Source organism: Opisthocomus hoazin, chromosome W, assembly GCF_030867145.1.
Source record: "Opisthocomus hoazin isolate bOpiHoa1 chromosome W, bOpiHoa1.hap1, whole genome shotgun sequence".
NCBI lineage: Eukaryota > Metazoa > Chordata > Aves > Opisthocomiformes > Opisthocomidae > Opisthocomus > Opisthocomus hoazin.
Window position 1 is genome coordinate 32998436 of NC_134453.1, and position 243793 is coordinate 33242228.

Sequence of the window (243793 nt, forward strand, 5' to 3'; positions counted from 1 at the left end):
GATAATGTCCTGGGTTTGGCCAGGACAGGGTTAATTTTCACCAGACTCCAGGAAGGGGCACAGCCGGGGGGTGGGGGCTGACCCCACCTGGCCAAACAGAGCCCGGTATTCCATACCATGTGACGTCACGCTGGGTTCCGGTGGGGGGGGCGGCGCGGGGGGAACTCACTCGTGGCTTGGGGGGGCGCGGCACCGGTCCTGTTTCGGGAGAGCAGCTGTCTGAGTTGTACGGTTCGTTGTTGTGTTTTCTCCTTATTTGTACCGTTGTTGTTCCTGTTTTCCCTCTGTTTGCTGTTCTGTTAAACTGCCCTTATCCCGACCCACCAGTTTCTGCCTGTTTCTTTCCATTCTCCTCCGCACGCTGGCGGGGGGAGGGGCGGCCGCGTGGCGCTTTTGTTGCCGGCGGCAGCCGAAACCAAGACAGGGGCAAACGCTGGGGCCCTACTGGAAGCTGCTGACCGTATGTTAGAACAAGAAAAGGCTACAGTGATGGCAGCTGCAGTTGGGGCTGCGGTGTGGCCGCTGGTCACAAAACAGAAAGGGGAAAAACTGGACAGGAGTTGTTTTAAGTGTGGAAGAAAGGGTCACTATCGGAAGGAATGTGGAGTTGAAGCCTCGGATAGCCGAGGGGGAAGAAAGTGGAAGAACAGAGAAGGGGAAACCACAGGAGTATGTATGTATATCCTATCCGACAGGAGATTCCATACAGCTGAAAATGCTGGTGGACACAGGAGCCGATCTAACTGTTGTGCCAAGGAGTTTGTGGCCTAGAAGGTGGCCAACTATCCTGGCTAGTACAGCTAGTACAGCTGTGGTAGGAGTAGGGGGATCTCAGCAAACACTTATTAGTAAAACGCCCGTGATGATTGGATTTAGGGATGGCAAGAGTGTGACCACTCGACCTTATGTAATGGCCATACCAATTGCCCTGTTGGGAAGAGATGTATTGTCACAGATGGGAGTAAAACTTGTCACTCAGGATTTTTAGGAGTGGCCATTGCGCAGCAGCCAACCATTAAGCTCACCTGGACCACTACAACACCGGTATGGGTGGACCGATGGCCGCTGAAGCTAGGCTGCAAATTATTAATGACTTGATTGATCAACAACTGAAAGCAGGCCATATTGTTCCATCCACAAGTCCATGGAACACTCCTATTTTTACGATTCAGAAAAAATCAGGAAAATGGAGACTGCTTCAAGATTTGCGAGCAGTCAATGAGGTAATGCAAGACATGGGAGCCCTACAACCGGGGCTGCCATCTCCAGTTATGATTCCGGAAAATTGGAATTTGCTAATTATCGATCTAAAAGATTGCTTTTTTACCATACCCTTGCATCGAGATGATGCTGAAAAATTTGCGTTTACCATACCCAAGGTAAATAAGGGGGGACCAGCAAGAAGATACCATTGGGTGGTCCTGCCACAGGGCATGAAAAATTCGCCTACCGTATGCCAAATGTTTGTTGCTTGGGCCTTGCAGCCATTTAGAACAAAACATAAGAACCTATTAGTTTATCACTACATGGACGACATATTGATTGCAGGAGAGAAAATAGAGTCAGAGCTCATATTACGGGAACTCCAACGGGAGCTTAAGCTCAGGGGGTTAAAGATAGCACCCGAAAAGGTTCAGAAGAAGGGGCCATGGTTGTATCTGGGCTGGATCATCAAAGGAGGGGCTGTGCGGCCACAGAAGGTAGAGCTAAACACAAAAATAGAGACCTTAACAGATGTGCAGAAACTCTTAGGGGACATTCAATGGGTTAGAGCAGTTTGTGGGATCACAAATGATGACCTAGCACCATTGATGCCGTTATTGGGAACATCATGTCAAGCAGGGGGGCGTAGACAATTGTCAGAAAATCAGAAACATTGCAGCACATCGTCCAGAAAATACAAAAAGGTATAGCCGCCAGGAGACTCTTAGACTGTCCCTTGCAGTTAATGATTATAAATTCATCACTGCGTCGCAGATACCCGTTAGGCCTCATTGTTCAACAGGAAGAGCAGGGAGTTCGAATCTTGGAGTGGTTATTTACATCATTTAACCCAAAAACGGCAGTCTGCACTCGAGTGGAATTGTTGGCGAACCTGGTGATTAAAGTCCGACAAAGAATCATTGATCTGTCGGGTCTGGAGTCAATGGTAATATACTTGCCTATAGTCCAAAGTTATTGGCAATGGCTGGTGACCACCACCGACCTAGTACAGATAGCGATTGCAGGTTTCCCAGGAAAAATTTCTAATCATTACCCCTCTGAAAAATGGTTACCTCTGCTTCAGGCGCAGGAATCTGAAGAAAAACCCAGTAGATCAGAGACACCAGTGCAAGGCATAACAGTATTTACAGATGCCGGAAGAAAATCAAAAAGGGGGGCGGTCACGTGGAATTTGGCAGGTTAGTGGTACTATCATGTTTTGCAGGGTCAGGAGAGTGATTCGCTACAAACCCTTGAATTAAAAGCAGTAGTATGGGCATTTCGTCATTGGCAAGATGAACCTCTTAATGTTGTCTCTGATTCTTTGTATGTTATAGGTGTCACAGGTCGCCTGGAAAGAGCGATAGTGAGGCAGATCAAGAACAATACTCTGTATGTCTTGTTATTACAATTGTCTCATCTTTTAGGCCAACGGCAACATCCTTACTTTATTACCCACATTCGCAGCCATCAATTCAATCAGGGTTTGGCAATAGGCAACAATGCTGCAGACCGGTTGGTAAGTGTAGCGCAACTGGGAGCGGTAAACCTGTTTGAGCAAGCCCGTTTGTCTCACGATTTTTTCCACCAATCGGCAAAAATGCTTGCAAAACAGTTTAGTATCTCGGTGGGAGACGCAAGGGGGATTGTACAATCCTGCCCAGCCTGTCAGAAGGTGGGTTTTGGATTGGGATTGGGTGTCAACCCACGAGGTTTGAAGGCACTGCAAGTATGGCAGATGGACATCACTCACGTCCCCGAATTTGGTCGATTCAAATATGTTCATGTATCCATTGACACCTTTTCACACGCAATGTGGGCAACAGCTCAGACAGGGGAAACTGCTAAACATGCAATTAAACATATGCACGTTGCCATTTCTGTGTTGGGAATTCCACAAGAGTTAAAGACGGACAATGGACCAGCTTATACATCTAGAACATTTGCGTGGTTTTGTCAGATGTGGGGCGTTCGCCACATTACTGGTATTCCGCACTCGTCCACAGGTCAAGCTATAGTCGAGCGGGCTCATGGAATCCTAAAATCGCTTTTGAAAAAGCGAAAAGGGAGAACTTGGGAGAGCCCGACAGAGCGTGTTGCGAAAGCGCTGTATGTGCTGAACTACTTACGTCTCACAGAAGATAGGGGGTCTCCTCCTATAGTGGTACATCAGCTGTCCTTGCAAGCAGGAGTGCAGGAGTCAACGCCTGCAAAAGTCCTGTATCGTGACTTAACTTCAGGAGAATGGAAAGGACCAGTGGAGGTGAAATTGACTGGCAGAGGTTATGTTTGTGTCTTGACAGAAGCAGGACCTCGATGGATGCCAGCAAGGTGGGTTAAGCCATGGTTGAATGACTTGGGAGGAAGCGTCGCCGAATCTGCAAAAGCGGCTGACCAGCAAACTGAAACCATGGCTGACTGCACTTCACCCATTGAAACGTCTTAATTTTATCTTCGTAGAGGAAGCGGACCTGAGGGATTCGTGGTAGTTATTTGGGGATTCGCAAATCCGGATCCCTGTGTGAGCTATCTGGCGAAGATAGCAGTTGCACAGCTCAACACGTGGGGTGAGGTGTCAGCTGTAGGTAAACTGCTCTGTAGCTCATGTAAAAGGGAGATGATTCTAATCATTGGTCATGACCACGGAGCCAATTGCAGGTGGATCTGTTCACTCATTCCCAGTGGGCAGAACAATTCCTGCAATGCTTATTAGGCACCCAAGGCAGTGTTTTTCAGCCTCAGCGCAAGGATTTGTGTTGGGGCACGAGTGACTATTTGTAAAATTTGTAGTGTTAAGTGAAAGTTAAGAAACAAAGGTTATTATTGTTATGCTTTATAAGGTAGTTAAGCTTTGTAACCGCTGTTACTTTATTCTTAATAATCAAATTGTAGGTTAGCAGTGCAAAGGGATCATTTTTCTCCGCTCCGAGATCATGGTGTGTGCGACCCGAAGAATGGGAGAAGAAAAAGAAGCGAAGGCGACGAAGTTGCAGAAGGATGCCTCGAGAGTGATAATAGGATTGATAAGTGCCTTATTGGGGTTAGCAAGGCCTCACGAGATAGAGCCGATGTACAAGATTAACCCTAGGTCTAATATGTGGTTAACCTTTGCGAATCGGACCAATCAAACATCATTTTGTATTTCTATGCAATCGGTAACTGATCCTTTTAGAACATGCTTAATTGGAACGCCATATTGGGACCCAAACGATTGGAAGGGTTGGGTTTCAAATGAGACCATTCTACGAGAGACAGTGGTGAATGCCAGCTGCTCTCGACTAGAAATATATCACGGACCTCAGCAACAAAAGCTGCCTTGCGGAGGCTATGCTGCCGCTCTTGTGATTAACGCCTTAAATGTTTCCCTACCGTGGGATCCGCAGGAGATAGATCTCCTTGGATCCATGTTTGGGAATGAATCTTGCTTCCACTTTGCTGGAGGTGTTTTTACGAGAACTAGCCATTATCGTAGGTTCGATTGGATAGGGTGGACCAATGTCACCAGTCGACAAGTGCAATTAGGTAAGAAAAATGAGCCAAAACCAGCTTACGATTACAAAAACAAGGATGACTATTGCAACGGGTCAGCAGGAGCAGGGATAAAGAATCCAAAAATAAGCGTATGGGTAAACAATTCAGCTAAAGCCATTCCCCCAGGGTATTTTTTGATCTGCGGAGATAGAGCACGGCAAGGCATTCCAAAGCGAGCCATAGGAGGACCGTGTTATTTTGGAAAATTAATTATGTTTGCCCCATCTATGAGTATCCTGAAAAATCATACAAGGGCAAAACGAGCGCTTAGAAAATTGACACTACAGTGCAATGGGAGATTATCACTCTATGACAGAGCAGGAAGAGTAGCATTGTCACTGTTGTTACCTTGGGGAGCTGCTTCAAAAGCTTTAACGGATATAGGGAGGCTAGCATGTTTAGTAGCTAAGGAAATAAATACAATGTCAAAAATTATATCAGAGTTAACTCAAGATATGGATAGTGTTCGACATGCAGTATTACAAACTAGAGCAGAAATTGATTTTCTGCTTTTAGCACATGGTCATGGGTGTGAGGATTTAGATGGGATGTGTTGCATGAATCTGTCGGACCACTCAAAATCAATCCACAAGCAATTATATCAGTTACAACAAAATCTGAACGCTATTACGGTAGAGTCGGGTTTGTCAGACTGGCTCAGTCACCTGAGCATCTGTGGGTGGTTGGCGGATCTGGTCAAACAGGGAATAGCAACGCTGGTTGCGATTCTGATCATGCTATGCATTTTTGGATGTTTGATAAGTTGTGCCATAAAGGTGGTTAAGAAGACGTTTAACGGTATCTGGGTCGCTCAAAAACAAAAAGGGGGATTTGTAGGGTTTCTGGAAAAACAGGGACATATTGTGAGCAACTCAGACACTCTGAATATGGACTCGATTGGTTTGTAGTAGCACAGGCTTCAAGCAGCACAGGCCTCAAGGCCTTTCTCAGGCCGGCTGTGGGAAAACAAACCTTTCTCAGGCCGGTTGCGGGAAAACAGACCTCTCCCAGGCTGGCTGTGGGAAAGACAATCATTCTCAGGCCAGCTGCAGGTAAACAGTCGTTCTATGAATACTGACCAATCATAGTTTGAGTATTGCTTATGTAACCGGGATGTTTTATTGATAGATGTTTTTATGTATAGTGACCAACCATAGCTGAGTGTTGTACCGAGTGTTTATGTATAGTGACTAATCATAATTGAGTGCTGTCTATATAATCCAGATTCTTTGCTAATAAAGTTGACTGTTGTGGATCGTATTGGTCGTGTCCTAGAACCGCCGCAACATTACTGTACTAGTAGTGTAATAATAGTGCATGTGGTAACCAGGCCCCTGGCACTTCAAACACATCTCATCAGAAAATCATTCACTAATTACCTCTCAGAATAAATATTTAAGGTAGGTGAAAACAAATGTTCCTTTCACCCCATGAAACTTCACATTTTTGGTATTTCCCTTTTTCAGTTCTGATGCAACTAAGAGCTTTCAAATTGTCTCACACTCATATACACAGAGATACAAAATAGTTCTCTCAAACCCATGACCAGTGATCTTACACAGAATGGCATTAAACCTACATGTAAGTTTATGCTTTCCGTGTCTCTTTTTTTGGAGCATTTACTGTTTGTATAAGTAATTGAATATTAAAGCACAAAGGAGTACCCTAACTGCAATACTTATTTCTCTGATCAAAAATTCTGGTTTGGAGGAGAAATTTTTTTTTTCTAATAAGTGTTTTGGCAAAAGTGGCTTCTTTTTCTGGTAAAAGTTTTGGCAAACAAAAAATTATTAGCACTTGTGACTTTTTTTAGTATGCACGACCAGTATTTCCAGAGAAATTATACTTTTAGTAATAAGTTACTGACTGGTTTTTTTAGTAATAAGTTACTGACTGGTTTTAACAACTAAATCTCTTTAAAAGTTAGAGATAATGAAGGGCAGAAAAAAATAAATCAACTTCCTTGTCCCTCAGTCAATGGAAAAGCGAGAAATAGAACCAGGGAACCTTCAACAGGACCCAGCCTATAACTGGCATCTCAAATACCAGACTGAAAAGCAGTTGGAATGATTGGCATTAAAAGCCAACATTCATGGGCAGTTTCCACACAATGGCATCGCTGACTGTCGCATTAAAGGGGGGTAAGGGGAGTCTGATAAGCAGAGCAGAGGTATTGTCTTTATTGCATATTTGTACAGATATGGGTGCTAGGTGATGTTGCATTAAAAGGGGTAAGGGAGTCTGATAAGCGGCAAAAGGAGAGCCCTCCCATTGAGTCATGAGGTTCAGAGAAGATCCCCTTGCGTTCTAAACTCTCTCTCAGAGGAGAGTCTAGGTGCGGCTGGATCAACTCCTAAGCCCAGTCTTGGTCAACGGTTTATGTCTAAAGGGTTAAGTGTGTAGCCACTTATCAGATTAAACGTTTGCCTGTCAGAGCCCCTCCAAGGACTTTCACTGAAACAGTTTTGCAGAGTTGAAACAATAGGTAATTTATTCAAGCGACAATTATCACAGATTCAGGATTGCCATTGATAAATGCACTGTCTACAAAAGTTGAGCTCAAAGTGTCACCGAAAATCCGGGAATAAAACCTCGTAACACCAATGTAGTGTTAAAAGGCAGGCATTCTTTATTGCAGCGCTGGATGCACGGGGGATAATTCCACCAAATGTGCATACTCCATACCCTTTCCGTGCAGTTTATATAGATTAAAATATACATATTCATCTGATTACATAAGCCCTTTCTTTCATAGTCAAATCAGTCCATTTTCATACACTCCTCCCACCCGCACTTGCGCAGTGCCTCCTAGTGGTGGTCGTCGGGGGTCCCAAGATGAAGGCTTATCCTCTTCATCACAGTGTCCGCTGGTTGACCCCAGCTTCTGCACATGCGCAGTCCTTTTCTGGCTCTTGTCCCGTAGCTAGGTCGCTGTAACTATGTCACTGTAGCTAGGTCGCCTTGACTGGCTCTAGGCGACCGCTAACATTTCAGGTGGGAAACATGGGACTTTTTGTTTCAGTTAATTTAGACAATAGATAAAAACCACAAACACACCTGCAACCATAGTAATGCTATTCCTATTAAAAATCCCCCTTTACCATTATTGTTTAACATTGATAATTACCTGGAAACCAAACTCTCTGTTGCTGGACCTAACGTCCAGACGGGCAGGGGCTATACAAGGGACATAACTAGCAGCATGGTTTATGTTTATGGTTAACAGATTTCATCCCCTTGGTTACAAAAGTAATGGTTTAGCACTTTAGTTAACAATGTGTTCCCGGGGATACGTCTGACAAAGTCAGAGGCGCAACTCTTACCAAAAAGGCGTCCCTTCTTGAGGGGGGGAAGAGAGGTTCAGGCCCGTCAACCTGTCCGTCAGGTAAGGTTCTCGCTTGGCTCCTCCTCCCAAAGAGAGTTTTCAAGTGCCAATTTTTATATGTTTGGAAAATCTTTTGGCGAGGTGGGACTAAGTCAATTATTGTGCATCGATTTGCTCTTGGCATGGAATGTTGTGTCATCAGAAGTGGGACTCAGCAGTGTGACAGGCCTTCGGAGCGGGCGTCTTGGTATGCGCTTCTGGGGGCCATCTGTTCTTTATCCGAAGCAATCTCTGGCTGTGCAGCCTCCCAGGAGCCCCACAGATCACTTGGTTTACAGTGATGGGCTATCCCCCCTTACTTTTGTCTGATAAGATAAGCATCAGTTAATTGCTCCCTTTGTTAACTCTTTGGCTCTTGATGCCTCAGTCCAGCATGTCTTTTGTCTTGCATTTGACAAGTCCAGCAAGGCCATCGATTAAACTGACCTAACAGGAAATATCTGCGTGATCTAAGATCCTGCCGTATGGTAACAACCGGCAAGTGTTGACTTGTTACCAGCAACCACCATACACTGGAGTTACACCACCAACATGATATTTAGAAATGACAATGTGTTTGTTACTAACTGAAGTCTAATGGTAATAAACATTGTTATTAAAATGTTCATTTGCAGCAGCAAAATCCAAGATTGCTTTTGCTCTATAAATTAGTTTAGCCTGCAGATTCTGACAATTTTGCATATACCATTCTCAAATAATAGTGAGCAAGGATCAGATATCATTAATCACAGAAGTTCTTTAAACCATGAGGAAATACACAATAAAGATGGCAAATGTTTCAGGGCGGCTAAATTATCAGATGTTTTGTCATTATCAAGTCACAGACTGTGACTCATGCTATAAAGACTTTTTTTTAGTCTATATAAATATGCAAATTTTTTTTTTTAAATGCCAAGGGCCAGATTTTGATCTGGTGTAAAACTGATGTAATGACATCAGATTTAGCCATCCCAGATGGTGTAGCAGAGGTTAGTCCCACATACATCTATTCACTGCATGCAGAATAGGAACATTTGAGTTGTCTCAGAGCTATAAAGTTCTACACAGATATGAAAGCATGAGCCGAAAAGGTGTTTCAAGCTGTATTCCCAGGTCTTCTAAGTGCTTAATATCTTAGAAAGAGGAAAACTTGTCAGACTTAAATGCCTGTTTTACATGTATTTATTTGTCATCCTTTCTCATCTGTACATACATCCATGCATTCTCTGGAATATAAAAATCTGATTACCCGAAAGCAGTTATTTAAAAATAGTAACACTGCAGCTCTGCCAACACATTTCTTACATGTATTTCATCTGTCTGCTTTCTGAATAGAAGAAACATTTTCTCCAGAAAAGCCACAAACTTTCCAGGAGAGTGGACTATCATCTTCTGTTTCAGGTGTCATATTTCACTAAGGAAAGTTAATTGTCTATGCAAGTATTGACTGCAAAGTACTGACCTTTACCAGAAAAAACATCCATTTCAATTTCAGTTCTTGATTTTCAGCATGAGCAGATAGGGAAAAAAATCCCTTCTACTCACAAAGTAATCAAATTTACTCTGAAATTAATAATCTGAATTGCAGTCTTTTAGATTCATATGCTATTATATACCTGCATTTAAAAACAGTTATTACATACTTTGAAACTCACAACTCATCTCTGAAGGGGCTGCTGGCATCCTGGTAACCAGATGACTGAAGGGACTCTGAAGACGTGTTTATAACTCAATTCACAGGTTCTCCTTTGTGGTTCCATACAGGTGAGTGCAAGGACAGAAAATCAAAGAGTTTATATAAATGGTGTTCAAATCACCCCTTTGCTTCCCTACATATTTCTGTAAGTCTCTGAGAGATGAGGAAGAAGGTGACAGAATGGGCATTTCTGCTTTCCCTGTCCAGCTATGCGTTGTGTTTGGCAGAAGGATATCTGCAGAGAACAGGGTGGGAAATGAGACCAGTCTGAAAACTAAAGGGAGGTCTTTTATCTGGGAGCCAGTTCACCAAAGCTGCTCCAGACTTCAACGTCATTAATCCTGGTATCAGGAGGGGCGCTCAATACACATGGAATTGACCGCCCCAGGGGTGGAAACACAGTCCCACCATTTGCCATGGACTGATCCCGACTGCACTGGATAAGGGTCAAGCTCCAGAACACATGCAATACACTGACGACATCATCGTGTGGGGCAATATAGCAGAAGAAGTTTTAGAAAAGGGAAGAAAATAATCCAAATCCTTCTGAAAGCTGGTTTTGCCATTAAATCAAGTAAAGTCAAGGGACATGCACAGGACATCCGTTTATTAGGAATAAAATTGCAGGATGGGTATCATCAGATCCCAATGGATGCCATCAACAAAACAGCAGCCATGTCTCCACCAACTAGCAAAAAGGAACCACAAGCCTTCTTAGGTGTTGTGGGTTTTTGGAGGATGCACATCCCAAATTACAGCTAGATTGTAAGTCCTCAGTATCACGTGACCCGGAAGAAGAGTGATTTGGAATGGGGCCCTGAGCAACAACAAGCACCTGAACAAATTAAACAGGAAATCGTTCATGCAGCAGCCCTTAGTCTAGTCCGTTCAGAACAAGATGTTAAAAATGTGCTCTACACTGCAGCCAGGGAGAATGGCCCAACCTGGAGTCTCTGGCAGAAAGCACTAGGGGAGACTCAAGGGCGACCCCTGGGGTTTTGGAGCCAGGGATACAGAGGATCCGAGGCCCGCTATACTCAAACTGAGAAAGAGATATTGGCAGCATATGAAAGAGTGATCAGCAGGTGGATCTGGCTGCCAAGATTGAAATGGCTCAGGTGGATTTTGACTGACAACATAAGGATGAATTGTTTATAGCTCGGTGGGCCCATGACACCTCAGGCCACCAATGAAGAGATGCGACATATAGATGGGCTTGTGACCAAGGGGTGGACTTGACCATGGACACTAACGCACAGGTTTTCCGTGAATGTGAAATGTGATGCAATCAAGCAATCCAAGTGGGCAAAGCCTCAGTGGTATGGAGGACAATGGTTGAAATACACATATGGGGAGGCCTGGCAGATTGATTATATCAAACTCTCACGAACCCGTCAAGGGTGGAAGCAACTACTGCATGGCTGGAAACATTTCCTGTGCCCAATGTCATTGCCTGGAACACTGTCCTGGGCCTTAAAAAGCAACATGACACCCCAGAAAGACCTGAGTCAGACAGACGGGACTCATTTCCAAAGCAAACTCCTAAACACCTGGGCCAAAGAGCATGACACTACAGAATCACAGAATCACAGAATGGTAGGGGTTGGAAGGGACCTCTGTGGATCATCTAGTCCAACCCCCCTGCCAAAGCAGGGTCACCTACAGCAGGCTGCACAGGACCTCGTCCAGGTGGGTCTTGAATATCTCCAGAGAAGGAGACTCCACAACCTCCCTGGGCAGCCTGTTCCAGGGCTCTGTCACCCTCAGAGGGAAGAAGTTCTTCCTCATGTTCAGATGGAACTTCCTGTGCTTCAATTTGTGCCTGTTGCCTCTTGTCCTGTCACTGTGCACCACTGAAAAGAGTCTGGCCCCATCCTCCTGACAACCATCCTTCAGATATTTATAAGCATTTATAAGGTCCCCTCTCAGCCTTCTCTCCTTCAGGCTAAACAAGCCCAGCTCCCTCAGCCTTTCCTCGTAGGAGAGATGCTCCAGTCCCCTCATCATCCTCGTAGCCCTCCGCTGGACTCTCTCCAGCAGCTCCTCATCTTTCTTGAACTGGGGAGCCCAGAACTGGACACAGTACTCCAGATGGGGCCTCACTAGGGCGGAGTAGAGGGGAAGGAGAACCTCCCTCGACCTGCTGGCCACACTCTTCCTAATGCATCCCAGCATACCATTCGCCTTCTTGGTAGCAAGGGCACACTGCTGTGTCAGTACCCATTGAATGGGTGTATCACATCCCCTATCATGCACCAGCCTCCGGGAAAACTGACCCATACAATGGACTGCTAAAGACTACACTGAAAGCGCTGGATGGTGGAACCTTCAAACATTGGGATACATCTTTAGCAAAATCCACCTGGTTGGTTAACACCAGGGGAGCTACCAATCGAGCTGGCCCTGCCCAATCAAAACTTTTATGTACCATAGAAGGGGTTAAAGTCCCCATATTGCGCATGAAGAATATGTTAGAGAAGACATTCTGGGTTAGTCCTGCCTCAGGCAAATGCAAACCCATCCATGGGATTGCTTTTGCTCAGGGACCTGGGTGTACTTGGTGGGTGATGTGGAAGGATTGGGAAGTCCGTTCTGTACCTCATGTGGATTTGATTTTGGGTGAGAAGAGCAAATAAATTAAATGGTATGATGTTAATTGCTAAATAACCCTGCCACTGTATGTCATCACTACTATAGTTGCTATATGCCGTATCAATGGTATTACAGTAAGAATCACTCAAATTAATAAAGGATGAACTTTGATGAAACCTAGCAAAGTGCATCTGTGATGGAACCGGACCTGGATTCAGCAACTGGCGCCCAGCAACTTCATCAAGATCGACATCTTCAACCCACAGACCGTGAGCATGGACCGTGCCAGATACACCAGCCATGAGCTCCCAATATAGTGTGAAGCCATCCAACACCTAACATCATCTCTCTGGCCCTGAAGGGTGTTATGACAGCCCAAAGTCATGGATTAACAACAAACATTTGGAATGGCCCATATACTAGGGGAATTACATATATGTATATATATATTTCAAAGACAGGAAAAGTGGTGATGTTTAACTGTAAAGTATAACATCTGGGCATGACATAGATGGTATAGAATAAAGGTTGGATAATATCTTGGGTTCGGCTGGGATAGGGTTAATTTTCACCAGAAGCCGGGAGGGGACACAGTTTGGTCTGCTGTCCCAAACTAGCCAAACAAACAGGATATTCTATAACATGTGATGTCATTTAAGTGGAGGAGATGTCCAGGGAAGGATAATCGCTGCTTTGGAGCAGGCTGGGCATCAGGCAGTAAGAAAATTGCACTGTGTATTCCTTGCTTTGTATATTCTTTTTATAAGTGTTATTGTTGTTATTTTCCTCTTTCTTTTCTGTTCTGTTAAACTGTCTTTATTCCAACCCACAAGTTTTGCCTTTTTCTTCTGATTCTCCTCCCCATCCCACCGGGGAGGAGGAGCAAGCCAGCAGCCATGTTTTTCTTTGTTGCTGGCTGGGGCTAAACCATTAAAACCTTTAGGTCAAATCAGAGGCTCTTACCTTAGGTATGGTGGGAGTTTGTCTCCAACAGAATTTTACAACTTCTTTGTGGTTTTTTTTTGTGTTTCTGTCCTAACAGTGACATGAAGTGGCAGCACAACACAACAGAGGCTGAAGTAAACAACACTGCGCAAAACAAGGACAGTATAGGTTATTCATTATCAAAATAATTATAATAATAATAAGATAAGACTATTTACTTTTTAAATCTTGGGGGAAAAAAAATAACCATACTCTTGTAAAGGACCTTGTAACTCTCCTGTCTTTGCCCTGCTCACACTCAGTCATGTTGTTACATGCCCACCACCGCAAGCTTGTGGATGATCAATGAAAACACAAAAATGAAACGTGATCCCCTAGATCCTTTTTAAAACTGATTATTAAATGTGTTACAGACTACTTGTGCCTTTGCTCAAGCAGAAGCCCACAGAGGGGATATCTGTGACTATCTCTAAGCTCACAGAGATGGGCACATAAAAGTACTGTACAAAGGAGTAGCCATTTTTTCATTTTCCAAAATATCACAACCGAATATTCTCATGTTGCTAAGACTTTCTTAGTGATGAATAACTAATATGGATAAAAATAATTGTCATGATAATCAATAATGTCCTTGTTGTGTATTACATTTTTCACTTAAAACCTTGTGGTGGGTTGACTCTGGCTGCATGCCAGGTGCCCATTAAGTTACTCTATCACTCCCTCTCCTCAGCTGGACAGGGAAGAGACAATATAATGAAAGGCTAGTGGGCCAAGTAAATTCAGCAGTGAAGTTGAGCCTGGGAAGAAGGGAGGGGTGGGGGGAAGGTGTCAACCCACCACACTGATGATTCAGCTAGGTCATACTATTACTCAGATCTCCTACCTCTACAGACCTGTCATATATATCTTCTCTCACTATTAATACCCAGTGCAACTAAGAGTGTTACAGAGGAACAAGAGAACTGGATGAGGTTGGGAGCTCAATTTTCCTAAAGCATGGACTGGAAAATGTGTATACATGTCCACTGTTAAAACAGACACTACATTTTTGACTGTGGGCTAATCTATTGCATTTTTGTATATGCACAAGCTGAAATGCCTGATAAAAACAAGATGTTGCAGCCTTAATAAAGCTCTAGGTCTTAATATTCACTTGCTGTATTTGGGTTGCAAAAGGCTGGATTCATATGCTTTAAACTTCCCTGAATTAAGACAGCACAATTTGGTACAGAATCTGTTATCCCTTCATAGAAGTTAAATTAAATGCTCAGTGACAGTGTTTATGGTTCATTGTACATCATGGGAAGTCAGTAGGAAAACTCTCATCACTGGAACACTTATTTTATGGATGCACACAAAGTTATTGAAAGGGAAGAGAAGATTAATCACTAGCACTTGTGACAAGGTTTTTAAAATAATTCTAAGAAAGCATCACCTGTAAAGAAAAAAATCAGATTATGTAACAAAATAAGGAAAAAACAAATTCATGCAGACATCTTCTGCAGACTTAAAATTCAAGAAAGAGTTAATAAAATATTGCTGAATATGCCAGGAAATAAGTATTTGATTACGCTCTCTTCCAAAGAGATAACAGTTCTTACTTTGATAGACAAAAACATGGAAAAGATACAAAAGATGCCTTTGTGATCCAGAAATGGTCTGTAAGAAATATTCCAGAGCCTTTTCCTGTTAAATTTTACCACTGCATCTGTCCTATACTGTGGGGATTGTTGCTATTCCCATCTGCAACCTGCTTATTAGTGAATGGAAAGGACTGAGCCTAAAGCTATCAGTGACTTTCAAATGAGACAGCAGCAGGAGTGTCAAGCACTTGAGCACGGATGCAATGCAAAAGGCCTACAGTGATTAGGGTCTCTGGCAGAAAGCAAGCAGGATTTTTAAGACCAAGTTGGGAAGATGCCTCTCGGGAGATATAACGGACCCTGTGAGGCGCAGAGGATGGACTCTCAGTCTCCTTGCACTCTTATTTTCCAATGGTCTGTGAAATATGGAGTAAAAAGGGGGTAAGGTATTTCAGCAGGGTGGATTAAATCTAATTTACTTTTAGAACAGCAACCCACAAAGAAGCCATAGCATGATGTTAGAAAGCTAATTAAATTGGCCTTTTTTCATATCATCTTGGTAAAAAGATGCCAGTGCAACTTAGAGCTTCATAGCCTAAGGTTCTCCATATGAGTTTCTTGTGTTTGAATTAACCATATTCATTTGACATATTTCTTAAGTTCTTGGCACCATTAAAACATAGGAAAAGAGGTTTTACAAAATCAGGGTCTTCCTCATGGCTTGACTTCATCACCTAGCACTGATGTACTCACTAGAATGTAAGGTAGAAGTGAATTATATGTTTGTATAATAACATATATGTTTATAATTATAATGTTTATGAATATTTGAATTGTGCAAGCACAAACATAAACATGTATGAAGAAATGGAATTTACGGAAGAGCTGAGCCTTACTAATCAATCCCCTAATGCGAGGGTTTCATGCACCCATGCAAGAAGTTATGAGACTGAAAACAGACCAACTATGAGAAATAGCCTTCCTGATAACATTATACTGACTGATGATTCCTGAAGAGGTAATAATTTCACTATTTAAAACTGTTAATGCTACACTGCATCACTACATCCAGGGAAGTGAATTACCTCATACCAAACTAGTTTCTCAGCTGAGTTTGCATTTTGTGAGAAAATGAAGGTACTGCTCTTACTTTTTTCATCTTAGTCTCTGTTCAAGGAGTCAACAAGTGCCCACAAGCAAAAAAATTGAAATGAAGAAAAAAGAACAAAAAAGCAGATACAGATTTAAAATATAAAGACCCACATGGCAAGCGTATCAGGGACTCCACTGAGATTGATTTGCTAAAAGATAGTGCAAAATGTTTCCTTTTGAAAAGCTGAAAGATCTTGACGATATTTGTTGACTTTGCTGGTCCTTAAAGTTCACCCTAACTGAGAAAACATACAGCAGCAAGGTTAGCAGCAGAGCTCAATGTACTCATGAAAGGTCCACAGAATTTCCTGGCTGCTCCACCAGGGAAGGTGAGCTGGGAGCTGAGGGCAAGGCAATAAGGCAGGTCTGCTACTGGTCAAGGGGATGCCAATAACAGTTTGGGAGCAGCAGGGACCAGGGCTGGGAGCAGGCACGCCTACAACATAGCTCAGGCCAGGGCTGGGGATCCTGGGCCATGAGTTCCCTCAGTGGGGCACTGAGTTGCCTGGCCAGAGCCCTGAGACTCTGCTACAGTGATACCACCAAAAGGTAAAGAATAGCAAATAATACAAGTAAAGCAAACCCTCCTTAGCTATCATTTCTCCACTTTGATGTCGTCTTCTTGAAAATACGTGGTCTTCCAGAAATATCACAGACAGTTGTGCAGCATATTTATTAGGGTCAGATAAACAGATTCAAATGATCACTTGAAAGCCAATAACCTTTCCTGAGGTTTGAAAAAGTCAGATTCAACATTTTAAAGTTGATTTTCTTTTCCGAGTGCTTCAGCACTTCCTGTTCCCGGAGCAGCTGAGAAGAGAGCATGTATAAAATCTCAGGACGAAAAGAAAGTAGATTCTTTTGCATTTCCCATTCAGCTCCAGGGTCATTCAGAGAAGATCTAAGCAAACCTTTGGAATTTAGCACTTGTCTGAACTGAACTCTTCAAACTTTGAAGCTTGCTCATTACTTTATCAAACTAAAGTCTAATTTATGTTTCATACTCATATACTACATGAATACCTCAGAGGACTTGTAGAAAGTGAAAATAAGGGCTGAATGTGGTTATGAAAGTTTTTTTCCTTCAAATATGCCTCTAATGGAGTTTTCTGGGTTCATCAAGAGGCTCCAATGAACTGTCAGTGTGAATACAACAGCAAGTTCTTTCTGTATATGAAGTGCTGAAGGCAGAAATACACACTCAGTTTCCTTCTAAATAATCATTCCTACACCACCAACATAGACCCAATGTGCAGAGCCATATAGAGCATATTCAGATAACAGCAGCTCATCCAGTTTCTTCACCACACATGCAATTGCACATAGCACGTTGAAAATGAGACGTTTTTAGAATTTAAGACTTTCCAAGATGGCTTTTTAAAAGTGCTGGACTCTTAGTGCACAGTAATAAATCACAGCAAGCATGTATGGCAGGATCACAACACTAAAGAAATTGTACTATGAAGCAATAAGGAGCCTGTTAAAAACTACGTTATTTTGAGGACCTTTTCCAGATGATAAGAAAGAAAGATATAGACTGATTTTCATTTTAATTTGATAACCTTATATTATGTTACAATCTTTAGCACAAGAAATACAACTTATGGGACACATCAAATGTGCAGTCTCCTTGCTGTAAGACCTGTTGTGGGTATCCTACAAGATAGACACATCTAATCATCCGATGGGCCAAGAGCTGGAGAAGGAGATGTGAGAGGGCTTCAGCAATTGCTCAGGTAGCAGCCCACTCTCAGCTCCCTCTTTCAGGGCAAGGCTGGACTGCCCAGCATGTCACCTGTAGACCTGCACACATCCACGTAAGCCAGGCACCACTGGGAAGCGCCAAAACAGATGAACAGATGTAGGTGCTGGGTGCTGCTGGTATGGGCAGGACCTCCCACCGACTCACCATCCATCATCGCTGTCACACAAGAACAAAGAGGAGGCAAACCTCTTTAAGATCTGTGGTGAAGCTTTGCTGTCCTCTCCTGCTCTATTACTCTTAAACCAAGGAACAAAAAGACATGAACTTCACTGCAGCATTGCCAGGAATTTCATGTACCATTTCTCCTAATATCCTGTTTTTCAGTTGTTCTTTAAAGAAGCTTATGACATCCTCTTGGATTTTCCCTCAGGTCTCTTCTTTCTGCTGCCTGCGATAAACCTTTTGCTCTTGTTCTGTTTTGTCTTCACGCCAGCTTAAACCCACTTTATTCTACTTATGCTTTTCCACATCAAAATATGAATAGGTATTTCTAATACCCTTTGTGACTGTAAAGTAATTTCTAAATATAGCCTAACTGGAATCAGATTCTCAAAGCTGCTGTTGATTAAATATTGATCCAAGTATTTTTATATAAAACACCCATCCACACTTACTGAAATCAATGGGATATGTCGTATTCCCAGCATTGTGCCAGAATTTGGGTGCTGCAGGGTGTCCAGGGCTAGCAAAGAATATCTTTGGGCATCATCAAATGTAGTTTGATGAAATCCAGAATTTAATTTTTTTATATGCATTTCCACAAGATGCCGGGCATATGTGATTTCCAATGTGGATTTGTGTTCAACAGAGTCCTTCTGAGGATGGATAAGAGCAGTGCTTTCCACATTTAGCAAGAAACATGGAGGGATGAGGCTGTATAGCTTTAAACACTCTTTAAAAAAAGAAGACATGAGAAGAAAACCTTAAGGTATGCCCATTCAGGCAGTGGAGCAAAAGGCATGCTGAAAAAGGCCGGAATAATAATGTGGTCCATAAAACTTTTTTGTACAAATAATTAAGCTGATAGAAAAAGAAAATAATTGGAGCAATATGAAACTTTCAATTGTATTCTCTTCCAAGATTCAAATTTCTCTTTGAGGGAAGAAGACTTGTCTCTTACTCCAAATATACCGCTAGTGAAACCAAGTCCATTTTTTGTGAAGAGAACAGGAAAAAATACAGAATCTAATTTTTACTGTAAAGGATGTGACATGGTGGAAAGTATATTCCCCAGGTAGACAGAAATTACCAAAATTCTTTGTTAGAACAAAAGGCAAAGAAATAAATGGAAATTTTCAAATGCTAAAATGTTTCAGTTCAGACTAATTAGTCCCCTTCAAAGCCATTCATGTATTAGCCAAATAACAGCCTTACGAGAATCAAGAGCATGTGAGGTTCATTTGATCTCGTTGGTAACTCCCACTTGGATTAAAGATGCATTGTTTTTGGTCCCATGTCTCCTGGCAAGGCAGTACACTTTTCTGCCTTACAGCTGTTCTATATTTATTCCACATTTTCCTCATGGATGGCTCCAGACTTCCAATATGCTCACACCACTGCACAATGTTCAGTGTAAAATTGCATATGCTTTTCTCTTGCAATTCTCTCTCCAAATATTCAGCCAAAGGTCTGGGACCTCCACTTTCCTCCTTTTCAGTTTGCCCTGGGAGTGACTGAAACCAGTGGACAGAGCAAGAAGTGGAAGTGATGGGCTGTGATGAGCTCATGAGCTGGAAGGGTCTAGGCAAATTCTTCTCCTCCCACATGCTACTGTCTGCACAGGCAGAGACAGGAAAAAGGAGACAAGAAGGGAGAATACAAGCTGCAGATCTCTGTCACTGGTACTGCCTGATATCCTGTCTTTCAAACTGCAACTAAAATCCAAAGACCCTTTAAAAAATAAATCTAGTTTTCATGTGCACACTAATACTTGCTCCCACACTGTTCTGAATTTAAAAAAACAAAACTCCCACTTATTGTTAGTGCTTGGCAGCTCTGACCACAAGCTTGCTAAGTTTTACATTGTAGAGATTTGTAATTTTATGATGTTCTGTGCTGGATAAAAACCTTATGACTGCCTACCCAACTGAAATGAAGTGGAACTGCCACCACGTAGAAGGATTTTATTGAAATATTTACAAAAGAAATCATCAAGACCGTCTGCCAACTCAAGCTAGGACGTAGAGAAAGCTATATATAAATCAATACTTAATTCAGAAGAAACATCAAAACTTCACCTAGCACAATCTATAAAAATCATGAGGAGCAAAATACATCAGACAGCATTAGCAACAGGCAATTCCAAGATCTGTAACAAGTTGAGGCAAAACATTTTAAGGTTTCTCTCAGTCCACAGCTCACCACAGGAACTGGCAGGCAAACATCATGGGAATTGTCACAGGTGGTATAAATGGGACTACATATAGATCAGTAATTTCCTTGCCCTCCCTTAAACTTCAGCCAGATTGCTTCGGGGGTGATCTCTGTTTGCAAGAGTCAGGTAAGGACTTCAGTGTCCAGGTTCTACCACACAAGACCACAGCTGCATCTCTCCCATCCTTTGATCTGCAGGACACACCCTGCCATCAACCACACTGCAATTGCTGTGAGTGAAACTGCCTGCCTGCCTGGCTTTGGCTTCAGAAGCAACAGGAAGAGAGGACAGAGTCCATAAAGAGCAAAAGGCATGTAAATTCTTTGGCAATCAAATATTATCAGGTGAGAATAATGTTCTGTCTTATCCAGGCAGATTAGTGCCTCATTCACTCCTGTGGAGTGCTGGTCCACATCATTCTGCCTTTGGGACTGACCACCTCCTGCATGAAACATTTTGGCAGGTGTGACAGATGCACCCACTCTGACTGAGTGAACAGTACTTTGGTTCAGGCATCACCAACAAGTAGGCCTGACTGAAATCAGCCCTGCTGTGCAAATCTTGAGAACTGTGCTAGGCCGTATCTTCTCAGGAACTAAGGAGTCTAGGCCATGTCTTATCAGGAGCTAACAGTACCAGCCTGAGCTGGGACTAGACAAAACTACAACTGCTACAGCTGCACTCCTGCACATACATCAAAGGGGATGTTGACTATGAGTCAATCACTTTGCACTATAAATATCTGTAGCCTGTAGCGTGCCCCCCCCCCCAGCCCATTGAGCTCTCCTGTATGGCAGCAGGCTGCACGGCGGTGATCTCCCCCTTGAGCAGGGATGCCTCTCAAGGTTACTCCTCAAGGTTGAGAGACCCCTTAACATGGCATCTGATATCTAAGGTATGTGATATTTTACATTAGGCTTAAAAGTATATTATATGCTAGTGACATTTATATATATCCAGCTATAGCTTAATTATTAGAAGTGTAGTAAGTTGTAGTGTTTGACTGCCATCACATCAGCATCTAAATTATCATTTAAATCATAATTTAAGTCATTGTCTAATCATTGTCAAGTCACTGTTTAATTACCATTCAATTATTGCTTAATCGCCATTTGATTACCATTTACTTTTCATTCAACCATCAATTAATTATCATTTGATCATCATTTAATCATTAATAAAACCCTTTTAGTTAACCCCACAATGATGACTTCTCTGAATAATTCACCTGCAACAGCAGGCTATTTCAGGAGGACTGCAGGCATATGGACACTGTCAATGGCTTCAGTAACCCAGATGCTCTGGGAACAGCAGAGTCTGAAGCCAGCTCTTATTTCCAGTACAGCTTGATACTCAAGTTACTAACTATGACAGTTTTTATTACATAACTCCTCCATCATTACCTTGACAGCTGATCTTCCAGGATCAAAACATGTTATTGACCTATATTGAGCAGTTTGGTGACAAAACTAGCAACTAATTTCTGTGAGTCTGGTAAGTTCCTTTATTTATATTCTGGGGCTCTCAGACACCAGTCAGGCATCCCACCTGCCCTGGGATGGTCTGGTTGCTTGTGCAAAAGCTATAGAAAGCTATTACTGGTCACCCCACACCTACAAAATGATGCAATCTGTAGACTGCTATTTCTCCCACACTGCTGTGTGCTTGGCTATAGGAACATACATTAAACCATCCAGATATAACAAAATTTCTTCCTTTCCATCTTTTGCACATATTGTACAAGCAAAAAGATATTCCACAGCCTCTGTGGATACGGCCACTTGGGTCACACAGTCATGAGCAGCCATTATTTTCATGCTGCTATGAATGCACAGAGGCAAGCAGTGTGTTGAGACATGTGGCTGTGATTAGGTCTGCTCTTGGGGCAGAAGATTCCCCTTTGCACAGTGGTAGGAAGGACAGGAGTCGTCCCTGGTCACAAAGCCAGCATGGATGCAGACTGCCAAGTTACGGAATTGCGTGGCAAGGTTTTGGTAGCGGGGGGGGCTATATGGGTGGCTTCTGTGAGAAGTTGCGAGAAGCTTCCTGAGGAGATTGACGACACAGACTCCAATCTTGTGCTTGATCAGAATCATTTTATTGCTCAAGTGAATACCTTATATACTAATACAATAGTTACTAGAGACAATCAGCTTTGGATTCGTGGCTTTGTGAATGCCAGTTCACGGTTGCTGTTTTCCAGGATCTTTTGCAGCTGGATGTGTGAAAACAGCTTATCTCATGAGAACAGAGAAGGGAGGCACAGGATGCGCTGATCTTTCAGGGTCATGAGACAGTGCTGTTCTGTCTCAAGTTATATGGTTTCCCACAGCTTCCCCTACGTTTGATAAAGCCGATGCTAGCTGGCTCTAAGACAGACCTGCCGCTGCCCAAGGCTGAGCCAATCAGCGACGGTGATAGCGCCTCTGTGATAACATGTTTAAGAAAGGGAAGAAAAAACTTGGCAGTGAAAACGGCTGTGTAGAGAGAGGAGTGAGACGATGTGAGAGAAACAACTCTGCAGACACCAAGGTCAGTGAAGAAGGAGGGGGGGGAGGAGGTGCCCGAAATGTCGGAGCAGAGAGCCTTCCCTTGCAACTCGCGATGAAGACCACGGTGAGGCAGGTTGTTCCCCTGCAGTCCATGGAGGTCCACGGTGGAGCAGATATCCACCTGTAGCCCGTGGAAGGGACCCCACACCAGAGCAGGTGGATGCCTGAAGGAAGCTGTGACCCCGTGGGGAGGCTGTGTTGGAGCAGGCTCCTGCCAGGACCTGTGGACCCATGGAGAGAGGAGCCCACGCCGGAGCAGATTTGCTGGCAGGGCTTGTGACCCCATGGAAGGGACCCGTGCTGGAGCAGCCTGTTCCTGAAGGACTGTACCCCGTGGAAGGGACCCACAATGGGGCAGTTTGTGAAGAGCTGCAGCCCATGGGAAGAACTCCTGTTGGAGAAGTTTGTGGAGAACTGTCTCCCATGAGAGGAACCTCACGCTGGAGCAGGGGAATAGTGTGAGGAGTCTTCCCCCTGAGGAGGAAGAAGCGGCAGAGACAATGTGTGATGAACTGACAGTAACCCCCATTCCCCATCCCCCTGTGCCGCTCAGGGGCTGGAGAGAGAGAAACAGGAGTGAAGCTGAGCCCGGGAAGAAGGGAGGGGTGGGGGCAAGGTGTTTTAAGATCTGGATTTATTTCTCACTGTCCTACTCTGATTGGACTGGTGATGAATTAAACTCCGTTTTCTCCCCAAGTTCAGTCTGTTTTGTCCATGACAGTAATTGGTGAGTGATCTCTCCCTGTCCTTATCTCGACCCACGAGCCTTTCATCATATTTCCTCTCCCCTGTCCATTTGAGGAGGGGGAGTGATAGAGCGATTTTGGTGGGCACCTGGCATTTATCTAGGCCAAACCAAAACACTCAGTCTCTCCCAAAGCCTGTGATGGTTCCCAAGACAGAGGAATGTTGCACTGTTTGCAATCAACAGCCTCACAGAGGTGATAAAGCTCTCACTGGCACACAGATTACCTTCAACTCCCACAGAAATCAGTGTAAGGCAAACTGATGTGTGATCTGGCCCTTGCAGACACTCTTGAAAGACACCTTGAACCTTAGGGGCCTCAGAGAGTCAGGAAATTTAGCACTCAAGGATTTGATAAGTGATAACTGGGTATTGCTAGACCATGTGTCTCAATCCTAACCATTGGAAGTACCTGCTTATTACCTGAAATGCACACAGATTTCCTGAATTCTCTGTATTTAAATCCCTTGGTTAAAAGAGCCTCGTGAGAAGTTTTAATTACTGTCAAGAGCAGCCATAAAGTACTTGACAAGGAGCCCACCAAATCATTTCCTGCTCCTCAGGCCACTATATGTCTTTCAAGCAAGATAGCTTTTGAAATCTCTTTTGATCCAGATGAAAGCTAATAAATGATATTGAAACAAGTATACACATACCCTCATAAAAGACATTGTAGATGTCAAGAACCCACCCTCTCTTTAAAGTAAAAGATATTGAAAAATTTGAATTTCAACTAAAACATCCTTCTTTCTCACATTTACTGAGCATTCACAATCTGAGATCATGAACACTTCTGAGAATAAAGCATACAGTATTATAGCATTCTGTTGTCGTGGTTTAGCCCCAGCCAGAAACAAAGAACCATGCAGCTGCTCTATCACCCCTCCCCCCAGTGGGGTTGGGAGGAGAATGGGAAGAAAAAGGCAAAACTCGTGGGTCGGGATAAGGGCAGTTTAACAGAACAGCAAAGGAAGTGAACAGTAACAACAATAATACTAATAAGAACAAGGGAATACAGAGAAACTCTCTCACTGCCCGATGCCCTGCATGCTCCCCAGCAACGATTAACCGACCCCCAGTCAGCTCTCCCACTCATAACCAAGCATGACGTCACATGGTATTGAGCACCCCCCTTCTTTGGCTAGTTTGGGTCAGTCATCTGGGCTGTGTCCCCTCCTGGCTTGTGAAAATTAACCCTATCCCAGCCAAACCCAGGACATCTGTGGAACCACAAATGTATTTTTAGAGGTTTTTTTACCAGTTGCCTTTTCACTTAGATACAACCCTAGCATGCCTGGCTAAAGTACATAATCATCATCCAGATGTTTAGAGTTGGTTGAAAGAGCCCTATACTCAGTGCTGTGCTTTCAGATACATCATAATAATTTTGCTTGTTGCAATAGGCAACAAACATTTTTCCAATTCACCACCTTCTAAGAGTGATCTTTATCTGGTAGGATCAGTAACACATTAAGAAAATCATTATTGATTGATAAGCCATGAAAGATTTTTAAAGGATATAGAATACACAAACAGCTGTCTAAATAGCAGACATTTATGAGGTTAAACAAGTCTCTTTCTGAAGTTCCCACTGTATCATGCCTTTTCTGCACTGAAACACATGTTTAAGTGTAAGCATGAAATCAGCCCCAGCAAGCACAGTTGAACAACAGCCACGCATAAATGTAAACACAAAGACCGTCTTCATCCTGACGTCCTACACAGTATAAAGCATATGGTTAACACTGTACCACAACAGTGTAAAGAAAATAAATGCAGCTTTTTTTCCAGAATAGTACTGCATATTATTTGAAAAAGCTGTATGAAACTCAAATCCAAGTACAAAATAGCCCAAATTTTCATTTTGCAATAAAGTCTACCTGCAGCAAGTGGAATGTATAATTTCCAGAAATATATTGAACGAAATCAGTTGGTTTAGCTATATTTTCCTGATTTAACTATATTTTAGCCTCCTAGGAGAATAGATAAATAATGGTTTCAAGCAAAGAGCAACTACAGTTGCAAGAACAGGAGTATGAGACTCAAACTATTTTAGCAACGATGCATTGACAATTTCATAGGTTTTTTTAGTGTATTTCAGGTACTTTCAACTTGCTAGCTATTTTCACTCAAGAATTAGGGATTGTGAAAGATAACTGCTGGTTTGTTTCATTATCACACTGCAGAATGTGTTTTAAAGGTAATGCTAGTGTTGTTGAGAATGTCGCAAACATAATTTCAATCAATCACAGGAAGTACTGGTGTTGATAATATAGTGGAAGAGATTCACACCAAAATAAAGGCACAAAGCTATTCCAACTGTTCAGAGTGTGTACCCAAGAAACCAAGAATTTAAGTTCAAGGGATAAATGACTTGCAAAAACCAAAACCAGAATTCTTACTGAGACCTGGCAGCTCTTGCAGGTTTATCTGTTTTGTTTCATCAGAGGAAGCAGTGCTTTGGCCCTCAAGGTAAACAAGATATCCAGCAAAACAATTCAAGAAGTCCAGGTTTCTCCTGCTCTGAACTTCGCTGCTGGAAGCTACCCTCTCCCTGTTATTGTTGTGGTTCTTGCAAACCAGGAATCTTATTTCCAGATTCTTCAGTTTACAGGAACTGAACATGTTTGCAAGTCTGCTCATCAGTGCAAGATGGCTAGATATATATAGGCTGGTCTTTTCAGAAGGAGGAAACCTTCTTTCAAGTTCTGCGTGGGCGCATTATGAAAACTGTAGACATACTTTAGATTATATCATTCTTGCCATCTCTGTGCCATTTCTTCAAAGCATAAATATTCCTTTCTCTTCAGGTTCTCACAACACACCTGCTTGGATAAACCTCAATTTCTCTGAGAAAAAAAAATGTATACAGAAACGTTTCCCTTTAACCTGGGACTCCATCTTTCCCTGAGGCCAACTGACGAGGCAATATCCTCCTCAGCTGTTCAAGTAATGCCCAGTAATCATAACTATCAAACAACTAGTTATTTGGGCTGATGGAGGTCTCTAGTGGAAAATCAGCAGAACACAAGTTCATCCCTGATCTTCAAGATACAATCTGTCTGAGAGGAAAAAAAGCACTTCCCCCTCACCCGGCAAATGAGGACAGACAGCAGAAACTTTTTGCTGAACAATTTGCTCTGCAAATAAAAACGAACTGTTGGAGAACCATATTCCTGCACAGGGTAAAGCCTTCGTGGAAGTCAGAGCTGAGGTGCAGTTGGGAAGAATGAACACCCATTGTCATCTTACTTTTGGCAAGAAATGGTCAATATTTCTTTGAAACAAAGCCAAGAATTTCTGGGCTTGTTCAAAATGCAGTCACTTGTGATCAGTGGCTCTACATTGCTTATCTCAGTTCATATAAAGTAATTTCCTCAGTTGGAAAAGGTAAAATTATAAAAAAACCCCAGTGAATTACATTATGTACATGAAAAATATTATGCAACTGTATAAATTATCACGAGCTTGCCAGTAATTTTCTTAATGGCTAAATTGCTTAGAAGCAACACATGAAGAAAAGCATAACCAGTGTAGACAAAATCACCAAAAAACTGTGCCTAAGACTAACAGTCCCATTTGAGAGTCGCTTTGGCAGCATCTGGAGGCGGATGTCCTACCTGCAGGTCCAGGTAGACAGCACAGCAACACAGAGAGCCAGTCCTGTGTCGCTGCATGCTGAACAGGCCAATTTGGGCACATCAGGAGTAAAGGAAGCAAACCCCAAACTACACATGGCTCTGAACTTGATTTTCTTTTTGTCAAGTCAGGCTATTTACCAAAACTTGATGATTAATAAGAAATACACTGCGATTCACAGCTATCAGTTACACACATTCACCTGGGAAATAACTGTTCACTGAAGATAAGTAAATTAGCATATCATGCTTCATCTCAACATGGACAAAAATTTAAACTGTACAAAGAAGAGTGGGGTTCAGAGCATCTGGTAGGTCTAAAGAACTCCTCAACCAAAATCAGCAGAACCCACCACCTTTGGGGACGCACAGAAGAATTTGCCACTTACTATTGGGACCTCAGCATGTTCCACCCCCTGTCTGATCCTGGGCCAGATTTCATATATGTTCAAATTGAAAAACAAAACAGATTTTAGTTCACTGAATATTCACTCTGAGCCAGTATTATTGTTTTAGAACACAAGAGGTTAATGTTGATTTAATTGTGGATGAAAAAAAAGACCCAGCATTACTGAAATACACGTAAATACACTTTTATGATAAAAGAGTGCACGTGCACATAGTTATACCAATATAACTAAAGTTTTTCATTAAAATAGTCTGAGGAAGGTAAAAAAATAATTTCCTATCAATCACACCTATAGCCAATTATGCAGTAAAGAACAGAGTTTGGGGAGTGGAATATTCCTTTTCTTGACCTCTAGTGTATGGTACGGTTCTTATGCAAGTCAAAGTGATCCAGTACTGGGTGTTTAACTCATGCTATCTCACTGCTGTTAATGGGATTGCACAGTGCAACAAGGGTGGACAAGAGACACTTCATCACTCTGCTATCACCATCTTTTTCCCAAGTGCCTCCATCATGCAGAATTTCTTTCAGTCACACAGGCTTTTGTCAGTAACAGAAATTGGTCTTGGATGAAAGTATTAGTTTCCATGCTCCCTGTGATCCCAAATTGCACATGAGTATGTTGCAGAATAAGTTTAATCAACTGAATTCTTTAAACGTATTCTATTCTTTTAGTTGTATTTTTATGATTGAATAACTTTGCTTATCATGAATTAGCAGGAGAGTGTGAGCTCACTGGAATGCCAGGTCTCTTGTCATGAGCTTATCCTGGCCTGGTTACTGGTATACAGGAAGGAAACCCTGTGTTGCAGTTTGGCCATGGCTGGCAACAAAGGGCCACGCGGTTGCTCTATCGTCCATCACCAAATGGGGGGTGGGGAAAAAATGGAAAGAAAAAGGCAAAAAACTCATGGATCCGGATAAGGGCAGTTTAACAGAACAGCAAACAAAGGGAACAGTAACAACAACACCACAGATAAGGAGAATATGATATTTGAAACACGATATTTGAAAAGTCATGGCAGTCAGGGGAAGTCCCTGGTGACTGGAGGAAGGGAAATATTGTGCCCATTTTCAAAAAGGGTAGAAAGGAGGACCCTGGGAACTACCGACCTGTCAGCCTCACCTCTGTGCCTGGGAAGATCATGGAACAGATCCTCCTAGAAGATATGCTAAGGCACATGGAGGCCAGGGAGGTGATTCGAGACAGCCAGCATGGCTTCACCAAGGGCAAGTCCTGCCTCACCAACCTAGTGGCCTTCTATGATGGCGTGACTACATCAGTGGACAAGGGAAGAGCTATGGATGTGATCTATCTGGACTTCTGTAAAGCCTTTGACACAGTCCCTCACAACATCCTTCTCTCTAAATTGGAGAGCCATGGATTTGATGGGTGGACCGTTCGGTGGCTAAGGAATTGGTTGGATGGTCGCAGCCAAAGGGTAGTGGTCAACGGCTCAATGTCCAGATGGAGACCAGTGACGAGTGGAGTCCCTCAGGGGTCCGTACTGGGACTGGTGCTGTTCAATATATTTATCAATGACATGGACAGCGACATCGAGTGTACCCTCAGCAAGTTTGCAGATGACACCAAGCTGAGTGGTACGGTTGAGACACCAGAAGGACGGGATGCCATCCAGAGGGACCTGGACAAGCTGGAGAGGTGGGTCTGTGTGAACCTCATGAGGTTCAACAAGGCCAAGTGCAAGGTCCTACACCTGGGTCGGGGTAATCCCTGGTATCAATACAGGCTGGGGGATGAAAGGATCGAGAGCAGCCCTGCTGAGAGAGACTTGGGGGTACTGATAGACGAAAGGCTGGACATGAGCTGGCAATGTGCGCTGGAAGCCCAGAGGGCCAACCGTGTCCTGGGCTGCATCAAGAGAAGCATAGCCAGCAGGTCGAGAGAGGTGATTCTGCCCCTCTACTCTGCTCTGGTGAGACCTCACCTGGAGTACTGCGTTCAGCTCTGGAGCCCTCAGCACAAGAAGGACATGGACCTGTTGGAGCGGGTCCAAAGGAGGGCTACAAAAATGATCCGAGGGCTGGAGCACCTCTCCTATGAGGACAGGCTGAGAGAGTTGGGCTTGTTCAGCCTGGAGAAGAGAAGGCTGCGGGGAGACCTGATTGCAGCCTTTCAGTACTTAAAGGGAGCCTATAGGAAAGCTGAGGACAATCTTTTTAGTAGAGACAACAGCGAGAGGACGAGGGGTAATGGTTTTAAACTAAAACAGGGTAGGTTTAGGCTAGATATAAGGAAGAAATTATTTACAATGAGGGTTGTGAAACACTGGAACGGGTTGCCCAGAGTGGTAGTTGAGGCCCCACCCCTGGAAACATTCAAGACCAGGTTGGACAGGGCTCTGAGCAACCTGATCTAGTTAGCGGTGTCCCTGCTCGCTGCGGGGGGGTTGGACTAGATGACCTCTAGGGGTCCCTTCCAACCCAAAACTTTCCATGATTCTATGAATATGCAAAACTGTCCTGGGTTCGGCCAGGACAGGGTTAATTTTCACCAGGAGCCAGGAGGGGACCCAGCCAGGCGGGCTGACCCAACCTGGCCAAACAGAGCAGGATGTTCCATACCATGTGCCGTCACGCTGGGTTCTGGTTGGTGGAAGCTGGGCGGCGGGAAGTCACTAGCGGCTCCAGAGCGCGCAGCGGCAATGGGCAGTGAGAGTTGCTCTCTGTGTTCTGCTGGGTTTTTTGTGTATTCTCCTTATCGGTATTGTTGTTGTTCCTGTTCCCTTTGTTTGCTGTTCTGTTAAACTGCCCTTATCCAGACCCACCAGTTTCTGCCTGTTTCTTTCTATCCTCCTGCGCACCCCAGCGGGGGGAGGGGCGGCAGAGCAGCCACGTGGCCCTTTAGTTGCTGGCCACAGCCAAACTATAACATTAAATTTGGCGCCCAAGAGTGGGGCGGGGATAACGGCAGGGCTGAGCAGAGTGTGTTAAAACAGCTTTCTTAGATTTTGTTATACACATTTAATTTGGTAAACAGTCGCTGGTAAAAAATATTTCTGACTTTAATCAGATGGCTCTGGTGTGTAAACCCGTACCTGCAGTATGTGTTCACTGCCATGCTGCTCAGCATCACTGGGAAAAGGATCAGGATTATGATTTTGCTGTACTGTACGATATCGACTTACAACATAATAACATCACTGTGCATGAAATCAGGCTTGTATTGCATGCAGTACTGCGGTCATTTCCATACCTCAGGTGCTATCTCTGAATTTATTAACAATCGAACCCACTCTGAGGGGAAAACTGGAGAGGATACCTTCCCCCACTCTTTCAGCCCTCCTCTCTGCTTCAGGCTGGTCCTAAGAGCTTTTGGGAATTTCGAGTACCCATGGGATGCTCAGGCCAGCACACTCCTATTGTTATGCCACCTGAATGGGTTTCAGCTTTTGTTTAGGGTTAAACAAGTAGTTAACAACATCCTGCAGAGTCCTGCCCCGAGGCTGGATGGCAATGAGTGGATTGGGTATGTGGGACAACAAGTATCTAGGGCAGTGGGCACCCCTGGTGTTTTTGAAACTCACCCCTTGAGCAAGTGCAGGATCCGGACCAACTAGTAAAATATCTGCAAAAAGTGTGCTGCCACCCTGGGAACTCCAGAGAGACACAAATCACCGCCACGTGCTGGGGTCTGGCCCACGCCTACGGAGCTGCCCTGTTCAACACTGTTCAGTGCCCTAAAGGGGAAGGGGGGGGAAACGAAGTGGCAGGAACTGCGGCTGGTGTTGCCCCCCCAGGAAAACCTGCAAACGCTCCAGCCCAGCAGGCAGTCACAGCCCCCCTGACCAGCACCACCACTGCTGCTGCAGGAACTGGCGCTGCCCCGGTTTCTCTGGCAGGCACGGCAGCTGCTCCAGCCCCAGCTCCGGCAGCAGGCATCGCGGCTGAGCCCAAAAACCAACCTGTGCCAGTAGCAGTCGCCCCTGTAAAACTAAAGAAAGACTCAAAGAGAGCAGATCGCTCCGGGAGGGATAACAATGAGCCAGGGTCATCGCGGGAGATAGAGACAGAGATCATCACCCGGTCCCTGTCCCTGGGTGAGCTGCGAGACATGCGGAAAGGTTTCAGCTACCACCCAGGCGAGCACATTGTCAACTGGCTGCTGCGGTGCTGGGATAACGGGGCCAGCAGCTTGGAATTAGAGGGTAAGGAAGCCAAGCAGCTGGGATCCATGGCCAGGGATGGGGGCATTGACAAGGCCATTGGGGAAAAAGGACCAAGTCCTCAGCCTCTGGAGGAGACTTCTCTCAGGGGTGAGGGAGAGGTACCCCTTCAGTGAGGATTTTGTATGTTATCCTGGCAAGTGGACCAATATGGAAAGGGGTATTCAGTACTTGAGGGAATTAGCTGTGCGGGAGCTGGTTTACTGTGACACAGACGATGAGTAGGTACCCACAGACCCAGATGAAGTCCAGTGCACACGACCCATGTGAAGGAAGTTTGTACAGAGCGCACCACCCTCATATGCCAACTCACTGGCAGTAGTAGACTGGAAAGGTAAGGAGGCACCAACAGTGGATAAGGTGGCTGTCAGACTCCGGCAATATGAAGAAAGTCTCTCTTCCTCCCTTGTCTCAGCCGTGGAGAAACTGGTCCAGCAAATCAAAGAGAATATGTCCTACTCCCCACCTGTACGGGCCCGCATCTCAGCTATTAGGGGCAAGCATTCCTCTGCTCAGGAGAGAGGATACAGAGGCTACACACCACGGGGCACCCTGTGGTTCTACCTGCATGACCACGGAGAGGACATGAGGAAGTGGGGTGGAAAACCCACCTCAAGTCTAGAGGCACGAGTGCGTGAGCTGCAAGGTAAAACAATCACAAAAGGGGATTCTGTTAGGAAAAATGCTGCTCCAGTTTCCAGCAGCCAGCTCTCCAGACCAGGTAGACAGTTTGATCTTGATTCCGATCCTCTGGAGGGGACCTCCAAGTCATTTTTACAGCAGGTGAGCAGCAAATTCTCTGACCAGGATTAGAGGGGCCCTGCCTCCAGCCAGGTGGAGGAAAGCCACAACCGTGTTTATTGGACGGTGTGGATTCGGTGGCCTGGCACGTCAGATCCACAAGAGTATAAAGCTCTAGTGGACACTGGTGCACAGTGTACTTTAATGCCATCAGAGTTCAAAGGGTCAGAGTCCATTTGCATTTCTGGAGTGACAGGGGGGTCCCAAGAGCTGAGTGTATTGGAGGCTGAAGTGAGCCTCACTGGGCAGGAGTGGCAGAAGCATCCTATTGTAACTGGCCCCGAGGCTCCATGCATCCTTGGTACAGACAAAAAAAAAAAAATCTCAGGAGAGGCTATTTCAAGGACCCAAAGGGGTATCGGTGGGCTTTTGGCATAGCTGCTTTGGAGACGGAAGAAATTAAACAGCTGTCTATTTTGCCTGGTTTCTCAGAGGATCCTTCCGTTGTGGGGTTGCTGAGGGTTGAAGAACAACAGGTGCCAATCGCGACCACAACGGTGCACCAGCGACAGTATCGCACTAACCGAGACTCTCTCTTTCCCATTCATCAGCTGATCCGCCAGCTGGAGAGTGTCCTGGTTTCAGCCAGGACAGGGTTAATTTTCACCAGAATCCAGGAAGGGGCACAGCCGGGCAGGCTGACCCCACCTGGCCAAACAGAGCAGGGTATTCCATACCATGTGCCATCATGCTGGGATCCAGAGAGGGAGAGCGGGGAGGGGGGGGGAGGGGGGGGGGGGGCAGCAGTCTGGTCCGGGAGAGCAGTTCTGTTCTGCGGGCTCTGTTCTGCTGGCTTGTTTTGTGTATTCTCCTAATCTGCATTGTTGTTGTTCCTGTTCCCTTTGTTTGCTGTTCTGTTAAACTGCCCTTATCCCGACCCACCAGTTTCTGCCTGTTTCTTTCCATTGTCCTCCGCACCCCGGCGGCGGGAGGGGCGGCCGCGTGGCCCTTTTGTTGCCGGCCGCAGCCAAAGTATAACAAAAAAAACCAGCAAAAAGGACACAACAACACTCACCGCCTGGTGCCCCAAGCGCTAAAGTGTCCATTGAGTTCATTTAATCCATGACTTTGGGCTCCATCTGTCGTAACAGTCTTCCATGGCAGAAGAGGTTATGTGTGGTGATGGGCGGTCGCTTGCTGCATCTTGAGCTCATGACTGATGTATCTGGTGCTGCCCGTGCCCACGGTCTGCGGGTTGGATATGTCAATCTTGATGAAGTTGCTGGGTGCCAGTTGCTGAAGCCAGGTCCAGTCCCATCATCGCTGTGCTCTGCTAGGTTTTATCAAAGTCCATCCTTCATCAGTCTCGGTGATTCTTACTGTGATAATACTGATATAACATGTAACAACTATGGTAGTGATAACAGATAGTGACAGGGTTATTTAACAATTAACTTTATACAATTTATTTATGGACTATTCTCACCCAAAATGAAATCCCCGTGAGGTACACATCGGACTTCCCCATCCTTCCGCATTACCCACCAGGTACACCCAGGTCCTTGAGCAAAAGCAATCCCGTGGACGGGCTTGCCTTTGCCCGAGGCAGGACTAACCCAAACTGTCTTCCCTAACATGTTCCGCATGTGCACTACAGGGACTTTATCTCCTTCTACGGGGCGCTGAGGTTTTGACTGGGCAGGACCAGCCCGGTTGGTGGACCCTCTGGTGTTCACCAACCAGGTGGCCTTTGCTAAATGAGTATCCCAGTTTTTGAAAGTTCCACCCTCCCATTGCCCTCAAAGTGGTTTTTAGCAGCCCATTGTACCGCTCGATCTTTCCAGAGGCTGGTGCATGGTAGTGTCACCGAAAATCCAGGAATAAAACCTCGTAACACCAATGTAGTGTTAAAAGGCAGGCATTCTTTATTGCAGCGCTGGATGCACGGGGGATAATTCCACCAAACGTGCATACCCCATACCCTTTCCGTGCAGTTTATATAGATTAAAATATACATATTCATCTGATTACATAAGCCCTTTCTTTCATAGTCAAATCAGTCCATTTTCATACACTCCTCCCACCCGCACTTGCGCAGTGCCTCCTAGTGGTGGTCGTCGGGGGTCCCAAGATGAAGGCTTATCCTCTTCATCACAGTGTCCGCTGGTTGACCCCAGCTTCTGCACATGCGCAGTCCTTTTCTGGCTCTTGTCCCGTAGCTAGGTCGCTGTAACTATGTCACTGTAGCTAGGTCGCCTTGACTGGCTCTAGGCGACCGCTAACATTTCAGGTGGGAAACTTTTGTTTCAGTTAATTTAGACAATAGATAAAAACCACAAACACACCTGCAACCATAGTAACGCTATTCCTATTAAAAATTTCCTTCACTACTATTGTTTAACATTGATAATTACCTGGAAACCAAACTCTCTGTTGCTGGACCTAACGTCCAGATGGGCAGGGGCTATACAAGGGACATAACTAGCAACATGGTTTATGTTTATGGTTAACAGATTTCATCCCCTTGGTTACATTTCCCCCCTTTGGAAGTTTTGAAATAATTATCTTTTCAATATTTCCATTCTATTCTATATCAAACTTTATTTCAATCACAATGGTTAGATAGTTATTGATTGTTATATTCGTTTTATAATTCATTTATTTCGCTACAGGGTGGTGGAGGCGTAGCAGCCGATTCACCAGGGTTTTGTCTTCTAGTAACAGTTTGAATAATTTTCCGATTAAAAGCAGTTCTGTTGGTGAGTTCTCTTTTTAGGCAATAGTATATGAGCATTACTACTACAATTACTACCAATAAAAGCAGTCCAGTACCGATTAAAGATTTGACCCAAGAGCTAATATTTCACCTTAATCCGTTAAAAATTTTATCAAGCCAATTTTCTTGCATGTCCTGTTGAATTTTCTGAGTGTCTTTTCTATTTGTTTTAGTAAGTTTAAGTCATGTTCAACATCCTGAGTGACGTTGGGGATATGTAGACAGCAATGATCTATTCTATCTCTTAGGTACTCACATACTCCATGTTCTTTTAACAGAAGCATGTCTAAGGCCATTCTATTTTGGAGAGTCATTCTTGAGGTTGTTTGCAACTGTAGGTTTAACTGTCTGAATTCTTTTTCTTGTTACATTTGCTAATTTTTCTACTTGACCAGTTAGTTTATATAACCAGGCCTTATTCCTATAAGTCGATAAGGGAGTCAATAAAGATTCTAAGGCTCATCCAATTTTTACTCCTGTTGAAGGCTCATTCCAGTTTTCATCTTTTTCAACTTTTGATCTTTTTATTCGTATTAATTTTAAATTTTCGGAGTTCCCCTTAAAGGGAGTCTTTTTCCAAATTGGACATAATGTTGGTATTCCTAAAGTAATTTGTTTTACCTTACCATCAACCAGTAGGTGAGTGGACCAGGTTCCATCACTCATTGCCCAAACTAAGTGTCTTGGACTTTGAATTGTTGATTTTCTACAACTAAAGAATGTTCCTCTTTTGGGCTTATAGGTATTAGTCAACTGTAAATCATTTTTAAGTCCCCTACACTGGCATCCATATTTCAAGGCAGCTGCCAAAGGTGGAACACTTTGGATTGCTTTACTAACTGTACTGCAATTATATATTTTTGTACAATTCCACTAGGGTACTACAATTTCCTTTTCTCGGGAAGTACTTTCTTTGTCATCGACCGATGGGAAAGATGCAAAAATCATTCCATCTTAGGTGAAACACCAGGGAGCACTGGCCATATACTGGAACTGAGATGTGATGGCCATTGATCATACTGAATCCCACAAAGTCATTTTTTGTTTAGTTTTGTTGGACTTTTTGCATTCCCATTTCATGATTGTTCGAGTAACATTTTTCTTAACGGGTTCATCATAAGCACACCAACCTATATTGGGAAAAACTATTTGGACAAAACCATAATTTAGTAACTTTTCACAATTTGTTCTACTTCCAGGGGTTTTCCATTGTTTTCTAACATAATCTATTCGTTCTTGCCACTTAACAATGGGAACTTGTTCACAATGAGTACCGTCATTTTTGGGTTCTTTGTTACTTAGATTTGTTGTTAAGATTCCCCATGGAACTGATTCTCTTACAGCCCTTGGGATTGGAAGACATGCAGTTATTTGGGTCACGTTTTGTAAGTTTGCAAATTCTTTTATAAGCCCGATCATCAAATTTTCTTCCGGAGTCCTCCTTGGGAGGTATATTAATTGTTCCGCTTTTATTGGCAGTGAATCGACGTTTTCTGTTCTTACTTCTAATACACTGAACAGTGCTCCTATTATCATCAGTTTCCAGATCGAGATACAGTTTTCTCGCATTTTACAGCAATAGCTACTCTTTTAGATATATTTCAAAGTCAGTTTTGCAGTTTTTGGATCTCTATTGATGACTTTCCACGAAGGGGCCCTCTTCACTCGAGTGTAGTGTATCCATGGTTCTACCCCTTCTACTTTGATGGCAGTGTAAGTTGTTAACAGTATCTGAAAAGGTCCTTTCTACTTCTCCTGCAGTGGTTCAGAGTTCCAAGTCTTTATGTACACGAAATCACCTGGTTGATATTGATGCACAGGTGTATCCAAAGCAAGTGATCTGGTCAGCACAACGTACTTCCGGAGTGCTTCAAGTGTTCTTCCTAAAGAAATCAAATACATTTTTAAATCTGTTTCCCCTGTTATTTTCATATCCCCTGGGATCAAAGGAGTCTGATAAGGTTTGCCATACAGAATTTCGTATGGACTTACACCATCTTTAGATCTTGGTTGAACCCTGATTCTCAGAAGTGCTAATGGTAAAGCTTGTGGCCACTTCAAAGACACCTCTTGACAAATTTTACTTATTTGTCGCTTTAATGTCTCATTCATTTTTTTCAATTTTTCCACTTGATTGTGGCCTCCAGGGGGTATGTAAATCCCAATTTATTCTTAAAATTTTACTTACTTGCTGAACTATTTCTGCTACAAAATGTGGTCCCCTATCGGAAGACATGCCAATTGGTACCTTAAACCTTGGTATTATTTCCTTTAACAATATTTTAACTATTTCTCTCGCTTTGTTGGTGCGACAAGGAAAGGCTTCCGGCCATCCAGAAAAAGTATTAATTAATACTAATAGATATCTGAATCCATTCTGCCTGGGGAGTTCAGAAAAATTAACTTGCCAGTAATCTCCTGGAATGTTACCCTGTTTTGTTACCCCTAGGGGTGCCCTTTCCGATTTAAAGGATTATTTTTGAGACAAATTGGACACTTAGCTATTATGGATTTAACTACTTTTGTCATTCCTACACACACCACAGATGATTTTAGGCTTGAGACCATAGCATCTACGCCTCAATGTGTCTGTGTATGTTTTTCTTTTGCAAGTTCTAACATAACTGGAGGGGTTACAATTACCTGCTTTTCTGGCGTTATCCACCACCCTTCTGTATTTTGTGATGTTTTCAATTGTTCTGCTAATTGTTCATCCAATTTACTGTATTTTGGCTTTAGATTTGGGATTTTTATTTGTTTTACTGGTACTAGTGCAAAGATACCTTGTTCAGCAGCCTTCTTTGCTGTTTTGTCTGCTAATCGATTACCTATGTTTACAGCTGTCCGACCAAATTGATGAGCCTTGCAGTGCATCACTGCCACTTCCTTTGGTTTCTGCGCTTCTTCGAGGAGCTGAAGGATTTCTTCTTTATGTTTTATCGATGATCCTTGGGCTGAGAGCAGTCCTCTTTTTTTCCAGATGGCTCTATGAGCATGAATCACACCAAATGCATATTTAGAATCAGTCCATATATTTACCCTTTTTCCTTCTGCCATTCGCAAGGCTTGCCTCAATGCCACCAGTTCTGCTTTCTGTGCCGAGGTATTTGCAGGTAGCGTTCCTGACTCCAATACCTCGGTCGTGGTGACAACAGCATATCCGGCCATTCGTCTTCCTTCTTTCACAAGGCTGCTTCCATTCGTGAACAACTCCAGATCAGGGTTCTCCAGAGGCTCATCCCTCAGGTCCGGTCTGCTAGAATAGACTTGTTCAACAGTTAGCAGGCAGTCATGTTCTAGATTTTTTTGTCGGATTCTCCGTTGATAGAAACATTCCTGGATTTACAATGGTTGTGGTTTTTAATTCCACATCATCTTGCTCCAGCAAGACAACTTGATATTTAGCATTCTGCTGGGGGACAGCCAATGACCCCCCTTTTGTTCTAGAACAGTTACCACCATGTGTGGTACATATACCACTATCTTTTGGCCCATAGTCAATTTTCGAGCTTCTTGAATCAGCAATACTGTCGCTGCCACAGTGCGCAAACATCCCGGCCATCCTTTACTCACGTTGTCAAGTTGTTTAGAGAAGTATCCTACTGGCCGCTTCCAGGATTCCAGATGTTGTGCCAGCACTCCAAGGGCCAGATGTTGCCTCTCATGGACAAACAGTTCAAAAGGTTTGGTTAAATCAGGTAAACCCAAATCAGGGGCCATCATCAATGCTTTTTTAAGTTCTTTAAATGATTTTTGGCATTCAGGTGTCCATGTCAGATACAAGTCTTTGGATTCTCTTAAAGCGTTGTAAAGTGGCTTCACATATAGTCCGTAGTTTGGAATCCAAAGCCGACACCATCCAATCATTCCCAAAAAGGTTCTCAGCTCCTTTGGACTGTTAGGTTCTGGGATTTGGCAAATGGCTTCCTTTCTTTCGTTGCTTAATTGCCTTTGCCCTTGAGATATTTCAAATCCCAGATAAATCACTGCTTCTCTTCCTATCTGGGCCTTATTTCTGGAGACTCTATATCCTCCTTGGCCCAGGAAATTTAACAAACTGATAGTAATTTCGAAACATTCTTCTTTGCTTTTTGCTGCTATTAGAATATCATCCACATATTGTAACAATGTCCCCTTTTCCTGGTCCTGTCTCTTCCATATTTTTAATTCCTTTGCCAACTGGTTTCCAAATATTGTGGGGCTATTTTTAAATCCTTGTGGAAGTACAGTCCATGTCAGTTGCATCTTTCGTCCTGTTGCAGGGCTCTCTCATTCAAAAGCAAATATGCTTTGACTTTGTGCATCCAGAGGTATGCAAAAGAAGGCATCCTTTAAATCTAGTACAGTAAACCATTTATACTCCTCTTTCAGGGATGTTAATAAAGTATAGGGATTGGCCACTACTGAGTGTACATCTTGAACTATTTGATTTATAGCTCTTAGATCCTGGACTAGTCGATACTCCCGTCCCCCAGGTTTCTTTACCGGTAATATAGGTGTGTTATATTCTGACTCGCATTCTACCAAAAGTCCACATTCCAAAAATTTCGTGATTAACCCGTCCAATTCTTTTTATGCCTCCCACTTAATAGGATATTATTTTTGTCTTACCGGTTTGGATCCAGGTTTTAAGGTCACTTTTACCAGTTCTGCCAATTTGGACTGTCCCGGAACTTCATTTGCCTAAACCAAGGGGGTTACAGCATTTTCCACCTCTTCTGGAATTCGTTCTTCTTTAAAAGAATCCTGTAACATAAATACTTTTGCCTCTATGGCTTTTGATTCAGGTATCAATAATTCAATTTCCCCATTTTTAAAAGTTATTTGTGCCTCTAATTTACTTAACAAATCTCGCCCTAACAAAGGCAAAGGGCATTCAGGCATATATAGAAACTGGTGAGTTACCCACTGTTTTCTTAATCTAAATTTCAACAGCTCTAAGAAAGGTTAATTTTCTTTTTACCCTGTCGCACCAACAACATCTACAGATTTATGACTATATTTCCCTTTACATGTGTTTAATACCAAATAAGTGGTCCTTGTATTTATTAAAAATTTTACTTCCTCATTCCCTATTTTCTCAGAGAGGGGCTTGGAGGGGAGAAGCCGATTCTGCTACTCCCCCCGCCCCGTCCTTCCCTGTGTCCTTCCCGAAACCAGGCTAAATCTTTTCGCACCCTCCCCCAGAGGGGAGGTGGAAGGGTTACTGATCTCGGATCCCTCTTCATAATTATCCCCCCATTTCCGACGCGGTGCCACCATTAGCTCGACATCATCTTCCTCAGACTCAAACTTCAAACATTTTTTTTTTCGACACCACAAGCGACGCAGCATTTCTTTGAACCTTTCTTACATTTTCTCTTTCCCAAAGCCATTACTATAGAACTATGCGAATGTATCCCACACTGCCTTTGCCATTCCGAATGATTTCTCAACGAGAAAAACAAATCTACATATGTCATTTCTTCCTATTTACCTTCCCTTTTACAAAACAACATCAATTGCAAAATGGTATTATAACACAGTGTCCCGTCCTCCGGCCACTTCTCCCCGTCATCCAGAGTATATAACGGCTACCGATGATTACAATACTCAATTAACTGTTTCCGAGTTAAAGGGTCCCCCCCCCAGCTCTTTTTAGTGTTTTAAAATACATCCCAAAGGCATGCCCCTTGGGATGGGTCTTTTACTCGGAAAGGTGCCCATCCTTCAAATGACCAGTGGTAGTGATTGTGCACTATATCACAAACACTAATCAGAGGGACCCCAACCCTTGTTGGAGCTCCCTTTTGGGATCCCAGCCCCCTGCTGAGATCCTGGAGACTTCAACCCCCTGTTGAAGACCTCCCCCTTGGGCCCCGCTCCACCGGCTTTCACCGAGCAGAGACTTTTCACAAAGGTACCTTTTAGCCCAACTCTACGAGGTTTTCACCACGATTTATGAGCAGGCATATATTATACCTAAAGAATGCCTTAATTAAATTCCAGGGGACTTACTTGGAATCCTTCGGTCCGGGGACCAGAGGTTCTCCTCGAGAATCCCTCGATGCCGGCTGGAGGTCCCATGATCCCACGGATCCGTCGGTATTGACAAGTGGGGTCCCATCTGGGTCGCCAGAAACTGTCACCGAAAATCCGGGAATAAAACCTCGTAACACCAATGTAGTGTTAAAAGGCAGGCATTCTTTATTGCAGCGCTGGATGCAGGGGGGATAATTCCACCAAACGTGCATACCCCATACCCTTTCCGTGCAGTTTATATAGATTAAAATATACATATTCATCTGATTACATAAGCCCTTTCTTTCATAGTCAAATCAGTCCATTTTCATACACTCCTCCCACCCGCACTTGCGCAGTGCCTCCTAGTGGTGGTCGTCGGGGGTCCTAAGATGAAGGCTTATCCTCTTCATCACAGTGTCCGCTGGTTGACCCCAGCTTCTGCACATGCGCAGTCCTTTTCTGGCTCTTGTCCCGTAGCTAGGTCGCTGTAACTATGTCGCTGTAGCTAGGTCGCCTTGACTGGCTCTAGGCGACCGCTAACATTTCAGGTGGGAAACTTTTGTTTCAGTTAATTTAGACAATAGATAAAAACCACAAACACACCTGCAACCATAGTAACGCTATTCCTATTAAAAATTTCCTTCACTACTATTGTTTAACATTGATAATTACCTGGAAACCAAACTCTCTGTTGCTGGACCTAACGTCCAGATGGGCAGGGGCTATACAAGGGACATAACTAGCAACATGGTTTATGTTTATGGTTAACAGATTTCATCCCCTTGGTTACAGTAGGGGATGTGATACACCCACTCAATACTGTGTTCTTTGGCCCAGGTGTCTATGAGGCTGTTGCGAAAGTGAGTCCCGTTGTCCGACTCAATTCTTTCGGGAGTGCCATGTCGCCACAGGACTTGTTTTTCCAGGCCCAGGATCGTATTCCGGGCGGTGGCATGGGGCACAGGATAGGTTTCCAGCCATCCGGTGGTGGCCTCCACCATTGTGAGCACATAGCGCTCGCCCTGGCAGGTTTGTGGCAGTGTGATGTAGTCAATCTGCCAAGCCTCCCCATATTTATATTTTAGCCATCGTCCTCCATACCACTGAGGCTTTACCCGCTTGGCTTGCTTGATTGCAGCGCATGGTTCACATTCATGGATAACCTGTGCGATGGTGTCCATGGTCAAGTCCACCCCTCGGTCACGAGCCCATCGGTATGTCGCATCTCTTCCTTGGTGGCCCGAGGTGTCATGGGCCCACCGAGCTATATACAGTTCACCCTTATGTTGCCAGTCCAGATCCACCTGAGACACTCCAGTCTTGGCAGCCTGATTCACCTGGTGGTTGTTTTGATGTTCCTCAGAGGCCCGACTCTTCGGGACTTGGGCGTCCACGTGACACACTTTTACAACCAGCTTCTCTAGCTAGGCAGCGATATTTTGCCACAGTGGGGCAGCCCAGATGGTTTTGCCTCGGCACTGCCAGTTGTTCTTCTTCCATTGCTGCAGCCACCCCCACAAGGCATTGGCCACCATCCCTGATTGAATACAGAGATAAAGTACTGGCCACTTCTCTCGACTGGCAATGTCTAAAGCCAGCTGGATGGCTTTCACCTCTGCAAACTGGCTCGACTCACCTTCTCCTTCAGCAGTTTCCGCGACTTGTCGTGTAGGGCTCCATACAGCAGCCTTCCACCTCCGCTGCTTCCCCACAATGCGACAGGACCCATCCGTGAACAGGGCATACTGTTTCTTATCTTCTGGCAGCTGGTTATACAGTGGGGCCTCTTCAGCACGAGTCACCTCCTCCTCTGGCGATACTCCAAACTCTTTGCCTTCTGGCCAGTCCATGATGACCTCCAGAATTCCTGGGCGACTGGGGTTTCCCATTCGGGCACGCTGGGTGATCAGCACGACCCACTTACTCCACGTAGCATCAATGCAATGATGCGTAGAGGGGACCCTCTCTTTAAACATCCAGCCCAGGATTGGCAGTCAGTGTGCTAGGAGGAGCTGTGCTTCAGTGCCAACCACTTCTGAAGCAGCTCAAAGCCTTCAAATGCTGCCAAAAGCTCTTTCAGTGGTAGTATACTAAGCTATACATGCTGCTGCTGGTAGAAATTAGGGTTGACACCTTTCGATGTTCTTTGCATCACAGGCATAGAAACAGTGGAACAGAGAATGCCATTCATTTGGGTTTTGCTCTGTCATTTTTATAATAAGGTAAGCACCACTGCAGAATTAATTAGGTTGATTACTTTCAAGGGAAAATGTGAGGCAGACCTACATTGCAGTTCAGGGCCAGTGCAAATCACAACATATTGGCTGCAATTTTATTTGTGAAAACTCTGCTCTAAATATTTATATAATTTTTCAAACCAATTTGTTCTCACCAATTACTGCCTCTTTATGGAAGGAGTGCTGCAACCTGCTCAGCAGAGTTGACTCCAAAACCCACTGCATGTGTCCTGCTCCCCCAGTGCAAGCACAGGGACTGCTCCTCTCTGTCTGTTCTCCCTCACGCTGGCCTTCCTCCCAAAATACCAACAGTGAGGGCGAGCCAGTTTAACAATGCCCTCTGCCATGCTGACATGAGCAGATTCTCCTTTTAAATGCACATGGCAGCACTCCTTTTAAATGCTGAAAAGCAGAAAGAAAGAGGAAGAAAGAGGTAGAAGAAAGAGGAAAGAAAGAGGTAGAAGAAAGAAGAAAGAGGTAGAAGAAAGAGGAAGAAAGAGGTAGAAGGCGTGCAGGAGGACACAGAGGCTGCAGCACGGTGGAAAGCTGATAGCCGGGAAGGGCAAGCCCGGCTCCTACAGCAAAGTTACAAGGGGTGGGCTGTTTGTGGGGAAAGAAAGGAAGAGGGCATGCTCCCTTGGGGCAGCAGTGAGGGCAGGGTCCTTTGACAGTGGAGGATGCAGGCTCTTGGGCCAGGAGGGAGGAGAGGTGGGTGCCACGAAGGGAGGAGAGAGGAGCCCTGTGCCAGGCAGGTGCCATTCACGGCACAGCAGTGCTCACCCCAAAGTGGGTGGTGAACTCTAATTATGGCTTGTAAATTAATCCAGTGTCAATGGATGAAGTACAAAAGTCCAAAATTCACGAGTGTCTGTGATTTCTTACGTCTTGCACCAGAGTTCGAAAAGTCCCCTGACAAATCTGTGCCTCGAGTTGCAATCAGATATCCACATTTTTGTTCTTTCATGTTCAAACGGAGTTTTGCTTTATTGATCAGATTTTTAACATAATCGTGTTCCTGCATGGGATCCACACCCAATGGCATGAAAAGAAAACCCTAGTCTTCCAGTTAGAAGAAAACATCGCATAGGAACTGGAGATGAACAAATCCCAACACACATGCTTCGACAGGAGGCTGAAGGGTATGTTCACAGTAAATACATTTTTAATATACTCTTCCCTGCTTTTCTTTGTAAACTGTTTGGTTTTAAGTACAAGCATGTTCAGTAGTTGAATCACAAACCTAACTGTTGGCAGATGCAGTTCGCACAATGCAGCTTTTCTCACATTTGTGGCACAAAGCAAGCTCTTCAACATCGCAAAAAGTCAGCTGAGAGTTGAACAGGAAGTCTAAGCACTGCCTAATCTACGGTTCCACGGCACCCACAATCATTGGGGGGGGGGGTTAAATTTTGTGAAAGAACACAGTAGTGACGTTTGCCGTTTATGTAAAACAGGCAGAAAATATATAAGAACATTTTCAAAGCAATTAAACAGCCCTTTTTTTTTCTTTTCCTTTTTACTCTAGATCATATAACAGAACTCCATGTTCAATTAGTAGCATTCATTTCCATTCAGTTTAGATAAATAGGATCATTTTGACCGGAATTAAGAGGACTATGTGTTCAGATTGCCCAAGGATGTGAATCCAAACGCAGACAGGTATAAATAAAAGTGTTTAGTACTACTATGTACTCATATGCTTCTGTGTTTGCTGTGGTCATTTCACTCCTTTCTTTCATCCATCATATACCAAAAGTTCTAACCACAAAAATAGTGTTCACCTAGTCAATAAAATTGTGATTTTTTTTTTTGTTTTAATGTGGAAAAAGTTGGGTTTTGCAAAGCCTTAAGCAATTTGATTTAGTTACCAGTTCCTCAAGGGACTGGAGATTTATTTCTTAGCCCAAACACTGAAATAAAATCAACCATTTTCTTGAGATTATAGTTTCCCAACCTGACAATTTCATCCACACAAACAAAAAGGAAGTCCCCCTGTAAAATTTCTTATGCAGTCCTAACAAGTCAATAAATGCTCCATAAAGTCCTATAATCACTGGGAACACTGCAGAATCTCCTGGCCTTAAATTTGTGCAGGACGGGTAAAATGGTCAAATGACTGGAAGACACCTTCCAGGTATTTGGAAATGAAAGGTGACACATCTGGGAAATTTCTTACAATCAGAAGCAAACGTCCATGTGGTGGGTTGACCTTGCGAGGTGCCCAACAAGCCACTCTATCGCTCCCCTCCTCAGCAGGACAGGGAGGGGAGAAAATAAGATGGAAAAGAACTTGTGGGTCAAGGTAAAGGCAGTTTAATAAAGCAAAAGCAAAGGCTGCACGTGGAAGCAAAGGAAAACAAAAGATTTATTCTCTACTTCCCATCAGCAGGCAATGGATAGCCACTTCCCGGAAAGTAGGGCTTCAGTAGGCATAGCAGTTGCTCCACAAGACAAATGTCATAATAACGAATGCCCCCTCTCCTCCTCCTTTCTCTCAGCTTTTGTTGCTGAGCAGACATCATATGATATGGAATATCCCTTTGGTCAGTTTGGGTCAGCTGTCTTGACTATGTCCTCTCCCAAGATCTTGCCCACCCCCCATCAGTAGGCCTTTTGGGTTGAGGGAGGGGGATGTTGGAGAGACAGCCTTGATGCTGTGGGAGCACTGCTCAGCAGTAGCCAAAACACTGTTGTGTTATCAACACCTTTCTAGCTACAAATACAAAGCATAGCACCATGAGGGCTGCTATGGGGAAAATTCACTCCATCTCAGCCATACCCAATACAACCCACTGTATTAGGTTTACGTGGCAAGGTTTTGGTAGCGGGGGGTGCTACGGGGTGGCTTCTGTGAGAAAATGCCAGAAGCTTCCCCCATGTCCAATTCAGCCAGTGCCAGCCAGCTGCAATACATACCCACTGCTGGCCAAAGCTAAGCCAGTCAGCAACAGTGGTAGCACCTCTGTGATATATTTAAGAAGGGGAGAAAACTTCTGCACAACAGCAGCTGGGAGAGAGGAGTGAGAATATGTGAGAGAAACAACCCTGTAGTCAGTAAGGTCAGTGAAGAAGGAGAGGGAGGAGGTGCTCCAGGTGCTAGAGCAGAAATTCCCCTGCAGCCCCTGGTGAAGACTGTAGTGAAGAAGGTTGTCCCTCTGCAGTCCATCGAGGTTAATGGTGGAGCAGATATCCACCTGCAGCCCATGGAAGACCCCACGTCAGAGCAGGTGGATGTGCCTGAAGAAGGCTGTGACCTCATGGAGAGCCAGTGCTGGAGGTTCCTAGCAGGACTCATGACCGCGTGGGATACCCACAGTGCAGCAGCTTGTTCCTAAAGGACTGCACCCCATGGAAAGGATCCATTCTGGAGCGGTGAAGAACTGCAGCCCGTGGGAAAGACTCCACGCTGGAGCATGGGAAGAGTGTTAAGAGGAAGGAGCAGCAGACACAACGCATGATGAACTGACTGCAACCCCCATTCCCGGTCCCCCTGTGCCACTTGGGGCAAGGAGGTAGAGAATGTGGGAGTGAAGTCAAGCCCAGGAAGAAGGGAGGGGTGAGGGGAAGGTGTTTTTAAGATTTGGTTTTATTTGTCATTATCCTACCCTGATTTGATTAATGATAAACTAATTTCCCCAAGTTCAATCTATTTTGTCTGTGACGGTAATTGGCGAATGATCTCTCCCTGTCCTTATCTCAACCCACGAGCCTTTTATCATATTTTCTCTCCCCTGTCCAGTTGAGGAGGGGGAGTGATAGAGCAGCTTTTGTGGGTACGTGGCGTCCAGCCAGGCTAAACCAAAACACACAGCCTCCGCACTGATTCATGGAAAACTCCTTTTAAAAGTGATAAGCAGTACTTCTGCAATGTACATACAAGATGTCATTACTTGCATCTGACTTCAGTACTGATGTTGTCCTAATGAAATAGCTAGAACTAAATTTTCTGAGATCTACTGAAATACCGACCAGTAGAAAGAAGTCATAAAAGACACTTGGTGAGGAATGATGAGGAGAACTTTAGGGAAAGAAATATTAAAAAGTGGTAGGGAAAGAAATAAAAAAAAAGTGGCGTTCTTTTTCATATTGTGTGAGCACACGAGGAAGAAGAGGAGCTGGGAAATTTTTCTCCCTTGTGTCTCTTTGCCAACTTTCTTTAATTCTTTTGCATTAGGAGCCACTGGCCAAAAAAATTTGGCCAATGGGCAATGATCCACCAAATCATCCTCTTCTCTGACCTACTGACTGAGCACCTGAGGTACTTGTGAACAACAGAAGTGCTTGCAGGTACAATAGATTGCATGCCTTCTGACAAAATATTTTTGTTGTCAGAAAGCAAGGATTCATCAAAGCAGAAACTGCTTGTGGGAAGGGACTGGCATTTAAGAATCTCAATTTTTGAAAAAAAACCTTCATTAAAAGATTTACATTTATTAAACTAACTGATTCTGACACTTCCAAGATGAAATCTTCACCTTCCTTTCCAAACCATTTTCCCATTTGAAATTTGAGTTGTTTGAAGTGGTTTAAAAACATGCATGGTCAAAACACCTATCACTTCAACAAGAACTATTGCAAAAACATATCCAATAAGGTAATCAAGGTACTTTCCTCTGCATTCAGCATAAGAAACATTTCCAACATCTCAAAGTTCACATAAAGAAAATTCTGAGTTAGACCCTCTTCTGTGGTCAGGTTCAACCAAATTCATAGACACAAGCAAGCCCTGTCCTTGTGAGCAAGCCCTGAAGGCTTGGGTTATAAGCATCGTGGGAAATGCTTGTATCACACTATTGAAATGGAGCAAAATACTCACAGCAAGGTGCCTGAGAGTAACACACTTGCAGAAAATGGCATTTTATGTCTCTCTCAATGACATATATGTCAATATGCCCACATATTTACTCTCAGTTTCTAAAAACCACCATCTTTTCAGGTTTCCTTTCTTTAAGGACAGCTAAACAAACTGTACCCAGAAATGCCCTGTGAACTTACTGGGGCTAGAGTTTTTCTTTGCTTGACTCTCTTCCAATTTCCCATTCTTTCTCCTTCCTATGAAGAGCAACCCTTCCTCTTCTGGACCAAAGCTGGAGAGATCCCTCTAGCTTTGCTTTCAGCACAGGTCAGGAGGAACCACCTTCCCTCCCCACCCCCGCCCCCGTTGTAAACTGTGCATTTTCAGCCTTCCCCACAAGGCTGACACAGTCAGTGGAAACTGCAGCTGTAGCTTTGCAGCACTATAAACACCAGGTTTCGGTACTTAGTTTTCCTTGCCACACACGTATGCTACTTGCAGCATGAGATCAGTTAGCTGTTCCTGACGGAGCATGTTACAGTAAGTAGGCACTTCCAGTGCAGTTTGAAGGCTCCACATCTCAAGGGGAAACTCTGGGCAAACTCACAGCTCTCTTTATCCTTCTGTAAATGGTGGTGCAGAGTACACAGCAATGACAAATACAGTGAAGTTACCCCCCTTACTGAGACACCTTTCACTTACTGCAAAGCATGGCTAACTCAGGACACTTGGTGCTTTTCTTGGTCCCTTATGCTATAGAGCTAAATCATTAGATGCTTTGATCTAAAGATGCCATGCAAATAACTAGACACTACTGAGTGAGTGTTGTGAGTTTGTGTGGCAAGGCTTTGATAGAGGGGGCGCTACAGGGGTGGCTTCTGTGAGAAGCTGCGAGAAGCTTCCCCCATGTCTGATAGAGCCAATGTCAGCCAGCTCCAAGACAGACCTACCGCTGGCCAAGGCTGAGCTATTCAGCGACAGTGGTAGCACCTCTGTGATAGCATATTTAAGAAGGGGGAAAAAACCTGCTGTGGAACAGCAGTCGAGAGAGAGGAGTGAGACTATGTGAGAGAAACAACTCTGCAGACACCAAGGTCAGTGAAGAAGGAGAGGGAGGTGATGCTCCAGGCACCAGAGCAGAGATTCCCCTGCAGCCTGTGATGAAGACCATGGTGAAGAAGGCTGTCCCCCTGCAGTTTGTGGAGGATCCCAAGCCGGAGCAGGTGGATGCCCGAAGGAGGCTGTGACCCCATGGGAAGCCCATGCTGGAGTAGGCTCCTGGCAGGACCTGTGGACCCATGGAGTGAGAGGAGCCCACACTGGAGCAGCCTGTTACTGAAGGACTGCACCCCATGGAAAGGACTCACATTGGAGCAGCTTGTGGAGAACTCTCTCCTGTGAGAGGGACCTCACGCTGGAGCAGGCGAAGAGTCCTCCCCCTTAGGAGGAAGGAGTGGCAGATGCTCTCTATTAACCCCCTCCCTCCCCACCAGGGGAAGGGAAAAAGGAGGAAAAGGGAGAATATTAAATCAGCTTTACTAATAACACTAATAATATTAATAATAAGAAGAATAAGGTAAATTATACAAAACCGATACTGAGTTTCCCAGAGTTGGGTGCCATAGATGCTGGGAACTGGACTCAGGAATGCATTGATCAAAACATGGATCAGGATCACAGGCAGGACAAGGAGCAGGGTCCTCTTCAGAAGCCGGCCATGGACGAAGAGAGCGAGACCCTCGTGATCCCCCAACTTTAACCTGAGTATGACGTGCATGGCATGGAATACCTAGTTGGTCAATATTGGATCACCTGTTCTGTCCGCCCCTCCCTGCAAGTACAACCCTTTACAAATCCTCACTTGCGAGACCTAAGAGGTCTATCGGTGACCTTGGCTGCTATAGTGATAATTATAAACATGGGCCTTTTTCTGCCTTCCATTCCTACCGTTAGCTCAGTAAAACTGTAAACATTAGGTGTTATCAGCTTGGGAGTGGACACTGTCCGAAAAATGTGCTGCCAACTTCAGAAAAATGCAGTTCCTTAGAAGAACTTAGCTGTAAGGAAGATTCACTGAAAGAGAATCGGTTCTGTTTTAACTGAAAGCAGGACAATCACCCTGTTGTTCAGTGCTCTACGATCTTTCTACAACCCTGTGCCATCAGTTTTTGATTGGACTGTCCCAATAGCTTTGTGTAATCTGCAACCTTTGCCAATTCACAGTTTATCCGCATACCAGATCATTTAAGAACAAGCTGGTCAGCACCTGTCAGTACTAGAGAAGCTTGAGATGGACCTTCATTCTTGCTGGAAATCTTACTTTGAAAGATGACTCTTTATTGTTACTATTTATTTCTTATCTGTTATTCGATTGCTTATCCACAGAAAGCAGTTTATGTGATATGTTTATGTGATAAGCAGCTGCTTATCACAGTTTCCTGTGTGAACTTGAGTTCATTGTTCTTCAACAAAGAACCTTGTCAAAGCCTTTTTTGTATTCAGATTCATACTTTGGATCTACATATTTACAAAATTTCAGCTCCCTCAAAGAATTCTAGTGAGGCATGACCTGCAAAAATCTCCTTTCCTACTCCAAAAGGAAGTCATATGTATCTATGATAAATGTTTGGTTCTACTATTTTATTATGGTTAATGTTCAGTTCTACTATTTTGTTATGGTTATTATAAATTTTCAGGGTACATAAGCCAGGCTTTTTGGTCTGTATCTTCAAGGATATTTCTCCATGCTTTTTTTAAAGACTAGCACCATACTATTCAACTTCTGTGTCTCCCGAACTATGTTTAAGTGATATAAATATTTATATCAGAGTCCTTTTATAATTCTTGCATGAATATTATTTGATCCTGGCAATTTTTTTACTATTCATTTTATCAATGTCTTCTAAAACTTTTATTTTTTAAATTTACTTCTAAATTGACAGTTCTCCTGATTCTCTCTTCCTATAGTGAAGGACTCTGGGAAAGAGCCCTTCTCCATGGTCAGTGCTAATAGAAAAAATTAATCTGGCTTTTCTGTAGTGACACTGTTTCTCCTGAGTGTTCCTTTTGACCCTGGTTATCTACGGCTAAACAAACTCTGACTTTGTTCTCCCTCTAATTTAAAAAAAGTGTGTAACCTTAATGCTGCCTTACCTGCATCTTGAAATGGGTTGTGCGTACTGCTCGGCACTAACTCAGTAATTTCTACTTCTCTTCTGCAGGAATACTTGAGATTTTCCAGTGTCATTGTGTTTTTTGCAGTCCTGTGACCTTGTTTGCCTCCCTTCATTTTATGGTTGTTGTTATCATTTTAACTGTTGAATGATACTGTAAAACAGGTTCTAAAATCATGTTATTTAGATATGGAATTTCACTCCATAGGAATTACACAATGCATTTCTTACAGCTGGCCTTGTACCATGTATTGTACCTTCATGGTATGTTGTCTTATTCTTTATATTCCTTCCAGCAAGTTTGTGAAATGCTTATTCTAATTCATATTTCTTGGTTGTAGATATCAGTATTTGTTCCAAATCTCTAGAGAACTTCAGCATATCTGTGGACAGGTATAAATCACATCACACATCAAAGAAGCAATGATTAAATGTTATAGGGTAATTATTTCTCAGACAAATTATCACAAGATATCTCACAATGTCATCACTGAGCTATGAGCAAAAGTGTCCATAAGTAAAGCATCAAATTCTCATTATCACTGACTTTGCTATCGAAGCTTGTCATACAAAAATATTAAGATATCTTAGATGGAGATGAAATTATATTCAAATTATAGTAATCCAAAGAAATGTAATCATCTTAATATTGCTAGCTTTATATATCTTCACAAGACTAAAAAGGACACTTTTAATGTACTTTTTATCTTTACATTTGTTTAATTCATTGCCAAATCATTGTCTTTCATAATTCATGCACAGTACATCATCATTATAGTCAGGTTGCATAAGAGTGCAAGGCTAATTTTCTTCTTCAAAAACCTACTGAGCATTCATAAAATGCATGGATACTGTTGTGATTTTATTGAGTAACATTATGAAAAACAAATCTTTGTTCCGAAATTTGGTATACAGGTTCCTAAAATATGCATTTGGAAACAAACAGAGAAACCAATTACCATGAAGTCTTACCAAATTACCAAGTCTTACAAGGAGCGACTGAAGGAACTGTGGCTGTTTAGTCTGGAGAAGAGGAGGCTGAGGGGGGACCTTATTGCTCTCTACAACTACCTGAAAGGAGGTTGTAGTGAGGCAGGCGTTGGTCACTTCTCCCAAGTAACTAGTGATAGGACGAGAGGAAATGGCCTCAAGTTGCGTCAGGGAAGGTTTCGATTGGATATTTGGAAAAATTTCTTTACTGAAAGAGTGGTCAGGCATTGGAACAGGCTTCCCAGGGAAGTGGTGGAGTCCCCATCTCTGGAGGTGTTCAAAAAACGTATAGATATGGCACTTCAGGACATGGTTTAGTAGGCATGGTGGTGTTGGGTGGATGGTTGGACTTGATGATCTTAGAGGTCTTTTCCAACCTGTGATTCTATGAAATTAAAGACTGTGCCAAAGCATACAGAGAAGATAGCAGATGTGAATAGGCATTCACTGCTAAAAAGTGTGCACGGTTGTGGGGCAGTTAGCTGCACATTCTTTGCACAGCATGGCTGGCTCATCATCTGGAGCAATTGGCCTGAATCTGGATAGACCTCCTCCCCTCAGGAGGTAGTTAATGGAGAAATAAAAACTTCTTGCTGTCTTTATTTTCACCACTGCTTACATCTCCCCTGCTGTTGCATGGAAGGACTAAACTTTGACTCTGAGATGCTTGAGCAGGCAGCTTTTCTGGCCTGTGCATTTATTCTGCCATGCATGCATTTGGGGTCTGTCTGTGATAGCAAGAATAATTCCATTAAAGACAGGCTACGTCACATGAACAGTTATTTCAACAGGCTCCTTGGCTCAGTAGTGAATGACCCCACACTGGAGCAGAAGAGTGTGAGGAGGAAGGAGCGGCAGAGACTGCATGTGAGGAGGAAGGAGCGGCATGAACTGACTGCAACACCCATTCCCCTGTGCCACTCGGGGGGAGGAGGTAGAGAACGCGGGAGTGAAGTTGAGCCCAGGAAGAAGGGAGAGGTGAGGGGAAGGTGTTTTAAGATTTAGTTTTTATTTGTCATTACCTTACTCTGATTTGATTTGCAATAAATTAAACTAATTTCCCCAAGTCATGTCTGTTTGGCCCGTGACAGTAATTGCTGAGTGATCTCCCTGTCCTTTTCTCAACCCACAAGCCTTTCATTATATTTTCTCTCCCCTGTCCAGTTGAGGAGGGGGAGCGACAGAGCAGCTTGGTGAGCATCTGGTGTCCAGCCAGGATCAACCCACCATACTCACTCTTCCACCAACTCAAAGAAAACTCAACAAGTTATTCCACTTTTTTGATTACCTATCTTTCCCTAGATGCTTTAAATCATAAACATAGCCATTATCACAAACAGTTCTGATCTACTTCTTATTTAAATTAGACCCTGCCAAGTATATCAGCAGCAAACGGAAGACTAGGGACAATGTGGGGCCGCTGCTGAATGAGGCGGGTGTCCTGGTGACGGAGGATGCAGAGAAGACAGAGTTACTGAATGCCTTCTTTGCTTCAGTCTTCACTGCTAAGGCTGGCCCTCAGGAATCCCAGGCCCTGGAGGTAAGAGAGGAAGCCTGTAGAAAGGATGACCTTCCCTTGGTTAAGAAGGACTGTGTGAGAGATCACTTAGGCAATCTGGATGCCCACAAATCCATGGGCCCCAATGGAATGCACTCACGAGTGCTGAGGGATCTGGCGGATGTCATTGCTGAGCCACTCTCCATCATCTTTGAAAGGTCCTGGAGGACAGGAGAGGTGCCCGAGGACTGGAGAAAGGCCAATGTCACTCCAATCTTCAAAAAGGGCAAGAAGGAGGGCCCAGGGAACTACAGGCCGGTCAGCCTCACCTCCATCCCAGGAAAGATGATGGAGCAGCTCATTCTGGAGGTCATCATTAAGCAAGTGGAGGAAAAGGTTATCAGGAGTAGTCAGCATGAATTCACCAAGGGGAAATCATGCCTGACCAATCTGATAGATTTCTACGATGACGTGACTGGCTGGGTAGATGAGGGGAGAGCAGTGGATGTTGTCTACCTCGACTTCAGCAAGGCTTTTAACACTGTCTCACGTAACATCCTCCTAGGGAAGCTCAGGAAGTGTGGGCTGAATGAGTGGTCGGTGAGGTGGATAGAGAACTGGCTGAATGGCAGAACTCAGAGGGCTGTCATCAGCGGCAATGAGTCTGGTTGGAGGCTGGTAACTAGTGGTGTCCCTCAGGGGTCAGTACTGGGCCCAGTCTTGTTCAACTTCTTTATCAATGACCTGGATGAAGAGTTAGAATGTACCCTCAGCAAGTTTGCTGATGACACCAAACTGAGAGGTGTGGTAGACACACCGTAAGGCTGTGCTGCCATTCAGCGTGACCTGGACAGGCTGGAGAGTTGGGCGCAGAGGAACCTGATGAGCTTCAACAAGGGCAAGTGCAGGGTCGTGCACCTGGGGAGGAACAACCCCATGCATCTGTACAGGCTCGGGGTGGACCTGCTGGAGAGCAGCCCTAGGGAGAGAGACCTGGGTGTCCTGGTGGACAACAGGCTGACCATGAGCCAGCAGTGTGCCCTGGTTGTCAAGAAGGCCAATGGTATCCTGGGGTGCACTGAGTGTGACCAGTAGGTCGAGGGAGGTTCTCCTTCCCCTCTACACTGCCCTGGTGAGGCCTCATCTGGAGTACTCTGTCCAGTTCTGGGCTCCCCAGTTCAAGAAAGATGAGGAGCTGCTGGAGAGAGTCCAGCGGAGGGCTACGAGGATGATGAGGGGACCTGAGCATCTCTCTTAGGAGGAAAGGCTGAGGGAGCTGGACTTGTTTAGCCTGAAGAAGAGAAGGCTGCGAGGGGACCTTATAAATGCCTATAAATATCTTGAGGGTGGTTGTCAGGAGGATGGGGCCAGACTCTTTTCAGTGGTGCCCAGCGACAGGACAAGGGGCAACGGGCACAAACTGAAGCAGAGGAAGTTCCATCTGAACACGAGGAAGAACTTCTTCCCCCTGAGGGTGATGGAGCCCTGGAACAGGCTGCCCAGGGAGGTTGTGGAGTCTCTTTCTCTGGAGATATTCAAGACCCGCCTGGACGAGTTCCTGTGCAGCCTGCTGTAGGTGACCCTGCTTCGGCAGGAGGGTTGGACTAGATGACCCACAGAGGTCCCCTCCAACCCCTAACATTCTGTGATCCTGTGATTCTGTGACTGATTACAATACCATTTTATTTTATCCGTAGTCAGGGGATCCCCTCCAAATTTACTCCAGTGTTTCAAGATGCATCCCAAGGGAGAGCAAAGGGGAGTCTCCTGAGAAGTAGCACTGCCCATATTGGTACCAAATCCAATGTTACTTACGCAAACCAATGTTTCTTACACACAAATGCAAACCAACATCGCTTACATACGAATACAAAACGAGGAACGTCTCCTGTCATTGAACAACGTGTAAGAAACAAATACAAGACAAGAACATGTCCCGTCGTTAAACAACATGTAAGAAAAAAATAATAACAATAATAAACGATCCCACTGTTAGGACAACAATGACACCCCAGAAAGAATTGACTCAGAGAACGGGACTCATTTCCAAAACAACCTCACAGACACCTGGGCCAAGGAGCATGGCACTGAATGGGTGTATCACATCCTTTATCATGCACCAGCCTCCGGGAAAATTGAATGGTACAATGGACTGTTAAAAACTACTCTGAGAGCAAAGGGGGTGGGACCTTAAAACATTGGGATATACATTTAGCAAAAGCCACTTGGTCAGTTAACACCAGGGGAATCTACCAATTGTGATGGCCCCACCCAATCAAAACTTCCACATACAGCAGATGGGGATAAAGTCCCCGTAGTGCACATGAAGATTACGTTAGGGTTTACAGTTACAGTTTGGGTTAGTCCTGCCTCAGGCAAAGGCAACCCATCCACAGGACTGCTTTTGCTCAAGGACCCGGGTGCAGTTGGTGGGTGATGCGGAAGGATTGGGAAGTCTGACGTGTACCTCACGGGGATTTGCTTTTGGGTGAGAATGGCCAACGAATTAAATTGTATGATGTCAATTGCTAAATAACCCTGCCACTGTATGTCATCACTACTATAGTTGTTATATGTTATATCAATGGTATTACAGCAAGAATCACCCAAATTAATGAAGGATGAACTTTGATGAAACCTAGCAAAGTGCAGTGGTGGTGGGACTGGACCTGGCTTCAACAACTGGCACCCAGCCACTTTCCTCGATTGACATCTTTAACACACAGACCGTGGGCATGGGCCATGCCAGATACACCACTTGTGAGCTCCGGATGCAGCATGCAACCATCCAACATCACACACCATCCCTGCTGCCCTGGAAGACTGTTATGACAGATGGAGCCCAAAATCATGGATTGAATGAACTCAATGGACATTTTAGAGGGATGGCCCATAGACTAAGGGAGTTATATCTCTGTGTGTATGTGTATATATTAAAGACAGGGAAAGTGGTGGTGATTAGTTGGAAAATAAGGGACCTGGGCATGATGCAGATGGTGTACAATAAGGAGTGGATCATATCCTGGGTTTGACTAGAATAGGGTTAATTTTCACAAGAAGCAAGGAGGGGACTGATGCCTCGGTTTTCTAAGTCTTTTACCATCCCGTGAATACCTGATTGCGCAGCTGCTGGTGAGGTGTACTGTTTTGTGTTTGTAATTTTTGATGGTGGTAAAGATATGGACATTTCTAATAAATTAATTTTTTTAGGCTCATTCTGTTTAATTTCTCGCCCAGCAAAGCTCCCAACTGAACCATCAGGGAGTTTCCACACTCTGCCATACAACAAATCAAATCCCAAAATATTAGTGTTAGCAGCACCGACCAATACTTCAGTGCGGCTTAATCTTTGTTCGCCCGGGAGCCACAGGGTAATTTTTGCTGTTGGGCATTTCCTTATGACTCCATCAATGCCTGTAAATTTTACTTTACGGCGACCAGGTTTTACATTTAAGCATGTTGCAGTCTCCTTGGTGATTACCGAAATTTGAGCCCCTGTATCAATGCGGAAATTTACAAAAACTTTCTTTGGTCCCACCGGGATGGCAATGACAGGTTCGGGGGGTATATCACAGAGCCACTGTATAGCCAGTACCCGCCGAGGAAGGAGGCTCACAGCCCTCCCCGCGAATATGCGTTTTTTGCCTGAGGGTCTGTTAGCTCCTGCTGTGAGGCAGAGGGTGCAGTGTTAACAGGAATTGTTTTGTTTTCTGCCGACTGACCTTTCTTTGTTGAATTAAGATTATGGCTTAACGACTGTACAAGAAATTTTAGGTCAGTCGTGGATATACCAATCAGTAGATGCCGTGGCACCCCAATAGCTCGAGCTTTACGCCAGAGCTCGTTACGCTCCTTATCAAATTTTAATTTGCATTCGGGCTTAGCCTTAGGGCTGTGAATCTGGCGAAGTCGCCGAGGTGGCGGATCAGATAACTGTGAGGATCTGATCCATCCCATCCTGCGCCCGTAGTTTACTACATCTTGTACAAATTCACTCCAAGTGATTACTTGATTTTGATCTTGGTCCTGATCCTGATCCTGCCCTCGACGTGGGCGGCGGCCCTGTCTGGGGTGAGCAACTTGAAGTTGATCTTGTATATTGGCCACATATGTTTTTAAACTGCCTGGGAGGCCTCGGATCAGTGGAGTTAATCTTGCCGGATCTATAGGGGCTAACATTGGGGATCTTCTTAACACATCCCGCTCACGCATTGCTTGTATGCAGGCAGCCTTTTGCACAGATGTCACCAAATCAGAGAACCCTGAGGTTTTTATAACAGAAGGTTCTCCTCTGTCATGCGGGTCTATGCCACCAGCCCAATAAGCAGCTCGCATAGTTAAAGAATAATTATGATTACCCGGAGTGGTAGTTAGAAATACTCCAGGACCCCAGTAGCCTCCTGCTTCTTCCTCATTTAAGAGGATTCGATCTCCCCCGGTAAGGGAGACTCAACATACATATTCTGTCTCGGATTCCTCCGGACGCCTGGAATATTTTTCCTGCAATTTTGCCAGTTCAGCAGGAGACCATGGGATGGTTCGTATAGTAGTACGAGCCTGTTCTCCACCCTCATCGGTGGTTTCTGTTTTAATCAATGGTCGAATAGGTATAGGTTCTGGGGCCAAATCGTAATCAGAATTCTCCTCCAGTTCATCATTATCGTCACTGTCCCAGACATCTCCATCCCACGTCTCGGGATCCGCATACTGTATTATTTTGTGGATTTGTTTAGCTGAGACTGAGGACGGTATCGGGTTTAATGAGAGATTTAATTTTTCTTCTAAATGTTTTTCTCGCCTATTAGCCCAAAACAATTGCGATTTAAGGTAACCGATTTCACCTTTTAGGGTGTCCATTTGTGTCTCAAATTTCTTTCGACTTTCCTTTTCAAAAGTCAGTGAAGTATTTAATACTTCAGTTTCTGATTTTAGTGCAGAATATTCTACATCTGCAATTTTTTCAGGCGGTAGGGACTCTTGAATTTCTTTCTGCGCGCAAGATAGGCAAGCCCCTAATACAGCACAAATAAATTTTTTGCCTTTAGTGCCTTTGATCTGTTGCTCACTTACACATTGTTTTATACGTTCTACCACTTTATCCTCATCTTTCCAGAATTTCTGGGCCCATTCAATTCCCGCTTGTGAAGGTGCACACTTATATTTTTGTAGCAGTTTATCCATGGCAATCCTGCCGACTACGCCAATTTTTTTACTGTCGCGTTAAAGGGGGGGCTAAGGGGAGTCTGATAAGCGGCAAAAGGAGAGCCCTCCCATTGAGTCATGAGTTTCAGAGAAGACCCCCTTGCGTTCTAAACTCTCTCTCAGTGGAGAGTCTAGGTGCGGATGGATCAACTCCTAGTCCCAGACTTGGTCAACGCTTTATGTCTAAAGGGTTAAGTGTGTAGCCATTTATCAGATTCAACTTGCCTGCCAGAGCCCTTCCAAGGACTTTCCCTGAAACAGTTTCGCAAAGTTGAAACAACAGGTAATTTATTCAAGCGACAGTTATCACAGATTCGGAATTGCCGTTGATAAATGCACTGTCTACAAAAGTTGAGCTCAAAGTAATAGTTTAGCACTTTAGTTAACAGTGTGTTCCCGGGGATATGTCTGACAAAGTCAGAGGCACGACTCTTACCAAAAAGGCGTCCCTTCTTGGGGGGGGGAAGAGAGGTTCAGGCCCATCGACCCATCCGTCAGGTGAAGTTCTCGCTTGGCTCCTCCTCCCAAAGAGAGTTTTCAAGTGCCAATTTTTATATGTTTGGAAATCTTTTTGCGAGGTGGGACTAAGTCAATTATTGTCTATCGATTGGCTCTTGGCATGGAATGTCGTGTCATCAGAAGTGGGACTCAGCAGTGTGACACGCCTTCGGAGCGGGCATCTTGGTATGTGTATTCGGGGGCCATCTGTGCTTTATCCAAAGCAATCTCTGAAGCAATCTCTGGCTGTGCAGCCTCCGCGGCGCCCCACGGATCACTTGGTTTACAGTGATGGGCTATCCCCCCTTACTTTTGTCTGATAAGATAAGCATCAGTTAATTACTCACTTTTTTATCTCTTTGGCTCTTGACACCTCAGTCCAAGTTTGTCTTTCCTCTTGCATTTGACAAGTCCAGCAAGGCCATCGATTACAGGGACATAGCTAGGATGGCTGACCCAAACTACCCAGCATTTGATACCATGTGACATCATGCTTGGTTCTGAGTGGGGGAGCTGGCCAGGTCAGGGTAATCACTGCTCGGGAGCAGGCTGGGCCTCAGGCTGTGAGAAAATGCACTGTGTATTCCTTGCTTTGTATATTCTTTTTATCAGTATTATTGTTGTTATTTTCCTCTTCCTTTGCTGTTCTGTTAAACTGTCTTTATCCCAAGCCACGAGTTTTGCCTTTTCCTTTTGATTCTCCTCCCTGTCCCACGGGGGTGAGGGGTGGGGGGGGAAGCAAGTGGGCAGCTGCATGGTTCTTTGTTGCCAGCTGGGGCTAAACCATGACACAAGGCCTCTCTGAAAAGATGCCAAGTTTTGATTGAAAGAGTTTTAGGCAGCATCACTGCAGCACATGAATGCAACCAGCAATCTTCAAACGGGAGATTTACTCCAGGGGAGAATCACAGCAGAACAAAAAACGCAACATCTCTAGCCAAACTCCAACCTGCAATAGGCAGATTATCAGTGGTTTCACAAGTGTAGTCATAAATTTTACCAAAGCAGAGCAGTTCTATGAACAGTACAATTGTCTTTGCATTTAGGGGCTGGCACAGAAAAGTATCAAAAACCTAGAATACTTACACTAGTTTAAAAAAACCCAAAACCAATGTATTGGGTTTGCGTGGCAAGGTTTTGGTAGCAAAGGGAGCTGCCGGAGTGGCTTCTGCGAGAAGCTGCTAGAAGCTTTGCCTATGTCTGACAGAGCCAATACCAGCCAACTCCAAGATGGACCTGCTGCTGGCCAAGGCCGAGCCAATCAGCAATGGCAGTAGCACGTCTGTGATAACATATTTAAGAAGGGGAAAAACTGCTGTGAAAACAGCAGCAGAGAGAGGAGTGAGACTGTGTGAGAGAAACAACTCTGCAGGCACCAAGGTCAGTGAAGAAAAAGGGGGAGGAGGTGCTCCAGGTGCCAGAGCAGAGATTCCCCTGCAGCCCCTGATGAAGACCATGGTGTGGCAGGCTGTCCCCCTGCAGCCCATGGAGATACACAGTGGAGCAGATATCCACCTGCTGCCTGTGTAGGACTCCACGCTGGAGCAGGTGGATGTGCCCAAAGGAGGCTGTGACGCTGTGGGAATCCTCCGCTGGAGCAGGCTCCTGGCAGCACCTGTGGACCCATGGAGAGAGAGGAGCCCACTCTGGAGCAGGTTTTCTGGCAGGACTTGTGACCCCATGGGGGATCCACACTGGAGCAGTCCATTCCTGAAGGACTGCACACCATGGAAGGGACCCATGCTGGCACAGTTTGTGAAGAACTGCAGCCTGTGGGAAGTATCCATGTTGGAGAAGTTTGTGGAGAACTGTCTCCTGTGGGAGGGACCCCATGCCAGAGCAGGGGAAGAGCATGAGGAGGAAGGACAGAGACAACGTGCAATGAACCGACTGCAACCCCCACTCCCTGTCCTCCTGTGCCACTCAGGGGGAGGAGGTAGAAAAAATTGGGAGTAAAGTTAAGCCGGGGAGAAGGAAGGGGTGGAGGGAAGGTGTTTTTAAGATTTGGGTTGTATTTTATCATTATCCTACTCTGATTTGATTGGCAACAAATTAAATTATTTTTTCCCCACATCAAGTTTTGCCCGTGACGGTAATTGGTGAGTGATCTCACCCTGTCCTTATCTTGACCCTCGAACCTTTCATTATATTTTCTCTCCCATGTCCAGCTGAGGAGGGGGAGTGTTAGAGTGGCTTTGGTGGGCACCTGGCATCTAGCCAGGGTCAACCCACCACAACCACAAAAATATTAACCAAAATAATAACAGTTAGACAAAATCTGTAAGTAGAACAGGAGCAGAGATCAGAGCCAACTGAAGATCTCCAGCACCCTCTTCTGGTTCCTGGAGCCCACAGGCATGACGACCGCAGCTAGAAACCTCCCTTCTGCTCAAGGGACATTGATACGACCTAGTTAATACATACCTCGATTCGAGCTAACAGGATGCCAGTGCCCTCAGCAGCACTTCAGTAGACAGTACAGGACAGCCTATTGTTTTGAAAAATTCAGGAAGAAATTTCAACTGTTGCAATATTGTTCTTATCAGTCTCAGCATCCCTTATTTGTGTTACTGTATGGTTAGAAGCTATAGGTCCAGGGCCAGAACCTTAATATATTAGACAACGTACAGACGCTGGAAAAAACTGCTTATGAGCGAGAGATCGATGGGAGAGCAGAGGGCATTCACGTGCAATATGGTCTGAGAGGCAGGCAGAGACCAGAGCAGCCTGACTTGTCAAGGCTCCTCATTTTGCTTCATTTCATTTTGGAAGGTTTGAGGGTGGAGTGTCTGTTTGTCAGACACCATCTCTAGGAAGGAAGATAACGAAATTTCACTGACATCCAGAGACAGCATGGAAGAAAGTAAAAGGATGCCCTTTTCAAAACTGACTGCATGGATGACACAATCCAGCATCACTGGCCAAAGGCAGATGCCATCCTCTTGAAGCCAAGTGAAAAGTGACACATTGGGTGGTAGTGTCTATGTTACAGGGGGTTCAAAAGCACGTTAAACATAATCAGTAGCAGGAGATACATGAAAGGAGCCAGAGAGGATCAAAGATGGGAGAAGAACCTGTGCAGCATCATGCTGAGACATGTGGGGCAGCACCGTGCTGAGGCCAGAGATGAGGTCCTTGCTGCCAACTGCTCTGAGGTCTGGGCTACACAACACTGAGCAGCTTCTTCCTCTTGGGGATCAGATACAAGCATCAGCAGCTCACCTCTTCTCTCTGACCCCACGAGGGTCTTTTCTCCCTGGAGTCAGCAGAGCTCCCTCAAAGCCCAGACTTCCATCACTTTGCATAGAGCTAAGGTACAGAAAGCACCCTTGAGGGACCACCAAGCAGAGGCCCTGGCCAAGCAGCTGGAAGGGTCACCAGCACAGCCCTGACCTGGTCAAGGACTGATGTTACCCTAGGACTTTACCAAAGTAAGCCAAAGATAAAATGACCTGCGTGGCCAAGCTTTCTTGCAGAATGGGGGGGAATAATCCCATCCAGGTGCCAGTCACGGAAGAGCTTTGCAGAAGGACCAGGCTCATGCTACAAAAGTTCCTGGGAACAATAACTTCCTCAAGAGCAGAGAGGACAGTTGGACACCCACATAGCAAGGCCCAGAGATCCCTCCCTGTGCTCCAAGCCAAGCCACTATTCCCTATGCCATTAATGACCAGGAAAATCAGCCATAAGCATTACCATTAACTCCACATACATCAATACGTGATGATGACAGCAGTCAGCATATCGGTGCTGCTGGGTACCCCTAATGTGAGCAGACATTATGAAATACCCTTTCTCAGTCCATTCACGCTCCCCAGGCAGCACTCCCTGCACAGCAAGTGCTCACCCCACTCACTGTCCACCCCTCCACACCAGTTCCTCTCCCTCACCCCCAATAAAGTCAGCAATACTATTTGTGCCTTGTCACCCCACAGCTCTGCCAAGAGTACCGCTGTTTCAAAGGTAATCAAAAAGTTTTCTTCTTTGCTGAGGCTTTCTGCTTATTGGGTAATGAAGTCAGTATGTCCTGGTTTGATGAATCCTAACACAGTTGCCTCACATAGCAGAGATGGGGGGGGGGGGGGGGTTATTATTTTTTCTTAAACAATTTACACTTAAACAGTTGCAGAACTGGGCTCCTCTGCTCAGCTCTGGGCATGCTGCCTTCCCACACGTCCACACACCTCCTTGAGACGCTACCCAGCAACCCACTGCTCTGCTAGAACTATTTCACCCCCATTTCCTCCACTTGCTTCTGTGTTTGCTCTTTGACAGGGCTTTAAACACCATTAAAACACTTGGACAGCAACTCTGATACCGTACTTACCAGCTTGCAGGCAGCACAGCACCAGGGTCAGGTTTTCAGGTCTTCGATGCCCGCACCAGGTACCAGCTGTGCCACAAAGCCCTCCAGCTCAGTCCACTGCTTTCCATCTGTCCTCCTCCTTGCAGCTTTTCCTCCCCTAGGTGTGTTTCTTCCCCATCCAAACCTTGCTGAGCCCCCTGCCCACACAGCTCCTCTGTTTTGGTTTCGGCTGCCGCCGGCAACAAAAGGGCCACGTGGCCGCCCCTCCCCCCGCCGCGGTGCGGAGGAGAATGGAAAGAAACAGGCAGAAACTGGTGGGTCGGGATAAGGGCAGTTTAACAGAACAGCAAACAGAGGGAAACAGGAACAACAACGATACAAATAAGGAGAAAACACGACAAAACAGACCGCAGAACAGACCCGCTCTCTCGGACAGGACCGGCGCCGCGCGCTCCCGAGCCGCGAGTGAGTCCCCGCCACCGCCACCGAACCCCGCGTGACGTCACATGGTATGGAATACCGGGCTCTGTTTGGCCAGGTGGGGTCAGCCCCCACCCCCCGGCTGTGCCCCTTCCTGGAGTCCGGTGAAAATTAACCCTGTCCTGGCCAAACCCAGGACATTATCCACCCCTTATTCCATACCATCTACGTCATGCCCAGGTCCCCCATTGTCCAGTTGATCAGCACCACTTCTCCTGTCTCCAGATATCATTCCCTTAGTCTATGGATCATCACTCTAAAGTGTCCATTGAGTTCATTTAATCCATGACTTTGGGCTCCATCTGTCGTAATGGTCTTCCGTGGCAGGAGAGGTGATGTGTGGTGATGGGCGGTCGCTTGCTGCATCCGGAGCTCACGGCTGATGTATCTGGTGCGGCCCGTGCCCACAGTCTGCAGGAGATGTTGATCTTGATGAAGTTGCTGGGTGCCAGTTGTTGAAAACCAGGTCCAGTCCCATCATCGCTGTGCTCTGCTAGGTTTTCATCGAAAAAGTCCATCCTTCTTTAATCTGGACGATTCTTACTATGCTACTACTGGTACAAAATATAACAATTATAACAGTGATAACAGACAGTGACAGGGTTATTTAACAATTAACTTTATACAATTTATTTATGGACTATTCTCGCCCAAAATCAAATCCCCGTGAGGTACGCATCGGACTTCCCCATTCTTCCGCATTACCCACCGGGTACACCCAGGTCCTTGAGCAAAAGCAATCCCGTGGACGGGCTTGCCTTTGCCCGAGGCAGGATTAACCCAAACTGTCTTCCCTAACATGTTCCGCATGTGCACTACAGGGACTTTATCTCCTTCTACGGGGCGCTGAGGTTTTGACTGGGCAGGACCAGCCCGGTTGGTGGACCCTCTGGTGTTCACCAACCAGGTGGCCTTTGCTAAATGAGTATCCCAGTTTTTGAAAGTCCCACCCCCCATTGCCCTCAAAGTGGTTTTTAGTAGCCCATTGTACCGCTCGATCTTTCCAGAGGCTGGTGCATGGTAGGGGATGTGATACACCCACTCGATACCATGTTCTTTGGCCCAGGTGTCTATGAGGCTGTTGCGAAAGTGAGTCCCGTTGTCTGACTCAATTCTTTCGGGAGTGCCATGTTGCCACAGGACTTGTTTTTCCAGGCCCAGGATGGTATTCCGGGCGGTGGCATGGGGCACAGGGTAGGTTTCCAGCCATCCGGTGGTGGCCTCCACCATTGTGAGCACATAGCGCTCGCCTTGGCGGGTTTGTGGCAGTGTGATGTAGTCAATCTGCCAAGCCTCCCCATATTTATATTTTAGCCATCGTCCTCCATACCACTGAGGCTTTACCCGCTTGGCTTGCTTGATTGCAGCGCATGGTTCACATTCATGGATAACCTGTGCAATGGTGTCCATGGTCAAGTCCACCCCTCGGTCACGAGCCCATCTGTATGTCGCATCTCTTCCTTGGTGGCCCGAGGTGTCATGGGCCCACCGAGCTATATACACTTCACCCTTATGTTGCCAGTCCAGATCCACCTGAGACACTCCAGTCTTGGCAGCCTGATCCACCTGGTGGTTGTTTTGATGTTCCTCAGTGGCCCGACTCCTAGGGACGTGGGCGTCCACGTGACGGACTTTTACAGCCAACTGCTCCAGACGGGCAGCAATATCTTGCCACAATGGGGCAGCCCGGATAGGTTTGCCTCTGCGCTGCCAGTTGTTCTTCCATTGCTGCAGCCACCCCCACAAGGCATTGGCCACCATCCAGGAGTCGGTGTAAAGATAGAGCACTGGCCACTTCTCTCGACTGGCAATGTCTAAAGCCAGCTGGATGGCTTTCACCTCTGCAAACTGGCTGGACTCACCTTCTCCCTCGGCAGTTTCGGCGACTTGTCGTGTAGGGCTCCATACAGCAGCCTTCCACCTCCGCTGCTTCCCCACAATGCGACAGGACCCATCCGTGAACAGGGCATACTGTTTCTTCTCTTCTGGCAGCTGGTTATACAGTGGGGCCTCTTCAGCACGTGTCACCTCCTCCTCTGGCGATGCTCCAAAATCTTTGCCTTCTGGCCAGTCCATGATGACCTCCAGAATTCCTGGGCGACTGGGGTTTCCCATTCGGGCGCGCTGGGTGATCAGCGCGACCCACTTACTCCACGTAGCATCGGTGGCATGATGCGTAGAGGGGACCCTCTCTTTGAACATCCAGCCCAGGACCGGCAATCGTGGTGCTAGGAGGAGCTGTGCTGCAGTGCCGACCACTTCTGAAGCAGCTCCAACGCCTTCATTTGCTGCCAGAATCTCTTTCTCAGTGGGAGTATAGCGGGCCTCGGATCCTTTGTATCCCCGGCTCCAAAACCCCAGGGGTCAACCTCGAGTCTCCCCTGGTGCTTTCTGCCAGAGACTCCAGGTTGGGCCATTCTCCCCGGCTGCGGTGTAGAGCACATTTTTAACATCTTGCCCTGACCGGACTGGACCAAGGGCTACGGCATGAACTATCTCCCGTTTAATTTGTTCAAATGCCTGTCGTTGCTCAGGGCCCCATTCAAAATCATTCTTCTTCCGGGTCACGTGGTACAGAGGACTTGCAATCTGGCTGTAATTTGGGATGTGCATCCTCCAAAAACCCACAACACCGAAAAAGGCCTGTGCCTCCTTTTTGCTGGTTGGTGGGGACATGGCTGCTATTTTGTTGATGACATCCATTGGGATTTGACGGCGCCCATCCTGCCATTTTATCCCCAAAAACTGGATCTCTTGCGCAGGTCCCTTGACTTTACTTTGCTTAATGGCGAAACCGGCTTTCAGAAGGATCTGAACTATTTTCTCCCCTTTCTCAAAAACTTCCTCCGCGGTGTCACCCCATACAATGATGTCGTCGATGTACTGCAGATGTTCTGGAGCTTCACCCTTTTCCAGTGCAGTCTGGATTAGTCCATGGCAAATGGTGGGACTGTGTTTCCACCCCTGGGGCAGTCGATTCCAGGTGTACTGGATGCCCCTCCAGGTGAAAGCAAACTGTGGCCTGCACTCTGCTGCCAAAGGGATGGAGAAGAATGCATTAGCGATGTCAATTGTAGCATACCCCTTGGCTGCCTTTGACTCCAGCTGATATTGAAGTTCTAGCATGTCTGGCACGGCAGCACTCAGCGGTGGTGTGACTTCATTCAGGCCACGGTAGTCTATTGTCAGTCTCCACTCTCCAGTAGATTTTCTCACTGGCCATATGGGACTATTAAAGGGTGAGCGAGTTTTGCTGATCACTCCTTGACTCTCCAGCTGGCGGATCAGCTGATGAATGGGGAGAAGGGAGTCTCGGTTGGTACGATACTGTCACCGGTGCACCGTTGTGGTTGCGATGGGTACCTGTTGTTCTTCCACCCTCAGCAACCCCACAACGGAAGGATCCTCCGAGAGACCAGGCAAGATGGACAGCTGTTTAATTTCTTCCGTCTCCACAGCAGCTATACCAAAAGCCCACCGATACCCCTTTGGGTCCTTGAAGTAGGCTCTCCTAAGATAGCCTATGCCAAGGATGCACGGAGCCTCGGGGCCAGTTACAATGGGGTGCTTCTGCCACTCCTGCCCAGTGAGGCTCACTTCAGCCTCCAATACACTCAGCTCTTGGGACCCCCCTGTCACTCCAGAAATGCAAATGGACTCTGACCCTTTGAAATCTGATGGCATTAAATTACACTGTGCACCAGTGTCCACTAGAGCTTTATACTCTTGTGGATCTGACGTGCCAGGCCACCGAATCCACACCGTCCAATAAACACGGTTGTCCCTTTCCTCCACCTGGCTGGAGGCAGGGCCCCTCTAATCCTGCTCAGAGAAATTGCTGCTCACCTGCTGTAAAAATGACTTGGAGGTCCCCTCCAGAGGATCGGAATCAAGATCAAACTGTCTACCTGGTCTGGAGAGCTGGCTGCTGGAAACTGGAGCAGCATTTTTCCTAACAGAATCCCCTTTTGTGATTGTTTTACCTCGCAACTCACACACTCGTGCCTCTAGACTTGAGGTGGGTTTTCCATCCCACTTCCTCACGTCCTCTCCGTGGTCATGCAGGTAGAACCACAGGGTGCCCCGTGGTGTGTAGCCTCTGTATTCCCTCTCCTGAGCAGAGAAACGCTTGCCCCTAATAGCTGAGACACCGGCCCGTACAGGTGGGGAGTAGGATATATTCTCTTTGATTTGCCGCACCTCCCGGGCCAGTTTCTCCACGGCTGAGACAAGGGAGGAAGAGAGACTTTCCTCATATTGCCGGAGTCTGACAGCCACCTCATCCACTGTTGGTGCCTCCTTACCTTTCCAGTCTACTACTGCCAGTGAGTTGGCATATGAGGGTGGTGCGCTCCGCACAAACTTCCTCCACATGGGTCATGTGCACTGGACTTCATCTGGGTCTGTGGGTACCTGCTCATCGTCTGTGTCACAGTAAACCAACTCCCGCACAGCTAATTCCCTCAAGTACAGAATACCCCTTTCCATATTGGTCCACTTGCCAGGATAGCATACAAAATCCTCACTGAAGGGGTACCTCTTCCTCACGCCTGACAGAAGTCTCCTCCAGAGGCTGAGGACTTGGTCCTTTTTCCCAATGGCCTTGTCAATGACCCCATCCCTGGCCAGGGATCCCAGCTGCTTGGCTTCCTTGCCCTCTAATTCCAAGCTGCTGGCCCCATTATCCCAGCACCGCAGCAGCCAGGTGGCAATGTGCTCGCCTGGGTGGCAGCTGAAGTCTTTCCGCATGTCTCACAGCTCGCCCAGGGACAGGGACCGGGTGATGATCTCTGTCTCTATCTCCCGCGATGACCCTGGCTCATTGTTATCCCTCCTGGAGCGATCTGCTCTCTTTGAGTCTTTCTTTAGTTTTACAGGGGCGACTGCCACTGGCACAGGTTCGTCATTGGGCTCAGCTGCGATACCTGCAGCTGGAGCTGGGGCTGGTGCAGCTGCTATGCCCGCTGGGGAAACCGAGGCAGACCCTGCAGCTGTGGCAGCGGCGGTGCCGGTCGGGGGGGCTGTGACTGCCTGCTGGGCTGGAGGGGCTGCAGGGCCGGCTGGGGGGGCAGCGCCAGTGCCTGCTGCTTCGTTTCCCCCCCTTTTGCCTTTAGGGCACTGAATCAGGTTGAACAGGGCTTGGTAGGCGTGGGCCAGACCCCAGCACATTGCGGTGATTTGTGTCTCTCTGGGGTTCCCAGGGTGGCAGCACACTTTTTGCAGATATTTTACTAGTTGTTCCGGATTCTGTACTTGTTCGGGGGTGAGTTTCAAAGACACCGGGGGTGCCCACTGGTCTAGACACCTGCCCATGCTGTCCCACACACCCAGCCACTCACAGCTATCCAGCCCCAGGGCAGGTCTCTGCATGATGTTCTTAACTACTTGCTTAACCCTAAACAAGACCCAAAACCCATTCAGGAGGCAGAACAAAAGGAGGGTGCTGGCCTGAGCATCCCACGGGTACTCAAAATTCTCAAAAGCAGTTAGGACTAGCCTGAGGGAAAGAGGAGGGGCAAAAGAGTGAGGGAAGGTATCCCCTAATTTCATGCACAGTGATGTTATCATATCATAAGTCGATATCACACAGTACAGCAAAATCATCATCCTGGTCCTTTTCCCCGAGGTAATGAACAGCATGGCAGCGAACAGATACAGCAAATAAGGATTCAAATACCACAGCCATCTGATCAAAGACAGAAACATTTTTTACCGGAGACTATTTAACACAATAAATGCATATAACAAAATGTAAGAAAGCAGTTTTAACACACACTGCTCAGCCCTGCCGTTATCCCCGCCCCACGCCTGGGCGCCAAATTCATGTTTTGGTTTCGGCTGCCGCCGGCAACAAAAGGGCCACGCGGCCACCCCTCCCCCCGCCGCGGTGCGGAGGAGAATGGAAAGAAACAGGCAGAAACTGGTGGGTCGGGATAAGGGCAGTTTAACAGAACAGCAAACAGAGGGAAACAGGAACAACAACGATACAAATAAGGAGTAAACACGACAAAACAGACCGCAGAACAGACCCGCTCTCTCGGACAGGACCGGCGCCGCGCGCTCCCGAGCCGCGAGTGAGTCCCCGCCACCGCCACCGGAACCCCGCGTGACGTCACATGGTATGGAATACCGGGCTCTGTTTGGCCAGGTGGGGTCAGCCCCCACCCCCCGGCTGTGCCCCTTCCTGGAGTCCGGTGAAAATTAACCCTGTCCTGGCCAAACCCAGGACATCCTCCTTGCAGTTTTTCCTCCCCTAGGTGTGTTTCTTCCCCATCCAAACCTTGCTGAGCCCCCTGCCCACACAGCACACGTTGCTGTACAGCCAATGCAGTGCCAAGACCTGCTACCCTACTGAAATTATTGATACATAACTCATTGTTTTGTACATGCAAGTGCATGTTTGGGTATATGCTGACTCCTGCCCAGTAAACTACTTTATTACGCGTTAACTTGGTCCAGTAATAGTTTCATAGAGTTCCATATTTGGTCATGCCTCAGGCTAATTTGTTGAAGTTCAGCCTTGAGTAATACACTTACTCAGCCCTTGGAGTATGTAAATATTTCCCTTGAGTGTAATGCTATGAGTAGCTCTGGTGGATGGTGTAATTGCACAGGCAATGCATGGTTTTGCACTTCCCTCCTTCACAGGATGTAAGCTAAAATTTCTTCTTGTTTTTTCATCTGGGTATGATCAAACTTGCAGGAAAGCCTGTGTGCTCTTAATTGAAAGACTCAACTGGTGTTGCAGTAGCAGAAAACAACTCATCGCTGAAGGTGCCTGCAATTTCTGCTGTTGTGTAACAAATGGAGAGAACATAAGGTTGCTATGGGAATGCTCTTTCCACTGCTTGGATAAAACATAACCAGGTCTGAGGACTCAGCATGCTGCCTACCACATTTGCAAAGGTTCTCAGGGATTGCGCACCCTTTCCATCCCCCCTTCTGTGTGTATAAATAAATTTCTAGTTCTGAAATTCTAGGAAGTGTTGTTGCAGCATATTGGTCCAGATGGGATCATTTTGAGCACTGTATAAAATACTATATTTCCTTCTGATCTAGCACATATGTTGCATTTATTATTATTACAATAATACGTCATTAAGACAGTCCAAGAATTTGGGTTAATTGCTCTCCATCACTAACTTGAAAAAAAAGGACTTATATTTTCCCCGTTGGATTATACAAATCTACCCCATGACGTCAAACAAGATATTGATTTGACATCTTTTACCTCAGACTAATTTAAGGTACAAAGCAAAAATATTTGACATAAGCAATACCCTAGCTGGTACAATGTTTAGACTGAGGCATAAAAAGAGCAAGTAGAGAACAGAACACAGTGAAAAACATCTGACAGCTGGTGTTTTGAACAGCCTTATTTAGCATATGCACTACAACATAATCTCTAATTACAAGATGTATCCTGCTTCTGGCCCAGGCCCTCTCCCTTCTCCAGTACTGAGAGCCAAGTTGCTCTGAAGCCTCATTGAAGCCGAAGAGCAGATGAAGTTCCTTTTTCTAGGAACAGCCTTATTTATGTTGCTTTACGAGGTGCCTAGCAAGCAAGCCAGGGAAGAGCCCTGGCGAAGCAGGGCAGAGTACCTGTCCCAGTCAGGTCTCCTGCCTCTCATCTGATGGGGCTCTTGCCTCTCCTACCAGTTGGTCTGCACAGTGTAATTTAATGCCACCACTGCACAGCGGTATTTAATCTTTTATCTTGCCTCTCCTACCAGTTGGTCTGCACAGTGTAATTTAATGCACACCACTGGTGCACAGTGTAATTTAATGCCATCAGATTTCAAAGGGTCAGAGTCCATTTGCATTTCTGGAGTGACAGGGGGGTCCCAAGAGCTGAGTGTATTGGAGGCTGAAGTGAGCCTCACTGGGCAGGAGTGGCAGAAGCACCCCATTGTAACTGGCCCCGAGGCTCCGTGCATCCTTGGCATAGACTATCTTAGGAGAGGCTATTTCAAGGACCCAAAGGGGTATCGGTGGGCTTTTGGTATAGCTGCTGTGGAGACGGAAGAAATTAAACAGCTGTCCATTTTGCCTGGTCTCTCGGAGGATCCTTCCGTTGTGGGGTTGCTGAGGGTGGAAGAACAACAGGTACCCATCGCAACCACAACGGTGCACCGGTGACAGTATCGTGCCAACCGAGACTCCCTTCTCCCCATTCATCAGCTGATCCGCCAGCTGGAGAGTCAAGGAGTGATCAGCAAAACTCGCTCACCCTTTGATAGTCCCATATGGCCAGTGAGAAAATCTACTGGAGAGTGGAGACTGACAATAGACTACCGTGGCCTGAATGAAGTCACACCACCACTGAGTGCTGCCGTGCCAGACATGCTAGAACTTCAGTATCAGCTGGAGTCAAAGGCAGCCAAGGGGTATGCTACAATTGACATCGCTAATGCATTCTTCTCCATCCCTTTGGCAGCAGAGTGCAGGCCACAGTTTGCTTTCACCTGGAGGGGCATCCAGTACACCTGGAATCGACTGCCCCAGGGGTGGAAACACAGTCCCACCATTTGCCATGGACTAATCCAGACTGCACTGGAAAAGGGTGAAGCTCCAGAACATCTGCAGTACATCGACGACATCATTGTATGGGGTGACACCGCGGAGGAAGTTTTTGAGAAAGGGGAGAAAATAGTTCAGATCCTTCTGAAAGCCGGTTTCGCCATTAAGCAAAGTAAAGTCAAGGGACCTGCGCAAGAGATCCAGTTTTTGGGGATAAAATGGCAGGATGGGCGCCGTCAAATCCCAATGGATGTCATCAACAAAATAGCAGCCATGTCCCCACCAACCAGCAAAAAGGAGGCACAGGCCTTTTTCGGTGTTGTGGGTTTTTGGAGGATGCACATCCCAAATTACAGCCAGATTGCAAGTCCTCTGTACCACGTGACCCGGAAGAAGAATGATTTTGAATGGGGCCCTGAGCAACGACAGGCATTTGAACAAATTAAACGGGAGATAGTTCATGCCGTAGCTCTTGGTCCAGTCTGGTCAGGGCAAGATGTTAAAAATGTGCTCTACACCGCAGCCGGGGAGAATGGCCCAACCTGGAGTCTCTGGCAGAAAGCACCAGGGGAGACTCGAGGTTGACCCCTGGGGTTTTGGAGCCGGGGATACAAAGGATCCGAGGCCCGCTATACTCCCACTGAGAAAGAGATTCTGGCAGCATATGAAGGCGTTGGAGCTGCTTCAGAAGTGGTCGGCACTGCAGCACAGCTCCTCCTAGCACCACGATTGCCGGTCCTGGGCTGGATGTTCAAAGAGAGGGTCCCCTCTACGCATCATGCCACCGATGCTACGTGGAGTAAGTGGGTCGCGCTGATCACCCAGCGCGCCCGAATGGGAAACCCCAGTCGCCCAGGAATTCTGGAGGTCATCATGGACTGGCCAGAAGGCAAAGATTTTGGAGCATCGCCAGAGGAGGAGGTGACACGTGATGAAGAGGCCCCACTGTATAACCAGCTGCCAGAAGAGAAGAAACAGTATGCCCTGTTCACGGATGGGTCCTGTCGCATTGTGGGGAAGCAGCGGAGGTGGAAGGCTGCTGTATGGAGCCCTACACGACAAGTCGCCGAAACTGCCGAGGGAGAAGGTGAGTCCAGCCAGTTTGCAGAGGTGAAAGCCATCCAGCTGGCTTTAGACATTGCCAGTCGAGAGAAGTGGCCAGTGCTCTATCTTTACACCGACTCCTGGATGGTGGCCAATGCCTTGTGGGGGTGGCTGCAGCAATGGAAGAAGAACAACTGGCAGCGCAGAGGCAAACCTATCCGGGCTGCCCCATTGTGGCAAGATATTGCTGCCCGTCTGGAGCAGTTGGCTGTAAAAGTCCGTCACGTGGACGCCCACGTCCCTAGGAGTCGGGCCACTGAGGAACATCAAAACAACCACCAGGTGGATCAGGCTGCCAAGACTGGAGTGTCTCAGGTGGATCTGGACTGGCAACATAAGGGTGAAGTGTATATAGCTCGGTGGGCCCATGACACCTCGGGCCACCAAGGAAGAGATGCGACATACAGATGGGCTCGTGACCGAGGGGTGGACTTGACCATGGACACCATTGCACAGGTTATCCATGAATGTGAACCATGCGCTGCAATCAAGCAAGCCAAGCGGGTAAAGCCTCAGTGGTATGGAGGACGATGGCTAAAATATAAATATGGGGAGGCTTGGCAGATTGACTACATCACACTGCCACAAACCCGCCAAGGCGAGCGCTATGTGCTCACAATGGTGGAGGCCACCACCGGATGGCTGGAAACCTACCCTGTGCCCCATGCCACCGCCCGGAATACCATCCTGGGCCTGGAAAAACAAGTCCTGTGGCAACATGGCACTCCCGAAAGAATTGAGTCAGACAACGGGACTCACTTTCGCAACAGCCTCATAGACACCTGGGCCAAAGAACATGGTATCGAGTGGGTGTATCACATCCCCTACCATGCACCAGCCTCTGGAAAGATCGAGCGGTACAATGGGCTACTAAAAACCACTTTGAGGGCAATGGGGGGTGGGACTTTCAAAAACTGGGATACTCATTTAGCAAAGGCCACCTGGTTGGTGAACACCAGAGGGTCCACCAACCGGGCTGGTCCTGCCCAGTCAAAACCTCAGCGCCCCGTAGAAGGAGATAAAGTCCCTGTAGTGCACATGCGGAACATGTTAGGGAAGACAGTTTGGGTTAATCCTGCCTCGGGCAAAGGCAAGCCCGTCCACGGGATTGCTTTTGCTCAAGGACCTGGGTGTACCCGGTGGGTAATGCGGAAGAATGGGGAAGTCCGATGCGTACCTCACGGGGATTTGATTTTGGGCGAGAATAGTCCATAAATAAATTGTATAAAGTTAATTGTTAAATAACCCTGTCACTGTCTGTTATCACTGTTATAATTGTTATATTTTGTACCAGTAGTAGCATAGTAAGAATCGTCCAGATTAAAGAAGGATGGACTTTTTCGATGAAAACCTAGCAGAGCACAGCGATGATGGGACTGGACCTGGTTTTCAACAACTGGCACCCAGCAACTTCATCAAGATCAACATCTCCTGCAGACTGTGGGCACGGGCCGCACCAGATACATCAGCCGTGAGCTCCGGATGCAGCAAGCGACCGCCCATCACCACACATCACCTCTCCTGCCACGGAAGACCATTACGACAGATGGAGCCCAAAGTCATGGATTAAATGAACTCAATGGACACTTTAGAGTGATGATCCATAGACTAAGGGAATGATATCTGGAGACAGGAGAAGTGGTGCTGATCAACTGGACAATGGGGGACCTGGGCATGACGTAGATGGTATGGAATAAGGGGTGGATAATGTCCTGGGTTTGGCCAGGACAGGGTTAATTTTCACCGGACTCCAGGAAGGGGCACAGCCGGGGGGTGGGGGCTGACCCCACCTGGCCAAACAGAGCCCGGTATTCCATACCATGTGACGTCACGCGGGGTTCGGTGGCGGTGGCGGGGACTCACTCGCGGCTCGGGAGCGCGCGGCGCCGGTCCTGTCCGAGAGAGCGGGTCTGTTCTGCGGTCTGTTTTGTCGTGTTTTCTCCTTATTTGTATCGTTGTTGTTCCTGTTTCCCTCTGTTTGCTGTTCTGTTAAACTGCCCTTATCCCGACCCACCAGTTTCTGCCTGTTTCTTTCCATTCTCCTCCGCACCGCGGCGGGGGGAGGGGCGGCCACGTGGCCCTTTTGTTGCCGGCGGCAGCCGAAACCAAAACAGAGGAGCTGTGTGGGCAGGGGGCTCAGCAAGGTTTGGATGGGGAAGAAACACACCTAGGGGAGGAAAAGCTGCAAGGAGGAGGACAGATGGAAAGCAGTGGACTGAGCTGGAGGGCTTTGTGGCACAGCTGGTACCTGGTGCGGGCATCGAAGACCTGAAAACCTGACCCTGGTGCTGTGCTGCCTGCAAGCTGGTAAGTACGGTATCAGAGTTGCTGTCCAAGTGTTTTAATGGTGTTTAAAGCCCTGTCAAAGAGCAAACACAGAAGCAAGTGGAGGAAATGGGGGTGAAATAGTTCTAGCAGAGCAGTGGGTTGCTGGGTAGCGTCTCAAGGAGGTGTGTGGACGTGTGGGAAGGCAGCATGCCCAGAGCTGAGCAGAGGAGCCCAGTTCTGCAACTGTTTAAGTGTAAATTGTTTAAGAAAAAATAATAACCCCCCCCCCCCCCCCCATCTCTGCTATGTGAGGCAACTGTGTTAGGATTCATCAAACCAGGACATACTGACTTCATTACCCAATAAGCAGAAAGCCTCAGCAAAGAAGAAAACTTTTTGATTACCTTTGAAACAGCGGTACTCTTGGCAGAGCTGTGGGGTGACAAGGCACAAATAGTATTGCTGACTTTATTGGGGGTGAGGGAGAGGAACTGGTGTGGAGGGGTGGACAGTGAGTGGGGTGAGCACTTGCTGTGCAGGGAGTGCTGCCTGGGGAGCGTGAATGGACTGAGAAAGGGTATTTCATAATGTCTGCTCACATTAGGGGTACCCAGCAGCACCGATATGCTGACTGCTGTCATCATCACGTATTGATGTATGTGGAGTTAATGGTAATGCTTATGGCTGATTTTCCTGGTCATTAATGGCATAGGGAATAGTGGCTTGGCTTGGAGCACAGGGAGGGATCTCTGGGCCTTGCTATGTGGGTGTCCAACTGTCCTCTCTGCTCTTGAGGAAGTTATTGTTCCCAGGAACTTTTGTAGCATGAGCCTGGTCCTTCTGCAAAGCTCTTCCGTGACTGGCACCTGGATGGGATTATTCCCCCCCATTCTGCAAGAAAGCTTGGCCACGCAGGTCATTTTATCTTTGGCTTACTTTGGTAAAGTCCTAGGGTAACATCAGTCCTTGACCAGGTCAGGGCTGTGCTGGTGACCCTTCCAGCTGCTTGGCCAGGGCCTCTGCTTGGTGGTCCCTCAAGGGTGCTTTCTGTACCTTAGCTCTATGCAAAGTGATGGAAGTCTGGGCTTTGAGGGAGCTCTGCTGACTCCAGGGAGAAAAGACCCTCGTGGGGTCAGAGAGAAGAGGTGAGCTGCTGATGCTTGTATCTGATCCCCAAGAGGAAGAAGCTGCTCAGTGTTGTGTAGCCCAGACCTCAGAGCAGTTGGCAGCAAGGACCTCATCTCTGGCCTCAGCACGGTGCTGCCCCACATGTCTCAGCATGATGCTGCACAGGTTCTTCTCCCATCTTTGATCCTCTCTGGCTCCTTTCATGTATCTCCTGCTACTGATTATGTTTAACGTGCTTTTGAACCCCCTGTAACATAGACACTACCACCCAATGTGTCACTTTTCACTTGGCTTCAAGAGGATGGCATCTGCCTTTGGCCAGTGATGCTGGATTGTGTCATCCATGCAGTCAGTTTTGAAAAGGGCATCCTTTTACTTTCTTCCATGCTGTCTCTGGATGTCAGTGAAATTTCGTTATCTTCCTTCCTAGAGATGGTGTCTGACAAACAGACACTCCACCCTCAAACCTTCCAAAATGAAATGAAGCAAAATGAGGAGCCTTGACAAGTCAGGCTGCTCTGGTCTCTGCCTGCCTCTCAGACCATATTGCACGTGAATGCCCTCTGCTCTCCCATCGATCTCTCGCTCATAAGCAGTTTTTTCCAGCGTCTGTACGTTGTCTAATATATTAAGGTTCTGGCCCTGGACCTATAGCTTCTAACCATACAGTAACACAAATAAGGGATGCTGAGACTGATAAGAACAATATTGCAACAGTTGAAATTTCTTCCTGAATTTTTCAAAACAATAGGCTGTCCTGTACTGTCTACTGAAGTGCTGCTGAGGGCACTGGCATCCTGTTAGCTCGAATCGAGGTATGTATTAACTAGGTCGTATCAATGTCCCTTGAGCAGAAGGGAGGTTTCTAGCTGCGGTCGTCATGCCTGTGGGCTCCAGGAACCAGAAGAGGGTGCTGGAGATCTTCAGTTGGCTCTGATCTCTGCTCCTGTTCTACTTACAGATTTTGTCTAACTGTTATTATTTTGGTTAATATTTTTGTGGTTGTGGTGGGTTGACCCTGGCTAGATGCCAGGTGCCCACCAAAGCCACTCTAACACTCCCCCTCCTCAGCTGGACATGGGAGAGAAAATATAATGAAAGGTTCGAGGGTCAAGATAAGGACAGGGTGAGATCACTCACCAATTACCGTCACGGGCAAAACTTGATGTGGGGAAAAAATAATTTAATTTGTTGCCAATCAAATCAGAGTAGGATAATGATAAAATACAACCCAAATCTTAAAAACACCTTCCCTCCACCCCTTCCTTCTCCCCGGCTTAACTTTACTCCCAATTTTTTCTACCTCCTCCCCCTGAGTGGCACAGGAGGACAGGGAGTGGGGGTTGCAGTCGGTTCATTGCACGTTGTCTCTGTCCTTCCTCCTCATGCTCTTCCCCTGCTCTGGCATGGGGTCCCTCCCACAGGAGACAGTTCTCCACAAACTTCTCCAACATGGATACTTCCCACAGGCTGCAGTTCTTCACAAACTGTGCCAGCATGGGTCCCTTCCATGGTGTGCAGTCCTTCAGGAATGGACTGCTCCAGTGTGGATCCCCCATGGGGTCACAAGTCCTGCCAGAAAACCTGCTCCAGAGTGGGCTCCTCTCTCTCCATGGGTCCACAGGTGCTGCCAGGAGCCTGCTCCAGCGGAGGATTCCCACAGCGTCACAGCCTCCTTTGGGCACATCCACCTGCTCCAGCGTGGAGTCCTACACAGGCAGCAGGTGGATATCTGCTCCACTGTGTATCTCCATGGGCTGCAGGGGGACAGCCTGCCACACCATGGTCTTCATCAGGGGCTGCAGGGGAATCTCTGCTCTGGCACCTGGAGCACCTCCTCCCCCTTTTTCTTCACTGACCTTGGTGCCTGCAGAGTTGTTTCTCTCACACAGTCTCACTCCTCTCTCTGCTGCTGTTTTCACAGCAGTTTTTCCCCTTCTTAAATATGTTATCACAGATGTGCTACTGCCATTGCTGATTGGCTTGGCTGATAACTTTAAATGTAACAAATGTAACATGTAGGGAATGTTATCACTTCAGGTGGTCAGAAACAAGTCTTGGTTCTTTGTGAATATTTCGGATGGTTGCAAGATAAGGGACTCCTGAATAATCCCTTTAGGCGCCTAGGCCTTGGGAGAACAGGTATGCAAACTACAGAGATAAGGAGGCTGCAGGATAATCTGAAGACCCCCGCCGAGAGACGCCAAACAAACATGTGCCATGGACATTACCATATATTAATGAATTCTCGGAAAAGCCATTACTATGATAAACATTTCTTGGAAATGTAATGAATATGTATGTTAACATAGCATAAATACCTAGTAACTGTGTCTCTTCGGTGCACACGTTTGGGTGGAGGAGAGATCCCCCGTGTGCCCGGCGCCGCAATAAAGAATACCTGCTTAATAGTCTGCCGACTATTGAGTCTTCAATTCTGGCTTTTCACGGCATCATTTCTGGCACCCCAGATGGGACCCGCTCTGCTCGGCTGCAGGACCCGCTGAGAACAGGACTCCCTAGGGTACTCCCGGGATTTCCCGGAGGGACTCCTCGCCTCACTCGGATCACTGCGGGAGCAGACAAGGACCATCTAAACGAGTAAAGGTATTCTTTTTTTACTTTCTTTCTCTGTTTTGGTATGTGAGACCGGTCATTTGGAGAGTTCTCGTAAGTCGTAGGAGACGTCCTACGCTGAGCGCTGTACACCAGGCTACTAGTGCCTGAGGGTGTACGTCTTGGTACGCTGGTGCAGGCACGGGTTAAGCTTTGCACTTCTGTAATAACATGCTTTTGGTAATTGTGTGTTGGTACAAGCATGGGTTAAGCTTTGTACTTCTGTAATAACGTACTTTTGGGTATTGGTGCGTTGGTGCAGGCACGGGTTGTGCTCTGCACTTCTGTAATAACGTGCTTTTGGTAGTTGTGCGTTGGTACAAGCATGGGTTAAGCTTTGTACTTCTGTAATAATGTACATTCGGTATGGTACACTTAGGAAACCCGCTTAAGTTGTACTTCTGGCGATACGGATTTGTTGGTATTGAACTCGGATATCGGATATCTCGGATACTGGCTTGTTAACATACCCATCAGGCATCGTAAAACCAAAAAAAAAAAAAAAAAAAACAACCAAAAAAAACCACCTTGCACGGTGAACCTCTTTTCTTGTGACACGACAGATTAAAATTGTTAAGATAAAGACTAACAGAGGTACAGAATCAACAAAGTAAAATGGGGGACAGCAAAGCAGTGGTATTTTAAAGAAAAGCCCCTTAGGCACATTGGAAAGCTTGTGTGACTGTGTATGAAGCCTCTGTGTGAAAGACAAATAAGTCGAAAAAAAACACCACGTACTTTTGGTGTGTTCTGCTGATTTCCGGTTTTTGACTTGGGACTGTTGTATTTGAACTCTGAGTCTTCGGGGACGTGGTTTATGATTTCTTAAGTATCAGTGCAGGGTCTTCCCGCGGGGGGGATTTTGAGAGTCTCTCCCAGGATCTAGATGGCAACATTGGGAAAAGTAGGGGGAGACCCCTCACTTGACAACATCTTAATAATGTATGGGGCTTGGTTTGCTTAAAGAAAATAGGCATGATTTAGGAATTGAGTTGGGAATTTGGGGATTGGTTTTAAAATACAAGTTGGTATATATTGTGGGGTTACAAGTTCTCTAGTTATTTGGCATTAATCGATCATTTAGGGACTCTGGTTTTGGGGTATGTATTAAATATACTGTATATATTGTTTTGAAAGAGCTCTATGTATATAAACATGTTAACTGAAGTGGTTTGCCTGTATATATTGTTGTACTTAGGTGATACAGTTTGTAAACAGAAGGATTTTAAAAGATCGCTTCTAGGTTGTGTGTGTGTGTGTTGTGTTAACCGATTGGTGGAGAAGTTGAGAAGTTATTTTATTGTAACATGAGCTTCGGAGGGAGGTGATCCCCTCACAAGGAAACAATTAATTGAATTATGATATGTTGTTAGAATTGATGCGGTTTTGTGGACGATTAAAAAGTATTGGAGACGAAAAGTTTAACACGGTATTGAAAAGAAAAAAAAAAAAAAGGAAACCCCCTCTGGATTTTACAAAGGCTTGTGTAAAGTGATTAGAACAGAAAGGTATCAAGTTACAAGCTGCTTTGCTAGCTGCTGCTCTAAATGAAGAAAAAAAAAGCAAAGTTCTTAGAAGTTAAGCAACAGAAAAACAAAATGAAAAAGAGGGGAAACAAGGTAACTTTTTACAGTATGGACTACTAGTGGAGTCTGAATCAGAATACAATACTCCTGTGTTACCAGTAAAAAAAAAAAAAAAAACCAAAAACAAAAACAGGTGGAACCTACTCGGTAGGACAGGATTTAAGAGAAGTGAATAATATTGTTAGGGGCATACACCCTGTGGTAGCAAGTATGGTTTACGGTATTGGATTTAAAGGATGCATTCTTCTGTCTGCCTTTAGCCAAAGAAAGTCTGAATTTATTTGCATTTGAGTGGGAAAATCCTACCACGGGTAAAAAAACCCCAGCTTGCCTGGACAGTGTTACCCCAAGGTTTTAAGCATAGCCCAACGATCTTTGGAAATCAACTAACACGAGAACTTGAAGCATGGAACCCGCCCTCCAGAGATGGAACCCTTTTACAGTATGTAGATGACATTAATAGCAACTGAAACAAAACCTGACTGTATACAGTAGACTATCAGTTTGTTAAAGTTTTTGAGATTAAATGGGTATCAAGTCTCTCAACAGAAAACTCAGATGGTGCGGCAACGGGTAACCTACCTTGGATGCAAGCTGGACAAAGAGAACTAGGAACAGAACAGAATGAAGCCATCTGCAGGACTCCCCTCCCTCAGACGGTAAAAGAGCTCAGGACCTTTCTGGGACTGACAGGTTGGTGCTGGTTATGGATTTATAATTACGGAATAATAGTGAGACCCTTATGTGAACTTTTGAAAAACAACCCCACCCGATTGATCTGGTCCAAAGAAGCTCAAAACGCATTTCAGACACTTAAGCAAGATCTAATGAAGGCCTCGGCTCTGGGCCTGCCTGATGTTACTAAACCCTTTTGGCTGTTTTCTTATGAGAGACAAGGCATAGCTCGGGATTCTAGCTCAACAGCTGGGACCCTAGAAAAGAGCTGTGGCCTATTTTGCTAAACAGCTGGACGGAGTAAGCAAAGGATGGCCAGGATGTCTGCAAGCTGTGGCGGCGGTGGTCTTGACTATTCAGGAAGCCCGAAAATTCACCTTGGGCAAAAGATCACAGTACCGATCTCACACAGAATATCAGCTGTACTGCAACAAAAAGAGAACTACTGGCTTTCCCCATCCCAATTTCCATGATACCAGGCAGAGGATATTAATATTGTAGTAACTAATATTACAAACCTAGCTTCTTTTCTCAGCGGGTCAATCTCTGAACCATCGGTACATGATTGCTTAGAAACCATAGAGACTGTGTACTCCAGCAGACCAGATCTGAAAGAGGAACCCCTGGAAGATGCACAGGACTCCTGCTTCACAGATGGAAGCAGCTTTGTCAGACAAGGTATTCGAAAAGCCAGGTACGCAGTGACAACAACAGATGAAGTAGTTTAGTCTCAGTCACTACCTGCTGGAACATCAGCTCAAAAGGCTGAAACTGTTGCCCTAACTAGGGCTCTGGAGCTAACAAAAGGAAAAAGATAAACATATGGACAGATTCCAAATATGCCTTTGGAGTTGTCCACACTCATGGGACAATTTGGAAGGAGCGAGGACTACTAACTGCGCAAGGGAAGCACATTATATATGCTGAGGAAATCCTTCGACTATTAGAAGCTGTTCAACTACCAGCAAAAGTTGCCATCATGCACTGCCGAGGACACCTGAAGGGTAACACTGACCAGGAAAGAGGTAACAGGTTGGCTGACTCTGAAGCTAAACAGGCAGCAGAGAGAATGTAAGAGATTTTAGCCTTAATTCCAGATTATAGAAATAGAAACCTGAGTGACCAAGAAAATGTTGAGTATTCTAAAGCTGATGCAGAATTAATAGAGCGATTAGGGGGCCAAGTTCCATCCCAGGGGTGGGCCTACTCAAGTGATGGCAGAATTATAATCCCTGCTAAACAGATATGGGGGGTGGTTAAAGAAGAACACAATAGGACACACTGGGGAGCGGACTCCCTGTATAAATTTTTAAATCAGAAATTAATAGGGAACAATTTGTATACTACAGTCTGACAAGTAACCCAACAATGGGAAACATGTTTAAAAATAACCCCAATACAGGTAACCAGGTACAGTTAGGAAGTATTGGGAAGGGAAGTATACCGGGACAACATTGGCAAATTGATTTCTCTGAACTTCCAAGAAAAGGAGGGTACAGGTACTTATTAGTACTCATGGATACTTTTTCAGGTTGGCCAGAAGCATTCCCTTGTAGAACAAATAAAGCAAGGGAAGTAACTAAGGTATTATTAAATGAAATAATACCTCGATTTGGGGTACCGACAATTATCTCCTCAGATAGGGGGACGCATTTTTGTGCAGAAGTAGTGCAACAGGTCAGCAGACTATTAGGAATCGATTGGCAGTTACATACACCCTACAGACCACAAGCCAGTGGGCAAGTAGGAAAGATGCAAAAATATGCCAAAAAGCGAATCTATATTGGTACCAAGCATTGCCTATTGCACTACTTCGGATACGTGTAAAGCCTAGGGAAAAGAAAATTTGAGCCCTTTTGAGATACTATATGGGAGACCATATCAGGCTAAATATCAGGGGGAAGATTTGAACCAGTTGGGAAATCAGTAGCTACAGAATTATGTTATATCCTTAGGAAAACAATTAGAAAGGATTAGTAAAAATGTTTTGGGTACCAGGGCTAAAGGGGTAGATCACTCGATCCATCCATTTAGCCCTGGAGATTGGGTTTATGTTAAGAATTTTTCAGGTGATCCACTGAGAGAGAAGTGGAATGGACCTTACCAGGTATTGCTGACCACCTTCACTGCAATCAAGATTAGAGAACAACCGGCCTGGATCCATTATGCCCGAGTGAAGAAGGCTCCTAAACCAGGATGGATGGTCAAAAAGGCTGGCAGTTTGAAACTATGATTGCGGTGGTAACTTTGTTAAACCTAGGCTTTTTAAGATACTGCGATCATGACAACTCGAACTACATGACTGGACCAAGATGTGACCTACAGATATTAGATAACAACACCCAGATATTGGTCAGCAATAATAGCTGCCTATGGAAAGCAAGATCCAACACTTGTTCGTGCTGACCCCCTTCCATACACACAAAAATTGTACTTGCAGAGATGGGTGGAATGATTATTGGATCAACAAAACTACAGTAGAAGTAGGAACTTGGGATTTGAAAGGGACATGCGCGATATATATAGATTTTTGTAACAGAACCCAATTAGAAACCTACAGCCCCTCGAACTGGGATTATTTCAGGAATGTACCAATTGGCTGGGTAAACCGCGGAGCATTTTGCAGAACTAATCTCACAGCCACTGACGGGGCCCTGTAAAATACACAACACGTATTGGTGGCTATGTGGTGATGGCATTAGCAGAAAGCGACTCCCTGCGGGTTGGAAGGGAATGTGTACCATAGGTCATCTAGTCAGCCAGGACCGAATATATAATCAGTCCCAAATACCTAAAGGCATATTAAGAACATCATGGAGACGAGCCAAACGGGAAGACAACCCACTTGTAAGTAGGGGAACAAAATTTAACCTCTTGGCTCCCCAATTTAGAGTGGTTGAAACAATTATTCATGGGAATGATCACACTGGTGGTTTTGGGAATACTTGTTTGCATGTCTCTCAAATGTTTCCTTTGGTGTTGTCAGGGCTCAGTTGAGACATACAGTGACTGGAAAAGGAACAAGATTAGGCAGCAAGTAGAAACTGGAAAATACTTTTCCCAGAGCCTTGGCATGAAAGACTAAAGGAATTTGAAAATAATACCTACAAAAAAAAATAGTGAGGATTCATAGCTTTCTAGCTACAAATCCTCAAAAGAAAAGGAGGGATTGATAACTGTAAATGTAACAAATGTAACATGTAGGGAATGTTATCACTTCAGGTGGTCAGAAACAAGTCTTGGTTCTTTGTGAATAATTCGGATGGTTGCAAGACAAGGGACTCCTGAATAATCCCTTTAGGCGCCTAGGCCTTGGGAGAACAGGTATGCAAACTACAGAGATAAGGAGGCTGCAGGATAATCTGAAGACCCCCGCCGAGAGACGCCAAACAAACATGTGCCATGGACATTACCATATATTAATGAATTCTCGGAAAAGCCATTACTATGATAAACATTTCTTGGAAATGTAATGAATATGTATGTTAACATAGCATAAATACCTAGTAACTGTGTCTCTTCGGTGCACACGTTTGGAGGAGAGATCCCCCGTGTGCCCGGCGCCGCAATAAAGAATACCTGCTTAATAGTCTGCCGACTATTGAGTCTTCAATTCTGGCTTTTCACGGCATCACGGCCTTGGCCAGCAGCAGGTCCATCTTGGAGTTGGCTGGTATTGGCTCTGTCAGACATAGGCAAAGCTTCTAGCAGCTTCTCGCAGAAGCCACTCCGGCAGCTCCCTTTGCTACCAAAACCTTGCCACGCAAACCCAATACATTGGTTTTGGGTTTTTTTAAACTAGTGTAAGTATTCTAGGTTTTTGATACTTTTCTGTGCCAGCCCCTAAATGCAAAGACAATTGTACTGTTCATAGAACTGCTCTGCTTTGGTAAAATTTATGACTACACTTGTGAAACCACTGATAATCTGCCTATTGCAGGTTGGAGTTTGGCTAGAGATGTTGCGTTTTTTGTTCTGCTGTGATTCTCCCCTGGAGTAAATCTCCCGTTTGAAGATTGCTGGTTGCATTCATGTGCTGCAGTGATGCTGCCTAAAACTCTTTCAATCAAAACTTGGCATCTTTTCAGAGAGGCCTTGTGTCATGGTTTAGCCCCAGCTGGCAACAAAGAACCATGCAGCTGCCCACTTGCTTCCCCCCCCACCCCTCACCCCCGTGGGACAGGGAGGAGAATCAAAAGGAAAAGGCAAAACTCGTGGCTTGGGATAAAGACAGTTTAACAGAACAGCAAAGGAAGAGGAAAATAACAACAATAATACTGATAAAAAGAATATACAAAGCAAGGAATACACAGTGCATTTTCTCACAGCCTGAGGCCCAGCCTGCTCCCGAGCAGTGATTACCCTGACCTGGCCAGCTCCCCCACTCAGAACCAAGCATGATGTCACATGGTATCAAATGCTGGGTAGTTTGGGTCAGCCATCCTAGCTATGTCCCTGTAATCGATGGCCTTGCTGGACTTGTCAAATGCAAGAGGAAAGACAAACTTGGACTGAGGTGTCAAGAGCCAAAGAGATAAAAAAGTGAGTAATTAACTGATGCTTATCTTATCAGACAAAAGTAAGGGGGGATAGCCCATCACTGTAAACCAAGTGATCCGTGGGGCGCCGCGGAGGCTGCACAGCCAGAGATTGCTTCAGAGATTGCTTTGGATAAAGCACAGATGGCCCCCGAATACACATACCAAGATGCCCGCTCCGAAGGCGTGTCACACTGCTGAGTCCCACTTCTGATGACACGACATTCCATGCCAAGAGCCAATCGATAGACAATAATTGACTTAGTCCCACCTCGCAAAAAGATTTCCAAACATATAAAAATTGGCACTTGAAAACTCTCTTTGGGAGGAGGAGCCAAGCGAGAACTTCACCTGACGGATGGGTCGATGGGCCTGAACCTCTCTTCCCCCCCCCAAGAAGGGACGCCTTTTTGGTAAGAGTCGTGCCTCTGACTTTGTCAGACATATCCCCGGGAACACACTGTTAACTAAAGTGCTAAACTATTACTTTGAGCTCAACTTTTGTAGACAGTGCATTTATCAACGGCAATTCCGAATCTGTGATAACTGTCGCTTGAATAAATTACCTGTTGTTTCAACTTTGCGAAACTGTTTCAGGGAAAGTCCTTGGAAGGGCTCTGGCAGGCAAGTTGAATCTGATAAATGGCTACACACTTAACCCTTTAGACATAAAGCGTTGACCAAGTCTGGGACTAGGAGTTGATCCATCCGCACCTAGACTCTCCACTGAGAGAGAGTTTAGAACGCAAGGGGGTCTTCTCTGAAACTCATGACTCAATGGGAGGGCTCTCCTTTTGCCGCTTATCAGACTCCCCTTAGCCCCCCCTTTAACGCGACAGTAAAAAAATTGGCGTAGTCGGCAGGATTGCCATGGATAAACTGCTACAAAAATATAAGTGTGCACCTTCACAAGCGGGAATTGAATGGGCCCAGAAATTCTGGAAAGATGAGGATAAAGTGGTAGAACGTATAAAACAATGTGTAAGTGAGCAACAGATCAAAGGCACTAAAGGCAAAAAATTTATTTGTGCTGTATTAGGGGCTTGCCTATCTTGCGCGCAGAAAGAAATTCAAGAGTCCCTACCGCCTGAAAAAATTGCAGATGTAGAATATTCTGCACTAAAATCAGAAACTGAAGTATTAAATACTTCACTGACTTTTGAAAAGGAAAGTCGAAAGAAATTTGAGACACAAATGGACACCCTAAAAGGTGAAATCGGTTACCTTAAATCGCAATTGTTTTGGGCTAATAGGCGAGAAAAACATTTAGAAGAAAAATTAAATCTCTCATTAAACCCGATACCGTCCTCAGTCTCAGCTAAACAAATCCACAAAATAATACAGTATGCGGATCCCGAGACGTGGGATGGAGATGTCTGGGACAGTGACGATAATGATGAACTGGAGGAGAATTCTGATTACGATTTGGCCCCAGAACCTATACCTATTCGACCATTGATTAAAACAGAAACCACCGATGAGGGTGGAGAACAGGCTCGTACTACTATACGAACCATCCCATGGTCTCCTGCTGAACTGGCAAAATTGCAGGAAAAATATTCCAGGCGTCCGGAGGAATCCGAGACAGAATATGTATGTTGAGTCTCCCTTACCGGGGGAGATCGAATCCTCTTAAATGAGGAAGAAGCAGGAGGCTACTGGGGTCCTGGAGTATTTCTAACTACCACTCCGGGTAATCATAATTATTCTTTAACTATGCGAGCTGCTTATTGGGCTGGTGGCATAGACCCGCATGACAGAGGAGAACCTTCTGTTATAAAAACCTCAGGGTTCTCTGATTTGGTGACATCTGTGCAAAAGGCTGCCTGCATACAAGCAATGCGTGAGCGGGATGTGTTAAGAAGATCCCCAATGTTAGCCCCTATAGATCCGGCAAGATTAACTCCACTGATCCGAGGCCTCCCAGGCAGTTTAAAAACATATGTGGCCAATATACAAGATCAACTTCAAGTTGCTCACCCCAGACAGGGCCGCCGCCCACGTCGAGGGCAGGATCAGGATCAGGACCAAGATCAAAATCAAGTAATCACTTGGAGTGAATTTGTACAAGATGTAGTAAACTACGGGCGCAGGATGGGATGGATCAGATCCTCACAGTTATCTGATCCGCCACCTCGGCGACTTCGCCAGATTCACAGCCCTAAGGCTAAGCCCGAATGCAAATTAAAATTTGATAAGGAGCGTAACGAGCTCTGGCGTAAAGCTCGAGCTATTGGGGTGCCACGGCATCTACTGATTGGTATATCCACGACTGACCTAAAATTTCTTGTACAGTCGTTAAGCCATAATCTTAATTCAACAAAGAAAGGTCAGTCGGCAGAAAACAAAACAATTCCTGTTAACACTGCACCCTCTGCCTCACAGCAGGAGCTAACAGACCCTCAGGCAAAAAACGCATATTCGCGGGGAGGGCTGTGAGCCTCCTTCCTCGGCGGGTACTGGCTATACAGTGGCTCTGTGATATACCCCCCGAACCTGTCATTGCCATCCCGGTGGGACCAAAGAAAGTTTTTGTAAATTTCCGCATTGATACAGGGGCTCAAATTTCGGTAATCACCAAGGAGACTGCAACATGCTTAAATGTAAAACCTGGTCGCCGTAAAGTAAAATTTACAGGCATTGATGGAGTCATAAGGAAATGCCCAACAGCAAAAATTACCCTGTGGCTCCCGGGCGAACAAAGATTAAGCCGCACTGAAGTATTGGTCGGTGCTGCTAACACTAATATTTTGGGATTTGATTTGTTGTATGGCAGAGTGTGGAAACTCCCTGATGGTTCAGTTGGGAGCTTTGCTGGGCGAGAAATTAAACAGAATGAGCCTAAAAAAATTAATTTATTAGAAATGTCCATATCTTTACCACCATCAAAAATTACAAACACAAAACAGTACACCTCACCAGCAGCTGCGCAATCAGGTATTCACGGGATGGTAAAAGACTTAGAAAACCGAGGCATCAGTCCCCTCCTTGCTTCTTGTGAAAATTAACCCTATTCTAGTCAAACCCAGGATATGATCCACTCCTTATTGTACACCATCTGCATCATGCCCAGGTCCCTTATTTTCCAACTAATCACCACCACTTTCCCTGTCTTTAATATATACACATACACACAGAGATATAACTCCCTTAGTCTATGGGCCATCCCTCTAAAATGTCCATTGAGTTCATTCAATCCATGATTTTGGGCTCCATCTGTCATAACAGTCTTCCAGGGCAGCAGGGATGGTGTGTGATGTTGGATGGTTGCATGCTGCATCCGGAGCTCACAAGTGGTGTATCTGGCATGGCCCATGCCCACGGTCTGTGTGTTAAAGATGTCAATCGAGGAAAGTGGCTGGGTGCCAGTTGTTGAAGCCAGGTCCAGTCCCACCACCACTGCACTTTGCTAGGTTTCATCAAAGTTCATCCTTCATTAATTTGGGTGATTCTTGCTGTAATACCATTGATATAACATATAACAACTATAGTAGTGATGACATACAGTGGCAGGGTTATTTAGCAATTGACATCATACAATTTAATTCGTTGGCCATTCTCACCCAAAAGCAAATCCCCGTGAGGTACACGTCAGACTTCCCAATCCTTCCGCATCACCCACCAACTGCACCCGGGTCCTTGAGCAAAAGCAGTCCTGTGGATGGGTTGCCTTTGCCTGAGGCAGGACTAACCCAAACTGTAACTGTAAACCCTAACGTAATCTTCATGTGCACTACGGGGACTTTATCCCCATCTGCTGTATGTGGAAGTTTTGATTGGGTGGGGCCATCACAATTGGTAGATTCCCCTGGTGTTAACTGACCAAGTGGCTTTTGCTAAATGTATATCCCAATGTTTTAAGGTCCCACCCCCTTTGCTCTCAGAGTAGTTTTTAACAGTCCATTGTACCATTCAATTTTCCCGGAGGCTGGTGCATGATAAAGGATGTGATACACCCATTCAGTGCCATGCTCCTTGGCCCAGGTGTCTGTGAGGTTGTTTTGGAAATGAGTCCCGTTCTCTGAGTCAATTCTTTCTGGGGTGTCATTGTTGTCCTAACAGTGGGATCGTTTATTATTGTTATTATTTTTTTCTTACATGTTGTTTAACGACGGGACATGTTCTTGTCTTGTATTTGTTTCTTACACGTTGTTCAATGACAGGAGACGTTCCTCGTTTTGTATTCGTATGTAAGCGATGTTGGTTTGCATTTGTGTGTAAGAAACATTGGTTTGCGTAAGTAACATTGGATTTGGTACCAATATGGGCAGTGCTACTTCTCAGGAGACTCCCCTTTGCTCTCCCTTGGGATGCATCTTGAAACACTGGAGTAAATTTGGAGGGGATCCCCTGACTACGGATAAAATAAAATGGTATTGTAATCAGTCACAGAATCACAGGATCACAGAATGTTAGGGGTTGGAGGGGACCTCTGTGGGTCATCTAGTCCAACCCTCCTGCCGAAGCAGGGTCACCTACAGCAGGCTGCACAGGAACTCGTCCAGGCGGGTCTTGAATATCTCCAGAGAAAGAGACTCCACAACCTCCCTGGGCAGCCTGTTCCAGGGCTCCATCACCCTCAGGGGGAAGAAGTTCTTCCTCGTGTTCAGATGGAACTTCCTCTGCTTCAGTTTGTGCCCGTTGCCCCTTGTCCTGTCGCTGGGCACCACTGAAAAGAGTCTGGCCCCATCCTCCTGACAACCACCCTCAAGATATTTATAGGCATTTATAAGGTCCCCTCGCAGCCTTCTCTTCTTCAGGCTAAACAAGTCCAGCTCCCTCAGCCTTTCCTCCTAAGAGAGATGCTCAGGTCCCCTCATCATCCTCGTAGCCCTCCGCTGGACTCTCTCCAGCAGCTCCTCATCTTTCTTGAACTGGGGAGCCCAGAACTGGACAGAGTACTCCAGATGAGGCCTCACCAGGGCAGTGTAGAGGGGAAGGAGAACCTCCCTCGACCTACTGGTCACACTCAGTGCACCCCAGGATACCATTGGCCTTCTTGACAACCAGGGCACACTGCTGGCTCATGGTCAGCCTGTTGTCCACCAGGACACCCAGGTCTCTCTCCCTAGGGCTGCTCTCCAGCAGGTCCACCCCGAGCCTGTACAGATGCATGGGGTTGTTCCTCCCCAGGTGCACGACCCTGCACTTGCCCTTGTTGAAGCTCATCATGTTCCTCTGCGCCCAACTCTCCAGCCTGTCCAGGTCACGCTGAATGGCAGCACAGCCTTCTGGTGTGTCTACCACTCCTCCCAGTTTGGTGTCATCAGCAAACGTGCTGAGGGTACACTCTAACTCTTCATCCAGGTCATCGATGAAGAAGTTGAACAAGACTGGGCCCAGTACTGACCCCTGAGGGACACCACTAGTTACAGGCCTCCAACCAGACTCATTGCTGCTGATGACAGCCCTCTGAGTTCTGCCATTCAGCCAGTTCTCAATCCACCTCACCGACCACTCATTCAGCCCACACTTCCTGAGCTTCCCTAGTAGGATGTTACGTGAGACAGTGTTAAAAGCCTTGCTGAAGTCGAGGTAGACAACACCCACTGCTCTCCCCTCATCTACCCACCCGCCTCATTCAGCAGCGGCCCCACATTTTCCCTAGTCTTCCGTTTGCTGCTGATGTACTTGAAGAAGCTTTTCTTGTTGTCCTTGTCATCCCTTGCCAGATGCTGGTGCTTTCTGCCAGAGACTCCAGGTTGGGCCATTCTCCCCGGCTGCGGTGTAGAGCACATTTTTAACATTCTGTCCTTCCCAGACTGGCCCAAGGGCTAATGCATGAACTGTCTCCTGTTTAACTTGTTCAAAGGCTTGTTGTTGTGCAGGGTCCCATTCAAAATCTTTCTTCTTCCGGGTCACGTGGTACAGAGGACTTGCAATATGACAGTAATTTGGGATGTGCATCTTCCAAAAACACCCAACACCTAAGAAGGCTTGTGGTTCCTTTTTTCTAGTTGGTTGAGACATAGCTGCTATTTTGTTTATCACATCCATTGGGATCTGATTACGCCCATCCTGCCATTTTATTCCTAAAAACTGGACCTCTTGCGCAGGTCCCTTGACTTTGTTTTATGGTGAACCTGGCTTTCAGAAGGATCTGAACTATTTTTCCCCTTTCTCAAAAACTTCTTCTTCTCTATTGCCCCACACAATGATGTTCTCAATGTATTGCAGATGTTCAAGAGCTTGACCCTTTTCCAGTGCAGTCTGGATTAGTCCATGGCAAATGGTGGGACTGTGTTTCCACCCCTGGGGCAGTCGATTCCAGGTGTACTGGGCACCCCTCCAGGTGAAAGGAAACTGTGGCCTGCACACTGCTGCCAAAGGAATGGAGAAGAACGCATTAGCGATGTCAGTGGTGGCATATCACTTGTCTCCCTTTGACTCCAGCTGATATTGATATTCTAGCACGTCTGGCAGGGCAGCACTCAGTGGTGGTGTGACTTCATTCAGGCCACGGTAGCCTATTGTCAGTCTCCACTCTCCATTAGACTTTTCACTGGCAATATGGGACTGTTAAAGGGTGAGCGAGTTTTGCTGATCGCTCCTTGACTGTTGATGAATCAGCTTATGGATGAGGATCAGGGAGTCACGGTTTGTGCGATATTGCCACCAGTGCACTGTTGTGGTCGCAATTGGCACCTGTTGTTCTTCAACCCTCAGCAACCCCATAGTGGAAGGATCTTCAGAGAGACCAGGCAAAGTAGACAGCTGTTTAATTTCTTCCATCTCCAAAGCAGCTATGCCAAAAGCCTACCAGTACCCTTGTTTGGTCCTTGAAATACGCTCTCCTGAGACAGTCTATACCAAGGATGCATGGAGCCTCAGGGCCGGTCACAATGGGGTGCCTTTGCCACTCCTTCCCAGTTAGGGTCACTTTGGCCTCCAGTACAGTCAGCTCTTGGGACCCCCTTGTCACTCCAGAAATACACATGGGTTCTGCCCCTTTAAAATCTGATGGCATTAAAGTACACTCTGCACCAGTGTCCACTAGACCCTTATACTCTTGTAGATCTGATGTACCAGGCCATCGAATCCACACTGTCCAATATACCTGGTTGTCCCTTTCCTCCACCTGGCTGGAGGCAGGGCCCCTCTAATCCTGGTCAGAGAATTTGTTACTCACTTCCTGTAAAAATGACTTAGAGGTCCCTTCAAGAGGATCGGAAGCAAGATCAAGCTTTCTACCCTGTCTGGGGGACTGCCTGCTGGAAGCTGGAGTTTCTCAAAGACTAGGATTACAAGCAGCAAAAATCTTCTTCAGAATCTTGATTGGGTCCAATATGCATCAATGGACATCTTTACTGTAATTAATACTCTTTTCAGGAAAGATATCTAGCTTCTCTTAACAGTTGATAGAGAAAAAGGCCCTCTACAAATCAGTGAGGAAGGCCTCTAGTCATTCTAGATCAAGTAAAGGAGCCCCAGATTCTAATCATAAACAAAGGTACCCTCCACATACCGTCAGTATACACAGAGGGCACAGCCCTCATCACCAGTAGATCAGAAAATCAGTGAGTGATTAATCAGTCATCTTCCCTTTTAAAAAAGGATGGGAAGGGGAACTAAGAAGATGCAGTTCTCTGCCAATAGAGACAGGATTAAGAAGAGAAATGGCAGCAATTACTGCAAATCATACTGTAGTGCCATGTCTGCATGTAGCAATCAGTGACTACTGTCGCTGAAGTCAAGCTCTCTGGGGCCCAGCACTGACAAACTATCTCCAGCAGACATTCTTTAATATCCAAAACTTGCTAGAACCTACTAAAGGAATGGGCAAAACTTAGTCCAACAACTTCTTAAGCCTTTAAGATAGACTTCCTTACTGGTGTTTAATATGCTCAAGCAGAAAAACAAGAGAGGATTTATCCTGGGAATGGATCATGGTTCAGGTACGACAGAAGAGAAAGGCTGATAAACCACTAAAATTGTCCTAGGAAAGGAACAAAGCTAAAGATACAAAAAGCTGCACTGCTACATACTAGAAAATCAGATTTCATTCTGCTTTACATCCTCAAGCACTGAACAAAAGGGAGGGAGACAGCACAAAAGAATGCTTTCATACATTTTATGGAAGTAAAATATGAAAAAAAAACTTTGTTTCAAGTGACACTTCCCAGGAAAACAAAAATAAAAAACTCAACCAAAAACAGTTCTTCAGTGAGCGACTAAAGGAAGTGTTTCTTATTAAGGTGGCAGAAAAGAGAACCAATGCATTACTCAACTTTGCCATTAAGTAAATACAACATAAGGCAATCAATTCCTCAGTGAAAACATCACAGCTTCCCCACTTCCATCTCTTACTGTGGTGAGGGGGAAACTGAAGTAACAGAGCAGACAGATAACCATTTAAACTAATGGGTATGCAGACCTTTGACACCAGTTTCTAAACTAGCATGAAGGGACCACTGTACAGGACTAGAACTGAATCCACAAGTATCAGTTGGTTAAGGTTATGCATCTGCACATCATCATGTCATCGTATCAAACACAATAGACTTCAGAAATGCAAACATGGTGTAATATGAATAGAGAATAATTATGCTGGGTGTATAGACCCAGAATGGACAACACAGCAGATACAAGGGAAGTAGCCACAAGAAGTCACACTCATAGAAAACAAGTTACAAAGGCTGTAAAGGTGTTTTGTTCTACGAAGCAAAACCACTACTCAAGTCCTGTTATTTCCTCTGCTCACAACTCATTGTGCCCTGTGCTTCTGTTATCAGTTTCAGGATGTAAACTAGAAAAACAGAAGTACCAAGTATAACTATTATTTCTACTTTCTCTAAAGAAAATTTTCTCAGTTACAACCTGTAAATTTCCCAAGTCTCTACATTTAGTATAACACAATTCTTCTATAATTATAGTATCTTCCCAAAGGCTTAGTTACAGAGGCGACACTTGTCACTTAATTGAAGACAGAGGGAAAAAAAAATTGTCTATGTCCCGCTTTGAGAAACACCAAGGCAGAAAAAAGTTTTCACTTAGTAGTAAAAATAGTGTATCCACATACCACTAAGTAACTACAATAGGCAGAAGATCCTGTTGATAGGATGTGACAACCAAAAAGAAAATAAACTACGCCAAGGTGTCAAAGTAAAAAAGCTGCAGGAGAGGGAAAGAGAAAGGTAAGGTGCACAAGTAGGAAATACTTCATTACCAATGCAGCAGTTTTCTCTTTAAAAAAGAAACATTTTTATCCTCTTAAATTTAGACAAGAAAATAGCATATTTCAATACATTGTGCCAAAATTAACTACACCAATATTTGCATGCCTGTTCCAAGGAAAAAAACAAAAAAAAAACCAAACAAACCTGACCTCTTGAATAGAAAATGGTTTTTAAAAAAACAAACCACCAAACACCAACCCACCCCACCCCCCATCCCCCCCATCCCTCAAAAAACCCCCAAAAAACCCCACACCACCTTTGGCCGAAAATTGTTAGATGCCACCTTAGAAAAAATGTCTTTTCCTAAAGAAGTTAAACATGGACAAAATCTCAGCTTCATAAATATTTTTGGTTTAGAGTTTTAAATTGCAAATTACTCACTATAAGAAGCAGTGCAATTGAAAAATATTTTGAAGAAGGAACATCTATACATAAGCTATGTTATAAATGTATGTGACATCACCAAGAGCAGTTGTGCTTATGAATTAATGCTACATAGTTTGTACAACCCTGTAGAAAATATTTAAATAATTAAAATGAACCAAATAAAACTATAAATAGTATAACGTTAGGTTTTAAATGTGTGATTATAAAGAAGTTTGACACAAAGTAAGCAAAACAGGTGCTTATTGCAAAGATATACTTCTACTGCTATAAAAGCAAGATCTGGTGATAAAAATATTTTTAACTCATTCTGAAATGCAGTCACTGCTGACAGAGTACATTTAATATAAATGCAAACAAAACTTACTACATTTTAAAACAATACCCTTGATGCTATACACTGAGGCAATACTGTGTAAATCAATTTATTTTCCATGTAGTGGACAATTCCAGTCAGTGTAATTATTTTTTCTGCACATGAACAGTAAAATCAAAGTGCTTTTTTTCCCCACAAGAAACGTGTACACTGGGAGAATATTTGGTCTTGCAATACCCCATTATAAAGCTTTCAATTTAAAAGTTAGTTCTAGAAATTTGGAACTGAAACATCAGGGGTTTTTGCCGTTAATAACGATGATGACACTACAAATAGCTAAAGAACAGTTATGTGTGGAAAATGCAGAACAGTACAACAGCTCAGTTAAGGAAAAGAGTTTTAGTGCACTTTGCTCATTTTAGCCAACATGCTACATGGCCCTTTTTGCGTACAATGTGGACTCAAGGATTTCCATTGTAAGAAACAAAGAAGTTGGCAAGCAAAACATTGTGTCAAGCTGCCCTTTTTTTCCTAATAGACTTGGACACATTAAGACAGAAGCTTTGCAAGACATTACACAATTCTTTTTTGTTTTACTATTAAATGAGAAAGTCTGATTTGTTACATTGTCACACTGCTAGTCAGAAATGCCACAGTGATAAAGAAAGTCAACCCAAGTCGTCATTCTACAACATTTGTTTGCAAAGAAATTAATGTTCAACACAAGATTCCTTGTTTTCTTCAGAGAGAAGTCCCATCATTCTTCCTCTAATGGGGTATGTTACTACACAAATTAGAAAAAACTTTTTAGGACAGTACATCCCTAAATTTTCAGAAGATCAAAACAAGCTTTTACAGATGTTAGAGAAATCTTCACACATCATCATCATCTGATGTATCACTGCTGCTCGTCTCAGAATCCTCATTCTCCAGAGCAGGTTTGAAAGTGCTGTTTTTCCAGGGGCTAAATTTAAAATCACAGATGAGGCCATTTTTCAAAATGCCATTTTTCTGAAGGCCATTTTTTTGTAACTGAAATGAGGAAATAAGATGTATTCACAGAAAGAAAAAGTTAAACACAACAATCTGTTGCATTTCAGCATTCTCTACATCATCTATGGACTACATTAGATCCACCGCATGACCTATTTTACATATACACACAAAGGAAAATTCACCTGAGAGCCTTCACTTCCAGGCCAGCCACCTGCATCCAAGAACCTCCAAGTGCACTAAACTAAGCTCCTGCAATGAACAAGAGCTTATTCTCTTCTCACCCATTTCCTCAGACGTCTTGCCCCAGTGATCCCTTCCACATGGTCTCTCCTGTGACGCAGTCCCTTTTTCCACAGTCTGCTGCAAACGCCTGTGCTAAGAAGGGCAGGGCCTGCAGTGAAGAAGAGGCCCAGGAAAAGAAGCAGCAAGGAGGAATGGGTATCCCAGTCCATCTAACTGATGCAGTTGGAAAGTCAAAGACAGTGGAAAGAAGGAAACAACTTAGTCTACGAGAAAGGACTTACTGCGTTTCCAGACAGAGTAATAGCATTTCCAGAGTCTGAGAAAAAGAGAGACTGGTGGAACCATGCTCTGCCCTCCCCAAGACAGAAACACAAGATAAAGGGGATCCTATATCCTCCTCCTGCCAGGCTGATGGCAATAGCTTAAAGGAATGGGATGAATGGAGGCAAGTCCACGCTTGGGGTGGCAGGTGAACCCCCTCCTTACTCACCTCACCTTCCCAGGTGCCTCTGTACAACAGGTATGATGCTCCAGATCACAGCATCACAGAATGCTTTGGATTGGAAGGGACCTTTAGAGGTCACCTAGCCCACCCCCTCTGGAGTGAGCAGGGACATCTTCAACTAGACCAGGTTGCTCAGAGCCCCGTCCAACCTGGCCTTGAATGTTTCTAGGGATGGGGCATCCACTACCTCTCTGGGCAACCTGTTCCAGTGTTTCACCACCCTCATGGTAAAAAATTGCTTCCTTATATCTAGTCTAAATACACCCTCCCTTAATTTAAAACCATTACTCCTTGTCCTGTCACAACAGGCCTTGCTGAAAACATTTTCCCCATCTTTCCTATAGGCCCCCTTCAGGTACTGAAAGTCTGCAGTAAGGTCTCCCTGGAGCCTTCTCTTCTCCAGGATGGACAGCCCCAACTCTCTCAGCCTTTCCTCATAGGAGAGGTGCTCCAGCTCTCAGATCATCTTCGTGGCCCTCCTCTGGACCTACTCCAACAGGTCCATGTCCCTCTTGTGCTGGGGGCTCCAGAGCTGGACACAGGACTCCAGATGGGGTCTCATCAGAGCAGAGCAGAGGGGCAGAATCCCTTCCCTCGACCTGCTGGTCACGCTTCTCTCGATGCAGGCCAGGATATGGTTGGCCCTCTGGGCTGCAAGCGCACATTGGTGGCTCATGTCCATCTTTTCATCCACCAGCACTCCCAAGTCCTTCTCGGCAGGGCTGCTCTTTATCCCTTCATCCTGTATTGGTAAGGGGGGTTGCCCCGACCTAGGTGCAGGACCTTGCACTTGGCCTTGTTGAACCTCATGAGGTTCACACAGGCCCACCTCTCCAGCTTGTCCAGGTCCCTCTGGATGTCATCCCGTCCTTCTGGTGTGTCAACTGCACCGCTCAGCTTGGTGTCATCTGCAAACTTGCTGAAGGTGTACTCGATCTTGCTAAGTCATTGATGAAAATGTTAAACAGCACCGGTCCCAGTACAGAGCCCTGAGGGACACCACTTGTCACCGGTGTCCATCTGGACATCGAGCCATTGACCACTCCCCTCTGGCTGTGACCTTCCAACCAATTCCTTATCCACCGAACGGTCCACCCATCAAATCCATCTCTCTCCAATTTAGAGAGAAGGATGTTGTTGGGGACACTGTTGATTCATATTCAGCTTATCATCATCCCAAACCCTCAGATCTCTTTCCAGGGGGCTGCTCTCCAGCCTCTCATCCCCCAATTTGTAGGTATAATCGGGATTATTCCATCCCTGGTGAAGAATCCTGCAGTTGCTCTTGTGAAATTTCATACGGTTGGTGACTGCCCGGCTCACTAGTCTATCCAGATCTCTCTGTAAGGCCTCTCTACCCTCAAGGGAGTCCAGAGCTCCTCCTAGTTTAGTATCATCACCAAATTTACTTAATGTACATTGGATTCCTACATGCAGATCACTTGTAAAAACAGTAAAGATCACCGGCCCTGAAACTGAGCCCTGGGGAACCCCGCTGGTACCTGGCCACCAGCCTGATGCAAAGATATTTATACACATTTATAAGGTCCCCTCTCAGCCTTCTCTTCTTCAGGCTAAACAAGCCCAGCTCCCTCAGCCTTTCTTCCTAAGAGAGATGCTCCAGTCCCCTAATAATTCTCTTAACCCTCCGCTGGACTCTCTCCATTAGCTCCTCATCTTTCTTGAAGTGGGGAGCCCAGAACTGGACACAGTACTCCAGATGGGGCCTCACTAGGGCAGAGTAGAGGGGGAGGAGAACCTCCCTCGACCTGCTGGCCACACTCTTCTTAATGCACCCCAGGATACCATTGCCCTTCTTGGCAACCAGGGCACACTGCTGGCTCATGTTCAACTTGTCATCCACCAGGACACCCAGGTCCCCCTCCACAGAGCTGCTCTCCAGCAGGTCCGCCCCTGGCCTGTACTGGTGCATGGGGTTGTTCCTCCCCAGGTGCAGGACCCTGCCCCTGCCCCTGCCGAACTTCATCAGGTTCCTCTCTGCTAAACTCTCCAGCCTGTCCAGGTCTCGCTGAATGGCAGCACAGCCTTCCGGTGTATCAGCCACTCCTCCCAGTTTTGTGTCATCAGCAAACTTGCTGAGGGTACACTCTATCTCTTCATCCAGGTCATTGATGAAGAAGTTGTCGCGTTAATTTGGCAGAAAATAAACCTCCTTGCGTTCTAACTCTCTTCACCGGAGTGAGAGGCTAGGTGCGGCTAGGTTTAAATTCTGAGTGATATCCAATTTACCACTACCAGTCCAGTTACGTTTAATATGGATATTAAACTACCACAATTCTGGATACACTAATAGCAGTCTGCACCTTCAGTCCAGTCGTGCTCATGAACTAGCACGGCCGCGCTCTAGGGTTCGGTCGCGTTCAGTGAGAAACTGTGACAACTGGCTACTTAAACAGTGCAGTTTTATTTGTGCAACAGGTATATAGGTTTTTTGAATTGCCGGTGATAGTGACTGTCTGCAAGAAAGCACGTGCAAATATGACGTTATTAAGTATAAAACACGTGAAAAGGTCATAAATAATACAGCCTGGCTATAAACATTAGGGAGTAACTCTCTAGAGAGATTTCTAAGATTCCCGAGAAAAGTGCTTAGTCTAAGTCTCACCCAAGGCGTCCCAAGGGGGGGAGAAGCAAGGCTCAGCCCGTTGACTGATCCCGGTTGTCGGAGGCAGTCTGAGGTGGAGTTTCCCTTGACTTGCTCACGGTGTTATTTTCTTCTCCGTAAATCCACGGTGTTATCTTCTTCTCCGAAAATCCCCTATTTCCCTGGCTATTTTTATATCCTTTCTACATTTAAGGTGGAGTTTGAGTGACTGTAGTCATACATACCTTTTATCATGATTGGTGTAAAATTCTCTCGCTTCACGTTTAAAGCTATGGTTTAGAAAAAATCGAGGGCGCAGACTCAAAGTGGAGTGGTCGCACCTCGGAGGCAGGTAGCCTTTGGGATGGAGGTGTGTTTTGGTATTAAAATGACATTAAAACGAGCAAAGTTCACGAGAGGATAGCACTTTGGCAAGGTTTCGCAAACCTGTTGGCTCAGGGGGCCAGATGAGCTGCTTATCAGTTCTAGAGGACCATTTATTCCTGCTTTATCATCACAGAGCATGGCCACGGAGTCTCCACTCCGTTCCATCCTCTGTGGTATGTTGCAGGGAGTTGCTGTGTTAGTGGATTCCTTGCATGCCTGCTGCAGCTGTGTCCCATCCTCAGAGCTCCTTTTGATTTTATGCTTTTCCTCAGTGGGTGAACAATGCTACGTTTTTCATATAAACTTTAATTTTCAGATGTAAAACCTTAATTTTACTAATAATTCCACAGAAGTTGAACAAGACTGGGCCAAGTACTGACCCCTGAGGGACACCATTGCCTGCTCCTGCGCTCTTAAGAGATGGTGTTGCGTTAAAAGGGGTAAAGGACTCCCCTCACTACAAGAAGGACATTGAGTTGCTGGAGCATGTCCAGAGAAGAGCAATGAGGCTGGTGAGGGGTCTAGAGGACAAGTCTTATTAGGAGCGGCTGAGGGAACTGGGATTGTTCAGTGTGGAGAAGAGGAGGCTGAGGGGGGACCTTATTGCTCTCTACAACTACCTGAAAGGAGGTTGTAGTGAGGCGGGTGTTGGTCTCTTCTCCCGAGTAACTAGCGATAGGACGAGAGGAAATGGCCTCATGTTGCATCAGGGGAGGTTTAGATTGGATATTTGGAAAAATGTCTTTACTGAAAGAGTGGTCAGGCATTGGAACAGGCTGCCCAGGGAAGTGGTGGAGTCCCCATCCCTGAAGGCGTTCCAAAAACGTGTAGACATTGCACTTTGGGGCATGGTGGTGCTGGCTTGTCAGTTGGACTTGATGATCTTAGAGGTCTTTTCCAACCTTAATGATTCTATGATTCTATGATTAAATCAGACAAGAGGCAGAAGCTACCCGGTCCTTGACCTCAGCAGAACTTTGAGACATCCGGAAAGATTACAGCTGCCAGCTATGTGAGCGGATTGCTGCCTGGCTGCTCCGGGTTATTCCTCCACTCTGAGAGCAATGGTGGGTGGGACTTTCAAAAACTGGGATACTCATTTAGCAAAGGCCACCTGGTTGGTTAACACCAGAGGATCCATCAACCGGGCAAAAACTTCCACATACAGTAGAAGGGGATAAAATCCCCATAGTGCACACGAGGAATATGTTAGGGAAGACAGTGTGGGTTAATCCTGCCTCGAGCAAAGGTAAGTCCATCTGCGGGATTGCTTTTGCTCAACGACCTGGGTGTACCTGGTGGGTAATGCGAAAGGATGGGGAAGTCCGATGTGTACCTCATGGGGATTTGATTTTGGGCGAGAACAGTCAATAAATAAATTGTATAAAGTTAATTGCTAAATAACCCTGTCACTGTCTGTTATCACTACCATAGTTGTTATATGTTATATCAATAGTATCACAGTAAGAATCACCGAGACTGATGAAGGATGGACTTTGATGAAACCAAGCAATGTACAGCAGGGATGGGACTGGACCTGGCTTCAGCAACTGGCACCCAGCATCTTCAACAAGATTGACATCTTTAACCCGCACACAATAGGCATGGGCAAATCATAAAAGTCTTTCAGGGCAGGTGAGAGAACAGATGGATCCTAAAGTCATGGATTAAATGAACTCAATGGACATTTTAGAGGGATGGTCCATAGACTAAGGGAATCATAGAATCATAGAATCATGGAAAGTTTTGGGTTGGAAGGGACCCCTAGAGGTCATCTAGTCCAACCCCCCCACAGCGAGCAGGGACACCACTACTAGATCAGGTTGCTCAGAGTCCTGTCCAACCTGGTCTTGAATGTTTCCAGGGATGGGGCCTCCACTACCTCTCTGGGCTACCCGTTCCAGTGTTTCACCACCCTCATTGTAAAGAATTTCTTCCTTATATCCAGCCTAAACCTACCCTGTTTTAGTTTAAAACCATTACCCCTCGTCCTGTCACTGCTGTCTCTACTAAAAAGATTGTCCCCATCTTTCCTATAGGCTCCCTTTAAGTACTGAAAGGCTGCAATCAGGTCTCCCCGCAGCCTTCTCTTCTCCAGGCTGAACAAGCCCAACTCTCTCAGCCTGTCCTCATAGGAGAGGTGCTCCAGCCCTCGGATCATTTTTGTAGCCCTCCTTTGGACCCGCTCCAACAGGTCCATGTCCTTCTTGTGCTGAGGGCTCCAGAGCTGAATGCAGTACTCCAGGTGAGGTCTCACCAGAGCAGAGCAGAGGGGCAGAATCACCTCTCTCGACCTGCTGGCTATGCTTCTCCTGATGCAGCCCAGGACACGGTTGGCCCTCTGGGCTGCCAGCGCACATTGCCGGCTCACGTTCAGCCTTTCGTCTATCAGTACCCCCAAGTCCCTCTCAGCAGAGCTGCTCTCGATCCCTTCATCCCCCAGCCTGTATTGATAGCGGGGATTACCCCGACCCAGGTGTAGGACCTTGCACTTGGCCTTGTTGAACCTCATGAGGTTCACACAGGCCCACCTCTCCAGCTTATCCAGGTCCCTCTGGATGGCATCACGTCCTTCTGGTGTCTCGACCGTACCACTCAGCTTGGTGTCATCTGCAGACTTGCTGAGGGTACACTCGATGTCGCTGTCCATGTCATTGATAAATATATTGAACAGCACCAGTCCCAGTACGGACCCCTGAGGGACTCCACTCGTCACTGGTCTCCATCTGGACATTGAGCCGTTGACCACTACCCTTTGGCTGCGACCATCCAACCAATTCCTTAGCCACCGAACGGTCCACCCATCAAATCCATGGCTCTCCAATTTAGAGAGAAGGATGTTGTGGGGGACCGTGTCAAAGGCTTTACAAAAATCCAGATAGATGACATCCATAGGTTTTCCCTTGTCCACCCTTGTTGTTACACCATCATAGAAAGCCACTAGGTTGGTGAGGCAGGACTTGCCCTTGGTGAAGCCATGCTGGCTGTCTCGAATCACCTCCCTGGCCTCCATGTGCCTTAGCATATCTTCTAGGAGGATCTGTTCCATGATCTTCCCAGGCACAGAGGTGAGGCTGACAGGTCGGTAGTTCCCAGGGTCCTCCTTTCTACCCTTTTTGAAAATGGGCACAATGTTTCCCTTTTTCCAGTCACTGGGGACTTCCCCTGACTGCCATGACTTTTCAAATATCATGGAGAGTGGCTTGGCAACTACGTCAGCCAGTTCCCTCAAGACTCTGGGATGTAGAGTAGTAGAGTAGAGCTGGAAAGCCTGTGCAATTCTACTATCTGCAGTGCTGAAACTACTTGGAACCACTCCCCTACCCTTCCCTTGATATTTTGAGAATAGGCCTTACCTACAATAAGCACTGGTCCCCTATCTTTTTAAAGCAACTATTCTTCCGAAAGCACAAGGAGACAAGAGAGAGGAAAGAAAAAGGGTACTGAAATGGCATCATCCTTAACCATGAAAATTACTGGAAATCCCCCTCAAAAGGTAGGCATTTAGGGTAGCGACCTACATGTTCATAATAGAACATTAACTTAGTGTTACCTGTTCACTAATGACTTGGAATTCCCTCATCTCATCCTCTGTTAGTGGAGCACATGTTTCATCGTTTTCACTGTCTTCCTGCCATCCCATCTCCTTTAACAACCTTTAAAATAAAAAGGACAACATTAAGGAATTTGCTACACGTTTTCAGACATTTCAAGCTCTGCCTACGTAGATGTGTAAAGATCTGTAATAAATGGATTAATCACTCCATAATTTTTTTAAACAAACTCTTATATGAGAGCAGGTTAAAAGCCTTACAAAAGATATATAAAGCACAGAAGTTGAGTAGTTCTCAGGTCCTTCACAGATGACTGTGTTTTACCCCTACATGTTTAATTTCAAAGGTTGCAAAAAGCTGCTGTCATGGTTTAACCCCAGCTGGCAACTGAACACCACACAGCTGCTCACTCCCTTACCCCCCACTCCCCGGTGGGATAAGGAAGAGAATCAGAAGAGTAAAAGTGAGACAACTCATGGGTTGAGATACAAACAGTTTAATAACTGAAATAAAATAATAATAATAATAAATTGTAATGAAAAGGAAAACAACAACAAAAAAAGAGAAATAAATCCCAAGAAAGACAAGTGATGCAAATTAAACACAGTTGCTCACCACTAACCGACCGATGACCAGCCAGTCCCCAAACAGCAGTCTACCCCTGGTCAGCTTTCCCCCTAGTTTATATGCCGAGCATGACATCACATAGTATGGAATATCCCTTTGGCCAGTTTGGTTCAGCTGTCCCGGCTGTGTCCCCTCCCAGCTTCTTGTACACCCCCAGCCTCCTCACTGGCAGGGCAGTAGGAGAAGCTGATTAGTCCTTGACTTAATATAAGCACTTCTTAACACACTGATGTTTAGATGTTGCTATCAACATTATTCTCATCCTAAATCCAAAATACAACACTATACCAGCTACTAAGAAGAAAATTAACTCTATCCTAGCTGAAAACAGGATAGCCGTGACCTCCATCGTCAATATATTTGTGTAACAAGTTATCAAAAGCAAATGACTTTAGTACAATCAAGTGACCCTAGCTACACTATGATATTCATCACATTCCTAAAGTTCAAGCAGGAAGAAATCAGAATCTAAGTAACTGTACCTTCGTATTAAGACAAGAAATCTTTGTCAGGTGGAAAAATAAGAATGGAAGAAAGGAAGACTAGGGAAAATGTGGGCCCTCTCTGGAAGGAAATGGAAGACCTGGTTACCCGGGATATGGAGAAAGCTGAGGTACTCAACGACTTTTTTTGCCTCAGTCTTCACCGGCAGGTGCTCCAGCCACACCGCCCAAGTCACAGAACACAAAGACAGGGACTGGGAGAATGAAGAACCGCCCACTGTAGGAGAAGATCAGGTTTGACACCATCTAAGGATCATGAAGGTGCACAAGTCCATGGGACCTGATGAGGTGCATCTGCAGGTTCTGAGGGAACTGGTGGATGAAGTTGCTAAGCTGCTATCCATCATATTTGAGAAGTTGTGGTAGTCTGGTGAAGTTCCTACTGACTAGAAAAGGGGAAGCATCACCCCCATTTTTAAAAAGGGAAAAAAGGAAGACCTGGAGAACTACAGGCCAGTCAGTCTCACCTCTGTGTCTGGCAAGATCATGGAGCAGATCCTCCTGGAAACTATGCTAAGGCACATGGAAAATAAGGAGGTGACTGGGGACAGCCCACATGGCTTCACTAAGGACAAATCGTGCCTGACCAATTTGATATCCTTCTACGATGGGGTTACTGCGTTGGTGGATAAGGGAAGATCAACTGATGTCATCTACCTGGACTTGAACAAAGCATTTGACACTGTCCCGCATGACATCCTTGTCTCTAAATTGGAGAGACATGGATTTGATGGATGGACCATTCGGTGGATAAGGAATTGGCTGGATGGACGCACTCGAAGAGTTGCAGTCAAAGGCTCCATGTCCAAGTGGAGACCAGTGACAAGTGGTTTTCCTCAGGGGTCAGTATTGGGACCAGTGTCGTTTAACATCTTTGTTGGTGACATGGACAGTGGGATTGAGTGTACCCTCAGCAACTTTTAAGATGACACCAAGCTGTGTGGTGAGGTCAACATGCTGGAGGGAAGGGATGCCATCCAGAAGGACCTTGACAGGCTTGAGGAGTGGGCCTGTGTGAACCTCATGAAGCTTAACAAGGCCAAGTGCAAGGTCCTGCACCTGGGTCAGTGCAATCCCAAGCACAAATACAGGCTGGGCAGAGAATGGATTGAGAGCAGCCCTGCCGAGAAGGACTTGGGGATACTGGTGGACGAGAAGCTCAACATGACCCAGCAATGTGCACTCGCAGCCCAGAAGGCCAACCGTATCCTGGGCTGCGTCAAGAGAAGCATTGCCAGCAGATCAGGGGAGGTGATTCTGCCCCTCTACTCTGCTCTGGGGAGACCCCACCTGGAGTACTGCATCCAGCTCTGGAGCCCTCAGCACAGGAAAGACATGGAGCTGTTGGAGTGGGTCCAGAGGAGGGCCACAAAAATCATCAGAGGGATGGAACACCTCTCCTATGAGGAAAGGCTGAGAGAGTTGAGCTTGTTCAGCCTGGAGAAGAGAAGGCTCCAGGGAAACCCTATAGTAGCTTTCCAGTACCTGAAGAGGCCTACAAGAAAGCTGGAGAGGGACTTTTCACAAGGACATGTAGTGATAAGGGGTAATGGCTTTAAACTAAAAGAGGGCAGATTTAGATTAGATATTAGGAAGAAATTCTTCACTGTGAGGGTGGTAAGGCACTGGGACAGGTTACCCAGAGAAGTTGTGGATGCCCCCTCCCTGGAAGCGTTCAGGGCCGGGTTGGATGGGGCTTTGAGCAACCTGGTCTAGTGGAAGGTGTCCCTGTCCATGGCAAGGGGGTAGGAACTAGATGATCTATAAGGTCCCTTCCAATCCAAGCCATTCTACGAATGTAGTGAATTTGTACAAGATATAGTAAACTACGGGCGCAGGATGGGATGGATCAGATCCTCACAGTTATCTGATCCGCCACCTCGGCGACTTCGCCAGATTCACAGCCCTAAGGCTAAGCCCAAATGCAAATTAAAATTTGATAAGGAGCGTAACGAGCTCTGGCGTAAAGCTCGAGCTATTGGGGTGCCACGGCATCTATTGATTGGTATATCCACGACTGACCTAAAAATTCTTGTACAGTCGTTAAGCCATAATCTTAATTCAACAAAGAAAGGTCAGTCGGCAGAAAACAAAACAATTCCTGTTAACACTGCACCCTCTGCCTCACAGCAGGAGCTAATTGATCTAACAGACCCTCAGGCAAAAAACGCATATTCGCGGGGAGGGCTGTGAGCCTCCTTCCTCGGCGGGTACTGGCTATACAGTGGCTCTGTGATATACCCCCCGAACCTGTCATTGCCATCCCGGTGGGACCAAAGAAAGTTTTTGTAAATTTCCTCATTGATACGGGTGCTCAAATTTCGGTAATCACCAAGGAGACTGCAACATGCTTAAATGTAAAACCTGGTCGCCGTAAAGTAAAATTTACAGGCATTGATGGAGTCATAAGGAAATGCCCAACAGCAAAAATTACCCTGTGGCTCCCGGGCGAACAAAGATTAAGCCGCACTGAAGTATTGGTCGGTGCTGCTAACACTAATATTTTGGGATTTGATTTGTTGTATGGCAGAGTGTGGAAACTCCCTGATGGTTCAGTTTGGAGTTTTGCTGGGCGAGAAATTAAACAGAATGAGTCTAAAAAAAATTAATTTACTAGAAATGTCCATATCTTTACCACCATCAAAAATTACAAACACAAAACAGTACACCTTGCCAGCAGCTGCGCAATCGGGTATTGACGGGGTGGTAAAAGACTTAGAAAACTGAGGCATCATCACTCGTACACACTCACCTTATAATTCCCCTGTCTGGCCAGGAAAAAAACCAAACGGGCAGTGGAGACTCACGATTGATTACAGGTGATTAAACGCCAACACTGCACCTTTAACTGCAGCTGTATCGAGCATTGCAGAATTGGTAACTCAGATACAGGGAGCATCTCACACACGGATGGCAACTTTAGATGTAAAAGATATGTTTTTTATGGTTCCACTCCAGGAACTTGATAAGGCCCAATTTGCTTTTACCTGGAAAGGGATACAATACACCTTTAACAGGCTGCCTCAGGGATATAAACATTCCCTCACCATTGCTCATAATGCTTTAGCTAAAACACTGACTGGAATTCCTATTCCATCAGTAGTTACTATATATCAATATATAGATGATCTTTTGATTGGAGGGGAACAATTTGACACTGTTAAACAGGCTATGGAGGATGTGACACGGCAATTAACAACCTTGGGTCTGGAAATTCCCCCATCCAAGTGTCAGGGACCAGCATAGGAAGTCAAATTCCTAGGGGTCTGGTGGATCAAAGGAGCCTTATCTATCCCTCCTGACACACTGGAGAAAATCGAACAGGGACAGGATCCCTCTAATGTTAAGGAATTGCAACAAGTTTTAGGAACTTTAGTATACTGGCGTAAACATGTCCCTGGATTTTCTATGATTGCTTGACCCCTTTACAATTTACTGTGAAAAAAGAAATCATGGGAGTGGACAAATCAACATTCTAATGCCCTGGAGACACTGGTAAAAGAATTGAGACTATTTCGGCAGCTAGGTCCTGTACATCCCTCTGATGCAATTTGTGTGGAATGAGGATTTAGTGAACACGGTTCTCACTGTAATGTTTGGCAAAGAGGACCTGAAGGGCCTGAGCGTCCATTTGAGTTCAGTTCAAAGTCCTTTAATGATACTGAATCGCGATACTCGGACCTGGAAAAGGGACTTTTGTCTTTGGTACGAGCTGTAAAGCGAGTGGAACAAATAAGAAAAAAACAGAGTGTAATCATTCGGGGGACCTTTCCGCCTCCTAGACACAATTTGTAAAGGGACGGTGCCGCCTGCTGGCATTGCCCAAAAGCCCACGGTCCGTAAGTGGTATGCCTGTCTGGAATATTATGCCTATTACAGAGAGCAGCACTAACGTGTCTAAACTGCAAAAAGATATAGACAGTACTTTGCTGTTCCAAACTCCTCCAAGCAAACCATCTCCAATTCGGGAGGCACTTCCTCTAACAGAAACCAGCAACCTCGAAGGGGTATGGTTCACTGATGCATCATCCTACAGGCAAAATAATGAGTGGAATTATAATGCAGTGGCACTGGAAGTAGCCATGGGAGAAGGGGTCAGCGAAACAGGTAAAGGAAGTGCACAAGTGGGGGAGCTTAGGGCAGTCTTACTAGCTGCACAACACGGTGCTGACTATATTTACACTGACTCATATGCTGTTTTTAAAGGAGCTACTGAGTGGGTGAGCCACTGGGCAGCTAACGACTGGCAGGTAAATAGAGTCCCAGTCTGGCAAACTGACAGCTGGAAACAATTGCTAAAAATAGGAGAACAAAGGATACTGCACATTGGTTGGGTGAAAGGGCATGATTGATCAGCCTCTATTGCTGCCCAGTTCAATCAACAAGTTGATAGCCTCACACGGCTACACAAAATTGATATTGTAAGTGATGAATTAGAATGGGAACGTTTACTTGAATGGTTACATGTAAAACGAGGGCACACGGACCGAGCTGATTTGTATCGGGAAGGCATAGCCCGAGGATGGCCTGTGTCAACAAAACTGTGAACAAGTGGTAACTGCCTGTTCACAGTGTCGCCTGCGACTTAACAAAGATTATCCAAGTAAGGCACCTCCCATGCACATCCGAAATAAAAAAACACTGTGGCACACCTGGCAAATTGATTACATAGGTCCATTGAGACCCTCAGGGGGTAAAAAACATATATTAGTAGAGGTGGAAGTTGTTTCAGGAATTACCATGGCCACAGCTGTCCCGGCTGCAACTGGAGATAACAGTTTACAGCCTGAAGGAATGGTTCAGCACACTCCCCCTTCCTGAGGAGATTCAAAGTGACAACGGATGACACTTTACAGCCACAGTGGTACAAGACTGGGCAAAAGAAGAAGGAATTCGGTGGGTATTCCATACTCCGTACTACCCCCAAGCAAATGGGATTGTTGAGAGAACAAACGGGTTAGTTAAACGATTTGCTAAAACCCATGAATCTGGGTGGCATCTGCGACTATCTAATGCCATCTATCAATTAAATAATAGATGGGCTGGAGACGGCTGTCCCAAAATGAAAGCATTCTCTGCTCCTGCCACAACTCTGGTGCCAAAGGCAGATGTAAAACCAGAACACCCTACTGGCTTTTACGCAGGCCAGCCAGTGCTGGTTAAAATGCCTCACATTGGAACAGTGGCACTAGTACTAACAAAACCAAAAAATCTTTACGCTTGGGAAGCGAAAGACAGCTCTGGAAAACTGCATCGAATCAGTACTAGATGGATAGTACCTACCTTTTAACCTATTATATGCTGGTTTCAGTGACAACCGAGCACTTTCCTTTCTTTTCTGTTTACAGGTATTTTCGAAACGCTGGGAAACTACGCCTAAAATCACGGACTGTCACGTGTCAAAACAGACTGCCATCAAGGACTGCTGATTTTTATCTGTGGGATACTTCAAGTCCTAGTCCGTGGAATCATCTGTGAACCAAAGTTTCCAGAAGGTCGAAACAATCTGACAAAAAGGACAATAGTGATTTAATTTTGATAGGAATACTGATTTCTAGTTTTACTTGTATATTATGTGACCTTTTTTACCTTTTTGCTTTATTGTTTAGGTTACTGTTTTTATAATGCACAATAGTTTTATTTTGTTGTGGTTTTGATAGTTATAATTTACTATAGAATTGTCAATATGAATCTTCTATCATGCATTGGCAGTGGTAGACAAATATGTGTAGGTTTAACATGTGTTTACATATTAGGTGTAATAATTGTGCATGTGTTCCATAGAGATTATAATCAAAAAACAAAGAAGTCTTTGGGTATGATAGAGGAAAACACAGTCTTTAAGTTGTTACAAGGATTTCTTAGAATGATGAATTGGACTCAGGGAAACACTTGTCTTATGCTGTCAACAATCCCTGCAGAGGGACTCCCTTTTCTTGTATGATAAAAGTGGATCCCAAACAGGTTAACACATGGGCATATCATATAGTTTCTAGGAACAATGCTGAGCCACAGGCCAAAAGATGCCGAGTTCCTTTCCAGCATTATCTAAATGGACATAATAGCCTCAAACTCGAAAATAGTACGTGTAGCACTTTAATGATGCCTGCACCACCTGAAACTGTATGGCTGTGTTCTAATGGACAAATATCAGACTACATTCAACCCTACTGGGATGGATTAGAATGTACTCTAGGTATTCCAAGCTTGTGTCCTACTATAGCTTTGAATTTCATTCAATCCTTAACTAAATCACGAGGACATAGAGCTAAAAGACAGTCACAAATGTGGAACTCTATGCAAGAAAATGGTAAACTTTTTGCCTGGCTGAGCTATTATACACCAGCAATGAGAATAAACTTTGGAATGAAAGCTTTTTGGGGTTATTGGACAGTAATAACCAATAATCGATTATATATAGAAAATTTGACATGGCAAGTAGAATCCCTAGCAAACTGGACAAAAACAGTAATTAATGCAGTTCACTTGCAGCTGCAAGCTACATCCAAAATGACGCTACAAAATAGGTTAGCCTTAGATATGATTTTGTTAAAAGAAAGTGGTGTTTGTGAATGGCTAAATGCCTCCTATCCTGATGAAACCTGTTGTGTTTCTATCCCAAATGTATCCGTCACTTTACATCAAGCCATGGATGAAATGCGTAAGATTGCGGAACAGTCTCGAGAACTCCATGAAAATATGAAACAGAAGCCCTGGGAATGGACGGGGTGGATCTTGAAAGTTTTTAATGGACTTGGACTAAACATTAGTGGATGGATACAAAGTCTGATTCAATATATACTGATGTTTATTGTACTCCTTATTGTTATTTGTGTGGGTTTATCATGTGTACAATCTTCACTAGTTAAAACTTTTAGTACGCATATCAGAATGCTTAAAGTTCATAACCCTGATTATGTACCTTTAATTCCTTCTCCTATTAGGGAGGAAGATGAGCCCCTCAACCCGTCTGAACCTAAATTCATCTAATATTACTTTTTGATGAGATGTGACTAAAGTCACGGGGTGGATAATGTAATTGATGGCCTTGCTGGACTTGTCGAATGCAAGACCAAAGACAAACGGACTGAGGCGTCAAGAGCCGAAGAGCTAACAAAGGAAGTAAATAACTGGTGCTTATCTTATCAGACAAAAGTAAGGGGGGATAGCCCATCACTGTAAATCAAGTGATCTGTGGGGCGCCGTGGAGGCTGCGCAGCCAGAGATTGCTTTGGATAAAGCACAGATGGCCCCCAAATACACATACCAAGATGCCCGCTCCGAAGGCGTGTCACACTGCTGAGTCCCGCTTCTGACGACACGACATTCCATGCCAAGAGCCAATCGATACACAATAATTGACTTAGTCCCACCTCGCAAAAAGATTTCCAAACATATAAAAATTGGCACTTGAAAACTCTCTTTGGGAGGAGGAGCCAAGCGAGAACTTCGCCTGACGGATGGGTCGATGGGCCTGAACCTCTCTCCCCCCCCCCAAGAAGGGACGCCTTTTTGGTAAGAGTCGCGCCTCTGACTTTGTCAGACGTACCCCCGGGAACACATTGTTAACTAAAGCGCTAAACTATTTGTGGGATTTTTGAAAGAACAGGGACATATTGTGAGCAACCCAGACACTCTGAATATAGACTTGATCAGTCTGTAGCAGCACAGGCCTCAAGGCCATCGAGAGGCCGGTTGTGGATAAACAGATGCTCCAAGGCCGGCTGCGGGTAAACAGGTGTTCTATTAATAGATGCTTTATGAATAGGGACCAATCATAACCGAGTGCTGTACCGAGTGCTGTCTATATAATCCAGATTCTCTGCTAATAAAGTTGACTGTTATGGATCATATTGGTCGAGTCCTTGATCCCGCCGCAACAATGTCCCTCCATGGGAACCAACATTAGAGATCGTTCCTCATGTCAGACCCACAGTATCTTCTGCATCATATTTGGAGATGAAGACAGCACACATGGGAGAAGCTGCATTGATCCTCAGTGACAGAAGCACGGTTCAGGATGCAATGGCCTCATAGTTTCTTTTTTCTAGCACATGCTAATATCAGAGCCAGGATAGGCTGCTTTCACAATCGAGTCTCACCTGATGGCAGATGCTGATATTCCAGCATAGACAGACTACAACTATGAGTGAGTTTTGGGATGAGGGGAGGAAAAGAAATGGAGACAGACTCCTCTCGTGACTAAGCTTGACATGTCTAAAGATGCAATAATAAAAGTGTTTTAGCTAGTGCCAGAAGTGGGACAGCAATATATGAGCAGGAAAAAAGTGGATTTAGGCATGAAGATGCTGTGAAAACACAAGTTATCTGAGGGTGAAGCCCCTGTGACATTTAACAATAAAGATAGTAAGCTCTCTTGCTGCAAAGTTTTTGCCAACAGGATTAGCACCTTCTTCAGGCAAACCACACATATGCTGACCTTAAATATTAAAGGAGGTTAAAGTTATTTCACAAAAAATAAAGAGGTTTCTAAAGTATATGCAGAAACTGACACAAGAAACTGACAAACAGTTAATATACTAAAACAGTAAAGTTTGATGAACTCACAGTTGATGTCATGTGCCACATATTCCATTTATCCAGAAGTCAGCAAGAAATTCCCTTCAACATAATCCTCCCTACAAAAAAGTTTAGGTACTAATACAATGGACATGCAATGGATGTGTCACTGCAGGTGACCAATGTATTACTGTTAAAACCATAATAAAAGCCTGGAATGGGGGGGCAGGAACAGCACTACTGAGATTGTTTAAAAAAGTTAACAGAACAATAACAGAAATGGAAATTACATCCTATGTAGTGTTTGAACAAAATTGGGCAATGTGACAGCCAGGAACAGTTAAATCCTCAGGAAGCATCAGAAATAATATGCAAGTCATCCAAAACTTCTCTCTTTTAAGAGAATATGTGCATTTGTATACACATACAGAAAAAGACTCGCCATTATGCAATGCCAAAAGCAGTTCAATGATAGTTATATTTTTAGAAACAGTAATTTGAGTCAGAAAATTTTACTGCAAGCAAGCTAAGATGTTAACAGTATTATGTACAGTAAAGTGAACAGTTACATAGCTCCTGTTAATGTAAATAAAATATAGGGCAATAGCTAATTAATTTTTAAGCAATATCATCTAAAGTTAGCAGGACTGCTGTCCCTTTAAAGTGACATTAGGCTTCTAGAATGGTTAAAAGTGTGAACTACTCAAAAAAAATTAAGCTTCAGATTAGCAAACTTGACACCAACAGGATGAGTACATAATCACTGCCTGTTGGAAACTCCCACAGCAGAAAGGAAGCCCAAGATATATTTTGTACAAGATGTGCAGTTATTAAGTACACACAAGTATCCTGTGAGTTAAGCTAGTCACTTCAAGTCCAATTTACCACAAAAAGGCTTACCGTAACATCTGTCTACATACATGCAGAGGTATCAGCCAAACGGCTCGTACAGTACGGAGACACAGCTTCTCTGGGATGCCACAAGGAAAGATGCTTGCCCAGAAACCCTATGAAGGCCACTCAAAGTCATTTGAACTGACAAATGAGACACAGATTTGACTCCTATCTTCTAGTCAAAAATATTCATCAGCAGCCTCTAGTGGCCAAAGATTTCTGTCTCCATAGCCAATAGTGGAAAAAAAGGAAGAGAGCAGGGTGCATTTCAGTTTTCATACTCGTCAGGGATAAGAGATGTATAGTTGCCAGAAACAGTAAAAATTTAACAGAGCTCATGACAAGCTCACCTCCAGACTGAGTTGTGATTTCCCAGCAGTACCATTCTCAATCTCTACCAGTTGCTACTGCAGATACTATTACGAGATATGAGAATCGTTTCAATCTTTTTTCAAAGTTACTTTCTCCCTTTCCAGTGCATTGTCTTGTGATATCAATGGCATCGTCAACTAGTCAGCTACAGAAATAATTAATTTCTTTTACAACGAGGAAAAACCTCACTGGAGTTTTACATAAGATGCAGCATTTGAAGTACTATTAATACAAATAGCAATTACACATGTTGTTTTTCCTAGACATGCAGACCAAAAATCAGAGGGATGAAGTCACTGTCTAGTTTGCTTTATTTCTTTATAATGAAATACATCAAATTTTAGTAAAGCAAGTTTAAAATGTTAGTGCACAAGTCTAGCAGAAAAAAAGTATATTCCATGTTAAACTAGTACATCTAAAAGTTAGACTTTGACAGTACTCATTAAACATTTTATGTGTTCTCAGTTTTCAGATTCTGACTTCTGAACTAGTAAGAATTTAAGATATGCTCACTTACCATGAAGGAATACTCTATATTATAATAAAGTACATACCTATGCTCTGCCTCAAGTGAGCTTGAAAGAACATCTGCCCGAGGGAAAGTTGAAGATCGAATGATCTGTTGAGATGCAACTGGAGCATTGTCATTCTCTTGCGGAATTTCATTTTTAAAGTTTCGGTTTATATCTCGCTCATGATGAGGTCTGTTGCTGTTGTACAAGTTAAAGGACTCATCATCCTGTTAAAATAATATATTACAAAGTTTAATAATAAATGTCTGCAAATGCTGCAATTCAGTGATTCTATTTAATTTAAATTAAGTTTAAATGGAGACGCTCTATACTACTTTGGGGGTAATTCTGTTCATACTTCTAGAATTTGCAATACCTGGATACTACAGAAATCTTAAGTTATGCCACTGATCAAGTAATGTAGAAGGCAACTCCCATGCTCAACCTCAAACTTTTTTCTACAAAGTTTCAAACATATCTTAAAATTCAAACTTATTATTTCTATAAGTATGAAAGGCAGCTTAAGTTCTCTGTTGAACTTATAAACAAGGTTCCTAATTGAATATCAGAGCCATGCATGTCAGAAGTTTGAAAGCAAAAGAGTTCTCAAGTTTGCCCAGTTTAAGGGGCAGGTCACAGCACGCTTGCCTCGACCAGCAAATTAATCTGCCACAAGTTCAGAAAGATTGGATACTGCTCTTTAAATTCAGACAACAGCTTCCCATGCACACATCACAGAACTTCTCAGGCTGTTGTTACAGCAACTGTAACTTACTAGCCATGAAATAAGAACAGGGAAGAAAGTTTATTTAGAAAGCAAACTGTTCAGGTTCACTCAAATATTAAAAGCTCTTTAATCCTATAAACCAGAGATGTTTCTTAAAATTCTACTCATTCAGCAACTTGTAATTCTTATTTAGTAATGAGCCAAATAGCCTCAGAAGACTTACCAACTGTAAAAACAAAGAGGAGAATATGAACATTATCTAGCTAACACCCTTTTGACAATGAAATCCATAAACTTGGCATATAACAGCATTATCCATAGCAGGAGGCAATCGCTCAGTCAGCCAGTTCTGCACTTGTACAAAAACCATACTTCAGAGTCCACGATCGCGATCAAGACCATCTGTCATCATTCCCCTCCCACTCACAACATTGTCTGCCTCCAGACATTTTAGAAGGCTCAGCAAGAATTTCTTAAGAAGTTACCCCAGTAAACATATATTCACCTGTTAAATCATATGCCTGAAGAAGTTTACACTTTAAACCACTCATTTACAGCAAACATAGGCTTTTCATCACCTCATCCTGGATAATACATTACTTATCTTCACTTGGACTACGTATAACAGCTATGCTTATGGCCTGTTGGTGGCTGGTAGCACTGACAAAAACATTCTCAGGTGCCAGCTAAGCACTGCATAAACCAATCCAGATTGAAAGAAAACTGACACATATTATACACAGTATAGGCCTCCAAGTTCTCAATTAGGAAGTAAAAATAGGTTCTTTATATATGCATAAATCCAACTACTGCCCCTATGACTAGACCAAGAATAGAGAACTTCTGGCTATCTAAATACTCAGAAAGGAAATGGTATGAGAAGCCGAACCAAGTTTTTCCATTAATTGTTTTGCAGGATAACTAAAGGCCAAGGTATGAAACATTGCCCTCCACAAATATTAGGTTAGTGTACTAAGCTTATTTATTCTTTATATTGTTGCTTATAACTCAGGCACATCTGTCTAACATGTATGAACAGATACTGCAGAAAGAAAAATGAAACTACTAAGAAGCCCTGGAGAAAGAGTAGCACTTGGAGCAACTTTTTAAAAATTCATCAAAAGGTAATTCCTTTCCTTCATTTAGAGATCAAGACCATGACTTAACAGCAGTTTACAGCCAAATAAAAAGTAGTTTATGTTCAGTCTGAGAACTGTTACTGCTGGATCTACAATAGGTATGAACAAAACTACCTTCTCTTGCCCAGCATGATTCTCGTCTTCACGTTCCTCTTCCACTCTGTCTTGTTTTAATGCTTTCAAAAATTCACTCTTCTTATCAGTCCGCATTCTTGTCAATTTTGTTAAACGAGGCTGACCAACTTTGTCCATAGGGGATGACGAATTTGACCGATTATACTAATGGGAGTGGGGGGGTGGTATCAAAAAAAAGAAAGAGTATTGGAAGTTTATTTATTTAGAAAACTTTGAATGAAACACAAAGACTCACAGGCACCTGTCATTTCAGGTTTCATGTATATCCACAGTAAAAAGCAGAGGGAAGATTTGTATTTCAGTATATATAGTTCCTACATGTAACCCCAGAGATGGTTTATGGAGCCCTGCTAACAAACAGTGGACCTTCTGAAGTGTATCACACTATTAGCAGTTTTGAAGTTTAAACCTACCAGGTTATACCTTCCTAATGCACCATTTTTACTCCAAATCAAACTTACAAAGCAAATATTGCAGTACTTAAAGGCCAGTGATGTACCTTACCTATTTCTCTCTCCCACACTAACTTCCACAAAAATAAACTTTAGTAAATACAGTTCTTCATAAAAACTTACTGATCCAGTTATCCAACCAAATTTTAAATTTGATAGATTTGATAAAAAACTACAGACATTGCTTTACCTCTTTCACTGAATTCTGTGATACAGTAAATGCCTTGACAGTTGATTTGAAAGGACTGAAATTGCCAATACCATATGAAGATTCATGAGAAAATGGATTCACAAGTTTATTTTCTTTTGGTTGGCTTTTCCACTGTGTAGGCTAAACAAAAATTTAAACAAAATTTTAGAGAGGCATTAACTACGATAGGATTATTTTCAGGAATGTTTAGCAAAATGATTAAGCAAAACCAAATCATAACTACAATCATAATTCAGAGCAAATACCTGTTTTATTGTGGAAAAGAGACTGTTTATGAGCACAATTCATCCTCTCACAAATGCTGTTTACACTTTTTATATAGTCAAATTTAAAAATAATTAAGACCCTTGTATTTGGAGTATTAAGAATCAAAACATAAGTCTTCAACAGCTGAAAGTAATGTTTTTAATGTAGTATGTTAAGAGAGTTAAGAACAGCTCCGTCAGATGCTCTCAGGAGCACATAAAAATTCCTGAAACAAAATTAAAAGATGAACATGGAAAGTTGCATATGGAGAGGGACCAGAATGGCACTAAGCACATCTATATCAATACTTGGGATAAATTCTGGAGGTACTTCTATGCCAACTATAGCTCTCCACTAGGTATCTATTTTTCTATTAAAAACATATACAAAAGGCATTGCTGTTCTGTAAGTTAAAAACATCCTTTTCACTCTCCCTTGGACAGCTCTTGCACTTCTCAAAAAAGGTAAATGGGAAAGAGAGATACAATTACAGTACAGTTTAAAAAGAAAAAATGAGAAAAAGTGTTTCCGTTCACTTTCGCGGTGTTCTGCACTTAGCAAGATTTGAAAGCATAATACTCTAGGGAACAGTACTGTCAGGGGTGAAATAAGCACATTCAGAATTAGAGCATGATTTTTTTCAGCACGTTGTTCATGCCACCAGTATCCAAGACTCACCTTTGCGGGTGGAGCAGCAGGTTTAGGGACTAATCCTTTATAAACACTTGTACCAGTTCCATTCTTTACTGGCTGTGAATGAAGACTTCCTACAGGGAATCCAGATATCTGCAGTTCTTTTGTACTGCCCTTTTTAATGACCAGCATTCTTGGAGATCTAGATTTAGGATTCAAAGGGTACTCTGGGGGAAGGGGGAAGGGGGGGGGGGGAAGGGGGGAAAGTGTGTGTGTCTGTATATATATATATATATATATATATATGCGCATGTGTATACATTTTTAAGTTCCTAGTTCATAGGGTACTAGATAGCCATATGGTCCAGAGCAAATAGGCATAAATCAGGAACTTGGTTCAGTATTAGTTCCACAAATAACACACTGTACAAACCTGGGTAAACACAAGTTCTGTTCTATTTTCCTCAACCACCTTTTATAAAATATTTCACTTGGCAATGCAGGAATTTTACTTTCGGAAAATAAAGATATTCTTCAGTCAAAGAAGCTAGCTCTACACAGTTCTTGTTTGCAAATCTAAAATCCAAATACTATTAGTTGTGAATAGTTACCTAATATTTTCATATTTCCCTTTAAGGTTACTAAAGAATAATTACTCATATATTTATTAACAACTCATTTTAGAGCCAAATGTTCCACATCGAGGCTCTATAAACATGAGAGAAGAGATACATACTATTGTAGACCATGGTAATGACTGGCTTCTCTATCTCTATGCCTCAAGATGGGCATAATAGAACATCTGAAGCTTACACCATTTCCATGTTCAAGGGAGCACTAATTTGAGACATACAGTCAGCTGTTATACTCACTAAACTGACATTTAGCAGTTTGAAAGAACACCTATTAAAAACAGTTCTAAAGTTTTCAAAAAGTTAAAAAAACCCACTTATAATTTTTATTTTTTGCACATGCATTACAATGATACACTAACAACCTTTTCCAAGATTATCCCCTCTCTCTGCAAGCATTTCTATATCACAGGCAGAGTCACCATATCCCACATTAAAAAAAAAAACCAACTATCTTAAAAGCATAAGTTATTTTAGCTTTGTTTAGCAGGTAGATGTTACAAAACATTTGTGATAATTGTATACTTAGCTCTCACTAGACTTTATGAAAAGACTTTTCATAATACTCGCATGCTCCTATCCCATATACACAAGGTAAGGAATCTAACAGAATATATCTTTTTAAAAGTCATTAAAAGGCAATGGTAACATTCCTCATCCTGAATATTAAGTATCCTTTAATAGGGAATAAGAACAGCCTTAATTTCAGTTTTTCAATTACAAAACAAGGCTTGCAATAGCAGAGCTGTAATAAAGATACCAAGCTGTAAGCTGTAACAAGCCACTGCACTGTAGCTAACAGAACTGTTTCTTCCTTTGCTTGTGAAGAGCGATACCTAGAAAGCCTGGAGAACTTGCCCTCCTTTAGATCAAATCAAGCCACATCATGCAGCAGCCACAGCCAAAGTGCTGCAAAGGTTGTAAAACTCTCAAGTTGATATATAGTTTTCCATAACTTGGTTAGGAAAACAATTTAGCTATTTTACTCTTTTATTGAAAGATAACTGTATTTCCTGACTTTGACATGAAAGCTGCTAAATACACAAAAACGGAAAGCAGTCCAATTGTTTAGGCTTCCGCAGAAGTTCTTCTCAACTAGATATTTATATTGAGGGGTTAGTTTACACCTAGTATTATCTAAGAATGCAAAACATACTGGGGAAGTATGAGAAAGAATCAGCAAATTAAAGTAGCATTTAAAATTAGCAACAAGTTTCAGACCTCAGTATTAACAACAGTTTAAGTTGTAGCTTTTATGTTTAATTAAAATTATTTCCTCAAAGAGAAAGGTTCTTATTTTGAGTAAGTTTATTACTCTAAAACCTGTGCAGTCTAAAGCTGCCATCTTCTTAGAGTACACAATTCACTACTTAAAGCCCACAGAACTGTAAAGCGGTAGTCAAATTTATCAGGTGGAAATGAGAAAAACCCAGACTACAGTTCAGTTAAAGGCCCACTCACAGGATTGGCTTTCTTACAAGTAATTCATAAACATGACCAACAGCTTAAGACATTTGCTTCCAGGAAGAGACCTTAAATCTTGAATTGCACGTTGAATACTGTGTTCTGTTTTGGGCCCCTCACTACAAGGAAGACATTGAGGTGCTGGAGCACATCCAAGGAAGAGCAACGAAGCTGATGAAGGGTCTAAAGAAGAAATCTTATGAGGAGCAGCTAAGGGAACTGGGTTTGTTTAGTCTGGAGAAAAGGAGGCTGAGAGGGGACCTTATCATGCTCTACCACTATCTGAAAGGAGGTTGTACTGAGGTGGGTGTCAGTCTCTTTTCCCAAGTAGGACAAGAGGAAACAGCCTCAAGTTGCGCCAGGGGAGGTTTAGATTGGATATTAGGAAAAATTTCTTCACTCAAAGGGTTGTCAAGTATTGGAACAGGCTGCCCAGGGAAGTGGTTGAGTCACCATCCCTGGAGGTATTTAAAAGATATGTAGATGTGGTGCTCAGGGACATGGTTTAGTGGTGGACTTGGCAGTGTTGGGTTAATGGTTGGACTTGATGATCTCAAAGGTCTTTTCCAACCTAAATGATTCTATGATTCTCTGCAAACTAACCTGCTCTTCCCGGCCCTCCTAAGTTTCTCTCCAAAATTTTGCAACAGCTCTGATCAGTCTTTTACAAAGTCTTCAACTAGCAATCACATCACTAGTTTAGGTGATTCATCTTCATCGCATTTCCTCTTGGGAGATAAATTCTCAATGTCTTTACAATGACATATACTTGTTCTTGGAAAGAATCCTAGTTGTGTCTGCATCTGCAGACCAATAGATTGATATCTAAATAGTGTCATTTCTCTAACAAAAAGATACTTACATTGTAATAATACTGAAGTTTCCTCAATTTCAATCTATACCTTTGTGATATTCTAAAAACACCTCCTATGTTTCAAATCAAACAACTTCAGATCTCCGCTACGTCTTTATATTTAGAAACATCAAAAATACTCACCCCACACACCTGCAGCTAAAGACTTATTCTGGTTTGGTGTTCTCTCATATTCAGGATTCAAAGATGGCTGAAAGGAAAATTTATCATTATTAAAAACAAAATTTAATAATAAGTTTTGGATTGCAGGACCAATGAAATAAAATAATCACAATATCAGAAGTATGACCTCTGCTGTCAAAGATTTTTAAATGGAGACAGACTAGACAATTCCCCCTGCAACCCAAATAGATCAAGGCTCACTTGTTTCCTCTTCTCCAACAAAACATGTCAAGCAGCAGTCAATACCATTATATTAACTGTCCAGAGAAAGCAAAACACAGTGATGTATGGTTTTTCAAAGAGGAAGCTCACCTTTCCCCTTACATCCTACATTTTTAAGGTTGAAGCATGGGGCTTCAAACGGCCGGTGGCAGAAAGATTGTTTTGTTAGTACTTCATATTTCCAGTATTGTACTTGCGTAGAATTTAATACATACACATACCACAGTAAACTGTTGTAAGATATTATGAAATAAACTTAGAACCCAATTGTGGTTTCAATTAAACACTTAAATGACAATAATAAAAACATAATGATAAAAACTGGATATAAAAAGAGAAACAAGTTAGTGGACAAATGACTAACACCTTCTTACCTATGGGAAGAGCGATCACTTATATGATCTGTAACTGGTAAAATCTCATGAAGTAGCTTGTAATGGACAAAATGGCACTTGTAGAAACAATGAAACCTTGTTTATTATAATTACAATTAACTTACAAAATCCTCAGCCTCAAACTGTTTGGGTACTTCCTTGTCTTCCTTTTTCCCAGTTTCATTATCAGATACATTGTTTTCATGCAGTCCTTGGCGTTTTCCACAGTAGAAAGTGCTGGTACGAGTGCAGGAACCTCCGCTATAGTATACCCCACAATGGCTTATATTTTCTGTACCATTTCTGCCTTGTGAACGCCAACCATTCTTCTCTTTTCTCCCAAAATGCCCTTAGATTTTTAAATATTAAAGAAATGTAATTACTAACAGTTCAGAAAGAACATTCTACTTTTGCAAAATTGGCAGGGGAATAAAGCAAGCAGCTCTGTACTCTGGGATGCGATAGCATAGTAAACTTAGTTTTCATTCACATAAGCAGCAGAATCTCACAAAACAGCTCCAAAGAAAGAGGACAGTAGCCCAACATTATGAAGTCAAACCCCTTTTCTGGATGCTCATTTATATGTTGTTGGCTAGAGAATTAACTTGACCACCTTCTTAATAGAGAAATACACCTGGAATCACACTACTTGCACCAACCCTTAGTCATCACATCACCTCCCAGATCTGTCTTTCTATTACCTCTATTCTACTACAGAACAGAGCATATGGCATAGAACAGCTATAATCAAAAGACTTTTTTCTAGCCAAAGTGCTACAAGGCAACAATGTCAACATATTTTAAATGTTCCATGAAAGCTAAATTATACCTCCATTAGGCCATCCAATGTTAGGATCAAAACCATCTGAAGAGTTCTGTCTTCTGCGATTTGCTTCATAATGATTCTCTGTCCACGAAAAATTTTCAGAATGTTTCTCAAAGTTCAGTGATGACTGTAAAGGAGCACAAGTGGTAGACCTGAGATAGCTGATTAATAACAAAAGTAAATTATCAGAACTGTAATATGTACATTACTCAATGGATATGCAATTGTCATGGTTTAGCCCCAGCCAGCAACAAAGGGCCACGTGGTCGCTCTATCACCCTTCCCCCCACTGGGGTGGGGAGAAGAAGCAGAAGAAAAAGGCAAAACTCATGGGTCAGGATAAGGGCAGTTTAACAGAACAGCAAAGAAAGCAAACAGTAACAACAATAATACTGATAAAAAGAATATACAAAAAAACAAAAGAATACACAGAGCAACTCCCTCATACCAACAGATGCCCAGCTCGCCCCTGAGCCACAATTACTCCCTCCTGGTCAGCTACCCCACTCAGAACCAAGCAATGATGTCACGTGGTATCGAATACCCTGATTGGTTTGGCCAGTCTGGGTCAGCCTGCCCAGCTATGTCCCCTACCAGCTTCTGGTGAAAATTAACCCTGTCCTGGCCAAACCTAGGACATTACCCACCCCTTATTCTACAATCATAGAATCATAGAAAGTTTTGGGTTGGAAGGGACCCCTAGAGGTCATCTAATCCGACCCCCCCGCAGTGAGCAGGGACACTGCTAACTAGATCAGGTTGCTCAGAGCCCTGTCCAACCGGGTCTTGAATGTTTCCAGGGATGGGGCCTCCACTACCTCTCTGGGCTACCCGTTCCAGTGTTTCACCACCCTCATTGTAAAGAATTTCTTCCTTATATCCAGCCTAAACCTACCCTGTTTTAGTTTAAAACCATTACCCCTCGTCCTGTCACTGCTGTCTCTACTAAAAAGATTGTCCCCATCTTTCCTATAGGCTCCCTTTAAGTACTGAAAGGCTGCAATCAGGTCTCCCCGCAGCCTTCTCTTCTCCAGGCTGAACAAGCCCAACTCTCTCAGCCTGTCCTCATAGGAGAGGTGCTCCAGCCCTCGGATCATTTTTGTAGCCCTCCTTTGGACCCGCTCCAACAGGTCCATGTCCTTCTTGTGCTGAGGGCTCCAGAGCTGAATGCAGTACTTCAGGTGAGGTCTCACCAGAGCAGAGTAGAGGGGCAGAATCACCTCTCTCGACCTGCTGGCCACGCTTCTCCTGATGCAGCCCAGGACACGGTTGGCCCTCTGGGCTGCCAGCGCACATTGCCGGCTCACGTTCAGCCTTTCGTCTATCAGTACCCCCAAGTCCCTCTCAGCACAGCTGCTCTCGATCCCTTCATCCCCCAGCCTGTATTGATACCAGGGATTACCCCGACCCAGGTGCAGGACCTTGCACTTGGCCTTGTTGAACCTCATGAGGTTCACACAGGCCCACCTCTCCAGCTTATCCAGGTCCCTCTGGATGGCATCACGTCCTTCTGGTGTCTCGACCGTACCACTCAGCTTGGTGTCATCTGCAGACTTGCTGAGGGTACACTCGATGTCGCTGTCCATGTCATTGATAAATATATTGAACAGCACCGGTCCCAGTACGGACCCCTGAGGGACTCCACTCGTCACTGGTCTCCATCTGGACATTGAGCCGTTGACCACTACCCTTTGGCTGCGACCATCCAACCAATTCCTTAGCCACCGAACGGTCCACCCATCAAATCCATGGCTCTCCAATTTAGAGAGAAGGATGTTGTGGGGGACCGTGTCAAAGGCTTTACAAAAATCCAGATAGATGACATCCATAGGTTTTCCCTTGTCCACCCTTGTTGTTACACCATCATAGAAAGCCACTAGGTTGGTGAGGCAGGACTTGCCCTTGGTGAAGCCATGCTGGCTGTCTCGAATCACCTCCCTGGCCTCCATGTGCCTTAGCATATCTTCTAGGAGGATCTGTTCCATGATCTTCCCAGGCACAGAGGTGAGGCTGACAGGTCGGTAGTTCCCAGGGTCTTCCTTTCTACCCTTTTTGAAAATGGGCACAATGTTTCCCTTTTTCCAGTCACTGGGGACTTCCCCTGACTGCCATGACTTTTCAAATATCATGGAGAGTGGCTTGGCAACTACGTCAGCCAGTTCCCTCAGGACTCTGGGATGCATCTCATCAGGTCCCATGGACTTCTGCACGTTTAGGTTCCTCAGGAGGTCCCGAACCTGGTCTTCACTTACAGCTGGAGGGATTTTACCCTCCTGGTCTCCTTCATGCCATCCATCAACTTGGGAGGGGTGAGGAGAGAGGTTGCCAGTGAAGACTGAGGCAAAAAAGTTGTTGAGTACCTCAGCTTTCTACTCATCTGCTGTTACCAGTTTGCCGGTCTCGCTCATGAGCAGGGGTACGCTTTCTTTTGTCGCGTCGGGATTGAGGACTCGTCATACGATCAATATGATCAGACAAAGCCAGTTTATTGCGCTACAAACCCGTGTTTACATAGACAAATTACTTCCTTGCCACGCAATAGCTCTAATGTGATTGGATGCATACAGTATCCACGCGCTGTTCACTCGTACTTCTCAGTCTCTGATTTGTGTGACGTTATCAGCCACGCGCATCAAACTCCTCCTCAAGATTTTTGTCTATCTTGCTTCTTGCGGTTAATGCAGGCCTTTTAGTTCCTCATTTCTTCGTGTTGTAACAGGCTTCAGACCGCAGTCGTCCTTGCCTGTGACCTTGAGGCCTGCTCCTTTACAGGCTGTCAAGAGTCAGGCTCAGAGTATCTGGAGGGCTCATCACATGGCCGTGGTTCTCCAAATATCCCACAAATCCCCGTTTTTGTTTTTGAGCCATCCAGATACCCTGCATCATTTTTGCCATTAACTTCTTTATACATTGTAAAGCATAACTAAACATTAACAGCATAACAACCACCATAATTAACATTGTTATCCCTTGGTGTACCAGGTCTGCAAGCCATCCTGAGATCCCAAGATGCCTCAGCCAATCCGTAAGGCCAGACTCTACCTGTATAGCATTCAGATTTTTTCGCAATTCTGCCAATTGCTTATGGATGGACTGCGAGTGATCACTCAGGTTCACGCAACACATTCCCTCAAAATCTTCACAACCGTGACCATGCGCTAGTAGCAAAAAATCTATTGCTGCTCTATTTTGTAAAACTGCATACCTTAAGCTGTCTAAATCTTCTGTTAACTCAGATATTATTTTTGACGTTATATTCATTTCTTTTGCAACTAAACATGCGAGCTTTCCTATGTCGGTTAATGCTTTTGAAGCTGCTCCCCAAGGTAATAAGAGTGACAACACAACCCTTTCGGCCCTCTCATACAAAGTTAGATTTGCATCACACTGGGGTGTTAATTTTCTTAACGCACTCTTTGTTCTTGTGTGATTTTTCAAGACGTTCATTGGAGGTGCAAACATGATTAGCTTCCCAAAATAACATGGACCTCCATATGCCCTCACAGGTATCTCGTGCCAAGTTTTATCCCCGCAAATCAAAAATTTCCTGGAGGAATAGCGTTTGCCGAATTATTAGTCCATGCCACTAGAGTACTAACTTGATACTCGGAACCAGCCGAGCTATTACAAAAATCCCCTCCACTTTTCATAAAATCATATTCCACTTCACCTTTTGCATAATCATAATATTTATTGTTACTTGTTACGTTTGTCCAACCTGTTAAATTGTGCTGCCTAAACCTGTTTATCCTTTGTTTATAATTCCTGAGGTGGAAACATGAATCGTTTCCATTCATGGAGCCCAACAGGTCAATTTCTTGGGGGTCCCAAGGTAATGACACATTTAGATAATTGATTACCAGGATTGCGGCCAATCCTCCCAACGGCACTCCTGCCCGACTCCTGCCTACTGCGTTTTCCCAGCTGTGCATTTTTGCCACTATCGTGTCGTTTAGCCCTATTTCATTCGATACCCATCCCTTCCAATCATTAGGATCCCAATAAGGTGTTCCAATTAGACACGTTCTAAAAGGATCAGTTACCGATTGCATTGATATACAAAATGACGTTTGGTTTGTTTGATTAGCAAATGTCAACCACATATTTGGCCGAGGATTGATGCTGGTCAAAGACGATACTTGGCTGTTTCCCATCAGCATCAATCCAAAAGCTACCCATATCAGCGTCCCCTTCTTTTCGCTCTCCATCGCTGTTTTTGGGTTTCCCACTCGTCGGGTAGTAGTTGCCAAGACCTGGGGATCAAAATTCCAGCTCCACACTCTTTATAATATGATTATTAAAAATTATATTATATCGATTACATAGCTTTATAAGGTTAAAAAGCAATACAGCAATTATTTTCTGCTCTAAATTCTTTACTAACATTAGCCATTCAGCAAAAGCCTGTTCTCTTAGCTCCGCAGGTTCCCGCGGGGCTAAGGGTTGTCGCATAAATTGTTCTACCCATTGAATATACTAAAAGGTATTTACATTATGTTGACATGTTGTGCATAACCAGTTTTCAAACCTGTCTCTTATTCTGGACACTCTCCAATGTTCTTCGTAACAGATGAGACACTTTAACTTTATCCATGGTCTACATGCATGCTCGTGTATCACACAACTCAACTGTTGCTCTTGTTCTGGTTTCCATTTAGGGTCTTGTATCTGGGACCTGACTATCCTCAGTATTTGCCATGGGTTTCTAAGTTCCGCCTCACCAGTTGCACCTAAGTCAATTTTGTTATCCTTATGTAGCATCGTCAACCATGGGTGGAGTTGTTTCTGGACTCTCGCCTTGAACCTTCGTAGGCTCATCTCGTTTCTGGGTCCTTTCCTCTATCCAAAGCTCAAGGCTTTACCCACCTTGCTGGCACCCAAATTGGACCGTTCTCTGCAAGGACACAAACATAACCTCTGCCAGTTAATTTTACCTCTACAGGCCCCTTCCGTTCTCCTGTGATTAGATCCCAATACCTAACCTTCACTGGACTAGACTGCTGTGGGTTAGTGTCTGATGATAATTGGTGTACTATGATCGGTGGAGAGATCCGACCCTCCGTGAGGCGCAAGTAATTCAATACATAAAGCGCTTTTGCAATACGTTCTGCCGGACTGTCTATTTCTCCCCCTTTTTGTTTTTGCAACAACGCTTTCAATGTGCTGTGTGCACGTTCCACTATTGCTTGTTCTGTAGGGGAATGAGGAATCCCCGTTGTTTGCAGAATCCCCCATTGTTGACAGAACCTTACAAAAGTCTTCGAGATATAAGCAGGCCCATTGTCTGTTTTTATCTTTTGGGGGATTCCTAACGCTGCAATGGCACCATGCATGTGTTTGATAACATGGCGTGCAGTTTTGCCAGTTTGAGCAGTTGCCCAAACGGTGTGCGAAAAGGTATCGATACAGACATGAATGTATTTCTGGCGGCCAAATTCCGGAACGTGTGTCACGTCCATCTGCCAGAGTTGCAAGGCTTTTAGACCTCTGGGGTTAACTCCCATTCCAAGGCCAAAACCTACCTTTTGGCAAGCTGGGCATGACTGGACAATTCCTCTGGCATCTCCTACTGAGATGTTAAACTGTTTTGCTAACATTTTCGCAGACTGATGGAAAAACTCATGAGATAATCGTGCCTGCTCAAATAGATTTACTGCTCCCATTTGAGCAACTGCCACTAATTGGTCAGCTATATTGTTACCTGTCGCTAGCCCTTGTTGAAACTGATGGCTTCGAATATGGGTGATGAAATAAGGATGTTGTCTCTGAGACAGCAAATGCATTAATTGCAACAGCAATTTATGCAGAATAGTGTTTTGACTGGTTTGACCGTGGCCCTTTCCAAGCGGCAGGCAACTCCTACCACATATAGCGAATCTGATTGATTGGTTCGTCCTGCCATCGTTGGAATGTCCAGACCACTGCCTTCAGCTCAAGGGTCTGGAGAGAATCATCTGCACTGCCTTTTAATATCTGATGATACCACTGACCCTGCAAACACCATGTGATCGCTCCCTTTCGTGATTTTCTTCCTGCGTCTGTAAATATTGTGATGCCCTGAACTGGAACTTCTGACCGTGTGGGAGTTTCTTCAAACTCCTACGATTGCAGCAAAGGCAACCATCGTTCTGATGGGTAATGGTTGGAGATTGTCCCTACAAAACCCGCCAGTGCTGTTTGCATTCGTTCATCCATGGCCATCAGCCACTGCAGATATTGCTGTGCTATGGGTACGTAAATGGTTTCTGGGTCTTTTCCTGACAAGTCAATAATTCTGTGTCTACCCTTTATTACTAATCCTGTCAGTAGTTCTAGACGTGTACTTACTGTTGTTTTTGGGTGGAATGGTGAAAAGATCCACTCTAACACTCTAACTTTTGACTCTTCTATCTGAACCACCAGTCCCAACGGATGTCGACGACTGAGAAGAATTTATTATCATCAGCCGTAAAGAAACCCCTGGCATTTTCCTAAGCGCTATTCCGTCTTTTACCTTCTGCATAATGTGCTGCAAAGCTCTTTTCTGCTCCTCATTCAATCGCCTGGAGTCGTTTGCCTGGCATGTCGTTCCCAGCAATGGCATCAATGGCTCCAGGTCATCATTTGTGACTCCACAGGCTGTTCTGACCCCTAGAAGTTTTTAGACATCTGCTAAAGTTTTTATTTCTGTTTTTAATTCTGTTTTTTTGTGGCCATACTGCAGCTCCCATGATTACCCAACCAAGGTACGTCCACGGTTCCTTTTGCTGTACCTTTTCTGGAGCTCTCCTAAAACCCCTGGGTTCTAATTCTTGTTTCAAGTCCTGCAGTAAATTTTCCTTGTCAATAGATGGCCCTGCTATTAGCATGTCATCCACATAATGATATATCAATAGCTCTTTATGCTTCTTCCTAAATGGCTATAACGCCCAAGCAACGAATGTCTGACACATGGTTGGTGAATTTTTCATCCCTTGCGGTAAGACTATCCACTGATATCTTTTTGCTGGTTCCCCTTTGTTTATAGCCAGCACTGTAAACGCAAATTTTTTGGCATCATCTGGATGTAAAGGAATGGTAAAGAAACAGTCTTCGAGATCAACAATTAACAAATCCCAATGTTCTGGGATCATGACTGGAGATGGAAGCCCTGGTTGTAAGGCCCCCATGTCCTGAATTACTGCATTAATTGCTCGCAGGTCATGTAGGAACCTCCATTTCCCTGATTTTTTCTGGATTGTGAATATTGGCGAATTCCACGGACTAGTGGATGGAACATTATGTCCAGCTCTCAATTGCTCTGCTACTAGTTCTTTTACAATTTGCAGCCTATCCCTTTTTAGTGGCCATTGATCCACCCATACTGGCGTGGAAGTGGTCCAGGTCAGTTTTAGGACTGGCTGCTGCTCAATGACCGCCCCTAAAAATCCTGATTGGTGATTCTCACCCCCATTTGTGACAATACATCCCTACCAAGCAACGCAATAGGCAATGCCATCACATAAGGTCATGTGGTAATGCTTGACCCATCTCTAAATTCGAAGTTCACTGGTGCCTTGCTAATAAATGTTTGTTGTGATCCTCCAACGCCTACCACGGCCGTGTTAGCTGGGATTATTGGCCATGCTTTAGGCCACCAGTTCTTCAGAAAAATGCTGACATCCGCTCCTGTATCTACCAGCATCTTTAATTGAATAGTGCCCCCTGCCGGATGAGATATTCATATGCACTCCTCTGGTTTCCCCTTTTTTATGTCCAATGCCAATAGCACACTTGCCTCACCGGTTGATCCAAAATGCCCTGTTCCTCTTTCTATTGCCTGTGCTCTGGGAACAGCTGCTCTGAAGGGTATCAATTGGGTGATTGCTGATTCCTTTGGGATGTGAACAGGTGGAGACAACGTATAGACCATGATTCTTATAATCCCTTGATAATCCGCATCTATCACTCCTGGGACTACAAAAATCCCTCGTCTAGACGTTGACAACCTGCGTAGGAGCAAAGCACTTAAACCGTGTCCTAAAGGCCCATTCATTTCCGAGTCTACTACCGTAACTTCCGGGGTTGTTAGCGTGACTCCTACTGTTGTTGCCACATCCACTCCTGCACTGCCAGTGGTGGCGGTGGCGCAGCAGTCCAGGCACCCTGGACTTGTGTCGTCGCGCGAGGGCGCTCCACGCTCAACAATCTGTTTCCCGACGTTCTGCATTCAGCTGTGTAATGGTTATCCCACTTACAGTTACTACACCACTTGCTTCTCCTTTTTCCCTGAACTTTTTTCCCTACGCTTCCGCATTCTCTCTGAAAATGACCCTTCTTCCTGCAATTAAAACAACCTTTCTCCTGTTTTCCCTTTTGCTGTTTTGCGACCAACGGTCGCACCGCTGCACCTACAGCGGCAGCCATGACTGTAGCCTTGTCTTGCTCTAACATATGTTCCATGACTTCTAACATTGTCCCCGCGTTCGCACCCCGAGGCAAAGCACTGAGAGCCTTTTTTGTTTTTTCATTTGCATTTTCAAAAGCCAACAAGTCTAAGAATTTTGCCTTCATGTCCTCTCCTAAATCTGGATGCGCCATAATCGCACTATGCAACCGGTCTATAAATTTCGCAAACGACTCAGCAGGTCCCTGCTTGAGGTTTGTGAACACTGGCCATGCTTTCTCATCGGGAACTCCTGTCAGCACCTTAAACACTAAATCCTGGCTCAGTTGCAGCACTTCTGGAGCAAACTGTACCTGCCATTCAGGACGCACGAATGGACCCGCCCCCAGCAGCATTTGAGACTGAACCCCATAGAGCGGATCACCCTGCTGTCTAGGTGTTGCAGCAACAGCATCACAGCTCTGCTGCCAGTGCTGGAAAAACTGCAACTGCTGTGATGGCGACAAAAGCATTCGCACTAACATTCACGTGTCATAAGGCGTAAGCAACGTTGCTGAAAAGATATGTTGGATAACCGATTGGGTATACGGAGATTTCAAACCATACTGCGTTACAGCCCCCTTCGCTTCCTTTAACATTTTCCAATCAAGCGCTTCCCAGACATGACCCCCTTGGTTATCTATTATAGCCGGATACGCGGTTGGGAGTAGAACCCCTTCCACGAGCGCGTCACGAACTATCCCCCTCCACCTGGCCCCAGGTCCCCCTTCCCCTCCCCCCATTTCTCCCAGCCCCCTCCCCCACGGCGCAGCGCAATTCGGAGGAGACAGGAGTGGGTTGGCAGAGTCAGGAAGCGGAGGTTCAGGCGGAGGCAGCAGCCCTGTCGCCTGCAACTTCTCCAATTTTGTAATCAGTACTGCGATCTGACTGTCCTGCGACTCTCGAGCTCGTTCTCTTTCCTCTGCTGTCTGCGTCGCTGGTGTTCCTGGAGATGGTGGTGCTTCCATCTCGGGTTGGCCGATCGGTGACGATGATGGTGGTAGCAGTGCTTCGGGCGGCGGCGGTGGGAATTCCGGTGGCAGCCCTTTTCCTTTGCTCTGCGACCCTGCCGCGACGCTCTCACTCGCGGTTTCTGTTGTGCCCCAACTTCCCTTTTTCTTGCTTACTGGGGCAAGCGGAATACTGGGACCTGCAAAAAGCATGGTCGTAGCTGAAGCGGACCCTCCTTCCGGTGTTAGCGCAGTGAAAGCCGATGCAGCAGCCCTCCTTTCGCTCTCATTTCTTCCAGTGTTTCATGAACCAGTCTCCACACAGTAGAGAATTTACTCACTTCCTTGGATCCTTTACTAACTTCTTCCCACAGTCTTTCCACTGTGGGGATCATGTCACTTCTCCGTGCCCAAAGGAACAGAGGCTTCAAGGTAAGCGAGTCATATTGTAACCCTCTCGTAGAAAGGATGTGTTGGAGGAGCTTTACCACTGCCGACTCTTCTCGGGTCAGTGTGGACCCCATCTCCTCCCTGGCCGCCTGCTTGATCAGGGCAGGTTTTCCCCCAAAGTATGCTAGCAAAATTTTTCCCAAGTGCCAGGGCAGCACTCACCTTCGGCCGGCTTCCGCATCCTCCGTCGTCAGCTTCCCGCTGGAAGGTTCCTTTTTTCCGGTCCAGCGCCTATCTGAGGGGCCCTGTTCAGGCGCCAGTTAGAATCATAGAATCATAGAAAGTTTTGGGTTGGAAGGGACCCCTAGAGGTCATCTAGTCCAACCCCCCCACAGCGAGCAGGGACACCACTACTAGATCAGGTTGCTCAGAGCCCTGTCCAACCTGGTCTTGAATGTTTCCAGGGATGGGGCCTCCACTACCTCTCTGGGCAATCTGTTCCAGTGTTTCACCACCCTCATTGTAAAGAATTTCTTCCTTATATCCAGCCTAAACCTACCCTGTTTTAGTTTAAAACCATTACCCCTCGTCCTGTCACTGCTGTCTCTACTAAAAAGATTGTCCCCATCTTTCCTATAGGCTCCCTTTAAGTACTGAAAGGCTGCAATCAGGTCTCCCCGCAGCCTTCTCTTCTCCAGGCTGAACAAGCCCAACTCTCTCAGCCTGTCCTCATAGGAGAGGTGCTCCAGCCCTCGGATCATTTTTGTAGCCCTCCTTTGGACCCGCTCCAACAGGTCCATGTCCTTCTTGTGCTGAGGGCTCCAGAGCTGAACGCAGTACTCCAGGTGAGGTCTCACCAGAGCAGAGTAGAGGGGCAGAATCACCTCTCTCGACCTGCTGGCCACGCTTCTCCTGATGCAGCCCAGGACACGGTTGGCCCTCTGGGCTGCCAGCGCACATTGCCGGCTCATGTCCAGCCTTTCGTCTATCAGTACCCCCAAGTCCCTCTCAGCACAGCTGCTCTCGATCCTTTCATCCCCCAGCCTGTATTGATAGCGGGGATTACCCCGACCCAGGTGCAGGACCTTGCACTTGGCCTTGTTGAACCTCATGAGGTTCACACAGGCCCACCTCTCCAGCTTATCCAGGTCCCTCTGGATGGCATCACGTCCTTCTGGTGTCTCGACCGTACCACTCAGCTTGGTGTCATCTGCAGACTTGCTGAGGGTACACTCGATGTCGCTGTCCATGTCATTGATAAATATATTGAACAGCACCGGTCCCAGTACGGACCCCTGAGGGACTCCACTCGTCACTGGTCTCCATCTGGACATTGAGCCGTTGACCACTACCCTTTGGCTGCGACCATCCAACCAATTCCTTAGCCACCGAACGGTCCACCCATCAAATCCATGGCTCTCCAATTTAGAGAGAAGGATGTTGTGGGGGACCGTGTCAAAGGCTTTACAAAAATCCAGATAGATGACATCCATAGGTTTTCCCTTGTCCACCCTTGTTGTTACACCATCATAGAAAGCCACTAGGTTGGTGAGGCAGGACTTGCCCTTGGTGAAGCCATGCTGGCTGTCTCGAATCACCTCCCTGGCCTCCATGTGCCTTAGCATATCTTCTAGGAGGATCTGTTCCATGATCTTCCCAGGCACAGAGGTGAGGCTGACAGGTCGGTAGTTCCCAGGGCCTTCCTTCCTAACCTTTTTGAAAAGGGGCACAATGTTTCCCTTTTTCCAGTCACTGGGGACTTCCCCTGACTGCCATGACTTTTCAAATATCATGGAGAGTGGCTTGGCAACTACATCAGCCAGTTCCCTCAGGACTCTGGGATGCATCTCATCAGGTCCCATGGACTTCTGTACATTTAGGTTCTGCAGGAGGTCCCGAACCTGGTCTTCACTTACAGCTGGAGGGATTTTACCCTCCTGGTCTCCTTCACGCCATTCATCGACTCAGGAGGGGTGAGGAGAGAGGTTGCCAGTGAAGACTGAGGCAAAAAAATTGTTGTCGCGGGCGGGGTTATGGACTCGTCATACGATCAATATGATCAGACAAAGCCAGTTTATTGAGCTACAAACCAGCGTTTACATAGACAAATTACTTCCTTGCCACGCAATAGCTCTAATGTGATTGGATGCATACAGTATCCACGCGCTGTTCACTCGTACTTCTCAGTCTCTGATTTGTGTGACGTTATCAGCCACGCGCATCAAACTCCTCCTCAAGATTTTTGTCTATCTTGCTTCTTGCGGTTAATGCAGGCCTTTTAGTTCCTCATTTCTTCGTGTTGTAACAGGCTTCAGACCGCAGTCGTCCTTGCCTGTGACCTTGAGGCCTGCTCCTTTACAGGCTGTCAAGAGTCAGGCTCAGAGTATCTGGAGGGCTCATCACATGGCCGTGGTTCTCCAAATATCCCACATTCCTTGACCATCTTTTTCCGGCTGACATACCTGTAGAAGCCCTTCTTGTTATTTTTCGCATCCCTTGCCAAGTTCAGCTCCAGCTGTGCCTTGGCCTTCCTGACCCCATCCCTACAAAACTGGGCAGCTTCCCTATACTCTTCCCAGGAAGCCAGTCCTGTTGGGGTCGATGTAGCTTGAGAATGAGCACAACTGGGCCGCTTAAGCAAAATAGCATAACTGAACAGGCTGCTGGAAAAGACAGCTAAGAATAGCCATTGAGAAAGTTCTGATAGTACACATGGTGTGGGTTAGCAAAAACAAGATGTGTTCAAGGACGTGGAGGCGGTTTGTTGCTATTGGCGTTAGTGCATAGTTACCAATCATAAGGGAATGTGGGGCATGTGAACAGCGTGTGATTTATGTCTGTAGCCTATCCGAATAAGCGTAATCGCGTGTATAGATATGAAAAATGTATATAACCGCACAAGCGGGAGAATAAAGAATCTGACTGTGCATCGTATCAATGCGTGTGAGAGTCGTTCCCGTCCTTTCACGGATGCTGAAACTCGGCATTGTGGTGACCCTAAGGATTTATCGCAACCAAAGAAGGCAGGGGACTGCCGGCTGGCGAGCTAAGCCGGGCTGCCCGAGAAAGGCAGGAGCGGATCCGCGGCACGCCGGGGGGGGCGTGAACATCGGCAGCATGGGTTCCACTGTATCAGCGTTGGAAAACACGGCGCTGAAAAGCCTGTTGCAATTGGCGGATCGAAACAACGCTAAGTTAACTGAAGGAGACATATCGGGTCTATTATTATGGTGCCGCCGCCGAAAGCTGATAACAACAATGGATCAGCTGTTCGATCCGGATGCGTGGCACAGAGTTGGGATGGACTTGTGGGACTCTGTGCAGGTCGGAAACAAAGAGGCGTGACAATTAGCCCCTGTTTTCCGAACTGTTAAAAATATGATTGCCGATATGAAGGACGATGCTACCGTGGCTGCAGCCGCCGCGAGAGCTGTTTATGCAATCAGTCAACCCGCGGGAGACTATCAAGATCCCTGTACGGCGCCTCAGGCTTATCCCGTTCGTCCTAGTGAAATAGAGTTCTGGGGAGGACCGAGTATTGAATTGGGAGACTGGGCACCAGCGCCACCTACAGCCCCACCACTGCTGGAGAATGTGCCGCTCCCGGACTCTGATTTTCAAGAAATGGATACTGACTCGCCCGAAGGAGCAACATCGCTATTATACCCAAAGATTCATAAAGGTGAACTTACGGACACATTGAGAAAGCAACAGGATCAAATGACAAAGCTGTTGGACGAGATGCAATGACTAGATAAAGGATCCCATAACGCCACGATTCAACAGGCATATCCAAAGGCTCACCAGGCCATAACGGATGGTTTGTGAGCGGTCGAGCAGCAGATATGTGGGGAGTCGGACGGGATGGGGGAGGTGATTTCAGGGGGGGTCAAAAAATGGAAGCATTAACAAAAGCTCACCACCAGAGCATTTGTAGTGGCGCTGGGTTAGGCTCATGCTGGAAGATGGGGAAATGAGCTTAGCTGACGCTGATCACTATTTATGCAGTAAATACGGTAAGGGGGTGGGGGATGACGAACGTGAGGCGTGGAAGAGGGGTGTGAAGTGGAGAGAGCAAGGAGGGGGGGCATCCAGTGTTCAAAAGCCTGATTGCACACACGGTGGGTGTGGTCTGCAGGGACCCGGCGGTACAGAGGGGGGTGGTGTGGCCGCTGGAGGTCGGAGTGGAGACGGGACACCACCGATATGCGACCCTAATTTTAATATGGGACAACAATGGAGGGGGGTAATAGAAAATGATGTAATTGAAGGACAAATGCTACCAAACAGTTTAACAGCATTCCCGGTGTTTACTCAAGGGAATCAACGGATATGGGCTCCTTTTGACTGGAAAACAGTGAGTCAGTTACAAAAAACCGTAATGAACTATGGTTTGGATAACAAGCAAGTTATGACACTGGTTACCACCTTTTTCAAAAATCAGATATTAGTGCCAGCTGATGCCCGAGCCTTGTTAGAATTGGTGTTGCCCCCCACTGCCTTTATGTTGTGGAAGGATAAGTGGCGGGATAAATGTGAGGTTGCAATGATGCAAAACCTTCATCAAGGTGCCGATGATCCTTTACGTGTAGTTACACTAGACCAGCTCATGGGTACTGGCGCTTTCCACGACGGGGTGCCTCAAGCAGCGCTACACCCTCGAATATTCACAGAATCACAGAATCACAGAATGGTAGGGGTTTGAAGGGACCTCTGTGGGTCATCTAGTCCAACTCTCCTGCCGAAGCAGGGTCACCTACAGCAAGCTGCACAGGACCTTGTCCAGGCGAGTCTTGAATATCTCCAGAGAAGGAGACTCCACAACCTCCCTGGGCAGCCTGTTCCAGTGCTCCGTCACCCTCAGAGGGAAGAAGTTCTTCCTCATGTTCAGACGGAACTTCCTGTGCAACAGTCACAGAGCTTAGCCCTGGCCGCTTTAACTGAGTTACCACAGATGGGGAAGCCTGTATTACCTTATACGCAGATTCGACAGGGTCCTGATGAGCCGTACATGCACTTTATACACCGATTAAAGGAAGCATTAGATGTGGCACCGAATTTGCCAAGTGAAGCAAAAGGTGCAGTAGGAAAGGATTTAGCTTTTCAATATGCCAACACTCAATGTCAACAGATAATTGCATCCCTACCTAGTGGGTCTACCCTTAGTCGGTACGTGGAGCCTTGTTCCCGATTACCTCGCTTAGCGGAGGAAAGAGAGAAGGCCAGAATACATGCGGCTGCTATGGCCATTGTTTTACGACCTGCCATGCAAACGGGGAAACGGCATCGAGGTGTTAAAGCAAAAACTGGTTGTCTTATTTGTGGGGAAGAAGACCATTACAAAAGAAACTGTCCACAGATCAAGAAGCAAAAGGTGGTGGCTGACGAATTTGTAGGGACATGCCATAGATGTGACAAGTTCCGGCATAAAGCAGCTCAATGCAGGTCGCAGTTTAAAAAGGATGGTACCCCCCTGTCGGAAAACGGGCAGAGCAGCGCCAGGATGGGGGGGGCGCGAGGACAAGAAAGTTCCCCACAGCTATGGCTGTCTCGACGAGCTCCGAGCCACCACAAGCGGCTCTGCAGGAGTCGATCTGGCCGTGGGACAAGACATCACTATAGAAGATGATAAGGTGCATGTTGTCCCCTTGGTAGCCACAGGACCTTTAGGTCATGGGCTGAGTGCATTGTTGGTGGGGCGATCCTCTGCATCTAGTCAGGGAATTTTTGTCCTACCAGGGGTAATTGATGCAGACTTCACAGGCCCAATAGGGATTATGTTAAAGGTATTCACGCCACCATTAACCATCAAACGAGGCAGCAAGGTTGCCCAACTGATTCCTTTTATTGCTCAGGTCCCACTAACTGACCCTAACTATAGGGGAAGTTAACTGACCCTAACTATAGGGGAAGTGATGCCTTTGGCTCAAGTGGACCCCCCTTGGTGGCATTCGTACAACCTCTTTCCACAGAACAGCCCATAAGAAAGATCACTATTAAAGGACTGAACGGCATTGTACTAGAAGACCAGAAAATGTTGTTAGACTCCGGAGCAGATGTTACTATAATCCCGAGGGCCCAATGGCCAGAGTCATGGCCATTGACGGTAGTGTCGGGCATGGTGACAGGAATTGGTGGGGCAACAGTGACACAAATGAGTACTGAGTTCATTACCTTTGTAGACCAAGATGGTAAGTTGCTGGCACAAGCACGCCCTTATGTCTTGAATACTACTATTTGGCTATTAGGCAGAGACGTATTATCACAATGGGGTTGTGTCATTCAGATGCCTTTTTGACAGCGGCCATTGAAGCGAGCACATCCAGGCCTACACTGAAGCTCACGTGGTTGACAAAAATGCCGATCTGGGTGGACCAATGGCCGCTGTCTACTGAAAAGCTCGCCCATCTCCAAGAATTGGTGGATGAACAATTGAAGTTGGGGCACTTGGTCCCGTCCACTGGTCCTTGGAATACTCCTGTGTTTACCATTCAGAAAAAGTCCGGAAAATGGAGACTCTTACAAGACCTAAGAGCACTTAATGCAGTAATGCAGGATATGGGGCCGCTACAACCCGGACTACCGTCGCCAGCTATGATACCTGAACAATGGGATATCCTGATCCTAGATTTGAAGGATTGTTTTTTCACCATCCCGTTACATCTGGACAATTGTGAAAAGTTTGCATTTACAGTACCCGCCGTTAACAGAGCATCACCCACAAAGCGATACCAATGGGTAGTGCTGCCACAAGGTATGAAAAACTCACCAACAATGTGCCAATGGTATGTGGATTTGGCGCTGCGACCTTTCCGACGATCTCATCAGGAACTAATTTTGTATCATTACATGGATGACTTATTATTGGCCTCACGATGTCCAATCCAAGATGACATTGTTCTTGAATTAAAGGGGATGTTGGAAGATTGGGGTTTAGTGGTGGCTCCTGAAAAGATTCAACGACAACCCCCATGGAAATATTTGGGCATGACTTTAACTGAAACCGTGATTAGGCCGCAAAAGTTGACTATACGTGCTGACAACGTCAAAACCCTTAATGATGTCCAAAAGTTGGTGGGAGACCTTCAATGGATTCGGAACGTTTGTGGAATAACCAATACGGATTTACAGCCCCTGTATGAACTATTGCAGGACGGAAAGGATCCTCACGAACCACGCCAATTAACACAACCAGCAGAGGCAGCACTTCAAATTATCGCGCAGAAGATTTCACATGGTTCTGTCTCCCGGATACTTGAAGGCTCCCCGATCCAGTTATATATCTATGACTCTCGGGAAGAGATCATTGGGATATTGGCTCAATGGCGGGAGCAACAATCAGACCCATTATGCATCCTGGAATGGATTTTCGGTCCTAGCCATTTCAAAAGGACTGTGACCACAAGGATTGAGGTTATTGCGGCTATAATCCATAAAGGATGCCAACGAGCAAAAATTATTGCTGGAGCTGTACCACACCAAGTAATAATGCCACTTACATCCCAATTGGTCACACAGTTTTGTCAAACCAATGATGAATTTGCGGCAGCTCTATTGAACCAACCGTTTGTAACAGATAATCACTACCCACGTCACCCATTGTTTAAGACATGTTTACGGTTGTTGCCACGAAATATTGTGACTGATTGCCCGCTAGACGCATTGACAGTGTTTACGGATGCGAGCAGCAAATCGAAGCGTGCTGGGTTTGTGTGGCAACTACATGGCTACTGGTACTCGCACACCCTTGTGGCGGAAGGATCTGCTCAAATTTTAGAACTTTTAGCAGCAGTGGAAGTATTGAAACGGTGGCCTCAACAACCTCTTAATATTGTGATTGCCTCACTATATGTCGTTGGTATCGTACAAAGGTTACATTTTGCATTTATCGATAAGATACAAAACCCATTGCTGTTCAGTGCCATAACTCAGTTATGGCACATGCTTCAACAGCGGCAAGAACCACTATTTGTAGCTCATATTAGAAGTCATACTTCCATTCCTGGGGGCCTAACAGAAGGTAACTGTGGAGTCCTGGCTGGACGAGAGGGGACATAGTTTGGTGCGTTGAGCAACCCAGGTTCTGATCCGGAAGTGAGCCTTGGGAGCGGCTGACACGGAACCCTGCTGGGAAGGCAGAGCGATGAGCTCGGGACACTGGAGCAGGGGGAACGTCACTGTTTCCTGCCACACTGTCACTTCCTTCCTGCCACGTTGCTGTTTCCTGTCACAGTACTGTTTTCACTTCGAGATGCAGCTCTGCACCAATCACAACGAGTTGCAGTAGTTTTGCCTATATATGGGTTGGGGTTTTAACCATTCAGATGCTGTAATAGTTTTGCTATATAAACCTTGTTTTGCTGACTAATAAAGCTGTACAATCATACTCATATTGGGGTCACATCGTTACAACGGTCCGTTACCCACACCTACATTTGGTAGCAGCGGATGGACGGTTTCCCTGCAGGAGGCCCTCGGTCTGCGGTGAGCAGCTAGAGAGGGGGGCGTGGGAGTAACGGCTGGGAGGGTCCTGCCTGGGTGCGGATGCGCAGGGCAGGTACGGACGGCCGACTCCCAGGGATTTTCGAGCCACACTGGGGCTGCCTGGCGCAGCTAAATTTTAACGTGGAGGCCGGGGTCACTGGCATGGAGGTGGATGCCGCGGCAACGTTGTTAGTCGGTATTCTCTCTAAGAGAGGAATAGACACCACGGCAAACCAACTCATGAAGTTGATTAAACTGGGGCAACGATGGGGTCACTTTGCGGATACCCCGCTACTGTTTTCCGTCTCGGAATGGCAAGAGTTAGGAGAGACTATGTGGGAAAGGACAATAACGGGGGAGGACAAGGAGGAAAAGGAGATAAAAGCCGTCCGCGAGCTCTGGCGAACACTATTACACACCTTAAAAGCCATGAAAGCTGAACGAGAGGTGGCGTGTGCTGCAGCTCAGATGCTAGCTCCGGAGCCCGGGAAAAATCACGCGCCTAAGCCTGGGACATTAGCACGGGTTTTCGGGCTACCTGCCGTTAGAGGGATGACTGGGATCACTTGTAACACAATTACCGAGATTCGAGCGAGTGCAGTGTGCGGTTCCGGTCTCGGCGCAGAGGGGGGTGGCCCACCGGAAGTTGCTGCCAGAGACATCAACTCGAAATGCGAGCCGGACGCGGTAGTACGACCGCCCCCAGGGAACGGGAAGGAGTCGGGCGCGGAACTGCGACTGCCTTTCGGAAGAGGGGAGGAGTGGCTAGTACCACCCCCAGAGGGGGAGGGAGAAGGGGTGCGGCTTACGACATCGGCCCCTCCTGGGGCGCGGCCTGCAACATCGGCCCCTCCTCTCTATCCACCCCTGCCACATTCCAGCGAGGCGTCTCCACTCCCGACGCCCTCTGATGCTGGCCAGAACAAATTACTCAAAAAAAAAAAAAAAAACAAACACCAAAAAAACAAAAAACAACCCAAAAACCGTGCGATCTGTTGCAGTCAGTTTTGCAGCATCTTCAAGACAAGAGCTCGCAGTTCCAGCATATGTCAATCGTTACCAACCCCCCCACCGGGAAAATGAGGCTTCCTCTCCGAGATGTTTAGCTGGGCCTCTGGCACGGATCACACCTACCCGCTGGAGCGGTGTTACAAGAGATGCCATCCTAGATGGGCAGTGGAACGTTGCCACCATTATCTGAGGTACACAAGCCTCAGCCTGTCCTGTGGAACAGGTTAATGGATGACAATCGTAAGTACAGGTGTTTGGCCGGAGGAGTGGCCACTAAGTTACCACCTGAAGAAAGCCGTGAGCAGGGGCTGGGTCTAACAGACCCTGAGCAGGAATCAGGTCTGTTTCCACATACACACCCCCCCCCCCACCTCCCGGCTCGCTGGAGAATGGGACAGTCACTGAGAAAAGGAGCGAAGGCTCCATTAAAGAATTTTTTTACAGTGAAGTTTGAAAGAACAAAGTCTTGCAGTTTAAAATCCCTGAGGAAATCATTACTTGGAAATCAGTGCATACAGCTTTAAATGCTCTGAAACTTACAGAGACTATCTCAGAAGCAGCTGCTATACCTCTGTCCTTATCTCAAAAGCAAGGACAGAGCAGCAGTCTGTTGAAATTTAACCCTACATACGACGAAATTCCTACCGAACATGAGAAGTGCGGGAAGTAAATCTGCCAAAACCTGACGATCCTTTGAATCCAGAGAAACGGGAAGTGGGGTGTAAAAATCCGGCATCCCGAAAGTGTACAACAGGGTCTCTTGACAGCAATTGGCGTACCCGACCTGAGATCAAAACGAGGTGAATTCCAACATAAAACTGCACAGTCCCTCAGACGCTGTACAGCCGCTGCGCCAGCAGTCACCGCATCGAACGGGTCAGCAAACCTTACACCTGGTGGGGCACATGGCTCCCCCCGGGCAACCGGCGGCACGGTTCCCCCCCCCCCCCCTTCCCCCCCCCCCCCCTTCTCTCGATCCCAGCGCGCCGGCCCGTTCCGGCCAGCCCAGAAGCGGCGCGGTGAGAACCATCTTTTCTGACATTCAAGGACTTGGTTACAAAAAATGTATACAATTCAATTACTGCAGTAGAATTCCTTGTGAACAAACAGCTGGACTTTATTATCTTTCCAAGGTTCAGATAGTCTACCTAGATGATGTTATTCACTCTGCTGAAAAGTGAAAATATTGACTTTACAGCTGAAGATTTGTCCCCTCTATTTACTTTGTCAAAAAGGACTCAGATTTATTATTTTCCCGAAGATCAATGCCAAAAGCAAAAACTGTTTTACAAAAGATTTCAGATAGAATTGCAATTGCCTTTACCTTCAGAATTAATGTCGAATTGCCAACAAATTTGTATATCATTTATGAAGGTTTTGTTTTACAGCCTTACCCTCTTTTCGATCAGTGGTGTGTTAACACGCACGAGTTGAAGACTCTGGAATGAATCTTTTTGTCTCATACGCCCATGAAAACATTGACTTCAAAGGTACACATCATAGTGTCCTTAATAGCACAAGGTTGGAATCACTGTCAGCAAGTTGATACTGTTTGCCTGCTGCTGGCCAAAGATGACTTTGTGCCTTTAAACAGTGAATCCTTATCACTGCAAGCCGCTCTAGCTGATTATTTAAATAACATACGTTATACCCTTCCACAACATAAGCTGTTACATTCCCTCTCTCAAATTTCATTGCAGCCAAAAAACCGATGTGTTTCTGTTCCTATTAAAAGAGCATGAACAGTGTTTCGGAAACAAACAAATTCATCAGATTGGCAATCATCTATTTTAGTCGTTGAAGGATCCACACAGGTTTTTGGGCTATCAGCGGCCTTGCACGTTTTTTGAATTGTTTTCGACTGAACCACTCAATGTTGTCACAGATTCTGCATGTTGTGAATATTGTTCAACGCATTGCAGATGCAATTGCTATTGAAATTAGAAAATCGTGTACGTGTATATTTTATAATGCATATATAGTTACATACCACTCTACTAAAACCAATAACTGAAGAAAAAGTTGTGGCAGATAAATTGACAATGGCAGCAGTACTGCCACACAGTTTCAAGCAAGCCCGATTATCTCATGACTTCTTTCATCAAAATGCCTCTTCCTTGCATAAACAATTTGCTTTGCCCCAGGGGCAAGCCACAAAAAATATTCATGTGTGCCCTGATTGTCAATGTATTACACCCGTACCATCGTGTGCAGGAGTGAACCCTCGTGGTTTACGAGCTGATGAGTTGTGGCAAAGTGATGTTACACATATATCAACATTTGGTCCACTGCATTGTGTACATGTTAATGTGGATACTTTCTCAGGATTTCTGGTAGCCACGGCACATACGGGAGAAAAGGAACGTTTCACGGACAATTTCTGTTTTCCTACAGGACTGGAGTATACAACATGTTACAGGTATACCACATTCTTCTACTGCACAAGCCCTTGTCGAAAGTGTCCACCGGACCCTCAAAGCTGTGCTAAATAAACAAAAAAGGGGGAATCCTATGGGCAGTGTTACCCCACAGGAACAGTTAATGTACTTAATTTTTAAAATTGTTCTGATGATCAATTATTTACAACAGCAGCTGACCGTCAATTCAGGATGGTCCCTCCATTTGTGGTTCGACCAAAAGTATGGTATAAAGAATTTGGGGAATCGCAATGGACAAGTCCTATAGAACTAATAATGTGGGGAAGAGGGTATGCGTGTGTTCTTCTTTCAACAGGCCCTTGATGGTTACCAGCAAAATATGTGAAGCTATATCATGAGCTGAAAGAACGTAATGCAGAATCCGATGCCAGAGGTGACCACGCTCACTCTCAGGGAGCAACCTCTGACCTGGAAGCAGAAGAGATCCACTCTGGATGATCCTGTTACACAGGGAACACTGAAAAAACTGCAGCAAACGCAAGTACTCTGATGACTGCAGTGGGTGCACCACCCACACCAATTAATACATTCCTTGCATATTTGGCAATTATCTCCCACAACAGCTTTTGTATAACGAAGCTATCTTGGAGGACACGGTATATGCGATTTTAGAACTGCGTCTGCACAAGAGCAAAGGTCAACTAGCAGACACCGTGAGGAAAAGTATAAACCTTCACCTGAGGGCTCCTGACAACTGCCTAGAGGTGCCAATATGCATGTACAAAAGACATTAATATAAAAAAAAAAAAAAAAAAAAAAGGGGGGGGGAGAAATGGAGAATGATAAGTACTTTGCAGAAATGTAATGATTATGTATGTTAACATGGCATAAATATCTAGTAAGAGTGTCTTTTCGGTACACACATTTGAGTAGAACTATTCCCTGTGCGTTCAGTACTGCAGTAAAGAATGCCTGCTTTCTAGAACTCCAACATTAAGTTTTAGGAAGTTAATTATTTTGCTGCTTTCTAGTAATAGATTTTGGGTACCCAGGTAGGACGCTGCTCTTGAACTTCAATGGTCCGAGGGATTGCAGGACCTCCAGCCGACACCGAGGGATTCTTGGGGAGAACCTCTGATCACTGGACCAAAAAGTTCTGAGCACGAACCATTAATAAGGCAAAGGCATTCTTCCAGTATTGGTTTTTGTTGCCTATTTGTTAGTCATAGTAAAAGCTTCACAGCATTGAGCCATATCCCTGACGAGAAGGGAAAGTGTCCTTTCTAATCCTGAATTGAAAAGAGAGTACTCTTCCTGAAACTGAAGCTTGGGAATTTGTCTGGTAAATGTTGAATATTATTGTAAGTCCTGTCTTTGCAATATTTGGATTTATGCCGAAAACTTGGTGTGCCTGCGTGTGTGTGTGTGGTCGTGACCATGAACGCGTGATTTTATGTTACAGTGTTTGTATTTCTGTGATCTGATGGATTTATTTGGTTTCTGTGATCTAACGGATTTGTCTGGACTAAGTAACTGTTTTGTGTCTTTTGGTTTGGTAAGTTCTGCAGGTATTGACTATTTCTGGTTTTTGACTTTAGATTGTTGTATTTGGACTCTGATTTATCAAAACTTCGGAAGCATTTGATGCAGCAGGGAATAGATGTGGTGATGCTTGCAGCTTTATGCTTTTATGTACATTAATTTTAGCCTATATAGTTAATGAGTCATAGTTCTAGGTACATTGATCTTAACCTAGGTAATTAATATTGATAGCCAATACTAAATGTTATGGATGTTTGTATATGTGATAAGTATACCTATAACCCAAGTGCAAATTTACTGAGCTCATATTATTGATACACTGCTATTTCGATGCCTGACGCGATGAGATGCATCCCCTCCCATTGACAATAATGATATGTTGTGGTCAAGCGGTACTTTAGTCCCACCATCCACACAGGAAGAAAATTGGATACAAGTAAATCCAGCAAGAAAATTGAATACAAGTAAATCAATCTACACCCATATGCTAGGTAACAGATTTACCATCAGTATGTATCATTCTCAAGTTAATTTAATCTTTCTTTATATCCAGCAGGTTGTGGTATGCACTTCACATCTCTATGTCTTCAACTAGCGTTTGTGTTCTTATATCTGTTAGTATTGTAGTTTGTGTGGGCCTCTGAAAGAGTGGTAGCAAGCTGAAGACCAAAATTAATGTCAGCTCTCATCATCATCAACAACCTCATCAACTATACCTGGCTTGCTCAAAAAACAAAAAGGGGGAATTGTGGGGTCCTGGCTGGACGAGAGGGGACATAGTTTGGTGCTGTTGAGCAACCCAGGCTTGGTAATGGAGATAGACCTTGAAAGTAGCGAACACGGAACACTGCTACAGAAGTAGATTGGTGAACACGGAACGCTGGGCAGAGAATAAAGCCAGTGTTACCACAAAAGTCTTGCAATCCCTGCTAGAAGATCAGAGTAGTCTACGACATGCAGTATTGCAAAATAGAGCCGCAATTGATTTTTTACTGCTGGCCCAGGGACATGGTTGTGAGGATTTCGAAGGCATGTGCTGTATGAACTTGTCCAATCATAGTAAGTCCATCCACAAGCAATTATAATGGCTTGAACAGCACACCAATCAAATACAACAAAACCAGGGATTTTTTGATGGATTTCTCACCTCGCTCTTTGGTAATCTGCCTGTCGCCTTCGTTGGCGTGGCGACCTGGTTCAGGGACGGCTCGGCGACCCACCCCTCGGCCGCTCGGGTCATCAGCACGCAGACACCAATGTGGTGGACGGCAAATGGCGTTTATTGATAAATAACACAGCGTTATATAGCCTAGGTTTACAGCATGACTTCCGTCTGCTTACTTCACGGGTTAAACGCTATTGGCTATTAGGAGAGGGGGGGGGACACTACCTTTCCGTACAGCGCGACATCTTCAGACCTCCAAGCCTTAACTACTCACATTTCCCCCCTCCTTATGCTTAACTAAATAGGCTAATATGAAATATAAAGTTGTAATACTTAACTTAACTTAGTATTTAACTTAAGACTTAAACTTAATATTATGTTAGACTTAACCTTAATTAATCTTAACTATAACTTAAAAATATAAATATTAAGATCTTACGATAACAAATATAAGGCGCCTTGAACAAATGCATTTGTAAATTAGCTAAAATATAATCTTAAAATATATATAATATAATCTTAAAATATAATCTTAAAGTCTTAAAAATTCTATCGATATTCTTATTTTATATTTATTCTATATCTTACATTATATTTATAGTTTTAAAAAGTATATGCTATAAACCTGAAAAAGTATAAGGCACAGTAAACAGGTAAAAGTTGAGGTAACTTTTAGGATAACACTGGGTAGGTACATTTTTAAAGCAGCTGACGGTGTTCTACGAACATAATGTTAACTTTCTCCAATCGACTCTTGACGAATGACACGATTCCATTCAGTATACAGGGTCCAAAAATTAGTGCTATTACAATCATCGCGATTGGTCCTATCAAGGTGGATAGCAAGGTGGTTAACCATGGGATTAAACACTGCCAGAGATATGAATGGAGTAAGGCCTGTTTTGGAACAGATCCATTGAGCTCCTTTAGAGGGAATAGCCCATTTTTCTTTGGTTTTTCCCACTGTGGACGAGACAGAACTACAGAGCTTTCGTTTTTGTCCCCACACATTGCCTATACAGGTCCCAGATCCAGAAACATATTGCATGGTTATCCTCCTTTTCTTCTCTCCCCAAGAACACTGAAGTGGTACGGATCGGGTGTCTAGGCTATATGTTGTGTTTACCCCTATAGCCTCATAAAAAGGGGGTTTCACATCATAGCACAACCAACAGTGTGCAGTTAGGTTTGGGTTGGTTTGGGTCAAGGTGTCGTAGGTAGCTCGCATTAGTTTCCATAAGGGGGGTTCCCTCATCCCATCGAGAAAGGATATTACATCACTTTGGGTGGTCTCCAGGGGGCTAGCAGTTATCTGTGGTCCACTAACAATTGGATTGGGGCCAACTCCATGAGGAGGGTTTTTTATTATTTCCTCCTTCCTTATATGTATCAATCCACCTCGATCTTGTCCTGGTTCCCAATACCTAATTTCCCAAGTTCTTCCCGTTACCCATTTTGAGTCTTCTGGATGAATTACTTGGAGGATTATAGCGCCACAATTACTGTACCCTACAGATCCTCCAGACCAATCAAGTCGTGGATGTTTGCAACCTAGTGGTCCCCATGTTGTCATTAAATATTTGTCTTGGATTGGGGGTGTCCAAGCGGAAGCGATAGTGACACAGTCCCAATATGCGCAATAATATTGATTAGGAGAATTACAATATCCCTTTCCTGGGTTAGATTGTGGACATAAGTAATAGGGCCGCTGGTTTAGGCAGGGCTGTATGGGTGCTAATTCACACAGGTGGGCAGCAAATCTAGGAGGTCCTGCTGTTATGACTTCCCTTACTACTCGACCATTTACAAGGTTCCGTAGGACCCACCTATATGGCTGATGGTGATGGTAACTTGATTCTGCCTGTCCTATAGTGACAAGCTCCAAGATTAGGATCACACAAAGGCATCGTAGTCCCCCTTTGCGGACGCTATTCTGCCGTTGTCTGGATTCTGTCCGTGAGGAGGTTTCAGGCTCGGACAGGACGTTTGCCGACTTGTCGTCTTCTCTTGTCACCGGGGTGTACGGGTTACGGGGGTGTCCGATGATCCGGTCCTGTGGACAAAAACTCATAGTTTTCATTAGTTTTATTCTGGCTAGTATGGTGCGAACAGCCACCTGGATCGGGGTTAGATGTTCTTCCTTCGCGACATGCTTAATCATGTCTGCGATACTCGACCCCGCTGATAGTGATCGCAGGATTTCTTTGGTTGTCGAATTACACTGCTGACGTAAACATTCTGCTATGACCGGGCCTTTTGCCTCTGCAGGCACGGCCGAAGAATCGACCGCTGCTTGGAGACGATCCACGAATTTTGTGAAGCTCTCACTTTCACTTTGCTTTATTGTGGACCATGACGATGGTTTGATAATGACTCTAGAGGTTGTGCGAATAGCTTCTCTGGCCGCACGATTGGTTGCCATAACTTCATGGGCCCGCAGGGCTTGGGCTTGTGCCTGGGGAGTAATCATTGTGGGATCTGTGCCCATTAACCGCTGCAGGCTGGAGCCATGCAGTGGATGGTCTGCCCCAGTTACTTGGGCCAGTTGCTTCGCGCAGTTGTCCTCGCATTCTTGTTTAAAAACGATCATCCCTGCCCCGTCAAAGATCAATCTACAAGTTTGTTTTATATCGAATGGGAGCATATCGTCTCCCCCGAATACACCATCTATAAGGGTGGAGACCATGGCAGAATTAAGGCCTTTATCTGCGATTGCCTTAACAATCGCTTGTATGTCCTTAGGGTTTATCGGTGTGTGGACCCTCTGTCCCCCGTCCGTCACCCGGACCGGGAACGCTAGCGCGGCCGATGGGGCCCAGTCAGCGCACGCAATCTTTATTCTCCTCCAGTCCGTGAGAGGGATTTCTCCCCCTCGCGGTTTCTCTTTAATTTGGATGGGGATATTTTGGCTCTTGACTTTATTTATCTCTGTTTCCTCCTCTACTACGTTTAAATCAGTTGCGAGCCACTCGTCCCCGCTGGTGTTCGAATCGGAGTCGGAACTCCACTGACTGGTTACTTCCGGTCTCCAGTACCTTTTTGCTGAGCTCCGGCCCCCTCCCCTATGGGCGGGCCGCTCCTCCCCCCCGGGCCCGCCCCGCCCTCCGCCCGGCGGGGTGCCCACCCCACAGGCGCACCTTTTGAAATGCACGCTCTGATTGGCTCTCTGCCCCCCGCTCGCCCCCCTGTTCTCTTCCACCTCCCGCTTGATAACTTGTGCGCTTGATAACTTTAGCGCTTCCTCCCTGTTATCACCAAAGGAATTTTCATCCCGCCTTTCCCCTTTGGGCTCGGCGCCATCTTGGGGTGCATAGGGCGGTGGTGTAGCCCAGACTGCCTCAGACCCTGTTTTTTCCGCGGCGCTCCTAGCCTCCTCGGCTAACCCGCCCCAGAAGGATTTAGCCTGTTTCTCTCCCTCCGTAAGCGGGTCGGGGTCCGGGAGTTGAGGGGATGTATCGCCCTCTTGCTGATCTTTAGGCTCAGCAGAGCCGTTATCGTCTGGGGGGTGCAAAGTCTATGTGGCTGCCCCGATTCCCAATTTTGGGGTAGCAAACAAACAGCTCCCTGCCGCCTTCCAGGTCTCCTGCTCTTGTCTAGCTTTCTGCAGGGCCTGTACGACTTTCCCCCACGACTTAAGGTTTTTCCCACAACCCGAGGACATCATCTCCTCGACTAACGCTTTAGTGCACTTATCCCACACTTCAGGGTGGAAAATATCCACCGGCTGGTCAATGACCCCAATTTGCAAAAGCCTGGCAACTGCGAGCGTAAAATCTTTGGGCTTACAATCGATACCCCAATGCTTATGTAATTGCGATACGACCTTCACAAGGGATTCCATCCTCCTTGCTAGTCCGGGAGTGTCCTCCCCGCCGGGCTGGTCCTGCCGCTCCGGCCGCCGTTCACCCGATTCCAGGCGAGTCTTTCCCGGGTTTCGGCACCACTTGTCGCCTTCGTTGGCGTGGCGACCTGGTTCAGGGACGGCTCGGCGACCCACCCCTCGGCCGCTCGGGTCATCAGCACGCAGACACCAATGTGGTGGACGGCAAATGGCGTTTATTGATAAATAACACAGCGTTATATAGCCTAGGTTTACAGCATCACTTCCGTCTGCTTACTTCACGGGTTAAACGCTATTGGCTATTAGGAGAGGGGGGGGGACACTACCTTTCCGTACAGCGCGACATCTTCAGACCGCCAAGCCTTAACTACCCACACTGCCCACTTGGCTTAACAGTTTAATTATAGAAATTTTGCGCATATGTATCGTGTTACTTGCTGTTGGAGTTATAATATGTATTTGCTTTAGCTGTCTTAAAAAGGCTCTCTCCAAGATGACGAAGCAAACCTGGCTTGCTCAAAAAACAAAAAGGGGGAATTGTGGAGTCCTGGCTGGATGAGAGGGGACATAGTTTGGTGCGTTGAGCAACCCAGGTTCTGATCCGGAGGTGAGCCTTGGGAGCGGCTGACACGGAACCCTGCTGGGAAGGCAGAGCGACGAGCTCGGGACACTGGAGCAGGGGGAATGTCACCGTTTCCTGCCACACTGTCACTTCCTTCCTGCCACGTTGCTATTTCCTGCCACAGTACTGTTTTCACTTCGAGATGCAGCTCTGCACCAATCACAACGAGTTGCAGTAGTTTTGCCTATATATGGGTTGGGGTTTTAACCATTCAGATGCTGTAATAGTTTTGCTATATAAACCTTGTTTTGCTGACTAATAAAGCTGTACGATCATACTCATATTGGGGTCACATCGTTACAACGGTCCGTTACCCACGCCTACAGGTAACCACCGTGCGGACCAACTAGTGACAGCCACTCCCGTACAACTGTCCACAAGCTTTGATGCTGCACGAGCAGCGCATGATTTTTTCCATCAGTCTGCGGCAGCACTCCAAAGACAGTTTTCATTATCTAAAGCAGATACGCGTGCTATTGTTGCAGCCTGTCCTGACTGTGCGAGACTCACTCCTATACAGGATGGTGGTGTAAATCCTCGAGGTCTACAGCCCAGACAACTTTGGCAAACCGATGTGACCGAATTCCCCCAGTTTGGGCGTTTGAAGCACATCCATGTCTCCGTTGATAAGTGTTCGGCTGCCATCTGGGCAACAGCAGCTACTTCTACCAATGCCAAAGCAACCCAATGACATTGGGTGCAAGCCTTTGCTGTGTTGGGAGTACCTGAACAAATTAAAACTGATAATGGCCCAGCCTACAGGTCTCAGGTGGTGGCCCGTTTCCTTCAGCGGTGGGGTGTTAAGCATGTACGGGGCATCCCATACAACTCCACCGGTCAAGCTATTGTTGAGCGTTCCTATCGCTTACTAAAAGATCATTTAAATATTTTAAAAAAGGGGGGAGAGCAATCCCCGATAGACTGTCTACACAAAACCCTTTTTGTCCTGAATTGGTTGAACGTTAGAGGAGGTCATAGTGACCCCCCAGCTGTTCGGCACAGGGGAACAAACAAAAATGTCTATGACAATGATGTGGTGTTAGTAACGGTATTCCACACGGATAAAGGGGTTTGGGAAGGTCCAGTACGACTACTCACTTGGGGGAGGGGATATGCTTGTGTTTCTACAGATAATGGACAGACGGAGTGGGTGCCGGCAAAATGGATCAAACCCATCTTGAATGAACATGGAAGAAGAAGGGGAGGTGATAAAAAGACAGTGGGCCTGGTTAACAAAGATGCTACATCCTAACGATGTATAGCTGTTATCCGTACTATCTGACGAGTGTCAATATGAGTGCCTGCTTTCTAGGGCTCCGGGGTTAAGTTTTGGAGAGTGAATTATTTTGCTCCTTTCTGGTAGTAGAGTTTGGGTACCCAGGTAGGACCCTACTCTTGAACATCAATGGTCCCAGGGATCGCAGGACCTCCAGCCGGCACCGAGGGATTCTCGGGGAGAACCTCTCATCACTGGACCAAAAAGTTCTGAGCAGGGACTATTAATAAGACAAAGGCATTCTTCCAGTATTACTTTTGTCGCCTGCCTGCTGTCTGTTCATAAGTCTTTGTAATATTTGGATTTATGTTGAAAACTTAGTGTGCCTGTGTGTGTGTGTGTGTGCGTGTGTGTGTGGTCGCGACCATAAATGTGTGATTTTATGTTATGGTGTTTGTATTTATGTGACCTGATGGACTGATTTGGTTTTTGTGATCTAATGGATTTGTCTGGACTAAGTAACTGCCTTTGCATCTTCTGGTTTGGTAAGTTTTCCGGTTTTTGACTTTAGACTATTGTATCTGCATTCTGATTTATTGGGGCTGTGGAAGTATTTGATGCAGCAGGAAACAGATGGGGAATTTCTGGCTGGTTAATGTCACTAATCAAAATGTTATTGCTTGTTGTTGTAATGATTATGGCAGTGATTATGTTGGTCCCGTGTATAATACGCATAACACAAGAGGCACTAGAGGTAACTGTGAAGAAAATTTTTGTAATGCAACTAACACAAATTGAGAAAATGTTTTTAAGGTAATGATAAGATAGCTTAGCCTTTTTGAAAAGAAAAAGGGGGAGATGTTGGGGTTGATGTAGCTTGAGAATGAGCACGACTAGGCTGCTTAAGCAAAACAGCATAACTGAACAGGCCGCTGAAAAAGACAGCTAAGAATAGCCATTGAGAAAGTTCTGATAGTGCACATGATGTGGGTTAGCAAAAACAAGATGTGTTCAAGGACGTGGAGGCGGTCTGTTGCTACTGGCGTTAGTGCATATTTACCAATCATAAGGGAATGTGGGGCGTGTGAACAGCATGTGATTTATGTCTGTAGCATATCCGATATAAGCGTAATCGGGTGTACAGATATGAAAAATGTATATAACCGCACAAGCGGGAGAATAAAGAATCCGACTGTGCATCGTATCAATGCGTGTGAGAGTCGTTCCCGTCCTTTCACGGATGCTGAAACTCGGCACAGTCCCTGCTTCCACTGCCTGTGCAGTTCCCTCTTCTTCCTTAGTTTGACCAGCATCTCTTGTCTCAGCCATGCCGGTCTCTTCCCTTCTCTGCCCGACTTCTTACACTTGGGGTTCAAGAGATTTTGCGCTTTGTGGAATACATCCTTAAAGACCTGCCAGCTCTGTTCTGTTCCCCTGTCCCTGAGGACCGTTTCCCAGGGAGTCCTTCTGACTATCTCCTTGAAGAGCTGGAAATTTTCCCTCCTAAAATTTAGGGTCCTGACTATGCTCTTCGTTATTCCGATTTCCCTCAGTAGCGTTAGTTCCACCAGCGCGTGGTTACTGCAGCCCAGGCTACCTCCGATCTTGACATCCCCAACGAGCTCACTCCATTCTAGACCATCTATGTCATGATCAGGTCCTCCCATTTTCCAGTTGATCACCACCACTTTTCCTGTCTTTAATACATATACACAGATATCATTCCCTTAGTCTATGGATCATCCACCTAAAACGTCCACTGAGTTCATTTAATCCATGGCTTTGCGCTCCATCTGTCATAACAGTCTTTCAGAGAAGGAAAGATGATATATGGTGCTGGACAGCTGTACGCTACATCCGGAGCTTGTAGCTGGTGTATCTGGAAAGGCCCATGCCCATAGTCTGCAAGTTGAAGATGTCAATCTTGATGAACATGTTAGGTGCCAGCTGTTGAAGCTAAGTCCCGTCTATCACCGTTTCACTTTGATTGGTTTCAAAGTCCATCCTTCATTAGTCTGGGTGATTCTTATTCTAATACCACTGATATAACAACTACAGTAGCAATGACAGTGATGGGGTTATTTAGCAATTAACATTATACAATTTAATTTATTTGCTATTCTCACACAACATCAAACTCCCTTGAAGTACGCATCGGACTTCCCCATCCTTCCGCACCACCCACCAGGTGATAGTATCCATGGTCAAGTCCACCCCTCGGTCACTGTTAATAGTTTGGCTGCGGCAGCAATATCTTGCCACAATGGGGCAGCCCAGATAGGTTTGCCTCTGCGCTGCCAGTTGTTCTTCTTCCATTGCTGCAGCCACCCCCACAAGGCATTGGCCACCATCCAGGAGTCGGTGTGAAGACAGAGCACTGGCCACTTCTCTCGACTGGCAATGGCTAAAGCCAGCTGGATGGCTTTCACCTCTGCAAACTGGCTGGACTCACCTTCTCCCTTGGCAGTTTCCGCGACTTGTCGTGTAGGAATCCATACAGCAGCCTTCCACCTCCGCTGCTTCCCCACAATGCGACAGGACCCATCCGTGAACAGGGCATACTGTTTCTTCTCTTCTGGCAGCTGGTTATACAGTGGGGCCTCTTCAGCACGTGTCACCTCCTCCTCTGGCAATGCTCCAAAATCTTTGCCTTCTGGCCAGTCCATGATTACCTCCAGGATTCCTGGGCGACTGGGGTTCGCCATTCGAACCTGCTGTCCACGTAGCATCGGTGGCATGATGCATAGAGGGGATCCTCTCTTTGAACATCCAGCCCAGGACCGGCAATCGTGGTGCTAAGAGGAGCTGTGCTTCAGTGCCCACCACTTCTGAAGCAGCTCAAACGCCTTCATATGCTGCCAGAATCTCTTTTTCAGTGGGAGTATAGCGGGCCTCGGATCCTTTGTATCCCCGGCTCCAAAACCCCAGGGGTCGACCTCGAGTCTCCCCTGGTGCTTTCTGCCAGAGACTCCAGGTTGGGCCATCCTCCCCGGCTGCGGTGTACAGCACGTTTTTAACATCTTGCCCTGACCGGACTGGACCAAGGGCTACAGCATGAACTATCTCCCGTTTAATTTGTTCAAATGCCTGTCGTTGCTCAGGGCCCCATTCAAAATCATTCTTCTTCCGGGTCCCGTGGTACAGAGGACTTGCAATATGACAGTGATTTGGGATGTGCATCCTCCAAAAACCCACAACACCTAAAAAGGCCTGTGCCTCCTTTTTGCTGGTTGGTGGAGACATAGCTGCTATTTTGTTGATGACATCCATTGGGATTTGACGGCACCCATCCTGCCATTTTATTCCCAAAAACTGGATCTCTTGCGCAGGTCCCTTGACTTGACTTCGCTTAATGGCGAAACCAGCTTTCAGAGGGATCTGATCTATTTTCTCCCCTTTCTCAAAAACTTCCTCCGCCGTGTCACCCCATACAATGATGTCATCGATGTACTGCAGATGTTCTGGAGCTTCACCCTTTTCCAGTGCAGTCTGGATTAGTCCATGGCAAACGGTGGGACTGTGTTTCCACCCCTGGGGCAGTCGATTCCAGGTGTACTGGACGCCCCTCCAGGCGAAAGCAAACTGTGGCCTGCACTCTGCTGCCAAAGGGATGGAGAAGAATGCATTAGCGATGTCAATTGTAGCGTACCACTTGGCTGCCTTTGACTCCAGCTGATATTGAAGTTCTAGCATGTCTGGCACGGCAGCACTCAGCGGTGGTGTGACTTCATTCAGGCCACGGTAGTCTATTGTCAGTCTCCACTCTCCAGTAGATTTTCTCACTGGCCATATGGGACTATTAAAGGGTGAGCGAGTTTTGCTGATCACTCCTTGACTCTCCAGCTGGCGGATCAGCTGATGAATGGGGAGAAGGGAGTCTCGGTTGGTACGATACTGTCGCCGGTGCACCGTTGTGGTCGCAATTGGCACCTGTTGTTCTTCAACCCTCAGCAACCCCACAACGGAAGGATCCTCCGAGAGACCAGGCAAAATGGACAGCTGTTTAATTTCTTCCATCTCCAAAGCAGCTATGCCAAAAGCCTACCAGTACCCTTGTTGGGTCCTTGAAATACCCTCTTCTGAGGTATTCTATGCCAAGGATGCATGGAGTCTCGGGGCCAGTTACAATGGGGTGCTTCTGCCACCCCTTCCCAGTTAGGCTCACTTCGGCCTCCAATACAGTCAGCTCTTGGGACCCCTTTGTCACTCCAGAAATACACATGGGTTCTGCCCCTTTAAAATCTGATGGCATTGAAGTACACTGTGCACCAGTGTCCACTACAGCTTTATACTCTTGTGGGCCAAACTCTTTTCAGTAGTGCCCAGTGACAGGACAAGGGGGAATGAGCACAAACTGAAGCACAGGAAGTTCCGTCTGAATATGAGGAAGAATTTCTTCCCTCTGAGGGTGACGGAGCACTGAAACAGGCTGCCCAGGGAGGTTGTGGAGTCTCCTTCTCTGGAGATATTCAAGACCCGCCTGGACAAGGTCCTCTACAGCCTACTGTAGGTGACCCTGCTTCGGCAGGAGGGTTGGACTAGATGACCCACAGAGGTCCCTTCCAACCCCTACCATTCTGTGATTCTGTGATTCTGTAATCTGATGTGCCAGGCCATCGAATCCACGCTGTCCAATAAACCCAGTTGTCCCTTTCCTCTACCTGGCTGCAGGCAGGGCCCCTCTAATCCTGGTCAGAGAATTCATTACTCACTTCCTGCAAAAATGACTTAGAGGTCCCTTCAAGAGGATCGGAAGCAAGATCAAGCTTTCTACCCTGTCTGGAGAACTGCCTGCTGGAAATTGGAGTGACATTGTTCCTAGAAGAATCGCCTTTTGTTACTGTTTTTTCCTTGCAACTCGCGCACTCGTGCCTCTAGGGTTGAGGTAGGTTTTCCATCCCACTTCCTCACGTCCTCTCCGTGGTCACGCAGGTAAAACCACAGGGTGCCCCGTGGTGTCTACCCTCTGTATGCTCTCTCTTGAGCAGAGAAATGCTTACTCCTACTAGCTGAGACAGCGGTCTGTACAGGTGGGGAGTAGGACATACTCTCTTCGTGACGCTGGACCTTCTGGGGTGCTTTCACCACGGCTGAGACGAGGGAGGAAGACAGACTTTCTTCATATTGCCGGAGTCGGACAGCAAGTTCATCTACCACTTGGTGCCTCTTCACCTCTCCAGTTTACTACTGCCAGTGAGTTGGCATATGACGATGGCGTGCTCCGTATAAACTTCCTCGACATGGGTCGTGTGCACTGGACTTCATCTGGGTCTGTGGGTAACTGCGTGTTATCCGAGTCACAGTAAACCAGCTCCCACACGGCTAATTCCTTCAGGTATTGAATACCCCTTTCCATATTGGTCCACTTGCCAGGATAACATACAAAATCCTCACTGAAGGGGTACCTCTCCCTCACGCCTGACAGAAGTCTCCTCCAAAGGCTGAGGACTTGTTCCTTTTTCCCAATGGCCTTGTCAATGCCCCCATCCCTGGCCAGGGATCCCAGCTGCTTGGCTTCCTTGCCCTCTAATTCCAAGCTGCTGGCCCCGTTATCCCAGCACCGCAGCAGCCAGGTGACAATGTGCTTGCCTGGGTGGCAGCTGAAATCTTTCCACATGTCTCGCAGCTCGCTCAGGGACAGGGACCGGGTGATGATCTCTGTCTCTATCTCCCGCGATGACCCTGGCTCATCGTCATCCTTCCCAGAGTGATCTGCTTTCTTTGCATCTTTCTTTAATTTTACAGGGGCGACTGCTACTGGCACAGGTTCGTCATTGGGCTCAGTCGCAATGTCTGCTGCTGGAGCTGGGGCTGGAGCAGCTGCCGTGCCCGCTGGGGAAACTGAGGCAGACCCTGCGATCGTGGCAGTGGCAGCCCTGGTGCCGGTCGGGGGGGCTGTGACTGCCTGCTGGGCTGGAGAGGCTGCAGGGCCTCCTGGGGGGGCAGCGCCAGTCACAGTGCCTGCCGCTTCGCTTCCCCCCCTTTCCCCTTTAGGGCACTGAATCAGGTTGAACAGGGAAGCTCGGTAGGCGTGGGCCAGACCCCAGCACATTGCGGTGATTTGTGTCTCTCTGGAGTTCCCAGGGTGGCAGCACACTTTTTGCAGATATTTTACTAGTTTGTCCGGATTCTGCACTTGCTCAGGGGTGAGTTTCAAAGACACCGCAGGTGCCCACTGCCCTAGGTACTTTCCCATGCTGTCCCACACACCCAGCCACTCACAGCTATCCAGCCCCAGGGCAGGTCTCTGCACAATGTTGTTAACTACTTGTTTAACCCTAAACAAAACCTGAAACCCATTCAGGTGGCAGAACAATAGGAGTGTGCTGGCCTGAGCATCCCACGGGTACTCAAAATTCTCAAAAGCTGTTAGGACTAGCCTGAAGGAGAGAGGGGGGGTGAAAGCGGGGGAAGGTATCCCCTCCGGTTTTCCCCACAGATTGAGTTTGATTATTAACAAATTCTAAGAGATAGGATCCGAGGTATGGAAATGACCGCAGTGCTGCATGCAAATACAAGCCTAATTTCATGCACAGTGATGTTATCATGTCATAAGTTGATATCATACAGTACAGCAAAATCGTCATCCTGATCCTTTTCCCCGAGGTAATGAACAGCATGGCAATGAACACATACTGCAGGTATGGGATTACATACCACAGCCATCTGATCAAAGTCAGAAACATTTTTTACCAGCGACTGTTTAACTAACAAAATAAATGCGTATAACAAAATCTAAGAAAGCTGTTTTAACACCCGCTGCTCAGCCCTGCCGTTATCCCCGCCCCACGTTGGGCGCCAAATTTAATGCTGGAGTTTGGCCGTGGCCGGCAACAACAGGGCCACGCGGCCACCCCTCCCCCCGCTGGGGTGCGGAGGAGAATGGAAAGAAACAGGCAAAAAATGGTGGGTCGTAATAAGGGCAGTTTAACAGAACAGCAAAGGGAACAGTAACAACGATACAGATAAGGAGAATACACAACACAAAAACAGCAGAACACAGAGAGCAACTCTCACCGCCAGCCGCCGCCGCGTGCTCCCGCGCCGCGACTGCCTTCCCGCCGCCCAGCTCCCCCCAGCCAGAACCCAGCATGACGGCACATGGTATGAAATACCCTGCTCTGTTTGGCCAGGTTGGATCAGCCCACCTGGCTGTGTTCCCTCCTGGCTCCTGGTGAAAATTAACCCTGTCCTGGCCAAACCCAGGACAGTCACGAGACCATCTACATGGAGCATGTCTTCCTTGGTTGCCAGAGGTGTCATGGGCCCACCAAGCTATAAATAGTTCACCCTTATGTTGCCAGTCCAGATCCACCTGAGCCACTTCAATCTTGGCAGCCTGATCCACCTGCTGGTTGTTTTAATGTTCCTCAGTGGCCTGACTCTTGGGTACATGGGCATCCACGTGACGCACTTTTACAACCAGCTTCTCTAGCCAGGCAGTAATATCTTGCCACAAAGGGGCAGCTCAGATGGGTTTCCCTCTGCGCTGCCAGTTGCTCTGCTTCCATTGCTGCAGCCACCCCCACAGGGCATTGGCCACCATCCACGAGTCAGTGCAGAGACAAAGCACTGGCCACTTCTCCTGTTCGGCAATGTCTAAAGCTAGCTGGATGGCTTTCACCTCTGCAAACTGGCTCGATTTACGTTCTCCTTCAGCAGTTTCTGCCACTCGTAATGTACGACTCCGGACAGCAGCCAGGTAACAACATGCTCGCCTGGGTGGCAGCTGAAATCTTTCCGCATATCTTGCAGCTCACTCAGGAACAGGGATCTCTGGCTCTGCCTCCTCCTCCTGCTCTCGCGATGGCCCGGGTTCATCACCATCCCTTACTGGGAGAACTGATTTCTTTGTGTATTTCTTTTTCTGTATAGGGGCAACTGATACTGGCACGGGTTGGTTTTCTAGTTTAACTGCAGTGCCTGTTGCCGGGGTTCAAGCAGCCGCCATGCCTGCTGTGGGGGCCGGGGCAGCGGCAGCCATGGCGCTGGTTGAAGGGGCTTGGACAGCCGTGGAGGATGGAGTGGCTGCCGATCCTGTGGCTTTGTTTCCCCCTGCTTCCCCTTTAGAGTTGAAGTGTTAAACAGGGGGGCTCAGTAGGCACGGGCCAAACCCCAGCACATTGAAATTATTTGTATCTCCCTGGAATTCCCCGGGTGGCAGCACACTTCTTCCAATTATTCTACTAGTTTGTCAGGATTCTTCACTTGCTCAGGGGTGAAGTTCCAAAACACCGGGGGTGCCTACCATCCTACACATTTGCCCATGCTATCCCACACACCCTGCCACTCATAGCTATCCAGCCTCGGGGCAGATCCCTGGGTGATGTTTTAATTAGTTGTTTAACCCCAAACAAGACCTGAAACCCATTCAGGAGAAATAGCAATAAGAGCACGCTGGCTTCAACATCCCACAGATACTCAAAATTCTCAAAAGCTGTGATGACTAGCCTGAAGGAGGAGGGGTGAAAGAGTGGGGGAAAGTATCCCCTCCAGTCTTCCTCATAGAGTGGGTTCGATTATTGATAAATTCTGAGAGATAGTGTCCCAGGTATAGAAATTACCCCAATGCTACATACAAAAATAAGGCTAACCATGTCCAGTGATGTTATAAGTCGATATTAGACAGTATAGCAAAATCATAATCCTGATCTTTTTCCCAGAGGTGATAAACATCACCACAAGGAACACATACAGCATATAAGGGTTTACATACCACAACCATGTGACCAAAGACAGCAATGTTTTGACCAGCAACTATTTAACTAATACACTCAAATGCATATAACAAACTATAACAAAGTTGTTTAAACACACTCTGTTCAGCCCTGCCATTATCCCTGCCCCATGTTGGGCACCAAAAAGAACTGTTACGGTTTGGCCTCGGCCGGCAACCAAGGACCAGGAGGTTGCTCTATCGCCCCTCTCCCCGCTGGGGGTCAGGATAAGGACAGTTTAACAGAACAGCAGAGAAAGCAAACAGTAACAACAACAATACTGATAAGAAGAATATACAAAAAAACAACAGAATACACAGAGTAACTCTCTCTCACCACCCATTGCCCAGCGCACTCTTGAGCCACAATTAACTTCCCCCCAGCCAGCTCCCCCACTCAGAACCGAGCATGACATCACATGGTATCGAATACCCGGTTTTGCTTGCCCAGTCTGGGTCAGCCAGCCTGGCTGTGTCCCCTGCTGGCTTCTTGTGAAAATTAACCCTATCCCGGCTGAACCCAGGACAACAATCCACTTTTAAAAGGACTATGAATGATGGACGATACAGCAGTTCTCAAGTATGCGTATATTCAGAGTTACGTCATCATCTCCCATGCTAGCAGAAGTGGAAGCTATATCTTCCACTCCAGGACACTGAAACAGCGCTGAGGACCATGCTTGTGACACAAAGTAAAAAACCCAAGCATTTATTTTGGTTTGGCAGCAGAACAGAGCACAAGTGAAATGTGCGGCAGCAGAGGAAAATTAAAAAAGGTAACAAAGGATATGAGATCACAGTTTGGAAGGCAGGAAAGAAGTCTGGGATCTTAATTTGGGTGGTTAGTGACTACACATGTACATTGCATAGAAAGCAAGGAGTTGTTTCCACCAGAGGCAGCTGTACCCAAAAAAGGCCCAGTTTATTAGCCTTGTCATTATAACTTAATGAGGCAAATGCAACTAGTTATGAAATACAAGTAAAACCTAGAGTCAAAAGAGTACCGATTCACAAATATACTTCAAATTATCAGCTTATGAAGTAGACATTGTAGAATTTTTCAAGTACATCTTTAATACACCAGTAGGAAGCCAACTAAACCAAAGCCAACTAAACCAAAGCCTTATGTTGAGAATGGCACTCAAAAACCAAAACACATCCTGACTAGAACTCATACCTAAGGGGATTAAACCAAAAAAGATCATGTCTTACAGCAGCTGTCTTCCCTATTACTTCTATCTGGCTTTACTATTTTAGCACTATAACATTTCTTTCACTGTTACACCTTAAATTCAAGAATAAATTTTCATTCTGCAAAAGCAGTGCTTAGCCTTACTGTTGTACATGCCACACATCCCAGTGAGTGTCAGCAGAGAGTTGTGTTACCCATCACCTCCCTGCCACACAGTAAACCTTTGATGCAGATGAAGCAAAGCCCGCTTCCCTCCAGCACATACTGTCCACTGTATTGCACATGTACAGGAGATCTAACACTTCCTAGGGCCATAATAGCTACAAAATGTATAAATGTACATAAATGTGGGAATGTACTATGTCAGCAAAGTAAGCTTAGTGATTCCAGGGAGTATCAACTTTGCGTGAAGCTCACTCCCTCTCCAGACTGAGAAACATTCAGGAAAAAAAATATAGCAGTAATGGTGCATGTTTGAAAATGAAAGCCTCAAGTTTATTTCAACAGTTATTATCCATCAACGTCTAAACAATCCACTGGTCAAATGGAGTAGAAAAAAAGAAAAAAAGGAAATCACAGTAATAGGTTTAATCACTTTGGAAAATATGTTGAAGATAATTATTTCCTTCTCCCCCCCCCCCACGGGACAATCACACAAAAATGACACCTAAGTTCTACTGACAATGCCCCAGCAGAGCTCAAGGTGCTGTTTTAAATCCACTTCTTAAAATTTAAACTCAAGTAAGCAATAGATATGTATTTCCAAACTGTATAGAAGTCAAATGAAAAGGTATTTCCCTCTCAATTTGAGACCTGGGAAGTGAATTATTTCTTTGACAAACTTGGAGAGAGAAAAAAAAGGAAAACCACAAGAAATTATCGAAAGATCTAAGTATTTAACAAATTATCATAATGAATCTCAATATATAAGTAAAAAATGATTCCTTATAAACAAACTTTGAATAAGCTGTCAAAAATTTCCAAAAGCTCCAGATCTGTTGATGATAGATGTAATTTTAGAAGATAGCTTCATGTGTTCATTTACATATGACAACTTTCTAATATTGCCTTTGGAGTTTAACTGTTTTTTTGTATGAACTTTGAAGAACAATCACATTTTCAAAAACTATAACTGACAGTACTTTATATACAGTGTTTGAGTTGTACTTGATATAATGCATCTAGTCTCTAAATGGCATGCAAAGAGCATGCAGTTTGCATTTTCCCCACATGATGGAGGTATCAGTCTATCAAGCCTCTTGTGTCAAAGACAATAAACTTTGTAATCAACAGGAAATCTACTGTCATTTTCTGGAAGTTGAGAAATTATCTGACTTGATTCAAACAGCCAAGAAAGAAAACAACACAGATTTTTGAAGTATAAGAAGTCTTATTGCTTAACATGAAGTAACAGTAAGCTTGCAAAAACTACTGAGTTTACCAGTCTATCTGCAATCTCCCCCCCCACATTTTGCAGCAATCCTTTCTGAAAAGTTTCGTCCATATCTCAAGATGGCTTCACTATACACAACGCTTTCCCATTTCCGCCTGTTCAACTGCAATACTGCACTGATGCAAATATATTAGTTTCAGACCTGAACTAAAGCTACTGAGCAATGGATACCCAGCCATCTCAGTAGATTTTGCTATATGTGACAGGGAGATGATATAAAAACTTACCCTTAAGAGGAAATCATCAGCGATAGGCGAGATGGATTTTGGTCAAGCTGTAATCTGTATCAGTCACATTCAGAAAACTCATTCACAATCTCAGCTTCCTGGCATCAGGCTTTTCTAATGCTAGCCTTTACCTGTGTAAGGGAAAGTCTTGGCTACCCAGGATCGAGGTAGAAATCAAACTTGTAAAGATGCAGTTCCTAAAAGTGCCTCTTTCAGGGAAATAAAAACTGACCCAGCAGAGTTCAGTTTCTCCTTCTCAAATCTAAATGTGGTTGATACTGTAGCCTCATCCCAGCTCCATTCTGCATGAAACACGAGACACCTTGCCTTCCTCACCCCATTCTTCCTCTTCATCTCCATCCCCTCTTACCTGCTCTTCTCTTCAGCTGCTTTGTTGAGATATGGGTAGCAGAAATAAACATCTGTTCTAGGAAATTCAGGGGACAGGGAGCAGGGGGGAACAACATTTGAGACCTGTCTTGGAGAGGAATGACAGGATAAACCTTATTCCATAAACTAGGAATTATTACACATTGGGTAGGACCAAAAAGACTTTTCAAGTGTTTAATACCCAAATGTGCTCTATATCACAGAATGTTGATCATTGAGGGAGGAGGTAACACGAGGAAATAAGTTGCATTTCAAACAATGAAGCACAAAGACTATAATGGAGAAAGCATACAACTACAGAGTTTTTGGAAGAGATGAAAGAATGTCTATCTTAACTCCTTGATGCAAAGATTCATGGAAAAGAACAGGATCCAAAACATATGCTTGCAGTGAAGTTTCCCACAATTCAGGAATGAGGTGACAAATACAACCCACATCCCAGATATATTTAAGTAGTACTGGGGTAGTGCTGGAACTTATTTTTATCCTGCTATATTGACACTTTAAGTATTCAGGTAAAGCTCTTCACTTATTTCAAGAATCTGCTCGGAGAAAGATTATTTTGCAATTGTGACACCATACTGAAATATGCTCTGATTACTTTTCTGATTGAAAATGTATTTAAATTGGAAAAAGCAGATCAAAAGACTTGAATATCTCAGAAATTAAGTAGAATGAAAACAAACAGATCGCAGGAACCATCCTAGAACAGATAGGCCTGATGTTCCCAGAACAGCAACTGACAGTTGCTGATAGACTATACTAGACAAAGCAGCTAGCTAGATCAGCATAGAAAAAAGATGAACATCAGCAATATAATAAATAAGGACATTCAATGACCTGACTTAAAAAAAATGCATGCGTGTAAATGTGTAGACATATATAAGTAAAGCAATGGGAACACAACTAACACTGACATCTGACTGTGCATTTAACAATAGCACAAGCCTATTTCCGTAAGTGTGTAAAGGCTAAACACTTTCCATGGACATGAAAGACAGCAAGAAACTTACATAAACACATTAAAGCAAGGCAGTACCACTCTCATAGCTGCAAATATGGGTAACGGATTCAAAAGATTATAATGAAGACAACAGATCTACAAATAGGGAAATAAAACAGATCACAGTAATTTGAAATATCCAGTGCTGTCTCTGCTTCTGCATTCACACAAATTAAGAAAAAGTAGAAGGATAGGCCAGAAAAAAAGAAACATTTATGAGATAGACATATTTAAGACTTCCTACAATACTTACAAATCCTAATCATAGAATCATAGGTTGGAAAAGACCTCTAAGATCATCAAGTCCAGTCATCCACCCAACACAACCATGCCTACTAAACCATACCCCGAAGTGCCACAGCTACACGATTTTTGAACACCTCCAGGGATGGCGACTCCACCACTTCCCTGGGAAGCCTATTCCAATGCCTGACCACTCTTTCAGTAAAGAAATGTTTCCTAATATCCAATCGAAACCTCCCCTGACACAACTTGAGGCCATTTCCTCTCGTCCTATCGCTAGTTACTTGGGAGAAGAGTAACAAAACCCACCTCACTAGAACCTCCTTTCAGGCAGTTGTAGAGAGTAATAAGATCCCCCCTCAGCCTCCTCTTCTCCAGACTAAACAGCCCCAGCTCCCTCAGCCGCCCCTCGTAAGACTTGTTCTCTAGACCCCTCACCAGCCTTGTTGCCCTTCTCTGGACATGCTCCAGCACCTCAATGTCTTCCTCGTAGTGAGGGGTCCAAAAGTGAACACAGTATTCGAGGTACAGCCCCAACAGTGCCGAGTACAGGGGCGCGATCACCTCCCTATTCCTGCTGGCCACACTATTCCTGATACAAGCCAGGATGCCATTGGCCTTCTTGGCCACCTGGGCACACTGCTGGCTCATGTTCAGCCAGCTGTCGACCAACATCCCAAAGTCATTTTCCGCCAGGCAGCTTTCCTGCCACTCCTCCCCAAGCCTGTAGCATTGCATGGGCTTGTTGTGACCCAAGTGCAGGACCCGGCACTTGGCCTTCTTGAACCTCATACGATTGACCTTGGCCCATCGATCCATTCTGTCCAAATCCCTCTGCAGAGCCTTCCTATCCTCAAGCAGATTGACACTCCCGCCCAGCTTGGTGTCATCTGCAAACTTACTGAGGGAGCACTCAATCCCCTCATCCAGATAATTGATAAAGATATTAAACAAGACCAGACCCAAAAATGAGCCCTGGGGGACACCACTCATGACTGGTCGCCAGCTGGATTTAACTCCATTCACCACCACTCTGTGCGCTCGGCAATTCAGCCAGTTCTTTATCCACCAAAGAGTACACCCATCCAAACCATGGGCAGCTAGTTTCTCCAGGAGGATACTGTGGGGAAGAGTGTCAAAGGCCTTACTAAAGTCCAGGAAGATGATGTCCACAGCCTTTCCCTCATCCACAAGGCTGGTCACCTGGTCATGGAAGGAGATCAGGTTGGTCAAGCAGGACCTGCCTTTCATGAACCCATGCTGGCTGGGCCTGATCCCCTGCTTGTCCTTCACATGCCCGGTGAGCGCACTCAGGATGAATCACTCCATAATCTTCTCCGGCACCAAGGTCAGGCTGACAGGCCTGTAGTTCCCGGGATCCTCCTTCCAGCCCTTCTTGTAGATGGGTGTTACATTGGCAATCCTCCAGTCATTTGGGACCTCCCCTGTTAGCCAGGACTGCTGACAGATAATGGAGAGAGGCTTGGCCAGCTCCTCCGCCACTTCCCTCAGCACTCTTGGGTGGATCCCATTCGGCCCCATAGACTTGTAAGTGTCCAGGTGGCATAGCAGGTAGTTAACTGCTTCCTGCTGGATTATGGGCGGTTTTTTCCACACTCCTTCCCTATCTTCCAGCACTGGGGGCTGAACACCCTCAGAATAACCAGTGTTACTATTAAAGACTGAGGCAAAGAAGACATTAAGTATCTCAGTCTTTTCCTCATCCTTGTTGACAATATTCTCCCCTGCATCCAATAAGGGATGGAGTCTCTCCTTGACACTCTTTTTGTTGCTAATGTATTTGTAAAAACATTTTTTGTTGTCCCTTACAACAGTGGCCAGCCTGAGTTCTAGCTGGGCTTCTGCCTTTCTAATTTCCTCTCTGCATGACCTAACGAGACCCCTGTACTGCTCTTGAGTTGCCTGCCCTTTCTTCCATAGGTGGTAGACCCTCCTTTTTTACCTAAGTCCCAGCAAGAGCTCCCTGTTCAGCCAGGCTGGTCGTCTTCCCCAACAGTTCGTCTTGCAGCACATGGGACAGTCTGCTCCTGTGCCTTTAAGACTTCTTTCTTGAAGAATGTCCAGCCTGCCTGGACCCCTTTGCCTTTCAGGACTCTCTCCCAAGGGAGTCTCTCAACCAGCATCCTGAACAGGCCAAAGTCTGCCCTCCGAAAGTCCATGGTGGTGGTTTTGCTGGCCCCCCTCTTCACCAAAAACTGAGAACTCTATCATTTCATGGTTGCTAAGCCCAAGATGGCCTCCGACCACCACATCTCCCACCAGTCCTTCTCTGCTAGTAAACAGCAGGTCTAGCCAGGCACCTCCCCTGGTAGGCTCACTTACCAGCTGCATCAGGAAGTTACCTTCCACACACTCCAGGAACCTCCTGGTCTGTTTCCTCTCTGCTGTGTTGTATTTCCAGCAGACATCTGGTAAGTTGAAGTCCCCCACAAGAACAAGGGCTAGCAATTGTGAGACTTCTGCCAGTCTCTTGCAGAAAAATTCATCTGCCTCTTCATCCTGGTTGGATGACCTATAACAGACACCCAGCAGGATGTCTGCCTTGTTGGCTTTCCCCCTCATCTTTACCCATAAGCATTCAACCTTGTCATCACAATCATCGAGCTCTATACAATCTAGACAGTCCCTAACATACAACACCACTCCACTGCCTCTCTTTCCTCGCCTATCCCTTCTGAAGAGCTTATAGCCATCCATTGCAGCACTCCAGTCACGAGAGTCATCCCACCACGTTTCGGTGATGGCGACTAAGTCATAGCTGTCCTGCTGTACAATGGCTTCCATCTCCTCCTGTTTATTGCCCATGCTGCGTGCATTGGTGTAGACACACTTGAATTGGGCTGTCAATCTCACCCCTGACATTGGCATGCCATGCCTGGGCTCATCTCTAGTGAGCTGGGTTATGTCCCCTTCCCCCTTCGAACCTAGTTTAAAGCCCTCTCAATGAGCCCTGCCAGCTCGTGGGCAAGAATCCTTTTTCCCCTTTCAGACAGCTGGACTCCATCTGTCACCAGCAGGCCCGGTGCTGTGTAAACCTCCCCATGACCAAAGAAACCATAATTCCACCAACGGCACCAGTCTCTGATTCAGAGATTGCTATTTCTTGTTTCCAAGCTGTCCCACTGTATCAAGTGAGTAACAGTGGTCTAGATAAAACAACCACAGCAAGAATGCACAACTATTTGAAAGTGCCACACACTACCTGTAATAGCAAGCATTCCACCAGCAACTGAATGGCCATTTCAGAAGGCCTATTTCAAAAGCATTTTTTTAGTCACTTGGATGATAGAATAACACTTCTGTAAAACGCATATGGGACAGAGCAAAATAAGAAGCAAGAACATTAAGCACATGCCTCTGTCTCGGTTCTTCTTGTACAAAATACTATAATTTATTTTAAACTCCTGATGAAGGCAATCTTAATCCAACAACAGCTCTGACAATATATCTAGGCACATATTTCTTTTCCATGATCACAGAATCACAGAATCACAGAATGGTAGGAGTTGGAAGGGACCTCTGTGGGTCATCTAGTCCAACCCTGCTCAAGCAAAAAACCCTACCAGAGGTGCAAGCTTGACAACCAAGGTCCAACTACTTAAATAACGACAGCAAGACTTGATAGATATCATCTGTTATCACCCTTCACATATTCATAAAGATATTTGTATTTTTACTATGACTGAGGTTATGACATTTAGACTTCTCTAATAATGAGATTGCCTGTTCAAAAGAACAGCAAAGACCATACCCTTCTTGATGATGGCAGAGTAGGAAAACTAAGCCAGGCTGGAGCAAAGTCATGCTGCGCCATTTACGTCCAGTCTCTCCAAATCAATGAAACAACACTTCAACACCTCATGGCAAGTCCCTGTAATTAGAAAAAACAAGAAATGAGTACTTTTCAGATGCTTACCTTACAAGAGGATTACACTTGTGGTGTTTTGATCATTATTTCCCTTCTGTTTTCTGTTATTTTCTCACACAGATCTGTTTTTAGAATCTACCTAGCATCATCTCATTTATAGCATCACATCTGCACTTTTATTACTGAAGTATCACACTAATCTAATCTATCACAGGTATCATGAAAATACAACTGTAACATTCACTCCTCTATTTCATCTTATGAGATAAAGCATATTGCCTAAGGTCTGATCAGAAAGCTGTGGCAAAATTAGCTTGTTGAAATATTTTCCAGTACTATCTAGAATGGATTGCAGGAGCTATTTCATTACCTTCCTAGAAGAAGCTAATTTTTCAAACTAGTCCCTAAAAGTTTGTCCTGGGTTCGGCCAGGACAGGGTTAATTTTCACCAGAATCCAGGAAGGGGCACAGCCGGGTGGGCTGGCCCAACCCCAACCTGGTCAAACAGAGCTGGGTATTCCATACCATGTGCCTTCATGCTGGGTTCCAGTGGGGGGGGCGGCGCGGAAGGAACTCACTCGCGGCTCGGGAGCACGCGGCGCCGGTCCTGTCCGGGAGAGAGGGTCTGTTGTGCGAGTTTGTGTCATATTTTCTCCTTATCTGTGTCGTTGTTGTTGCTGTTCCCTCTGTTTGCTGTTCTGTTAAACTGCCCTTATCCCGACCCACCAGTTTCTGCCTCATTCTTTCCATTCTCCTCTGCACACCGGCGGGGGGAGGGGCGGCCGCGTGGCGCTTTTGTTGCCGGCGGCAGCTGAAACCAAAACATTAATTTGGTGCCCAACGTGGGGTGGGGATAACAGCAGGGCTGAGCAGCGGGTTTTAAAACAGCTTTCATAGATTTTGTTAAATTTGTTATAGGCATTTTTCTGTGTTAGATAACTAGTCGCCAGTAAAAATGTTTCTGTCTTTGATCAGATGGCTGTGGTTTTTGAAACCGTACTTGCACTATGTTTTCCCTGTGGTGCTGTTCATTACCTCGGGGAAAAGGATCAGGATGATGATTTTGCTATACTGTATGATGTCGACTTATGACATGATAACTTCAATGTGCATGAAATTAGGCTTGTATTTGCATGCGGCACTGCGGTCATTTTCATACCTCGGATCCTATGTCTTAGAATTTGTGAATAATCGAACCCAGCCTGTGGGGAAAACAGGAGGGGATACCTCCCCCCACTCTTTCGCCCCTCCTCTCTCCCTCAGGCTGGTCCTAATGGCTTTTGAGAATTTCGAGTACCCGTGGGATGCTCAGGCCAGTGTGTTTCTATTGTTATGCCTCCTGAATGGGTTGCAGGTTTTGTTTAGGGTTAAGCAAGTAGTTAAGAACATCATGCAGAGACCTGCCCCAGGGCCGGATAGCTGTGAGTGGCTGGGTGTGTGGGACAGCATGGGCAGATGTCTAAAGCAGTGGGCACCTGCGGTGTGTTTTAAACTCACCCCTGAACAAATACAGAATCCTGACAATCTGGTAAAATATCTGCAAAAAGTGTGTTGCCACCCTGGGAACCCCAGAGAGACACAAATCACCGCAATGTGCTGGGGTCTGGCCCACGCATACCGAGCCCTGTTCAACCTGATTCAGTGCCCTTAAGGGGAAAAGGGGGGAAGCGAAGTGGCAGGCACTGCGGCTGGCGCTGCCCCCCCAGCCGGCCCTGCAGCCTCTCCAGCCCAGCAGGCAGTCACAGCCCCCCCCCCGACCGGCACCACCGCTGCTACAGTCACTGGCTTGGTCCCGGCTCCCCCATCGGGCGGGAACGGCAGCTACTCCAGCTCCAGCCACAGGCACAGTGACTGAGCCCAATGACCAACCTGTGCCGGCAGCAGTCGCCCCCGTAAAACTAAAGAAATACGCAAAGAGAGCAGATCGCTCCGGGAGGGATGACGATGAGCCAGGGTCATCACGGGAGATAGAGACAGAGATCATCACCCGGTCCCTGTCCCTGGGCGAGCTGCGAGACATGCAGAAAGACTTCAGCCGCCACCCAGGTGAACACATTGTCACCTGGCTGCTGCGGTGCTGGGATAACAGGGCCAGCAGCTTGGAATTAGAGGGCAAGGAAGCCAAGCAGCTGGGATCCCTGGCCAGGGATGGGGGCATTGACAAGGCCATTGGGAAAAAGGAACAAGTCCTCAGCCTCTGGAGGAGACTTCTGTCAGGCGTGAGGGAGAGGTACCCCTTCAGTGAGGATTTTGTATGCTATCCTGGCAAGTGGACCAATATGGAAAGGGGTATTCAGTACTTGAGGGAATTAGCTGTGCGGGAGCTGGTTTATAATGAACCAGACGATGACCAGTTACCCACAGACCCAGATGAAGTCCAGTGCACAGCATCTATGTGGAGGAAGTTTGTGCGGAGCGCACCGTCCTCATATGCCAACTCACTGGCAGTAGTAGACTGGAAAGGTAAAGAGGCACCAACAGTGGATGAGGTGGCTGTCAGACTCCGGCAATATGAGGAAAGTCTCTCTTCCTCCCTTGTCTCAGCTGTGAATAAATTGTCCCGGCAGTTCCAGCAATTCAAAGAGGATATGTCCTACTCCCCACCTGTACGGGCCCGCATCTCAGCTATTAGGGGCAAGCGTTTCTCTGCTCAGGAGAGAGAGTACAGAGGCTACACACCATGGGGCACCCTGTGGTTTTACCTGCGTGACCACGGAGAGGACGTGAGGAAGTGGGATGGAAAACCCACCTCAAGTCTAGAGGCACGAGTGTGTGAGTTGCGAGGTAAAGCAATCACAAAAGGGGATTCTGTTAGGAAAAATGCCGCTCCAGTTTCCAGCAGCCAGCTCTCCAGACCAGGTAGACAGTTTGATCTTGATTCCGACACTCTGGAGGGGACCTCCAAGTCATTTTTACAGCAGGTGAGCAGCAAATTCTCTGACCAGGATTAGAGGGCCCTGCCTCCAGCCAGGTGGAGGAAAGGGACAACCACGTTTATTGGACGGTGTTGATTTGGTGGCCTGGCACGTCAGATCCACAAGAGTATAAAGCTCTAGTGGACACTGGTGCACAGTGTACCTTAATGCCATCAGAGTTCAAAGGGTCAGAGTCCATTTGCATTTCTGGAGTGACAGGGGGGTCCCAAGAGCTGAGTGTATTGGAGGCTGAAGTGAGCCTCACTGGGCAGGAGTGGCAGAAGCACCCCATTGTAACTGGCCCCGAGGCTCCGTGCATCCTTGGCATAGGCTATCTTAGGAGAGGGTATTTCAAGGACCCAAAGGGGTATCGGTGGGCTTTTGGCATAGCTGCTGTGGAGATGGAAGAAATTAAACAGCTGTCCATCTTGCCTGGTCTCTCGGAGGATCCTTCCGTTGTGGGGTTGTTGAGGGTTGAAGAACAACAGGTGCCAATCGCGACCACAACGGTGCACCGGTGACAGTATCGTGCCAACCAAGACTCCCTTCTCCCCATTCATCAGCTCATCCGTCAACTGGAGAGTCAAGGAGTGATCAGCAAAACTCGCTCACCCTTTAATAGTCCCATATGGCCAGTGAGAAAATCTACTGGAGAGTGGAGACTGACAATAGACTACCGTGGCCTGAATGAAGTCACACCACCGCTGAGTGCTGCCGTGCCAGACATGTTAGAACTTCAATATCAGCTGGAGTCAAAGGCAGCCAAGTGGTACGCTACAATTGACATCGCTAATGCATTCTTCTCCATCCCTTTGGCAGCAGAGTGCAGGCCACAGTTTGCTTTCGCCTGGAGGGGTACCCAGTACACCTGGAATCAACTGCCCCAGGGGTGGAAACACAGTCCCACCATTTGCCATGGACTAATCCAGACTGCACTGGAAAAGGGTGAAGCTCCAGAACATCTGCAGTACATCGATGACATCATTGTATGGGGTGACACCGCGGAGGAAGTTTTTGAGAAAGGGGAGAAAATAGTTCAGATCCCTCTGAAAGCTGGTTTCGCCATTAAGCGAAGTCAAGTCAAGGGACCTGCGCAAGAGAACCAGTTTTTGGGAATAAAACGGCAGGATGGGCGCCGTCAAATCCCAATGGATGTCATCAACAAAATAGCAGCTATGTCTCCACCAACCAGCAAAAAGGAAGCACAGGCCTTCCTGGGTGTTGTGGGTTTTTGGAGGATGCACATCCCAAATTACAGCCAGATTGTAAGTCTTCTGTACCACGTGACCCGGAAGAAGAATGATTTTGAATGGGGCCCTGAGCAACGACAGGCATTTGAACAAATTAAATGGGAGATAGTTCATGCCGTAACCCTTGGTCCAGTCCGGTCAGGGCAAGATGTTAAAAATGTGCTCTACACCGCAGCTGGGGAGAATGGCCCTACCTGGAGTCTCTGGCAGAAAGCACCAGGGGAGACTCGAGGTCGACCCCTGGGGTTTTGGAGCCGGGGATACAGAGGATCCGAGGCCAGCTATACTCCCACTGAAAAAGAGATTCTGGCAGCATATGAAGGCGTTCGAGCTGCTTCAGAAGTGGTCGGCACTGCAGCACAGCTCCTACTAGCTCAACGATTGCCGGTCCTGGGCTGGATGTTCAAAGAGAGGGTCCCCTCTATGCATCATGCCACCGATGCTACATGGAGTAAGTGGGTGGCGCTGATCACCCAGCGCGCCCGAATGGGAAACCCCAGTCGCCCAGGAATTCTGGAGGTCATCATGGACTGGCCAGAAGGCAAAGATTTTGGAGCATCGCCAGAGGAGGAGGTGACACATGCTGAAGAGGCCCCACTGTATAACCAGCTGCCAGAAGATAAGAAACAGTATGCCCTGTTCACAGATGGGTCCTGTCGCATTGTGGGGAAGCAGCGGAGGTGGAAGGCTGCTGTATGGAGCCCTACACAACAAGTCGCGGAAACTGCCGAGGGAGAAGGTGAGTCCAGCCAGTTTGCAGAGGTGAAAGCCATCCAGATGGCTTTAGACATTGCCAGTCGAGAGAAGTGGCCAGTGCTCTATCCTTTCACCAACTCCTGGATGGTGGCCAATGCCTTGTGGGGGTGGCTGCAGCAATGGAAGAAGAACAACTGGCAGCGCAGAGGCAAACCTATCTGGCCTGCACCACTGTGGAAAGATATTGCTGCCCGTCTGGAGCAGTTGGCTGTAAAAGTCCGTCACGTGGACGCCCACGTCCCTAGGAGTCGGGCCACTGAAGAACATCAAAACAACCACCAGGTGGATCAGGCTGCTAAGATTGAAGTTGCTCAGGTGGATCTGGACTGGCAACATAAGGGTGAACTCTTTATAGCTCAGTGGGCCCATGACACCTCGGGCCACCAAGGAAGAGACACGACATACCGATGGGCTCGTGACTAAGGGCTGGACTTGACCATGGACACCATCGCACAGGTTATCCATGAATGTGAAACATGCACTGCAATCAAGCAAGCCAAGCGGGTAAAGCCTCAGTGGTATGGAGGACGATGGCTAAAATATAAATATGGGGAGGCTTGGCAGATTGACTACATCACACTGCCACAAACCCGCCAAGGCAAGCGCTATGTGCTCACAATGGTGGAGGCCACCACCGGATGGCTGGAAACCTACCCTGTGCCCCATGCCACTGCCCGGAATACCATCCTGGGCCTGGAAAAAGAAGTCCTGTGGCGACATGGCACTCCCAAAAGAATTGAGTCGGACAACGGGACTCATGTTCGTAACAGCCTCATAGACACCTGGGCCAAAGAACATGGTATCGAGTGGGTCTATCACATCCCCTACCATGCACCAGCCTCTGGAAAGATCGAGCGGTACAATGGGCTGCTAAAAACCACTTTGAAGGCAATGGGGGGTGGGACTTTCAAAAACTGGGATACTCATTTAGCAAAGGCCACCTGGTTGGTGAACACCAGAGGGTCCACCAACCGGGCTGGTCCTGCCCAGTCAAAACCTCAGCGCCCAGTAGAAGGAGATAAAGTCCCTGTAGTGCACACATGGAACATGTTAGGGAAGACAGTTTGGGTTAGTCCTGCCTCGGGCAAAGGCAAGCCCATCCGCGGGATTGCTTTTGCTCAATGACCTGGGTGTACCTGGTGGGTAATGCGGAAGGATGGGGAAGTCTGATGTGTACCTCATGGGGATTTGATTTTGGGGGAGAATAGTCCATAAATAAATTGTATAAAGTTAATTGTTGAATAACCCTATCCCTGTCTGTTATCACTGTTATAATTGTTATATGTTAGACCAGTAGTAGCATAGTAAGAATTGTCCAGATTAAAGAAGGATGGACTTTTTCGATGAAAACCTAGCAGAGCACAGCGATGATGGGACTGGACCTGGTTTTCAACAACTGGCACCCAGCAACTTCATCAAGACCAACATCTCCTGCAGACTGTGGGCACGGGCCACACCAGATACATCAGCCGTGAGCTCCGGATGAAGCAAGTGACCGCCCATCACCACACATCACCTCTCCTGCCACGGAAGACCATTACGACAGATGGAGCCCGAAGTCATGGATTAAATGAACTCAATGGACACTTTAGAGTGATGATCCATAGACTAAGGGAATGATATCTGGAGACAGGAGAAGTGGTGGTGATCAACTGGACAATGGGGGACCTGGGCATGACATAGATGGTATGGAATAAGGGGTGGATAATGTCCTGGGTTTGGCCAGGACAGGGTTAATTTTCACCAGAATCCAGGAAGGGGCACAGCCGGGTGGGCTGGCCCAACCCCAACCTGGCCAAATAGAGCTGGGTATTCCATACCATGTGCCGTCACGCTGGGTTCCGGTGGGGTGTGGCTCGGCGGGGACTCACTCGTGGCTCGGGAGCGCGCGGCGCCGGTCCTGTCCGGGAGAGAGGGTCTGTTGTGCGAGTTTGTGTCATATTTTCTCCTGATCTGTGTCATTGTTGTTGCTGTTCCCTCTGTTTGCTGTTCTGTTAAACTGCCCTTATCCCGACCCACCAGTTTCTGCCTGTTTCTTTCCATTCTCCTCCGCACCGTGGCGGGGGGAGGGTCGGCCGCGTGGTGCTTTTGTTGCCGGCGGCAGCCGAAACCAAAACAAAGTTAATCTTAGAGACCATATTTAAGTTCCTCAAAAGACTAGATGCTCAGGACTACCACAAGCCCCATATTTTCTCTAGATTTAAATGGAAACAGTGTTTACATGTCCAGAAATACTGTCAAAATCCAGTAAAATTCTCTAGTATGAAAATGGGCAAGAGAAGGTAATGGCTTAATACAAAACCCAAGAGTACTTTTTCTACCCCATGCTCTCTCCACAGGTGGGAAAATATCTCTCAGTAAGCAAGAGAATGCAAGATAATGCAAACTGTACTACCTGAAGCTGAACAATAGCACAGAAAGGAAAGAAATGGATGAAACTGCCTGAATTATAAGGGTATGTGAACCATGCTCTGCAGCTAGATACTGCAAAATTGTCAATGACTCAAAAGTATCTTAAATATGATATACACAGTATTAGAAATTCAGCTAGTGAAAACATAATTAACATCCATGTGCATTTTACAGGGAGACCAAAACAAATGCATATTCCACATCTCTGCACAACAGAGCGCAGATCTGTTGGCGAGCACAGACGTAGCTCACTCTAATCTAAAGCTGCTGTAATTTGAATAAATTTTAGTAAGAGCTGTGTAATCTGAACTTGATAACTGATAATTACTGTTGTATTCCGGCCTGAACTGGTCTACTGCAGACTTGCAGTGACAGAGGAGAATGTTCCAACTTCTAAAAGGAAGTACACCAGATTTGTAAGCATTAAACTGCACTACTTAGTTGAGCTGCTAGTTCTTTTTTATGCAGTGAGCTCATACTAAAGTTTCTAGGTACCTCTGATAACAGAGTTAAACTATAAGGTAAGATGCACAAAATCCACTATCATTAAATATAGACAAGTTTAAAAGTATGTGTCACCCAAATAACTTGTTATAAATTACTCTACTGAAGTCATCTAATACTCTTTTCTAAATAAACTTCAAAACAAATTCCAGAGAAATTTCTACAGTCACAGAACCATCACAAAAATAGCTTCTCATTCTAACAGGAACCAAGTTCACTTTTACTGATTAATCATGTTCAACCATGGTATAGAAACAGAAAAGAGTATATGTTTACAGATGAACCAATACAAGAGATGCTAAATTAAGAAATAGCAACTTAAAAATGAACGGAACATAGCAAGAATTTTTTTTTCTCCTTCCCTCAGATACAGTTCTCATCTCCAAGCAAGAGAATCATGAAATTTTTAGAAAGGACCAAGACAGGTATCAATAGTGGAAGATAAGCAAAACAACAAAATCTTTAGACCAAGGCACTTAAAGCCTAAAAAACAAATGGAGACATTAGATTTATACCAAATAAGAACATAACAAAGGATCCAAAAAGTATTACCAAGTTATTGGTGAATCAGCTATTAGGTATGAGACAACAAAAGCACTAACAATGTGATTTCTTAATAAATAATACCGTTTTCAGAAAACTAGTCAAGCTTCCTAACACTACTGTTTATCCAACTGCCATGAAAAGAGTTTATTCTTAACTTACTAACATCCCTACCCTTTCACAGAATGGTCGGGGTTAAAAGGGACCTCTGGGGATCATCCAGTCCAATCCCACTGCCAAAGCAGGATCACCTACAGCAGGCTGCACAGGAACTCGTCCAGGCGGGTCTTGAATATCTCCAGAGAAGGAGACTCCACCACCTCCCTGGACAGCCTGTTCCAGTGCTCCGTCACTCTCAGGGGGAAGAAGTTCTTCCTCGTGTTCAGACGGAACTTGCTATGCTTCAGTTTGTGCCCATTGCCCCTTGTCCTGTCACTGGGCACTACTGAAAAGAGTCTGGCCCCATCCTCCTGACACCCACCCTTGAGATACTTATAAGCATTTATAAGGTCCCCTCACAGCCTTCTATTCTTCAGGCTAAACAAGCCCAGCTCCCTCAGCCTTTCCTCCTAAGAGAGATGCTACAGTCCCCTAATCATTTTCATAACCCTCTGCTGGACTCTCTCCAGTAGCTCCTCATCTTTCTTGAAGTGAGAAGCCCAGAACTGGACACAGTACTCCAGATGGGGCCTCACTAGGGCAGAGTAGAGGGGGAGAAGAACCTCCCTCGACCTACTGGCCACAGTCCTCCTAATGCATCCCCAGGATCCCATTGGCCTTCTTGGTAACCAGAACACACTGCTGGCTCATGGCTAACCTGTCATCCACCAGCACTCCCAGGTCCCTCTCCGCAGAGCTGCTCTCCAGCAAGTCCACCCCAAGCCTGTACTGGTGCATGGGATTGTTCCTCCCGAGGTGAATAACCCTGCACTTGCCCTTGTTGAACCTCATCAGGTTCCTCTCTGCCCAACTTTCCAGCCTGTCCAGGTCTCGCTGAATGGCAGCACAGCCTTCCGGTGTATCTACCACTCCTCCCAGTTTGGTGTCATCAGCAAACTTGCTGAGGGTACACTCTAACTCTTCATCCAGGTCATTGATTAAACAGTTAAACAAGACTGGGCCCAGTACTGACCCCTGGGGGACACCACTAGTTACCAGCTTCCAACTAGACTCTGTGCCGCTGATGACAACCCTCTGAGTTCTGCCATTCAGCCAGTTCTCAATCCACCTCACTGACCACTCATCCAGCCCACACTTCCTGAGCTTCCCTAGGAAGATGTTATGGGAGACAGTGTCGAAAGCCTTGCTGAAGTTGAGGTAGACAACACCCACTGCTCTCCCCTCATCTACCCAGCCAGTCATGACATCGTAGAAAGCTCTCAGATTGGTCAGGCATGATTTCCCCTTGGTGAATCCATGCTGACTACTCCTGATAACCTTCTTTTCCTCCACTTGTTTGATGATGACCTCTAGAATGAGCTGCTCCATCACCTTTTCCGGGATGGAGGTCAGGCTGACCGGCCTGTGGTTCCCTGGGTCCTCCTTCTTGCCCTTTTTCAAGTTTGGATTGACATTGGCTTTCCTCCAGTCCTCGGGCACCTCTCCTGTCCTCCAGGACCTCTCAAAGATGATGGAGAGTGGCTCAGCAATGACATCCACCAGCTCCCTCGGCACTCGTGGGTGCATTCCATCGGGGCCCATGGATTTGTGGGTGTCCACATTGCTTAAGTGATCTCTCATATAGTCCTCCTTGACCAAGGGAAGGTCATCCTTTCTGCAGGCTTCCTCTATTACCTCCAGGGACTGGGATTCCTGAGGGCCGGCCTTGGCACTGAAGACTGAAGCAAAGAAGGCATTCGGTAACTCTGCCTTCTCTGCATCCTCCGTCACCAGGACACCCGCCTCATTCAGCAGCGGCCCCACATTGTCCCTAGTCTTCCGTTTGTTACTGATGTACTTGAAGAAGCTTTTCTTGTTGTCCTTGACATCCCTTGCCAGATTCCATTCCAGGTGGACCTTAGCCTTACTCATTGTATCCCTGCATGCTTTGACAACATTCCTGTACTCTTCCCAAGTGGTCTGTCCCTCTTTCCACATTCCATGGACCTTTCTCTTCCACCTGAGCTCCACTAGAAGCTCCTTGTACACCTTAGCACATAAATGAAGGGCTGAAGTGAGACTTGGTGATCATCAAGTTTTTTAAGGACTGGAAAGGTGTTTTTAACCAAACTTTGTCCACAGTTCACCGGTACTGGGTGTATATTTCTTCCCACAAAAATTATTCTAGAAGCAGATTCAAGTCTTTGATACCTGTAAATGTAAAAATTCCACTTACCAGAGTGATTGTAATTAAACTAAAGTAGATCCTTGCTGTTTTGAGAAGACAGGAAAGCTTTAAGATAAAGAGGCTCCTGAATAACACTACTTAGACAAACTTGACTTGCTGTTTTGGAGGGGGGACAGGAAAGCTCTAAGATCGAGAGACTCCTAAATAATGTTATTTGGATGGCTCAGCCTTGGGAGGGCAGATGCACCAAGTTACAGAGATAAAGAGGCACCAAGAGGGCAACAAGACCGGAGCAAAACAACCTGGAAGGACATGGTATACGTGATCTTAGAACTGAGTTTGCGCAGACACTGTGATGAGGAGTATAAGCCTTCATCTTGAGACCCCCAAAGACCACCCGAGGACGTTAACAGACATGTGTGAAAGATATTAACATATGTGAATTAGTTCTTGGAAAAGTCATGAATATGCTAAACATTTCTCGGAAATATAATGAATATGTATATTGTGATTGTATTTAACCTGAAATGACAGGGTGTTTGGTGTGCATGTTTGGAGGAGAGATCCCCCGTGTGCCCGGCGTCACAATAAAGAATACCTGCTTAATAGTCTGCCGACTACTGAGTCTTCAATTCCGGCTTTTCACGGCCTCATTTCTGGCAACCCAGGTGGGACCCACTCTACTCGGCTGCAGGACCCACTGAGAACAGTATTCCCTAGGGTACCCCCGGGATTTCCCAGAGGGACTCCTCGCCTCACTCAGATCACTGCAGGAGCAGACAAGGACCATCTAAAGCAGTAAAGGTATTCTTTTCTTTCCTTTCCTTTCCTTTCTTTCTCTGTTTTGAAATGTGAGACCGGTCATTTGGAGAGTTCTCGTAAGTCGTAGGAAGCTGAGCGCTGTACACCAGGCTACTAGTGCCTGAGGGTATACATTTTGGTACCTTGGTACAAGCACGGTTTAGGCTTTGTACTTCTGTAATAATGTACTTTCGGTATTGGTACACTTAGGAAACCCGATTAAGTTGTACTTCTGGCAATAGGGATTTGTTGGTACTGGCTCGTTAACATACCCTCAGGCTTCGTAAAACCGACAATTGAGTGTGAATGAGTGTTAATGTGAGTTAACCTGTGAATGAATGAGTAACTGAAAAGCAGTACAGCTGTAAAGCGGGGGTGAAAAACATTAAAAACTGCACATTTCGCCGTGAACCTCTTTCTCCTAAACTGTTTTATTTGCGACCCTAATATTGTGATATTTGTGGAACGTGGCCAGAGCAGGACAGAAGGGGATAACATGTTAAAGTTGTTAAAATAATCTGTGGAAATATAACAGAAGTACAGAATCAGTAAAGTGGGGGAGGACAGCAAAGCAGCGGTATTTTAAAGAAAACCCCTTCGGATGTATCGTAGCACATTGGAAAGATTGTATGACAGTGTGTGAAACCTCTGTGTGAATGACAAATAAGTGAAATAAATACAAATAAGTACAAAGCGACTGTGGAATTCTGCTCTCCCATGAGAGAAGCAGCCGGAGACGAATGAAGCAGGACCAAAAAAAAAAAAAAAGAGAGAAAAAAAACCAGAACAAGAAAACCCACGTACATCTGGTATGTTCTGCAGGTATTGATCATTTACGGTTTTTGACTTAGGACTATTGTATTTAGACTCTGATTTATTGGGGCTGCAGTTCATAATTTCTTAAGTATCGGTGGAGGGTCTTCCTGGGGGGGGGGGGGGGGGAATTTTGAGAAAGTCTCTCCTAGGATGTATATTGAAACACTGGGAAAAAAGGGGAAGACCCGCCCACTTTAATACAGCTTAATAATGTATGGGGTTTAGTTTGTTTAAAGAGAAATTGGCATGATTTAGGAATTGAATTAGGAACTTGGGAACTGTTTTTAAAATACTTACAAGTTGGTATCTATTGTGGGGTTACAAGAGCTCTAGTTATTTGGCACTGATCGATCATTTTGTGACTCTGGTTTTGGGGTATGTATTAAATATACTGTATATATTGATTTAAATGAGCTCTATGTGTATATATATATAAACATATTAGTTGAAGTAATTTACCTGCATATATTGTTGTACTTAAGGGATGCACAATTTGTAAACAGAAGGATTTTATAAGATCCCTTTTAGGATGTGTGTGTGTGTGCATGTGTTGTGTTAACCGATCGGTAAAGAAATTGAGAAGTTACTTTATTTGTAACATGAGCTTCAGGAGGAGGTGATCCCCCCACAAAGAAACAATTATTTGAATTATGATATGCTGTTACAATTTTGTAGACAATTAAAAGGTATAGGAGACGAAAAGTTTAACGCGGTATTGTAACCAAGGTAACATGAACAGTGCTGCTATGTTCCTGGTACAGCCCTACCCACCTGGACATTAGGTCTGGGAACAGAGGGTCTAGTCTCTAGGTAACCATTAACGCTAACCATAGTAGGTAATTGTGTTTCTGTCAAGAGAAATGATGGAGTGTCATTTTGTGAAACGGACTGAAGAAACTGACCAGGACTGCCAAGATTGCGTGCCTAGTAGGTAAAAGGTAATTCCGGCAGGGGGAGATGGCGACCACCGACTCGCAGGCCCCCTACTCAAGTAATACCACCTACTCAAAAAGAAACAATAGAAGAGGGTAACTGAGTCTGCGCAACAATTTACGTAAGAAGCGAGAAAAGTTTACGCCAATCGCCAAAGAGAATAATATTGAATAAGCATGAATAAAATAAATATGTATATGTTTGATCTATATAAACTGCATGGAAAAGGTATGAGGTATGCACATTTGGTGGAATTATCCCCCCTGCATCCAGCGCTGCAATAAAGAATGCCTGCCTTTTAACACTACATTGGTGTTACGAGGTTTTATTCCCGGATTTTCGGTGACAGTTTCTGGCGACCCAGGTGGGACACCGCTTGTGAATACCAACGGATCCGCGGGATCACGGGACCTCCAGCCAGCATCGAGGGATTCTCGAGGAGAACCTCTGATCCCCGGACCGAAGGATTCCAAGTAAGTCCTCTGGAAACTAACTAACGCATTCTTTTAATAAGTAACAGAGCTCCTGGCAGGACGTGGGTTAGAGTCCCACTGAAGCCTGCTCGTAAGGCGCGGTGAAAGCCACACAGAGTTGGGCTAAAAAGGTACCTCGGTTGGAAAGTCTCTGCTCGGTGAAAGCTGGTGGAGCAGGGCCCAAGGGGGGAGTCTTCAATGGGGATTTGAAGTCTCCAAGGTTGGGATCTCCATCAGGGGGCTGGGATCCCAGAGGGAGCTCCAGCAAAGGTTGGGGTCCCTCCGACTAGTGCCTGTGATAGTGCACAATCACAACCACTGGTCGTTCGGGAGATGGACACATTTCCGAGTAAAAAGCCCATCCCATGGGGTACACCTTTGGGATGTATTCTGAAACATTGGAAGGATCTGGGGGGTGATCCTTTGACTCGGAAGCAATTGATTGAATACTGCAATCATTGGTGGCTGATGTATACTCTGGATGGTGGGGAGAGATGGCCAGAGAATGGGACACTGCGTTATAACACTATCTTACAATTAATGTTGTTTTGTAAAAGGGAAGGTAAATGGGAGGAGATGACATATGTAGATCTGTTTTTCTCGTTGAGAAATCATCCGGAATGGCAAAGGCAGTGTGGGATACATCCACGCGGTTCTATGGTGATGGCTTTAGAGAAGGGAAAATCTGAAGAAGGTTCAAAAAAATGTTGTGCTGCTTGTGCTGTTGGCAAGGAATGTTTGAAATATGAGTCTGAGGAGGATGATGTTAAAGTAATGGTCGCACCTCGCCGGAGATGGGGAGGTAATCAGGAGGATCGAGAGTTAGAGGCTGATAGTCCTTCTGCTTCTCCTGTGGGGGGGGGCAGGAGGATTCAGCCCGGTTTCAGGAAGGACATGGGGAAGAATGGGGGGGGGGGGGGTGGCTGAACCGGCTCCCCTCCAAGCTCCTGTCCGAGAAGCGGTAGGGAATAATGGTCCAGTAATAGTGAAAGTTCCGTTTTCAATAACTGATTTAAGGTCATGGAAAGAAATTGCAGGCACATATCGAGAGGACCCTGAAAGGGTAGCGAAGGTTATTGAAACAATAATTAGAACCCAAGACCCTGATTGGAATGATTTGCAAGTGATATTGGATACTTTGCTAGATGATACTGAAAAGAAAATGGTATTGAATGCTGCTAAAAAAACAGGTAGAGGGAACGCATGCTCACGGGGATTTACAGGGAACAGTGGATCAGAATTTTCCATCCTCAGATCCTGAGTGGAACCCAAATCAGCCAGGACCCAGGGGAATGTTAACTAGATATCAAAGGTGGATTTTATTTGGTGTTAAGCATGCGATGCCAAAAGCAATAAATTGGTCAAAAATCTATGAGGTGAGACAAGAACTAAATGAGTCCCCTTCAGCCTTTATGGAAAGACTGAAGGTGACTGCCCGAAAATATACTAATTTGGATCCAGAAAATCCAGAAGAAGCAACGCAATTGGCCTCCATATTTATGGGTCAATCAGCCCCCGATATTAGAAAGAAGCTCCAGAAATTAGAAGGACCCGAATCTAGAGATTTGGGTAAGATGCTTGAAATAGCCTGGACTGTGTATAATAATAGAGAAAAAGAAAAAGAAGTGAAACAAGCATGGAGAGATGGAAAATTATTAGCAGCCTTAACTGAAAATAACAGAATAGGTAGGGGAAGAGGACAGGGAATAAATATTGGAGAAAGAAGGAAGGTGAGTCTCCGATTGGCACGAGATCAGTGTGCTATTTGTAAGGAACGCGGGCACTGGAAAAGGGAATGCCCCAAAGCTGGAGAATTAGATCTGAGTCTCCGTGCAATCAAGCTGATGACTCTGGATGAAGAATCATGAAGAGGACTGGGGGAGTCAACCCTAGCTGAACCCCTGGTTACAATGAACCTAGGGAATGAGGAAGTAGAATTTTTAGTAGATACGGGAGCCACTTATTCAGTATTGAACACATGTAAAGGGAAATGTAGTCATAAATCAGTAGATGTTGTTGGTGCGACAGGGCAAAAAGAAAATAGGTCTTTTTTAGAGCCATTGAAATTTAGGTTGGGAAAACAGTGGGTAACTCACCAGTTTTTATATATGCCTGAATGTCCATTGCCTTTGTTAGGATGAGATTTATTAAGCAAATTAGAGGCACAAATAACTTTTAAAAATGAGGAAATTGAATTATTGATACCAGAATCAAAAGCCGTAGAGGCAAGGGTGTTTATGTTACAGGATTCTTTTAAGGAAGAACGAATTCCAGAAGAGGTGGAAAACGCAGTAATCCCCTTGGTTTGGGCAAATGAAGTTCCAGGACGATCCAAATTGGCAGAACCGGTAAAAGTGACCTTAAAACCTGGATCCAAACCGGTAAGACAAAAACAGTATCCTATTAAGGGGGAGGCTCGAAAAGGATTGGAGGGGTTAATCACGAAATTTTTGGAATATGGACTTTTGGTAGAATGTGAGTCAGAATATAACACTCCTATATTACCAGTAAGGAAATCTGGAGGAAAAGAATACTGACTAGTCCAGGATTTAAGAGCTATAAATCAGATAGTTCAAGATATACACCCAGTAGTAGCCAATCCCTATACTTTAATGACATCTCTGAAAGAGGAACATAAATGGTTTACTGTACTAGATTTAAAGGATGCCTTCTTTGGCATACCTCTGGATATACAAAGTCAAAGCATATTTGCTTTTGAATGAGAGAGCCCTGCAACAGGACGAAAGATGCAACTGACAGGGACTGTACTTCCACAAGGATTCAAAAATAGCCCCACAATATTTGGGAATCAGTTGGCAAAAGAATTAGAAATATGGAAGAAACAGAACCAGGAAAAGGGAACATTGTTGCAGCATGTGGATGATATTCTGATAGCAGCAGAGAGCAAGGAAGAATGTTTTGAAACTACTATTAGTTTATTGAATTTTCTGGGTCAAGAGGGATACAGAGTTTCCAGAAATAAGGCCCAGATAAGAAAAAAGGCAGTAATTTATTTGGGATTTGAACTATCTCAATGGCAAAGACAATTAGGCAATGAGAGAAAAGAAGCCATTTGTCAAATCCCAGAACCCAACAGTCCAAAGGAGCTGAGAGCTTTCTTGGGGATGACTGGATGGTGTCGACTTTGGATTCCAAACTATGGACTATATGTGAAACAACTGTATGAAGCTTTAAGAGAATCCAAAGATTTGTATCTGACATGGACACCTGAATGCCAAAAACTCATTTAAAGAACTAAAAAAGGCATTGATGATGGCCCCTGCCTTGGGTTTACCTGATCTAACCATACCTTTTCAGCTGTTTGTCCATGAGAGAGGCAACATCTGGCCCTTGGAGTGCTGGCACAATGTCTGGGATCCTGGAAGCGGCCAGTAGGGTACTTCTCTAAACAACTTGACAACGTGAGTAAAGGATGGCCGGGATGTTTGCGCGCTGTGGCAGCAACGGTATTGCTGATTCAAGAAGCTAAAAAATTGACTATGGGCCAAAAGATGGTGGTATATATACCACACATGGTGATAACTGTTTTAGAACAAAAGAGGGGTCATTGGCTGTCCCCCAGCAGAATGCAGAAATATCAGGTTGTCTTGCTGGAACAAGACGATGTGGAATTAAAAACCACAACCATTGTAAATCCAGCAATGTTTCTGTCGACGGAAAATCCGACAGAAAGTCTAGAACATGACTGCCTGCTAACTGTTGAACAAGTCTATTCTAGCAGACCGGACCTAAAAGATGAACCTCTGGAAAATCCTGATTTGGAGTTATTTACAGATGGAAGCAGTTTTGTGCAAGAAGGAAGACGAACGGCCGGATACACTGTTGTCACCACCACCGAGGTACTGGAGTCAGGGACGCTACCTGCAAATACCTCGGCACAGAAAGCAGAACTAGTGGCGTTGAAGCAAGCCTTGCGAATGGCAGAAGGAAAGAGGATAAATATATGGACTGATTCCAAATATGCATTTGGTGTGATTCATGCTCATGGGGCTATCTGGAAAGAAAGAGGACTGCTCTCAGCCCAAGGATCATCGATAAAACATAAAGAAGAAATCCTCCAGCTCCTAGAAGAGGTGCAGACATCAAAGGAAGTGGCGGTAATGCAACACAAAGCTCATCAATTTGGTTAGACAACTGTAAACATAGGTAATCGATTGGCGGACAAAACGGCAAAGGAGGCTGCGGAACAAGGTATCCTTGCACTAGTACCAGTAAAACAGATAAAAATCCCAAATCTGAAACCAAAATATAGTAAATTGGATGAGCAATTGGCGGAACAACTAAAAGCATCACAAAATACAGTAGGGTGGTGGGTAACTCCAGAAAAGCAGGTAATAGTAACCCTGCAAGTTATGTTAGAACTTGTGAAAAAAAACCATGCACAGACACATTGGGGTGTAGATGCTATGGTCTTGAGTTTAAAATCATCTGCAGTGTGTATAAGAATGATAGGAATAATTAAATCATTAGCGGCCAAGTGCCCAATTTGTCTCAAAAATAATCCCTTAAATTGGAAAAAGGCATCCTTAGGAGTAACAAAACAGGGTAACTCCCCAGGAGACTATTGGCAGGTTGATTTTTCTGAATTACCTAGGCAAAATGGATTTAAGTATTTATTAGTATTGACTGATACATTCTCTGGATGGCCTTTCCTTGTTGCACCAATATAGCAAGAGAAGTGGTTAAAATATTGCTAAAAGAAATAATACCAAGGTTTGGAGTACCAATAGGCATGTCTTCTGATAGGGGACCACATTTTGTAGCAGAAGTAGTTCAACAAGTGTTGGGGTTGATGTAGCTTGAGAATTAGCACGACTAGGCCGCTTAAGCAAAACAGCATAATTGAACAGGCTGCTGAAAAAGACAGCTAAGAATAGCCATTGAGAAAGTTCTGATAGTGCACATGGTGTGGGTTAGCAAAAACAAGATGTGTTCAAGGACGTGGAGGCGGTTTGTTGCTATTGGCGTTAGTGCATAGTTACCAATCATAAGGGAATGTAGGGCGTGTGAACAGCGTGTGATTTATGTCTGTAGCCTATCCGATATAAGTGTAATCGCGTGTATAGATATGAAAAATGTATATAACCGCACAAGCGGGAGAATAAAGAATCCGACTATGCATCGTATCAATGTGTGTGAGAGTCGTTCCCGTCCTTTCACGGATGCTGAAACTCAGCATTGTGGTTACCCTAAGGATTTATCGCAGCCGAAGAAGGCAGGGGACTGCCGGCTGGCGAGCTAAGCCGGGCTGCCCGAGAAAGGCAGGAGTGGATCTGCGGCACGCCGGGGGGGGCACGAACATCGGCAGCATGGGTTCCACTGTATCAGCGTTGGAAAACACGGCGCTGAAAAGCCTGTTGCAATTGGCGGATCGAAACAACGCTAAGTTAACTGAAGGAGACATATCGGGTCTATTATTATGGTGCCGCCGCCGAAAGCTGATAACAACAATGGATCAGCTGTTCGATCCGGATGCCTGGCACAGAGTTGGGATGGACTTGTGGGACTCTGTGCAGGTCAGAAACAAAGAGGCACGACAATTAGCCCCTGTTTTCTGAACTGTTAAAAATATGATTGCCGATATGAAGGACGATGCTACTGTGGCTGCAGCCGCCGCGAGAGCTGTTTATGCAATCAGTCAACCCGCGGGAGACTATCAAGATCCCTGTACGGTGCCTCAGGCTTATCCCGTTCGTCCTAGTGAAATGGAGTTCTGGGGAGGACCGAGTATTGAATTGGGAGACTGGGCACCAGCGCCACCTACAGCCCCACCACTGCTGGAGAATGTGCCGCTCCCGGACTCTGATTTTCAAGAAATGGATACTGACTCGCCCGAAGGAGCAACATCGCTATTATACCCAAAGATTCATAAAGGTGAACTTACGGACACATTGAGAAAGCAACAGGATCAAATGACAAAGCTGTTGGACGAGATGCAACGACTAGATAAAGGATCCCATAACGCCACGATTAAACAGGCATATCGAAAGGCTCACCAGGCCATAACGGATGGTTTGTGAGCAGTCGAGCAGCAGATATGTGGGGAGTCGGACGGGATGGGGGAGGTGATTTCAGGGTGGTCAAATAATGGAAGCATTAATGAAAGTGCGCCGGCACAGCATTTGCAGTGGCGCTGGGTTAAGCTCATGCTGGAAGACGGGGAAATGAGCTTAGCTGACGCTGATCACTATTTACGCAGTAAATACGGTAAGGGGGTGGGGGATGACGAACGTGAGGCGTGGAAGAGGGGTGTGAAGTGGAGAGAGCAAGGAGGGGGGGCATCCGGTGTTCAAAAGCCTGATTGCACACACGGTGGGTGTGGTCTGCAGGGACCCGGCGGTACAGAGGGGGGTGGTGTGGCCGCTGGAGGTCGGAGTGGAGACGGGACGCCCCCGATAAGCGACCCTAATTTTAATATGGGACAACAATGGAGGGGGGTAATAGAAAATGCTGTAATTGAAGGACAAATGCTACCAAACAGTTCAACAGCATTCCCGGTGTTTACGCAAGGGAATCAACGGATATGGGCTCCTTTTGACTGGAAAACAGTGAGTCAGTTACAAAAAACCGTAATGAACTATGGTTTGGATAACAAGCAAGTTATGACACTGGTTACCACCTTTTCAAAAATCAGATATTAGTGCCAGCTGATGCCCGAGCCTTGTTAGAATTGGTGTTGCCCCCCACTGCCTTTATGTTGTGGAAGGATAAGTGGCGGGATAAATGTGAGGTTGCAATGATGCAAAACCTTCAGCAAGGTGCCGATGATCCTTTACGTGTAGTTACACTAGACCAGCTCATGGGTACTGGCGCTTTCCGCAACAGGGCGGCTCAAGCAGTGCTACACCCTCGAATATTGCAACAGTCACAGAGCTTAGCCCTGGCCGCTTTAACTGAGTTACCACAGATTGGGAAGCCTGTATTACCTTATACGCAGATTCGACAGGGTCCTGATGAGCCGTACATGCACTTTATACACCGATTAAAGGAAGCATTAGATGCGGCACCGAATTTGCCAAGTGAAGCAAAAGGTGCAGTAGGAAAGGATTTAGCTTTTCAAAATGCCAACACTCAATGTCAACAGATAATTGCATCCCTACCTAGTGGGTCTACCCTTAGTCGGTACGTGGAGCCTTGTTCCCGATTACCTCGCTTAGCGGAGGAAAGAGAGAAGGCCAGAATACATGCGTCTGCTATGGCCACTGTTTTACGACCTGCCATGCAAACGGGGAAACGGCATCGAGGTGTTAAAGCAAAAACTGGTTGTCTTATTTGTGGGGAAGAAGACCATTACAAAAGAAACTGTCCACAGATCAAGAAGCAAAAGGTGGTGGCTGACGAATTTGTAGGGACATGCCATAGATGTGACAAGTTCCGGCATAAAGCAGCTCAGTGCAGGTCGCAGTTTAAAAAGGATGGTACCCCCCTGTCGGGAAACGGGCAGAGCAGCGCCAGGATGGAGGGCGCGAGGACAAGAAAGTTCCCCACAGCTATGGCTGTCTCGACGAGCTCCGAGCCGCCACAAGCGGCTCTGCAGGAGTCGATCTGGCCGTGGGACAAGACATCACTATAGAAGATGATAAGGTGCATGTCATCCCCTCGGTAGCCACAGGACCTTTAGGTCATGGGCTGAGTGCATTGTTGGTGGGGCGATCCTCTGCATCTAGACAGGGAATTTTTGTCCTACCAGGGGTAATTGATGCAGACTTCACAGGCCCAATAGGGATTATGTTAAAGGTATTCACGCCACCATTAACCATCAAACGAGGCAGCAAGGTTGCCCAACTGATTCCTTTTATTGCTCAGGTCCCCCTAACTGACCCTAACTATAGGGGAAGTGATGCCTTTGGCTCAAGTGGACCCCCCTTGGTGGCATTCGTACAACCTCTTTCCACAGAACAGCCCATAAGAAAGATCACTATTAAAGGACCGAACGGCATTGTACTAGAAGACCAGAAAATGTTGTTAGACTCCGGAGCAGATGTTACTATAATCCCGAGGGCCCAATGGCCAGAGTCATGGCCATTGACGGTAGTGTCGGGCATGGTGACAGGAATCGGTGGGGCAACAGCGACACAAATGAGTACTGAGTTCATTACCTTTGTAGACCAAGATGGTAAGTTGCTGGCACAAGCACGCCCTTATGTCTTGAATACTACTATTTGGCTATTAGGCAGAGACGTATTATCACAATGGGGTTGTGTCATTCAGACGCCTTTTTGACAGCGGCCATTGAAGCGAGCACATCCAGGCCTACACTGAAGCTCACGTGGTTGACAAAAATGCCGATCTGGGTGGACCAATGGCCGCTGTCTACTGAAAAGCTCGCCCATCTCCAAGAATTGGTGGATGAACAAGTGAAGTTGGGGCACTTGGTCCCGTCCACTGGTCCTTGGAATACTCCTGTGTTTACCATTCAGAAAAAGTCCGGAAAATGGAAACTCTTACAAGACCTAAGAGCACTTAATGCAGTAATGCAGGATATGGGGCCGCTACAACCCGGACTACCGTCGCCAGCTATGATACCTGAACAATGGGATATCCTGATCCTAGATTTGAAGGATTGTTTTTTCACCATCCCGTTACATCCGGATGATTGTGAAAAGTTTGCATTTACAGTACCCGCCGTTAACAGAGCATCACCCACAAAGCGATACCAATGGGTAGTGCTACCACAAGGTATGAAAAACTCACCAACAATGTGCCAATGGTATGTGGATTTGGCGCTGCGACCTTTCCGACGATCTCATCAGGAACTAATTTTGTATCATTACATGGATGACTTATTATTGGCCTCACAATGTCCAATCCAAGATGACATTGTTCTTGAATTAAAGGGGATGTTGGAAGACTGGGGTTTAGTGGTGGCTCCTGAAAAGATTCAACGACAACCCCCATGGAAATATTTGGGCATGACTTTAACTGAAACTGTGATTAGGCCGCAAAAGTTGACTATACGTGCTGACAACGTCAAAACCCTTAATGATGTCCAAAAGTTGGTGGGAGACCTTCAATGGATTCGGAACGTTTGTGGAATAACCAATACGGATTTACAGCCCCTGTATGAACTATTGCAGGACGGAAAGGATCCTCACGAACCACGCCAATTAACACAACCAGCAGAGGCAGCACTTCAAATTATCGCGCAGAAGATTTCACATGGTTCTGTCTCCTGGATACTTGAAGGCTCCCCGATCCAGTTACATATCTATGACTCTCGGGAAGAGATCATTGGGATATTGGCTCAATGGCGGGAGCAACAATCAGACCCATTATGCATCCTGGAATGGATTTTCGGTCCTAGCCATTTCAAAAGAACTGTGACCACAAGGATTGAGGCTATTGCGGCTATAGTCCATAAAGGATGCCAACGAGCAAAAATTATTGCTGGAGCTGTACCACACCAAGTAATAATGCCACTTACATCCCAATTGGTCACACAGTTTTGTCAAACCAATGATGAATTTGCGGCAGCTCTATTGAACCAACCGTTTGTAACAGATAATCACTACCCGCGTCACCCATTGTTTAAGACATGTTTACGGTTGTTGCCACGAAATATTGTGACTGATTGCCCGCTAGACGCATTGACAGTGTTTACGGATGCGAGCAGCAAATCGAAGCGTGCTGGGTTTGTGTGGCAACTACATGGCTACTGGTACTCGCACACCCTTCTGGCGGAAGGATCTGCTCAAATTTTAGAACTTTTAGCAGTAGTGGAAGTATTGAAACGGTGGCCTCAACAACCTCTTAATATTGTGATTGCCTCACTATATGTCGTTGGTATCGTACAAAGGTTACATTTTGCATTTATCGATAAGATACAAAACCCATTGCTGTTCAGTGCCATAACTCAGTTATGGCACATGCTTCAACAGCGGCAAGAATCACTATTTGTAGCTCATATTAGAAGTCATACTTCCATTCCTGGGGGCCTAACAGAAGGTAACCACCGTGCGGACCAACTAGTGACAGCCACTCCCGTACAACTGTCCACAAGCTTTGATGCTGCATGAGCAGCGCATGATTTTTTCCATCAGTCTGCGGCAGCACTCCAAAGACAGTTTTCATTATCTAAAGCAGATACGCGTGCTATTGTTGCAGCCGGCCCCGACTATGCGAGGCTCACTCCTATACAGGATGGTGGTGTAAATCCTCGAGGTCTACAGCCCAGACAACTTTGGCAAACCGATGTGACCGAGTTCCCCCAGTTTGGGCGTTTGAAGCACATCCATGTCTCCGTTGATAAGTGTTCGGCTGCCATCTGGGCAACAGCAGCTACTTCTACCAATGCCAAAGCAACCCAACGACATTGGGCGCAAGCCTTTGCTGTGTTGGGAGTACCTGAACAAATTAAAACTGATAATGGCCCAGCCTACAGGTCTCAGGTGGTGGCCCGTTTCCTTCAGCGGTGGGGTGTTAAGCATGTACGGGGCATCCCATACAACTCCACCGGTCAAGCTATGGTCGAGCATTCCCATCGCTTACTAAAAGATCATTTAAATATTTTTAAAAAGGGGGGAGAGCAATCCCCGATAGACTGTCTACACAAAACCCTTTTTGTCCTGAATTGGTTGAATGTTAGAGGAGGTCATAGTGACCCCCCAGCTGTTCGGCACAGGGGAACAAACAAAAATGTCTATGACAATGATGTGGTGTTAGTAACGGTATTCCGCACGGATAAAGGGGTTTGGGAAGGTCCAGTACGACTACTCACTTGGGGGAGGGGATATGCTTGTGTTTCTACAGATAATGGACAGACGGAGTGGGTGCCGGCAAAATGGATCAAACCCATCTTGAATGAACACGGAAGAAGAAGGGGAGGTGATAAAAAGACAGTGGGCCTGGTTAACAAAGATGCTACATCCTAACGATGTATAGCTGTTATCTGTACTATCTGACGAGTGTCAATATGAGTGCCTGCTTTCTAGGGCTCTGGGGTTAAGTTTTGGAGAGTGAATTATTTTGCTCCTTTCTGGTAGTAGATTTTGGGTACCCAGGTAGGACCCTGCTCTTGAACATCAATGTTCCCAGGGATCGCAGGACCTCCAGCCGGCACCGAGGGATTCTCAGGGAGAACCTCTGATCACTGGACCAAAAGGTTCTGAGCAGGGACTATTAATAAGACAAAGGCATTCTTCCAGTATTACTTTTGTCGCCTGCCTGCTGTCTGTTCATAAGTCTTTGTAATATTTGGATTTATGTTGAAAACTTGGTGTGCCTGTGTGTGTGTGTGCGTGTGTGCGCGTGTGTGTGTGGTCACGACCATAAATGTGTGATTTTATGTTATGGTGTTTGTATTTATGTGACCTGATGGACTGATTTGGTTTTTGTGATCTAATGGATTTGTCTGGACTAAGTAACTGCCTTTGCATCTTCTGGTTTGGTAAGTTTTCCGGGTTCTGCCTTTAGACTATTGTATCTGCATTCTGATTTATTTGGGCTGTGGAAGTATTTGATGCAGCAGGAAACAGATGGGGAATTTCTGGCTGGTTAATGTCACTAATCAAAATGTTATTGCTTCTTGTTGTAATGATTATGGCAGTGATTATGTTGGTCCCGTGTATAATACGCATAACACAAGAGGCACTAGAGGTAACTGTGAAGAAAATTTTTGTAATGCAACTAACACAAATTGAGAAAATGTTTTTAAGGTAATGATAAGAGCTTAGCCTTTTTGAAAAGAAAAAGGGGGAGATGTTGGGGTTGATGTAGCTTGAGAATGAGCACGACTAGGCTGCTTAAGCAAAACAGCATAACTGAACAGGCCGCTGAAAAAGACAGCTAAGAATAGCCATTGAGAAAGTTCTGATAGGGCACATGGTGTGGGTTAGCAAAAACAAGATGTGTTCAAGGACGTGGAGGCGGTCTGTTGCTACTGGCGTTAGTGCATAGTTACCAATCATAAGGGAATGTGGGGCGTGTGAACAGCATGTGATTTATGTCTGTAGCATATCCGATATAAGCGTAATCGGGTGTACAGATATGAAAAATGTATATAACCGCACAAGTGGGAGAATAAAGAATCCGACTGTGCATCGTATCAATGCGTGTGAGAGTCGTTCCCGTCCTTTCACGGATGCTGAAACTCGGCAAACAAATAAGTAAAATTTTAGGAATAAATTGGGATTTACATACCCCCTGGAGGCCGCAATCAAGTGGGAAAATTGAATGAATGAACCAAACTCTGAAAAGACAAATAAGTAAGATCTGTCAAGAAGTATCTTTAAAATGGCTACAAGCCTTACCATTAGCACTTCTGAGAATTAGAATTCAACCAAGATCTCAAGACTGTGTAAGTCCATACAAAATCTTGTATGGCAGACCTTATCAAACTCCTCTAATCCCAGGGGATATGAAAATAACAGGGGAAACAGATTTAAAAGTGTATTTGATTTCTTTAGGAGGAACCCTCGAAGCACTCCAAAAATACATTGTACTGACCAGATCGCTTACTTTGGATACGCCTGTGCATCAATATCAACCAGGTGATTTCATGTATATAGAGACTTGGAACTCTGAACCACTGCAGGAGAAGTGGAAGGGACCTTTCCAGGTACTGTTAACAACTTAAACTGCTATCAAAGTAGAGGGAGTGGAACCGTGGATATACTACACTCGAGTGAAGAAGGCCCCTTCATGGAGAATCATCAATAGAGATCCAGAGACTGCAAAACTGATTCTAAAATATGTCTGAAAAGGGTGGTTATCATTGTAAAATATGGGGGAAATGGATCTTGATTTGGAAACTGATCATGATGGGAACATTGTCTAGAATATTAGAAGCAAAACCAGGGAGTGCTGATCCGCTGCCAACAGAAGCGGAGCAATTGATATACCGCCCAAGGGGAACTCCGAAAGAAAATTTCATGGTCAGATTGATAAGAGTTTGCTAAATTGCAGAACAAAACCCAAATAACTGCACGTCTTCCAATCCCAAGAGCAGTAGGGTAATCAGTTCCATAGGGAATTCTGACAACAAATCTGAGTAGCAAAAAATCCAACGATGACGGTACTCATTGTGAGCAAGTTCCCATTGTTGGGTGGCAGGAATAAACAGATTATGTTAAAAAGCAATGGAAAACCCCTGGGAGTAGAGCAAATTGTGAGAAGTTACTGAAATATGTTTTTGTTCAAATAATCTTCCCCAGTGTAGGTTGGTGTGCTTATGATGAGCCGATTAAGAAAAACATTAGTTGAATAATCATGGAACGGAAATGCAAGAAGTCTAACCAAACTAAACAATAGATAGCTTTGTGGGATTCAGTATGGTCAATGGCCATCTCATTTCAATTTCAGTACCCGGCCAATACCACCTAGTGTTTTACTTGGGATGGGATGATTTTTGCAGCTTTCCCATCGGTCGATGACAAAGGAAGCACTTCGCGAGAAAAAGAAATTATCATACCCTGGTGGAATTGTAAAAAGATATATAATTGTAGTACAGTTAGTGAAGCGTTCCAAAGCGTTCCACCTCTGGCAGCTGCACTGAAATATGGATGCTGGTGTAGAGGACTTAAAAATGATTTATAATTGACTGATATATATAAACCCAAAAGAGGAACAATATTTAGTTGTAGAAGATCTACAATTCAAAGTCCAGGACATTTAGTTTGGGCAATGAGTGATGGAACCTGGTCCACTCACCTACCGGTGGATGGGAAGGTAAAACAAATTACTTTGGGAATGCCGACATTATGTCCGATTCAGAAAAAGACTCCCTTTAAAGGGAACTCTGAGAATTTGAAATTATTACAAGTAAAGAGAACAGAAGTTGATGAAGACAAAAACTGGAATGAACCATCAACAGGGGTAAGAATTGGATGGTATTTGGAATCTCTATTAACCCCCTTATCAATCTATAGGAATAGGGCCTGGATATATAAACTAACTGGTCAGGTAGAAAAATTAGCAAACGTGACAAGGAAAGGATTCAAACAGTTAAACTTACAGTTACAAGCAACTTCAAGAATGACCTTGCAAAATAGAATGGCCTTAGACATGCTCCTGTTAAAGGAACATGGAGTATGCGGATACCTAAAGGATAAGGTAGATCACTGCTGTATACATATACCAAACATTACTCAGGATGTTGAACACAACTTAAATATATTAGAACAGATAGAAAGAGAAACTCAGGAGATGCAACAAGAAGTACAAGAAAATTGCCCTGAAAAAATTTTTAATGGACTGGTGTGGAATCTGAGTTCCTGGGTAAAATCCTTAATCAGCACTGAACTACATTTGTTAATTGTATTTTTGGTGATATTACTCATTTATTATTATTATTTAAAAAAGGAAATCACCAATAAAACAGCCTTCAATTGGATGATCATTCAGACCGCAGCCAAGAGACAAAATTTCAGTGATTCAGTTGCAACGCTCCCATCATCATATAAAGAAAAATGGATAATTGTACTATTGTAGAATTCAATCATTATTACCAACAGATATTGAATCAATGTAATTAATGTAATTTGACTTAAAATGGAAGTATTTAAAGTAATCACAGAATCACAGAATGTTAGGGGTTGGAAGGGACCTCTGGGGATCATCTAGTCCAATTCCCCTGCCAAAGCAGGGTCGCTTACAGCAGGCTGCACAGGACCTTGTCCAGGCGGGTCTTGAATATCTCCAGAGAAGGAGACTCCACAACCTCCCTGGGCAGCCTGTTCCAGTGCTGTGTCACCCTCAGGGGGAAGAAGTTCTTCCTCATGTTCAGATGGAACTTCCTGTGCTTCAGTTTGTACCCATTGCCCCTCGTCCTCTCGCTGGGTACCACTGAAAAGAGTCTGGCCCCATCCTCCTGACACTCACCCTTCAGATATTTATAAACACTTATCAGGTCCCCTCTTAGCCTTCTCTCCTTCAGACTAAACAAGTCCAGCTCCCTCAGCCTCTCCTCATAGGACAGATGCTCCAGTCCCCTCATCATCCTTGTAGCCCTCCGCTGGACTCTCTCCAGTAGCTCCTCATCGTTCTTGAACTGGGGAGCCCAGAACTGGACACAGTACTCCAGATGGGGCCTCACTAGGGCAGAGTAGAGGGGGAGAAGAACCTCCCTCGACCTGCTGGCCACACTCCTCCTAACGCATCCCACGATCCCATTACCTTTCTTGGCAGCCAGGGCACACTGCTGGCTCATGGTCAACCTGTAGTCCACCAGGACACCCAGGTCCCTCTCCACAGAGCTGCTCTCCAGCAAGTCCACCCCAAGCCTGTACTGGTGCATGGGGTTGTTCCTCTCCAGGTGAATAACCCTGCACTTGCCCTTGTTGAACCTCATCAGGTTCCTCTCTGCCCAACTTTCCAGCCTGTACAGGTCATGCTGAATGGCAGCACAGCCTTCCGGTGTATCTACCACTCCTCCCAGTTTGGTGTCGTCAGCAAACTTGCTGAGGGTACACTCTAACTCTTTATCCAGGTCATCGATGAAGAAGTTGAGCAAGACTGGGCCCAGTACTGACCCCTGGGGGACACCACTAGTTACCGGCCTCCAACTAGACTCTGTGCCGCTGATGACAACCCTCTGAGTTCTGCCATTCAGCCAGTTCTCAATCCACCTCACTGACCACTCATCCAGCCCACACTTCCTGAGCTTCCCTAGGAGGATGTTATGGGAGACTGTGTCGAAAGCCTTGCTGAAGTCAAGACAGACAACATCCACTGCTCTCCCCTCATCTACCCAGCCAGTCACAACATCGTAGAAAGCTCTCAGATTGGTCAGGCATGATTTCCCTTTGGTGAATCCATGCTGACTACTCCTGATAACCTTCTTTTCTTCCACTTGCTTGATGATGACCTCCAGGATAAGCTGCTCCATCACCTTTCCCGGGATGGAGGTCAGGCTGACCGGCCTGTAGTTCCCTGGGTCCTCCCTCTTGCCCTTTTTGAAGATTGGAGTGACACTGGCTTTTCTCCAGTCCTCGGGCACCTCTCCAGTCCTCCAGGTCCTTTCAAAGATGATGGAGACTGGCTCAGCAATGACATCCGCCAGCTCCCTCAGCACTCGTGGGTGCATTCCATCTGGGCCCATGGATTTGTGGGCATTTAGATCGCTTTAGCGATCCCTCACACAGTCCTCCTCGACCAAGGGAAAGTCATCCTCTCTGTAGGCTGCTTCTCTTACCTCCAGGGCCTGGGATTCCTGAGGGCCTGCCTTGGCACTAAAGACTGAAGCAAAGAAGGCATTCAGTAGCTCTGCCTTCTCTGCATCCTCCATCACCAGGACACCCGCCTCATTCAGCAGCGGCCCCACATTGTCCCTAGCCTTCCTTTTGCTACTGATGTACATGAAGAAGCCCTTCTTGTTGTTTTTGACATCCCTTGCCAGATTCAATTCCAGGTGAGCCTTGGCCTTCCTCGTTGCATCCCTGCATGCTCTGACCACATTTTTGTACTCTTCCCAAGTGGCCTGTCCCTCTTTCCACATTCCATGGACCTTTCTCTTCCACCTGAGCTCTGCTAGAAGCTCCTTGTTTAACCATGCAGGTCTCCTGCCTTCTTTGCTAGATTTCTTTCTCAGGGGGATGCATTGCTCCTGAGCATGGAGGAAGTGATGTTTAAACAGCGACCAACACTCTTGGACCGCCCTGCCTTCGAGAGCCCTGACCCACGGGATTCCTCCCAGTAGCTCCTTGAAGAGGCCAAAGTGAGCCCTCCTGAGGTCCAAGGTTTTGATCCTGCTTATCGCCCTGCTTCCTCCACACAAGAACCTGAACTCCACCATTTTATGGTCACTGCAGCCAAGTCTACCTCAAACCTTCACATCCTCAACCAGTCCCTCCTTGTTTGTTAACACAAGGTACAGCAGCGCACATTTCCTTGTTGGTTCCTCCACCACTTGCATCAGAAAGTTATCATCGATGCTCTGTAGGAACCTCCTGGATTGCACCTGCCTGGCTGTATGGTCTTCCCAGCTGATGTCAGGGTGGTTGAAGTCCCCCACCAGAACCAGGGCCTGTGACTGTGAGGCTGCTTGCAGCTGCCTGTAGAAGGCCTCATCAACTTCCTCCTCCTGGTCAGGTGGCCTGTAGTACACACCCACCGTAATGTCACCCATATGAGGCTGTCCCTTAATTCTAACCCACAAGCTCTCAACTCTTTCTTCATCTGCCCCCAGGCAAAGCTCAATGCATTCCAGTTGCTCCCTCACATACAGAGCAACTCCCCCACCTCTCCTTGTTGGCCTGTCTTTCCTGAAGAGTCTGTAGCCATCCATGACAGCATGCCAGTCATGCATGTTGTCCCACCACGTTTCTGTGATGGCGACCAAGCCGTAGCCATCCCGCTGTATAATGGCTTCCAGCTCCTCCTGTTTATTGCCCATGCTACGTGCGTTGGTATAGACACACTTGATCCGGGCTGTCAATCTCACCCCTGACCCTGGCACGCCAAGCCTGGGCTCATCCCTAGTGAGCTGGGCTATGACCCCTTCCCCCTTCGAACCTAGTTTAATGAAATGATTATTTCAAAGCTTCCAAAGGGGGGAAATGTAACCAAGGTGATGGAATCAGTTGACCATAAATATGAACAGTGCTGCTATGTTCCTGGTACAGCCCTACCCACCTGGACATTAGGTCTGGGAACAGAGGGTCTAGTCTCTAGGTAATCATTAATGTTAAACAATAGTAGTGTGTGGAGTGGAGTGTCATTTTGTGAAACGGACTGAAGAAACTGACCAGGACTGCCAAGATTGCGTGCCTAGTAGGTAAAAGGTAATTCCGGCAGGGGGAGATGGCGACCACCGACTCGCAGGCCCCCTACTCAAGTAATACCACCTACTCAAAAAGAAACAATAGAAGAGGGTAACTGAGTCTGCGCAACAATTTACGTAAGAAGCGAGAAAAGTTTACGCCAATCGCCAAAGAGAATAATATTGAATAAGCATGAATAAAATAAATATGTATATGTTTGATCTATATAAACTGCACGGAAAAGGTATGAGGTATGCACATTCAGTGGAATTATCCGCCGTGCATCCAGCGCTGCAATAAAGAATGCCTGCCTTTTAACACTACATTGGTGTTACAAGGTTTTATTCCCAGATTTTCAGTGACAGTATTGGAAAAAAAAAAAAAAACCAACCAAAAACAACACCAAAGTAAAATCCCTCTGGATTTTACGAATGGTTGTGTAAAGTGATTAAGACAAAATGGTATCAAGTTACCAGTTTCTTTAGCTGCTGCTATGAAAGGGAAGAAAGAAAAAAAAAAAAAAAAGCAGAGGACTACTTTTAAGTCAAGAGACAGAAAGATGAATGAAAAAGGAGGGGGGGCTGAAACAGGGTAGTCTTACCCAGCAAAAAGGGGCAAAACCTATAAGACAAAAGCAACATCCCTTGAAATTAGAGGACCAAAAAGGAATAAAAAGACCAATTAATAACTTTTTACAGTATGGACTACTGGTAGAATGTGAGTCAGAATGCAATACTCCTATATTACCAGTGGAAAAAAAAAAACCACAAAACAAAACAGATGGAACTTATCGGGCAGTACAGGATTTAAGAGAAGTGAATAAGATTGTTGAAGGCATATGCCCTGTGGTAGCTAATCCCTATACTTTACTTACTAAATTACAAGATAATCAAGTATGGTTTACAGTATTGGATTTAAAGGATGCATTCTTCTGTCTGCCTTCAGCCAAAGAGTGTCAGAATTTATTTGCATTTGAATAAGAAAATCCTACCACGGGTAGAAAAACCCAGCTTACCTGGACAGTGTTACCCCAAGGTTTTAAGAATAGCCCAACGATCTTTGGTAATCAACTAGCCCAAGAACTTGAAGCATGGAACCCCCCCTCCAGAGATGGAACTCTTTTACAGTATGTAGATGACTTATTAATAGCAACTGAAACAAAAGCTGACTGTATACAGTGGACTATCAGTTTGTTAAACTTTTTGGAACTAAATGAGTATCGAGTCTCTCAACAGAAAGCTCAGATGGTGCGCCAGCGGGTAACCTACCTTGGATACGAGCTGTCTGGAGGACAGAGAGAACTAGGAACAGAACGGAAAGAAGCCATCTGCAGGACTCCCCTCCCTCAGACAGTAAAAGAGCTCAGGACCCTTCTAGGAATGACAGGTTGGTGCCGGTTACAGATTTATAATCACGGAACAATAGTGAAGCCCCTATATGAACTTCTGAAAAATAACCCCACACAATTGATCTAATCCAAAGAAACTCAAAATACATTTAAGAAAAAGCTAATGAAGGCCCCGGCCCTGGGCCTGCCTGATGTTACTAAACCCTTCTGGCTGTTTTCTTATGAGAGACAAGGCATAGCGCTGGGCGTCCTAGCTCAATGGCTGGGACCCTACAAAAGAACTGTGGCGTATTTTTCTAAACAGCTGACGAAGTAAGCAAAGGATGGCCAGGATGTCTACGAGCTGTGGCGGCAGTAGTCTTGAATATTCAGGAAGCCCGAAAATTTACCTTGGGCCAAAAGATCACAGTGCTGGTCTCACACACAGTAGCAGCTGTACTGCAACAAAAAGGGAACCACTGGCTTTCCCCATGCCGATTCCTACAATAGCAGGCCATTCTGATTGAATCAGATGATATTAATATCGTAGTAACTAATATTACGAACCCAGCTTCTTTTCTCAGTGGGTCAATCTCTGAACCACTGGTACGTGATTGCTTAGAAACCATAGAGACTGTGTACTCCAGCAGACCAGATTTGAAAGAGGAACCCCTGGAAGATGCACAGGACTCCTGGTTCACTGATGGAAGCAGCTTTGTCAGACAAGGCATTCTAAAGGCTGGGTACGCAGTGACAACAGCAGACAGAGTAGTTGAGTCTCAATCACTACCTGCTGGAACACCAGCTCAAAAGGCTGAAATTATTGCCCTAACTAGGGCTCTGGAGTTAGCAAAAGGAAAAAGGATAAAAATATGGACAGATTCCAAATATGCTTTTGGAGTTGTCCACGCTCATGGGACAATTTGGAAGGAGCGAGGACTACTAACTGCACAAGGGAAGCAGATCAAATATGCTGAGGAAATCCTTCACCTGTTCGAAGCTGTTGAACTACCAACAAGAGTTGCCATCATGCACTGCCGAGGGCACCTGAAGGGTAACACTGACCAGGAAAGAGGTAACAGGTTGGCTGACTCTGAAGCTAAACAAATGGCAGAAAGAACGCGAGAGATTTTGGCCTTAATCCCAGACAAAAGAAGTAGAAACTTAATTGACCAAGAAAATATTGAGTATTCTAAAGCTGATGAAGAATTAATAGAGGGATTAGGAGGACAAGTTCCATCCCAGGGACGGGCCTGCTCAAGTGATGGCAGAATCATAATCCCTGGTAAAGAGATATAGGGGGTGGTTAAAGAAGAACACAATAGGACACATTGGGGAGCGGACTCCCTGTACAAATTTTTAAATCAGAAATTAATAGGGAAAAATTTGTATACTACAGTCCGGCAAGTAACCCAACAGTGTGAAACATGTTTAAAAAATAACCCCAACACAGGTAACCGGGTACAATTAGGAAGTATTGGAAGAGGAAGTGTACCAGGAGACCATTGGCAAATTGATTTCTCTGAACTTCCAAGAAAAGGAGGGTACAGGTACTTATTAATACTCACGGGTACCTTTTCAGGTTGGCCAGAAGCATTCCCTTGTAGAACAAATAAAGCAAGGGAAGTAACTAAGGTATTATTAAATGAAATAATACCTCGATTTGGGGTACTGACAATTATCTCCTCAGATAGGGAGACGCATTTTTGTGCAGAAGTAGTGCAACAGGTCAGCAAACTGTTAGGAATCAATTGGCAGTTACATACGCCCTACAGACCACAAGACAGTGGGCAAGTAGAAAAGATGAATCACATAATAAAACAACAGGTAGCAAAAATATGCCAAGAAGCGAATCTATATTGGTACCAAGCATTGCCTATTGCACTACTTCAGATACGTGTAAAACCTAGAACCAAAGAAAATTTGAGCCCTTTTGAGATACTATATGGGAGACCATATCAGGCTAAATTTCAAGGGGAAGATTTGAACCAGTTGGGAAATCAGTATCTACAGAATTATCCTATATCCTTGGGAAAACAATTAGAAAGGATTAGTAAAAATGTTTTGGGTACCAGGGCTAAAGGGTTAGATCACTCGATCCATCCATTTAGCCCTGGAGATTGGGTTTATGTTAAGAGAATTTTTCAGGTGATCCACTGAGAGAGAAGTGGAATGGACCTTACCAGGTATTGCTGACCACCTTCACTGCAATCAAGATTCAAGAACAACCGGCCTGGATCCATTATGCCCGAGAGAAGGCGGCTCCTAAACCAGGATGGATGGTCGAAAAGGCTGGCGGTTTGAAGCTATGATTGCAGTGGTAACTTTGTTAAACCTAGGCTTATTAGTGAACGCTTGGAGAGAGAACTTATATTACAATGCAATTCAGATGACAGCGAATGCCACGGGAGCTAAGGATTGTTGGATTTGTACTGCCTTACCAAAAGGTGACATGAGACTCCCTTTATACGGGGTGGGATCCACTCATTGGAATTGTGATAATAATACTTGGCCCGAGTTTTGGAGAAGACACGACGGAGGATACTGCGATCACGACAACTCAAACTACATGACTGGACCAAGATTTGACCTACAGATATTAGATAACAACACCCAGATATTGGTCAGCAATAATAGCTGCCTATGGAAAGCAAGATCCAACACTTGTTCGTGCCGACCCCCCTTCCATACACACAAAAATTGTACTTGCAGGGATGGGTGGAATGATTATTGGATCAACAAAACTACAGTAGAAGTGGGAACTTGGAATTTGAAAGGGACAGGCATGATATATATGGATTTTTGTAGCAGAACCCAATTAGAAACCTATAGCCCCTCGAACTGGAATTATTTTAGGAATGTACCAATTGGCTGGGTAAACTGCGAAACATTTTACGGAGCTAATCTCACAGCCACTGACGGGCCCTGTAAATATACCCGACGGGTATTGGTGGCTATGTGGTGATGGCATTAGCAGAAAGCAGCTCCCTGCGGGTTGGAAGGGAATGTGTACCGTAGATCATCTAGTCAGCCAGGACCGAATATATTATCAGTCCCAAATACCTAAAGGCATATTAAGAACATCATGGAGACGAGCCAAACGGGAAGACAACCCACTTGTAAGTAGGGGAACAAAATTTAACCTCTTGGCTCCCCAATTTAGAGTGGTTGAAACAATTATTCATGGGAATGATCACACTGGTCGTTTTAGGAAAACTTGTTTGCATGTCTCTCAAATGTCTCCTTTGCTGTTGTCAGGATTCAGTTGAGACACACAGTGATTGGAAAAAGGAACAAGATTAGGCACCAAATAGAATTATTTGAAAATAATACCTACAAAATAGAATAGTGAGGATTCATAGCTTTCTAGCTACAAATCCTCAAAAGAAAAGGAGGGATTGATAACTGTAAATGTAACAAATGTAACATGTAGGGGATGTTATCACTTCAGGTGGTCAGAAACAAGTCTTGGTTCTTTGTGAATAATTCCGACGGTTGCAAGACAAGGGACTCCTGAATAATCCCTTTCGGCGCCTGGGCCTTGGGAGAACAGGTATGCAAACTACAGAGATAAGGAGGCTGCAGGATAATCTGAAGACCCCCGCCAAGAGACGCCAAACAAACATGTGCCATGGACATTACCATATATTAATGAATTCTCGGAAAAGCCATTACTATGATAAACATTTCTTGGAAATGTAATGAATATGTATGTTAACATAGCATAAATACCTAGTAACTGTGTCTCTTCGGTGCACACGTTTGGAGGAGAGATCCCCCGTGTGCCCGGCGCCGCAATAAAGAATACCTGCTTAATAGTCTGCCGACTATTGAGTCTTCAATTCCGGCTTTTCACGGCATCACATGCTTAACCAACATCCAAAAAGTTTGGGCTGGGTTGGTTTTTGTTTTCCTGTTTGTTTTTTTTTTTTTTTTTTTTTTTTAAATGGTTGAGTCAATAAGGTCCTTTTGTGACAAAGTATTTTTCACCAGTTTTAAAGCATGTGGAAACACTTTTTAAACAAACTTATTTGTCTCATCTGAAGAGCAATCAGGAAAATTTAATACATTGCCTCTGTTTTAGAAAGAGAAGTTACATGCTGAGAAAAGGGAAGCAGAAAGCTACTGCATGAACCAGAAGTCAAGAACTCTGCAAAAAGGCTAAGAAAAAACAGCTAGAGTCAACTCCCAAAACTCTGCAGAAACAACAAAAAGATGGAACTAAACCAACTATTACTAGTTTAGCTTGTGCTTACCAAATTAAATGAAAAAAATCAAATCTTAAACAGTATAGTCAATTTTCCCTGCACTACTACATTTTTCTTTTTAAATCATCACAGGAAAAGATACAAGTAAAAACCACACTTAGAATAACAGCACAGAAATTTAAAATTTTACTTAGTACCATAATGAACCATTTCAGTGATTAGGGACAAGAAAAGTCTAAGAAAGCTACTTGGGCTTGCTTTGCCTCACAAAATTAGGACCAAAGATGTATTTAAACATTGGTTATAAACATCTGAAGGAGTAAATTCCACCAAGAACACAGATGTCTTAATCGAAAACACTGTAAAAATCACAAAAAGATACCAGTCATAATAGATTCAGGCTGGACATAGTTTTGAAGATCAGAAGAACAAAATTCTGGAACAACTTTAAGTCTTAACGCAAATATTTGAACCTGTCAATTCCTACTGTGCTTATAAATCAGAAACTAATAATTTTAACTAAAGAGTTTAACACAGAACCATAGAATGGTTTGGGTTGGAAGGGACTTTAAAGACCATCTAGTTCCAACCCCCTTGCCATGGGCAGGGACACCTTCCACTAGACCAGGTTGCTCAAAGCCCCATCCAACCTGGCCTGGAATGCTTCCAGGGAGGGGGCATCAACAACTTCTGTGGGCAACCTGTTCCAGTGCCTCACCAACCTCACGGTAAAGAATTTCTTCCTTTTAGTCCAACCCCCTTCCAAAGCAGGATCACCTACAGCAAGCTGCACAGGACCTCGTCCAGGTGGGTCTTGAATATCTCCAGAGAAGGAGACTCCACAACACCTCTGGGCAACCTGTTCCAGTGCTCCGTCACCCTCAGGGGGAAGAAGTTCTTCATCATGTTCAGACGGGACTTCCTGTGCTTCAGTTTGTGCCCATTGCCCCTTGTCCTGTCGCTGAGCACCACTGAAAAGAGTCTGGCCCCATCCTCCTGACACCCACCCCTGAGATACTTGTAAGCATTTATTAGGTCCCCTCTCAGCCTTCTCTTCTTCAGGCTAAACAAGTCCAGCTCCCTCAGCCTTTCCTTGTAGGAGAGATGCTCCAGTCCCCTCATCATTCTCGTAACCCTCTTCTGGACTCTCTCCAGTAGCTCCTCATCTTTCTTGAAGTCGGGAGCCCAGAACTGGACAGAGTACTCCAGATGGGGCCCCACTAGGGCAGAGTAGAGGGGAACGAGAACCTCCCTCGACCTACTGGCCACACTCTTCCTAATGCATCCCAGGATACCATTGGCCTTCCTAGCAACAAGGGCACACTGCTGGCTCATGGTTAACCTGTCATCCACCAGGACACCCAGGTCCCTCTCCGCAGAGCTGCTCTCCAGCAGGTCCGCCCCAAGCCTGTACTGGTGCTCTGCATCCTCCGTCACCAGGGCACCCACCTCGTTCAGCAGCGGCCCCACATTATCCCTAGTCTTCCGTTTGCTGCTGATGTACTTGAAGAAGCTTTTCTTTTTGTCCTTGACATCCCTTGCCAGATTCAATTCCAGGTGGACCTTAGCCTTACTTATTGCATCCCTGCATGCTTTGACAACATTCCTGCACTCCTCTCAAGAGGCCTGTCCCTCTTTCCACATTCCATGGACCTTTCTCTTCCACCTGAGCTCCGCTAGAAGCTCCTTGCTCATCCATGGGGGTCTCCTGCCTCCTTTTCTAGATTTCTTTATCAGGGGGATGCACTGATTCTGAGCATGGAGGAATTGACATTTAAACAGCAACCAGCTCTCTTGGACCCCCTGCCTTTGAGAGCCCTAACCCACGGGATTCCTCCAAGGAACTCCTTGAAGAGGCCAAAGTTACCTCTCCTGAAGTCCAAGGTTTTGATCCTACTTATTGCCCTGCTTCCTCCACGCAGGATCCTGAACTCCACCATTTCATGGTCACTGCAGCCGAGGCTGCCCCCAACCTTCACAGTGTTATGGAATACATCTCAAGTTTAACAAACACAATTTCTCACGTTTTAGTAAAATTTGTGTAGTTTCTTGCAGTAAAAATGTTTAAAAAAAAAAATAAATCTCTTCCCCCCCATGTTTACCAGGAGAAAAAAAAAAAATAGATGCTTACTCATTCTCATACCATTTGTCCTAAATTAGGGACTCCTGCCACCACAGCTATGTCCAGTTACAGATTTCACCCTCCTTTACTCCTGAACAATTTCACCAAATAGGCAGGCTGGCAATATGTGGCAGTAGTTTCTAACCACTAGGGAAGCATGAGAGAGAGCATTACAGGCTAAGCATACTGCAGAATCCTAGCAAGCATCCGTTAGTCCAGCTCATATCTCTGCATAGCACATAAAAAAAAAAAAAGGGGCAATACAGTGCAGGCACATACCAGACTCATTACAGACAGTGTAACTGTAGAGTCACTACAGACAGAATCAGGTGCACTTATTAACTCACTTAACTGCAGCACTAAACCAGGAAGAAGTTGTGCTGACAAAAGCCATGAAGCAGAAAGATAAGGCAAGTAGACAGACCTAGACATTTTTTTTTTTCCATGCCAGGCATCCATAAAATGCTGCAAACTAACAAAGCTTTAAAACAAAACAAACAAAAAAAACCCTCAAATCTCCAACTCAGACACTGGAACCCTTATGATCTAACCTGATTTCCTTCATATACCAGAAATTCATATACTGTCTCCTGCACTGCTCCTGCTAACACAGTGGAACAACAGTAATTTCCTTTACAAATGTCTCCAACCTGGCCTTAAACATATCATCAAGAAAACAAAGGATATTGAAGTCCGGAATAAACTGGTTATACAAAGATTAAATTTAAGTGATCACTCCTGATCCATTATAAAGATGATCCTTTATCCAGAATTTCTTCTAGCTTCACTTCCATTCATCAGATCTTTCTAGCATTAGAAATCCTCTCTATTTGTCTACTCACACAACACTAAAAATAGCCAAAGAGCATCTCCGGAAGTGTGTAATACTCTTCAGGAGTTAGAAAAGTGACTCCCATGAGAATTCCTCTCAAGGGAATATCTGCACTGGTTGCATAAGTGGATGTGAGAGCCGGGGGGGGGAATGATCTAGGATATTTCAGGGACAGAGAGCAGAGAAAGCAGTTGTAGTCAAAGCATTCTGAATTTCAGTTCCATGTTTTGTTTTCTATAAACAGGTCAAATAAGAAAAAGTGAGCCCGATTATTAAAGTACAGATTCCTGAAAGGACTGTGGCATATAAGGTAATATGCACTCACATTTAACTGCTGTGATTTTTGGAGACTATTTTCATTTTTGTTTTCAATGGTTTAAGTAGCTCTAACTAGAGAAAATGCATTTAGTATCACATTTTTAATATATTTAACTATAAACACTATAATAATTTTGTGGCACATAAAAATCAAGCATAAAAGCATGTAATCCTACCTTTTATTTTCCCATGTCCACACCTATTACAGATTATAGGAGGAATGTCTCAACAACACAACTCTTCAATTTATCAGTTATGAACTTTAAGCATCATCTTGTAATGAAACATTGCTACCTTGTAACATCCTTTTGAAGGCATACTGCCTACTCATCTCAACAGTCTGTAGTCCTGTCAACAGCATTAACAAATACAAAGTCTCATCATTTTCACCTTCATATAATTTTACATGAGAAAAATATTATTTTGATAGCTTACTAATTCTAAATCTGGAAAGTATCTTCTGAAAAAATAAAATATAACATCCATAGAGTGTTCTAAAAGAATGAGAATCAACTTGTACTTCCTTAGAAGATCAAAAAGAATATCAGCCTCTCCTCATAGGAAAGACGCTCCAGTCCCTTAACCAATTTTGTGACCCTTTGCTGGACTCACTCCACTAAGTCCATAGCTTTCTTGTATCAGGGAGCCTATAAGTGGACACAGCACTCAACCTGTGGCCTCACCAGTGCTAAGTAGAGAAGGATGAACTCCTCTTGACCTGCTGGCAACACACTTCCTAACGCAGCCCAGAGTGCTGTTGGCCGCCTTTGTTGTGAGGATGCATTGCTGGCTCATGGTCAGCTTGTTGTCCAACAGGACCCTCAGGTCCTCCTCTGCAGAGCTGCTTACCAACTGGTCAGCCCCCCAGCATGTACTGGCATATGCAGTTACTACTCCCCAGATGTAGGACTTTGCACTTTCCCCTTTGCTGAACTCCATGAGGATCCTCTGTCCAGTTCTCTAGCCTGTCCAGGTTCCTCCGAACGGCAGCACAAACATCTAGTGTATCACCCATTTTGTATTATCTGCACTTGCTGAGGGTAAACTCTGCCCCATCATCCAGGTCATTAATAAAGATGTTAAATAGTACTGGCTCCAGTATTGAACTCTGGGGGTACAACACTAATGACTTCCTTCAAACGGCCTTTGTGCCACTGATCACAACCCTGACAGGATGGACCTGGCCATTCAGCCAGTTTTTGATACACCTCATTGTTCACTTCTCTAACGCATACTTTGTCAGCTTCTCTGAGTGTCATAGAAGACAGTGTCAAAAGCCTTACTGAAGTCAAGATAAACAACATCCATTCCTCCTTTCATCTACCAAGCTAGTCACCTCATTGTAGAAGGCTACAAGCTTGGTTAAGCATAATTTCCCCTTCATGAAGCCACACTGACTGCTCCCACTCACCTTCTTGTCCTTCATGCATTTGGACATGGTTTCCAGGATTAGTTACTCTACCACCTTCCCATGGACTGAAGTAAGGCTGACCAACCTGCAGTTCCCTGGATCCTCCTTCTTGATGACAGTATTGACATTTGCTCTCTTCTAGTACTCAAGAGCCTCTCCCAGTCACCATGGCCTCTCAAAGATAATCAAGAATGGCCTTGCAATGACATCAGCCAGCTCCCTCTGCACTCATGGGTGCACCCTGTCGGGCCCCATGGACTTGTGTATATCTTGTTCAAGTGTTCCTGATCCTCTTCCATGGAGGGTGGAGTAAAAAAGCACAGCAGAATTTTAAGATGACAAGGACATGAGATCAGAGACCACCCCCACCCAATTTTAAGGGCATGTTATTTAAGTTGTCTAACCAGTACTTAGCTGGCAGAGGAAAGACAGTCTCATTGGTATAGAACAGATCCAACTTCAGGAAGGTCTCTTCAGTGTACAAAATAAAAATGTTTCCCTAGTCCAGAAAGCTGTCTTCAATATTTAAGACAGATTTCATTACTGTTGGCAAGATACATTTGATAACACTATTTGTCTGAACTACCTACAATAATTTGTCTAACAAATTTTAAAATAATGCTAAAAAACAGAAAAAAAAGTCCCTGTCAGCTGAACCCATCTCACCAGAAACTGAAACACAAGGAAAAATAATTCTGCATTTTCAGTTTCTATACTTCTCGCACTCTGTGGATAGCCTAATTTATTTTACAGGAAGCAGTTTCTATGACACTAGATATTTCAGAGATTGTTAGAAGATTAAAATAAAAGGCAATATAAACTCAAATAGGTAGGAATACTTGAAGCTTGTGAGTGGAGTAGTGAAGTTAACAGAAAAAACAAATTAAGGAAGCTTCAAGACATGAATTCCCAAAGTCAGAAAGGAGATATGAATTCAAATTTCTTGATGCTCCCTGAAGACCAGTTTAGAACTTCAGTCTACTGATTTGCACAGAGAAATCCATGAACAGAATAAATGTTAAAAGCACAGATATATGCACATACATTGTTTCCAGAAAAATCTAAAATTAACATGGACGCATATCTAAGCTGCACAATACCCTACGATCTTTTACCTAATGCCTCACAGTTTATTATTAGCATTAAGTACAGCACACCACAAACCGCATGTGGAACCTTAACTCCACCCCTCAGCTACATGCTTGTTTGATAACACACCCTCACCCTGTCATCATAATTTTTAGTATAAAATTTATAAATGGGATAAAAGAAGGTTGTAAGCCATCAGAATTAAAATATAATATAGTGCTGTTATGACAGTGGAAAAATAAAAGGTTATATATTACTCAGTGTCTCAAGTCTGTTGCTACTGCTGCTGCTTTGCTTACTTGGTAATGAGCTACAGCAAGTGTATCACATCTTTATTAAGTCAGGAAGACAAACCAAGCATATACAAACTTCAGAGGGGCCCAATAAGCAATTCTGTATTACATCTTAGAAAAGAGCAGCCATCTACAAGAAGGGAAGGGAGGCACACAATTTTCTATGAGGGAATTAAACCCGAATGTTCACCATCAAAGATATGCCAAATACCAACTGCACTGCATTTCATGACAACAAAAAGAGAAAGCTATTTGCCAAGGTCAATTTTTTTTTTACTGAATAAACATCAGCAGCAGGCAAAGATCTCACTAAAACAGAGCAACTCTGAAATAACAGAGCTACAGAATAATTTGACCCTCCAGTTCTCCCATCTTGGGTCAGTTTCAAATGTTTACTTCACCTATTCAGCATCAGCCACAGAACTACAAACTTTTGCTCCGAATTAGGCAAAGAAACCATATACTCAAAAAAAGGTATGAGAACTAAGGCTTCCTGCAGAACACTGAGGACGGGACAAAGTCCTCTATCAAATTTGAACGCCTCCAAAAGTCTTATGATATGCTAGGGTATGAGAAGTGTATTGAATCAAACTGTAACAGTCAATTTTTTAACCATAAAAAGCCAACACATTCGCTAGTACAGACATATCCCTAAAACCTAGCTTTACAGTGACTTAGAAAAAATAAACAAAAAGACCTAAGAAAAACCCACCTTCATTTCTACTTATGGCTCAAGTTCCTTATGTGAGGATGAATCAAAGTGCACTCACTACCTTTGTTTTTGTCTTTCTTTCGGCTGCCGCCAGCAACAAAAGCGCCATGCAGCCGCCCCTCCCCCTGCTGGCGCGCAGAGGAGAATGAAAAGAAAGAGGCAGAAACCGGTGGGTCAGGATAAGGGCAGTTTAACAGAACAGCAAACAGAGGGAAACAGGAACAACAACGGTACAAATAAGGAGAAAACACAACAACGAACCGCATGACCCAGACAGCCGCTCTCCCGAACAGGACCGGTGCCACGCCCCCCCAAGCCGCGAGTCAGTTACCGCCGCGCCTCCCCCCCCACCGGAACCCAGCGTGACGTCACATGGTATGGAATACCCTGCTCTGCTTGGCCAGGTGGGGTCAATCCCCACCCCCAGGCTGTGCCCCTTGCTGGATTCTGGTGAAAATTAACCCTGTCCTGGCCAAACCCAGGACATTATCCACCCCTTATTCCATACCATCTACGTCACGCCCAGGTCCCCCATTGTCCAGTTGATCACCACCACTTCTCCTGTCTCCAGATATCATTCCCTTAGTCTATGGATCATCACTCTAAAGTGTCCGTTGAGTTCATTTAATCCATGACTTCGGGCTCCATCTGTCGTAATGGTCTTCCGTGGCAGGAGAGGTGATGTGTGGTGATGGGCGGTCACTTGCTGCATCCGGAGCTCACGGCTGATGCATCTGGTGCGACCCGTGCCCACAGTCTGCAGGAGATGTTGGTCTTGATGAAGTTGCTGGATGCCAGTTGTTGAAAACCAGGTCCAGTCCCATCATCGCTGTGCTCTGCTAGGTTTTCATCAAAAAAGTCCATCCTTCTTTAATCTGGGCAATTCTTACTATGCTACTACTGGTACGAAATATAACAACTATAACAGTGATAACAGACATTGACAGGGTTATTTAACAATTAACTTTATACAATTTATTTATGGACTATTCTCACCCAAAATGAAATCCCCATGGAGGTACACATCGGACTTCCCCATCCTTCCGCATTACCCACCAGGTACACCCAGGTCCTTGAGCAAAAGCAATCCCCCGGACGGGCTTGCCTTTGCCCGAGGCAGGACTAACCCAAACTCTCTTCCCTAACATATTCCACTGTGCACTACAGGGACTTTATCCCCTTCTACGGGGTGCTGAGGTTTTGACTGGGCAGGACCAGCCCGGTTGGTGGACCCTCTGGTGTTAACCAACCAGGTGGCCTTTGCTAAATGAGTATCCCAGTTTTTGAAAGTCCCACCCCCCATTGCCCTCAAAGTGGTTTTTAGCAGCCCATTGTAACGTTCGATCTTTCCAGAGGCTGGTGCATGGTAGGGGATGTGATACACCCACTCGATACCGTGCTCTTCGGCCCAGGTGTCTATGAGGCTGTTACGAACATGAGTCCCGTTGTCTGACTCAATTCTTTTGGGAGTGCCATGTCGCCACAAGACTTCTTTTTCCAGGCCCAGGATGGTATTCTGGGCAGTGGCATGGGGCACAGGGTAGGTTTCCAGCCATCCGGTGGTGGCCTCCACCATTGTGAGCACATAGCGCTTGCCTTGGCGGGTTTGTGGCAGTGTGATGTAGTCAATCTGCCAAGCCTCCCCATATTTATATTTTAGCCATCGTCCTCCATACCACTGAGGATTTACCCGCTTGGCTTGCTTGACTGCAGCGCATGTCTCACATTCATGGATAACCTGTGCAATGGTGTCCATGGTCAAGTCCACCCCTCGGTCACGAGCCCATCGGTATGTCGCGTCTCTTCCTTGGTGGCCCGAGGTGTCATGGGCCCACCGAGCTATAAAGAGTTCACCCTTATGTTGCCAGTCCAGATCCACCTGAGCCACTTCAATCTTAGCAGCCTGATCCACCTGGTGGTTGTTTTGATGTTCCTCAGTGGCCCGACTCTTCGGGACTTGGGCATCCACGTGACGCACTTTTACAACCAACTGCTCCAGATGGGCAGCAATATCTTGCCACAATGGGGCAGCCCAGATAGGTTTGCCTCTGCGCTGCCAGTTGTTCTTCTTCCATTGCTGCAGCCACCCCCACAGGGCATTGGCCACCATCCAGGAGTTGGTGAAAAGATAGAGCACTGGCCACTTCTCTCGACTGGCAATGGCTAAAGCCAGCTGGACGGCTTTCACCTCTGCAAACTGGCTGGACTCACCTTCTCCCTCGGCAGTTTCCGCGACTTGTCGTGTAGGGCTCCATACAGCAGCCTTCCACCTCCGCTGCTTCCCCACAATGCGACAGGACCCATCTGTGAACAGGGCATACTGTTTCTTATCTTCTGGCAGCTGGTTATACAGTGGGGCCTCTTCAGCACATGTCACCTCCTCCTCTGGCGATGTTCCAAAATCTTTGCCTTCTGGCCAGTCCATGATGACCTCCAGAATTCCTGGGCGACTGGGGTTTCCCATTCGGGCGCGCTGGGTGATCAGCGCCACCCACTTACTCCACATAGCATCGGTGGCATGATGCGTAGAGGGGACCCTCTCTTTGAACATCCAGCCCAGGACCGGCAATCGTGGTGCTAGGAGGAGCTGTGCTTCAGTGCCCACCACTTCTGAAGCAGCTCAAATGCCTTCATATGCTGCCAGAATCTCTTTTTCAGTGGGAGTATAGCGGGCCTCGGATCCTCTGTATCCCTGACTCCAAAACCCCAGGGGTCGACCTCGAGTCTCCCCTGGAGCTTTCTACCAGACTCCAGGTAGGGCCATTCTCCCCGGCTGCGGTGTAGAGCACGTTTTTAACATCTTGCCCTGACCGGACTGGACCAAGGGCTACGGCATAAACTATCTCCCATTTAATCTGTTCAAATGCCTGTCGTTGCTCAGGGCCCCATTCAAAATCATTCTTCTTCCGGGTCACGTGGTACAGAGGACTTACAATCTGGCAGTAATTTGGGATGTGCATCCTCCAAAAACCCACAACACCCAGGAAGGCCTGTGCTTCCTTTTTGCTGGTTGGTGGAGACATAGCTGCTATTTTGTTGATGACATCCATTGGGATTTGACGGCGCCCATCCTGCCATTTTATCCCCAAAAACTGGATCTCTTGCGCAGGTCCCTTGACTTTACTTCGCTTAATGGCGAAACCGGCTTTCAGAGGGATCTGAACTATTTTCTCCCCTTTCTCAAAAACCTCCTCTGCTGTGTCACCCCATACAATGATGTCATCGATGTACTGCAGATGTTCTGGAGCTTCACCCTTTTCCAGTGCAGTCTGGATTAGTCCATGGCAAATGGTGGGACTGTGTTTCCACCCCTGGGGCAGTTGATTCCAGGTGTACTGGGTAACCCTCCAGGCGAAAGCAAACTGTGGCCTGCACTCTGCTGCCAAAGGGATGGAGAAGAATGCATTAGCCATGTCAATTGTAGCATACCACTTGGCTGCCTTTGACTCCAGCTGATACTGAAGTTCTAACGTGTCTGGCACGGCAGCACTCAGCGGTGGTGTGACTTCATTCAGGCCACGGTAGTCTATTGTCAGTCTCCACTCTCCAGTGGACTTTCTCACTGGCCATATGGGACTGTTAAAGGGTGAGCGAGTTTTGCTGATCACTCCTTGACTCTCCAGTTGACGGATGAGCTGATGAATGGGGAGAAGGGAGTCTCGGTTGGTACGATACTGTCGCCGGTGCACCGTTGTGGTCGCAATTGGCACCTGTTGTTCTTCAACCCTCAGCAACCCCACAACGGAAGGATCCTCCGAGAGACCAGGCCAGATGGACAGCTGTTTAATTTCTTCCATCTCCACAGCAGCTATGCCAAAAGCCCACCGATACCCCTTTGGGTCCTTGAAATACCCTCTCCTAAGATAGTCTATACCAAGGATGCATGGAGTCTCGGGGCCAGTTACAATGGGGTGCTTCTGCCAGTCCTGCCCAGTGAGGCTCACTTCAGCCTCCAATACACTCAGCTCTTGGGACCCCCCTGTCACTCCAGAAATGCAAATGGACTCTGACCCTTTGAAATCTGATGGCATTCAAGTACACTGTGCACCAGTGTCCACTAGAGCTTTATACTCTCGTGGATCTGACGTGCCAGGCCACCGAATCCACACCGTCCAATAAACGCGGTTGTCCCTTTCTTCCACCTGGCTGGAGGCAGGGCCCCTCTAATCCTGGTCAGAGAAATTGCTGCTCACCTGCTGTAAAAATGACTTGGAGGTCCCCTCCAGAGGATCGGAATCAAGATCAAACTGTCTACCTGGTCTGGAGAGCTGGCTGCTGGAAACTGGAGCGGCATTTTTCCTAACAGAATCCCCTTTTGTGATTGTTTTACCTCGCAACTCACACACTCGTGCCTCTAGACTTGAGGTGGGTTTTCCATCCCACTTCCTCATGTCCTCTCCGTGGTCACGCAGGTAAAACCACAGGGTGCCCCGTGGTGTGTAGCCTCTGTATCCTCTCTCCTGAGCAGAGGAATGCTTGCCCCTAATAGCTGAGATGCGGGCCCGCACAGGTGGGGAGTAGGACATATCCTCTTTGAATTGCTGGAACTGCCGGGACAATTTATTCACAGCTGAGACAAGGGAGGAAGAGAGACTTTCCTCATATTGCCGGAGTCTGACAGCCACCTCATCCACTGTTGGTGCCTCTTTACCTTTCCAGTCTACTACTGCCAGTGAGTTGGCATATGAGGACGGTGCGCTCCGCACAAACTTCCTCCACATAGATGCTGTGCACTGGACTTCATCTGGGTCTGTGGGTGACTGGTCATCGTCTGGTTCATTATAAACCAGCTCCCGCACAGCTAACACCCTCAAGTACTGAATACCCCTTTCCATATTGGTCCACTTGCCAGGGTAACATACAAAATCCTCACTGAAGGGGTACCTCTCCCTCACGCCTGACAGAAGTCTCCTCCAGAGGCTGAGGACTTGTTCCTTCTTCCCAATGGCCTTGTCAATGCCCCCATCCCTGGCCAGGGATCCCAGCTGCTTGGCTTCCTTGCCCTCTAATTCCAAGCTGCTGGCCCCGTTATCCCAGCACCGCAGCAGCCAGGTGACAATGTGCTCGCCTGGGTGGCGGCTGAAGTCTTTCCGCATGTCTCGCAGCTCACCCAGGGACAGGGACCGGGTGATGATCTCTGTCTCTATCTCCCGTGATGACCCTGGCTCATCGTCATCCCTCCCGGAGCGATCTGCTCTCTTTGCGTCTTTCTTTAGTTTTACGGGGGCGACTGCTACTGGCACAGGTTGGTCATTGGGCTCAGCCACGATGCCTGCAGCTGGAGCTGGGGCTGGAGCAGCTGCTGTGCCTGCCAGGGAAACCGAGGCAGACCCTGCAGCTGTGGCAGTGGCAGTGCCAGTCGGGGGGGCTGTGACTGCCTGCTGGGCTGGAGGGGCTGCAGGGCCTCCTGGGGGGGCAGCGCCAGTCACAGTGCCTGCCGCTTCGCTTCCCCCCCTTTCCCCTTTAAGGCACTGAACAGTGTTGAACATGGCTCGGTAGGCATGGGCCAGACCCCAGCACACTGCGGTGATTTGTGTCTCTCTGGGGTTCCCAGGGTGGCAGCACACTTTTTGCAGATATTTTACCAGATTGTCCGGATTCTGTATTTGTTCAGGGGTGAGTTTAAAACACACCGCAGGTGCCCACTGCTTTAGACATCTGCCCATGCTGTCCCACACACCCAGCCACTCACAGCTATCCAGCCCCGGGGCAGGTCTCTGCATGATGTTCTTAACTACTTGCTTAACCCTAAACAAAACCTGCAACCCATTCAGGAGGCATAACAATAGAAACACACTGGCCTGAGCATCCCACGGGTACTCAAAATTCTCAAAAGCCATTAGGACCAGCCTGAGGGAGAGAGGGGGGGCGAAAGAGTGGGGGGAGGTATCCCCTCCGGTTTTCCCCATAGATTGGGTTTGATTATTAACAAATTCTAAGACATAGGATCCGAGGTACGGTAATGACCGCAGTGCCGCATGCAAATACAAGCCTAATTTCATGCACAGTGATGTTATCATATCATAAGTCGATATCATACAGTACAGCAAAATCATCATCCTGATCTTTTTTCCTGAGGTAACAAACAGCACGGCGGCAAACACATACAGCAAGTAAGGATTTACGTAGCAGAGATATTTGATCAAAGTCAGAAACATTTTTACCGGCGACTTTAACCAACACAGTAAATGCGTATAATAAATTTTAACAAAATCTATGAAAGCAGTTTTAACACCCGCTGCTCAGCCCTGCTGTTATCCCCGCCCCACGTCTGGGCGCCAATTTAATTGTCTTGGTTTCAGCTGCCGCCGCCGGCAACAAAAGCGCCACGCAGCCGCCCCTCCCCCCGCCGGCGTGCGGAGGAGAATGAAAAGAAAGAGGCAGAAACCGGTGGGTCGGGATAAGGGCAGTTTAACAGAACAGCAAACAGAGGGAAACAGGAACAACAACGGTACAAATAAGGAGAAAACACAACAACGAACCACATGACCCAGACAGCCGCTCTTTCGAACAGGACCTGCGCCGCGCCCCCCCAAGCCGTGAGTCAGTTCCCGCCGCGCGGCCCCCCCCACCGGAACCCAGCGTGACGTCACATGGTATGGAATACCGGGCTCTGTTTGGCCAGGTGGGGTCAGCCCCCACCCCCCGGCTGTGCCCCTTCCTGGAGTCTGGTGAAAATTAACCCTGTCCTGGCCAAACCCAGGACAGTTTTGCATAAGGATCTAGAATTTCGGCAGACTTGGTGGGACACTGGTGTTCTAAAAAACCCAACCACTGCTCCTTATCATATGGTCCCATTCCTGTATATAGATATTGTTCACAAGCAACAGGGTTTACATCACTTCTGTGAAATAAATATTATCGCAACAAAAATCAAAACATCTTTTAGGAAATGTTTTAGAAAGTGACAAAGTTAACCAGAGAGCTTAGAATACCTTGATCATCACTTTCACCCAAAAAAAGTTTTTCCTTCTTGCACTGTACCAAGATGTCAATTAAAAAAAACTATTTTGTAATACAGAATAACTTCATATTTGAAGGTAAACTACAACCAGGTTCCTTCTGCTTGAAATTCTACAGTAGCAGTACCATCTAGCAGAAAGCTAGATAAACGCTAATCTCTTGTCCTCAACAAGGTTCAAAGTCCAAAAGCTGAAGCATTAGTTCACTAACATCACCACTCAGTTCAGCATACATTATGTAACAAAATCACCAGGAATGCTTTTGTACTTTGGAGTCTTCACAAGGGTCTGAAGAAAAAGCAGTTGAAAAAGGTGGCAGTTTTAAAATATCCTGAGCATATAAAGCAGAAAATCAATTCTATATCATTTCAGCTGTTTCCCAGACTATGTTTATCCAAAATACGAGAGTAGATGACTGTGGAAGAGTTGATACCATCACACAGGGCATTATCATCAGTCACTGTGTAATACTACTGCTCAAAACCACACAGTAACAAAAAACAAAGTAAAGAGCATGCCAAGTCTCATTCAAGTTCGTTTATAATAAGGTCTGCAAATAGTTCTCCTTGCAGGACAGAATTTACTCCTATTACTAAAAAACAAAACACTAAGAGCAACTTCCCAAGAAGTTACTGATGAACTATCACTGTCAAACTGTTTTAGCCATACATTTTAAACAGAAGAATCTGACTAGAGAAAAAAGAGCTTAAAGTACATTAGCTTCTGAAGTACTAACAAAGCTAAATATCTACACAATTTCCCTATATCATTTTACAGATTTAATTCCACTTAAGCTTTGCTGTCAGTTTAAACTCTGCTTACTCTTAAAAGCTTCCACCAGCAGTTTTTTCACACAGCAGAGCAGCCTACACCATTCAAGACAATTTCTTAACACAAGTGCATCCATTTTAGGATTTTATCAGAATAAACACATCAGTAAAAAGTTAAGCTGCTGACAGTTATTCCAGTACAAAAGCTATGTTCACACCAAGGCTTAAAGTATAAGCTCTCTGGGACAAGGACCTTATCTTCACGGTTGTCTGCAAACCACTTAGACTGTCAACATTATACAAATAAAAAAATCTAAAGAAGGAATTGAAGTGGACCAGCATGCTAGGCATTTTCTCAGCAATGGTCCTCACCCAAGTATGAATTTTGCTTAGGGTACAAGGGCACAACTGTAAAACATGCCTGAATCTGTCAAATACGTATGGATACCAATAAGAACTGCACTTCCCAAGTGCAAACACGGTGAAAATAAAAAAAAAGAATTATCCTACCAGCAACCAGAAAGATGCAAAGAAAGAGTTAATTTAATAAAGCTAAAAAGCAAACTCTTCAAAACATCCAGAAGAGTCCAGATAAAGATGTCCCCCAAAATAGTAAGTGGAGGGAATGTGGTTCCTTGATTTCAGTGAGAACCTCTTGTCAAGAGGTAAAAGTGTCTCATAAGACTGAAAGTTAATAGCTTGAAAAAGAGACAGACATCACTTTTTCCTATGATTTAAGAAGCAAGTACTTACATCACTATGTTTATGGCCATATAATAGACAAAATCTAATGAAATGGCTATCCACACCTGAATTCTTCCCATTTACCAAGTGTTTTCAGCAAAACACAGACTAATGCAACTAAAAGAACAAGGAAGATAATTCTATTCTGTTAGTTTGGTTCCTTTACATGTGGCTCAGTTCATTCAATCTGAGCCACACTGAGACTGATACAGAAGAGCCCCAAGCCACAGCCATGAGAGATTATAGAAACAGACTCCTATTTGTGTTCCACAGTTTCCATGTTTTCAAAACAGCAAAACTGAAATAGAAGTTAAAATAACAAAACAGCAAAGCCATTCAAAGAAAGCAAAATACTGAAGCTATATCAACTTTTAAATACTGACAACACACAGAACTACTTCAGTGAGCCTAAGAATTTAAAATACTTATTTAGGTGCAAATCTTTCATTTATAGTCAAAATAAGTTACAGGAAAAAACACACACACACACACTGTAGTAATCTTTAGACACAGTTTCACATGCTTAAAATTACTTTTCTACAAGGCTTTAACACAAGCCATTTTCCCAAACATCTTTGCAATGCCCTTAGAAAAAAAACATTGTTTTTCATTAGCTCGCTATTACTAATACTTCAGTATTGCAGAAGCTCTGAAAAATTTTTGAAAAAGTGGCAACTAAGGTAAATGTGTCGCCCCTTACCAGACACTCAGTTTACAGTCTACCCAATAATGCTTTAATTATTTAAAAAATTATGAATAATCAAGGTGAGGTAGGGGGGAAGAGACCTTGGTAAAATTATCACTGACTTTTGAATTAAGCTGTTCTGTCCATCTTAATTTTATTTGAGGCAGTAGCAATTCAGCTGAAAGCAAACCTACAAAAAATATATTGTAAATATATTAATTTCAACAATTACCTATATCTATCTTCAGAAACATTTAACCACTACAGGGGGAAGAGGGCAGCAACACATCTAACAATAACATGTAAAATTGGTTAGTTCACCACTATATTTTGGTTTTAATCCCTCCAAAAAAAGGGGGGGGGGGGGGATATGGTATACTTTCAAACCAGACTCATTCATTCCCATTACAGAATAGGAAATTATACTCTGAAACCAACCTTAAAATACCAACACATTAAAAAGCCAGTTTGCATAGGCAATAAATTAATTTTGGTAATAAATATCTGACTTCCATAAGTGACAAAGAACAGCGGAAGGAAATAAAAAAAGCTATGCTACATTATCAGTACCTTCATGCTGCAAAAATGTCTAATGCAAATAGAAAGACTAAGATGCACAAGCCATCCAGCAGACTTGCTCAATAACAGCTCATTGTTGAGATTACAATATTAACATGAAGGATAAATTACCTACGGATTCAGTCTAGATGTATGTATTTTTTTAATCTCACAGAAAAATCACACTCATGCTTACAAATTTCTCTTTCTAATAAAACATGTATTCTTCAAATTCTTAAAAATATTCCATTAATTATTAAAAATGGCAAGTAAAAATTAGATTCTGCAAGCTCATTTCAAAGTTCTCCAAAAAACAAAACAAAACCCCAACATCCTCTAGGCAGCAAATGTTACTGGTTTAACCATTCTGATAAAATGTTTATTCAAGTGTAAATTGATTTATGAACACTACAACACTTACCTAATCCAAGAGGACTGCACAAGATCTTAGTACTGCGACTTATATTTTTCCAGTTTGTTTTCCTTGAGATAATATCCAGAGTTCTGTCAAACAGCTACGAATGTAGTATTGATAATAGATTTGACCTCACAGAAATCAGCTACCCATCCTTCTTGCTTACAGATTCCACAAAGCTATTTCCAAAATTTGCCAAGTCTCTGCCTTAAGAAGCCTTTTTTTTTCCTCTGACAGCTTCTTCTCTTGTCTATTCCATGTACATTTCAGTTTAAGAAGCATCAGCTACAAGTGAAATAAATACACTTTTTACACCACAAACTGAGGCCAAAAATCCAAATTTCACATCTAAACTGAGGAACATTTCCTAGCTTCGGGTAACAGAGGCATCTGTAAACAACAGCTATCTGAATACCACCACATTGCTTATTAGCAACAACGTTTTTCAACAAAAATATTAAATAAAATATAAAAGAAAAGTTATAAGCAAATTTATATTAGACACTTCATTTAGAAAATAGGTCTCATTGTAAAGTGACAGGCTATATCAGAAAATCTAAAAAATAAAATAAGGGTAAAAATATCTGCCATAAAACTTTTCAGCAATGTCTACACAGTGACTCGGGCTGCATTTAACCTGGAGCCAGTTAACAAAACTGGTTATGCCTACAAGTCAGACAGAACATTGCTTGGGAAAAAAAAGTAACTAAAAGCAAAACAGCAGGTTTTCTTGGCAACCAAAGTATTCAGAACTTGATAAATTTAACCACGTATCCACGCCACATGGACAAAAGTGTCCAAAGGTGAGGTGTTCTGCACTGCTAGAAAGCAAAAGCCCATGACTTCAAACTTCCAATTCACTTCTCAGATGATTGTTTCAGAAGCCTTTTCAGGAGGAAGCACTTGGACAAATAATCCCAGATCAGTGTTGGATATTTCTCCCCTTTCACAAGAAGCAGCTGGTGCAGGACGGTTTCCCCCTTTTTTCCTCCCTACCACGCTGAAGCAAAAGGCTCCAAATATCCAGGACTCTCTTTGTATCCCAAATTGCCTACGAAAAAAGAATCAGAACAATCAGTTTTCCCTCTTTAAATCTGAATTGGCATTAGACAAATACATAAGTCTAAATCTTAAAAAGCAAACACGCATGCAATCAGGCAACCAAACCCGAGTACAGAAGCCTCAGTTAAACATTCACTCACATCCTGAAAAAAGCAGCAAGCATATTTACCGGAGAATACTGCCTATCAGTGAAAACGTTTTCCTGTCTCTAACTTCCGAGAATAAAAAACAACCGGAAAGGGGCATTTCTCACTTTATTGGGAAAGATAAATAGACCTGCAGGAGGCACCTGGGGAGGAAGGCACAGACCTGGACCAGGGACACCGAGCTTAAGCACAGAACAAGCCCAGGGGAGCGGTGGGAGCTGCCTGGGGAACCCCCCAACACGGCCCTGGTGGAAGCCTCACCGCTTCGGGGCCGCCTGCACGTGAAGTACGCGGGCAGACCCTCAGCTCCCCAGCCCCAAGTAGGCCTTTTGTTGCGGCACCGCGGCGAGCCCCAGGAAGGGCTCCACTGGCCCGTGCTGGGCGCTCGCCCTGACTTCTAGGGAGGCCGCGGTCCCCGTTCAGGCACTCACCGGCCGCACCACCCCCACGCAGCAGCAGCCGCCGCCGCCACCGTGCCGGGGGCAGCTCCCCTTGCTCTCCCCGAGGGCGGGCCTCACCTCACGATGGGGGAAGGAACAGGCAGCCCCTCCGCACCTCCTTTCCCGGCGCCTCCAGCCCGCCACCGTCAGGCCACCCGTAGCGGGGGCTGCCCTCTCCCAACCCCCAAGAACCGTAGGAGCCCCAGACGCGAGAGTGGCGCGCACGCACGCACACCCCCGCTCGCCTCACTCCCAAAATGGCGCCGCCCCGAGCCGCAATCCTCTGCGCGCCCAAGCAAGAGTGCGACCTCACCCTACTAGCGGGAGCCCCCCTGCCATGACGTCATGGAAACAATCCCGAACGTTCGGGGCGGGGCGGCAGGGAAATCCCCAGCACCCGCCCCGCTCGCGGGAGTCTCCGGCCCCGCCATAATTAACCGTGCGGCGGTACAGCTCAACAGTGTCACTCTTACCGGCTTTAGCGACTGCTGCGGAGTGTGGCCTGAGGAGAAGGCGGGCACTCGGGAGACAGTGGCAGCCTCGGCTAGTGATACGAGCCGCTGAAGCCCAGGCTGAGCGCTGCAGTGCCGAAACGGGTCACCGAAACCGAGACGCGGGCGCAGTCGTACGAATCAGCCTGGGCGGGCGCCGTGAGGCCCTAGCTGGCCGCTGGAAGGTCCGTGCGCGGCGTACAACCAGGTGCCGCCCCCCCTGTGGGCCGCCGACTGCGGGTGTGGGCGGGAACGGCCGATGAGTGCGACCCCGGTCCCACCGGCCTTGAGAGCAACCTGTTCGGTGGCAGGGAGAGCCACGCTGCCCCCATGAGGGAGGCGCGTGGGCGGTGGGGGTACAGCAGGCCTGCAGCTGCAGGCAGAGCAGAGACCGAAGGTCATCTGCATCTCAGTGACGCTGAGCAGAGCTCGCAAATGCAACAGAATTAAATCACAGCACCAGCAGGGCCTCAAGTGAGTAAAAGAGTCTATAAGCCCTATTTAAACAAGCAAAAAAAAATATAGCATCTTGATTGAATTGATAGAAATAGCTTCAACTTACAAACTTAAGAGTGGAAATATGTTTAATGTATGTGCAGTCATTCAATGTGTGCCTTTTTGAAAGAAATATGATGGATTTTTGCAGTCTGAGAACTAAATGTCTGAATTAACATTTTGAAATTTTGAAATCTCATTTCCAATGCAAGTCAAATTATTTTGCAGTTAATTATGTGAAAAAATAAATGTACAAAATTATGTTTAAATATCATTAGAAAGGGTACTGGCAAATGTTTTTAGAGTCCGCATTTGATTCTGTATTTTCTTCCATTGGCAGTTTCCTCTATGAGATTTAAATTATTGTAGGAACTGAAATTATGCGCTGATTTTTTACAAAAGTCTGAGTCCTGACAAATAGTTGTATTTTTTAATGTATTTTGCAGACATATATATGCTCTTAAAATAACCCATTTTCATCATTTGACAAAATTACTGGAAAGCAAATATTAACAACTGAGAAAATTAGAAAGTAGAAAAATACATGAGAGTTTCATCTTTAAAAAAATGATAAAACATTGGAAAGTGCTATAGTCTAATTTGCCTTTAGCTCAATTCTGATTAGAAATTGGAATTGGGGTTGACTAACCAGAAGGGTGGTTTTTTAGGTGCCTATCACAGTCTTGACTGTGTTGCAATCTCCTTTCTCTACCTCATCCTTGAAATTGTTTGGCCTTTTATTTACTTTGTCCTGTGCTGCAAAAGTGAGGCTTTCCAAGTAGGGTGATGGAGCGTACCTCGTGCCACTCAGTTATTTTCACAGTCTGTTGCCAAGCCTGAAACCAAAACAGAAAAGGCAGAGCAGTGCTCTGCCACCTGGCCCGACTGTGAACCATGGTGCCAGCCATGGAGCCAAATCTGATGTGTCTATGATCACTAGGACCATAGTACCAAAACTGTCCACACTCTCGAGTTTCTTTATTAAAATCTTTTTCAGAATAGTAATTTATAACCTACACATTGATGAATTTAACTCATGTCAGACATATATTGCAGTAGTAGCTAGAAATTAACAGATTTTGGTGACTTTTCCTGGTTGAAAAAAACATCTCAGGACTCCAGGAATCACTATGCTGAGTACTTCAAACATATGTAATACCAAGAAAGCTCTGACCAAAGGGATCATATACAAGTCCCAAAGTGACATATACAATCCTAAAATATGATAGGTAACAATATTTAGGAAAATAATATAAAAGGTGAACCCAAAGCAACATGAAAACTGAGTGTATAGAGTAAATAAAGCATCTCCAGGCCACTCTGATAACACATACTTAAGGCTATATTAATGATCTGAAATAATCTTTCAATTCAAGTGAGTTATGGCTAAAGCCTCTACTCTGCACAACTACTCTGAGCACCTTCTAGCTTTGCAATACATTATGCAGAATAGTTCAGTTGGAAGGGACCTACAACAATCATCTAGTCCAACTGCCTGACCAACTCAGGGGTTGACCAAAAGTTACAGCATGTTAGTAAGGGCATTGGCCAAATGCCTCTTAAACATTGACAGGCATGGGGCATCGACCACCTCTCTAGGAAGCCTGTTCTAGTGTTGGACCACCCTCTCACTAAACAACCATTCCCACGCGTCCTGTCACTGGATACCAGGCAGAAGAGATCAGCACCTCACTCTCCATTTCCCCTCCTCAGGAAGCTGTAGAGACCAATGAGGTCGCCCCTCAGCCTTTTCTCCAAACTAGACAAACCCAGAGTTCTTAGCCTCTCCTCATAGGACATGCCTTCCAGCCCTTTCACCAGCTTTGTTGCCCTCCTCTGGACGCATTCAAGGACCTTCACATCCTTCTTAAATTCTGGGGCCCAGAACTGCACACAACACTCAAGGTGAGGCTATACCAATGCTAAATACAGTGGGATAATCACCTATTTGGACTGACTGGTTATACTGTGTTTTATGCAACCCAGGATGCGGTTTGCCCTCTTGGCTGCCAGGGCACACTGCTGACTCATATTGAACCTGCTGTCAACCAGCACCCCCAGATGCCTTTCTGCAGGGCTGCTCTCCAGCCACTCCTCTCCCAGTTTATACTTGTGCCTGGCATTACTCTGTCCCAGGTGCAGAATCTGGCATTTGGTCTTGTTAAATTTCATGCCACTGATGATTGCCCAATGCTCCAATCTATCTAGATCCCTCTGCAAGGCCTCTTGTCCCTCAAGAGAATCAACAGCACCTCCCAGTTTAATATCATCAGCAAACTTGCTAATGGTGCTACTACAATCTGTTGAGCCTTGCCCTTCAGCCAGTTCTTCACCCAGCACATGGTGTAGCTGCTCATTCCACAGTTGGACAACTTTTCCAGAAGGATGCTGTGAGGGACAGTATCAAAAGCCTTACTAAAATCCAGAAAAAACACATCCACTGCCTACCCTTCATCCACTAAGCAGGTGACCTTATTGTAGAAGGATATCAAATTAGTTAGACAGGAATTTCCCTTTGTGAACCCATGTTAACTGTGCCTGATGATTGCATTGTTCTTTAAATGTCTTTCAATAGCACCCAGTATGATGGTATATTGTGGGTATCAAAAGAGAGATACAACAAATAGCAGGAGATTATAAATTCATCCATATCAATCCTCCTAATAGATTTCTGTTTGTGTTGTCTCATATATGATCCTTCTGTTTCTTTCCTGTGACAATAACCACATCAATATTAGTAACCACGGGAAAAGGTGTGGTAGTCATTGGGGAAATTAGTAATGGGAAATGGGTTTGATTTATTTCTTTTTAATTGCTTTGTACAAGAAGGTATAATGCCTTTTCCACTTCATGAAAAGCAAGGCTTTGACCCTCCAAACAGCTGAGGTGATGTCCTTACCTTACTGAGATCAGTGGCAAATCGCACGCTGAATTCAAATCAAGAGCTCTCCTCTTTTAGTGCACTTTAGTTTACATATCACAAGCATTCAAGCAGTTCCAGCAAAGTCGACAGGACCATTCTTAGTCTGTGAAGATTAGTTTAAAGGAATTAATTTTTAAGCCTGCTGGCATGTGAATTTGATTTGTGAAGAGGTTCCTGCCATGCACAGTATAACTATACCAGCTGTTTCTCCTGGTATACACAGAGTTTATACCAGCAAAACAATGCTTCTACTAATACAGGTTGTTTTGCTTGTGTGGGGAATAATTAAACTACACTGATAAAACCATACATCTTCCTTTACTGATGAAGAAATCCTAGCATAAACATAGACATTGTCTGTCATGAAGAACAAGAGGAAATACAGAAGATATCCAGACTGGTAAATTTGTGAAGCAATATTCATAGCAGTTTCTGTTGTACACCATGTTATTTGGTCTTCTGAACCCAAATTGTACCTAGATCTTCAGAGGTATGTAGAGCATAGAAGAGAGTGAGAGCATTAAAGTATTAAAGCAATCAAAATTTAACAGAAACAGCTTCTGAAACTCGGTAGGCTGAGCAGAACATGCCTGTTATGGAAAACTACTATAGAAGGTTATGATGACATTTAAGTTGGAATTTAATATAGAAAAGAAAAAAAGAGATATCTCCATATGAACAGTTCTCTTTTGCTAAGCAAACTTGGAAAAGTAGGCCAAGATTTTTGCCACAGATGCTCACACGTTTTTAAAAGTCCTTTCAGTGAACCGTAATATAAGCAAAGAGTAACTCATGCAGAATTTAAAAAGTTGAGATTTAACAACAAAGCTAAGAATTACTGGTTTTGAATGACTGACGTATCTCTGGGTAGTCTGATAAAGAGAAGAAAAAGTCATTTAGCACTTTCATCCAAATTTAGTATTCTGAATACTATATGTAATTTAAGGTTCAGTTTGGTGTAGATCAGACTACAGACTCTGAGATAAGTGAAGAGATATAGCTCATTCTGTTACCCGAACTAAGTTGTCCTGAGACACTGCTGCTAGAGATGTCCATTGTATAACCCTACCTTTGCTGGTTTAAAGCCAGACAAGAAGTTAATCTTATCTAAACAATGTGCCTTTGTCTGATAAGCAGGAGATGGCTGTCCAGAGCAGAAGTTTAATTGATGTATTACTAGCCCAGCTAGTAAACCATGAAGAACTGCTTAGAATGGACAAAAGAAACAGGTAACTAGGGGAAAGGTAATTCTGGCAGGGGGAAATCGTGACCACCGACTCACGGACCACCTACCCCAATTATACCACTGACTCAAATGATGAAGTTGAAGAACAACTAAGCATGCGCACTACTTTACATGCTGGGTGAAGAGACTTTAACCAATCATTTAACAGAATAACAATGCATATGTATTAGGAACTTGAATATGTTAATGCTTTGTGTATAAATAACTGTTAATTTGGAAACTTGGGTGTGCTAGCTGTTCGTTATAAGGGATGGAGGAATTTGGCAGAAAGTAAACCCCCTTGCTTTCTAACTCTCCTCACCGGAGCGGGAGGCTAGGTGCGGCTAGGTTTAAATTCTAAGTGATATCCGATTTGCCACTACCAGTCCAGTTGCGTTTAATATGGATATTAAACTACCACGATTCTGGATACACTAATAGCAGTCTGCACCTTCAGTCCAGTCGTGCTCATGAACTAGCACGGCCGCGCTCTAGGGTTCGGTCGCGTTCAGTGAGAAACTGTGACAACTGGCTACTTAAACAGTGCAGTTTTATTTGTGCAACAGGTATATAGGTTTTTTGAATTGCCGGTGATAGTGACTGTCTGCAAGAAAGCACATGCAAATATGACGTTATTAAGTATAAAACGCGTGAAAAGGTCATAAATAATACAGCCTGGCTATAAACATTAGGGAGTAATTCTCTAGAGAGATTTCTAAGATTCCCGAGAAAAGTGCTTAGTCTAAGTCTCACCCAAGGCGTCCCAAGGGGGGGAGAAGCAAGGCTCAGCCCGTTGACTGATCCCGGTTGTCGGAGGCAGTCTGAGGTGGAGTTTCCCTTGACTTGCTCACGGTGTTATCTTCTTCTCCGAAAACCCCCTATTTCCCTGGCTATTTTTATATCCTTTCTACATTTAAGGTGGAGTTTGAGTGACTGTAGTCATACATACCTTTTATCATGATTGGTGTAAAATTCTCTCGCTTCACGTTTAAAGCTATGGTTTAGAAAAAATCGAGGGCGCAGACTCAAAGTGGAGTGGTCGCACCTCGGAGGCAGGTAGCCTTTGGGATGGAGGTGTGTTTTGGTATTAAAATGACATTAAAACGAGCAAAGTTCACGAGAGGATAGCACTTTGGCAAGGTTTCGCAAACCTGTTGGCTCAGGGGGCCAGATGAGCTGCTTATCAGTTCTAGAGGATCATCTCTTCCTGCTTTATCATCACGGAGCATGTCCACAGAGTCTCCACTCCGCTCCATCCTCTATGGTATGTTGCAGGGAGTTGCTGTGTTAGTGGATTCCTCGCATGCCTGCTGGAGCTGTGTCCCATCCTCAGAGCTCCTTTTGATTTTATGCTTTTCCTCAATGGGTGAACAATGCTACGTTTTCCATAAAAACTTTAATTTTCAGATGTAAACCTCAATTTTGCTAATAATTCCACATATTCCACCCCATGACTAAAGTCACTCAAACTTCACTAGATTTGGGACTAATCTGGAATGTCACACATGCTCTTATGGTGAGGGTTGTCAAGTACAAACAAATTTTGGGGAGCTCGCGAGTGAGTTAACTTTTTCATCATAAGCCAAAGTTTAACATACAAAGCAAGTGTCAAAACACAGCACAATATGGTGAGTATTAATAAAACAACAATGGGATGCAACATCTTGTTAAAGAGTCCTGTGGCTGTTGGCGACCATCCGAAAAGAGTGTCCCACCATTTATGTTCTCCATCTTTCTTTACTCTTTCCAGTACTTGATGTATTTCTTTGACATTGTGATGAACAGTAATCAGAGTCTTTTGTCCATTTTCTTGGGCTTCTTATAACAGTTGCGACCCAAGTGCAGGACCTGGCACTTGGCCTTGTTGAACCTCATATAATTGACCTCCGCCCATCGATCCAGCCTGTCCAGATCCCCCTGCAGAGCATTCCTACTCTCGAGCAGATTGACGCTCCCGCCCAGTTTGGTGTCATCTGCAAACTTACTGAGGGAGCACTCAATCCCCTCATCCAGATAATTGATAAAGATGTTAAAGACCAGATCCAGAACCGAGCCCCGGGGGACACCACTTGTGACTAGCTACCAGCTGGATTTAACTCCATTCACCACCACTCTCTGTGCTCGGCCATTCAGCCAGTTCTTTATGCAGTGAAGCGTACACCCATCCAAACCATGGGCAGCTAGTTTCTCCAGGAGGATACTGTGGGGAACAGTGTCAAAGGCCTTACTAAAGTCCAGGTAGATGATGTCCACAGCCTTTCCTTCATCCATTAGGCGGGTCACCCTTCTTTCCCTTGGAAAGAAGGGGTATGGTTTGTATCTAATAGCGTCCCTTTGATCAAGTAGTGCGTGACCACAATTATGTTAACGTTTAACCTAAGCTTAGAGACAGAATATCTTGGCCATCTCCACTACCCATTTAATCAAAGACAAATTCTCCCTCTTGAAGAACAAAGGAAAACGGGCAAAAGAAAGTAGCCTTAAGTTGTCCTTAGGTGGCATGTGACTGACGGAGCTATAAAATAATTAAAACCAAAGCAAGTCTTCGTCCTCAGTGGATAATTGGGATATCTGTAGGATAAGAGACGCCATAATAAAGGATACCTGCTTAACAGTATACGTTGTACTGTTAGGTTATTTCTGGATCTTCGAATCATGTGAACATATATGGATAAAAGGAGTAAGGGTACTTCATCTAGGAAGACCACCAAGGACCACCAGAGACCCCCGAAAAGGAGGAAGACATGCACAGAGGGGTCTGAAAAGGAGCCAAGAAGAATGACACCACATAGTTGCACAACGCATGTAGATTAGAATGAATATGTACTAGATAGATAGAATATGCATGAATTTAATGTATAAATGTAACAAAGAGGCTGGCCTTGGGTGTGCTTGATTTGTGGAAAGTCCACCGAGCACCCAGGCCTGAATAAAACAATATCTCTCCTGAGTGTGTGAGGATTGGCTTATTGCACACCTGTTGCATTAAAAGGGGTAAGGGGAGTCTGATAAGTGGCAAAAGGAGAGCCCTCCCGTTGAGTCACAAGGTTCAGAGCAGACCCCCTTGCATTCTAAACTGTCTCTCAGAGGAGAGTCTAGGTGCGGCTGGATCAACTCCTAGTCCCAGACTTGGTCAATGGTTTATGTCTAAAGGGTTAAGTGTGTAGCCACTTCTCAGATTCAACTTGCCTGCCAGAGCCCTTCCAAGGACTTTCCCTGAAACAGTTTCGCAAAGTTGAAACAACAGGTAATTTATTCAAGCGACAGGTATCACAGATTCGGAATTGCCGTTGATAAATGCACTGTCTACAAAAGTTGAGCTCAAAGGTAATGGTTTAGTGCTTTAGTTAACAATGTGTTCCCAGGGATACGTCTGACAAAGTCAGAGGCGCGACTCTTACCAAAAAGGCGTCCCTTCTTGGGAGGGGGAAGAGAGGTTCAGGCTCGTCAACCCATCTGTCAGGTAAGGTTCTTGCTTGGCTCCTCCTCCCAAAGAGAGTTTTTCAAGTGCCAATTTTTATATGTTTGGAAAATCTTTTGGCAAGGTGGGACTAAGTCAATTATTGTGTATCGATTGGCTCTTGGCATGGAATGTTGTGTCATCAGAAGCAGGACTCAGCAGTTTGACACGCCTATGGAGCGGGCATCTTGGTATGTGTATTCGGGGGCCATCTGTTCTTTATCGGAAGCAATCTCTGGCTGCACGGCCTCCGCTGCGCCCCACAGATCACTTGGTTTACAGTGATGGGCTATCCCCCCTTACTTCTATGTGATAAGATAAGCGCAAGTTAGTTGCTCCCTTTGTTAACTCTTCGGATCTTGACGCCTGAGTCCGAGCATGTCTTTTGTCTTGCATTGACAAGTCCAGCAAGGCCATCGATTACAACACCAGGTAAAGAATCGGCTTTTTGGACAACAGTTTTGGCAACCCAGATGGGATGGCTGTGACACTTTGCCTGGTTCGACTTGCCTGCTGCCGGCAGGGAGACGTTGCTCTCCGAACTCCAGTGCGTACTGACCTTTTGATCGGGGACTCTGTGAGTATTCTCCCTGGCTGTAGTGGGTAAGTGACACAATAGTGCAATGCTTGTTAAAGAGATATTGTCTGGGTTTTTTTGGTTGGTTAATAATCGTATGCGCTTGATAGTGATGACTGGAGCATATGATATAAAGGTATATGCATGCATTCGTGTATATTGGAAATAGGTCATATGCATTTGACAGCGGTGACTAGAGTATATGAAGGCTTGGTTGAAAAAGTTCTTTTTGGGTGAAAATATGGGCACCTGGGGATCTAAAATACCTCCTTGTTCCCCCTTGGGTTGTGTTTTAATATATTGGGACAAGTTTGGAGGGGATCCCCTGACAAAAGGAAAAATGGTTGAATACTGTAATACTTGGTGGCTGAACTATAAACTGGATAATGGGGAAAAGTGGCTAGAGAATGGCACTTTGAACTATAATACTATTTTACAGTTAATGTTGTTTTGCAGAAGGTTAGATAAGTGGGATGAGGTACCTTATGTGGATATATTCTTTGCTTTGAGAAATGATCATGAGACTCAGAAAAAGTGTAAACTGTTAACTTCAGATTCTAATGGAATGATGATGATGGATAATATGAAAAAGCCCTTGTGGTGTTGTTCTGCTTCTAGTATAAGAAAGAGATGTTTAAAGCTAGAGGATGAAGAGGAGGATATTCAGATGTTAGTAGCTCCAGACAGGGAAAGTGTTATGAGTGGGATGGAAAGTAGAGACAGCGGTAGTGAAACTTTTAGTCCGGTAGCAGGAAGAACCAGAGCACAGCAGCACCCTGTAATCCAAGCCCCCCCCCCCCTTCGTCAAGCTGTAGGTCCAGATGGTATGCCGGTGTATGTAAAAGTACCATTTACAACATCAGATTTAATTAATTGGAAGGAATCTGCAGGATCCTACCAGGATAATCCTGACAAAATGTATCAATCTTTTAGGATGATTATTGAGAATTATAACCCAGATTGGCAAAATATTAAGAGCTAGGAAACAGAAAGTGGCAATATTGGCAGCTGCCTTTGCAAGGGCTCAGGCTCCGTCTAGGAGCCAGGGGCGAGGGAGAGGCAGAGGATCAGGAGTTCAGATTTCATTAGAGAGAGATCAGTGTGCCCTGTGTAAGGAAAAGGGACATTGGAAAAATGAGAGTGCCCAAAAGGACAGTCTAATTGGGGTCCCATCCCAGCTACAACCCCAATACCTGGAGAATTGATTGGGATTGTGGAAGAGGACTCAGACTGACGGGGACCAGGGTTTGAGGGAATAATATCCCCAGCTGAACCCCTGGTTGATGTTGAGCTGGGGAACGATGTAGTTAAATTCCTAGTTCACACAGGGGCAACATACTCTGTATTGAATAGTTGCAAGGGACCCATGAGTAAATGTTCTACAGCCGTAGTTGTTGCAACGGGAAAGAGGGAGGTTAGACCCTTTTCCCAACCAATTAAATGTAAAATTGGCAACAAAATGTTTGTACGTGAGTTTTTATATATGGCAGAATGCCCGATACATCTAATGGGGAGGGACTTATTGAATAAACTAGGGGCACAAATAACTTTTGATGCAAATAAAATAAGAGTTCACATTCTGCAAAATAATGCCTGGAAAGTGCAAATATATGTATTACAGAAATTATTTGAGACAACAGAAGACAAAAAAGAAGAAGCACCAAGCAACCTTCTCTGTGAGAGAGAGGATGCTGTAACTCCTTTTGTATGGGCAACCGAGAAACCTGGAAGAGCCAAATTCACTGAACCGGTAAAAATTGAATTAAGCCAGGAGTTAAACCGGTAAAATGAAAACAGTATCCTATGAAATTAGAGGCCTGTACCGTATTGTTGGGGAACCACGGCCATGTGGTGAGCCCTCCAGATACACTGGGCCTGACCCTTGATAGCCAGTAATGGAGCAGGCATCAGGGTCACAATGAGGATCAATTAGGCCTGCATTAACCATGATTAGCAAGAAAAACCAAGATCTTGAGGAGCAGTTTGATGCGCATGATCGATAGCGTTGCATGAATCAGAGACTGAGAAGTAGGCGTGAACAGCGCGTGGACAGTGCATGCATCCAATCACATTAGAGCTATCCGTGTGGCAAGGAACTATATAAATACGGGTTTGTAGAGCAATAAACTGGCTTTGTCTGATCATATTGATCGTATGACGAGTCCTTAATCCCGCCGCGACAATTGGCGCCTGAACAAGGACCCTCAGATCAGCGCTGGACCAGAGCCAGCGGGAAGCTGACGATGGAGGGTGCGGAGGCCGGCCAAAGGTGAGTGCTGCCCCGGCACTCGGGAGAAAAGAAAAAAAAAAAGAGAGAAAAGGGGCCCCTAGTGCAGTTAAGGGAAAACCTGCCCTGATCAAGCAGGCGGTCGGGGAGGAGATGGGGATCGCACCGACCCGAGAAGAGTCGGCAGTGGAAAAGCTCCTCCAACAAGTCCTTTCTACGAAAGGGTTACAATATGACTCACTTACCTTGAAGTCTCTGTTGCTTTGGGCACAGAGAAATGGTTTGATCCCCACAGTGGACGCTGCCTTTGAGGTGCAGACTTGGAAAAAAATGGGCGAAAGACTGTGGGAAGAAGTTAGTATGGGATCCAAGGAAATGAGTGAATTCTCTACGGTGTGGAGACTGATTTATGAGACACTGAAAGAAATGAGAGCCGAAAGAGGGGCTGCTGCAACGGCTTCTGCTGCGTTAACACCGGAAAGAGGGTCCACTTCAGCTATGCTTTTTGCGGGTCCCAGTATTCCGCTTGCCCCAGTAAACAAGAAAAAGGAAGGTCGAGGCACGACGGAGACCGCGAGTGAGAGCGTCGCGGCAGGGTTGCAGAGCGAAGGAAAAGGGCTGCCGCCAGAGTTCTCGCCGCTGCCGCCCGAGGCACCGTCACCACCATCTCCGGGAACACCGGCGACGCAGACGGCGGAGGAGGGGGGGCGAGCTCGAGAGTCGCAGGACAGTCAGATCGCAGAACTGATTACGAAATCAGAAAAGTTGCAGGCGACAGGGCTGCCACCTCCGCCTGAACCGCCATGGGGGAGGGGGCTGGGAGAAATGGGGGGACGGGGCGAGGTGGGCGGCTGAGCGCGCCCCGATCCCGGGCCCCGACCCCGGGCTCGCTGCACGGCTGCGGCGCGCACCCGCGGGGCGGGGCGCAGCCTCCCCGCCTCCGAGCGGAAAGTTCCGCGGGCGGCTGTCTGCGGTGTCCGGCCGATCGGGCCCGGCGCGGCAGCGGTGGGGGGGAAGAGAGAGCGAGAGAGAGCTTCGGGGGGGGGGGGGGGGGGGGGCGGGGCGGCGAAGGCGCGGGCCTTGCCGCCGGCCTCCCGCGCGAGCAGCTGCCAGCTCCGCGGGGGCGGCGCGGCTCCGCGGCCGCCAAAGTTGCGGCGGGGCCGGGGGCCGGGTGCCCGCCGCCGCTGCCAGCCATCAAGTGGCTCGTTAAGGAAAAAAACAAAAAGGGCTCTTAGTGCTTTGCCTCGAGGTCTGAACGCGGGAGCAATGTTAGAGGCTGCGGAACGTATGTTAGAGCAGGACAAGGCTACGGTCATGGCTGCCGCCGTAGGTGCAGCGATGCGACCGCTGGTCGCAAAACAAAAAGGGGGGAAACAGGAGAAAAGTTGTTTTAATCGCGACAAGAAGGCCCTTTAACAATTTTACCCGAGCTGGGTGAAAATGGGAGCTTTTTTTTTTTTCCCTCTGGAGTGCTTCAAAAACCCAGCTCCAGTATACACGAGGATTTCTCCGTTGGCTTTTTTCTTCACAAGGTGCCTTTTGTGACTTGAACTGGAGCATAATGTAAATACTAGTGTAGTAAATACCATGCTAGAGAGTTACTTTTTTTGGTGTGATTAATATAAATTTAAGGCTTATTAAACTGACTATTGATGTGTTGTACTGAGTCTTGGAAGACTTAAGAAAAATTGCTTGATTTCATTAAGCAAAGCATCTTTTCTGTTGTTTAATGCTGATGTTTTAGTGAGAAATCTTTACCTGAGTCAAAGTTCTGCAACCAAGAACAGGGAGTTGTAATTAAAAGTTGTTTTAAAATGAAGTTCTTCTGGGCCCGGGTGGACTAGGGGCTCGGCGCGGCGCCCGGCTGCCAGGAGGGCAAAGCCGAGACTCCTTCAGGTTTCCAAAGAGGTCTGAGCGGACTGCATTAGAAATCTCCTGGCAATACTTCAGTATCTATACGAAAAATGACACGTACTCCACTTTTGCTGTAATTATTACTTGCTACTGTGGGAAACGACCTGAGTCAAATCCAGGCCGTTAAGTTTGATGCATATTATATTTGATCCTATATGTATGTACAATCTCGAACATAATTGTTGAAAGTTGCATGTGTCAGCAGTAATGTGTTTTATTATGCAATTGTTGTTGTTATTCAGAACAGATAATGGGCCTGCTTATGTTTCGAAGAGCTTCGCAAAGTTCTGTCAACAATGGGGGATTCTGCAAACAACGGGGATTCCTCATTCCCCTACAGAACAAGCAATAGTGGAGCGTGCACATGGCACACTAAAAGCGCTGTTGCAAAAACAAAATGGGGGCGAAATGGGCAGTCCGGCAGAATGCGTTGCAAAAGCACTTTATGTATTGAATTACTTGCGCCTCACGGAGGGTCGGATCTCTCCACCGATCATAGTACACCAATTATCATCAGACACTAACCCACAGCAGTCTAGTCCAGTGAAGGTTAGGTATTGGGATCTAATCACAGGAGAACGGAAGGGGCCTGTAGAGGTAAAATTAACCGGCAGAGGTTATGTTTGTGTCCTTGCAGAGAACGGTCCAATTTGGGTGCCAGCAAGGTGGGTAAGGCCTTGGATAGAGGAAAGTACCCAGAAACTAGGTGAGCCCACAAAAGTTCAAAGTGAGAGTCCAGAAGCGACTCCACCCATGGTTGACGATGCTACATAAGGATAACAAAATTGGCTTAAACTTTTCAGTGTATTCAATGGGTAGAGCAATTTATGCGACAACCCTTAGCCCCGCGGGAACCTGCGGAGCTAAGAGAACAGGTTTTTGCTGAATGGCTAGCGTTAGTAGAGAATTTAGAGCAGAAAATAATTGCTGTATTGCCTTTTAGAAGATTTAGACACCTTAAGGTATGCAGTTTTACAAAATAGAGCAGCAATAGATTTTTGCTATTAGCGCATGGTTACGGTTGTGAAGATTTTGAGGGAATGTGTTGAGTGAACCTGAGTGATCACTCACAGTCCATCCATAAGCAATTGGCAGAATTGCAAAAAAAATCTGAACGCTATACAGGTAGAATCTGGCCTTACGGATTGGCTAATGCATCTTGAGATCTCAGGATGGCTTGCAGACCTGGTACGCCGAGGGATAACAATGTTCATTATGGTTGTTGTTATGCTGTTAATATTTAGTTGTGCTTTACAATGTATAAAGAAGTTAATGGCAAAGATGATGCAGGGTATCTGGATGGCTCAAAAACAAAAAGGAGGATTTGTTGGGGAACCACGGCCATGTGATGAGCCCTCCAGATACACTGGGCCTGACTCCTGATAGCCGGTAATGGAGCAGGCATCAGGGTCACAATGAGGATCAATGAGGCCTGTATTAACCATGATTAGCAAGAAAAACCAAGATCTTGAGGAGCAGTTTGATGCGCATGATCGATAGCGTTGCATGAATCAGAGACTGAGAAGTAGGCGTGAACAGCGCGTGGACAGTGCATGCATCCAATCACATTAGAGCTATCTGCGTGGCAAGGAACTATATAAATACGGGTTTGTAGAGCAGTAAACTGGCTTTGTCTGATCATATTGATCGTATGACGAGTCCTTAATCCCACCACGAGACCGTATTGGAACCTATTATAAACAATTTTCTCGAGAATGGATTATTATGGGAGTGCCAGTCGGAATACAACACTCCAATTTTACCTGTTAAGAAACCACATTCACAGGAATACAGATTAGCACAACATTTGAGAGCTGTCAACCAAATAGTAATGGACATTCATCCAGTGGTACCTAACCCTTACATCTTGTTAACTACCATAATTGATTCCAATGTTTATTTTACAGTATTAGACCTGAAAGATGCTTTCTTCTGCATTCCCATAGAAGAACAAAGCCAGAAGCTGTTTGCCTTTGAATGGGAAAGCCCCAAGACAGGACGGAAAATGCAGGTGTGCTGGACGGTACTTCACCAGGGATTCAAGAACAGCTCTACAATTTTTGGTAACATACTTGCGAAAGACCTGGAACAATGGCAAGGTAAAGAAACTAACATTACTTTATTGCAACACAAAGACTTTCGAACTCTATGTACATGAGAGAGAACACCAAGCTTTGGGAATACTTGTGCAGCCCCTGGGAAGCTGGAAAAGGCCTATGGCTTTCTTCTCAACTAGACAAAGTAAGCACTGGATGGCCAGGGTGCCTGAGGGCAGTGGCAGCTGCTGTACTGTTATTTCAAGAGGCATGAAAGCTAACCTTGGGGCAGATAATCACCGTCTATGTACCAGATGCTGTCGCAGCAGTGTTGGAACAGAAAGTTGGGCAGAGAGGAACCTGATGAGGTTCAACAAAGGCAAATGCAGGGTCCTGCACCTGGGGAGGAACAACCCCATGCACCAGTACAGGCTTGGGGTGGACCTGCTGGAGAGCAGCTCTGCAGAGAGGGACCTGGGTGTCCTGGTGGACGACAGGTTAACCATGAGCCAGCAGTGTGCCCTGGTTGCCAAGAAGGCCAATGGGATCCTGGGGTGCATCAAGAAGAGTGTGGCCAGCAGGACAAGGGAGGTTCTCCTTCCCCTCTACACTGCCCTGGTGAGGCCTCATCTGGAGTACTCTGTCCGGTTCTGGGCTCCCCACTTCAAGAAAGATGAAGAGCTACTGGAGAGAGTCCAGCGGAGGGCTACAAGGATGGTGAGGGGACTGGAACATCTCTCCTACGAGGAGAGGCTGAGGGAGCTGGGCTTGTTCAGCCTGAAGAAGAGAAGGCTGCGAGGGGACCTAATATATACTTCCAAATATCTGAAGGGTGAGTGCCAGGAGGATGGGGCCAAGCTCTTTTCAGTGGTGCCCAGCGACAGGACAAGGGGCAATGGGCATAAACTGAAGCACAGGAAGTTCCGTCTGAACATGAGGAAGAACTTCTTCCCTCTGAGGGTGACGGAGCACTGGAACAGGCTGCCCAGGGAGGTTGTGGAGTCTCCTTCTCTGGAGATATTCAAGACCTGCCTGGACAAGGTCCTGTGCAGCCTACTGTAGGTGACCCTGCTTTGGCAGGGGGGTTGGACTAGATGACTCACAGAGGTCCCTTCCAACCCCTACCATTCTGTGATTCTGTGAAAGGACATTACTGGCTGACTCCGAGCAGGATGGTACAGTATCAAGCAGTACTGCCTGAACAAGAGGATGTAATAATGTGTCTTGGTTTGGCTGTGGCTGGCAACAAAAGGGCCATGTGGTCACT

At 45.5% G+C, this 243793-nt stretch overlaps 1 protein-coding gene and 1 long non-coding RNA gene across 9 annotated transcripts; one reads left to right on the forward strand and one right to left on the reverse strand.

The window, feature by feature from the left end:
* Nucleotides 1–96654: 96654 nt before the first annotated feature.
* LOC142365447 (vasculin-like) lies at nucleotides 96655–227940 on the reverse strand. Of its 8 annotated transcripts, XR_012766478.1 has the most exons (14): nucleotides 227652–227940; nucleotides 225537–226581; nucleotides 171561–171680; nucleotides 124565–124688; nucleotides 123861–124084; nucleotides 123101–123167; nucleotides 120053–120234; nucleotides 119108–119248; nucleotides 118445–118609; nucleotides 116507–116691; nucleotides 114735–114805; nucleotides 111450–111672; nucleotides 108919–109153; nucleotides 105033–105138 (listed from the first exon to the last, which is right to left on the reverse strand). XR_012766478.1 is itself a non-coding variant. In XM_075446253.1 (13 exons), exons 3-12 carry the CDS (start codon nucleotides 171621–171623, stop codon nucleotides 98032–98034), a joined length of 1356 nt encoding a protein of 451 aa, XP_075302368.1. In that variant the 5' UTR covers nucleotides 171624–171680; nucleotides 225537–226581; nucleotides 227652–227940; the 3' UTR covers nucleotides 97703–97778; nucleotides 98024–98031. The 8 variants fall into 8 exon arrangements, 7 of the variants coding, with proteins under 7 accessions (XP_075302365.1, XP_075302366.1, XP_075302369.1 ...); XM_075446253.1 differs by lacking the exons at nucleotides 108919–109153; nucleotides 111450–111672; nucleotides 114735–114805 and adding exons at nucleotides 97703–97778; nucleotides 98024–98133 and having other exon boundaries at nucleotides 105036–105138; XM_075446250.1 differs by lacking the exons at nucleotides 108919–109153; nucleotides 111450–111672; nucleotides 114735–114805 and adding an exon at nucleotides 96655–97778 and having other exon boundaries at nucleotides 105036–105138.
* Nucleotides 227941–228071: 131 nt separating this feature from the next.
* Nucleotides 228072–235253, forward strand: LOC142365686 (uncharacterized). The gene is made up of 3 exons (XR_012766554.1): nucleotides 228072–228143; nucleotides 232225–232316; nucleotides 234946–235253. It is a non-coding gene; the product is annotated as an uncharacterized LOC142365686 (long non-coding RNA).
* The last annotated feature ends 8540 nt before the right edge of the window (nucleotides 235254–243793 follow it).

What these genes read in the sequence shown, in the direction of transcription:
- LOC142365447 (XM_075446250.1), bottom strand. Translation starts at nt 171,623, where the DNA reads ATGGCGCAGCATGACTTTGCTCCAGCCTGGCTTAGTTTTCCTACTCTG. An exon ending in CTCTGCCATCATCAAGAAGG is followed by an intron (nt 124,689 to 171,560) that starts GTATGGTCTTTG and finishes GCTCCTTTACAG; the next exon opens with TCATCACTGAACTTTGAGAA. An exon ending in AGTTTGAGGCTGAGGATTTT is followed by an intron (nt 123,168 to 123,860) that starts GTAAGTTAATTG and finishes TTTTCCTTTCAG; the next exon opens with CCATCTTTGAATCCTGAATA.